The 282833-nt window shown below is 44.8% G+C and overlaps 1 protein-coding gene across 2 annotated transcripts; it reads right to left on the minus strand.

Moving 5' to 3' along the window:
* Positions 1–123264: 123264 nt before the first annotated feature.
* Positions 123265–242199, minus strand: ZNF395 (zinc finger protein 395). Of its 2 annotated transcripts, none has more exons than XM_086928020.1 (10): positions 241876–242199; positions 209829–210084; positions 208069–208301; positions 191686–191795; positions 172496–172731; positions 172219–172319; positions 165071–165329; positions 148973–149065; positions 147618–147721; positions 123265–129386 (listed from the first exon to the last, which is right to left on the minus strand). In XM_086928020.1, the coding sequence occupies exons 2-10, from the start codon at positions 210072–210074 to the stop codon at positions 129275–129277; spliced, it is 1494 nt and encodes a 497-aa protein (XP_086784146.1). In that variant the 5' UTR covers positions 210075–210084; positions 241876–242199; the 3' UTR covers positions 123265–129274. The 2 variants fall into 2 exon arrangements, with proteins under 2 accessions (XP_086784146.1, XP_086784145.1); XM_086928019.1 differs by lacking the exon at positions 241876–242199 and adding an exon at positions 241419–241486.
* Between the last annotated feature and the right edge of the window lie 40634 nt (positions 242200–282833).

A 282833-nucleotide genomic window follows, 5' to 3' on the forward strand; every position in this document is an offset into this window, starting at 1 on the left:
TAAACTGACTTAACTCAGGGCAATGTGCAAAGTATTTGTGCAGTACTGACAAAGTAATAAAATCAAAATGCAAGAAAGTAAAATTAAATGAACAAAATGACAAAAATCCAATGAGGGGAACTGGAGAAGTTTTAGGTAGAAATATCGCCAAAAAGCACAAAGTGCCAATGTTAGTTAATGGTCAAAGTAAACTGGGACTTGGGTACAATTTGAGGATAACCATAATGGAGCTCAGGTTGGATACACCAACCAGTTTAGACTTGGTCAAAGATTTTACATTATGACTTAGTACTTTAAGTCCAGAACCCACCAGAGAAGTACATTTCCTAATCTCCCCAGGACCTCAGGTGAGGCACTTAGAGATCCCCAAGGTGTCAGGCAGAGGTCATCAACAGGGTCGAGTCAAGGTCCATTTGCCACTGGTCAGCTGGCAGTTGCATGAAAAACCTTTTGAAGCTTGTTGGATGCCAGAAGTTTGCTCAGTGTCACAGACAGCAGCTCCAGTACTCCTCTGAACTTCTGCAGGTCAAGGAAGTACTCTGAAGTGCACACCATGGAAGTGCCACATTAATGCCTGGCACTAGCTAGTGGGTAGGTATGAATTCTGGGCATGCCCTAGACAATGTAGTAAATGTTCTCGGGGACAACCCTACCCACTTTGGGCATTTTCAAGATTGTGAAAGTCTTTAACCACACTAAACTTGGGCTCGGAGGGTAGGTGTGGGGGAGTATACTATGATAATCCTAAGGTCCCCTTGCATCTAAAACTAAAATCAAGTTTGAGGCAGACTGTTTGAAAAGGGAGTTATGGCTAGCTGAGACTTGCGTCAGAGCCAGGCAAAAACCACCACTCTAGTCAGGATAAGGGAGTTACACTCCTAAAATAACCCCTGCCCACCCCCTTGGCTGCTTGGCACGAGGAGTTAGGCTTATCTTAAAGGCAGTATGTAAACATAACCAACAGTAATACAGTGTAAGCACTACAAACGGACACCACACCAGTTTAGAAAAATATCCAATATTTTTATATACAAGACCAAATACGATAAGAATCCACAATAGAGTACTTTAAAAATAGTTATTTCACCAGATGTTTCTTAAATGGCATAAAGACGGTGAAACACAGTTCGTACGAGTCGGTAGCTCGGTCCGAGCCTACCGTGATGCTGAAAACAACAGAATCTCGCAGTTCCAGCTGACCATGACGGTACGTGCCAGCAACAGTGGGACAGATCCGTTCACAGTACCTTTCTTAGTGCGGCTCACACGGAGAGCAAGTCGGTCTTGGCATCCGTCGCGGTTGCGATGCAAAGTGGAAGCGGTGCACGGTGAGGTGCCTCTCGATGCGGTGTGAGCAGCGGCTCCGTGACGATCATCCAGATGGTGTCAGCAAGACCAAGGCTTACGGTGCAGGGCGAGATGGTGCTTGGTGCAGTGCTGGCAGGTCGCGGTGCAGGTGACAGAACCGGTCGTGGCGTCCGTGGCGGTTACGGTGGAATCGGTGCAACGTGTGGTGTTCCTCGATGTGGTACAGGCAGGGACTCGGTAACTATCGTACAGATGGTGTAGGTGAGACTAAGGCGTGCGGTGCAGGGCCAGACGGTGCTCGACCCGCCAAGCGACAGAGCCGGTTGGCGGGAATTGGTGCTGGCCGAGCCGAACAGCCATGCGTAACGAGGCGGTCATGGGTGTTGAGCCAGCAGTGACCGGGTCGGTGATACCAGGCCAGGGAAGTGAAGCGAGGCAATGAGGTGCCTCTCGATGCGGTGCAGGCAGCGGCTAGGTGACGATCGTGCAGACGGCGTCGGTGAGACCAAGGCATACGGTGCAGGACGAGACGGTGCGGCCTGCTGTGCCTTCAGGACACAAAGCCAGCGACGGAGTCGGATGACAGAGTCGGTCGCGTTTCCCTCTTCTCTGTGGCAACTAAAACAACGGTTCCAGGAGCGGTACCCAGAGGTTGGTGAAGTCTTTGCAGTCCCTGAGACTTATTAACAGGAGGCCAGCTTGGTTTCAGGCCCTTGGAGATACTCAGCACAAGTAGAGAAAGTTCGGCCCAGTCCTTTCACTGCCCAAGGCAGAGGCAGCAGCTGCTGGCCAACCCAAAAAGCAACAACACAGCAAAGGGGCAGTACTCCTCCTGGCAGCTCTTCCAGCTCTTCTTCATGGCAGGTTCCTTGATTCCAGCGAGTTCTGAAGTTCTGGGGTTTGGGTCCCCCTTTTTATCCTCAATTTTTCTTTGTTCTCTGAAGTCAGAGAGGCCTTTGCCTAGTCCAAACCAGTTCTGGTCAGTACTGGAGCACTTTGTTGACAAGACTCCGTCTTTCCTTTCACAGTGTAGGCCAGGGACATTAGGCGCACCACAGGAGGTGGTGCTAGCATTGTGGAGGGAAGGCCCAGCCCTATTCAGGTCCCAGGTGCAACTCCTCCCACCCATCTACATGTAGATCTTGCTATTCAGCCCTGTGCTGACTCACCCTGTCTCCTGGAATCCCCCAGCCTCTGTCACTCAAACTTCAGACAAGGAATATACAACCTAGCAGAGGCAGGCTTGGATGGTTAGACAAGAAAATACTTACTTTCTAAACGTGGTATTTTCAAACACAGAAAGTTAAAACCAACGTCACTAAAAGATGTATTTTATCATTCTGAGTTCAGGCATACTAAACTCGAATTTCCACCATGTTCCCTGAGTCAGTTAGGATTATAGGATGTAATAATCAAACTGCCCATTCTGGCCTATGGGGGAACAAGTAGCCTTGCAACAGTGAAAAACGAAGTAGGCTGTATTTCACTATCAGGACATGCCACACACACCAGGGCATGTCCTACCTTTTACATACAATGCACCCTGCCCATGGGGGTACCTTGGGCATACTGAGGTTCGGTAAGAATCGGAACGACGTTTCTGGGCTTGTCTGCAGATGGATGAGTTTGGTATCTACGAACCGTAAATGACGAGATTAGTAGATGTACGTGTTTTCGCTACACTACTTGGAAGGGTTCGTCTTATTTACGGGTTTTCCATCTGAACCTTCGGGTTCCATTTTAGATATGGCATCCATTTTGTTTCTTGCCCTCACGTAGCCGGCGAACGGACAATGTCCGCTTGATGACCCTGGGATTCCCAAGCTCTTGCGGAAGATGCATATTCCTTTGAGTGTGCCTTTATGACTAGGGGAATGACACAGCAGAAGCAGATGGCTCCGCTCGGGGCTCATCTTGCCGTGCCAGTCTATTGTTTCAGGCTCGAAACCTTTTATCCTGTGATCACGCTTCCGATATTGCCCGCACACTCTTTTCAATCTGTTGTCTGTCTTTGTTTTCCCTGCACCTGTTTCTGTCCCTTCTCTTAGGTCGTTTACAACTAGAATGGAATGTGCCTAATGGAGGGATAGCGTACTTTTACAGTTGGGAACCGACATGTTACTGTAATTATGTTCCGGGCTTCTGAAAACATGAATGCGATCCTTTTGAAGTTTACTGTGGGAACTGAGTTGTAACCTTTTGTTCGTTATGTTGTGCAATGGCGAAAATGTGTATAAAAGGAGCGATCCACTTTTGCAATTCGAAGCAGACTCTCTGAACCTACACTGTGTTGTACTTCTAGCGATTTCTGTGTCCCTGCAGTAAATAAACGCTGGTCTTTGACGCCGAAGGAAGTGTCCCGTGTCTCTGTAATTTGTACGCCGGAACAGGTATCCCCACGAAGGTTTCAGGTGTTGTTCCCTGGCACCGCTGGGCCTTACATTAGCCCAGTCCTACAGTTGGCGCCCAACATGGGACGACATCATGCGTTACCGGTCCAAAGCCTGACGATCGTGAGGAACTTCGTGTGAAATCTCTGAGGGAAGGTGCACCCCGCTTCATCGATCCTGTTGTCGAAATAAGTGGTCCGAAGATTTTTCCCGCGAAGATTCCCACTTCCAGACGGCTGCGACGGACTGATGCCCTGACTGTCGACCTGTTTTGGCGCCTGGCTTAGTCCTTTGTACGGCGAGACGATAGACGGGCCTTCCTGGTGCCGCCATTGTTCTTTCAGTTAAGTATTTGTGGGTCGCTCCCAGTTAGCTCTTTGGTTCCTTTTTAGGAACATTTGTTTCAAATTTGAAAACTTTGCATTTACTTGACATTTGCTTTGTACTTTGAAACTTGGTTGTTGTTGTTGACACTTGGTTGATTGCATGGTTCCATTGCATATTTTTGATTCTTAGTTGTTGGGTTTTTCTTTGACAATTGCAATTGCCAAAAACCGAGGGTCTCGTATTTTTGCGAGGATATCATAATTCGATAACCCTTGAAGTTTGAAACTCGGTTAGTGTGCATGATGCCTGGCCGTAGTATTTTGTTTGGTTTTCTTAAATGTTGCAGCACGGATTCCCGGTTGGAGGACTCGTGTCCGATACCTCCGGTTGGAACTCCGATTTATGATCTCTATAGTTGACATGGAGTGGGCCCCATTGTATATAATGAATTTTGGATCCGTTATACGAGAAAAGATGGTGTCCTTAGTTGGCCACCCCATGGTAGCTTTGAAACTGAGATTCTAGATAATCTCGAAGCAAAATTGTTTAAAAAGAAAGCTAGGCCAGCAATGTTTGATTCCTTTCGGTTATGGCGCAAAGAGGCCAGACAGAAAGAAATCAAGCTGACTAAGAAAAATAAGAGAGAGGGTATCATTTCGATAATGCAAGGTGCAGAACAACATCAGTGAGACAAGCCAGAGAAGGAAAAGGAAGTTTCTATCAGACAGCATAGCATGGCGGTGGATAAATGTTCTCCGGTTTTACCGTCGAGTTCTGAAAAAAATGGGGGAGAAGAAGAGAAAGAGGATCCTTTGTTATCTTATTTACTAAAGTCACCACCACCTTATGTACAGGGTGCTATAGCCCCTATAGTTCCTCCTGTTCTTCCGCCTATCGTTCCGGCGGCTGCTGGTCAGCCTGTAGTTGGTCCTGTTCCTCCGAATCCCCTTGTTCCTCAAGTGGGCCCTGCTCCTTTCCTACCTCTTCTTCCTACTGCTCCTCTGCCCGTAACTTCTCAGTCTATTGTTACTACTACTCCTGTTATCTTGGCTACTCCCACTGCTCCTACGTTTAGTCCTAATATTGTTGCTCCTGTTCTTCTCTCCTCTTCTCCTTCTGTTCGTAAACGTATACCTAATTCTGTTGCTACTCTCTATTCTCCACTTTTCGGATCGTTATTCGAATCTGATGTCTCTGAAATCTCTCAGAGACGAAGTCAAATGCCTGGTTTAAGGGAGAGTGAGATGTTAGTAACTATGGCGCGTAGGTGGATTAGACACCCTGCTAAGTACACTTCACGCATAGTTTACGATACGTTCTCTCAGTTTAATGAGCCCACACAGAGATTCGTGTTCGAAGAGATGTGTAAATCATTGAGAGAAGAGTGGGATAGTGATGAGCTAGATATCGTACCGCCCGATATGACTGAACTCCAGAGTCAGTTTTCGAACGGTATGATTGTAGGTGGTGATGTACGGCGTGCATTAGAGCGATTGTTAGCTTTTAGGTCTAAAGTGCCTTCAAGAGTGTTGTTTGACGACGACTCCGATGATCCGAAAACGAAATCTGGTCAGTACCCCATGCGAGAGGTCCCCTCAGTGTGGAGGCCAGGTGATGCTGCTGTCGTTCCTCCAATTTTGCCACACTTCCAGAGAGTTTGGATACACCTCCCGTGGAAGCGATCAGAAGTCTTGCAGGTGAAACAATCCTTGCCTGATCCACGGAAGAATCCGGCAGGTTATTACAAGGAGTTATCCCAATTTGTGGATGCTTCTATTATGAACCTTGCTGATATCGACATGTTGTTTGGTAATGTCGTACCGCAACCAATTTGGGCGAAGATTCGTCACGAGAATCATGCAGCTGAGTTGGGTGGTGATTGGGCTGCAATTGTAGCGGCCGATGGACAGCAAGTTGGTGGGGCCAAGCCCGAACAGTTAATTACGGATCTGCCCCAAAGAATCATTAAGCTCATGAAAACACTCATGCCAGCGATGAGGGTGAACTGGGATAAATTGTCTGCTTGCAAACAAAAGAGAGACGAGAGTGTCTCCGATTTCTTTACTAGGTTTGAGGAGGCATTTATCGATCATAGTGGTCAGGACATGAGCACTGAGGGAGGTCAGCGATTGTTTGTCGATAAGTTTGTGTTCAATCTGTTGCCTGAACTATGCAATAAATTGAAAAATTCTGAAAGTGCTTGGGCTGTTTCAACAACAGCTCAAATATTAGCAACGGCTCAATATTATGAGAATAGGGAAAAAGAGGAGAATGATTGTGCAGAAAAGAAAACGAAGGAGCTAAAAGCTAAGGTCTTATTGCAGCAAGCGTATCCCCCGCGCTTGAATCAGAATGATTCGCAACAGCAGCATGTGCAGTATCGACCACAGGCACAGTCTTCTAGAATGCAGTAGCGCTCTGAATACTCTGCACCCAGATCTATGATTGGGAATAATCAGTGTGCATATTGTAAGGGTGAGGGCCATTATAAATGTCATTGCCCTGTTTTACGTGACCGAACGAATGGTGTCTCGGTTCGAGGAGGTCGTGGTGGTCCTCCGCAAGCCTCTCGGGGTAGAGGTCGTGGCACCTCTCAAAATCAAAATGAGCGTTCTGCTCCTCCATCGGACACGAACAATTGTTTTGATCAGCGAAATACATCGTCTGGTAGATCTGCACAGTATCATGTGGATGACTATTATGTTGAGCATGAGATTTGTGCAGACAATGATTATTAGGACAGCCATAGACAAAGAGAGGGAGTAGTATCAGTTCCGGTTGATCAGAGAGGGCCTTACGTCGCAGTTGCCACATTGGGCGTAGTTGAGCCTTTTCTGTTGGACACTGGTGCAGCAAAAAGTTCCATCATGCATTCGAAACTCCCTGGCGCACCTTTGTCTGGCTTAATGAACGTTTCTGTTGGATTTTCTGGCGCCTCGGTTAGCAATCCAGTTTCTAGCCCTTTGTCCCTTACGATCGGGACACGTGAGCTAGAGGCTCCTTTGATTTTAACTACTGGTTGTGGTGAGAATCTCTTGGGTCTGGATTTGTTAAAACGGTTATATGCGACTCTGTATTGCTCTCCTACTGGAGTGGAGCTTACATTAGGTCAGAGAGTGATCTCTCCTATGTACTTGTCAACTGATAAGTTCCCACCGGAATTGAGTTCCCTTCCTGAGTCTTTATGGGCAACAGGTCCCAATGATGTGGGCCTCTTGGACATACCACCTTATGTAGTCCACTTGAAATCACATGTGAGATTACCGCGTATCCCCCAGTATCGTATCTCTCTTGATGGCGAGCGAGCGCCATTAGCGATCATTTATGACTTGATCGAAAAGGATGTTATTGAAGAAACTCGGGGAAATGTGTGTAATAGTCCGGTGTTACCTATTTTGAAACGAACTGACCCATCTAAGCCTCCTGTGTACCGTTTTGTGATTGATTTGAGAGAAGTGAATAAAATCGTAATTCCACAGTTTCCAGTGGTTCCTGACATTACGGCTTTGCTGACCCTGATTCCAGGCTCTGCCTCCTGGTTTTCTGTGATAGATCTAAAGAATGCCTTCTTTAGTATTCCGATTGCTGAGGAAAGCAGAGATCTATTCGGCTTCCCATTAGGTGGTCGCAGTTTTAGGTTTAAACGCGCACCACAGGGGTACTGTGAGAGTCCATCGATCTACAGTCAAGCCCTTAAGAGTCAACTTGATGCATTTGTGTTCCCTGCTGGTGCGGCCTTGATTCAGTATGTCGATGATCTGTTAGTGGCTGCCGACACTGAGCAAATTTGTAAAACTGCTACGGTATTGTTGTTAAAGCATTTATGTGACTTACATCACAAGGTGTCACCTTCTAAGCTACAGTATTGCTGTCAAGAAGTAACCTATTTAGGTCACTTATTGTCAAAGGAGGGAAGAAGGTTGACCCCAGAAAGAATTGCAGCGATCGCTCGAATGACTGTGCCAACAACTCAAAGAGACGTACGTGCCTTTCTAGGTATCACGTCATACTGCAGGCAATGGATTCCAAACTTTTCATTGTTAGCGAAGCCATTGTTAGCTCTCACGTGCAAGGATGTTCCGACTCCTTTGCCATGGACTGAAGATTGTCAGAAAAGTTTTTCTGAATTACGTGATGCGTTGTGTTCGGCTCCTGTGTTAGGTACTCCTGATTACAGTAAGCCGTTTACACTATACGTTCACGAGAGAGACGGTTGTGCGTTAAGTGTTTTGACGCAACAATTTGGCGGCAAACAGCGTCCATGTGCATATTTTTCTTCGACTTTAGACCCCGTAGCTAGAGCATTGCCGAGTTGTCTAAGAGCGACAGCGGCAGCTGCGGTGTCCATTCGACAGTCCGCAGGTCTGGTCATGGATAATATGCTTACAGTGATGGTTCCGCATGCAGTTGACACTCTCTTGAATCGAACGAAGACTCAACACTTGACGAGTGCAAGGTTGTCCGGTTATGAGTTGACACTTTTGGCAAGTCATATACAGATAAAACGTTGTAATGTGTTGAATCCAGCGACATTGTTGCCGATTCATATGGAATCAGGTGATGTAGCACCACATGACTGTTACTTAAGAACTGAAGAAGAGACGAAGGGTCGTATTGACCTGAAAAACACTCCATTGGAAGATCCCGATGGTACTTTGTATGTTGATGGTTCATGCTTCAAGTTGCCGAATGGTGATGTGACGACTGCGTATGCGGTAGTGACGTTGAGTACGGTTGTGGAAACTGCGAGATTGAGTCAGAATTCGGCGCAAGCGGCAGAGTTGATTGCTTTAACGAGAGCGTGTGTTTTGTCTAAAGGAAAGCGAGTGAATGTGTTTACTGACAGTCAGTATGCGTTTGGCGTAGCACACAGTTTTGGTCGATTGTGGAGAGAGAGAGGATTCATGACTTCTCATGGCACGAAGATTCAACACGGACAGCTCGTGAACGATCTTCTAGATGCACTTACATTGCCTAAGCAAGTGGCAATCATTAAATGCAGCGCACATTGAAAGGTCACAGATGATGTTGGTCGTGGTAACGCGTTTGCAGATGAAATTGCTAAGGAAACGGCCAAGAATCTGACAAATCGAATGTATGTTACAAGTTCAGTGAGATGGCTAGCGGAAACTGGTATGTGTGAGGACACAGTTGAGAGTGTGAAAGCAATTCAGAATGAGGCCACCGAAACTGAAAAGGCTAAGTGGAAAGAAAGCACGGGGAAGTTAGACATGAATGGATGTTGGGTTGATTTGTCAGAATATCAGAGATGGATGTTACCGGATGCGTATGTGCTTGCCGTTGTTACTATGGCCCATGGCATGTCACATATTAGCACGAAAGGTATATGTAAATTGTTGTCTCCTGTATGGAAGAATGATGGGATTGCTAAGTGTGCTGAGAGAGTGGTCAAGAACTGTATGGTATGTTTGATGCATAATCCTGGCAAGGGCACTCCCACTCCACCTGGTCATTTTGCTCCTCCTACATGCCCCTTTGAAGTTATCCAATTGGACTTCATCCATATGGAGAGATGCAATAATTTGAAATATGTATTGGTTGTGGTTTGTGCGTTCTCCAGATGGATTGAGGCCTACCCTCCTAAGGATAATACTGCCCTGTCCACAGCAAAAGTTCTACTCAAAGAATATTTCCCAAGATACGGAATGCCACGGATCGTATGGTCGGATAATGGTAGTGAGTTTGTGGGAAGTGTGATGAAGAGTGTGTGTGCGGGTTTGGGTATTCGCCAAAAATTTCATAGCGCTAACCATCCCCAATCGGCGGGTTTGATGGAAGGGTACAATGGTACTCTGAAACTGAAACTTGCCAAAATCCAAGCAACGACTGGGTTATCATGGCCTGATGCATTGCCTTTAGCTCTCCTGTCGACCAGGGCGACTGTGCACTCTCGAGTAGGGCTTAGCCCATATGAGATTGTGTTAGGACGTCCTGCGAACATTTGGGGAGTTCCAAGGCCTAAGGAATTTAGCAGAATTGAATATCCAATGTGGATTGACTATCTTTACGATCTGACTGCTAAATTGAGTTTGATTCATCAACAGGTTTTTGAAGCTCTACCGGCACAAACAGAAGGACCTGGACATCGGCTCCAACCTGGAGAGTGGGTCCTAATCCGCAATTTTGGGAGAAAACGAAATCTTGAGCCAAGGTTCGTGGGACCCTACCAAGTTTTGTTGGCAACGAGGACTGCAGTTCGGTTGGACGGCAGGAAGCATTGGGTGCACGCCACCCACACGAAGAAAGTACCGCTTCCATTGCCAGCAAATAATTGGATAAGGAAAGGATTTGCCCCGACTGAAACAGATGTCATCCCAAAGTATGTGCCATTTAGTGATGCTCAACCTGTAGAGATCGATCCAGCGCAGCCAGATACGTCTGTCGAATCATCTGAAACTGTACCTTTGTCCTCAGCATTGGAGAATTCAAGTTCTGAACAGTCACCTGAACAATCGAACTCTGTTTTGCCACCTGAATCATTGTTTGAAGAACAAACTCGACCTGGAAAATGTCGATATTTCCTTCGATCGCGTGATTAAGGACAAATAAAATTCCCTTTTATTTTTGAACTTACATTACCCCCTTTCAGTTGCTATGAACATTGTAAATATTTGCATTTTTCCTGATCTTGAGTTCTCTTTATTTTGTTTGACATATCACCTTTTCTGTGCAGCTAGGAGACTTATATGAAATTGAATGCTTCATTGATTAAACCTACCATCTGGGTTGGCCGTAGGGCCGTACGGGTACCTACTTCTGTTTGGCAGGTTTCTGACACTAGGTTGGTTACTTTTGTCGGTTTCTGGAAACTCCTGGGACTTGACAATTGCTACTCAGAATCAGGTGCGTCAAGAACGTTACGGACGGTCTTTAGAGGATGGAGTTCTCTAAGCTGTCAGAAAGAGAGATGATGTCGGCTCAAAGATTTAAGTTGCGTAAGATTTTTCAAACAAAGTGTTTTCTGTTTCAGATTTTCATGTTGTTCCTAACTGTGTCTATGTTATTGGTGTGTGGAGTGTATTTTGGAATTCAGTCACTGTTGCCTTCCACTTCATCTACTCCTCCTTCTCATGATCTGAATTATGTTCTTGTTCCCACTGCCTCTCCACATTCTTTTCATCCTCTGCCCCAATATGAACAGGTCATACGTGCGGAATTCATGAATAATTCCTTTGTCCAACTTTTGCATCAGCATCAGTTGGTGATGAACACTACCAATTGTTGGGTGTGTGGGTTAATGCCACATACCATGGATAAGGGTATTCCGTATTTAGTTCTTCCCTATAGCTCCCAGGGGTCAGCTCGGGCGTTCCAAACCATGTTCCGTAGTGCACTAGATTCCTACCCCCGTCGAGAGCCACGTTCTACAGACCCTGGTTCTGGCCCGTACCACAAGTCTTTGGCGATAGCGATTGCTGATCTGGATAGAGATATTTTTGATGCATCGCTATTCCAGAGGAAGAGGTGCGAGCTTACAAGGATCTGAGTGAGGCTGAGTACAGTATTTCAGTAGGTGATAGACAGCTTAAGAGCTCGTCTCCAATCTGGATTGTACCCCACCTAGGTCATTTCTGTCTACAAGGTCTTGGTCGAGAGCTCAGCTTGGGAAGAGTGCTTGTACTGAGACATACGTTTTACCGATGATCTCTTCCCCTGTATTTCTGACTGCCAAGGGTACCTATTTTGTGTGCTATGATCGTGCTTATACGTGGTTGCCCCGTGACTTCTCGGGCACCTGTTATATCGCGAATCTCTTGCCACCGACTTTTACAGTTGCCTCAGACTATCACAAGACAAGAGTTGTGAGAGGCGTTATTAGCAAAGAGGACACTGCCGGTCAAGAAGCAGGAGACTTCTTTAAGGGTTTCCTACCGTTTTGGGGACCTATGGTCAATAGTAGGAACCTGAGACAGTTGACTCGTGTGGTAAAATCAACTGCTAATATAACTGCAAGTGCTCTTGGTAACGTGACAGCAGAGCTTCAAGCGGATAGACTGATGACGTTACAGAACCGTATGGTTCTAGATGTTGTACTCGCAGATAGAGGTGGTGTGTGCAAGGTGATCCATTCGAGCTGCTGTATTTTCATACCTGATAATGCTCCAACTGTCTATCAAGCCATCTCGAAGTTGCATAAAATCTCCGAGTCCATACATGTGGACGAAGGTGATTGGACGCTTCTAGGATGGTTTTGGGGTCTGATGTCGACTTGGGGTTGGAAGATTCTGATGATTGTAGGGGTTGTTGTGACGTTTCTGTTCACGTATTGTCTTTGTGTACAGTGTGGTCCTACCTTATATAGCCTTTGTGCTACAACGTGTATAAGAAGGCCATCTGTTACCAGAGAGACATTGATGGATAGAATAATGTTCCAGCAACATCTAAACGATCTGATGAATATCGATATTGATTCTGACATCGACTAGTGCTTGCCTACATGAGGGCAAAAGGAGCGTCTGAGGTTCGGTAAGAATCGGAACGACGTTTCTGGGCTTGTCTGCAGATGGATGAGTTTGGTATCTACGAACCGTAAATGACGAGATTAGTAGATGTACGTGTTTTTGCTACACTACTTGGAAGGGTTTGTCTTATTTACGGGTTTTCCATCTGAACCTTCGGGTTCCATTTTAGATATGGCATCCATTTTGTTTCTTGCCCTCACATAGCCGGCGAACGGACAATGTCCGCTTGATGACCCTGGGATTCCCAAGCTCTTGCGGAAGATGCATATTCCTTTGAGTGTGCCTTTATGACTAGGGGAATGACATGGCAGAGCAGATGGCTCCGCTCGGGGCTCATCTTGCCGTGCCGGTCTATTGTTTCAGCCTTGCATACGTTAGGCTCGAATCCTTTGATCCTGTGATCACGCTTCCGATATTGCCCCCACACTCTTTTCAATCTGTTGTCTGTCTTTGTTTTTCCTGCACCTGTTTCTGTCTCTTCTCTTAGGTCGTTTACAACTGGAATGGAATGTGCCTAATGGTGGGATAGCGTACTTTTACAGGTGGGAACCGACATGTTACTGTAATTATATTCCGGGCTTCTGAAAACATGAATGCGATCCTTTTGAAGTTTACTGTGGGAGCTGAGTTGTAACCTTTTGTTCGTTATGTTGTGCAATGGCGAAAATGTGTATAAAAGGAGGGATCCACTTTTGCAATTCGAAGCAGACTCTCTGAACCTACACTGTGTTGTACTTCTAGCGATTTCTGTGTCCCTGCAGTAAATAAACGCTGATCTTTGACGCCGAAGGAAGTGTCCCGTGTCTCTGTAATTTGTACGCCGGAACAGGTATCCCCACAAAGGTTTCAGGTGTTGTTCCCTGGCACCGCTGGGCCTTAAATTAGCCCAGTCCTTCAATACCTTAGGGGCGACTCACATGTAGAAAAGGGAAGGTGTAAGGACTTGCAAGTGTGTGCCCTTGCCAAGTCGACATGGCAGCCCCAGACTGTGCACAGGCTCTGCAATGGCAGGCCAGAGTTACACTTTATGGGCTGTTTGCGTAGGTGGCCCAATCCAGTGCTGCAGTTCACCAACAGCATTTGATTTATAGACCCTGGCACTCGCAGTGCACTTTAGTAGGGACTGACACAAACATCAAATAAGCCAATCATGGAAATGCCAATCCATTACACATTTTACAACAGGAGCACTTGAACTTTACCACTGGACAGCAGTGAGGAAAGTGCACAGAATCATTACACCAGCAAAAACAAAGTCAAAACCGGGAGGTCAGAAAGCAAAAAGTCAGGGGAAACACGCCAAAAGATGGCAAGTCTAACATAGCCAGTGTATCCAACAAAAACCAGGAGATAGAAGTCTGGAAGGACAAAAGCTGAGTCCTTCAGCAACCAGACATTGGAGCCACAAACATTGCCTTGCCATCATGTTCTCTCCACTTTCAAGTGTGCCCAAAGTGTTATATGTGAATACAGCAGACCTGTCAAGCAGTGACTAACACTGTAGTGTCAAATAGGATGGCCACAGCCCTCGCCCTGCATATTATATGAAGTACAGATGAGTCATCTCTATTCTTCAGGTTAGCCTATGGCATGTTGCTGGGAGGCATTTCACAACTTTTCACATCTATTTAAGGCTAATTACTGGCTGAGAGAAGCTGGAGAGCGGATCCAAATTGTCTTCATTGATCTTCAGGCAGAGAAAAGACCACTTTCTAAAAGTTACATTTTGTTAATATTTATTAAAAAAATCTGATTTAATCATTGAATTGGATGTTTATTGTTCAAGGTACAGTATTAGAATTTTAACCTATACTTTGGTTTTCTACATAGGACATCTATGCCTGCCACAGTGGAAATAGCTTTTTGCATGCTAATCACTGTAAGGACAAATTAACTTTACATTTCCACATGTCCTACTTTTAAATACCATGCAAACTTCCCTGTGGGCTACAGGGCCTACAGAGGGATGACCTATTAATAGCTAAAAGGGGGTAATGACCTATCTAAAGGGTCTATTTCATTTTGACAGGTCAAACTGCTGTTTTTACGCTGCAACAATCAGACTACAATGTTAGGCCTGAAGCTAAGTTTGCAGTGCCACTATAGTCGAGAGCACTATAGGGGATGCAGTCGAGGCATTTACCTTCCCTGCTGTGGATACCCTTTGTACCATATACCTGGGACCTATAGGCAAATTAAGTATGACGATTATGAATATGCCAATATGATATGTTTAGGGGAGAGCACAGGCACTTTACGACTGGTTAGCAAGGGTAAATTAACCAAAGATGTAAACCCAACAAAAATGAGTGCAGCAAAAAGTGAAAAATCCTGTGTGAACATGCAGAATAGGCAAATCCCCTACACTGACATAGCAGAAATCTGACCCCCTTCACCTGCCAAAGCTCCTCAGTATATAGTACCACCCTCACTTCTCACCTGTTGATAACACTGCTCTGTTTGGCACTGAAGCTGGTGTGTTTGAAGGGGGCATCCAGTGAAGAGAAAAAAAGCTTTGTATTTACACAGCTGTGAATCATTAACTAAGACCAACCAGAATGTTCCTTTATTTAATGATGTGCGCTTGGGTTTTGAGATCTATTGTGACATCACTACCCGCCAGGACCCCTTTAAGAGTGTGTTAAATGGAGCACATGGAATGCTGGTGGGTTATGTTCTTTATTTTACTGGCATTTATTTAGGGGGACATCAGCTCCTATTGGATAAATAGCAACACATACGATTCACATCAAGTTATCATCATTAAACAATCCTTACAAGTAATTAGGCAGTGATGTTACAGTACAAGTATTTAAGTATACCCATTTATATAAAGTCCTCTGGCTATATGGAAATGTTCCCACGAATGGCCCATGATCTTTTGACGTTTTCTGTGGCCACCCCTAGTCTTATATATTGCTTCTTCAAACAGGGAGCATCCATCTAATCCCCTCAGCCATTCCTGTATGGTGGAGATGCCAGCGAGCACCAGTACTTAGCTGTGTCTTGCATAGCGGGCGGAATTCCGGGCCTACAAGGGAATGTGCCCTCCGGCATAAGTATTAGTTTGGGGGAAGTGGCAACCCAAGTACTGTGGATTATTTGTGGGCTGTCCCTTGCCAGTACTCTGTATGGACAGATATCCCCACATCACATGGAAGAAATCCCTATTTTATGAGGAGTATCTGAGACATTGTGCAAATGAGGACCTGTCCATCCACCAAAGGGGCACTTGTGAATCTTTGTGAGCTGGTTACGACCCCCGCAAGATTAATTTATTCTCGAGCAGGTCACTCACCAGCTTGGCATCAAAGGGACGAAATTTACAAAGTGGCATCAGCTCTAGTTTGAGGGACGCTAAGGCATGCCACACTTACAGATGTTTACAAGATTACGAATTGTGGTTTCCATGACCACATGAAATGTCAACCACTGTACAGATGGCAGCTTGATTCCTTTGATTGAAGTCTGTGTCAGCACTTTGGACGAATACATTTTTTAAACGTCTGATATGCAGGACAAGGGCTTTGTAAGTTCCAAAGGATGGTGGCCCCAGGGCAATTAAAGAAAACATTTGCCGCACAGTATTCAAAGTCAAAATCATTAGTTTATTCAAAATTCTGAAACACTACAGAAAACAAAAAGTAATAGTTTAAATTGGTATTATATTAATTCATAGGGCAAGAGTAAAAAAGTCTGAATTTTGGGGCAGATTTACAATAACTGGCGCATCCCTGCATATCAGCAGGGATGCGCCAGTTATTGTACGTCACGGCAGACACCTCTTGCGCCACCATGGATGCGCCGCATTGTAAATGCTTAGACGTGAGTCCCTTGCTCACTTTGCCACTGGATTCAAGCAAGCCGGGCTGAAGACGGCTGGAATGCCAGAAACCGGTCCTCGGAAGTTTGTTTCCGGTCCAGGGAAGACATGGCTTGGCAGTTCAGGCGGGACTGTTCCCATGAGGCACAGGGTCAGACTGATTTGCATATAGCCATGTCTGAACTGGGATGGCAGAGTGGGCTAAAGAACGGTGATGGATTAAGCCCAGATCTTTTGACTGGGTGTGAGTGTTTGATTGATTCAGATGCTCCGTCCATCACCACCCCTTTTGTACCGCATTGTAAATGCGGCACGCCATGGGGCAAAAATAGACAGATGCGTGACGCATCTGCTTCCGTAAAGGTGACGCATTGCTGGAGTTGCGTCTCAAGCGCGATGCAGGTCCAGCAAGGCTCGGAGTGCCCCTATGCCTACCATGCTGCGTCAATCCTTACGCCTGCTTCAAGCAGGCGCAGAGCTTTGACGCGCATGGCCTTTTAGGAGGCGTTCCTGCGCCGGAACGCTCCCCCCTGTGCCTGAACACCCACATATGGCGCAGGGCTTTATAACGTGACGCATCGCCGCTGCGTCACAAAAGTGATATAACAGTGGCGCAAATGTGGCGCAAGGGGCTTGTAAAGCTGCCCCATTGAGTCAAACGGAAATGCTGTGTAGTTAATGCTGAGTAAGAACAGGGAAAATGGTCTGGCACACATCTTCAAAAACAGCACTATTTATAGGTTCATAGGAGTATAGAATCATGCCCTCGACATAACGTGGGGTGGTAACTAACATAGGATGAACTAATGAAATTACATGACACAAACCAATCAACATCAGAGAAATTGGGTTACATAAAACAAACTACTCTCTAGACCACCGAAATTATTAATATTTATTCCTTTTACCCTACATACAAGTAGAAATGACATTGAGTGATTTACAATAAAACCATTTAATATGAATAAGTAATACAGTTGTGGCTGCAGGCAGCAACAATCTTGATTTTAGTAACATACAACAACATATCCGACAGGCTTCCTCCGCAGCAAATTACTTGACACAGTACGAACAAACAACCGCACTAAAAAGTTCAATTTTCTGCTATATTATGAAAAAGAAAAACACAAAAGTAAAAAAATCTTGGGCACAGTGCAACTTTTAAAAGTCACGTTTCTTCAGCGATGCAGCAAAACGCCCAGTAAATGAGTATTTGCAGCTTAATTGTTCTAACATAAACAAAGGTAAATTAACATATTTTGTATTTCTAAATAGGCTTTAAAACCTGCAAGGTTCCTGGTGCGCTTGAGCCACGTGTTGCCGTAGAAGACTTTCCTCACTTGGTTTATGATGTCAGCCCGTCCCGATTTCAACCCTGATTTCCTGCACTTAAACACAACTTCAGTGAGGGGAGTGAAGGAAGGTGGCAGTAGCCCCCGGGCAATAAATAAGGTGAATAGGGCGATGTTCTTTTTTTTAACTTGGCGCGGGGCTTTTTACATAAACTGCTTGTTTCTTCAGATGCTGTCACTTCTGGTCTGGCTGGCACCCCTGTGGCTATTTATTCCACTAAGTCCAATTTACATTTTCTACTTTTGTTTTGGTCTGCGTGAAAGCAATGCTTCTTCACACGCCACCGCCGCTGTCCCTTCCAGGGTCCCCGCCAGTCCGTCACCGACGTAAACAAACACCAGCCCTGTCTGTCTGCATTAGCCTCTGTGCCTCAGTCGCAGACTGCAAGCCTGAAGACTTTGAGATAACTTACAACACTTTTCTTATTATGGTTGGCTTGAGGGAAGATGCGAACTTATTTTGGAGCCATCTGTAACATCTGCATGCTGACGTGCTGCCCCCTGGCGGACAGAATAGTCTGTGCGTCTCCTGGAAACTGAGCAAGGCCTGTGTTTGTGGAATATGTCCCCAAACACCAGTTCTTCATTTGTAAAAAAAAGAAGTGCAGGTGCTGATAATTTTGCCAAGGAGGCCACCGCTCACTTCTTCCTCTGGTGAGCCCCACTTTCCACACTCTCACTGCCTCAGTCTCTATCTTCTAACCTTGATCTGTTGTCTGTCCCCTAAGTCTTTTCTCTAAGAGTCTATCCTCTCACCTCCCTAATTGTTTTCTATCATCTTTGTTACACCTGGTGTGTTACCTTATTCCCTGCATTTCTGAATTGCCCTCTATTCATTCTACCCCTGCCTTTTTTTCATTTCATTTTTATCCATGCTCTGCTCTCTCTCCCCTCAATCTTGGCTATTTACTATCACTCTTCTAGCAGTGATTAGCTGTGTCTCCATTTTATCATTTATCTGCTTTTCTTCCTCTGTCCTGCCCTCTACATCCTTTCATTCTATCCTCTCTCTTCTTAATGCTCTCTTCTTCACATCATGGCTGCTTTCTCTTTGTATCTGATTTGCTCCCCTTTTCTTCTACTTAGCTCCATTGTATCTCTCTCCTGTTGTTTCTTTCTCCTCTTTACTCCTGCTCTCTCTCTCATCTATAATACTGCTGATGCCTGTGACCCCTGTCGTCAGCCTGTACATTTGTTTGCTGTAACACTTTCCGCCCTAAGTGGGATGGGTATGCCCAGACGTGGGTCCCTTGCTCACTGTGCCACTGGATTCAAGCTAGCCTGGCTGAAGAAGGGTGACATACTCTGAAACCGGTCCCAGAACGCTTGTTTACGGTCCAGGGAGGACCTGGACTTGCAGTTAGGTCTGGACTGTTCCCATGGGGCACAGGGTCAAGACTGATTTGCATATGGCTGGGTCCAAACTGGGATGGTGTAGTGGGCAAAAAAACAATGGATTCAACCCAGATCTTTTGACTGGGGGAGAATGTTTGCATTGTCAGCATTCTGTCCATCATTTGTTTGCTGTCAGCCTGTACATGTCCCTGCTATTTTGAACTCTGCATTTTCCTGTTGTCTTTCTTAAAGAAGAAGAAGATAACATGTTTTACTTTCTTACCTACACCGAGTGCAAAAACAAAATGTACATCAAATGAAAAAGCTTTTTTTGCCTATCTTAATCAGTCAGTATAACCGGGTTATTTGCAGAACAGGTACCTGCTCGAGCACATCAGGTGATGTCCCTACTAGTGCTGCCTGTGGCATCGGCATCCACTGCTCAGCTTGCTGTGACCCTGCCTGCTACAGCACAGGCATTGTCCCCAGCCGTAATGCTGCCAATGGTGGTAAGTATGGCTGTGGTGCCTACTGGACTCACGCATGCTCATCAATTACCATGCTGGGATGCAGCACACAGATTCTACACGTGACGCCATGGTGCACAAAAGTTGTGTTGGGACACAGCCCCATCGAGCATGTTGAGGATAGCAGCAATGCAGGGCTGCAGGATATGCTACTCTGGCTACACAGCAAGTGGAAAGTCCAAACTTACTTTCGGTTATTCTTCCTCAAGAGCCCTCACTCCAAGTTCCAAATGTGCTCTTGCAGCTTCCTTGCCTCAACTCCGTCATGAGCCAGCCCCCAGCTACAATTATCCAATGGGAGGCTTAGGCTCAGGCAGTGGCAGGGTGCAGTAGACTCGGGGAATAGAATGCAAGACATAGTTTGCCGATGACTTCTTGGATTGGTGATCGGCGTGATGACATCATCACTAACGTGGTGAAACACAATGGTGCCTGCCTGGACAGGCATATGCTGGCCTGTCTATAAACATTTACCAGCGAGTCACCATGCAATGTATGTTATTCTTTTTATTTTAAATTTGAACAATTAGTATTGAGACCACCACCTGCAGGCAGAGGCGTAACACAGGCCCCTGCAGGCCACGCGGTGCGGGGGGGCCCAACGCTCCAGGCGGCCCCCTCAGCACTGAACTCTGGCCGGGGAGCTCCTGATTGAGCTCGGAGGGGGGCCCCTCTACCTACCGTGCAGGGAGGCCCCCTCAGTTTTTGTTACGTCAGTGCCTGCAGGGTCAGAAATTGTAGCCCCGGCCGTGTGAAAGAAGAGCTGGTGCTGAGCACCTGCTCGCACCTGCTCAAATTAAGCACTGCCAAACACGTACACAGCACAGGTCAAACGAGTGCCCTATCGTTATGCATTCTCATAGGTCAATATTTACTAATGTTTTGCTCGGGGTTTGTGTGTCGTAACGTGGCGTAAAGTGACGCAAAGCATTTCGTTGATCTACTAACCATTATTAAATCCCGCAGGCGCTGTGCAAAAGTGTGCAGCGCCATGTATACACCTACACAGAAACGTATTAAATAAATTCCTACAGGGTTTTGTTTAAAATCACTTTATCACGTTCAGTAGTTGGATGCGCCGGTGATAAACGGAAGGGTTCTGGTAGTTACGCAGGGGCCGATTCACAGAAGTAACTTAAGACAAAATCCTAAACCTACTACTTTTGGTATTCCCAGATGGCATTTATTAGTAGTAAAGTTAGGATTTTGACTTAAGTTTGACTTAAGACAGACTTAAGACAGACTTAAAACAAAATCCTAACTTAAGTCTGTCTTAAGTCTGTCTTAAATCTGTCTTAAGTTTGTTTTACGTCAAACTTAAGACAAAATCCTAACTTTACTTCTAGTAAATGCCTTCTGTGAATAACAAAAGTAGTAAGTTTATTATTTTGTCTTAAGTTAGTTCTGTGGATCGGGCCCGTAGTTTACTGCACCAAGGCGAGAAATGAATCTGTCTAGATAGGCACAGAAGAACCCAAAGTGCATTCCACCCTAGGATAGACTGTCTCCCAATCTCAGACTTGAACCTCAGACACAAAACACACACTGCATCACACAGAGAGGTGAACCAAACCCATCGAAACACACACAGGAAATTACCACAAAGATGCAACAATCAAAAGAATATGTGAAACCATTAAGGTTACCCATATAGCTTACATATAGCTATTTATTAACATAAAACCCATCAAAGTACATGAAATAATAATTTATTGTTTTTATTTCTGGTTACAAAACCCAGGGCTTTAAGTGGGCCGGGCCTCACCAGTGCTGAACATCGGCAGTTTTTTAAAGGGAGCGTCGAAGCGGGTCTCTATCCGGCTCTGTTTTGTGCCCTGGCACAGGAGGTCCGTTTTTTTCTGGACTGCAGTGACAGCAGGCACATGGATGTGCGCGTGCTCACACTGCTCACTTCTCACTAGTGGAGAAGTTATGGCATGATGTAATGTCAGGATTGCATTGTAGGGAAGGGAAATCCTTTAAAGAGAGTCATTTTCTCTCTGGATTTCCCTTCTCTTTTTGAAACTCAGGAGCAGCAACATTGTCGAGGTGTGACGAGGGCTTTAAGTGGCAGCTTTTTCAATATTATATGTAACAGCCCATAGTTGCTGCTTATTTATTTTATGCAACCAACAACCATTGATAAAGCCAAAAGTCCTGACTTCTTGTAGGTATGGTGGTATTTGTTGTATCATATATCTGGATGTAATAACAGAAACTGCAAAATACAAGTCGGGTGGCACACTATGCTAAGCACAGATTTTTAGCTTATGTGTTTTTGAGTCACGCCCTTAATTACATTGCTCACACCCCTTTGAGAGAGCCCCAAGTTTTTTCATCCCCTTGCCATGTTTTCCGTCCTCAATGTCTGTCTGATGCCTCTGTAGTAGCTGTGAAGCGCTCTGATACCCTCGGGTCCAGCTAGCGCTATACAAAACTTTAATACATAGAAGAAAAAGAAAAAAAAATATGATAATGATGGCTGTAAAGGTGGAGCCCAGCATTACCTAAATGGAATGCAAACTCTGTCCAGGGCCTATGGGAGGCGGAAACTGCACTACAGTCCCGGATCTATTCAGGGACCCGGGCGTATCAGCCTAGAGTGTCTATTCAGTGCAGTACATATAGTAGCCATATGGCTTCTCCCACACACAGGCGCGATGCAGCCTAGGACAAGTGGTGCTAGCTTGCTTCACACGCAGGACTGGTAGGGACGGATAGTGCATAGAGAAAGGATGATAGGCTGAGTGGCGAGGTCGGGGGCCTCAAGAGTTCAGCTGAGGCTCAACATCCCTCATGCCACCAGTACTGCTTCATTGTCGTGGCTGGAAGGAAAATGAGCAGAAGAATGTGAATATACAGGAGAGAATAAGCTAGGGGTTGGCGTAACTCGCGCAATTCCGTGTAGCCAACATTCAGCAAGATTATACATAGTTACATGAGAAGAATAATTCTGCATTTAGCCCTATTTTCTTAGGCAAAAAATGCCTACACGTGCACACAAAGGACGCAGAGATGCAATTTGAGCTAAGAACTAGCGCCTAATGGGACAGAACAGAAATAGCGAGAGAAAGCAGCTGCTTGCGCACGTTAAATGTGCACTTGGGGTAGGATAGCCCCCAACTTACAACTGCATTTAGAGCTAGTTTCTCAGTGCAAAATATTCCCTGGCGTCCAAAATAGACGCAGGATAAATTTTTGGTAAAAAAAAGTACTAAATGCAATAGAAAATAAACAGCAGCATGAGCAGCAGCTCACACTTGCTAAATATGCTGTTGTGGTAGGATTCCCCTCCCTCCCCCCCATTACTCTAAGTTAAGCGAGCAGGCACAATCGTGTTTATTATCAGTAATTCCACGTCAAAGAGTAACACATAATCACCAAAATTACTCCCCCATAATTGAATTCCCACCCAGGGCTAGAGTAAACAATTCATATGACTAAGCTATGTTTCTGTGCCTCAAAATGTGCAACTTTAATAATAGAATCAGGTCTAATTGTAGTTTTATTGCACAGCACCCTACATTCAAGGAATCAGGGTTAATAGTGGCAAGGACGGGTTAGAAGAAAAATATAAGAAAGTGCTAAAATTATTCAGGGCTGCTCTGACCCAGTGGCGATATACAGCGAGGGAAGAGACTCACCTACTGCTCATCAACACACCACAAAGATGAAGGTAGAGCAACATCAGCACATTTTACAGGGATTGGATGTAGGACAGGATATAGAATAGTCGAGTCTGGCCCTACTGGTGATCAAAGAGGAAACTGTCCTTCTCTTATCACCCTTTCAAATGATGCCCTTTGGATGACCTTATATAGAGAGAATAAAAACATCAGTAACTAGGTAAGTATGGGTCATGGACACAAGGGGAGGCTAATCAGAGTCTTCTGGCATTATTGATGGCCAAGAGGCTCATACTGAGAGTGGGGCCACCAGAATGGACCAGGAGAGCGAGCAGGCGCATGGCTGGCGAAAGAGGATCAAGATTAGTGAGTGCCCAGCTATAGCAATGAGACAAAAAACAAAACTAAAGTGACTACTCTCAGCATTTAAAAGGAATGACATTCAAGCAGTGCCATGAAACCAACCGGTGTCAGTGCGCTATACAAATCATTGTTAACATAACATAACATAACACATGCCCGTGTAGCTGTACTGTATATACAACTTTTGCTGAATGCTTGCACGCTTTTTACTGTTATTAACTTTTTAAGAGCAGCACTAAAATCAAGATGCTCTAGATGTGACTGGAGAGTATAGGGGGATCTGCGTTATTGTAAAGTCTACCGGACAGGCTCGTATAAATGAATATTATGTGGTTTTTAACTGTGGTTTCTTTTATGGTTTGGATTACTGTACACTTTTTCATCTTGATTTGTATTTATATTCGTACCCGATTTAGGGTGATGACTGATATTTACTTGGCCAACGTACGATCTGTGCACACTTAAGTGGATATGCTGCTAACAAATCAATTTGATGCTGTCTTTTTATTCTTTTAATGTCTCTTTTGTGGCGGTGACTACTGCCGAATAAAGATTATTATTATTATTCTCAGTATGCAAAGCATCTAAGAGGTAAAGAACTTAATGTGGGATGATTCAGAGGACTTTTGAGAGTCCCAATTGGATTATAAATTATTTACATTTTGCTATAATAAAAAAACACAATCTTCCGTCCTTCCCATCCTTTCTCCCTTTGACTCATCCCAAACGTTCTGACTCCTATGAACTCCCAAGCATCGTTCTCAATCTTTCACCCCTCCTTCTTACCCATGCCACCCAACTAACAGGCACACACGACCATTACTTACAAAACAACTCACTACTTCCCTTTTTCAAATCCACTTCCACCATTCTATTCCTACCACAGACTCAATTAAAAACTCAAGAAATTAAGAGCACAATCATAATACAACTAATCCACAAGACAAAACAAAACAAAAATAATTGTACTGATCTACTATATACTAATCCTGGGTTCACAGAAAAAGCACTTCAATGCTTCGGCAGCGGTCGTAAGCACTATATAAATATATTTACAATTACAATTACATTTACAATGACAATGCAAGTACACCAGCGGAGGCAAAATGGGTATGTGGACTTAGTGCAACTTTATGTTTGCAGATGGACATTTCGCTGCCTGCACTGCCTAATTTTACAGCACTGAGGTTGGAGGTGGTGAAATGCCCGTGGGAAAATTGGAGATGAGATTGGGAGGTAGGAGGGACACCTCCGGTAAAAAAACATTTTTTTAAAAATGGCCATCTCTGTGGGGCAAACACTGGCGTCAAGAGTGTGTAAATGTAGTGCTTTTATATAGCGCACGAATCACCCCGGAAGGGGTCTCAAGGCGCTGTGTACATACCGCTGTGGAACCATTCCTGGCCTTTCCCTGTGAAGTGCCCACTCCTGGGCACCCCCAAGGTGAAGCCAGGCATCCCAGCACTGTTGGGGCCGTTGTAAAGATTAAGCAAGCTATTGCCCAGAGTTGCAGAGTGGGACCCATGATTAGAATAGGCACCAAGGCGAGAATTATCAGGTCCGAGGAAATTGAGCCCAAGACCCCGCCGAGGTGGGAATTGAACCCTGGTTCGGGCCAGACCTCTGCATCAGGGTCTGCCGCTCTAACCATTGAGCCACACTTCAGCACTTCGGCAGAATGATACACTAACTCGCCAATAACATAAGGTAAGAGAGAAATAGATACTCTTTTGGGTGGCCCACTTAAAGTACATTTCAAACATTACTAGTCATGCCTAACAAAAACACCATTTTGACAATTATTTACAAGCCAACGATGTAGGTGTATGAAAGGGTAACTTGGCATCATCAGATTCAGGGGCCCTCATTTACAGGCATAGGGCAGGGCAGCAATTCACATTGTTGCGCTGGCCTATGCCAAAGTAAAAGTGCAGGACTGCACTGTATTTAAGCAATACAGTGCATTTCTGTCCTTTCTGCTTGTGCAGTTTTGGCAGCCTAGCACCAACACGGGCACCCTTGCACTATTGTGCTAGGGTGCTTCCGTTGCATGCAGGATTGTTTTCGTGCAGGAAGGGACACCTTCCTGCAAAGAAACAATCCTAAGAGGCATTTTTCTGTTTCTATGTGTGATGCAGAATGCGATAGAGAATAAAACAAGGCGAAATGAACATCTTTCTCCACGTTACGCCTCACTTTAGGAGGCATAAGGATTTGGCTCTACCCCAGGTTTGCATGCTCTTGTAAATCTGGGTCCGCGTCAAAATCCATTGGTATGGCATTGGAACACCCACTGCAACGCCCCTGGAAAGCCTCCCGAGTGCAGAGTAAGGTGACGCAACAATTTGTGCTGCATTGCCTTTGTCAAGATTTATGAGGCCACTCAAAGCTATGCAAGGTAGCTTTGCGTGGCTTCATAAATCTGACCGAGAGCCTTAGGTCACGTATTTAACACTTTACATGGCGCAAAAGTGATGCAAGGCTCTCATAAATATGCAAACATAACGGGATGATTGATGGAGCGTTGAAACTTTTCAGACGCTCACCCCCAGTCCACTGATTTGGGTTGAATCCATCATCGTTCTTTACCTCACTCAGCCACCCCAGTTCAGACACAGCCATATGCAAATCAGTCTGACCCTGTGCCTCATGGGAACAGTCCAGCCCAAACTGCCAAGCCAGGTCTTCCCTGGACCGGAAACAAGCATCCTAGGACCGGTTTCGGGGTTTCACCCCTCATCAGCCAGGCTAGCTCTCCTTGTGTTTGCTTTGTTCTCATAAATATGCCCCTTGGTTCTGTCCCAGGCTTGCACTCCCTTTGAGTTAATGAGCACGTCGTTGATCACGTGTTCATGCTAGTGATGGTGAAGCTGGAGAGAAGGAGCTGGTACTGGCAGCCTGAAATATCAAACAGTGCCGTTACAAGTACACACTGTATAGTCCTTACTTGACTCTTGCGAGCGCCATATTCCAGGCAACTCCTCAGGGTGTGGAGGGTCAGGCAGAGATTAGCCACTGAGGAGCTTCTTTCAACTGGCTCTGCTCCAAAACCACCCAATGCGCTCTAGCTGGTCTTTGAAATCTATGGTGCCGTCTTGGAACTCTATGGTTGCTTCAAGAAATAGCCTGATTTCCAGTCTGACAGGGCTCTTTTGTCCTTCACCTCCTTGTTGATCTGCAGCCTCAGGAGCCAATCCAAGAAGCTGACACGAAGTTTCTCTCCAATCCCTTGAGGAGTAAGTACCTCAGTGTTGCTCTCTCCTCCAATGGGAAATGTAGTCAAATGTGCAAGAGTCTGTGACACAGCGCACTGAGGGTATTTTAAACAAATTGATTTTTTTCTGGTCCTCGGACCTCCACTTTCATAATTCTCTGATCAGGAAGCAATATTCAGTCTCCCAGTTCCTCACTTCAAATCTCTTGCACTCATATGACCACATTCATCATCGTTCATTAGCAAGCTTGATGAAAGTACCTCATCAATTCATATTTATTAATTATTGCATTCATTTACATGATTTGTAAAAAAGTGCGGCATCATGATGAAAAGTTAGAGGAGTAAACATTGTTACATTTGGGCATCATCAAGCCAATAGAGGGTTTTTTAAGACGTACATTGATGACAATATGAATAAAAAAAGCAATTTTGCAAAGTAGTTGCTATTGCAGATAGTAACCCATTGAACTGTGATATATGTTTCTCATCCAGAGCCACCTTAGAAATGTTCCAATGTCGCTGGATGTGATGGGGCACCACAATATCAACTGGTGTGTGCTCTTTCATTAGGGAACTCTATTTACAATCCGTCCCAGGTTTATGACTTCACTAGAACTTCACACCTACAAGCTCCTTCTAGACATATCAAAGCATCCCCCTGACACAGGGAGGCATGTTGTAGCAGTCAGTAGTTCTTCTTTGCATTCTCTGACTATGGCAGCATGCTAATCACCTTACACTCACCACTGTGGTCCTCAGTACAAGTTGTCTGGAGCAGATCCCCCACAACGACAAGCTGTCAAAATAATACAGTCTGGAAACACCAACTCCAGTTTATCCAGGTGCGAATCATCACACTTGCAGTGCAACAGGGGCTGCAGGCTGAGGGGCAGCCTAGACTTTGCTTGGCCCTCTATCACCACATGGGGAGAACACAATGTTCCCACAGAGACCACCCAAGCCCCTTAGCCCCAAAGGCACTCCCCAAACCCATCCAATATCATTTGACCTGCACCGGCCGCCTACAGATACTTACCATAAACTAAATGTATATAATCTTAACGCCTAGAATGCCTACATCAATTAAAGACATGTTCTGGCTTCCAAGCTTCTTTTAGGTTTGCTGGTTAACCAATGGCACACAATTATGTTTCTTAAAGTAAACAACACCCTGACAAAAAGGCTTGTTTCTTCTTTTGCTATTTGCCTCTACCTCATTATGGCAAAATACTGCACTGTAGCCTGAACTCTTTCCATCACCCCTACCCAAAACTCAGTCCAGGCACGGGGAGCAATTTATGCCACCCTCACCAGCCAATATTCTCCACTCCTCCGTTCACTCTCCTCGCCCCCTCCCTTCACTCGCACTGTACAACAGCCCCCTGAACATTTTTAACGTATGTGCAACAAATCCCACAGAAAAGGGAGTAAGTACCCTGCAGAATACCACCTGGTAAATCAGGGTCCACACAGAAAGTCCCCATTCCTTGGGGTTGAAGACATAATTGCCTGGTACTGGTGGATTGTTAACACACATTACGGCTAATTACTGGTGTAGAGTTTCCCCCCCACCAGTACCATGCAACTTGTAATCAGGGTCATGGAGTGATACTTTAAGTGCCTGTGTAAGACCAGCAGGGATGGGAAGCCCAGTTATCACATTCCAATACTTCCACAAATACACAGCAGAGACACTTCACTGCACGTTAACTTCAACACAAGACAGACGATACAAGATTCCACCAGAATGTAATGGAGGAAGGCAATGCTCCTGTGTAGTATGTTTATTTGTGTAGCACTTTCCACACCTCCGAGAGGGCCAAAGCACAGATCTAGCAGAAACGTTACTTTGTTTTGATTTCTCATTACGCATAACATCAGGCACGATTTAAAAAGAAACATTATATATTTCCTATGTATCATCAGGTTTCAGCAATAATTCCAATTAATGACCGAACTCTCCAATGCCTGTCCTCTTTCCTGATCCCAAGCCACTGTTACCTGATGCAAAGAGTATTGTGGGTACTGTAGGCCCTATTGTGCTGTGAAGTTCATTTGTCCTTTCCCTTCTGCAGTGGTGTTAATGGGTGGATTGGATGCACTCGTGGGTTTCGTAACTGCCTGTATTCTTGAGTTTGCACCACCCTGAATTCTTGAGTTTGTACCGCCCATCATTTCTGTGCGTTTTCTTAGCCCCATTTATGTAGTTTAAACTGTATACACACATAACACTCCATAGTTTGCAAATATTGGTTTGTGCTGCCAACCTGTCCCACACTTCTCTCCTACACCCACGAGTAAGCTGATATACACACTTGTTTGTGACAGTTTCAGCCATTTACACACACCATATTGCTTAAAACATAGATAGGCCATACTTCATTCACACACCGTTGTCCATCAACAATCAGAAATGAATGCTTAGCTTACAACGCCATTACTTGATTAATACTTCACGAAGGGGGGAACAAACCAATAAAATATTCAATGCCAATAGCTCAAAACAATGTTATTGGGAGACCTATTGCATTGTAAATGCTTGTTATCCTAGTTTCTGTTAGACTTAGTAAAAGTTTCAAATGCAAACTTCGTTTCAAAGCAAAGGGCTCCCTCTGCTGGATATGAATATAAGGACTTACACCCACAATGGCACACCGAACTTGTAGGAAAAGGTATCAGAGAAAGTCCTTTATTTACAATATTATTTTCACGTCTTGTTCCCAAGCTCGACCAGCGCAGAACAAACATCTCTCCAGTGTTTTGGTCTCATTTTTTATATTTCAGACAGGGGCGACTCCTCCGTTATAGCGGAGTAGCGTTCCCCCACTGAAATGCCCCAGGAACGATTCATTACCATTTTATTTTTCGTCACCCGGTCCCCAACGGAGTGTCAGAACGGGGCGGGGCCTGCTGAATTAGCTGCAAGCATGGAACACCTTTATTGCCGGACATAGAGGAAAATAAGCATTTGCAATGCAATAGGTCTCGCATTTGAGAGCGTTTAAGCTATTGGACTGTAAGCAGTCCAGGACAATGCCATTTATTTATCTGTTTTGATAACACATAAATAAAAGGCATTGTCATTTAACCCCTTAACTGCTTAGAACTTCCGCGCCAGTGCAGAACGTTCAATTGAGCGGGCGGGGCCGCGACGGCCGACGGACGTGCGCGGCACTACAAAGGTAGTGCACGCGACGGCCGTTCCTGGGGGCAGGTAGTCCGCATCACTGTTGCGGTAAGGGATGCCAAAAACACTGAAGGAGTAATGCAGAATGATCAAATCAACCAAGAAATGTGGATCCGGTATGTGGTGAATCAATCACCCTATCTACTCTTGTAGTATGTCAGTGAGATGAATCTCAGTCGACCGTCCGTCACGGATACGGCACAGGAAGGCATTTTGTGCCTGAAGTAGTGAGTTTGAGTAGTTAGTCTTACATTCTAAATAAGACATTTGGTGTAACAACAGAAGTAAAAGGGCCACTCCTCATGGGAGGTTACAAATGAAGCCAAGGCGGTACTAAGAAGGGACTAACGAGCCCATTAACGAATCAGTAGCCAGCATTTACAAAGGGCCATGACACAAGCCAATAAAAAATTAACTTTAAACAACAACAAAAAACTATGAAATTCAACAAATATAGTTATTTTAAGTAACTATAACTCACAACCTTGTAATGCACAGCTTATGACCTCACGTATTACAACACTCATTACAAGTTCTGTGACATCATTGATAACATTACATAACATAACAAGTGTATTTGTAAAGCACACGTTCACCTGTAGGCATTTTGGCACTGAATAACAGATGTTTATTGTTACCCAACTCAACGGTACTCATTTTATTGATCCGTCGGGATTAGAACCTGTGAACATGAGGACGAACATAGGCCATGCAATGAACGCATTAGTCGATTGAGCCATCAGACCCGGCTCAAATAAAAAATTAACTGACATCATCGACAACAGCACTATGCAAGAACAGAAGCGATTAACTAATTTCTCTCTTTACCCTAAAAATAACAGGTTTCCAGCTTTCCAAATATTGCTGACTGAGCCTTGATGCCAGAGTACCACTTGATGTCTCCAATTCTTTGCCTTTTACATTCAACTTCCAAGAAATTTTGGAACTCGTCTGCCTGGATTTACTTTACTCTCTAAAGCATTCAAGCAAATGCAAAATGCAAATATCCCCTTCCAGCCTTCATGGCCAGGATCCCTGTTGAAATTCTTGACTCACGTCTATAGTTGTTAAACTCATGTTAACCTCAGCCAGAGTTCGAGAGATACTCAAGAAAGCAACAGTGACACTTCTTGGACAGAGAGAATTTGGAAAGATATCAGTTGCTGGAGTCCCATGGAAGAAATTGGCCTGTTATTTTTGGAGGAACAAGACATTCAGAATAATTGTCAATATGGTTTAGACCAAGACATGGAATAGAAACAATACTAGTGGGCGTGTGGAGTGGCCCGTTTGCTACCTAAGATGAAGGAGTGGTATCTCTTTTCATACAGTTGGATCTCACAACAGCTTTTCTTACAATCAGTCATTCACTACTGGCTCAGTGCCTAAGAAAAGTTGATGGGGTGTCCAAGCAGACCTTGTGTTGGCTGCCTCAATTCTTCTGGTTGAGGTCAATGTGTAAAGTTGGGAAGTTTTATTCTAACCTCCTGGCAATAACTTGTTTAGTGCTGGAAGGCTCTGCCCTTCAATGTTTACATGTACATTAGGCAGTGAATCCAATTGATATGTATGTAGGAGAGTAGGGTCTGCTTCCTATGGTTACATCCACTTTTTTCTGTGTTTCACTGTTTTTTCGACTTTAGTCTGGCTGTGGCCCTGCTAATCAGGAACACAGCCTAACTGTTCTCTCTCTAAATTGATACCATGTACTTTCGGTACATACCAGATTGGTTATTGGGTCACCCTTGTGAGTTCCTGTATATGGTACCTTAGGTACCCAGGGCATGGGTACCCCAGAGGCCTACCAGGGGCTGAAGCATGTATTGTGCCACCCCTGGGCAGCCTTCCAAAATGACACCACAGGTCTGAACTTGCAGCCTGGGTACGGTAGTTTAAGCACACCTTACTTTGATATAGTATACCTATATCTACCTATACATATAGACACATAGTAACCTATAAGTCACTTCTATGGCAGTCCTTGACAATCCTGAAGGCAGAGTGGTTGGTTTTGTGTGAGAGGGTGCCCTTGCATGAGCTGAGCCCCCCTGCAGATTTCGCAAATATCTCCTTATAGCTGTTCTATGATATAGCCATACCACATACTCTTAAGTGCATTGACCATTCTAGTAGCATTCCACCCTTCTAGAGGAAGAAGACATGTACACACTGGTATACCCAGTTAAAGTTTAAAAGAGCCTCAGCATCACAAAATGGATGCTGCTGCCACAGACACAAGTCTGACCTCCTGCTGCTGGACGAAACTCTGGCAGGGGAGGCCTGGATAGGCTTTAGTGCATTGGGGCAGGGTGGGTTGCATTCAGTGAATGCTTTTCAGACACTGCCTGGGGCACACAAGGTGCTCCATGCATTTCCCAGTTCAAACCGGTTGCTGGGGCATTCAGCCCCAGCTCTGGCACGAAACTGGACAAAGGGGAAGGGGTGTTACTACCCCCTCCCCAGGTCCTCCCATAGGTACGACCCTAGAGTTAGTCCATCACCTAAACTTAGTATAAGTATAGGAACCCAGTCCCTAGGACTTTGGATTACCCTGGACGAACCACTGAAGAAGGAATCCTGGACCTTCGACATTTCATTTAGACTGAAAGACTGAAGAATCACCCTTGAGGTCAAGGAGTGACCCCCCTGTTCAAACAGGCACCAAGAAGCATCTTTGCCGGTCTGCATTTTCGAGGCTCCTGCCGGATCCCTAAGAATCTGCGACACAGGACATGGACTTCAAGACATCTCTGAAGCTGAGACAAGTTCCCAGTGGAGCTGAGACTTGTAGCTGATACAAAAGACGTGGGACCGGAACTCCTGGACATCCTGCATTTTTGCAACTGCACCTACTTCCTGAAGTTTCCCGAAGTTGTGCTTTGGGGTATTTGAAGCCCCTGCCCGAGCACCTTATGCAATGAAGCTCAGAGGCCTACACTCCACAAGTGTTCCATGGGCCCACTCTTTGCATTTCCGCTCAAGGTGCCTTCGCGATCTCTAGTCCATTGGCTAGTGGGTCCCCACAAAGGACAATCCTATATTCTTTGAGTTTTCCTGGTTCCTCCAGACGTGCTCTGACTCCTCTCCAAAGAGTGAGTCCCTCAGACCTTGCTGGTCAGCACTGAAGCCAATCGTGTCATTTTGCGTGGGTTGCTGTTGCCAAGGCTTGTTGTGTCCAATCTGGATTCCAACGCTGCAACACTCGACATCCTTTGTGGGACAGCTCAAATCCAGCTCCTGGTCATCATCGATGCCTCCTGGTCCTCGTGGCTGAAGACTCAAGCTTCACCTCTTTCACCTTAAAGCACCCGACATTGGCTGGCATCCTTCTGTCGCCATCCTGGTCACTGGCTAGTGACCCAGACTCTGTCCCCTCTGCTTTCAGGTTCTTCAGATCTCTGATCCACCCTTGGATCCACCCAGACACTTTTCCTCTGGTCGCCTGCAGCACTTCTTCGCAGCTCTCCATTGCAATCGACGACGAAACCCGACACCAAAAGACACCTATGCAACCGGCTTTCCTGGGTGAGGTAACACGAGTACTCTGGTGCTCCCATTGGTCTTGACTCTCGAAGTGTCTAAGTCTAAAATGGTTCCATTGTAGTTCACTTCTAAGTGTCCTTAATCTTTAAAATTGTAACTTGTTCGTTTCCCATAGAAAGTCAATAGTAATTTTCGGCTGCTTTTAGACACTGCACGTGTCCCCAGTGGGTCTCCTGCATCCCTACCTTGGGTAGTTCCTGGTTGCCCCAGTAGTTCTACAGGCTCTAGGCCTGCTCTCTATCCCTCACGTGGTTCTTATACCACTATTTTAGTATATGATTTGTGAGGCCCCTAGGGCAAAACGTATGCTATGCTATTTACAGTGTGCTATTCAACGTTCCTGTATTGTACTTTTACTTCTGGCCTCATAAAGAGACTAGAGGTGTTGTGTTTGGAATAAATACATATATATTTAATATATACCTTGTGGTCATTCAAGAGATTATATCAGGTAAAACAAGCTGCTTTACATTCCTTTGAAGACTTAGCCTGAAGGTTGCTCTCTACAGCTACCACTAGGATAGCTTTCTATAAGGTTGACTTTAAACCTACCATCAATAAGGGTCGTTTGGACTGGTGCAAAGTGCCCACTAGAATAGTGGGCATCATATACCAGGCCAACTTCTCACAATGTAGAGATGGCTTAAAATGTAATTCCTATGGTAATGAAACTTAGATGTAACTGCATGTAGATGGGCTGTCCAATACATTTGAGGCAGTACAAGCAAGCCTATGTAAAATAGATTACTTGAGACTTAGGCTCTGATTACAATTCGGACACATTCAGGTGCAGGGAGAGCAAGGGGCGGAGAATCTCCGATTTTGAATGGTAATGACCACAGCTAAATTTGGCTATTCGTGGTCACAGCGTCCAGAATGGGAGATAACTGAGGAAATAAGGATTGAAAATTTGGCGATTTTCCCTGGTTCTGATGACTATGCTGCTGTTATTTAACAGATGTGAGTTGGTGGCAAAGAGCAGGGGGTTGGTGAAGGTCAGGGGTGTTGGACAGGAAGGCAGCAAGCCTAGAGGGGAAAGTGGGTGTTGGGGTGAGGCTGTGGCCCTGCGGAGGTAACATTGCTTGCATTCCTTATTGTGGAAAGGACGGCGGGGCAGGCCTGGGCTTGTGCTGGAAGCTCCTGCCCGTCTTCACCTGTGGTTTCACCAGATGCAAATCTCAACCAGTGATCTTTGTCCCAATAATTTTGGGTCCGGAAACACTGAATCGCGTGTAGTCCAGAGGGCGCAACTAGAGTCAAATTGCGGGGGGAGGGGCTAAAATAAAATTTGGGTGGGGGGCTGATTTTCAAGCAAAATGCAGAGTGGAGCTGCAGGGGCTCTAAGCGGGCGGGGGGGGGGACGGGACATCAAAGCCTCATTAACTCGCAAAAGGTCTTTAAAAGACCAGTGAAGTACTCAGGTGCGGCTCTGTGTGTGCCCGGGTAGCTGTCTCATCCCGGGCTGACACACACGACGGGGGGGGGGGCGGCTGAAGCCCTTTGAGTCCAATGGGCGTTGCGCGACTGGTGTAGTCTGACAGAGCAGTATCCTCCAGGGGGATACCACCCTGTCCTACCCATCATGATGTCCTCAATGGTTTAAAAAACGTAATGCATTTAACTCAGTTAACATGTTATGGCCAAGCCTTCTATGTATATCATTTATACTCTGTCCCACCTCCCCCTCTTTCTGCTTAATGTCCCAGTGAAAAATATGAGCTTCATCTGTGATATGACGCAAGTCTCATGGCCCATATTGATAAAGTAATCAATGATGGCTGACGTAAGCTTCGACAATTGGATAAGACGCTATGATTTCTCCTTGTGGATTGCCAAAGAGAAGGAATGGGAGCTCCAACCAACTTAAACTAGACTAAGGCAATGCCTTGGATGGTGGTCTCACTGACTGCAGCTCTTACAAAATGCTACAATATGCCCAATTTTTGGAGTCTGAAGAGAGGAACTCCTCGCCGATCTAAGAAAACCAATAAAAAATAGGTTGAACTACGATTTTGACTCTGATTTTCAAGAGTCTTCAATATGTGGCTCTCTTCTACATTAGACAAAAATATTAAATCTCTGTCTCCTAGCTACCTGTGGTCAGCTGATCTCATGCTACAATCAGTCCCCCACACAAAATGCAAATTGTAGGGGTTGGGGGGTGGGAGACTTAGCTTGTTTCTCTTCCTTGTAACTTTTTGGTCCCACAATTGCTGCCGGTGTTCTATGATCCGCTGCCCCCCGTGCTTGAGCGGCCCCCCTGTGTTTGTGCGCATGCGCACTAACATTGCGCATGCGCATTTGATTTTTCATGACGTTTACACTACGTAGCCATAATTCACTGCGTCCCCTTTCTTGGCGCAGACCAATCACAAGTCTTTATGACAGTCCATCCAATCATAGCTTGCTCATATTTTGTATCACTCTGATGTAACCAATTATTGAATAATGTGGTGTATATAATACCGTGACGTTCTAGAAAATTTCCTTTAACGCAGCTCGTCGGTGAGTAAAGTCTTGCATCTGTAGTTATTTACTTTGTACGTTATGTTATGCTTGCTTGTTCCAGCGTGCGATTTGAAAGTAATGCTCCGAGTCCTTCAGCAATGTACATTCCCACGTGTTTCTTAATATTGGAGGCACCCATGTTTTTTCGAACTTTTATGCAATGTACATTTCCACGTGTTTGTTCATATGACAGCCACTAATGTGTTTTCGAATGTGCTATGCATGTGCTAACCATTTTGCTAATGGAGGCCAACTAGAGGCAAATTTGGGGGGGGGGCTAAGAAAACATTTCGGGGGCTGACCTTTAAGCAGTAGGCAGAGTGGGGCTGCAGGGGCTCTTAGAAGGGGTGCAAGGCCTAATTAACATTCGAATGGTCTTTTAAAGATCCGTTCAACGTTCGGGTGCGGCTGTGTGTGTGCCCGGGATCTGTCTCCGCCCGGGCTGCCACACACGACGGGGGGGGGGCTGAAGCCCGGTGAGTTCAATGGGTGTTGCGCGTGATCGAACGTTACTCCAAAGTCCGCCATGGGCGTGGCCGTGGGTGGGTTGCTTGTTTTTTTCCTAAACTTTCTAATAATAATGTTTTAACCACATTGCATAGCACATGCAGCGTGCGATTTGAAAGTAATGCTCCGAGTCCTTCAGCAATGTACATTCCCACGTGTTTCTTAATATTGGAGGCACCCATGTTTTTTCGAACTTTTATGCAATGTACATTTCCACGTGTTTGTTCATATGACAGCCACTAATGTTTCTTCGAATGTGCTACGCATATGCTAACCGTTTTGCTAATGGAGGCCAACTAGAGGCAAATTTCGGGGGGGGCTAAGAAAACATTTCGGGGGGCTGACATTTAAGCAGTAGGCAGAGTGGGGCTGCAGGGGCTCTTAGAAGGGGTGCAAGGCCTAATTAACATTCGAATGGTCTTTTAAAGACCCGTTCAACGTTCGGGTGCGGCTGTGTGTGTGCCCGGGATCTGTCTCAGCCCGGGCTGCCCCACACAACGGGGAGGGACTGAAGCCCGGTGAGTTCAATGGGTGTTGCGCGTGATCGAACATTACTCCAAAGGCCGCCATGGGCGTGGCCGTGGGTGGCTTGCTTGTTTTTTTCCTAAACTTTCTAATAATAATCATGTTTTAACCACATTGCATAGCACATGCAGCGTGCGATTTGAAAGTAATGCTCCGAGTCCTTCAGCAATGTACATTTCCACGTGTTTCTTAATATTGGAGGCACCCATGTTTTTTCGAACTTTTATGCAATGTACATTTCCACGTGTTTGTTCATATGACAGCCACTAATGAGTTTTCGAATGTGCTACGCATGTGCTAACCATTTTGCTAATGGAGGCCAACTAGAGGCAAATTTCGGGGGGGGCTAAGAAAACATTTCGGGGGGCTGACCTTTAAGCAGTAGGCAGAGTGGGGCTGCAGGGGCTCTTAGAAGGGGTGCAAGGCCTAATTAACATTCGAATGGTCTTTTAAAGACCCGTTCAACGTTCGGGTGCGGCTCTGTGTGTGCCCGGGATCTGTCTCAGCCCGGGCTGCCACACACGACGGTGGGGGGGGGGCTGAAGCCCGGTGAGTTCAATGGGTGTTGCGTGTGATCGAACGTTACTCCAAAGGCCGCCGTGGCCGTGGGTGGCTTGCTTGTTTTTTTCCTAAACTTTCTAATAATAATCATGTTTTAACCACATTGCATAGCACATGCAGCGTACGATTTGAAAGTAATGCTCCGAGTCCTTCAGCAATGTACATTTCCACGTGTTTCTTAATATTGGAGGCACCCATGTTTTTTCGAACTTTTATGCAATGTACATTTCCACGTGTTTGTTCATATGACAGCCACTAATGTGTTTTCGAATGTGCTACGCATGTGCTAACCATTTTGCTAATGGAGGCCAACTAGAGGCAAATTTCGGAGGGGGCTAAGAAAACATTTCGGAGGGGCTGACCTTTAAGCAGTAGGCAGAGTGGGCTGCAGGGGCTCTTAGAAGGGGTGCAAGGCCTAATTAACATTCGAATGGTCTTTTAAAGACCTGTTCAACGTTCGGGTGCGGCTGTGTGTGTGCCCGGGATCTGTCTCAGCCCGGGCTGCCACACACGACGGGGGGGGGGGGGGCTGAAGCCCGGTGAGTGTAATGGGTGTTGCGCGCGATCGAACGTTACTCCAAAGGCCGCCATGGGCGTGGCCGTGGGTGGCTTGCTTGTTTTTTTCCTAAACTTTTTAATAATAATCATGTTTTAACCACATTGCATAGCACATGCAGCGTGCGATTTGAAAGTAATGCTCCGAGTCCTTCAGCAATGTACATTCCCACGTGTTTCTTAATATTGGAGGCACCCATGTTTTTTTGAACTTTTATGCAATGTACATTTCCACGTGTTTGTTCATATGACAGCCACTAATGTGTTTTCGAATGTGCTACGCATGTGCTAACCATTTTGCTAATGGAGGCCAACTAGAGGCAAATTTCGGGGGGGCTAAGAAAACATTTCGGGGGGGCTGACCTTTAAGCAGTAGGCAGAGTGGGGCTGCAGGGGCTCTTAGAAGGGGTGCAAGGCCTAATTAACTTTCGAATGGTCTTTTAAAGACCCGTTAAACGTTCGGGTGCGGCTCTGTGTGTGCCCGGAATCTGTCTCAGCCCGGGCTGCCACACACGACGGGGGGGGGGGGCTGAAGCCCGGTGAGTTCAATGGGTGTTGCGCGCGATCGAACGTTACTCCAAAGCCCGCCATGGGCGTGGCCGTGGGTGGCTTGCTTGTTTTTTTCCTAAACTTTCTAATAATAATCATGTTTTAACCACATTGCATAGCACGTGCAGCGTGCGATTTGAAAGTAATGCTCCGAGTCCTTCAGCAATGTACATTTCCACGTGTTTCTTAATATTGGAGGCACCCATGTTTTTTCGAACTTTTATGCAATGTACATTTCCACGTGTTTATGACAGCCACTAATGTGTTTTCGAATGTGCTACGCATGTGCTAACCATTTTGCTAATGGAGGCCAACTAGAGGCAAATTTCGGGGGGGGGCTAAGAAAACATTTCGGGGGGGCTGACCTTTAAGCAGTAGGCAGAGTGGGGCTGCAGGGGCTCTTAGAAGGGGTGCAAGGTCAAATTAACATTCGAATGGTCTTTTAAAGACCCGTTCAACGTTCGGGTGCGGCTGTGTGTGTGCCCGGGATCTGTCTCAGCCCGGGCTGCCACACACGACGGGGGGGGCTGAAGCCCGGTGAGTTCAATGGGTGTTGCGCGTGATCGAACGTTACTCCAAAGGCCGCCATGGGCGTGGCCGTGGGTGGCTTGCTTGTTTTTTTCCTACACTTTCTAATAATAATCATGTTTTAACCACATTGCATAGCACATGCAGCGTGCGATTTGAAAGTAATGCTCCGAGTCCTTCAGCAATGTACATTCCCACGTGTTTCTTAATATTGGAGGCACCCATGTTTTTTCGAACTTTTATGCAATGTACATGTCCACGTGTTTGTTCATATGACAGCCACTAATGTGTTTTCGAATGTGCTACGCATGTGCTAACCATTTTGCTAATGGAGGCCAACTAGAGGCAGATTTCGGGGGGGCTAAGAAAACATTTCGGGGGGGCTGACCTTTAAGCAGTAGGCAGAGTGGGGCTGCAGGGGCTCTTAGAAGGGGTGCAAGGCCTAATTAACATTCGAATGGTCTTTTAAAGACCCGTTAAACGTTCGGGTGCGTCTCTGTGTGTGCCCGGGATCTGTCTCAGCCCGGGCTGCCACACACGACGGGGGGGGGGGCTGAAGCCCGGTGAGTTCAATGGGTGTTGCGCGCGATCGAACGTTACTCCAAAGCCCGCCATGGGCGTGGCCGTCGGTGGCTTGCTTGTTTTTTTCCTAAACTTTCTAATAATAATCATGTTTTAACCACATTGCATAGCACATGCAGCGTGCAATTTGAAAGTAATGCTCCGAGTCCTTCAGCAATGTACATTTCCATGTGTTTCTTAATATTGGAGGCACCCATGTTTTTTCGAACTTTTATGCAATGTACTTTTCCACGTGTTTGTTCATATGACAGCCACTAATGTGTTTTCGAATGTGCTACGCATGTGCTAACCATTTTGCTAATGGAGGCCAACTAGAGGCAAATTTGGGGGGGGGCTAAGAAAACATTTCGGGGGGCTGACCTTTAAGCAGTAGGCAGAGTGGGGCTGCAGGGGCTCTTAGAAGGGGTGCAAGACCTAATTAACATTCGAATGGTCTTTTAAAGATCCGTTCAACGTTCGGGTGCGGCTGTGTGTGTGCCCGGGATCTGTCTCCGCCCGGGCTGCCACACACGACGGGGGGGGGGCTGAAGCCCGGTGAGTTCAATGGGTGTTGCGCGTGATCGAACGTTACTCCAAAGTCCGCCATGGGCTTGGCCGTGGGTGGGTTGCTTGTTTTTTTCCTAAACTTTCTAATAATAATGTTTTAACCACATTGCATAGCACATGCAGCGTGCGATTTGAAAGTAATGCTCCGAGTCCTTCAGCAATGTACATTCCCACGTGTTTCTTAATATTGGAGGCACCCATGTTTTTTCGAACTTTTATGCAATGTACATTTCCACGTGTTTGTTCATATGACAGCCACTAATGTTTCTTCGAATGTGCTACGCATGTGCTAACCGTTTTGCTAATGGAGGCCAACTAGAGGCAAATTTCGGGGGGGGCTAAGAAAACATTTCGGGGGGCTGACCTTTAAGCAGTGGGCAGAGTGGGGCTGCAGGGGCTCTTAGAAGGGGTGCAAGGCCTAATTAACATTCGAATGGTCTTTTAAAGACCCGTTCAACGTTCGGGTGCGGCTGTGTGTGTGCCCGGGATCTGTCTCAGCCCGGGCTGCCCCACACGACGGGGGGGGACTGAAGCCCGGTGAGTTCAATGGGTGTTGCGCGTGATCGAACATTACTCCAAAGGCCTCCATGGGCGTGGCCGTGGGTGGCTTGCTTGTTTTTTTCCTAAACTTTCTAATAATAATCATGTTTTAACCACATTGCATAGCACATGCAGCGTGCGATTTGAAAGTAATGCTCCGAGTCCTTCAGCAATGTACATTTCCAAGTGTTTCTTAATATTGGAGGCACCCATGTTTTTTCGAACTTTTATGCAATGTACATTTCCACGTGTTTGTTCATATGACAGCCACTAATGTGTTTTCGAATGTGCTACGCATGTGCTAACCATTTTGCTAATGGAGGCCAACTAGAGGCAAATTTCGGGGGGGGCTAAGAAAACATTTTGGGGGGCTGACCTTTAAGCAGTAGGCAGAGTGGGGCTGCAGGGGCTCTTAGAAGGGGTGCAAGGCCTGATTAACATTCGAATGGTCTTTTAAAGACCCGTTCAACGTTCGGGTGCGGCTGTGTGTGTGCCCGGGATCTGTCTCAGCCCGGGCTGCCACACACGACGGTGTGGGGGGGGGGGGGGGCTGAAGCCCGGTGAGTTCAATGGGTGTTGCGTGTGATCGAACGTTACTCCAAAGGCCGCCGTGGCCGTGGGTGGCTTGCTTATTTTTTTCCTAAACTTTCTAATAATAATCATGTTTTAACCACATTGCATAGCACATGCAGCGTACGATTTGAAAGTAATGCTCCGAGTCCTTCAGCAATGTACATTTCCACGTGTTTCTTAATATTGGAGGCACCCATGTTTTTTCGAACTTTTATGCAATGTACATTTCCACGTGTTTGTTCATATGACAGCCACTAATGTGTTTTCGAATGTGCTACGCATGTGCTAACCATTTTGCTAATGGAGGCCAACTAGAGGCAAATTTCGGGGGGGGCTAAGAAAACATTTCGGAGGGGCTGACCTTTAAGCAGTAGGCAGAGTGGGCTGCAGGGGCTCTTAGAAGGGGTGCAAGGCCTAATTAACATTCAAATGGTCTTTTAAAGACCTGTTCAACGTTCGGGTGCGGCTGTGTGTGTGCCCGGGATCTGTCTTAGCCCGGGCTGCCACACACGACGGGGGGGGGGGGGGCTGAAGCCCGGTGAGTTCAATGGGTGTTGCGCGCGATCGAACGTTACTCCAAAGCCCGCCATGAGCGTGGCCGTGGGTGGCTTGCTTGTTTTTTTCCTAAACTTTCTAATAATAATCATGTTTTAACCACATTGCATAGCACATGCAGCGTGCGATTTGAAAGTAATGCTCCGAGTCCTTCAGCAATGTACATTCCCACGTGTTTCTTAATATTGGAGGCACCCATGTTTTTTCGAACTTTTATGCAATGTACATTTCCACGTGTTTGTTCATATGACAGCCACTAATGTGTTTTCGAATGTGCTACGCATGTGCTAACCATTTTGCTAATGGAGGCCAACTAGAGGCAAATTTCGTGGGGGCTAAGAAAACATTTCGGGGGGGCTGACCTTTAAGCAGTAGGCAGAGTGGGGCTGCAGGGGCTCTTAGAAGGGGTGCAAGGCCTAATTACCATTCGAATGGTCTTTTAAAAACCCGTTCAACGTTTGGGTGCGGCTGTGTGTGTGCCCGGGATCTGTCTCAGCCCGGGCTGCCACACACGATGGGGTGGGCTGAAGCCCGGTGAGTTCAATGGGTGTTGCGCGTGATCGAACGTTACTCCAAAGGCCGCCATGGGCGTGGCCGTGGGTGGCTTGCTTGTTTTTTTCCTACACTTTCTAATAATAATCATGTTTTAACCACATTGCATAGCACATGCAGCGTGCGATTTGAAAGTAATGCTCCGAGTCCTTCAGCAATGTACATTTCCACGTGTTTCTTAATATTGGAGGCACCCATGTTTTTTCGAACTTTTATGCAATGTACATTTCCACGTGTTTATGACAGCCACTAATGTGTTTTCGAATGTGCTACGCATGTGCTAACCATTTTGCTAATGGAGGCCAACTAGAGGCAAATTTCGGGGGGGCTAATAAAACATTTCGGGGGGGCTGACCTTTAAGCAGTAGGCAGAGTGGGGCTGCAGGGGCTCTTAGAAGGGGTGCAAGGTCAAATTAACATTCGAATGGTCTTTTAAAGACCCGTTCAACGTTCGGGTGCGGCTGTGTGTGTGCCCGGGATCTGTCTCAGCCCGGGCTGCCACACACGACGGGGGGGGGCTGAAGCCCGGTGAGTTCAATGGGTGTTGCGCGTGATCGAACGTTACTCCAAAGGCCGCCATGGGCGTGGCCGTGGGTGGCTTGCTTGTTTTTTTCCTACACTTTCTAATAATAATCATGTTTTAACCACATTGCATAGCACATGCAGCGTGCGATTTGAAAGTAATGCTCCGAGTCCTTCAGCAATGTACATTCCCACGTGTTTCTTAATATTGGAGGCACCCATGTTTTTTCGAACTTTTATGCAATGTACATTTCCACGTGTTTGTTCATATGACAGCCACTAATGTGTTTTTGAATGTGCTACGCATCAGCTAACCATTTTGCTAATGGAGGCCAACTAGAGGCAAATTTCGGGGGGGCTAAGAAAACATTTCGGGGGGGCTGACCTTTAAGCAGTAGGCAGAGTGGGGCTGCAGGGGCTCTTAGAAGGGGTGCAAGGCCTAATTAACATTCGAATGGTCTTTTAAAGACCCGTTAAACGTTCGGGTGCGTCTCTGTGTGTGCCCGGGATCTGTCTCAGCCCGGGCTGCCACACACGACGGGGGGGGGGCTGAAGCCCGGTGAGTTCAATGGGTGTTGCGCGCGATCGAACGTTACTCCAAAGCCCGCCATGGGCGTGGCCGTGGGTGGCTTTCTTGTTTTTTTCCTAAACTTTCTAATAATAATCATGTTTTAACCACATTGCATAGCACATGCAGCGTGCAATTTGAAAGTAATGCTCCGAGTCCTTCAGCAATGTACATTTCCATGTGTTTCTTAATATTGGAGGCACCCATGTTTTTTCGAACTTTTATGCAATGTACTTTTCCACGTGTTTGTTCATATGACAGCCACTAATGTGTTTTCGAATGTGCTACGCATGTGCTAACCATTTTGCTAATGGAGGCCAACTAGAGGCAAATTTCGGGGGGGGCTAAGAAAACATTTCGGGGGGGGCTGACCTTTAAGCAGTAAGCAGAGTGGGGCTGCAGGGGCTCTTAGAAGGGGTGCAAGGCAAAATTAACATTCGAATGGTCTTTTAAAGACCCGTTCAACGTTCGGGTGCGGCTGTGTGTGTGCCCGGGATCTGTCTCAGCCCGGGCTGCCACACACGACGGGGGGGGGGGGTTAAAGCCCGGTGAGTTCAATGGGTGTTGCGCGCGATCGAACGTTACTCCAAAGCCCGCCATGGGCGTGGCCGTGGGTGGCTTGCTTGTTTTTTTCCTAAACTTTCTAATAATAATCATGTTTTAACCACATTGCATAGCACATGCAGCGTGCGATTTGAAAGTAATGCTCCGAGTCCTTCAGCAATGTACATTCCCACGTGTTTCTTAATATTGGAGGCACCCATGTTTTTTCGAACTTTTATGCAATGTACATTTCCACGTGTTTGTTCATATGACAGGCACTAATGTGTTTTCGAATGTGCTACGCATGTGCTAACCATTTTGCTAATGGAGGCCAACTAGAGGCAAATTTCGGGGGGACTAAGAAAACATTTCGGGGGGGCTGACCTTTAAGCAGTGGGGCTGCATGGGCTCTTAGAAGGGGTGCAAGGCCTAATTAACATTCGAATGGTCTTTTAACCCCTTGCGTGCTGATGACAGAACGGTTCCATCATCAGCATCGGTTGAGCTGTGCTGATGACGGAACCGTTCCGTCATGGCTCCGCCCGCGCAAGGCGGAGTCAGCACAGGCGGAAAATACGCCCCGCACGCAAGGGGTTAAAGACCCGTTAAACGTTCGGGTGCGGCTCTGTGTGTGCCCGGGATCTGTCTCAGCCCGGGCTGCCACACACGACGGGGCGGGGGGGGGCTGAAGCCCGGTGAGTTCAATGGGTGTTGCGCGCGATCGAACGTTACTCTCTAACTTTCTAATAATAATCATGTTTTAACCACATTGCATAGCACATGCAGCGTGCGATTTGAAAGTAATGCTCCGAGTCCTTCAGCAATGTACATTTCCACGTTTTTCTTAATATTGGAGGCACCCATGTCTTTTCAAGCTTTTCTGCAATGTATATTTCCACGTGTTTGTTCATATTACAGCCACTCATGTGTTTTGCAAGTGTGCTACGCATGTGCTAACCATTTTGCTAATGGCCTCACTCCATTCCTTATCCATCGAACGTTACTCCAAAGCCTGTCATGGGCGTGGCCGTGGGTGGATTGAATGTTTTTTTCCAAAACTTTCTTATATTAATCATGTTTTAACCAGATTGCATGCACATGAAGTGTGCGATCTGAAAGTAATGCTCCTAGTCCTTCAGCAATGTATATTTGCACGTGTATTCATATGTGGTTTGCTAAACAAAGTTTAATTTATTTCCCCAATGTATAAATGATTTGCTGTGAGAATTGAAGTCGTTTATGGTTATTGATAGTGAGGAGGCTCAAGGTCCTGAAATGTTCGTCAGGAGGGGGTCCCAATGCTTAAAAGTTTTGGATAGGGGGGTCAGCATCTGAGATTTTTAAGACCTGTGCTGTAATCTGTCTCTGTCCAATCGATTCGACGTAGAAACACACCCATGTGTTTTTGATCAGTGCTACGCACTCAGTCTCTATGGCCAATGTCCTCCAAATAATTTTTCTCAGTGTTACCTTGCATTGTAATGTAATGCTGTGATTCTTGCTCCACGTTTCTTGTACTTTAGTGTGTAGTGCCACCCTTCCTTGTTTTCACCATCACTTAAGTGTGTATTGCAACCAACCATTTGTTTTATGTAATTGTGGTGTTATGTTTTTTGCCTTCCCTCTTCAAATGTATTGAAACCCTTTGTTTATGAAAGTTGTTGGTGAGCATCACACCATCATTGTTCAACGTGTGCCTAATCAATTTTGATTCTTAAGAGTCATAATCATTTTTTTTTCCCCTATTTTTCATAGGTCGCACTCCCAGCTCTGCTGACAGTCTGCAGCCCATTCTTTCCTTCGCTTCTGTGCCACTCCACTGTGTAGTCCAACCCTTCCTTCTTTTCACTTCGACTTCAGTGTGTCCTGCTACTCACCTTTGTGTTCTTTAAAGTTGGCGAGTATTTTTTGGCCTTCCGTCCACAAATTTCATGAAACCCCAATGTTTGTGAAATTGAATTTGATGCATGAGTTGGTCACGAACACAGTCATTGTACAATGTGTGCACATTCAATGGTCAATTTAACGAGTCATAATTGTTCAAAACTTTCTCCAACTCTACCTAGGTCGCAGTCACAGCCCTGCTTACAGTCTTCAGTCCAACCCTTGCTTCGGGTCTGTTCCACCTCAGTGTGTAGTCCATCCCTTGCTTCTTTTCACAAAGACTTCACTGTGTACTGCAACCCACTCTTGTGTTTCTTATACTTGGTGAGTTGTCATTACTGGTTGAATGAAGTGTGCTAATGTCATTTTTTGCCTGCTGTCTGCGAAAGTCATGAATTTGCAATGTTTTTGCAATTTTTTTTGAGCCATCATTTGGAGAGTACGTTTTGGCTTCTCCCTGAATGTCATTATGAATGCCATGACGCCTGCAAAGTTACTCACTACTCAAGAAGTATGTTGTCTTTTGAATTGTAGTCTTGTCCATAGAGGTATGCTAAAAGTCAACTATGTTGTGCCCAGTATAATGTCCAAGAAATTTTAGGTTTTGCGAGCATTCCTTGTATTTGTCACCTAATTTTGGCCTGCGACGTACATTGATTCTCATTTGCTGTTTAATGTCGTTGAAAGTCTATCTTAGTCTATATTGTGGATGCCCTTAATAGAAGTACGATATTGTCATCTGTAATTCACTTTAGTGTTTTATTGCAATGTCAGGTGCCATTACTTCAGATGCCATTTTTCCCTTCCTCAGGATTGTTTCAAAGCCTTTGTAGTGTTTTAATTAAGTTAATGTATGGCATTTATATATTAATGTCTTACTTTTAGACGCCTGAGGTAGTTATGCTATCAGTCTATCATTCTCTTTTCCTATTGAAGAATATCTAATTTACCCAATTTTCTTTTATTTTTATTAATTATTTATTTTCAGTGGCAATCGAAATGGATCCCTGCAAGTTCAATGACCTTGTGGCTTATTTGAGCCGTAATGTGTATCCTGTTTGTTTTACCAAATTAGAGAAGCATACATTGCGCCGAATGTCCAAAAACTACACACTCCAAGGTATTATTTATTACTTTTATTTCTTTTTTTTTGCCATGTGTTTTCAGCATGTTCGCCATTGCTTGTTGGTGTGTTTATGTGGTATTTCGATTATGCTTCTTTTGGCAAATCTTTCTTCTTTTTCGTTGATAGATGGACATTTGTTCTATACATTTTAAGATGGGAAGAGGAAAGTTGTTGTTGGTGCTGAAGCTGCTCTAAAAATATTTCATGAATTTCATTCGTCAACATTTGGGGGCCATTCTGGTATCAATAAAACACAGAGAAGCAAAGCAGCCCGTTTTTTTTGGCCCGATATGACTAATCATATTAAAGATTGGGTGAGTGATAATGTTGTTTGCGCCTACAAAAACATTTTTAAAAAGTTGTTGCCTTGGTGATAGTAAAAAATTCACATGCTTCTTTAGTACTTAAAATGATTTTTTGGTACTTGTATTTGGTGAATTTTTTGACTTTGTGTACAATCAGACATCGTTTTCATTTGAGTTTTGGAATTATCTATTTGCAGATTAAACATTGTGATGCTTGTCAAAGGGAACAGCCATCTCTCAAGAAGTGCCCAGAGTTAAAACCAATTAAAGTGTGTTTAAAATTGTCATACTTTTTCTTAAAGGACTGTCACCAAAGTTAATTTTTCTAATTTCCTATCCTATAGTTCTTCAATTGTGTTTATTTATAGGAGACTCGTGTTTGGGCGCTTCTAGGAGTGGATTTGATGGGACCCTTACCTACAACTGCTGCAGGCTACAGATATATTTTGACTGCAACCGATTATTTTTCCAAGTGGGTAGAGGCATTCCCTTTAAAAAGGAAGACTGCATCTGAGGTAGCTGCGAGACTTTTGGAAATCTTTCTCCACCATGGTTGTCCGAAAAGGATCCTCTCTGATCAAGGGCGGGAGTTTTTGAACGAAGTAAGTTAACTACCTTTTTCTGCCATTGTTGTCATGTTTTCATATTGTGTTATTTATTTTTTCTCTTTTGAAAAGTATGTATTCAATCTTTCTTTAATCATTCACATTTGTAAGTTGTATTTCACTTCTTTTGAGGAATGTACCGATGTTTGCTTTTTAGGTTAACTTTAAATTATTTAAGGTGTTGAACATCGAACGTTCTGTGAGTGCAGCCTATCATCCTCAGACAAATGGGTTAGATGAGCGTACAAATGCTAACCTTAAAAGGTAATGTGTGTTGTTATTGTGAGTAGTGCATACGTTGATGTCATGTTTCTTTTTTGGTCGCTTTTCAAGTTTTGTAATGTTTAATGATTGTTTTTCTGTAACACATATGTAAGTTAAAATCAACGTCCAGTAATGATCCGTTAGTTTGAAAAATGACATATGCAACATCTTTTTTAATTGTACAGCACATTGGCAAAGTACGTGAATGAGCATCAGACTGATTGGGATCGTTATTTAGACCATGCTTTGTTTGCTTTACGGTCGAAGCCGCATTCTACCACAACATTTTCCCCGTTTCTACTGTACTTGGGCAGTGAAGCAACATTCCCTAGTGAGCTGGATGATGAACTGGTATGAGATTTTCAATACTTGACTTAATATTAGTATCTGGCAAATGTTATGTGCCCTACATTTTCTATGTACTTTTCTTTTATTTGGTTTACATACCAATTATGGATTTGTTAAGTCTTATTAGATAATTCTCTTTGAAGACTTATCCCACTTCTAAAGAAGTAAAAAAAATTATTAATTTTTATGTTTCCTTTATTAGCTGCAGTTTGTAGAACCATCAGAAAGTGATTATCCCGCAATTGTTGCAGAAATGAAAATTAGAGCAGCAGAGTTGCAGGAGTAGGCCAAGCAGAATATAGCGGTTGGCCAGGAAAGACAAAAAATCCAATATAAAAATAGACTTTGCAAGAGATATCAGCCATACAGCTTCTACAAAGGAGAGTTAGTGCTTTTGCAAAATGTTAGGCGAACAACCTGAAAAAGCGGCGTTTTGGAGACTAGATTTTCAGGACCCTACTCTGTTGCTGAAATTAAAGGGAAGCGTGTAAAGCTAATGAATGAAAAAAACAAAGTATTAAGTAGAACTTATAATTTGGACATGTTGAGGCCGTACAATGCTAGCAATCCAGGTAATTTCAGGTTTATTACCTTCCTTTTATCCTTGACATATTCATGTTACCTCCGCAGCCTCTTTCATTCTCTCTAGAATTTGTACGAACTGAGTTGTTCTCAACATGAACCTTTCAAAAGCAGACTCCTTGACTATCCTGAGTAATTGTTATGTTTGTTATTTCTTCTGGTTATATATTATGGTACTGTCTTTATTGACGTAACTTGTTAATAAAGTACATTTTTAAAAATGTTTTTTCAGGCAAAATAACTAGTGATACTTGCTCTTCTGTGCTTCCATCATGTCCTGCACCTCTTCCACTGTCACCATCACGTCTTCCCGAATCTCAAATTTCATCGTCACCAAGTCACCTTTCATCATCTCCAGCACGGCTCGCCCTGTCTCCGGCACGGGTCGCACCATCTCCAGCAAGCTTCTCACCAAGTGCAGGCCACATCTTACTCTCAACAGCACAGCTTACAGTTTCTCCATCACGGCTTATATCCCCCACATTCTCTGACTCTGTTTTCACGAAAAAAGTTTCTGATGTGTGGAAGAAATGTCTTACTGGAAGGTTGGAAGCAATAGTTTCAAATGTTAAATTATATGATTCTTCGTTTGCTACCTTGAAAGGAAAAGAATGGATATGTGATGAGGTAGGCGTACTTCCAATTCTTTTGTATTGCACGTAGTGTAATGTTGTATGCTTTTCATGTTGGTCCTTGGAGTAACGCACAGGTTTTCCCCTTTTTTAATTTTTTTCTAGGTAATAGATGCTTATCTGTCCAGAATGTGTTTGCTCAGACCAAAGGTACTTATCTTTTGAACAATAAGTCATAGGTCTACTTTTCATTGTGGAAGCAGTGTGCAGGAAGGGGCGGGGCATGCAAATACTATAAAGAGGACAACGTGGGTATGCAAAGTGACGCCGAGGAGGACTCTGGGAGCCGGGGGAAGGCCTGAGGCCGGGGCCTCCTTTCCACCGGCACATGCTGATATTTTTTTCACTTCATAATATTTTGTCTGTTATATGTAGTGTTTATTGATGTCTGCCACAGTGGCTTCCTCTGTATTCAGTGGCAATTATCCTTCATCTTCTTGCCGGGTAAATATTGTTATGTTTCTCAAGGTTCTTATTCGATTTTTCTTGGTATTTTTGGTGGTCCAATTATTTATGAATTGTAATGTCATACCAACTTTCTTAATGTAGTTTACTGTTACCTATTGCAAGCGTCGATGTTTTTGGGTTGTCCTTTTTGTTAATGTTTGTTACATTTCCATTCCATTGTTAACCTCATGATATTTTATGGTTACTTACTTTACTTTGGATGTTGTATGTGACTTGCATTATTTTTTCTTTTTGTTCGGCATCGCATAGCTTCCTCTTTTTGAAAATGAGACGATCCTGTGTCCAACCAATACCGGAATGCATTGGATACTATTGGTGAGTGTAAACGTTAATAAGTTGATATACATGAATTTAACATGTAAGTGTTGTCATCCTTCATGTTTGTTACTAATATATTACTCCCTTGCTTGCATTTTCAGTCCACATGTTTAGAAGACACAAATGGAAGTAAAAATAGAATGTATCAAATATTCATTGTCAGTCTTGTCCTTTTCGTTGCAGATAGTGAAACCTTTGGCCAAAGTTTTATTACTATACGATTCATTGGTTGGCGATGCTGTCAAGTACCAGAAGTGTTTAAGAAATTGGAGGTACCACTGTACTTTCAATGTATCTAAAATGTGTGTAATCTGTAATACTGCATACTTAGTACACTGTGGATATACGGATTGTAGATGTGTAAGTTGTGTTCAGTTACATTGTGTTAATTTCCTTTTGTTGAGGGACAAATATGAAACATAACTGTGCATATGTTTCTAAAGGGCTTTCCTACAGGCAATCGGTTGTCAAGACAATGATCAATGGCAGTTAGTGGTAGCAAGGAACGCCAAGCAACAGGACAGCTACAATTGTGGTGTTTTTTGCATGCTGGTAATTGCTCTATATTGTTATCGTAATTTTATGTTACTTTCGAGGTTTGTTTAGTGCTGCCAAGTGTAAGGTGGGTGGTTTTTGGCAGCCTATTTTTGGGGTTAAGAACATTGACTTGAAAGGAAAGTCGCTACTGTGTGAGCTTTGCTGAATTTTTAACAAATGAAATATAGTACATTGTTCATTATAAAGATCATTTTCTTTACATTTCTTTACTTGTATAACTTTGTTTTTTTTTTAATGGTCTACTTAGTTTGCAGAATCTTATATAAGTGGTTTTCCCGTTCCACACCAAGAGATAATAAATGCTTCCTTTCTGACGGAATACAGACTGTTCATTGCAATGAAGCTCATGCTCTTAGCTCTCAGGTTAGAGTGTATTTTTTTGCCACATTTCTTATGACAATTGAAGTGCTCCACTTTTCTGTTTTCAACTTTACATTTGCTATTTATTTGTGGTTCTTTCAATTTTCATTGAAGCTCAGATTGATTGTTGTTGCTTATATTCTCCACTGGTAACTCTTTGTCACTTATGTCAAAAACGTAATTTGCAATTCTTTACACTTTTTCCAGTTGTTCCTTAAATGCGCAAATGTTTGTCTCTCTTCAAATTTAGATTCCGTCCAAGATGTCTGTGGCGAATGTATTCGTACCTCCTCAAGTCTTCTAGCTCAGCCTACCGTCCTTTGCCATGATTGTTGTAGATGGATTCATTTGCAATGCATTAAATGTGACACATCTTTATTGCATCCTTCTCAAGGCTTCCTTTGTAGCAAATGTCTTTGAAAAAGTCTGGTATTTATGTTATTTATCAACTTTTTGCAAGTCGGCTGTACATCACCATGTTCTGTAAAATCATGTCCTGTTCTATTGTCACGGGTAAGAAAGTGGACTTTTTTCTCAAAGTTTTTTGGCATTTGCTATAGTTTCATTCTAAATCCATGATTGCAAAATGCTGACAATTTCTCAATTTATACTTGGTAGTACGAATGTACTTAATTTTAGTTTTAATCCTAATTTCAAACGTTAAAACCAACACCCCTTATTGACAGTATGTACTCTAGGCTTTTAGGGATGTTTTTAAGCAACCTATTTCTATCACTCATATGGTGCTTGCCTTATCTGGCTGCGGGCCTGTTGATGGAAGCGTGCTGACCTGAATTCCTAGAAAGTCACCATGCCCTCTTGTCAACATGTACCGACAATGAATAATTATATTTTTAATGTGGCGGTCTCTGTACGGTCGGCACACTACTACAATGCAAAAAGGTAGTCATTTTGTGTTTTCAATGTGTTATGCATTTCCTCACTGTTTTTTGTGTCTCTCCACTTGCCTCATCCTTAAAAGCCACCTGTAGAAGTTCCAAAAGTGGGCTAATGCAAAGTTTGCCCTTGAAATATTTGTGTGATATCCACACATCTACGACACTGCTCCTTACATATAATTTCTATGCTTTGCAGTTTCAGATTGGACTCATCAAATAGCCTAAGCAAAAATCCCGTCTGAGCCACCTGTCCAAGACAATAATTTGTTTAGCCCACTAAAAGACTAAAGTATGTTGTTACCTAAAATTGTAACACATATTGTGCTTATCCTTAAATGTGACAGCATCACTTTCACCCTGATCAGCCCTGTACTTAGATTTCACAAACCACTCCTGGTAAGCCGTGTGTAAACAGTTGTAGTGAACATTAGACATCTTTTTATGGCAATGACAGCCCGCCAACAAAATATCAGTAAAATTCATTTAAACCTCATAAGCAATAAGATTGTTCGATAGGCAGCCTTGATGAAAATGTTAAGGTCGAAATTGCTCATCATTCCCTGCTTTTACTTTGTGTTAAGGCACAACCTAAATATGATAAAAGGTCATATATGTTGTAGCTAAAAAAAAAAAATTCTAAATTAATTATCGTCTATAAAGCACAGAAATGTGAAGTTATAGTTCGGTCATATCTAAAAATGTGTATCATTAAAATGGAACGCATAACATGACATAGAAATCTAAAAAATGACATCTTTGCTCCATTCACAGATGTGAAATGTAAGCAAACGTCCATTTAGTAGACAAATGGCATGTTAATGTTGTTCGGAAATGTAGTTCACATAAAATAATCCAATTTTACAAAAAATACTTTAAAAAAGAAATAGGGTTAATGATACCGTTGGTACCACCAAAGAATGTGTGTAACTGCTAAGACATTACACATACACAGTTTGTTTGGAACCTTTGCATTTTTGGTTTACAAACAAACTGAACATTTGTCTATAGACCTTTTTGATCACACATTGCTTTAATGTGTCATCTTAATATTATATTGATTAATGTAGTAATTCAGACATCATACCCAAAAGCATGGGGAACTAAAGAAAGAATCGTACACACTGTTTTGCAACAAATGGATGGATGGATGGATCATGATTTAATAGTGTTGTCCTGGTATGGTAAATCTGAGAGTTCCTGTGTGAGCGGGGTGCATCGGTATGTGGAAGTAAGCTTCTGAGATTCACATTTGCCAGGTACTCTCCTTGTCACAGCAGTGTCACTACCTGTTGCAGTGTGACCTATTTTGGGTCCTGAGCTCTAATATTGTTGTTATTGACTTACCATTTTTGGGGATTAGGAACTTTAGTCAGTATACCCCTCTACCCTGATGTACTAATGATACTAGTTTTGGGCACTTTTTTGCAGCATAACGCTAACCTCTTGCTGCAGTAACTTTAGATGTTCTTTTGACATTGGATGTTGAATGGCTGGTATGTTGGATCGTGTTAAGAAACACTCTTCAAAACGTCGTATTATGTATTAGATGTTTCTTGAGTGTTTCTGATTGTCAACATTCGTGGCTCCCTATATAATCTTCAAGGGTCGAGTCACCGTGAAGTAAAAGACAGCTTGTATTTTGATTGCACTTCCCTTTTGGGAGACCTGAAGATGTGAATGTACGTTTCTGTTGCAGTGGTTTTCTGTATATTTTTTCATGGGAATTGTTCACTTGCACCATTCCCTATCTGGTTGGAAGGTTGCACACTTGGGGGCCTGTAATTTTATTCATTTTTGGAAGTACAGGCACCTTCTGGGCCTCTACTTTTACTGTCCAATTTCCAATTTGTATGGTTTCCAAAGTACGGGCCCCTTCTGGGCCTGTACTTTTATTCTGTTTTGAAAAGTACAGGACCCTTCTGGGCCAGTATTTTTATTGTCTTTTTTCCAAAGTACAGGGCCCTTTCTGGGCCAGTACTTTTATTTTCTGTTTTCCAAAGTACGGGCCCCTTCTGGCCCTGTACTTTTATTTTCTGTTTTCCAAAGTACGGGCCCCTTCTGGGCCTGTACTTTTATTTTCTGTTTTCCAAAGTCCAGTATCTTATAAGTTCCTGGAAAACTCGATAGATAACGACATGGGTAGTCTTCCAGCACTTTTTTCTCCTGGTTCTTCTGCCGCCAAGAGTCACTGTTCTGGGCCTGTATCTTTATTGTAGTGTTTTATAGGTACAGGGCCATTCTGGCCCTGTACTTTCATTGTTCAATTTTCTAAGTTATTGTCTGGTTTCCAAATGACAGGCCCCTCAATCCAGAAGGATGATGAGGCAGGTATCATTTTGATCTAGGATTTCAAGGGCGTTGTCTATTATGTGAGTCATAGCAGTTTCTGTACTGGGTCCTGCTTGTAAGCCTGATTGATGAGGGTTGAGGAGATCAAACTGATCAATCTGTTTAGTCTATTCATGTGACCGCTGATTGCTTGGTCTTGACGACTGTCTTTTTGTGTACCTTGTAGACCACCAGCTGTTTATTGTTCATTTTGAGAGCTATACTATCGAGTTGAAATCCTTCCAATGCTTAAAATTGCTGACATCTGGAACTATATTTGTTCCTGGAAAAAAGGCCCTGTGTATTACATCAGTTGAATTCTGTTCAATCTATGTTGATATATTTCAACATTCGAAATAATTGTGAGTGGGAACTCCCACTATTATAACGAGGGACTGTACCTCTAGACTAACTAATTCAAACGCTGGCTGTCCTCTTGACCCCGGCGAGAGTCTCTATTTAACGCTGGCTGTCTTCTTGACCCCGGCGAGAGTCTCTATTTAATGTGCTTAATCCAATTCCATAACTTTCTTTCAATCCAATCCATGTCTATGAAATTCCTCAAAATCGGTACAATCTAGGTTGTTTTTTTTACAACATTGGAGATAATTGTGAGTGGGGTTCTACCGCTATACTAACGAGGTGCTATACCTCTACACTAAGTAATTCAAACGCTGGTTGTCTTCTTGACCCCGGCGAGAGCCTCTATTTAACGCTTGCTGTCTTATTGACCCCAGCGAGAGTCTCTATTTAATGTGCTTAATCCAATTCCATAAGTTTCCTTCAATCTAATCCCTGTCTATGAAATCCCTCAAAATCGGTCCAATCTAGGTTGTTTTTTTTACAACATTGGAGATAATTGTGAGTGGGGTCCTACCGCTATACTAACGAGGTGCTCTACCTCTAGACTAATTAATTCAAACGCTGGCTGTCTTCTTGACCCCGGCGAGAGTCTCTATTTAACGCTGGCTGTCTTCTTGACCCCGGCGAGAGTCTCTATTTAATGTGCTTAATCCAATTCCATAACTTTCTTTCAATCCAATCCATGTCTATGAAATTCCTCAAAATCGGTACAATCTAGGTTGTTTTTTTTTACAACATTGGAGATAATTGTGAGTGGGGTCCTACCGCTATACTAACGAGGTACTCTACCTCTAGACTAATTAATTCAAACGCTGGCTGTCTTCTTGACCCCGGCGAGAGTCTCTATTTAACGCTGGCTGTCTTCTTGACCCCGGCGAGAGTCTCTATTTAATGTGCTTAATCCAATTCCATAACTTTCTTTCAATCCAATCCCTGTCTATGAAATTCCTCAAAATCGGTACAATCTAGGTTGGTTTTTTTTACAACATTGGAGATAATTGTGAGTGGGGTCCTACCGCTATACTAACGAGGTGCTCTACCTCTAGACTAATTAATTCAAACGCTGGCTGTCTTCTTGACCCCGGCGAGAGTCTCTATTTAACGCTGGCTGTCTTCTTGACCCCGGCGAGAGTCTCTATTTAATGTGCTTAATCCAATTCCATAACTTTCTTTCAATCCAATCCCTGTCTATGAAATTCCTCAAAATCGGTACAATCTAGGTTGTTTTTTTTTTACAACATTGGAGATAATTGTGAGTGGGGTCCTACCGCTATACTAATGAGGAGCTCTACCTCTAGACTAATTAATTCAAACGCTGGCTGTCTTCTTGACCCCGGCGAGAGTCTCTATTTAACGCTGGCTGTCTTCTTGACCCCGGCGAGAGTCTCTATTTAATGTGCTTAATCCAATTCCATAACTTTCTTTCAATCTAATCCCTGTCTATGAAATTCCTCAAAATCGGTATAATCTAGTTTTTTTTTTTTTTACAACATTGGAGATAATTGTGAGTGGGGTCCTACCGCTATACTAACGAGGTGCTCTACCTCTAGACTAATTAATTCAAACGCTGGCTGTCTTCTTGACCCCGGCGAGAGTCTCTATTTAACGCTGGCTGTCTTCTTGACCCCGGCAAGAATCTCTATTTAATGTGCTTAATCCAATTCCATAAGTTTCTTTCAATCCAATCCATGTCTATGAAATTCCTCAAAATCGGTCCAATCTAGGTTGTTTTTTTTTTTACAACATTGGAGATAATTGTGAGTGGGGTCCTACCGCTATACTAACGAGGTGCTCTACCTCTAGACTAATTAATTCAGACGCTGTCTGTCTTCTTGACCCCGGAGAGAGTCTCTATTTAACGCTGGCTGTCTTCTTGACCCCCGCGAGAGTCTCTATTTAATGTGCTTAATCCAATTCCATAACTTTCTTTCAATCCAATCCCTGTCTATGAAATTCCTCAAAATCGGTACAATCTAGGTTGTTTTTTTTACAACATTGGAGATAATTGTGAGTGGGGTCCTAACCCCCATCCTAACGAGGTGCTCTACCTCTAGACTAATTAATTCAAACGCTGGCTGTCTTCTTGACCCCGTGGAGAGTCTCTATTTAATGTGCTTAATACAATTCCATAACTTTCTTTCAATCCAATCCCTGCCTATGAAATTCCTCAAAATCGGTACAATCTAGGTTGTTTTTTTTTACAACATTGGAGATAATTGTGAGTGGGGTCCTACCGCTATACTAACGAGGTGCTCTACCTCTAGACTAATTAATTCAAACGCTGGCTGTCTTCTTGACCCCGGCGAGAGTCTCTATTTAACGCTGGCTGTCTTCTTGACCCCGGCGAGAGTCTCTATTTAATGTGCTTAATCCAATTCCATAACTTTCTTTCAATCCAATCCCTGTCTATGAAATTCCTCAAAATCGGTACAATCTAGGTTGTTTTTTTTTACAACATTGGAGATGATTGTGAGTGGGGTCCTACCGCTATACTAATGAGGTGCTCTACCTCTAGACTAATTAATTCAAACGCTGGCTATCTTCTTGACCCCGGCGAGAGTCTCTATTTAACGCTGGCTGTCTTCTTGACCCCGGCGAGAGTCTCTATTTAATGTGCTTAATCCAATTCCATAACTTTCTTTCAATCTAATCCCTGTCTATGAAATTCCTCAAAATCGGTACAATCTAGGTTGTTTTTTTTTTACAACATTGGAGATAATTGTGAGTGGGGTCCTACCGCTATACTAACGAGGTGCTCTACCTCTAGACTAATTAATTCAAACGCTGGCTGTCTTCTTGACCCCGGCGAGAGTCTCTATTTAACGCTGGCTGTCTTCTTGACCCCGGCGAGAGTCTCTATTTAATGTGCTTAATCCAATTCCATAAGTTTCTTTCAATCCAATCCATGTCTATGAAATTCCTCAAAATCGGTCCAATCTAGGTTGTTTTTTTTTACAACATTGGAGATAATTGTGAGTGGGGTTCTACTGCTATACTAACGAGGGGCCCCTCCATGGCCTTTACGTTTATTCTTCATTTTGCAATGTCCAGGCCCCGTGTTCCAAAGTACAGGCCCCTTCAAGTACAGCTGAAGCGGTCACAAACTTTAAGATCACTTTGGAACACCTGAGGCCAGCGGTTTTTCGCCATGCACACAATGCAACACACCTATTTAAAAGAGCAGTGACTACCATTCTTTACATTTAAAGTACTGGCCCATTCAGACCTGTGTTTGTTTATTCTTTCAATTGAAACTCGAGACCCTTTCTGAGCAGTGTTTTTTTTCATTTTCTTTCAAATCAAAGTACTGTCCCTTTCTGAGCTGTGTTTGTGTATTATCACAGTTAGTCCAAGTAATGGCCATTCATTGATCCTGTGTTCAAATTGCAAAGTACAGGCCCCCTCTGGGCCTGTACTTTTATTGTCTGTTTTCCTAAGTACAGGCCCCATCTGGGCCTGTACTTTCATTGTCCAATTTCTAAAGTACAGGCCCCTTCTACGTAGAGGTGTGTTCCGTTCCCCTGCCTCCGGGGCGGTGGACGGCTATTTTGGCGGATGTCCCAATGGCTGAAATTTAAGTCTGCTGGATTCTTGATCTTGGCGGCTGAAATATTTTCCGCCTTCTTGGACTCCACCTGTCTTTTTGTTCACCTTGAATGATGTAGATGCCTGGTTACCCCCAGTTTGTTTGAATTTTCTTTTGTTTTTTTCTAATGAGGCGCGATCTCCATGCCAGTGGTGGTGATTTCATCCTCTGATTATGAGTGTAGGTGGAACTGTAGAACGCTACATCACTGGTGTGTGTCAACGGGATCACGCTCCACGGGATGTCCGTCGACGTGTGTCCCTTTCCCCCGCCCGGGACCCTTTTTTGTGTACCTGGGCAGTGGGCAGCTATTTATCAATATTTGGAACTGGCCGCCTTCTTTCCTTCCAGCTCTTTTTTTTATTCACCTTTATCTTCTTCCGCCAAGGGCATCATGCATTGCTGTATTCTTCCATTTTATCAAAGTCAAGGAGAAGGGGATGAAACTGTTGTATCCACGAGACAGACCAAGTCCAGACTATGTCCTGTTTACTCAGGGTACAGACAATAATGCTGTAAAAACTGCAATTTTAACAGGCAATTTACTTGTGCAAAAAAGTATTGGAGGTCTTGTTTAAATCAGCCAATGTGTCTTTTCGTTCTTGTTTATGAGGTTGTATAATCTATGTTGTATATTCCTTGTAGGGCATCAAGATAGATGGAGATTTGTTCTATACTTTGAAAGATATGAAGAGGAAAGTTGTTGTTGGTGTTATAGCTGGTTGAAAAATATTTCATAAATTTCATTCGTCGACTCTTGGTGTCCATTCCGGTATCAGTAAAGCACACAAGCATTGCCTCCCATATTTTTGGGCCCGAAATGTCCACTCATATTGAATAATGTGTGACGTCATAAGGTGCTGCTCCCACAGTCCCTGCCTGGTTGGAAGGTCGCACAGTTGTGGGCCTTTACTTTTATTGTTCAATTTTCAAAGTACAGGCCCCTCCTTGGTCTTTATGTTTAGTGTTCAGTTTTCAAAGTACAGGCCCCCACTTTAAAAGTACAGGCCCCTTCAAGTACAGCTGAAGCGGTCATAAACTTCAAGATCAGTTTTGACAACATGAGGCCATCCGTTTTTCTCCGTCCACAGAATGCAACACACCAATTTAAAAGTACAGTGACTCCCACTCTTTACATTTTAAGTCCCGGCCCATTCTGAGCTGTGTTTGTCTATTGTTTTAATTCAAACTCGAGACCCTTTCTGAGCAGTGTGTGTTCATTTTCTTTCTACTCAAAGTACAGTCCCTTTCTGAGCTGTGTTTCTGTATTAGCACTGTAAGTCAAATTAATGTCCGTTTAATGATCCTGTGTTAAACTTACAAAGTACAGGCCCCTTCTGGGCCTGTACTTTCATTGTCTCATTTGAAAAGTACAGGCCCTTTCTTGGTCTGTTCCGTTATTGTTCAATTTTCAAAGTATAGGCCCCTTCTTGATGTTCTTCCGCTGTTCCATTGTGTTTAAATCAGGCAATGTGTCACTTTCTTCTTCTTTGTGGATTTGTATAATGTCATCCTGAGACATGTCGATCGCCTTCATGGCTGCGCACTCGCCATCGCTCTGCTCCACGAGCGCACAGATACAAGCACAGTGTACATTAATTAACGCCATCATACCAAACATGACAAGAATCCCCCAGCACTACCTTGCCAGCTGCCGGTATGCTGTGGTGCGCATGGTCTTTTATAAGGTCATGGAAAACAGGATAGATAACAACATTAGTAGTCTTCCAGCACTTTTTTATCATGCATTTTTCTCCCGCCAAGAGTCACTGTTCTGGGCCTCTACCTTTATCAATGTGTTTTCTAGGTACAGGCCCCTTCTGGTCCTCTACTTTTATTGTCCAATTTTAAAAGTACAGGCCCCTTCTGGGCCTCTATTTTTACTGTCTGTTTCCCAAAGTACAGGCCCCTTCTGGCCCTGTACTTTTATTGCCTGTTTTCCAGAGTACGGGCCCCTTTTGGGACTGTACTTTCATTGTTACATTCTCTAGGTACAGGCCCCTTCTGGGCCTGTAGTTCTATTGTTTGATTTCCAAAGTACAGGCCCCTTCTGGGCCTGTTCCGTTATCGTAAAATTTTCAAAGTACAGGCCCCCTATTTAAAAATACATACCCCTTCAAGTACAGCTGAGGCGGTCACAAACTTCAATATCAGTTTGGCCAACATGAGGCCAACGGTCGCCATCCACACAATACAACACACCCACATTTAAAAAGAACTGTGGCTCCAATTTGTTACAAATCTAGTACCGGCAGATAGATCATGTGTTAAAATTACAAAGTACAGGCCCCTTCTGGGATTGTATTTTTATTCTTCAATTCTCAAAGTAGAGGCCCCTTCTGGGCCTGTACTTTAATTGTTAACTTTTCAAAGTCAAGGCCCAGAATGGGCCTCTACATTAATTGACTGTTTTTGAAAGTAAAGGCCCAGAAGGGGCCTGTACTTTTACTTTCGAGGTGTGTCGCGTTCCCCTGCCCGGGACCCATTTTTTCCCTCCAGGGCAGGGGCAGCTATTTTGTTGTCTAGACGCTTGGCCTCATTCTTGGCTTCGAGGTCTTTGTAAAGGTTTAATGTAAATCTGTGTACGCCAGAGTTGACGGGTCCATTAAAGTCTCTGTGGGTGCTAGTAAACAGCGACTTCTATCCTGGACATGTAGCACTGTGTGAGCTGCAGATCATGGCTTCTTGTCACCACGCAGACGCATATCCGTATAGTGAGCTAGGAATCGAAAACATCCAGCCTTTGACATGGCTCCCATCTTGTTGGGTGGAGTGGATATTAACTCCACACAATAACCGTACTGGAAAAGCTGCCTGACCCAGCTGTCTGTGGTGATGGATTGGCAGGAACTGTTGCACTCTCCCCCCGAATGGTGTGGGATGGTCTGGGGCCAGTGACAATACGCCAACAGTCAGTTTTCGTTTAAGGCTTTCTACGGTCAGAAAACGATTCAACATTGTTGTGTGTCAACAGGATCACGCTCAACCGGATGTTCCATTCCCCTGCCTGGGAGCCTTTTTGGGCCTCCAGGGCCGGGGGCGGCTGTTTTTGCGGATGTCCCAGTGGCCGCATTGTGGGCTGCATAATTCTTGATTTTTCCGGCTGAAATATTTTCCACCTTCTTGGACTCCAACTTTCTTTTTCTTCACCTTGAATGATGTAGATGCCTGGTTAACCCCGGTTTGTTCGGAGATTCTTGTGGTGTTTTCTAATGAGGCGCGCTCTCCATGCCAGTGGTGGTGGTTTCATCCTCTGCTTCTGAGTGTAAGTGGAACTGTAGAACGCTACATCAGTAGTGTGTGTCAACGGGATCACGCTCCACGGGATGTCCGTCGACGTGCGTCCCTTTCCCCCGTGTGCCCTGTTTACTGTAGGCACAGACAATACTGCTGTAAAGAAATGAATTTTTAACAGGCAATTTACTTTTGATAAAAACTATTAAAGGGTCTTCTGCATATTAAATCGTCCCACTCAATCTAGTGCCACACAAACAACCTGTTGGCACAAAACTCAAAAGTTTCATCGTTTCGAAGAAACTCGAATACCAGCTTTGCCCCTCTGGTCTTCACGACTACCCTTGATTGGCCAATTGCTCTGCTGGCACATTATACCTTTCAACTGGCAAACCTCACAGCAGGGGCACTGTGGTGGCTGCATGTTGAGGATCGTCATCTTTGTAAATCTAAACCTGCTGGCAGCTGTATATCATGGCACGCACTCCCGTCCACCGCTATTTCCTTTTGGAAATGTAAGAGAAAAGATTGGCCTTGGACCTGGAAAGTGCCTGGTTTTGTTATTTTTTACCCTACTGCTCAGTCTGTACTGGGTACGTTGTTCACTTACTATCTTTACATGTGGTAGCAGTTTCTCAGGCTCCCACTGCGTAATCCGACTCCCATTCCGTGTAGTGGACCGGAAATCCAAACACCCAATGCCCTGAAAAAGCAAAGGTTGATTTATGTGTTTGCTGCCTTTGTTTTGAACTTCAATCCTCATGGCCTTCTGGGCGGGGGGGAAGCCACTTATTGAAAACTTGTGCGGCTTCTACCTCTGTTTAGGGTCATCATTTTCCGTCATCGGCCTTGTAGGCTTCCCACTCTTTTTAATTTTCTGACGTTTAGTCACTTCAGAGACATTATGTCGTGAAACGCTGCCCCTGCTTCTCTTTCAGTATTCACATGTAGATTGAAAAGTGCAAACGCTTCGACACTGGTGTGTGTCAACGGGATCATGTTCAATGGGGTCTCCGTCAAGGTGTCCCGTTCCCTCGCCCGGGACCCTTTTTTGGGCTTCTGGGCGGGGGGCAGCTGTTTGTTTGCATTTGCAACTCCACGCCTTCTTTGATTACCACTTTTTTTTATTCACCTTTACCTTCTTCCGCCAAGGGCATCAAGCATTGCTGTACTCTTCCATTTTGTCAAAGTCAAGAAGAAGGAGATCATAGTGTTCCATCAACAAGACAGAATGGCTCGCCGTCGACGGGTGTACCGTTCAGCCCCCTGTAACCCTGTTCCAACTTGTGGGCGTGGTTTGGTGCATTTTTTAACCGCTGGTTTCTTGGTGTTAGGCACTGTCTTCTGGTGCACCATCTCGGCCTCCACCTCTTTATTGTTCTGCTGATTCTGGCTGCAAGACTCACTGTTCTTTCGCAAGAATGGGTGAGTAATGTTTTTTAAATGTTGATTAAGCTGAGGAAAGCACGAAACGAAGGGCTGAAAATGAAAACCATCGGCCGTTCCACGTAAACTGAACCACTTCAATTGTAATATCATATAATTTTTTCTTACCTTGTTTTAATGTTACCTATTAGAAGTCGGGATGCTTTGTAATTTCAATTTCTGTTGAATGTTCTACATTTCCATTCCATTTTTAACTGCATGTTATTTTTGAGCTACTTACTTTACTATGTAGTATGTAACTTGTAATTTTGATTATTTTAATTCTGTATCGCATAAGCTCATTCATATTCAATTCCCACGTAAGCCTTTTTACCTATACTCAAGGTTCAAACTGCTTCAACTCACCCTCTGATAACTTTGCCATAATCAAACTTTGAAACTCTAAGATTTACCCACTGTCTTCTTTTTGAAACTTGTGGAAATATTTGTATGAAATACAGTACCATTCTCCAACAATTCTGTGTAGCAGCAAAGAAGTGTTGATACCTTATGCGTTCTTGTAAAACAGGATAGGACTCATTGGAATTCATTGAATGTTTAGCCTGAAAATATATCAGGTATAACGTATAATTTAACAAGCTTTTCAATCGTATTATTTAACAGTTAAAATCAAGCATATTAACGGAAGTGCAATTACCTCATGTTGCAGTCTTGAAGATTGTTGACTCCATGCTCTGAGCTACATGTGATAGCTGTGTATAGTGTGTACCTCACTGCTGCTGAATGCAGTACATTGCTGTCATGTTGTCTGTCTGGGTGAACACCGTCTTGTTGCGTGAATGTAATTTGAACGCTTTGAAGGCAAGGAACACTGCCATAAGTTCTAGCATGTTCATGTGCATTTTCTTCTGTTGTGCTGTCCATAGGCCCTGCACTGTGTACTGATGTACATGGGCTCTGATAAGTTGAATGAAAGATGTGAATATGTTGTCTTCTAATGAGACTACTCCCATGGCCCCTTTTTGCAGCATAATGATAACCTCTTGATGCAACAAGTGTACATGTTGTTTGCACGTTGGATGTTGAATGGGTGGTGTGGAGAAGCGTTCTAGGCTGTGGCCATACTGGATAATTTGTCAAACCCACTTGTCTATAGTGATGTTTAGCCTGACTGGTAGGAACTCTTGTAGTCGTCCCCAGACCGGTGTGTTGTGGTGGGAGGTAGTGACAATAAGTCACTGCTTGGTGTTGGTTGCGGATATGGTGGTCTTACCTACTCGGGGGGCAGAAATTTATTCAGATTCCCTCGCCCGGGAGCCTTTATAGGCGGTGGCAGCCACTTGGCTGAAAATTGTACGCCTTCCTGGCCTACCTATTTCTTATGGTTACATTTGGCCTTTGTCAGGCTTCTTGCATTCCACCTCTTTTTGAAATCCTAATCACAAGTACCTGTCCATACAGGCTAACATTACTATTGGTTTTTCTTCCACCTGTCCACAGTTTTGGGATTAATAGACGCCATTTTTTATGATGTCAAGCACTGCCCCTGCTGCCATTCAAAAAGAACATTTAACTGTTAAAAAGTACACCTTTATTGTCCGCTGATTGCTTTGTCTTGACGCCTGCCTTTGGGTCCCCTTCCGCTTAAGTGTCATGACTTGAGAAAGGAGGGAATCAGGGAAGGTTTCTGCAAATAATCAGCAAGGGTCAGTGAGAAATCAGGAAAGCATCTGCAAGGAGTTAGAAAGGTTCTGAAAGAGATGTGATCTGAAGCCCAAGGGGAACGGTATGTTATAACATGTAAAGTCAATTGGCAACACCCCCTTGATCTGCCGCCAAGAGTCACTGTTCTTTCTTGGCTTTCTACAGTCAGAAGACGCTTCCACATCGTTGTGTTAACGGGATCACGGTCGACGGGATCTCCGTTGAGCTGTGTCCCCTTCCCCTGCACAGGATCCATTTTTGTGATCCAGGCCATTTATTTATTTATTTTATTTTTAAAGTTTTATATAGCGCGGACAAGATCTTTGCAGATATCAGAGCGCTTTACATACAAGGGGTACATGAGGGAGCATAGTCAAACAGATAAATCAATAGATCTAACGGTACTAATAGGTGGCTGCACAGCCAATCATGTGAGTAATAAGACCAACTAATGCAAATAAGCAGAGGGGTCCAACATGTAGTACAGATCGTGCAGAGTATTAACAGAGTTCAAGAAAATAGTTCAAGTGTATTTAGCCATGAGGATAGATTTTACTTCTTTGTTAAACAGTGTAGTGGAAGTGATTAGTCTGGTTTCGGGAGGGAGTGAGTTCCAGATCCTATGCGCCATTCCTGAGAAGGAGCACTTATCTGTTTTTTCCTTCCGGAATCTTCAATGTTTCAGGTGAAGATGTTTGTGCCTCTAGTGTTTCTAGCTCTGCCAGAGATTGTCCGCTTCTGAGCGAGGTAGCCGGGTGAGTTTAGGTGTACCGCCTTGTGTGTCATGCAGGCGATTTTCAGATGTATTCTGGCTTCAAAAGGCAGCCAGTTCAGGGATTTCAGGTCAGTGGAAATATGCGAGTGTTTTTTAGAACCAGTGATAAGTCTCGCTAAGTCTCGCTGCAGCGTTTAGAGGAGCTCTTAGGGGTGCGGTAGTAGTTAGGGGGAGTCCGCAGAGGGCGATGCTGCCGTATTCTATTTGTGGGATGACTAGTGCTTGTACTGCGGTTTGGTCCACGATGGTGGGTTGGACATTGAGTGCGGTTAGGTGTTTAAGCCAAATTTGAGCGGTGGAGATCTTTGCTGGAGGTGAGATCAGAAGGAACTCTGTTTTCAGGGCATTGAGTTTGAGATGATTAGCGGCAAGCCAGGATTGGGTGCCTCTGATCGTTGAGTTCAGGAGCAAGATGTCTTTGGGGGATTGTACTTTGAGATAAAGTTGGGTGTCATCGGCATACATGTGGAAGTGTACATTGGATGCTTGTAGCAAGGTGGTGAGAGGTTCCATAACTAGGTTGAACAGAGTAGGGGATAGAGAGGATCCTTGGGGGACACCTAGCGTTACAGGTATTGGCGAGGACATCAGGTTGTTGCTCTTGAATTTCTGCGACCTGTTGTGAAGAAAGGAAGTGAACCTCTTGAGAACAGTTCCAGACAAACCCATTCTTGTGTTTAGTAGTTCTAGTAACTTCTCATGTTTAACGGTGTCGAATGCTGAAGAGAGATCAAGAAGGATGAGGAGGCAGGTGTCGTTTTGGTCTAGCATTTGAAGTGCGTCGTCAATTATGTGAGTCATAGCAGTTTCTGTACTGTGTCTCTTTTCCAAACTTTGGCCTTGGAGGATTGACCCGGGTTAACTTTAACTTTTTCATTGATGAAGAATGTGACAATATGATGATCTGACCAGTCACAGGGTTGGATAGACTCAAGTTGGATAGAGTCCTCTTTGGAGATGATCAGGTCGAGGATAGAGCCTTTCACGTGGGTCGGGCTGTTGCATATTTGGATGAGGTCAAGGGCATTGAGGAAATTTTTCAGACTATTTACCACCGCGTCATTGCGATCATTCCAGTGGAGGTTGAAGTCACCAAGGTATATTTGGGTGAGCTGCCATCCGGAATTGGGTGAGATCAAATCCATGATTTGTTGGGAAAAGGTGAGGTTGTCCCTGGGTGGGTGGTAAATGCTGTGAAGAGAGCATATCAGTTTCCCCTCACTAATAATGTCAAGGCAAATGTATTCCCAGCTGCCATGGGGCAGCTATTTTGCCACATGTTCCAGTGGCCACATTCTGGCCTTCCTGCTCTTCTTTGTTCACCTTGGTATTCCTTCTAGGGCATCAAGATAGATGTAGATTTGTTCTATACTTTGAAAGATACGAAGAGGAAAGTTGTTGTTGGTGTTGAAACTGGTCGAAAAATATTTCATTAATTTCATTGTTCAACTCTGCTTGGCCATTCCGGTATCAGTAAAGCACACAAGCATTGCCTCCCATATTTTTGGGCCCGATATGTCAACTCATATTAAAGAATGTGTGACGTCATAAGGTGCTGTTCCGAAAGTCCCTGTCTGGTTGGAAGGTCGCACACTTGCGGGCCTGTACTTTTATTGTATAATTTTCAAAGTACAGGCCCCCTCTTTCAAAGTACAGGCCCCTTCAAGTACAGCTGAAGCGGTCACAAACTTTAAGATCATTTTGGAACACCTGAGGCCAGCGGATTTTCGCCATCCACACACACACATTTAAAAGTGCAGTGACTCCCATTCTTTACATTTAAAGTACAGGCCCCTTCTGGGCCTCTACTTTTATTGTCTGTTTTCCAAAGTACAGGCCCCTTCTGGGCCTGTACTTTTATTGTTCAATTTTCAAAGTACAGGCCCCTTCTGGGCATGTACTTTTATTGTCTGTTTACCAAATTACAGGCCACTTCTGGGTCTGTACTTTTATTGTTCAATTTTCAAAGTACAGGCCCAGAAGTTGCCTCTAACTTAATTGTCTGCTTCCCAAAGTACAGGCCCAGAAGGGGGCTGCACTTTTACTGTTGAGGTGTGTCCCGTTCCCCTGCCCGGGACCCTTTTTTGGGCTCCTGGGCGGGGGGCAGCTGCTTCTTTGGATTTGCAACTGCCCGCCTTCTTTGATTCTACCTTTTTTTTATTCACCTTTAGCTTCTTCCGCCAAGGGCATCAAGCATTGCTGTAGTCTTCCATTTTGTCAAAGTCAAGAAGAAGGAGATCATAGTCTTCAATCCACGAGACAGAGTGGCTGGTCGTCGACGGGTGTACCGTTCAGCTCCCTGTAACCTGTTCCAACTTGTGGGCGTGGTTTGGTGCATTTTTTAACCGCTGGTTTCTTGGTGTTGGGCACTGTCTTCTGGTGCGCCATCTCGGCCTCCAGCTCTTTATTGTTCTGCTTCTTCTGACTGCAAGAGTCACTGTTCTTTCGCAAATTAGTACAGTCACTAAGACGCTTGGACACCGTTGTGTGTCAACGGGATCACGGTCGATGGTATCTCCGTTGGGGTGTGTCCCGTTCCCTCGCCAGGAACCCTTCATGGGCTTCTGGGCGGGGGGGGCAGCAATTTAGTGAAAACCTGTGCACCCTGTACCTCTTTGTGGGTCATCTTTTTCCGTCGTCAGCCTTGTAGGCTTCCCCCCTCTTTTTAGTTTTTTTCCGTTTAGTCACTTCAGAGACATTATGTACTAATGATACTAGTTTTTTACACCTTTTATGTACACCTTTTTTGCAGCATAACGCTAACTTCTTGCTGCAGAAACTTTAGATGTTCTGCACAAACTTTTGATGTTCTTTGGACATTGGATGTTGAATGGGTGGGATGTTGGATCGTGTTAAGAAACACTCCGCAAAACTGTGCTTTCTGTTTTAGATGTTTCTTGAGTGTTTATGATTGTCAACATTCGTGGCTCCCTATAGAATCTTTGATATTTATATATGTATTTATCAAATTTGTAATGTAATTGTACCCGTTGTTGGTCAACGCCTACTAATACACCCTGTGCCTGACCCTTGTCAACGTGTGCACAATTATTGGCCGCTGATTGCTTGGTCTTACGGCTCTCATTTGGTGCATCACACAATTTTTTCAGATTCTTCTATAGCCTTCGAAGGCAGACGTGAAACAGGTCTTTCGAGTTCAATGTATGTTGACCTTTTTCAACATTCAGAATAATTGTAAGTGGGAACTTCCACTATATTAACGAGGGGCTCTACCTGTAGAATAAGTATTTCAAACGCTGTCTGTCATGACTATCTGTGGTACTCCAAGTTGTCTCCCCTCAATCCAATCATGTGACATGTTCCCCTTCTGCTTCAGAGAAACACTGTGCAAAAGAGCTGTATCTTTACCCCGTGCCTGAGCCTTGTCGGCGGGGACACCTTTATTGGCTGCTGATTGCTTGGTCTTGACGACTGTCTTTTGGTCTACCTTGTAGACCACCAGCTGTTTATTGTTCACTTTGAGATATGCGTGTGTCCCGTTCCCTCGTCCAGGACCCTTTGTTAACATTTGTTTTGTCATGGTGTTCACTCCGCTGCCTCTTTCATTATTTGATCGGTGTATCTTCTCCCCTCAATCCATTCATGGCATTTGTTCAACCGTCAAGGGCCTTTGTCACCTTTAAGTAAAAGACGGCTTGTATTTTGATTGCACTTACCTGTAGGTAGACCTGGTGATGTCAATGTACGTTTCTGTTGCAGTGGTTTTCTGTATATTTTTTCATGCAAATTGTTCACTTTCACCATTCACTGTCTGGTTGGAAGGTTGCACACTTGTGGGCCTGTACTTTTATTGTTCAATTTTCGAAGTAAAGGCCCCTTCTGGGCCTGTACTTTTATTGTTCCACTCTAAATTACTCATGTTGTTCAACATGCAGTTGTGTTGATGTCAGCAGATATTTTCCACTTCTGCTTCCATGTATTCAGACTGGACCCAATAACAGCAATTGGGGGTCTCTTCTTGACCCCAGCGGTCATAAGACGCTTCAACGGGATCATGCTCATGTGTTCCGTTCCCCTGCGGATGTTTTGGCGGATGTCCCAGTGGCTGAATTGTAGGCTGCTGGATTCCTGATCTTGGCGCACTGGTCACCTTATGGAATGCATGGTGAACTCCGATCTGCATGCTTGAAGACACCATTTATAAGAAATACTTAAATATGATTGAATTGATAACACTCCAGTGAGTGTATGCACATACTTACACTTCTTCCAATATAATAAATCTAAAAATTTCAAAGGTAGAAGTTATAACAGTGCTCTGTGGACTGTGTGGCCACTGCCTTGCTACATCTAGGGCATACGAGTTGAGTGCTTTGTATCCAGAGGTGTTCAGTTGGCCTTAGATTTCTTCTATGGATAGCTCCAACGCGGTTTCTTCTTGCTCTCGGTGATCATCGCCTGTTTTCCAAACTACGGGCCCCTTCTGGGCATGTCCTTTTATTCTCTGTTTTCTTTTTTATTCTGTTTTCCAAAGTCTAGTCTCTTATAAGGTTCTGGAAAACTGGATAGATAACGACATTAGTAGTCTTCCAGCACTTTTTTCTCCTGGTTCTTCTGCCGCCAAGAGTCACTGTACTGGGCCTGTTCCTTCATTATTGTGTTTTCTAGGTTCCAGGCCCCCTCTGGCCCTCAACTTTTATTGTCCAATTTCAAAAGTACAGGCCCTTCTGGCCCTCTACTTTTACTGCCTGTTTTCCAAAGTACGGGCCCCTTCTGGGCCTGTACTTTCATTGTTAAATTTTGTAAGGAACAGGCCCCTTCTGGGCCTGTAGTTTTATTGTTTGATTTCCAAAGTAGAGGCCCCTTCTGGGCCTCTACTTTTATTGTCTGATTTCCAAAGTACAGGCCCCTTCTGGGCCTGTTCCGTTATTGTTCAATTTTCAAAGTACAGGCCCCTTCAAGTACAGCTGAAGCGGTCACAAACTTCAATATCCGTTTGGGCAACATGAGGCCAATGGTCGCCATCCACACAATACAAAACCCACATTTAAAAAGAACTGTGGCTCCAATTCGTTACAAATCTAATACCGGCAGATAGATCAAGTGTTAAAATTATAAACTACAAACCCCTTCTGGGCCTGTACTTTAATTGTTAACTTTTCAAAGTCAAGGCCCAGAATGGGCCTGTACATTAATTGACTGTTTTCGAAAGTAAAGGCCCAGAAGGGGCCTGTACTTTTACTGTCGAGGTGTGTCCCGTTCCCCTGCCCGGGACCCGTTTTTGCCCTCCAGGGCGGGGGCAGCTATTTTGTTGTCTGGACGCTTGGCCGCCTTCTTGGCTTCGAGGTCTTTGTAAAAGTTTATTGTAAATCTGCGTACGCCACAGTTGACGGGTCCATTAAAGTCTCTGTGGGTGCTAGCAAACAGCGACATCTATCCTGGACATGTAGCACTGTGTGAGCTGCAGATCATGGCTTCTTGTCACCACACAGACGCATATCAGTGTAGTGAGCAAGGAATCCAAAACATCCAGCCTTTGACATGGCTCCCATCTTGTTGGGTGGAGTGGATGTAAACTCCACACAATAACTGTACTGGAAAAGCTGCCTGACCCAGCTGTCTGTGGTGATGGATTGGCAGGAACTGTTGCAGTCTCCCCCCGAATGGTGTGGGATGGTCTGGGGCCAGTGACAAGACGCCAAGAGTCAGTGTTCGTTTATGGCTTTCTACGGTCATAAGACGCTTCAACATCGTTGTGTGTCAACAGGATCACGCTCAACGGGATGTTCCATTCCCCTGCCCGGGACCCTTTTTGGGCCAACAGGGCCGGTGGCGGCTGTTTTGGCGGATGTCCCAGTGGCCGCATTGTAGGCTGCTGGATTCTTGATCTTGGCGGCTGAAATATTTTCCACCTTCTTGGACTCCGCCTTTCTTTTTGTTCACCTTGAATGATGTAGATGCCTGGTTAACCCCTGTTGGTTCGGAGATTCTTGTGGTGTTTTCTAATGAGGCGCGCTCTCCATGCCACTGGTGGTGATTTCATCCTCTGCTTTTGAGTGTAAGTGGAACTGTAGAACGCTACATCACTAGTGTGTGTCAACGGGATCACGCTCCACGGGATGTCCGTCGACGTGTGTCCCTTTCCCCCGTGTGTCGTGTTTACTGTAGGCACAGACAATACTGCTGTAAAAACTGAAATTTTAACAGGCAATTTACTTTTGCTAAAAAGTATTAAAGGGTCTTCTGCATATTAAATGGTCCCACTCCTTCTAGTGCCACATAAACAACCTGTTCTTTGCACAAAACTCGAAGGTTTCATCGTATAGAAGAAACTCGAACACCAGCTTTGCCCCTCTGGTCTTCACTACTACCCTTAATTGGCCAATTGCTCTGCTGGCACATTATACCTTTCAACTGGCAAGCCTCACAGCAGGGGCACTGTGGTGGCTGCATGTTGAGGATCGTCATCTTTGTAAATCTAAACCTGCTGGCAGCTGTATATCAGGGCACGCACTCCCGTCCACCGCTATTTCCTTTAGGAAATGTAAGAGAAAAGATTGGCCTTGGACCTGGAAAGTGCCTGGTTTTGTTATTTTTTATCCCTACCGCTCAGTCTGTACTGGGTACGTTGTGCACTTACTATCTTCTTTACATGTGGTAGCAGTTTCTCAGGCTCCCACTGCGTAATCCGACTCCCATTCCGTGTAGTGGACCGGAAATCCAAACACCCAATGCCCTGAAAAAGCAAAGCTTGATTTACGCGCTTGCTGCCTTTGTTTTGAACTTTAATCCTCATGGCCTTCTGGGCGGGGGGGAAGCCACTTATTGAAAACTTGTGCGGCTTCTACCTCTGTTTAGGGTCATCATTTTCCGTCATCGGCCTTGTAGGCTTCCCACTCTTTCTAATTTTCTGACGTTTAGTCACTTCAGAGACATTATGACATTATGTCGTGAAACGCTGCCCCTGCTTCTCTTTCAGTATTCACATGTAGATTGAAAAGTGCAAACGCTTCGACACTGGTGTGTGTCAACGGGATCATGTTCGATGGGGTCTCCGTCAAGGTGTCCCGTTCCCTCGCCCGGGACCCTTTTTTGGGCTCCTGGGCGGGGGGCAGCTGTTTGTTTGCATTTGCAACTCCAAGCCTTCTTTGATTACCGCTTTTTTTTATTCACCTTTACCTTCTTCCGCCAAGGGCATCAAGCATTGCTGTACTCTTCCATTTTGTCAAAGTCAAGAAGAAGGAGATCATAGTGTTCCATCAACAAGACAGAATGGCTCGCCGTCGACGGGTGTACCGTTCAGCCCCCTGTAACCCTGTTCCAACTTGTGGGCGTGGTTTGGTGCATTTTTTAACCGCTGGTTTCTTGGTGTTAGGCACTGTCTTCTGGTGCACCATCTCGGCCTCCACCTCTTTATTGTTCTGCTGATTCTGGCTGCAAGACTCACTGTTCTTTCGCAAGAATGGGTGAGTAATGTTTTTTAAATGTTGATTAAGCTGAGGAAAGCACGAAACGAAGGGCTGAAAATGAAAACCATCGGCCGTTCCACGTAAACTGAACCACTTCAATTGTAATATCATATCATTTTTTCTTACCTTGTTTTAATGTTACCTATTAGAAGTCGGGATGCTTTGTAATTTCAATTTCTGTTGAATGTTCTACATTTCCATTCCATTTTTAACTGCATGTTATTTTTGAGTTACTTACTTTACTATGTAGTATGTAACTTGTAATTTTGATTATTTTAATTCTGTATCGCATAAGCTCATTCATATTCAATTCCCACGTAAGCCTTTTTACCTATACTCAAGGTTCAAACTGCTTCAACTCACCCTCTGATAACTTTGCCATAATCAAACTTCGAAACTCTAAGGTTTACCCACTGTCTTCTTTTTGAAACTTGTGGAAATATTTGTATGAAATACAGTACCATTCTCCAACAATTCTGTGTAGCAGCAAAGAAGTGTTGATACCTTATGCATTCATGTAAAACAGGATAGCACTCATTGGAATTCATTGAATGTTTAGCCTGAAAATATATCAGGTATAACGTATAATTTAACAAGCTTTTCAATCGTCTTATTTAACAGTTAAAATCAAGCATATTAACGGAAGTGCAATTACCTCATGTTGCAGTCTTGAAGATTGTTGACTCCATGCTCTGAGCTACATGTGATAGCTGTGTAGAGTGTGTACCTCACTGCTGCTGAATGTAGTACATTGCTGTCATGTTGTCTGTCTGGGTGAACACCGTCTTGTTCCACGAATGTAATTTGAACGCTTTGAAGGCTAGGAACACTGCCATAAGTTCTAGCATGTTCATGTCCATTTTCTTCTCTTGTGCTGTCCATAGGCCCTGCACTGTGTACTGATGTACATGGGCTCTGATAAGTTGAATGAAAGATGTGAATATGTTGTCTTCTAATGAGACTACTCCCATGGCCCCTTTTTGCAGCATAATGATAACCTCTTGCTGCAACCAGTGTACATGTTGTTTGCACATTGGATGTTGAATGGGTGGTGTGGAGAAGCGTTCTAGGCTGTGGCCATACTGGATAATTTGTCAAACCCACTTGTCTATAGTGATGTGTAGCCAGACTGGTAGGAACTCTTGTAGTCGTCCCCAGACTGGTGTGTTATGGTGGGAGGTAGTGACAATAAGTCACAGCTTGGTGTTGGTTGCGGATCTGGTGGTGTTACCTACTCGGGGGGCAGAAATTTATTCAGATTCCCTCGTCCGGGAGCCTTTATGGGCGGGTGGCAGCCACTTGTCTGAAAACTGTACGCCTTCCAGGCCTACCTATTTCTTATGGTTACATTTGGCCTTTGTCAGGCTTCTAGTATTCCACCTCTTTTTTGTTAATGAAATCCTACTCACAAGTACCTGTCCATACAAGCTAACATTAGTATTGGTTTTTCTTCCACCTGTGCACATTTCTTGGATTAATAAACACCATTTTTTTTTATGTCAAACACTGCCCCTGATACATGAGGCAAAATATTTTTGGGATTAATGTAACAAAAATACCAAAAGAGAATGTAAATATGTTTAGGTTCCCTACCCGGTAATCCATATTCAGGTGACACAAATGAAATAAAGTAACATCAAAAGCTTAATCCAAATATAACAGATAAATGAAGGATAGTATTTTCCTTTCTCTCTACTTCCTGAATAGATAAATCAGTTACACAGAAGAAGATGATACCAAATTATCACAAATGATTAATTCATGACAAGTCTCCGGCTGGCGGGAAATACATAGAAAAGTTGCATCAAAACAGGTAACCACAAAGGAGCCAGATAAACATGTAATCATTAATAGCCAGCAACAATGTATAGACTTACCAAACGAGATGTGATATTCAACCTCTCCCTCTTTAAAGGTTCTACAATCCTTCATCAACTTAGAAAATACCCCGGCATTAAACCTATTATCTATCAACTTTCGGTGTATTTTCCTCCCCATTTTTTTAACTGTAAGTATTATTAATTTACAAGACGTCTATCCATTTTCAGAAAATTCATTAAAAACTAGTGCCTTTTAAAAAAGAGTATTTGTAAATCATTTTCTAAAAAGAGTAGTTAAATATAGGTCTCGCTACCTTAACATATATACATATATACAAAGAGGACATCATATACTTGAATGGTTTTTATATAAGTGTCGACATGTTTTTCTATAAAATCCAAATCTTGAAAAACAGAGAATCAATTCATGTGTTTCGGTCATTTCGAACTTTTTATCCAAATGATGATACCACAGATAAAGCAAGGAAATGAAAAGAAAGTAATATTTGATGAGAAGTAGGACAAATTGGCTACTATATTAGAATTTAGGAGATTATGTGTTCTCAACTTTTAATTGAATGGTGTATAATTAATGCCTTTTTATATATATCTTTTTAGAGTTTGTGTGGCTAACTCCAGAAGAAGGCGCTGGTTCGCCGAAACGCGCGTAGAGACTCATTCCGCCACTTATAATATTTGTTTTTAACCTTGTTTACACAAAATGCTATATATGTATGAATTTTACTGATTGTATAATTCCTATTGCGTTTATTGTTTTTTCTTTTTATGTCAATTGTTTTCTTATATGTTAAAAACAAACCTACAATAAAAACATGTACTTTTATACTAATGTGTAGCCAATTGTCCTTATGTATAATACATTGTCAAACACTAGTTGCCTAGGTTGTTTTTTGTCATAAATTCTGCTTTCCCTGACCTAGGAACCATTGTATCCATAACCTCAGGGGGTCCTTGTTAAATACACACCAAACACTGCCCCTGCTGCCATTCAATATGAAGATTTAACTGTGAAAAAGTACACCTTTATTGTCCGCTGATTGCTTGGTCTTGACGGCTGGTTTTTGGTCCCCTTCCGCTTAAGTCAGTGTGCAAAAGTGCTTTTTCTTCACCCCGTGCCTGAGCTTTGTCGGCGGGGACACCTTTATTGTCCGCTGATTGCTTGGTCTTGACGTTGCGAGATTCAAGTTTCATCCGCAGTGTTTCCTCTTTTGGTTTCATTTTCTATGCATCGTGCAATTCTGTTTCACGCGTGGACACCTTTAATGTCCGCTGATTGCTTGGTCTTCATGGCTACCTTTGGGTCCCCTTCCGCTTAAATCAGTGTGCAAAAGTGCTTTTTCTTCACCCTGTGCCTGAGCTTTGTCGGCGGGGACACCTTTATTGCCCGCTGATTGCTTGGTCTTGCTGTTGGGAGATTCAAGTTGCATCCGCAGTGTTTCCTCTTTTGGTTTCATTTTCTATGCATCGTGCAATTCTGTGTCACGCGTGGACACCTTTAATGTCCGTTGATTGCTTGTTCTTGACGGCTGCCTTTTGCAAACCAGAAGCTCAAAACACTCTGAGAATTCGCTGGAACTCTAACGCAGATTTAAATCTGCTGTATTCTAGAAGTGAGCGGTGGGAGGGTAGCACGGAGGACAAATAATAAAAACGTCTTAATTGGTAGATAGCTGTCAACGATAATTTATCATTCTGTCCATAATAAGCCAGTAGCACATTACGTCATGGACGCATTACACCAAGTACGGGAGTTTGCGGCTGTGCTGGGGAGCTCATACAGACAATCGAAAGCTGTCTTGTAGCATCTGTGCGTGCGTGGTGAAATACGCATGTGCAGATTGTAAGGGGGAGATCATCCATGGGGAGATCCTAACTACGGAACCTTGCTCATCATGGATGATATGTACATTCCATGCACGAAACTTGCAAAGCAGTAACATGACATTATGCTGTTTCCATCGTTAATATTCTATTGTAATACAGCTTTGAGATCAGTGTGACGCACCTGCCTATTGTATTTCATCACATGTCTTCCATGAACCTGTTGCTCATGTCCATTTGCTTCAACTCCTCACAGTTCCTCTTCCGTCTTCCATGATTCAGCCTTGTGGTGCAACCTTGGAGTAAGTTAACGCCCAGCCCAACGCTACCACATGCAGCAGAATGATTTTGAGCATCATAGCCGTCCTTCCGGCTGCACAGAATTCAGTAAACCTATTGCAGTAAAACATTTCATACATGAACATATAAGAGATGTGTGATGTTCCAAGATTCAAGTAGCATGTGGAGTAAGTGTGTCTTCCTCCATCTCTTCAGCATCCTCTATAATTTCCTTCCTTCTCAGGCTTTAGTTTCATTGGTAACCAGTCAGTGTACGAACATATTGACACTAGTTCCTATGAAAGTAAACAGAATTGCACGGTTGACAGGATCTCCGTCTAGGTGTGTCCTGTCCTCCCTCCCAGGACCCTTTTTTGTGCTCCTGGTCGGGGGGCCGCTATTTATTTACATTTAATACTGGCCGCCTTCTTGGCTTCCAGCTCTTTTTATTGTTCCATTTTCAAAGTACAGGCCCCTTCTTGATGTTCTTCTGCTGTTCCATTGTGTTTAAATCAGGCAATGTGTCACTTTCTTCTTCTTTGTGGAGTTGTATAATGTCATCCTGAGACATGTCGATCGCCTTCATGGTTGCGCACTCACCATCGCTCTGCTCCATGAGCGCGCCGATACAAGCACACTGTAGATTAACGCCATCATACCAAACATTACAAGAATCCCTCAGCACTAGCTTGTCAGCTGGCGGTATGCTGTGGAGCGCATGGTATTTTATCAGTTTCTGGAAAACAGGATAGATAACATTTGTAGTCTTCCAGCAATTTTTTCTCCGGGTTCTTCTGCCGCCAAGAGTCACTGTTCTGTGCCTGTACCTTTATGTTTGTGTTTTCCAGGTACAGGCCCCTTCTGGGCTTGTACTTTTATTGTCCAATTTCAAATGTACAGGCCCCTATGGGCCTGTACTGTAATTGTCTGATTTCCAAAGTACAGACCCAGAAGGGTCCTGTACTTTTACTGTCGAGGTGTGTCCCGTCCCACTGCCGGGACCCATTTTTGGGCTCCAGGGCGGGGGCACCTATTTTGTTGTCTGGATGCTTGGCCGCCGTCTGGCTTCGAGCTCTTTCTATTGGTTCATTGTAAATCTGTGTACGCCAGAGTTGACGGGTCCATTAAAGTCTCTGTGGGTACTAGCAAACGGCGACATGTATCCTGGACATGTAGCACTGTGTGAGCTGCAGATCATGGCTTCTTGTCACCACCCGGACGCCTATCGGTATAGTGAGCCAGGAATCCAAAACATGCAGTCTTTAACATCTTTTATTGTCTGATTTCCAAAGTACAGTCCCTTTCTGAGCTGTGTTTGGGTATTATCACTGTAAGTTCTAGTAATGGCCATTTGGTGATCCTGTGTTCAAATTAGAAAGTACAGGCCACTTCTGGGCCTGTACTTTTATTGTTCAATTTCTAAAGTACAGGCCCCTTCTTGCCATTCTATAAGAACATTTAACTGTGAAAAAGTACACCTTCATTGGCCGCTGATTGCATGGTCTTGACGTCTGCCTTTTGGTCCCCGTCCGCTTAAGTCAGTGTGCAAAAGTGCTTTTTCTTCCCCCCGTGCCTGAGCCTTGTCGGCGGGGACATCTTTATTGTCCTCTGATTGCTTGGTCTTGATGTTCCGAGATTCAAGTTGCATCCGCAGTAAGTTTGTCTTCTTTTGGCTTCATTTTCAAAGTTAACCAGTGCCTTCTGGGCCTGTACTTTTGTTGTCTTTTTTCTAAAGCACAGGCCCCTTCTGGGACTGTACTTTTATAGTCCAGTTTGTAAAGTAAAGGCCCCTTCTGGGCCTGTACTTTTATTGTCTGTTTTCAAAGTACAGGCCCCTTCTTGATGTTCTTCTGCTGTTCCATTGTGTTTAAATCAGGCAATGTGTCACTTTCTTCTTCTTTGTGGAGTTGTATAATGTCATCCTGAGACATGTCGATCGCCTTCATGGCTGCGCACTCACCATCGCTCTGCTCCATGAGCGCGCCGATACAAGCACACTGTAGATTAACGCCATCATACCAAACATTACAAGAATCCCCCAGCACTAGCTTGTCAGCTGGCGGTATGCTGTGGAGCGCATGGTATTTTATCAGTTTCTGGAAAACAGGATAGATAACAACATTAGTAGTCTTCCAGCACTTTTTCCTCCTGGTTCTTCTGCCGCCAAGAGTCACTGTTCTGGGCCTGTACCTTTATTGCTGTGTTTTCTAAGTACACGCCCCTTCCGGGCCTGTACTTTTATTGTTCAATTTTGAAAGTACAGGCCCAGAAGGTGCCTGTACTTAAATTGTCTGATTTCCAAAGTACAGGCCCAGAAGGGGGCTGTACTTTTACTGTAGAGGTGTGTCTCGTTCCCCTGGCCGGGACCCATTTTTGCGCTCCGGGGCGGTGGCAACTATTTTGTTGTCTGGACGCTTGACCGCCTTCTTTGTTTCAAGCTGTTTGTAAAGGTTCATTGTAAATCTGTGTACGCCAGAGTTGACGGGTCTATTAAAGTCTCTGTGGGTCCTAGCAAATGGTGACATGTATCCTAGACATGTAGCACTGTGTGAGCTGCAGATCATGGCTTCTTGTCACCATCCAGACGCATATCCGTATAGTGAGCCAGGAATCCTAAAGAACCAGCCTTTAACATGGCTCCCTTCTTGTCATGGACCCTGACATGGCTCGACATCAATATGTGTTTTCTATTTCAGGCCATGTGTATGAAATGTTTGTTTTCTACTTTCATTCGTCTTCACATTAGTCTTTTTTGTTTTCTGCAACGATAATGTCCGCTATAGTCTTGGACAGTAGGACGTCTTTCCTAACCAGGATCCTGGCCTCATCTTACCCTCATTTTGAAGGCAGATCGCTGTATTTGGTGAAGGTGGTTTGACTAAGACTTCTTTGCGCCTGCCAGTGGAACTCCATTCATCTCGGCAGAGGCGGTCATCTCTTTAAAGCTCAGATCTGAGAAGCCACCCTTAGCCTGCCTTATAAGTTGTGTGTGAAAGGTTATTCTCCCAGCGGTTCTCAGCCTCCTTCTTTCTTCACAGATTCTTGTGGTGTTTTGCGAAATGCTTCGCGCTTGCATAGTCAACGTGTCTTTTTAGATAATTCCCCACGTATGTGCAACAGGTTGTACTGTCTCACCTTTAATGCGGAGGTGGGTGGGTTTGGTAATCAATCATGCAAGATGTTCAAGTTGCAGAATCAAAATAAATAGGATTCCAACAATATAGGATGACAACAAACAGAATGCCAGTGAGTCGGTCAGAAGATGTCACAAGATCACTGACCACACGCTCTAGAAAAGCCTACCAGGGTGGAGCACAAAAAGTGACTTGGGGTGAAAGGAAAAGACATTGCAGAATACGTTTTAAAACAAATCCAAAATGAAGGAGCGGTCAATAGCTTTGGACTCTGTATGCAGTCCAATAAACTGTATGTTGTGCAGTGTGCATTCTTGTATGTTCTCTTGGTCCACTCGTGGAAGAAAGGAGGTAACCTGCCTCCTAGTGAAGTTGCATATTTTGGAATGCCATCAAGGTGTGTACCCCCCCCCCCCCCCCCCAACCCCCTTGAGTCTTTTTGGGACTCTTTGGAGGGGGGAGGGAGCATTTTTGGCCGCTGGATTATTGAACTTGGCAGCTGCCTTATTGGCCAGCTTCTTGGAGCCCAGCTCTTTTTTGTTCACCTTGAATGATCTAGAGGCATGGTTACTCCTGTTTTGCTCCGAAATTCTTGTAGTGTTGTCTAATGAGGCACGCTCCCCATCCACTCAGGCTATCTGGCTTTGTCGGATGTGGCTCTGAGCCTGGGGCAGACTTTTACAATTCACCTGCCTACTTGCATTTTCCTTAATATTTTAAAAAAGTATTTTATGTTTCCATTCCACCTTTTTGATAAAACTGGGTTAGTCATTAATGTAATTTGATGATCCTTTGCAGACCTTCTTGGTCGCATCGTATCGGTCATCCATCGCCAAATTTTGATGCAAACATACCGATGTGCGTCGACACCTTATTTTTTTTATTTCTCTATCAAATGCTACGCCTGTATCAGATTGGGAGTTAACTGTGCTTATCTATGCACTCCCAGTAATCAAAATCATTGGACACTTAACACACACTCCTCACAAGTACTGACCTGTCCATAACCTAACATGATGGTATTGTTTGTTTTCAGGTTAATTCAGACTTATGTAGGCTGATGGGATGGGTTGGTGATCCTTGTCAGGCGACCTGTCAGATGTTTCCCTTCTGCTTCAAAGGACCCGATAGGCAACAGTACACTATATTTATGAAATGATTTTTTAAAAACATGTTTAACTTGCACATTCAGTCTTTGTGGTTGTATGCAACAGTGGCTTGCGGTATATATACAAGGACACTTATCATAGCACTTTACCAGGTAAATATAAAATGGTTTTATTGTACTGTTTGTCAACATTTTTTTTTATGATCCCTGTGAGATGTTCAGCTCCTTGTCAGCGGGGCCAGCTTTCTGGGCCACTGGATTCTTGGTCTTGCCAGCTGTCTTTAATCGTGCTGTAAAATACACTAGTATTATTGGACATGCGTGATTTTCAGGTGCGTCAAGTTTGTACACTTTGACCACAGCATGAGCATTTTTTGAGCTTATTGGCTTGTGGCCCTTGATTGTGCTTCCCATGCAGTGTTTGGCTAAGACTTTGGAAATTTTGAATCATCATCTTTGAAGAATGACAACAGTAATGACCATCTATGTGTAGATGATGACAAGAAATTATATATTTTTTTGACAAATAATAAATTTTCAGACTATAAACAAGAAGTCAACTGCTGTTCTAGCAACGAGATTGAGGGAATTAAATAGCTCAGTAAGATATTCCAATCAGATGGCACAACAAGTGATTGTTGTGGCATTGTCTGATGCAACCTGCTCCATCATTTTAAGCGTACTGAAGAGAGTAGACCCATTGTAAGGCAGATTCTTAATCTTCCTTTGATTATCTTCTATTATGAAAAAGGTTTCCGACCTGTGTGGCGCACCTACCCCATCTCGGCGGGCAGACGGGTTGTTAACACCCTCTTTAGTTGTAATCCAAGTCATTTTCATTCTTCATCTTGAACATCATGCTGGATTCACTAGCAAACCCACCCACCTCCGCAATAAAGATGAGAGTGGAGAAGATGTTGCACATACGTGGAAAATAATAAAAAAAGACACCTTGCAAAAGTAGAAGACATATTATCAATGAATTTATCTCCACTTTTTTGGCTTTAAAAACCAAAAAAGCAGAGATACAACTCCCTCCCGATCAGTAAGAGTGTGCTAATATGCAAATACGCATGTTACAACGCTTTTTCTTTACGCTTCACCTTGCATCTCTAACATGGCGTTACAGAGACAAATAATAGGAGAAATGTTGATATGCACCATTTCAACTATTATCAAGAATTAACAACTTTTGTAAATATTGGTGCTCAGCACAAATATCTCCAAAAGCTAACACCATACCTGAGCTGTTCTTAGCCATGTTATCCAATGGAAGGTGGATGACCTGGCTAAAAGCATTACCTCGGTAATGCATTAATATCATTGATTTTTCAAACTTATTTATGCATGCGGCCTATTTCTGTCGATTTTGCGATAAACATTGGATATAGCAAGGTTTATGTGTGATTATTTGTGGCGATGCTTAGCGTTAAACAATTCGTCGATAAGTATCGTAAGCAAAAAAGGTAGCTTAACGTTGGCAATATGCCCCTTGTTGTGTAAAAGACTTCCTTGAATATTCCAACAGAATAGAAAATGGATAAAAAAATATCCAAAAATAAAGCCCAATGGTGTGAGAGACAAAAGGAAGAATACAGGAGTCACGGGAAGTACACCAAAAGGTGTGACGTTGACGCCCACATCTGGTACAAGGTAAAAATAAGATTTGGATACGATTCCACAGCCACCTACTGCACCCCGTAATAATGCACAACACAGGGAACATCTTATGATTCATGTTAGTGCTGTAGTTGAGACGTTATTGGGAATGGAGTCCAGACGTTTACCAAACCTCCTAGGTATAGTGCTTACTGGTGATGAGGAGAATCTGGACCTTCTGAGCCACTTGGTGGACGATTTTTCAGTCTTTCATTGGCTGATAATGCATGAAAATGTGGTGTGCGGCCTTACATTTTTGGTGTACGTGTGGCAATACTGCAGGCATACAATTACTTATATACCAGGTAAGATCTTCAGCCCCTCTTTCCACATGAATTGTATTATAGGACAAATATCTAAAAAGTGCTGGTATTCGGCTATGCTTTACACTTTCAATCGCAATGACGTTGTGGCCAATGCTGCCTTGAATTTATTGGCTAATTTTTTTTGTTCTTTAATTTCATCTTAAGTGAAAATGTAGAACTGCAGAGAAGACAGGCAATGACATTATTTAAGTACACAGTCTTACGGATTGCTACCCTACCTTGCAACCCACTCACTACCGAATATTATAATGTCTCCAAGAGTTTGTCTACCCCACCTCCTGTTTCTGTAAAGCGCTCTGATATCTTAAAAATAAATCAAAATAAATAATAAGAAATAAAAATAAATAAGAACAAATAAGAATAAATAAAAATAAAAATAAATAAGAAATCCACTAATACAGAAGTAATGCTACAGATGTGTGGTCTAGACACATTGCGAAAGGAAATGATTTATAGTAAACGCGAATGTGAGTACCTCTGTAGACGCCATTTGGAAATAAAGGTGCACTTGATTTTTCTATTAAGCCATGCTTCTTCGCACTAGTTTCCGATGAATTTTCAACATGGCTCTTCTTCCACTTTCGGCATGTGTTTTAGGGCTCCATGGGTACTTCCAGAGAACAATTGACATACAGGACAGATTTATCCTATTTAAATCTATCAGGTTAAAAAAGTTGTCCATTTTTTAAAAGTATTGAAAATATTGATGAAACTGAACTGAATCTGAATACGACATCTGAATAGTTACTCAATAAGCAGAGTAACAATATTTGCCCGGCAATATAGAGGAGAACATTTGCATACATTGCTTTACATTAAAGTACAAGGATTTATTTACAAGCATTAATGATTAATTATGTCTACAGAGGAAATTATACGTAACTTAAGTGTGCACATACATTTTTTTGTAAAGTACACTTCAATGTCTTTGTGATTTAGCAGTGTCGTATATAATGTCATCAGTCAGTACGAGGTCAGGGCTGCGCTGTCCAGTTAGGGAAGAGATGTGCCACCACGTAGGGTGACTGACTCCGGAATCTGGGGATCACAGATCGATCAGCTGCAGGAGATTAGGCCAGCACCATGTAACTGTGGGCAATAGCTTGCTTTATCTTACAGATGGCCCCCTGCGCCCCTTCCGTGTGATTTTGCGCTTTACAAATGCAAATTATTATTATTATAGTTACCATGTTTCATTTACTAACATACACCTAGAAAAATATTACAGTGTTCATCATTCAATTGTCACCATCTCAATACATTGATGCTAACAAAAGAATGTAGGCCCTTAAAAAATATAAGGAGACGCAACCATGTTAATGTACAGCCGAACATGCAAAACAAATACTTACTGTGTAAGTGATTTTTCACATATGTAACATATGTCAGTATTAAATAAAGATGTCAGTAAATGTAAATGACCATTCTGAAACATTGAAAGTATTTTGACCTGTTCTGTACTGTTGTTTCAGTGTTTGTGGACATCATGTTTACAAATTATAGCTAAACTGGAAGAGTACAGAATTTCCAAATATATTAATTAGTATGTGTGGGCCCACAAATTTTAGTGTGAAGTACAGAATTTTATTTTTAAATGTTACTGTTGGAATTGCAAAATTTTAAACAATTGTGCATTTTGATACATTCTCAACACTTCGATACTGTAATGTTTGTATTTGTGATGTATGATGTAAAATGTATTTAATATTTATTATGCTAATAAATTAATGTAATTGGTACATGTGGAATTTTTATTTAAATAAATGAAATAAAGAATAATAACAAATAAATAATGTGACTCCATTGTCAAGTCCTTTCGTGCACAATATGCATGGAGATGGTGAATTCAATTGTTGTGAAATGCACAAACACAAGAGTAGACTGCAAATAAAGAATATTGCATAAAGGTGAAAAGAAACTACTTTATTGATTTGGGATTAATATGGCATGCAGAGCTAGCATATAAAGTTGCTTCACACCCTTCATTGTTTTTAATAAGAAGGGTTGATGAGGTCTTTCAAAAACAATTTGCACGATAAATGCACGAAAAATGCAAGAAAAGCCAGGAAAAACTGTGCATGAACAATGCCCATTGGAGCCATTATCAGGGTGGGTACGCACAAGGTGGTGTCTCATGATGAATATGAAGTGGTGGATCCAACATGCACTGAGAGGGCAACGACAGAAGAATTATACAGGTTTGCACTGTGAGGAGAAAACACTGTACGAGTAACAGTTTAAGTCAGCAGATTTGATGGAGTAGTTTCTTAGCAGTCAATAAAGTTCTGTACTAATGGTATCACTGTTACTAAGGGTATCTCTGTTATAGTCATGCACGCACCCTCCCCCCACCAGGATGAAAAAGAACTGCAATGAAGATTACAAGTATAACAGAGATAACCCTACTACAGAACTGTCATTACAGATAACAAAGTACTACATAAGGCTTTGCAAAAAAGGTGGAAAGAAAATGCTTGAAGGTCCGTGGGTGGTGAAGGCTCAGCCTATTAATCTGTGTCCTACGTACTATGTGGAAAATGTAACACACAGTAGCAACCAAAGACTGTTACTTTATGTAACACGAACATTTCGTAAATTAGGCTGTAAGAAGTAAATGTAAATGGGTAAAGTACATGTGCACAAATGTACTGGTGTGGTCAAAACTCTGGATAGAGCATGGAAGAGCCAATGTCATACATTAAAAATAAAACGAAGGAAAACTGCATGAAAAGGTAAGAAGATCTTCTACAGAAAGGAAAAAATCAGCTACAGAAGTGTACAAAAGTACAACAAACACACAATGTGGAACAGATTGCGATGACAGGTGCAAAAGAACTATAAAAATGTGGTGTTCCCCCCCCCCCAAAAAAAGGAAAGGTGGAATATCCTAAATATCCTAAAAAAAGAAATGTAAGTGCAAAAAGGTATATGTCCCGGTTTTTCAGGCGCAGCAAAGGAGGTGCAGAACCACTATCAACGCACACTCCCAAAATGCAACAGGCCTGTATAAGCTCCAATTTGAGTTTAAGGGGTACAGACAACCACAGGGAGCAAAAACACTATCTGCTCACCATAAACAACAATGAAGCAGAAATGTGAGCAGAAATAGTAACTGCTCCCAAATCAACGCAAGCCAAACACTAGTCCACGCATACTAAAAAGCTAGAACAGACCTGTATAAGCTCCATTTTGACTTAGGGTGTACAAAAAAACTCGGTGAGCTGAAATAATACCTGCTCCCCAATCAACGCGAGCAAAACTCTTGTACACACACACTATAAAGGTTGAACGGACATTTATAAGCTCCCTTTTTGACTTAGGGTGTGCAGAAAAGCATACCAGGAACAGCCATGTAAAAGCTAGCTTTTGATTTAGGAGGGACACACTAACCACAGTGAGCATAAATACTACCTGCTCTCCAGTGACGGCCTGTATAAGCTCCCTTTTTGACTTAGGAGGTACAAAAAACAACTGAGGTGAAATACAAGCAGAACACAATGAATGCCAGCCGAACACTAGCGAACGCACAGTAAAAACCAAGAACAGACCTGTATAAGCACCCTTTAGACTTAGGAGGGAGCCAATAACCGCGGTGAGCAAAAATATTACCTGCTCACCAGTAACGCCAGCCCAACCCTAGCAAACCTACAAAAACCTACAACAGGCATGTATAAGCTGCATTTTTAACTTAAGGGGGTTAAGAAAAACACGGTGAGCGTAAATAGTAGCTGCTCACAATAAACAACAGCCGAAACCTACTGAACTCACAGTAAAATCCAGGAACAAACACTCAGTTTGGATTTAGGAGGGGCACAATAACCACGGTGAGCACAAGTACTATCTGGTCACCAGTCACGCCAGCCAAACCCTAGCCAAAGTACAAAGAAAACAAAAAAAAGGCCTGTATAAGCTCCGCAAAGAACCACAGTGAGGAGAAATAGTAGCGGCTCACAATGAACACAAGCCAAAACATAATGAACACACAGTAAAAACTAGGAACAGGCATGTAAAAGCACCCTTTTGTCTTAATAGGGACACAAGAACCACAAGCTTAAAAAAGGGAATGGCAGCAGGGCCGGATGCTCTACCAAATGAGATATATATCACATTAAAATATATCATGGCTCCAAACATTACGGAGTTGACAAACTTGATCCTCAAACAGCAAAACAAAATACCCGATTCCTGGTAGGATGCAATAATCACAATCAAATAAAAACCTGGTAAGGATTCACACTAGGTGCGAATCATATCGCCCCATATCGCTGCTCAATGCAGATTACAAAATCTTCACAAAAATTATGGCAGTTAGATTAAGAAAAATAATGACCCAACTTATAAATTCTGACCAAATGGGATTTATCAAGGGGAGACAACTACATGAAGTTACACATGAACTTTTGAGTTCTATTGATAGAGGTACGCAAAAGAAAATCCCCCTTACCATAATCACTGTCGATGCCGCTAAGGCATTTGCCAGAGTCAATTGGTCCTTTCTAGAAAGAGTCATGATTAAAAACAACATAGGTCAACCATTCATGCACGTTGTAAAAGAAATCTATAAGACACCAAGATCTAAAATTCTAGTCAATGGCATTCTTACAGAGGACGTGAATAGAGGAAGAGGAACAAGGGAGGGATGCCCTCTCTCGCCCCTGCTATTCAACTTATATATTGAGCCGTTGGCGAACAAATTAAGAAATACTAAAGACATTACCCCCTTCAGACATCAGATGTGGGAAAAAAAGATAGCACTATATGCAGACGACCTGATGATCTTTACGGACAACTATATCAACTCGAAGTCATTCATAGAAGAAACCATAAGCGAGTTTGGGAAAGTCTCAGGTTATTTGGTAAATCATCTAAAAACAGAAATTATGACCTGAAACACTCAGTTCAATAGTACAAACATCAGGAAGGAAATAAAATACTTAAGGATCCTAGTGAACCATGAACTAGAGAAGATTCCACAACGTAATCTAAACAAGGTCACAGGAGAGGTGAGAAAGTTACTCAAAGTATGGTCCAGTCTACAATTGAGTCTTATAGGAAGATCGAACATCATTAAAATGTCACTTCTGCCTAAATATACATTCCACTTTAATCCCATTGCTCTAGAATTTGGAAAGTCCCTTTTAAAAAAATCACAGGGGGATATTAGCAGTTTTATATGGGCTTCGAAGGCAATTAGGATCTCATGGAAAAAACTTAGGAGGAGAAAACAAGATGAAGGATTATCAAGCTCAGAACTGATGGAATACTGCAAGGCGTTTCAGTTCTAAAACATACGGACAATGCTAATAAGCCACCAAGACTACCCTAAATAATTACAAGCAATGACAGAAACAGAAGATCATTTTTTTTTTTAATTTGGCCATCGAAAGTACTTTAAAAAAAGTCAAACTGAAGACTATAAGAGAGGCGGCAAAGTTATGGGTACAAATCAGAGCAAGTTTAAATATTCAATACTATAGCGCAATGGCCCCAATATGGGACTCACCGGGAACTCCTGATTGCTTAAAGGACTCAATGGCAACCCCCTTGAAACAATGTAATATTAAGTACTGGAGTCAACTATTAGAAGGTTCTACATTGATTACATGGGAAAAACTCCAAACAATCACCATTAGTCTCCACATTTAAATATTTTCAAATGTCAACCTGGCCGAAATCCATCCCTATAAACAATCAAGAGAACTTAAAATTGGAAAAGGAAATGGTAAAAAACCTAACCATAATTAAAGAAGTGGCAAAGTGGTACTGGGCTTTTATAGCTAACGGAGAAGGAGACATGAGGATAGAATACCTAATCTGGGGGAGAGATATAAATTCAGCTGATCTGGATAGAATCTGGGAAAAATCTGTGGAAAAATGTTGGTCAACACTAAAGTCTGCAGCCTTGAAAATAAACCATCGATATACTATTCTTCGCACATACTGGACACCGAAAAAGTTGTCCAAATTTAAAAATGCAGGCGTAAAAAAGTGCCCGAAATGTGGAGAAGAAAAATCAGACGATGTCCACATGTTCAGAAACTGCACAAGGTTGGAAAAATACTGGGAAGATGTGGGTAAGACCATGAGCATGATCATGCATAAACAACTAACTGTAAGTACAACCCTTACTCTTTTTGGGATTCTAGACACAGTACAAGGAGGGGGTTTAACTAAATCTCAGGAAAATCTACTTTTTGTACTAATTGTTCTTGCAAGGAGGGAGATTTGCATAAATTAGGTTGGGCCCTCCCCACCAACACATAGAGACTGGATGAAGTCAGTCTTAAAGATTAACAAACTAGAAAGGAAGGGAAACACCAATAACAGATTTACACATTTGGGAAATATTCGAAAACCACATAATTTCCAATACAGGGTTAGTACACACGGTCCCATGATTAATGCGAAACAACATCTGGTAGACAAGTATGATAGTTGTCGAGTAGTCTAAACGGCTAGCTCAATCTCACACACCTCAAGCAGATTTGGTACTATGTTATGGCTTAAGGGTATTCCTCTGGAAAACTCCGAGCAAACGACAAACTTGACTTACCTAAGAACTAGCTGAAACACCCTCAAATCACGGCCTAAAAGCACGGCAAAATAGAAAACACACCATTATCACAAACTCTACATTGGCCAAACACACCCTTCACTTCAACACAAAAATCCAAAGAAATACCCAGACTTGGCACGCTAGACAATCCACACTACCTCCATCCCACCCAAGCCCCGTCCCCCTAGCGCAACTGGAAAACCACAAATACAATTTGTCCATGTGTGCCAAAACGCCCACTGGATACCATTGGAAATCACAGCTCCGCACACACATTGCTATTTGCAACACTTCCAATGCACTCTTCAAACTTGTCTAGACACTAGTTCCAGGGATTACCAACAATGCCACCAAAAAACCACAAAATACATCCACTGGAACGAGTACGACTTTTGACCTGAAAAAACGCCCCACGCAAACACCAAAAAGGGCCATAAAACAGGCAAATCTCGACCTAAAAAATAATAAAACCCTCAAAACCTTCCCTACAACAATATGCATGAAACAGAACAGGGCCCTGAGCCCTAGAAAACAATGAAAACATGCCTATGCCTCAAATCCAGACAAAATGCACTTCTACACTAGGGCCAAAACACCACTTCCAGCCACCCTTTCTCTTAAAAACAATTACTACCTGTAGGAGGGTGGATACCTGACTATGGTTGCCCCCAAGTTTTTGCCTGGTGTTTTGCTGGTTTTCCAACTTAGTTGACCTGGGACCCTGCTATGCAGGGCCCCAGGCCTTCTGCTCTATCTGTAAAATGGATTCCATGTACCTTAGGTGCATTTACCAATTGGTACTGGGCCACCTTATCAGACCCTGTAACTCAGGGCATAGGTGTACCCAGGGCCTACCAGGGGCTGCAGCATGTATTATGCCACCCCTGGCTGGCCATCTAAATCTGACACAACTGGCTGCACGACAGCTGGGGCAAGGTGGTGTAATCACCCTTTGCTTTAGATATAGTATACCTATATCTAACCCTAAAATGGACACATAGATTCCTATCAGTCACTCCTATGGCAGGCCTTAACAATCCTGAAGGCAGAGTGCTTGGAATCATGTGAGATGGTGCTCTGACATGAGCTGAGCCCGTTTGCAGCTTGCGGAACCAAGTCCTAATAGCAGTTCCATGATAACGCATACAATATACTCTTAAGTGCATTTTAATCCTTGCGGTTATATGCCAACTCTGGTATCGCTTTATCAAAACATGTCGAGTAAGGTGTCATACGAATTGGAATACTAACCCCTCGCCAATTCTGGCGACGGGGTTAGCATTCCACCCTTCTAGAGGGACACGACATGTATGCAACTGTGAACCCCGGTTAAAGTTAACTCAAGCCTCAGCATCACAAAATGGATGCTGCCACCACAGACACAAGTCTGACCTCCTGCTGCTGGGAGTCCTTCCAGCGAGGAGAGCTTGGACAAAGGGTTTCCTGTCAGGGGCGGTGCTAGCACCATCCCAGACAGGGTTTTTTGTATCCTGGGTAGGCAGGGCTTTAGAGGATGGTGACTGCAAGTGGCACCCCGGTGCTCACTATGCATAGGCCGGCTAGAACCAGTTCCAGGGGCACACCAGCCCCTGAGCTGGGGAAAGTCCGGCATGGGAGAGGGGTGTAACCACCCCCCTTCCTGGTCCCACCCATGGGCAGGACCTAGTCGCGTGCCAGCCCCTTTCCCTAGTATAAAGATAGGAGCGGGCCCCCTTCCAAATTAGATCATCTTTGAATCCTGAAACTACTTTCTGCGAAAGGAACTCAAGACTTCTTCTCAAGATTTCTCCCTTGTGACTAAGGAGTAGTCACCCTGCACCCGCAGGCACCATCTAAGAACACTGCGGTTTGCTGCACGTCCTTCCTCCGGAATCCGACCGACCAGCACAACGAGACCTGGCTTCCCTGGCACCTCTGACCTCTACCTACATCATCAGCCCAGCTGAGATCCGTGGGTGTGACGAGACCTCGAGGGACCGCCCATCTTCAGAACTGCACGACGCTTATCCAGCACACCGCCGAGGGATCCTCGAGTGAGTGCTTTGGGGTTCGAGAAGCCCTAACCCTGAGCAGCTCCAGCACCAAAGTCCAGCCCCCCAGCATCCACCAGATCTGCTTGGGGCCCTTCTGCTCTTTGCTGCTCACCGCGTTGTCCGGCTACTTCCCTGCTGGCTTGTGGCCCTCATGACAACGCTCCACGACGACAACACCGCTGGTCTGGTTGCTACAGACTGGCCCTTGCTCCCCTCCAACAGAGGAGCACCCCGGACCCTCCTGGTCCACTCCAGATGCCATTTTAAGTCCACCGCGTGGGCTTGCATTTGCCAAGACTTGTTGCCCCAATCCTGGGTCCAGCGACGTCGACAGCAGATACCATCGTGGGACAGCTCGCACCTCCATCCTGGTCACCGACAACGCCTCCTGGTCCGTGAGACTGCAGAGCCCAGCGTCGCCCACTCACCTGGTCGAGGTGACTTCAGCCGTTGCCATCCTGGTGCCCATCAAATCACTGGCTAGTGATTCAGAACTTGGTCCCTTCTGCTTACAGGTGTCTTCCATCTTCGATCCAGGCTTGGATCCCTCCGAATCTCTTCACTGGTCGCCTGCCAGCAACTTCTTCTTCAGGCTCCATAGACTGCAACGAGGATTCCCGACGTATTTCCAGACCTATGCATCCGCAGCCCCTTTGCTAGGTAATCTCAGCATTTCGGTGCTCCAGCATAGCTTTGCTATCCAAAGGTCCAGATCCTTTTTCGTTTCAGCTCTACCTAGTCGGATTCGTCCGATAACTCTAACTTTACAAAATCTAGCATCCATAGACTTTGTCCCACATCTCGCGTGAGAGTGCACACTCTGCACCCGATCTCCCTAGGCCTCCTGCTAGTAATCTGAAGTTTCAGTAGTCAAGACCTAGCGATCCCAAAGCCTATTAGAGTAGTACTTACCTGCTAGTAATTTTGCATTCCACTTTTAGAGTATATTGTTTTTCGTGCCCCTCGGGCATTTGTGTAAATTGTGCGACTTTCAGTATTTTCCTAAGAGCTTTGTATTGTGCTTAGCGCCCTGTCCTCATAAAGAGTCCAGGGCTGTTGTGTTCTAAATAAATATACTTTTATTTTCATAACAACTTGTGTGGTGTCATTTCACTTGGTGTTCAAGGGGTATATGTGATGGTATAACAGCTGGCTTAACACGCCCTCTGGAGTTTAGCCTAAAGACTGCTCTTTTCCATGCTACTAGGATAGCTGGTCTAACGGTTGACTTACAACCAATCATCAATAAGGGTCGTTTGGAATGATACACAGTGATCACTAGAATAGTGAGCACTACATATCAGGCCAACTTCTCACACTACCAAAAAACAAGAGCCCAAACTATCAGCCCAGCACGCATACTCCGCGAAGAAGTAGCTGGAACACACAACAATCGTGTCACTAAAAATACGAAAAAATTGGAAACAGACAAGGCCTCCAATTGGGTCTCTCAAAATATCAAAAATATACAAACCTCCATCAATTTTCTTCAAACCAAATTTCAGGAAAAATAAACACTCCCAACTCTCAGCCTATCTCGCCAAATCAGCTAAGAAGTAGCTGGAACACCCTGTTATAGCGCCCTCAAAACACGCAAAAATCCAAACCCGAACATTTTAGTACATTCGACATTGGCCAAACACACCCTTCCGTGCCAGTTACAAGTCCGAAAAATAAAGTACACCTGCCAAAACACTGTCCACACCTCTCATCCAACCCTCGTCCTCCTAGCGCAAATAGAACACCCCCAAAACAATTTCTCAAAACCCACATTGCATAAATTTGCAAATCGCTCCTTTGACAAGAAATGCTTCTTGAGCACTTGCAATGCTTGAATCATCATCAAAATGACAAGGAAACTAGTTGTAGCGATTACCAACAATCTCAACAATTATCAACAAAATCCATTCACTAGAAAGGGTACGAATTTTCACCCAAACACACGCCCCCCCCAATAAACATAAAAAACGTCCCAAAATTCACGAAAATCTGGACCAATAAACGCCAAAATCCATGAAAATCTTGCAAACCTAAATATGTACGAACGTGAGTCGGGCACTGAGCCCTAGAATCCGTGAAACCCTACTTAATAGAACCCAAAGCCCTAAAAAAATGCATTTCCACCCACTTAAACAGCCCTAAAAACGAGCCACAAACGAAAACAGACCTCAACTTCCCTCAACTTAACAACTGAACATACTTGAAAAGAAGGATTTAAACAATATGTCATAAATAACTTGCTTTAAAGCATGCAAATGGCATGTTTTCAAAATTAACTTCTTGAAAATTATGCAAATAAAATGATATCAAAATGATTTCACTCGATTTTTAGAAATATTGCTCGCGATAAAAACTTTTGCAAAGAAATGGCGGCTGTGTGTAAGCACATCGACCATCTACCAGAAGCTGCAACGAACAATGAGGAAATAAAAAATTGTGCGCGTTAAACGCTTCTGCTAAGAAATGGCGGCTGTGTGTAAGCACAGCGACAGTCTCCCACAAGCAACAACGAAGAATGAACAACTCCTCCCCCGTGACGTATGGGGAGGCAAAGCGCAATGGGGGAGCGACGGCGAATAGCTGAGTGCTGAGAATCGCTGCACCCCCGTGACGTAGGGGGTGCAGCGCCTCATGGGGATACAATGGTTCTCAGAACACCGGCTCAGCACCTTGCTACATTTGTAGCTGTTAGCATACGTATAAATAAATAAAACACTAATATTTGAAGCACTTGGAAAGGGATGGCAAATTATTTACCACTAATCCTCACTTACCTGCAATCTGAATAAATGAGGTTAACATGCTCAATGGCCGGTATCTAGCAAGTAAAGCACGCTTTGACAAAGCCAATAGGTCTCGCCTATAAGAGCTATTGGCTTTGGCACGGTTTTGTGGCCATTCTGTGCAGGAGCACGGATGCTTTGCAGTGTAGGTAAAACTCATTTTAAAAAGTGCTATGATGCAGCCAGAACTAATGTGTTAAAAAAAAGTGCATTAGCGTTGGATGCATCACAGTTCTTTATTATTATTTTTAGCAATGCTGCACAGCACTATACAGTAAGGTTACAAATCATTGCCACAGCCAGCAATGTCCATGCTCTACAGCATGAACAAACAGCAATGGCAAAGTCAATGGTCTCAAAGGCAAGACCTATTGGCTTTGCCAGTGTTTGTTACGTCTCAGCCCAACTGCCCTGTGGTTCTCAGTAATCAGTTAATCTCCGCAAGCGTAAAAAAAAAAGACATTTTAGTAAAAACCCTTTCACAAAAAGAAAGCAATTCCGCCCATGTCCATGTCTTAGTGAAAATGCATTTGGAAGAATAAAACAACTGTTGTTGCAATAAATATCCAGTTGGAAGGAGAAAAGGGTTTCTTTGAAGTGCGTGTAGCATAGTAAAACATAGCTACAAATGGCAAGACATTCAACAAGGATGATAGGAAAGAATACAAAATAAAAATAGTCCTCATCACAGTGCGATCAGCAGAAGTACAGAGTTCAAGCTGAAGATATCAATACTTGGTCCATAATCCTGCAGAAAGAAGAGGAAGTGCACAAAGCATACGCTGGCCAATTAGCAGGCAGCAAATAATAATGACAATGAAGCCAGCCTTTGACTGTTCCCATGAGGCACAGGGTCAAGACTGATTTGCATATAGCTGGGTATGAACTGAGGTGGCAAAGTGAGCTACAGGAAAATGATGGATTCAATCGAGATCTGTGACTGGGGGTGAGTATCTGAATAGTTTCAGCACTATGTCTATCATCTCCTTGTGTTTGCTTTGTTCGCTCTAAGTTGGCCGGGCTTTGCCCAGATGTGGGTGCCTTGCTCACTTTGCCACTAGATTCAAGTTAGCCTGGCTGATGAGGGGTGTTACCCCGAAACTGGTCCCAGGATGCTTGTTTACGGTTCGGGTTGGACTGTTCCTATGAGGCACAGGGTCAAGAATGATTTGCATATGGCTGGGTCTGAACTGAGGTGGTGAAGTGAGCTAAAGAACGATGATGGATTCAACACAGATATGTGACTGTGGGTGAGTGCCTGAAAAGTTTCAGCACTCCATCCATCATCTCCTTGTATTTGCCCTAAGTCGGCAGGTTATGCCCCGAAGTGGGTCCCTTGCTTACTTTGTCAATGGACTCAAGCTAGCCTGGCTAATGAGGGGTGTTACCCCAAAACCGGATCCCAGGATTCTTGTTTCTGGCTCTGGAAAGATCTGGCTTGGCAGTTCGGGCTGGATTGTTCCCATGAGACACAGGGTCATTACTGATTTGCATATAGCTGGGTCTGAACTGAGGTGGCGAAGTGAGCTTCAACCCAGATCTGTGACCGGGCTTGAGTGTCTGAAAAGTTTCAGCACTCCTTCCATCATCTCCTTGTGTTTGCTTTGCAGACCACATAACACAACTATTTCACACTATTGCAAAGTCATCCTGTGCCCTGGGCTCCCCACAACCTGTTGCTGACTGATACTGGTGGTAACTGATTTTGACTGACCCTGAGCTCTGCCTAACCAGGCCCAGGTTTTCTCAAAAGTTGTTAATATAGCTCGGTGCCATTTGGACTTGGTGCCATTCTAATCTGCACGCACTCTTGGAATAATATTTAGACAAGTTTTTGAAAAAAAATAGATACGAAGATGTACATTCTATCCTTACAATTGATTATTCATATTTATAGCCCAGCACTGGGATTGCACCCGTTGAGTTAAAAAGGAGAAAGCAAGGGAAACAAATGACAATGGACTAATCCACACAGACGGTGAAACTTCAAGGTTCGTTTTGGAAGTTGACGTTTAATTTATAAGGACATGAACTTTAAAATACGCATTACATGTTTGCACACAGTGAAATATCATCGTTAACTGATTATGTGATTGCGATCTTTCAGTTGATTTTGTAATGAGTCGCCACAAGCAAGTTGGATTATGAGAAATGGAGTTAGCTTAACATAGAAGTAGTGAAAGGGTTTGCGTTACCACTATGGCGGGAAAATCTTTTGGTTAGCCAATGGGGTGGTGGCAAGGAAAGTGAAACTGGTTAAAAGTGGGAGGAAGAGAGGGTGCATACCTTTCTTGTTTGAATGAAAATAAGGATGTGAGATCTTAAACGCTCCAAGGCAAGTATGTTAAACGGTACAAGGCAGATGCTAGCTAAGGGGTACAAACTGAGTTAATGATTCAGTGATGATAGAAGTAGCAGCACTAAATGTTAGCTCACGCATTATTGCATATGTATTATAAATGAGGAGCTTGATGAGGCCAACGAAGGATGGTTACAGTATAATAAGTTACATGCTGCACACTGATCGTTATGTAAAAAGTGGGTTGGAAAAGAAAGAAGAGGGATAGAGGGGAGGCAGTTAAGAAATGATTCACACATATACTGGCAGGAAGTAGAGACAGGTGATTGTTGGAGAAGAATAGGGTGTGCAAAGGATTACGTTTCCAGCATGATTTTTTCAAGAAAGACATTGGCGTGATATGTGGGAAGCGGGGGACAAGTCACTATGTTGAGATAAGGGGTTTGGGCGGGACGCATTGTTGGTTGTGAGTAAACTGAATATTAATTAGCGATGGTATAACATGGCTCTAAACGATAATTGGTGATTGTTTTACTGTTTATTTACAGTGACCGTCCAAAAAAAAAGAGAGGCAGGGAGAGTAGAGTGACACTCTTATTCCCCGGTAATAGTCAATAAACAAGAAAAGAGTGTCCAATGGTAGTATTCGACCACCGTCAGGAGCAAGTAAACGGCTTCAATTAAGGCGTTAAAGAAAGCCCTCACTCACCACCTAGTGATGACATGCTTCATCATCGGGCCCCACCAAAGAGACAGAGTGTCTCTTTGGTGTGCTACAACGCCAGATTTACTGCGGAGCGGGTTGGTGAATTCAGGCAGTGTTGTACAAAGAAAACTAGTGAGTGGTGGATGGTTAAAAAGTAGTCCGTTGTGTATCAAAATTTAACTTTATTCTAATGATCACTAAGGACGGGTTAATAAAAACGTATGTGTTGGAAATTCGTCCACAATTAGTTCAGTGGTAGTTTCCTAATTATCAGTCGACATGTTTCAGCCACGAAAGGGTATGAATTTACCTGGCATTCATCAGGACTCAGTGTGTACTAAACCCTGGTGGAATGGACTCTCTAAGGCCCACCCTTACCTAGGGACGTGAAAGTGAAAAAGTAACAAAAAGGTGTAAAGTGCAAAAAAATTAGGAGGAAAAATTGTCTTCCTAAATACTCCTGGTTTAGGAGGATTCCGGCTTTACGGTTTCTGCACCTGTAGATAGAAAAGACAAGGACGTACATGTAGGACAAAATATACATTGAATAATGATGCTGATCACTTGTGTCAATCCATACTGCTCCAGTGTGTGGTTTAAGAGACATTCCTGGTAAAATAACAATATAGTTATCACCACCATGGCCCCCAGACTTTTGACTGCTAAAAGTGGGTAGTGCTGTGTATTATACGTGCTATGAAAAAGTAGTGTTGCTTAAAAGGACGGGTATTTCCTTTATCGCTATCAAAGTAAAATGCAGGCGCGATCGCGCTAACAGATTAAAAATTCTCACTTTTGTGGTGTTAAGGATTCACACCATGGGTCACAGGAGGGGTGTGGGAACGTAATTGGCACACCCTGCAATTTGTCAAGACAAAGGGAGTGAACATACAATAAGTCACATAGCATTAGATAAGTACTTAGCTTAGTGGTGTAATCGTAAGATGATTTCTGCTTCAACTCATGCCCTCGACGCTCGGCACCCACTGTGTACCTGCATCTACCCTCGACTGGACCCCGAAGATGTGGACGCGAGGCCAGGAGAGCATTAAATGGATGTTTTGCGCTAATCAGCGTCCGGGTGGGCATGGTCGAACTCTGTCGATACCCACGTGTGGGCCAATCGGGGAGTTCTGACGTCATCTGACGATTACAGTCACATGGTCGCGAGGTTGTGCGGGCCAATCAAGAAGAGTATTTTCTGTTGTTATGGAGATAACTGGCTGAAAGACCAAAGTGTTCGCTCTCTCTAGTGAAATGGAGGCTTGGTCAGGTGCTCCAATCGGGAGCCCGTTGTTATGGAGCCCGGGAATTTGTTTACGTAAACGATCAAATGGGGATGTCAAATATCTGCACAATGCGCGGTAAGAGCGCAATGATGTGGAAAGTGACAGAAAGTTTATTATAATTGCAGATGCTGGTATTAGATTTATCGTGTCAGGATGCTGAGTGGAGCGCTCCCTTTCTTTCCATATGTCAATAGCTATTATGACATAGGTGGTTGGTGTTCTGTGGCAAGTGGAGCAATATATGAGATGTGTACAACACAATATGCTAAGCTATCCAACAATTATGGAGATGCCTGAGTGACAAAGGGCCCATAGTATTTATTTGATCACAGAGTTCCATGGGATATCGTCATTTAATCCAAGGAGGTGGGTCCCAAGCCTATAGACCCACCACTGTTCCTTTTCAAAAAGACGGTGATTGATGTTATTGCCACTACTCACATGTTCGATAACTGTCCATTGCATGTCATTTGTTGTGTGGTTGAGTTCTAGAAAGTGTCTGCTCATTTTGGTTGTAGATTTCTTGCATCTGATATTTGATCGGTGTTCACAGACTCTCTGTTTGACCCTTCTGCTGGTCATGCCTACGTAGCGCAGTTTGCAGGGGCACGTGATGAGGTATATCACGTTTTGCGTGTTGCAGTAGGTGTGATCTCTCTGCATCCACGTCTTGCCAGGCTCGAGTTCTAACGTTTTTGAGTGTGTCGTCAGGTGGCAAACGCTGCAGTTAGAGCATGGTAAATGGCCAACCACTTTTGGTAGGCCCCAGGTGTCAGTCACTGATCTTACTGTCTCTGTGGCTTTTGGCTTTGGTCGTGTGTGGATCAGGGCATCCTTTAGGCTGCGTCCCTTTTTAAAGGAGAAGAGCGGTTTCTCCCAAGTTTTGTTAGTACTGGACAGTATTCTACAGTTCTTATTGATTGATTTCTTCACAATGTTTGACAATGTGCTGTGTGTTGTTACACATGTCAATGGAATGTCTTTTGTATTTTTGACCCTGTCCTGAAGGAGCTCTTCCCTTGGCTGGTTAAGCGCTCTTTTGTAGCCCTTGTTCAAGATTGCATTTGGGTAGCCTCTCGCCTTTAGCTTCGCTGATAGATCCGCAGATTGAGTTTTGAAATCCTGTAATTCAGAACTGTTCCGCCTTAGCCGTAGGTATTGGCCGTATGGGAGGTTTTCTTTTAGAGGGCGAGGATGAAAACTAGTGTAATCTAGGAGGTTGTTTTTAGTAGTGGGATTGTGATATGTCTTGGTGGTGAACCTTGTCCCAGTGACTCGGATTGTTACATCCAAGAAGGTTGCCTCAGTTTTACTGGTGGCATACGTAAATTTCAGGTTAGGGTCGAGAGTATTGACCCAGGTAAGGAAAGCCTGTAGCTGTTCATCGTCAAAGGTCCATATGACCAGGATATCGTCTATGTAGCGCCGCCAGATTTTGATGGACGTAGAAAAAGGGCTATCTGGTTGCAAGATGTATTTCGCCTCAAAGTCTGCCACATAAAGGCCTGCCACACTGGGGGCAAATGTGCTGCCCATAGAAGTTCCAGTGCATTGGAGGAAAAGGTTGCCTTCATAAGAGAAAAAGTTCTCTTTTAGCGCCAAAGTTACACACTCCAAGATGAATTTCTTTGAAGCCTGGTAGTTCCAAGTGATAGAATCTAGAGCCGCCCCAGGACCTTGATGGTATCGTCCCGGGGGATGCAAGTGTACAGGCTCTCAATGTCAAGCGTGACTAGTGTCACTGTATTTTCAGTGAAACTCAGGTCCTGGAGTAACTGAAGGAGGCTCTTGGTGTCCTTGAGATAGGTTGGAGTACTCTGGACTATCGGCTTCAAGTAATGGTCACAGATGCGCGATAATGGCTCCAGCAAGGAGCTTTTTCGGCACGATCAGACGTCCAGGTGGGGGCATCCGATTCGTGTGCGTTTTTGCCAGTGTGTAGAAGTAGGGGGTTATGTTCTCATTAGTACTGAGAAAATCCGCCTCATTTTTTGAGATTTGCCCGTCTTCTTCTGCTCTCCTAACTAGTGCCGAGTTTCGTGTTCTTAAATCCTCTGTGGGATCTATCGTCAAAGGTTTGTAGTTTTTTTTATCATCCAGAAGTAATCGACATGCCTTATCATAGTCGACAGTGTTCTGTATGACAAGGCCACCGCCTTTATCTGCTGGCTTAATAGTGATGCTCTGGTCGTTTTTCAAATCCTGTAGTGCATGGTATTCTGCAGTGCTGAAATTATTGAAAGTTGTAGGGTCTTGGCAAGTTTCAAGGTCCAGAAACACTGCCTGTTCAAATGCAGTGATAGCTGCTGGCACTGTGTGCGGCGGGGGATTGAAAGTGGAACTCATTCTGAGTCCCGTATCTCCATTCCGAAGGGCTTCATTGGGGTCTTCCTTACCCTCGAAGAAAGCCTTGAGTCTCAGCTTCCTAAAGAAGACAGCAAGCTCGCAGTGGAGCTTGAACTTGTCCGGTCGGGATGTAGGGATGAAGCCTAGTCCTCTTTCGAAAACCTTAGTTTCGACTGGTGATAGGATTTTGTCAGAGAGGTTGGTTATCAAGCTCATATGCCGCTCGTTCCCGGCTGTTGGTCCTTGTTGGCAGTGTTTCTGGACCTTGAAACTTGCCAAGACCCTACAACTTTCAATAATGTCAGCCTTCATAGGAGAAAAAGTTCTCTTTTAGCGCCAAAGTTACACACTCCAATTAAGCCAGCAGATAAAGGCGGTGGCCTTGTCATACAGAACACTGTCAACTATGATAAGGCATGTCGATTACTTCTGGATGATAAGAAAAACTACAAACCTTTGACGATAGATCCCACAGAGGATTTAAGAATACGAATCTCGGGGGGAGGAGCTTAGCTCGCATCCAAGATGGTCGCGTGAGCTGTGAGCTCCCGAAACCCTTGCCGCCTCCAACACCTATCCTGTCACGGATCCTGTTTCTAACTATGGGTTATTGTAGCTGAGACTCTCCTGACCTACATGGCCTTTCGTGCAAAAAACGATGGATTTAGGCCCAGATCCTTGTACTGGGGTGAATGTAAGACATTGATCTACATTCTGTCCATCAAATTGTTTTTTGTAATTTTCTCCCTGAGTGTACTGGGGTAGCTCAGACGTGGGTCCCAGAGCCTCCACACCACTGGAGTCAAGCTAGCCGGGCTGATGAGAGGTGTTATCTCGAAACCGGTCCGTCCTCGGATGCTTGATGCCGGTCTGGGAAAGATATGGCTGTTGTAGTTCGGACTGGACTGTTCCCATGGGGCACAGGGTCAGAGCTGATTTGCATAAAGCCATTATCTGACCCAGGGTGGTGTGGAGTGCAAAAAACGATGGATTTAGGCCCAGATCCTTGTACTGGGGTGAATGTAAGACATTGATCTACATTCTGTCCATCAAATTGTTTTTTGTAATTTTCTCCCTGAGTGTACTGGGGTAGCTCAGACGTGGGTCCCAGAGCCTCCACACCACTGGAGTCAAGCTAGCCGGGCTGATGAGAGGTGTTACCTCGAAACCGGTCCGGTCCTCGGATGCTTGATTCTGGTCTGGGAAAGATATGGCTGTTGTAGTTCGGACTGGACTGTTCCCATGGGGCACAGGGTCAGAGCTGATTTGCATAAAGCCATTATCTGACCCAGGGTGGTGTGGAGTGCAAAAAACGATGGATTTAGCCCCAGATCCTTGTACTGGGGTGAATGTAAGACATTGATCTACATTCTGTCCATCAAATTGTTTTTTGTAATTTTCTCCCTGAGTGTACTGGGGTAGCTCAGACGTGGGTCCCAGAGCCTCCACACCACTGGAGTCAAGCTAGCCGGGCTGATGAGAGGTGTTACCTCGAAACCGGTCCGGTCCTCGGATGCTTGATTCCGGTCTGGGAAAGATATGGCTGTTGTAGTTCGGACTGGACTGTTCCCATGGGGCACAGGGTCAGAGCTGATTTGCATAAAGCCATTATCTGACCCAGGGTGGTGTGGAGTGCAAAAAATGATGGATTTAGGCCCAGATCCTTGTACTGGGGTGAATGTAAGACATTGATCTACATTCTGTCCATCAAATTGTTTTTTGTAATTTTCTCCTTGAAACTTACTGAAGCAGGAAGTGCCTTGTTGAGAAGTTTTGCTGTGCAAAGATTTCTAAGGCCTGTCCTCTGAAGACTGCACCATCTGAAACTCCAGCCCTGTGGATTATCTTGCTGAAAAATAACTAAAGAGTGGACTCCCTGAAAGCTACAGGTTAAAAGAGCTCATCTGGAACATCATCAACTAAATCTACACCTTGGAGAACCATCAGTGGATTTTTAAGGATTTTGTACCAGTGGATTGTGGGAACTGAAGTCCTCAACTTTCAAGGACCAACTTGGAGCTTTCAAACCCTTGGAGTGAGTTTGAGACACTTTGGGACCCCTTGAGGAACTTCAGGAAGATGTTCAAGAAGTTTGGAGATCTTTGGTCCAACTTTGAAAAAAAGCTCCATAGAGGGACCGACTCAACCTGGTCAGCCAGGCTGCCAGCCTTCAACCGCGAGCTGGCCAAGCCAACCAGGTTTGTCCCGCTAAAAGCTCCATCGCTCCAACTTCCAGAGATTGACCGGGACTAGAAGAAAACTGAAGCCGGCAAACCGTCACCGAATCCGGCTACATGAGGAACATCGAGAGACCCCGCAAGAAAAAGCTCCAGAAAAGTTTCTAAGTCCGTTCGTAGAAAATGTAACCGTGAGCAATCACGAAAGCCAAGACGCCTGCCTTCCACCGCGTGCCGGCCTGGACTCCTGGGTTGCCCCGCTGATGCGATCTTGAAAATTTTTCTAAATCCACTCCAGGGAAGTTGACTGGGACCTAGTCACAAGTCAAGCCAGCGAACCCTCACCGAATCCGGACTGGCTGGGTGATTTGAGGGGCCTCGAGAAAAAAAGCTCCAGAAAATGTTTTAAGTGTGAAGGTAGAAATTGAGACTGGGACCTGCCGCAAGCTGTAGCCGCTCAGGGCTCCATTGCACCCGGCTGAAACTTTGACTTTGGCAAGGTCTATCGCGAGCAGGTATCACAATATGGTGCTATAATCTTCTAAGTGCTATATTTTATTAAATCTTTGAACATTCATATCTCCGGGTCCCTACATTGGATATTTGTCGTTTTGTTGTAATTTTAAAGATAGAAATATTTCCTATTTGTATAAATTGGTGTTGGATTTTTATTATGTGTTGTGTCTTAATTATTTACTGAAATTGCATTTTTAATTGCTTTACATACTTGTCTTTGAAGTTAAGTCTGCCTGCTCGCAGCCAAGCTACCAAGGGTAGAGCATAGGAATAATTTTCGAAGAGCCCTACCATGTGTGCGTGGCTTTATTGCAGTGGCAGACCTACATTTGCCCCTACCAATAACCGACTTTCCAGCACACACCTACACCAAGGACAAAATACGAGCAAATTATACTCCATAAGAAGAGATAGAGGTACCTTTAACAAACTAAGAACACATAAATTGGCTTTAAAGGAGCCCTCCCACACACAACAGCTAAGGTTAGACTTTGTCCTCCAAGCAATGAGGGAGCAACATGGCCAGTCTTAGCCGGTTACACACTGCATCCTAATGCTGATAAATTACCAGCAGCTGAGGTGTGAAGACTATACAAAGATTTAGTAATGATATATACATGTCTTACACACTTCATTATGCAAACATTAACACTTAACACTGCATAGACTGCTCAAGCTGCACAACCACAAACGGCTACCTTGAGCATCAGCCCACAAATGCTAAATGCAGTCATGGGAAAAGTTCCCATCCGACCAGAGGATATTCCATTCTGGATTGCACAAAAAACAAGCCTGCTTGAAGCAGCATTTCCACATACTAGCCCACAGGAAAAACACTGAATACGGACTATTTGCTTGCCAATGAGGATGGCTCCCCCTGTGGAAGACTGCACAACTTGGGGTACAGTCTTTTCTGCAGTATATACCAGAAAGCATGGTACCACTTCCCTGGCTGTTTTGCCTGAAGTGCTATAATAGATCCAGAATGAGTACAGGGCAGCGACTGCCCTAGACTTGGTAATGAAACTAATGGGCAATTTTTCGCAGTGTCCGCCATTACGTCAAGCAACATAAAGGGAGAAGCAGCAGCGCTGGCTATATGCCATTGTTTATAGCATTTGACTCCTGTACAGCAGGAGTGCAAATTACCTAAAATTATCAAATAAACCTATGCTATGCTAGATAGAGATAATTTAGGAACCAGGTGCCAGATGTAGGTGGCCTATTACCGGTCGGTAACGGCCGAAATTAACGATTCAGTAATTTAAGGAATCGGTAAATTACTGATTTCTTAAATACCGATTTGGTAAATTACCGAATTCCTATTGTAGGGAGCACTTAAATGAGTGCTTATCCCATGTTAGGATTCGTTATTTACCACCAACTACAAGTTGGTGGTAAATAACGGAAAAAAAAGCAATGTAATGCAAATTGCTTCAGTGCCATGTTGCGGACATACATGCCCTTAGGGCATGTATGTCTGCAACATGTGCACCCATAAACAATTGAGGGGGGCAACAGGGTGTCAAAGTGACAACCTGCCACCCTTCAACGTTTTCCCGATTCGGTAATTGACATTCATTCCTATGGGCCTCCATATATTAAATGGGTAAATACTATTTACCTACATCTAGCCCCAGATCTGGTAAACCAAAATTAGAGAGTAATTATGAGAAGGATAACTCTAAGCACGCACTCAATTCTTCAAAGAAGAAGGGTGACAATAAACAAAAAAATTAAGATAAGACAAAACCATGGGATGTGTTTTTTCGAAAGCAGGAATCCTCTGAAAAGCGTTATAATCTACAACACTATGATAATATTAGACCGCCTGACAGGTATCAGGATACTGATACACATTCATCTCGTTCCTTTCAGGAGTCAACCGATAAATGTTCAGAGAGGTGGATGGTCAGAAAGCAGCTCAGAGGAGCATGTGAACCAAAGAAGGACTCACAATGCTCATCTGGCTACATCATTATACAGAAAGAAACCGAAAACATCAAAATCTCAATTCAAAAAGAAGGTAGCTGGACTTGGTGTCAGGCATGCCCCAGATACTGAGGACTCTGCTTCTGAAAGGGAATGGGCAGTGACAATGCTGGACTGCGCGGCAGAAGTCACAATAGGTCACCAGAACCTGAAGGACTGTCTGGTGGGAGTAGAGCTGAGTGAGTATATCACAGTGGATATACCGGATACTAGGATGAGTGTCCCTCATCAGTTGTACAAAATACAACTCGAAATGGAGGGGGACGTACCCAGGTTCCTTAATGCTCTCTTTTGATTAAGGTTGGAATGTACACTCTTCACCACTACTTATTTTCTATATATTTGGTGATATTCCTTAAGATGGTTCCTAAGTCAATTACAGAATCCTCCCAGGTCACCATCACGATCCCAAGTATATAGAAAATAAGAAGTGGTGAAGAGTGTACATTCCGACCTTCATTGATGGAGGCAAAGACGAGAGATTTACTTGGGAGTGAATGTGATATTCCAGTATAGAGACTGCAGATGTAGAACTTGGTTTGCCCCTAAAGTCCTGATGATGCCGGAAATTATGAAAGGCTGAAACGCGTCAACACATTTGTTTGGAAGGCTCCACTGCAAAAAATTGTTTTGATTTGGAATATGAGATAATGAACTGTAAGGAGTGCTAAAAGCATAGAGGTTAAACAAATTATACCTTAGACGCTCCTACTTTGTATTGGTGACCCGGAAACAAGGAATATTTTGAATAATTGAGTGGACAAACATCCTTTTTGATATTAGTATGGGCAAAAGAACCCAAAAAATGGTTCAAGGAAATTTGTGTTGGTTTGTATATTGTGTATATATGTATGAGTTGTGTATATATTTATGTAAGAAGTGAGATATAATGAATCAAGTGAAAAAATGGTTTATTAAAAAGAAATATTTAAACCATATAAGTTGATATTATTTGTTTGAATGGCCTAGTAATTGGAGAAACTTGAAAGAATTTCTCGATTTATTTCTAAGAAGAATAATTTGATCAAAGAAGAATAGGAAAGAGAGAAGACCCCACGTGTTCCAGGGAACAGGGTACTGTAGACAATCAAAGTCAGAAGGCTATCCCTGGACTGGTTCAAGAGATAAAACACTCACCGGACTCTATTCTAGTCACATCACATTCACTCAGGGAATATCATTAGTGTGTTTCATGAATTACTGGTCGACTAGAGTGTAAAATTCACAATCTTTTATTTAAAATTCAAATAAAAACTCTCCTTCCAGTGGGAGACATAAGAGTTATATTAAAATTTCAGATAAAGTATTTATCTGAACACAATTTAAATTGAGACATCTCATACAATACAATAAAATAGATTGAAACAATCAATAGTGCATCAAGATCAAAAGACGTATTATGATCTTGATGTACTATTGATTGTTTCCACGTCGGAGGAGGCAAAGGAGGTAGCGGAGGAGGCTTCCTCAGAGGTAATGGCGGAGACACTGGTGGAGGTGTAGGCGTCCTGGGCCTAGAAGGCGAATAAGTCCGAGAATATTCGGATTCCGAAGACCTAACCACTCTCCTCTTCTTCTGCGCAGGTCTTGAAGAGGATACCCTGGAGGCAGGCCTCTTTTCAGCCGCCCGCCTGCACCGCCGCAACCGGGGACTCGTCGATGCAGAAGACAGACTGACTACTGAGGCAGAGGACACAGTCCTGGCCCTTGAACGCCTCCTCGACGTGGACTTTTCCTTCCTCAACGTCGATCTCTTCGCCTTTCTGCTTCTCGACGTCAAACGTCTAGACGTCGATGAACTCCTCGATGTCGACTCTCTTCTCTTCGACGTCGACTTGTCTTTCCTTGACATCAAATGTCGAGTCGACGGCGAACGGCGATGTCGCCTCGACGGCGAGCGCCGGTGCCTCCTGGACTCATCTCGACGTCGATGATATGTCAACGCCAGTGAAGTCCTCGACGTCGACCTCATCCGAGGTCTCGACGTCCTTCCCCTCGATGGCGAACATAGACGACGCTTCGACCCAGAGCCCTGGGTCGACGGGGTACAGATAGTGGTCATGCCTCTCGACGCCGACGTCGATGGCTTCGGGACCGGTGCCTTTTCTGGGCCTTTTCTTGACTGGGGAGCCCCCCAGAGGCCGAAGCCCGGGCAGAGGACGATGACTGAATCCCTCCATGCCCAGACCCACCTGGTTCCTGATGTTTCCTCTGCTCCAGGCCTTGGAGACAAATCTTCTCCCTGTCACACAGGGTCCTACTGGAGAAGGCTTGACAAATCTCACAGGCTTCAGGGACATGGGAGGAAGGGAGACAGAGTATACATACTCTGTGGGGTCAGATTTAGCCTTCTTCCTGGCACACTCAGGGCACTTGTCGAATAAAGCTGGCATATTCGACAGAAAGAGTGGGCAAAGCTGGCAAAAAAACACAGCAAAAGGAAGAGGAAGACCTCAGACGTCGAGTGAAACACTCAAAACACTTGAAAAGTGCCAAAAATTGAAGAAATACCCAAAAATGGAAAGCTCAATGCTCCAGGGTCCTGCTAGCAGGAGCCGGAAAAAATTACTGAAAGTAAAAGGACTTTGGCTGTGCATCCTGGGATACTGAGGGTCTCTGGAGAGTTCCTTAAAGGCACGGTATCCCTTTTCCAGACACATAATGGCAGCCTATGGGGGCTTGTCTGTCCAACTCTTCATCTCTATCATTTCAAGGATTTTGGTGAAGGGGAGTTTTCTCTTTGAAGGAAACTTGGTAAAATGTGTAAAATCTGACATTGTTGGCTATACTTTTCACTGTTTAGATGAAGTGGTGGCCTTTGTAGCCTTGGAAGTGTTAGGCTGCATTATTTGTCTTTATTTTCTCTTAAGTGTCTATGCAGGACTGCAAAGAAGACATCTTAAGAGATTATTTTTGATTGCTCCGGGGTCCACGTTCATGGGCGGGTCTATTCACTAGATTATGATTATACACAGAGATCCCCTTCTACAGAAACATGTCAAGTTCAAGAAGGTGACAGAGTACCAATTGCATATAAATTGCATTTATACACCAATGCTGAAATGTGTTTTGTACTGATGGAAAAAATACTGACAGCAGTGCAGACTGCTGTGGTGAGAGAGCGAGCCCGGTTGCCGACCTTAGAGACCATCACAAGGGCAAACACAAACTTTTTTGCAGTACGAACAAGACTATGCCCTGCTGAATTAAATAATGTCTTTAGACTGTTATGATTACATCATATACATTGATGGTTCTGCATAGCCTGCCGTAGGGACTAAGCACTGATACTCAGCGGCATGCGCAATTTTCAAAACCTACACGTAGTCACTTGGTAACTGCACCGCACAGCTGGCAGAATTAAAGGCTCTAATTCTGACACTAGGAAATATGGATCCCGGATTCCCCACAATTATTTGTGATTTGTATTACTGTGTTCAGTCCTATAATGAATACCTACACTATTGGAGCCAGAAAGGATTCAGAGATTCAAAGTGTAGCACAATTAAGCACAGGATGCTTTGGAAACACGTGGCAAAGCTGAAAGACTGCTTGACATGGACTCATGTAATCCACACATTGAGTCATCAATGTGTTGGCATTCACATTGAGAGGAATTCCATGACTGATGAAGCCGCAAAAGCAACAGGTTTGTTTCTGCTGTGGTTGCTGAACTTACTTGTTCTAGCGTGAGGATAGAGAGAGACATCATGGCACCCACCTGCCGAAAGGCTTCCCACTAAAGTACTCCTAAAAGTTAGATACACAAAACATACCATATGCTCACATTCCTGGAGTGGGAGATAGAGTAATACCAAACACTGATCGCAGACTAATGTTAATACTAGCTGTACACGAGTGTCTGGCTTCCGCACATGCAGGGATGGCTGCTACAATTTAATTATTACAGCAGGGCTAATGGTGGCCAGGTCTTACAAACAGACCAAGGATTTTATCCTTAAATGCGACATCTACCAGCAGATGAAGGGCTCCACCGTAGCGCATCCTTCACAGATGCCTCTCCTGATTTCAAACAAGCCCCTGGCTTGTGTCTATCTGGACCATTGCGTCCTTTGTCATCTGATGAGGCTTGCAAGTATATCTTTATTAATGTGAGTATGGCCACAGTGGTCGACTGATGCCCAGACTGTTATAAAGGATCTGCAAGCCTTTATCTGGACATATGCAGTTGGCACATTACATTCAGACTAGGGTCTGGCGTTTAGCTCTAGGACTTTCAAAGAGGCCATGGGAGGTTTTGGTGTGACCCTGCATTTTTCGTCTCCATAACATCCCGAGGTAAGTGCGGTTGTGGAGAGGAAAAACCATGACTTAAAGCAGTCTTTAACATCAAGGGTACTAGGCTCAGGTCGCAGTTGTGTCCATCACCTATATGGGGTAAAGATGGCACTCAATAACATGCTGAGAAAATCCCTGGGAGGTTGGACTTCCTATAAAATCCTGTTTGGGGTAAAGATCCCAGCACAATGGCAGCGAAACCGCCATTTGACAAATTAATGTTTGGCTGTTTTACAGGCACTGAATGGCTTACAGAACAAACAAAGCAATGCCCAAGTAAACCGCAACGCCGTTAGAGAAGTAAAGATCGTGCCGGGAAGGCATGACTGGATCCCGAAAGTTGAGGATCTGGTCAGGGACACAATAGTGGATTAAAAAAGTGTTTGGGCCATCCTAAAGAGCACCTGTACCTGTTCTGCCTGTTGAAGGTATCAGAACTGAAATTCTTCCACCCCTTGCAGGTCGCAAAGACAAAAGATTTGTCTCCATTGATCTGATCAAACAACACTATGTGGCCAATTCTCAAGAGTAAGCCATGTGGGCTCCTTGGTAGCTACCAGTCTCCTCTCACTACCGTGCAGGAAGTTCAGATGGTAGCTTTAATGACAAACAAAGCATCCTTTCTCCAACGAGAGACAACAATGAACAATAAAGAAGCATGTCTTCTACCTGTTACAAGAACTACTGTATAGTCAACTAGTACAGAAACTCAGATTTCAATTCGAAAGCCTCAGAAGAATACAGTTTATGTTAATGTACCACAGATAGAGTCATCTCCCAGTTCTAAAAAACTTGTGGAGCTGCCAAAATAGATTTTACTGCCTCTGGCTACTTCATTGAATTTGATTACTTCTCGTCAGACTCAACTGATCTACCGCCTCTTAGTTTCAGGCTAAAAGTGCATGTTTTCTATCTTTGGCTAAAAAGGATATACTTTGTTTCTCAGTGGATACATCTTTGGACTGCAGTTGCATAACTTTTCTCGGTCCTTTGGATTGGTTTGTGACAGTCATTGTCCTGCTTCTGAATGGACATTTCCCCCAGAACTCTCTGTAGGACAACTTATTGAACTTGCTTTTTAAACCACATTCGTCAACATACTGAGAACGAAGACACCTTTCCCTGGTGAACATTACAGCTGTTCCAGTTCCCAATGGGATTGTTTGGGATTGGCTCCACTGGGATTTTACAAATTCCAGATTTGCTCAAATTTCTTTGCGTGATGTCATTACCCCATGTACTGTTTCTTATGAATAGGAAATTAATACAGTGCATGAACTGCTAGAATATCTAGAGCATTCAACTGTTTTCTTCTGATGAATTGAATGATGGAACATCTAATTATGATTAACAATTACCAACTATGGTGAGGCTCAAGCACGCTCTGTTATGTCTTTTACTCACTTTGAACTTTGTTTATGGTGCAGGATGGTAAATCCTCCAGAGTATGAGGCATGAATCAATGTTGATTGCGCTGTCCCCATGAATTGGGGTGCGTCTCCAACCGCACTCGTGAAATAATTTCTTCACTAGCAGAAGGTAATCAATTTGACCTTTATTTGTTATCCATTTAATGAATCATTATCTGATTTTATTTATACACTCTAGTAATTTGACTTCGAAAGTTTGTATCCATGAATTTGCCTAATGCATTTCATGCTGCGCCCTACATCAGGGGCTTGCTTTACGACACCCAACTCATCTTCCCTCTCACAGAAGACATTGCCACCACCAGACTCCACTTCCAGAACATCATGACCAATGTCGCCGACTCGATGAGATCCAACTGCCTGAAGCTGAACACGGGCAAGATGGAAGTGCTCATCCTTGGAAAGAACCCCTCCATATGGGACTACACGTGGAGGCACTAAGAACTGGTGCTGTCCCCTAACCCTACCAACCACGTCTGCAACCCAGGCAATATCCTGCAGTGACCTCTCCATGATGCGCCAGGCCAACGCAGTATCCTCATTCCGCTTCTACACCCTCGGCAGGCTCCAAAAAATCTTCAGGTCGATTCCCGCCAACACCAATAAAACAGTGACTCAGGCCCTCATCACCTGCTGACTCAACTATGTCACCACCTCACATCTGAAACGTCTACAGACCATACAGAACGCCTCAGCCACTCCTCCCAGACTCCCAAAATGGACCAGCATTATCCCCCACCTCTGAAGCCTCCACTGGCTCCCTGTACTGAAGAGACACCAATTCAAGCTGTGGACGCTTGCCTACAAGGTCCTCCACAACACTGGACCCTCCTACATCAACTACCGCCTGATGTCCACCAGCTGTCCAGACAACTTCGATCCAGCTCCCTCACCTTCACACACATCCCCCGCATCCGGCAGAGTAGCGGTGGAGGTTGCTCTTTATCTTACCTCACCATCAAATCCTGGAAAGGCCGCCTAATCCACCTCTGAACCTCTACCTCTCTAACCAACTTCAGGAAGGGCTCAAGACCTGGCTCTTCGACTAACTCTCAGTATCCCCGGTGCCTTGATAGCCCACAGGGTGATAAGCTGCACTCTACAAATACTGACTTAATGATTGACATCATTGATAACAACACTGTGCATGGCGGGGCGAGTTATAGTTACTTTAGGGTATGAGTTATAGTTACTCGAGATAACTATAATTGGCAAATTTCAGTGGTTTTGCTCCATTAGAATGGTATGCCTTAACTGACACTTTCCTTTAAATACAAAGTCCCTTTAATCATTGCTTTTTTCAGTAAATTCCATTTTTTTTTACTGTAAAGTAATATAGTATTACAAGTTGGTCGCCACTGTGTAGTTAAAGTTGGGTCCGCTTTTCTACAAACAAAGCAATTTTTTTGTTTAATAGTAACTAGTGCTGTTTGATAAATCTTCACAAGACTCACCCCCCCCCCCCCCAAAAAAGTTCATCCTAGCTCCTTCGTGGAAATTAACAGGGTCATCTGTTAAACTGGACCCAGAAAAAAGGAGGGTTCCAAAACGCTAAATCCCCATGCATTTTCCCTAGACTTTATTAGGCAGCGCTACCGCAAAAACTTTTAAACGGAATTACACAAAATTTGGCAGAAAGTTAGATCTTGGTCCAAAAAGTGTGCCTTTTGTGATTTAGTGTCAGTTCAGTAGTTGTTGAAAAATTAGGATATAAAAATATTTGTATATCTGGACGATTGGGTGTGCAGGACTCCCGCTAGAGTCCATAGAACCCAAATTTAGAAAATATATCTTTCTGATTGGACCAAGAGCTTTTTCCTACCCTTGGGCCAACATGCTCTAGAGGGAGCAACACTCAGATATGCTGCCAACAACATGAAAAAAAATGTTGCTGCTAGCTATTACAGGACTCTAGGACTTAGTTCCTTGTCCTGCAATTGTGTTTTTTTTAAAAGCATATACGGGACAGGGTAGGAATGCCCCTTGTGAGGGTGTGTCCCTGGCACAAAACAGTAATAAAATAAACAAGCATTTGCAATGCAATAGGTCTCGCAGTTACCCAAGTTTAAGCTATTGGTATTGTAAATGTCAATGCCTTTTCTTTATGTTTTAAAACAAAAACAAAAATAAAAGGCATTGCTATTTGCAATGTCAATAGCTCAAACGCATAAATGTGAGACCTATTGCATTGGATGCATGCATGATGGGTGGATGCATGGATGCATGCATGATGGGTGGATGCATGGATGCATGCATGATGGGTGGATGCATGCATGATGGGTGGATGCATGCAGGATGGGTGGATGCATGCATTATGGGTGGATGCATGATGGATGGATGGATGAGTGGATGGATGGGTGAGTGCATGAATGATGTATGGATGCAGGGTGGGTGGGTGGATGGATGGGTGGATGCATGAATGATGTATGGATGGATGGATGCATGGATGCATGCATGATGGGTGGATGCATGCTGGATGGATGGGTGGGTGGGTGCATGAATGATGGATGGATGGGTGGGTGGGTGGATGGATGGATGGGTGGGTGGATGGATGGATGATGTATGGATGATGCTTGCATGATGGGTGGATGCAGGATGGATGGGTGAATGGATGGATGGGTGGGTGCATGAATGAATGATGTATGGATGCAGGATGGGTGAGTGGATGGGTGGATGCATGAATGATGTATGGATGGATGCATGCATGATGGGTGGATGCATGATAGATGGATGGGTGGATGGATGGATGGGTGGGTGCATGAATGAATGATGTATGGATGCAGGATGGTTGGGTGGATGGATGGGTGGATGCATGAATGATGTATGGATGCATGCATGCATGATGGGCGGATGCATGATGGATGGGTGGATGCATGAATGAATGATGTATGCAGGGTGGATGGGTGGATGCATGGATGCATGCATGATGGGTGGATGCATGATGGGTGGGTGCATGAATGAATGATGTATGGATGCAGGATGGGTGGATGTATGGGTGGATGTATGAATGATGTATGGATGTATGGATGCATGCATGCATGATGGGTGGATGCATGATGGATGGATGGGTGGATGCATGAATGAATGATGTATGGATGCAGGGTGGGTGGATAGATGGGTGGATGCATGAATGATGTATGGATGGATGCAAGGTGGTTCGGGCTTGCTCGCTGCGCTCGATCGCTGCGGTGCAATATGCAAATTAGTTTACGCCTGGCCACTTTCAAATGTCACCAGCCGCCCCTGGAATTTAGTACTTTTTAATTACGCACGCCAGCCCGGGAAAGTGATGTATCACCAAAAGGCACCGAAAACAATGTTTTCAGGAAGATGAAAACGGCTGCCACACACAGGGAGAAAGACACACTAACATAAACATTGTGGCACACACAGATGCTTATACTGACACACAACTGGGCAGGATGGAACACACTCACCCAAACAGGCACACATACTCACATAAGCGCATTGGGAGGCCCAAAGGCATGACGCCATAAGCACAAAGCTACACACAGTCCTTACCAAAACGCACTGACGACTTCTGACACAGAAAAACACTTGACATTTACAGTCACGGACACAAACCCCTTCACACACACTAACTGAGTCACTCAGAGAAACATATCACATATACAAGGGTCAAGGACCCAATCAGACGAACACATATGTCACAAAGACACAGAAACAAACCTGCACACAGACATATTCAAATGCATAAACATTTAAAAACAGGTGTACAGATTCATGTTAACAAAGTGTGCAAACTTTTTACAAACACGTAAATGCAGACACACAGATTTGCAAAAACATGCAGACACACAAACACTCAGACACAAACAAAACACACGGAAGCTTATATACAAACACACACAACTTTAGAAAAAGTCAGGAGGGTGAAAACGTGATGTATCATTCACCCTCCCGACTTTTCCAAAGTTGCACAAACTCGCCGATCAACAACGACGTCACTGACTGTGTGTGTGCACGGGCGCGAGGTAGTGTGAGACAACCTTATTTTATTTTTGCTTTGCTAACAAATTTACTTTTTCGTTTACAACCTTCACGACCCCCTCCTTCCCTCCCGCCCCCCCCCAATAAAAAAAGTTGAGTAGATTCTCAATGAATGTGCAACAAAATATCCAGAATAATGAAAGAGGTTGTGGGTTGGTTCCAAAAACAGTTTGTTATGGGAATCCCATAGTGAGCCTTTTTCTTGAAAACAGCACAAAAGGCTCAAGAAAAACTCACCAAAGTTGGGCCGCCGTTTTAGTCACATGTGCGTGACCTACTGAGCTGCATTGTGCACATAAAGCTGCAGTCGCTCAACTTGTGTGCCAAATACATCCAACCGTATGAAAATGAAGTGAGGCACTAGCGGTCACACCTGCGACATGCAACTAACTAAGTTGCCGTTCTCAGTCATATGTGAGTAACATACTGGGCTCCATTGTCCACTGTAAACATGCGTACAAAGCTCCTTGGGCCTCCACTATAAACACGCGTGCATAGCTCCTTGGGGCAACAGCGTGGAACGAAGCGTCTCAGGAGATCTGGCTACTTTGTTACCTGCCATGCTTATTTATAAAACTACCGCGTGGAACGGAGCGTTTCAGTCCCCTTGGGCTGTCTCCTGCGACCTGCAGCTGAGTCGCCGTGCAGCTCAGTCCCTGTTCTTAGTCATATGTGTGTGACTCATTAAGCTGCATTGTCCACTATAAACACGCGTGCATAGCTCCTTGGGTCCACAGCGCTACAGCGTGCAACGGAGCGTCTCAGGAGATCGGGCTATTACATTGCATTATTTTCATTTTTTATTTGTACGGCACATAAAAGTCCCCAGGGAACGATTCAGAGCACATTGCGGGTAAAAGTATAACAATAGAAGGGGCAGCACTATACACACAGATAAAGAGATATAGCACATGTAAACGTATCAATTTGCCTTCAACTTATCAAAAACAATCAACCACCCACAAATATGTTCAAAGTTTTATGTGTAAGGCACTCGCGTTACTTTAAAACAAAATATATACCTGAGGTGTCCATGTTTTAGTGTATGTGTGAGTGGTGCGGAAGAGAATAAAGGGATCAACCGAACACACATAGCACAGCAAACAAACTCACCGCCGCAGCCCGGCTTCAAAAGGAAGCCAGGCAACCTTTGTTGGGACGGGGGCGGGGCCGGACAAAAACAGGAAGCAGGCGCTCCTGTGCCCGCCGGAGGTTTTCCGTGTTAGCTAGCGGGGCTCCCGTGCTCGTGGAGAGCCCCGCGGCCCCCGCCTGCTAACCTGAATGACCCGCTGGCTGCCGAGGGACACGCAAAAAGAACATGGTGAGTGGGGTGTGAGGGGGATGTGTGCGCGCGCGTGTGTGCGCGCACATGTGTGTGTCTCTGGTGAGGTAAGGGGGGGAGCGTGTGTGTATGCAGTGTGTGTGTGCGCGCGTGTGTGTATGCGACGGCTGGGGTGGGTTCTCTGTATGTATGGGTGCGTGCATGGGCGCTTGTGTGTCTCTGTGTATGCGCATGCGTGTGTGGTGCTGTGCGCGGCCCCGAGGAGGAATCTGAGACAGCGACGCTCGTGCGTGAGCTCCGTCTCAGATTCCTTCTAACACGCCAACAACAGTTGTCTTCGCAGACAAAGCAGGCTGCTTTTAGGTCTGCTCGCCCTAAAAAGAGGTTTTTGATGTTTCCAGTGGGCCTCCTGCAGGAATGCAGAAAAATAAAAAACAACATGGTAGCCTGCCATTTTTTTAATGAATATTTGGGGAGAGGGCATGAGTGCCCCCCACCTATCAGCCCCAGGGACCCCTTCCCATAGGGCTAAGTTAAAAAACAAATAGAAAAAAGGGGAGGGTGTACCAAAACACTTTCTTTTTTGGGGACGGGGCGCTCAGGTCCCATCCCCAAACCCAAATGGGGCCCCAGGAACCCGATCCCCTGGGCCAAACAATAAATAGAGAGGATGGGGCTGTCCCTCTCTTCAAGCATTAAAAGGCCTTGTGAACCCCACCCCCGGGACACAGTGTTGTTTACTTTCTGCTGGACAGCGGGCAGGGACAGAAGTATGTTCTCACCCGGCAGGAGCTTTGAAAACGGTCCCACCGGGTGGGAGTACACTTCTGCTTCCGTGCCCACATTCTTGCGGGCAGCAAAATTGTGATTGCAAACTAAAGTCGTTGCTCCTGCCGGGCTGGAGTAATGCCAGCTGCCACATGGGAGTCGTCTGGGCCACGGGGCTCCCCCTGCAGACCCCACCATGTTTAGCCCTGGGGGGTAGGGATCCACAGGGTCCATTTTGACTTGGGAGGTGGTGCACACGCCTCCCTTCCCTAATATTAAAGTATGTGGCCCCAGGTGATGGGGGTCCCATAGGTCTTTTAAGGTTCGGGTAGGTAAGTCATGCACTACATCACCCTTTAATTAAAATATAGCCCTGGTGAGGGGCTACACGGAGCTCATTTGGGCTTGGGGAGGGGGCCACATGCCCACTCTCCTAACAGTAAGGTTTGTCCCCTGGGTCTTATAAGGCTTGGGAAGGTTGGCCACATGTCCCAATAGCCAATTTAGGCTGGGGTAAACACGCCTTCCTTCCCTAATGATAATGTATTTGGCCCGAGGGATGGGGTCCAGGGTCATCTTAGGGCTCAGGGAGGGGGACCATGCACCCCTCTCCCCAGATAATATATTATGGGAATGGGTTCCCCAGGGCCAATAGTGGCTTGGGGTGTACTTGCACGCCATCCCCTTTTTAAAAACAATGGGCCCTGTGGTGCCCAGAGCCAATAGTGGCTTGGGAGCAGGGTGAGGGGAAGTGGGACAGAGGGGAAGTGGGACCCAAAGCTGTGTGCAGCTTTGGTTTGCCTGAGGCCAACCCAAAGCTGCACACAGCCTGTGCCCCACGTGAGGTTGCTGTACAGCGAGGGGTTGGTTGCAGGGTCTGGCCACAGGTCAGGCTCACAGCTGTCGCCTCACCATGCATGGCTTTGGCTGTGCATGGCTGGGGTTGAATTTACTCATGGTAATAAAATTACTTTAAGTGTAAAAAAAAAAGCCTAGCGTATTAGCTAGGTGAAACTTTCAGTGCCTGTGTAATATTTTAAACTCAGAAAACAACCCAAATTCACCAGTTATGATATCTCTACTAACTATAACTGGTGCCTTAAGGTAACTAACTTGCCCCATGCACTGCTAACTACCTCCCATATTACATGACATGTTCTAAGACATCATTGATATCATCACTGTATCATCTGAAATAAAACTTTTGATGACAAGACTGTGCATGACGGGGGCGCGAGTTATAGTTACCTTAGGGCACAAGTTATAGTCTTGGGTGGCCTGTTTGAGGGTGCGCTCTAGGAACTCTAGTACGGCAGACAAAGCCTAGACTACTGAATACTAAAGTGCAGTGAAGTAGCAGCCTAGGTGAGAGCTGGCACTGAAGGAGCACAGTACAAGGCTGGTGGAGGAGAACATGCGCTTGTTGCAGGTCTCAAAAAGCTTTGACTCCTGGTCCAGTGGAGACATAGCGAACAGGTAGAGACGTAGGGAAAGCATTTGCATCCTACTAGTAGACACCTGTACCACTACAATTTCAGCAGAAGGGAGTGGAGTAAGAAAAGCTGGATCGCTAGGAGCTGGGTTTAGGCGCCAAGCTATTTGCTGGTTTGTTGGAGGTCCAGAGCATGGTTTCACCCATGCCTATAGTAAGGCATCCATTAGGACCTCATTAAATGGCTGAGCGGACTCGTGTGTATTTGATCTGGTTGGAGGACCCCAGGTTGTGTATCTGTTTTTTCCTCCATGGCTGGGAGTTGGAGGTCAAGTACCTCAGCCTCGAGTCACATTACCATAGCACAGAAGGCCCTGTCCTCTGTCACAAGAGACTAATTCAGAGTCCGAAGTATCCAGACCACTGTCATACTGCAATTCCTCATATCGGTGTAATAGGGTATCAACTCAACTCCATCATCCTATTGGTCATTAACACAGTCTTTCCAAAAAGATAGTGGATAATATGAGATAAGGGCAGTGATGTCTGATGGGTTGCCAGACAGCTGGAGCATGGTGGGATCAGGGAGTAGCCTTAATCAAGACATATTTGACTCCGAGTCAGAGACCACAACTGGTTGTGCCTCTCCCTTCGGCAATGACATTGATGCTCTAGCGTCAAGCGCAGGTCATGGCGCTTAGACCAAAGGCGGCACCGAAGCTGGTACATAGCCCGCAGTGGATTCAGAGGTTCCATCTGGCATCCATGGCAGACCAACCAGCAGAGCTTTTAGTTGAAGGCCCTCATGGTTCCTTGGGGCCCAGAGGTGAGCCAGTAGGGTGCCAGAAGGCACAGCACGGTTTCACAGAATTCTTTTATCTGCTGAGACGGTGCAGATGGGCCTGGAAATTCGGGTTGCCTCAGGATGAGAATCTGATTCAGAGAAAGAAAGCACATGGACGCCTGCGCGCCTTCTCCTGAGATAGAGTGAAAGGAAGGGGCAGAATGCTTTTTTAAATTTTATTTACTTACTCAATTACTTTCTCCTGATGGATGATGATGTGGGAATGACTTTAGGAGCGGGAACAGTACCTCCATTTTGATCTGGACCTGTCACAATGTGGAGTCTTACGATATTTGGCAACAAAAAGCTTAGTCGCACAGTTGCTTATGGCCTTCAGGTTCATCTGGGCCCAATCCCTAACGGCCTGGGAGTTATGCTCCGATGCCAAGCACAAAAGGCGTACCAAATAGGATCGATCACGGATATCCCTACAAGGCCTGAACCCTGTAGTCGTAGGGGGTGGCATTTCCCTTGCATACCCCCTATATTATTAATTTTTGAAAGAGAGATTTGTCTCATCAAAGACAAGAGGGTAGATCCAGTTCTACATCTAGTGGTGCAAAAAGGAACATAAGTCAGCTCATAAGAGTGACGCTTATATGCAGCTCTGCATGTCAGTTCTGGAGTGGAACAACACTGGCAAGGAGTCGTACGATGCCACTTATTGGCATGTAAAGGTACTGCCTAAAAAAGTTTCAGGATACAGTTGGATATCTGGGAAGTATTCACAAAGTGAGGAATCTGCGGTTAGAAGTATCCATCAGGATTGTTTATATATATATATTTAGGTTGCGAATTGGTGTGGCTTAGTGGTAAGAGCTGCGAACCATAAAACCTGGGGACCCATGTTCAAATCCAAGCCTCAGAGCAAGACTTGCGTTTCTAGGCAAATCATCTAATCTCCCTGTGCCTAAAACAAATGTAAAGTGTGAATTGTACATACAATTCTTACTTGATGCACATGATGTAAGATCTCCTCTCCCCCATGTAACGTAGAGTGCTCGGTTTCTTCCTAGCTAGGCTTGTCTTACATAAATACCATTACTTACATATATACATATCAGATTACTGCGGCAGCTACTGAAGATGTTCTTCCAGTCCCCATGACCACGGATCTTTCTCCTGCGAGACTTAGCTCACTTTTGGTGAGAACTCAATGGGAGTTTCCCACAGGCCGTGAGAGAAGATTGCAGCCTTCTTGGGTAGGATTCATTGATAAAATCTCAGCCTGATGCCTGGAAGGCAACCTGTCAACTGCAACCAGTATTGGCATATTCTTGTCTGCTAGATAAGCTTAGTCTAGTTGACACATCCAATCTGAAATAGCATTAACAGCTTTTACAACAGGGACAACCCACCGTCACATTACGCCATTGGATACCAACACTTTGATCCTGTCCTTCAGCAAAAGAGGTGCGACCATCTGGACCCATGGTGCCCTTGCGGTCTAGCGAACAGGGATGTATGATATTATAACGCATGCTTTTACAACGCATGCTGTTACAAAGCAGGTTTTACTACGCATACCTTTACAACGCATTACACTTTGGGGTGCTGGATAGTGAATATTTTAATTTACTATTATAACTCCAGTCCCCGTGGACACTAGGGAAGGTGTTGGATAGTAAATTAAACATATTCCCTATCATAGAGCGCCCCCCAGTGTAATGTGTTGTAAAGGTATGCGTAGTAAAACCTGCGTTGTAATAGCTTTGCGTCGTAAAGGTTTCGTTGTAAAGGATGTTTCCCAGCGAACAGGTACCACGACACTCGTTCAACTCCCAGTTCCACATAAAATGATGCCCAGAGTGAGAATGCACTGTGATGCTATTACCATGGTACTAAGTGGCACACATACTAAGAACTTAACATTTGTAATATTTTCACTAATTGTTTGTGAATCGTCTCTGAGATGCATCTGGTTTTCACTCTACCAGTCTGCTTTGAAAGTTCAGTATCTGTGTGTGTAGCTCTTATCAGTTAGTTGGATTTTCCTACTGGGGTCGAGCATATGTGGAGGTTTTTGTTTCAGCTTATAGGCAAGGCTGTGGCTTAACTGGGATGCTACCAACCCGGGCTATGTTGCAATTCTTTGCACCTAGACTGGCGACAACCTAAAAAGAGACACTGTGATGTAGGCTAGGTTCTAAGAAAAAAGCTGATAATAATGTACACCAGACAGACGAAAAAGCCAACACCAGAAGCTGCCTAGCAGTATGAGACGTCGCGCCTTCTTGGCACGAGAAGGAGTAGGGAACTGATAACAGCATTTTGAGGAAATATTAGGGATGCGACTCTTGTGAAGCTTAAGCGTAGATATAAAGTGCTTTAAGTTAGTTTGAACTGATGGCTACCTGATGTTTCCTGCAGTAGATCTTAGAGTTTATGAACATTAATAAAGTAAGTTAAGAGTCCCATTTTTTAATGTACTTCACTAGTATTTTTCTTTAGACATTATGGTGTCCTGCTATCAACATCCTTGAAGGCATTTTACTGCCTTAAAGAGGAAACACTAAATCAAAGCAACCAAGAAGTGAAGTGAAATGATTTCTGTGCCTCTGCCTATGAAGGGGTCTGGCTGCTTAATTCAGATAATAAAACCCGGAATACAAGTGCCCCAGAGGAGTCCGTGCTGGTTATTGCAACTGATAACATCAGGGTTTGGGATTATCTAGTGCGATAAACTACACCTATTCTGAGTATCTGGTTAGTAGTATGCAGATATAGAGCATCAAAATCCGCATGTCACAGTAAATACTCTTCAAAGTTTCGCAGGTTTGACCTGTTGAAATGTGACAAAAATGCAGACTTCATGTGAGCCAGTAATTACTAGATGCTGAAATACCACACTTAACTCAGAATTACGATTTCTGCGCAAGCAGGGGTGCGTGCAGGTGTCAGAAAACCCTATACCCCTCATAAGCAAGGCTAAAATCTGTAAAACTATCACCTTTGCTCAAGCAATTGAAATTTCCACAAGACCTCTTTTTCCCCCACAATTTATTTTGTATAAAATATATCTCAGATTGCTGTAAAAACATACAATTTCACATTTTTGTATTACAATAAAAATAATACTTGGAAGACAACTGGAATAAACAAATCTCCAGCAAGACAGATAGAGGAGAAATAATCACATGCACTTGTACATCACTACTATTCCAGGGACATTTTAACACATAAATGTTTCTGGAATTCCTTTTACTTTACATAAAGCAAGATAAGCATTTTTAACCCAATATATTGAAATCGACGAAGTTGTCCATGAAAATGTCACCTTTTCGTGTGTTAGCTTTTTACAACCTCTAGAAAAGAAGAAGGTGTTGATCGGCCCATGAATCCTTTTGCACTAGAGCGCTTCTTAAGATGTTCTTGGCAGGCCCTAAGGCCCATACCACAGATGTGAAGGGGGATAAAATGAAGGGCGTTGAGAGGATCGGGGGGAGGGGGGTCACTAGGCATATCCATTCATCTGTATACTATGAAAACTTCATACCATGAGAGTAGCTCCCATATTTTTTTTATTTGGCATACTATGGAGCTAAACTTCAACCCATTACATTTCACACATGCAGCCAATTTGTCAGCTTCATCTGTCACTTGCAGGTGGTCAGCTGCAATTTGAGAATTAAAAACTATATTATTGAAGGAAAACTTACGCTGCGACTCGAGGGTGGTTATCTAAAGAGGCAGAAGATTGGTCACTACATCTATCTATGAAACCTCCATCAAACTTTAGGGAAGTGAAGTGGACGGGAACTTTTATTTAGGACAGTGAAACCCTAAAAGGTGTTTTTTCCTACCCACCTCTACTAGCTATATTGGACTACGTTCCATTTCCCTGGGAACCAGAAAGATACTACATGTAACCTTCGTCCTCTCATACTGCACCTTCACCCTCTTTAGTTCAATACAAGACACAACTAAGAAAAGGTCAACATTTTCATATTTGCACATGTATATTAATGTGCAGCCCAACGGGAAACACAAATTGGGTCAAAAATTTTACAATATTTACAAATGTTACAAAAGTCCTTTATAGGCGGATGTTTATGCCCTGTGCCCTACCTTTCCCCTGAAAGCAGAACTTTGCCCCCCACCCTCAGACAAAATTTCATGTCATGTGGCTCAGTAAAAAAAATATCAGTTGCAAACTACTCGGCTTGAAAGGTTAATATTGTTGCCACTTCCTTACCACTTCAGACTACCTGCCCTAAATAGTTAATCACAGGTTCGCACTGATCATATACACATTCAGCAACCACATCTCCCCAAAACATCAAGATGATATCATTTCTTTAACATACAGATGTCAAACCTTTGAGAGTCGCCAGCTGCAGAGGTGTATTCCTGTTTAAGTTTGTGGGTAAGATGGGTTTTTGCCATTAGCTTTTCTGCTTTTAATTAATAGAAGTATTTGTTAAATTACCATGAATCCGAAGCATACATTTTTAGGGAACAATGTTTTAGGGAACAATGTCGCAAGTAGGCTGCAGCCCCATTTACTTTGAGAGAAAAAACATTCTAACCTTACCAAATACTCATGGAAATATACGCTTGGCTAAGAACAAATTCTAAAACCTGGAGCGTAATAGAATGCCTGAAAAATAAACATGAATTCAGACAAACTTGAAACTGTGCGTGTCAATGTTTTACCACTGCAGCAGCTGGCTGGGTTGTTCTCATTGTGCAGGAAATGCCATTGTCTGCAATAGTTTGTTATATTCAAATCAAAAATCCTATTTCATATTTTTTTTTAACATGAAACAGCCAAGTAATTTTTACTTCAAGTACAAAAAGTGAGAGTATACAAAGAACAAACGCTTACATAGGTCCTGTGCTTTAAAGTTTTTATGCAAAATTGTCGGCCATCTTCTGCCAGTGAACAGACACTATGAAAACTGCAGAGCGGCCAACTGTAGAGCACTTTGTTTACAAACAACATTTTCTGTGAATTTTCCTACTTGTATGCAAATTAAAATTACTGCAGGTCTCCTTGGATGGGAAGTAATTATTTTCAATATAGGATTGCACATACTTTATTTGCATTGCGAAATACAAGCAACTACTGGGCAAAAGCTATCTGATGTTTAAAGAGAAAAGTGTGCAGGAAGAATCAGCTGGTAAATTGTCCAAGGAAATTATGGTGTGACTACAACCTTATAAATTTAAATGTTGGCATAGCAAAATTACAAACGAGAAAAAATATTTTACATTGATAATGTAGTGTTACTTATCCTTTTTGTATCCAACTACCTACGTTAAACAATTTTATGGACAGTTCTACACTTGCGAAGGTGTAATAAAGGTTTAATTAAAGTATAAAAGATATGTACAAACTTAAAAGCGTGTTCTTATCTGATGCACTGTGTCCAAGCAGTGGTCATTGGGTATACCTAGGCAACCAAATACACAACAGCTCTGTAGGACGTAGATGTGATTGTCACTTTTGAAATTTCAGATATGTTCAGTTTGTTAGTTAATTAAATCAACCCAGAACAAACATGTTGTTCCGTGACAAACTGTGCAGCACAGATCATTTCCTATTTGCCCTGTTTGCATATTGTGTTGCACCATATGTTCATTTATTTGTAGGAAGTCACGTATGCACAAATATTCAAACCAAAAGGTCCCTTAACGATGTTAGCACCAGTGCTGGAGCACGCAGTAAAAGCAGTTTAAAAAGCACCAGGGTTTTTTAAAATAAAAAATATAACAACAGTTAGATTTTCAATATGCAATAATAAGCAAAGAACCAATCTCTCACGAGGTGGCTCATTGACTCCTATTTCTGCAGCGTTCTTCCCACATTTAAGGGACGGGTGCCTGGTCCAAGGGCAGGCAGGAGTACATTAGCACAGCATCAGCAAAAAGCCATTTCTCTTCCTATACCACGCTGCCCAGTAGACACGCAGACAGAAAACTGAGGCCTCAGGTGTGTTTCTATTAACTTCTTGACATGGAAGTAGGATAGGACCACTGGAAAAAGAAATGTAGCTGAGTTGCAAGAACCATTTTCTCCTTATGGGACACTTTATAGGGTTATTCAAAGTAGATTACTTAAATCTCATGTATTCTTAGGTAATGATTTCCAAGTTGCCAGGTTATTGTAAATGGATGAAAGGGATCAAAAGGAATGTGAGCCAATAATGACACAATCCATACCTCAAACAGGATGCTGTCCTCAAGCTGCACACACATTGAGAAGAGACTGATAAAATGTAACTGCAGCTTAGAAGAGAAGAAGACTGACTCTGGCCTGTGGGCAGCACTGCTTTTGAATGAGACGTTCACTACTGAAGCGACGCAACTCAACTGGCCAAGTGTAAAAGGAAGGAAAGGCAGTGCAGAGGTCCCCCCTCACATTGTACACAATTTGCAACGAGGACGGTGTGTTCTCTTAGTACTGCCACAAGGTGGTCAGTTTTGCTTTGTTGTCATGGAACAGGAGAAAAATAAAACCTTTGGATGACTTCCGGTACTCAGGCCTTCTTACCCTATCAGAGCTAGAATAAAGTAACTTTGGGACACAACTGGGAGGAAGTGCGCCTGGTGTTCAGTGCCATGATCTCTGGCTAGAGAAGTGTTAGGCTGAACCGGTTCCTCAGGACGAAACCCAATAGAACCAGGCGCAGTTTTTCAACAGATTCGTCAACCTGGAAATGATAGTGTTCAGTCCACTGGTCTGCCTTCTACCTGCAGACTCTTCCCAGAACCAAAAGGGCTGGCTAGAAAGATTAGGTTTCTAGGAATAAGTGTCTGTGAAAAAGTGTGCTTACTTTTTCTTCCGCTCAACTATATCCTGGAACTCTCTTGGAGGGCCTGAGCCAAAGAGGTCAACATCAAAGGTCCAGCTGTAACACCTACAGGTAGAATCTGGGTGCACTTGGTGTAAACGAGAGGGAGACGCAGAATTCATCTGTATTGGGCAATTCAAGATACTACCCAGCAAAAGGCATCTAGACAGTGTGCGGTTAATGGAGGATGGGAGGATCTGCATTCTTTGACCCCTGTGGCCTCTAGCTTAAGGGAGAGCAAAGGAAGAAGTGCAGGGTCGAGGATCTACAAGGAGAACCGGAGAGTAATTCATGAAAGTCGAGGCACACCCGAGATGTGTAGGTGTGTGGGTCACTTCACCAGCCACAGACAGGGGGGTGGGTTGCTTGAAAAAAGTCAGGCTTGCAGGAGTGTGGGGCGGGGCCCCGCAATGGATAGATATGCACCCAAACCTCGAAAATAATTGTCCTCTGCAAAATTGATGTGGTCCCCTCACACACCAGGTGGACGTCGGACATGCCAAGCACAAAATTAGGCCGCTGGAGTACAAGGAAAAGGAAAAGTTTCCAGCCCGTCCAAAGTCCTACAATTCCAATGTGTGATGTTTACTAAAGTGATCCATTCTTGTGCGTTGTGTTGAAATAAAACAAACTGTGAGCTGAAATGCGAATTCAGTAATCCACACCGGGACGCCCTTGAGCACTGCTGAACTGTAATCTCATTGGTTGAGCACCTTAGGAAAAGAAATTCAGATTTACTATAAACAGCTCAACGTCTGCACTGTCAATTCCCTCAAAGGCACAAAGGAGAGGTGTATTTCTGCACTCATTATGACAGCTAGCTTTCTTCGTCACCTGGAATTGGGGGTTCTCCCCACCGATTTGAGTTCATTTCTGATCAAGGTCACTGTGTTTTGCAGAGGTAGCAGCCAAAGCAGGAGAAAGAAGTTACTGGATGGGCTTCAACCATGTTATGGACGCGATGTAATACCAAAGACTTAGGTGGTAGAGAAAGAACTTTACTCCCATTCCTTAAGTCCCTTGGTCCCAATTTTCAATAAGCAAAAGAATGAAAGTGATAATACTGCGACACTAAGTCACTTCGTATTCATTTATCTGCACGGTTGAAGAGGCACCAAGCAAAGAAAAGCTTTGATGAAGCATGGTTGAACAACAGGCATGAACTGCGTGGTTCATAAGGACCTACGCTATGTGACCAGAGCTCAATTCAAACTACAACAAACCTGTTCTAAAATGGCATTCAATATTTTTATATTAGATGTGCTTTCAAGTGTAATCCGTCATTCCGCCATATTCTGCCCACCATGCCACCCCATCATACAAGTGTGTTTATTAATTCAATCTTACTAACTTAAAAGAGATGCAGATTTTAAAAGAAAATAAAGTTAGTGATTTACCAAATCGTGACCCTGGGAGATCAGCACGACTGTGAACATAAGAGTTGAAAATAATTAAAGCGGACAGCGTATGCTTTCCTAGATCTGCGACACTGGGCCTCAACTTCTGAGAGATCAGTGAAAATCTCAGCGCCCACAACAATGCAGCTCGCCGGGTTTGCCAAATTGTATATAAGCAGAGCAAACAAGATAAAACTTTTTAGGAAGTACATAATTTGTCTTATTTTGAAATACCCTACGAATTTAAAAGGACCTACATCTGAAAAATTATTTGACACGATTAACCTCGGGTTTACTTCATTGCACTCTGACTTAGTGGGAAATATTTAGGAGCCACACTTACTTAAAGCTGGAGAGAAAAATTGCCCTAGGGCCTTCGGGTTTCCTTGTTTTGTTCCCTCCCCCACGCAAACAAACTCCAACCCACCTGCCCCTTTTATACCTGGTACTGAAACTCAGTTTCACAAACTTGTGTCAGTACTGTAGGTCTATGGATAAAACTGTTTAAAAAAAAAACAAAAAAACTTTGGTCCCTGTGCCATCACAAAACACATTACTAAAAAGAAATTCCACCAGGCTACCAACTTTTTTCTCATCCGCTGACTATATAAAAGGTTAAAAAATGGCAAACATACAACATAACAAAGATTTTAGAATTTACATCTGAAAAGTTCTCCTCTCCGCCCACATGTGAAAAGCGTCCAATAAAGGCTCCCAGGAACTTGGCGCAGTAGAGTTGGAATAAGGAGCCTTGGTCTGCGGAGGGCGGAGGAAGGGGTGTGCACTTTGACACAATCACTCAGTCCAAGAATCGCTGACACGCTTTCTTCCACCTGCAGGCTGTGCACCACTGGTTTCGGTGCTCAATACCATAAACTTTGCGACACTTTTTTGCTTCACCACGAACTTTCCTGCAGGTTTAAAATGAGAAAACAATATATTAAGCCCAAACATTCATGCAAGAGGCATTTCAGAAAAACCAGCATTTGATCATCTATACACAGACTAAGGATTGCCTAGAGTATACATTTTAACAATGATATTCTACTTTGATCTTTAGACAGACAGTGCCCAGTATTATTTTCATTCTGAGACAGCAGATTTAAGTCAAAGAGATCAATTTAAGTTTGTACCATTGCTAGTTTTCTGGAATCCACGAAAGTTGATAGTTGCAGATTTTCAAAAACGCTCCTCAATACTTCGTTTTTTAGACAGTCCACTAAACAGAACCTTTTCTTTTTTCTCCCTGGTTTTCACTATTTGAATAGTTGCGAAAGTTCCTAGTTTTTCTCTACCTTTGCAAAGTTTTCTCTCTGCTGAACACAGTCAAGTCAAACCTGGGAGGTGAGATTTATGTTACTTGCATTTTTATGTCATAACCCTAAGCTGGAACACATGTGGGAGAACTGTTCTCTGCAAGTTTTTATTTTGCAGAGTACTTCTATGTACATTGGCGCTACAGAGGAGAAGAATAGAAATGATTATTTACCTGTATGTGTAGTTTTGCAGTTTGAAGAATTTGTCTGGATTCACATGATGTGCATTATTCCGCTATCTATTGGTTGTGTCCACAATACTGTTGTTTTTGTCTCTCCCCTAGGCAGCGCATGTGCTGTCTCTTTGAGACATGCTGCATTTAGAATATGGGCTTGAAGCACCTCCCATGTTTTCTATTGGCTCTTGTTAATGCCATTTGTAAATGGCTGCTTCCAATTGGTGAATATGGTCAATTTATCCCGCCTTTACTGTTTCAGACCCTCGCAGACTGCCCCTGCTACATGTGTTATTCCTTTTCTTTTTTAATTTTTATTTTGGTTCGTTTATGGCACTATTTTCTTTTTAGTTTACTTCAAGAGCTCACTTCCACCTGGGCAGCAGTGAGCAGAGATAGAAAGCTGCGGGGGAGAGATGGGCAGCTTTGACAGCAAACATGGCTTAATCTGATGCATGATTCTGATTTCACTTTCAGTGATGCTTCCCCTTCATTGGCATCGGATGGGCATGAATTTTTTTCAACAAAGTCCAAATTCCATTCTTAATATATTTTTTTGATGTGATTAACCAAATTAAAAAAGCGACAAACACACATGCACTGCCTGATGACTACAATCACTCTGTGTTCCCAACGAGCATTGCTTGGTCTTTGTTATATGCGCATGTACAGAAATCTCGTTGTGAATGCATTTGCCTGGCTGGCGTTCACACAGCCTAGAGGCCTGCGAGATCACCAGCGTTGCTTCGGCGTGAAGCACTGCAGCACCAGGACTTGATGTCCAAGAACTGCAGTCTCAGGCATCCCACCCTTTCACAACTCGTCACGGGGTGGGGGAAGGGTCAACAAGCCTTGCTGGCCTCACCACCTCCCTGTTATGAATTGTGAAAGGGTGGGGTTTAAGGGTCCAGGCTGAATCAAGATGGAGATTGTGCACTACAGAGTTCATTCAAACAGGTGAGCTTAGTGCTCCGGCTATTATTAAGAAAAACGGGGTGACCCTGTGTCCCTCAGAACCTGGGTAATTAATGGTTAATAAAAATGGTTCTGTCGGGTGACAATACAATGATGTACAACTGCTATTCAATCCTGTTTATTTCTTTCAGTTTGATAGAATTCTAGAATTTAGAATTCTATCAAACTGAAAGAAATAAACAGGATTCTGGAAAATCGTATCAGCAGATGGTCTTTAGAAAATAAAAACACTTGTATATATGTGTATATATTGATTGTATTGGAATGTATTATCAATGTACATACCATTTTATCACGTGATCACTATTGTCACATCTCTGCACTTTAAATATTATTTTGACAGTCATTGTATATATTGTATGAAAAATCTATTTGAATGAATTTAATTCAGATAAATACAAAATACAACAAATCACGTACAGGTCTTCTTTTCATTCAGTGTAAGGGCCTGGTTTTGTGTTTTTGTGTTTTCCAGAGGGGTTGTTTTGTTTCTTTTCTTTTATTGCATTGAATAGCAGTTGTAAATCATTTGTATTGTCACCCGACAGAACCATTTTTATTAACCCTTAGTGCTCCGGCAGCAAGATGCCAGACAGTAGTTGGCTTCCTGTTATAATGTGGAATTTGAGTTATGCTGTCTCAGTTTACTCTTCCACAGCTGCTGTCTTTCTAGCCTGAAAGCACGTTTGGTGTCTGTCCTAGGAATATCCACTTTTTGAGCAGGCACAGCTGATATGCAATGCAACTTAAAAGGGGACAAATGTGGGCCCTGGAGATAAATATCACTCGTATGTATCTACTCGTATGCATGAACATGCATTAAGGACGCAGCACCTTATGTGGCTAATACAGGTCCCTTTTGAACTCCAAAGGGACACCTATAAGCAACCTGCCCTTGCTGCTTAGATGGTCTTTTATTGCTTATCTTACTTTTCTGTCTTCCCTCTTTCTTTTAAAGCACTACTCGTACCACACCTACTTTCCACTGTTTCCTCTTCATCCTCCTTTTCCTTCCTATCGCTTTAGATAGGTCAAATGATCACTACACTGCAGACAAAAAAAACATAGCTAGGAAACCTTGTCATTTGTAACACCAATAGCTCTAACTTTCACTAATGCAAGACCAATTGCATTGCAAATGCTTGTTTTTGAAGTCTTCTGACGCCATATGGTGGTATAGCTGTTCCCTTGTGATGTCATACATGCTCCTAGAAGCCCCTATGTATTGTCACCATCCTCAGATTCTTTCCCTTTGGCGACCCTTTTTGTGCATATTTTTCTTCGTCTTACTTTTCTTTAAAAGCTTAACTCCTTTGTTCTCCTTTAAACTTTGTCGGTAACGCACTGCATTTCTCTGGGAGGTGGACGAGTCGCATACGAATCCAGAAAATTCTTCAAGCTGCCAACTACACCTACTGGTAAGTAACTACTTTGTTTTGGAGAGGGAATCTTTTTTGGATTCACATGCTGTGCACTGATTATTCTTTTATAGGTTGGGTTGAAATGAGCTTGAGCTTGCAAACAGACGCTTTAGTACTATTTCACCGACTAGCACTTCCTTCTTAACGTGAATTTCACATAATATTGTTCTGTGAATGTGTGCATAGACGTTCAAGTGGCTGCCATACACACACCATTGAGAGATAAGTTTAAGACAGTGACTCCTTTTTAGGTCTCTGCCTGCGTCGCACTGCATAATCCGTCACTCAACTGCTAAATACACCCCCCCGAATCTCAAAATGACCGTGTGTTTCTCCGAGGCATTTCTGCCTCGCCTTAGAGAAACGTGGTATTGTGGAGCGCTCCTCTCGTCTTCAAATTAAGCTTTTTCTTGTTTTCAGAGGAGGACCGAACTTCACTGCTGCCTTTCTCCATTCGCAAAAACAACAAGTGACGGACCGAATGTGGATCAATGTCACACATTCCCCCAGTCAAAAGATCTGGGCCCAAATCCATCGTTTTTTTGCACTCCACACCACCCTGGGTTAGACAATGGCGATATGCAAATCAGCTCTGACCCTGTTGCCCCATGGGAACAGTCCAGTCCGAACTACAAAAGCCATGTCCTTCCCAGAACGGAATCAAGCATCCGAGGACCGGACCGGTTTCGAGGTAACACCTCTCATCAGCCCGGCTAGCTTGACTCCAAGTGGTGTGGAGTGCCTGGGACCCACGTCTGGGCATCCCCAGCGCACTTAGGGCGGCAATTGCAAAAACAACAAGTGACGGACCGAATGTGGATCAATGTCACACATTCCCCCAGTCAAAAGATCTGGGCCCAAATCCATCGTTTTTTTGCACTCCACACCACCCTGGGTTAGACAATGGCGATATGCAAATCAGCTCTGACCCTGTTGCCCCATGGGAACAGTCCAGTCCGAACTACAAAAGCCATGTCCTTCCCAGAACGGAATCAAGCATCCGAGGACCGGACCGGTTTCGAGGTAACACCTCTCATCAGCCCGGCTAGCTTGACTCCAAGTGGTGTGGAGTGCCTGGGACCCACGTCTGGGCATCCCCAGCGCACTTAGGGCGGCAATTGCAAAAACAACAAGTGACGGACCGAATGTGGATCAATGTCACACATTCCCCCAGTCAAAAGATCTGGGCCCAAATCCATCGTTTTTTTGCACTCCACACCACCCTGGGTTAGACAATGGCGATATGCAAATCAGCTCTGACCCTGTTGCCCCATGGGAACAGTCCAGTCCGAACTACAAAAGCCATGTCCTTCCCAGAACGGAATCAAGCATCCGAGGACCGGACCGGTTTCGAGGTAACACCTCTCATCAGCCCGGCTAGCTTGACTCCAAGTGGTGTGGAGTGCCTGGGACCCACGTCTGGGCATCCCCAGCGCACTTAGGGCGGCAATTGCAAAAACAACAAGTGACGGACCGAACGTGGATCAATGTCACACATTCCCCCAGTCAAAAGATCTGGGCCCAAATCCATCGTTTTTTTGCACTCCACACCACTTGGAGTCAAGCTAGCCGGGCTGATGAGAGGTGTTACCTCGAAACCGGTCCGGTCCTCGGATGCTTGATTCCGTTCTGGGAAGGACATGGCTTTTGTAGTTCGGACTGGACTGTTCCCATGGGGCAACAGGGTCAGAGCTGATTTGCATATCGCCATTGTCTAACCCAGGGTGGTGTGGAGTGCAAAAAAACGATGGATTTGGGCCCAGATCTTTTGACTGGGGGAGTGTGTGACATTGATCCACATTCAGTCCATCACTTGTTGTTTTTGCAATTGCCGCCCTAAGTGCGCTGGGGATGCCCAGACGTGGGTCCCAGGCACTCCACACCACTTGGAGTCAAGCTAGCCGGGCTGATGAGAGGTGTTACCTCGAAACCGGTCCGGTCCTCGGATGCTTGATTCCGTTCTGGGAAGGACATGGCTTTTGTAGTTCGGACTGGACTGTTCCCATGGGGCAACAGGGTCAGAGCTGATTTGCATATCGCCATTGTCTAACCCAGGGTGGTGTGGAGTGCAAAAAAACGATGGATTTGGGCCCAGATCTTTTGACTGGGGGAGTGTGTGACATTGATCCACATTCAGTCCATCACTTGTTGTTTTTGCAATTGCCGCCCTAAGTGCGCTGGGGATGCCCAGACGTGGGTCCCAGGCACTCCACACCACTTGGAGTCAAGCTAGCCGGGCTGATGAGAGGTGTTACCTCGAAACCGGTCCGGTCCTCGGATGCTTGATTCCGTTCTGGGAAGGACATGGCTTTTGTAGTTCGGACTGGACTGTTCCCATGGGGCAACAGGGTCAGAGCTGATTTGCATATCGCCATTGTCTAACCCAGGGTGGTGTGGAGTGCAAAAAAACGATGGATTTGGGCCCAGATCTTTTGACTGGGGGAGTGTGTGACATTGATCCACATTCAGTCCATCACTTGTTGTTTTTGCAATTGCCGCCCTAAGTGCGCTGGGGATGCCCAGACGTGGGTCCCAGGCACTCCACACCACTTGGAGTCAAGCTAGCCGGGCTGATGAGAGGTGTTACCTCGAAACCGGTCCGGTCCTCGGATGCTTGATTCCGTTCTGGGAAGGACATGGCTTTTGTAGTTCGGACTGGACTGTTCCCATGGGGCAACAGGGTCAGAGCTGATTTGCATATCGCCATTGTCTAACCCAGGGTGGTGTGGAGTGCAAAAAAACGATGGATTTGGGCCCAGATCTTTTGACTGGGGGAGTGTGTGACATTGATCCACATTCAGTCCATCACTTGTTGTTTTTGCAATTGCCGCCCTAAGTGCGCTGGGGATGCCCAGACGTGGGTCCCAGGCACTCCACACCACTTGGAGTCAAGCTAGCCGGGCTGATGAGAGGTGTTACCTCGAAACCGGTCCGGTCCTCGGATGCTTGATTCCGTTCTGGGAAGGACATGGCTTTTGTAGTTCGGACTGGACTGTTCCCATGGGGCAACAGGGTCAGAGCTGATTTGCATATCGCCATTGTCTAACCCAGGGTGGTGTGGAGTGCAAAAAAACGATGGATTTGGGCCCAGATCTTTTGACTGGGGGAGTGTGTGACATTGATCCACATTCAGTCCATCACTTGTTGTTTTTGCAATTGCCGTCCTAAGTGCGCTGGGGATGCCCAGACGTGGGTCCCAGGCACTCCACACCACTTGGAGTCAAGCTAGCCGGGCTGATGAGAGGTGTTACCTCGAAACCGGTCCGGTCCTCGGATGCTTGATTCCGTTCTGGGAAGGACATGGCTTTTGTAGTTCGGACTGGACTGTTCCCATGGGGCAACAGGGTCAGAGCTGATTTGCATATCGCCATTGTCTAACCCAGGGTGGTGTGGAGTGCAAAAAAACGATGGATTTGGGCCCAGATCTTTTGACTGGGGGAGTGTGTGACATTGATCCACATTCAGTCCATCACTTGTTGTTTTTGCAATTGCCGCCCTAAGTGCGCTGGGGATGCCCAGACGTGGGTCCCAGGCACTCCACACCACTTGGAGTCAAGCTAGCCGGGCTGATGAGAGGTGTTACCTCGAAACCGGTCCGGTCCTCGGATGCTTGATTCCGTTCTGGGAAGGACATGGCTTTTGTAGTTCGGACTGGACTGTTCCCATGGGGCAACAGGGTCAGAGCTGATTTGCATATCGCCATTGTCTAACCCAGGGTGGTGTGGAGTGCAAAAAAACGATGGATTTGGGCCCAGATCTTTTGACTGGGGGAGTGTGTGACATTGATCCACATTCAGTCCATCACTTGTTGTTTTTGCAATTGCCGCCCTAAGTGCGCTGGGGATGCCCAGACGTGGGTCCCAGGCACTCCACACCACTTGGAGTCAAGCTAGCCGGGCTGATGAGAGGTGTTACCTCGAAACCGGTCCGGTCCTCGGATGCTTGATTCCGTTCTGGGAAGGACATGGCTTTTGTAGTTCGGACTGGACTGTTCCCATGGGGCAACAGGGTCAGAGCTGATTTGCATATCGCCATTGTCTAACCCAGGGTGGTGTGGAGTGCAAAAAAACGATGGATTTGGGCCCAGATCTTTTGACTGGGGGAGTGTGTGACATTGATCCACATTCAGTCCATCACTTGTTGTTTTTGCAATTGCCGCCCTAAGTGCGCTGGGGATGCCCAGACGTGGGTCCCAGGCACTCCACACCACTTGGAGTCAAGCTAGCCGGGCTGATGAGAGGTGTTACCTCGAAACCGGTCCGGTCCTCGGATGCTTGATTCCGTTCTGGGAAGGACATGGCTTTTGTAGTTCGGACTGGACTGTTCCCATGGGGCAACAGGGTCAGAGCTGATTTGCATATCGCCATTGTCTAACCCAGGGTGGTGTGGAGTGCAAAAAAACGATGGATTTGGGCCCAGATCTTTTGACTGGGGGAGTGTGTGACATTGATCCACATTCAGTCCATCACTTGTTGTTTTTGCAATTGCCGCCCTAAGTGCGCTGGGGATGCCCAGACGTGGGTCCCAGGCACTCCACACCACTTGGAGTCAAGCTAGCCGGGCTGATGAGAGGTGTTACCTCGAAACCGGTCCGGTCCTCGGATGCTTGATTCCGTTCTGGGAAGGACATGGCTTTTGTAGTTCGGACTGGACTGTTCCCATGGGGCAACAGGGTCAGAGCTGATTTGCATATCGCCATTGTCTAACCCTGGGTGGTGTGGAGTGCAAAAAAACGATGGATTTGGGCCCAGATCTTTTGACTGGGGGAGTGTGTGACATTGATCCACATTCAGTCCATCACTTGTTGTTTTTGCAATTGCCGCCCTAAGTGCGCTGGGGATGCCCAGACGTGGGTCCCAGGCACTCCACACCACTTGGAGTCAAGCTAGCCGGGCTGATGAGAGGTGTTACCTCGAAACCGGTCCGGTCCTCGGATGCTTGATTCCGTTCTGGGAAGGACATGGCTTTTGTAGTTCGGACTGGACTGTTCCCATGGGGCAACAGGGTCAGAGCTGATTTGCATATCGCCATTGTCTAACCCAGGGTGGTGTGGAGTGCAAAAAAACGATGGATTTGGGCCCAGATCTTTTGACTGGGGGAGTGTGTGACATTGATCCACATTCAGTCCATCACTTGTTGTTTTTGCAATTGCCTTTCTCCATTCAGCAGAGCTGTGTGAGGGGCTGAGACATGACGAGCTGCGCCAAGGCTGCGGTACTCCCTTCCTCCTCGCCCGGGCTGCCGGGCTCTATTCCGCCTCCCTCAGATCTAATGCGGGTCTGTAGCGCAGGGGGCACTTACACCCCGGTGCCCTGGTGCACTGCTGACCTCCGTCGGGCCCGGGCAGCTGCGGGCGGGAGCTCCAGCCACTCTCTGCCATTTTCGGCGAAGAAGAAAAGCTTTACCGAGGAGCTGGAGTGCAGTGCGAGCACCGGACCCTCCTCCTGCCTCAGACAGCAGGCCGGGCAGAGCCGAGCTCCGTCTGTCCGAGGCGCTGTGAGACCGGAGAGCGCTGATCCAGGGCTGCGAGGAGCTAGGGACGAGGTATCCGTGTGGCGGCCGAAGAACGGGACTTTGTGCGGCTGGGATTCCCGGCCCTGTCTGGCAGTTATGGCTCAGCTGGCAAGCCGTGTTGACAGCTCTCAGAGCCGCTTGACCCCGTTGGCCTGTCTTCAGTGGTGTGCAGTACTTTGCTCCCCATTGCGTGGTGCCCTGAAGTACAGCTCAGACTGCTAAGGCTGAAGGCGAACCACCTGATATCCACGGCCCACCGAGCAGCGCTAAAATGGAGCTCTGTCCGGAGATATTTCATTGTCTTTGGCTATGAGTCTGACCCCTCGCCATATGCACTTCAACTGCTTCAGACAGCAAAAGGTGCCTTGTCTGTAAACAAGACGAAAATATCGCATTTCTGACGAGGAGCAAGACCAGCACGTTCTAAACTACTCCCCCGCGTCATTACTGCCTTCCTAGTCAGCTCCATCCTCTCTGTCTGGGTTAAATTATAGCAGCGCCTGTTATGTTGTGGGAAATGTAGTTTGAATGGGAAGGAACAAAAGAAAGATGTCGGGTTCACTTCAGTCACCTGACCGCCCGAGGCTTCATAGATCACGAGACATGAGTTAGAAGCCGAGATGTTTGTGTTCGTTTCACGAGAGAGGCTGGTTCTGCGGGTGGCAAGTGTAGAGGGTGGCGGGGTGTGACGGAGACTAATCGCTCCAGCTGCTTTGGTGCCAAGTAGCTTTGGAGCCGGTGAATGTTGGGTACGTCAAGCCTGGATGACCACCACGGGAGAAGCGTACATGGGTACAAGTGTCCCTGCATTAGGCAGAGTAGGCAGTGGCTTGCGTTTCTAGTGCTGAGACAGTTTAACTACAAGACCTACTTCACTTTGACAGGGAAGACCTCTCGGGTGCGCTGGTAGAATGTATACTGAGGCTCGGCGGGACACGGACAAAGGAATCGATTTAGTTATAGCAAGGTACATTTAATCACGGAAGAGTTAGTGACACCCCCGCTGTCTTCTGAGAGGAAAAGGTAGCAGTGTATGTCCTTGCATGCATTTTCCCTAAATAACTTGTGCACTGACTTCCCATGCCAATAAGGAAGTTCCCTCAATGAGTATAAAGTGGAACACGTCCTTGAGTATTCGCGGAGGGGTTCGTGGCAGCAGATCCAAGTTGTGGTTCGGTGATGTGTCTTAGGAAATAGCATTGAATAGGAGGTGGTTTTGATTCACCGAGGTCTTTGACTGGATTTGTAATGGGGAGCCACGACCACTTGTTCAAAGTACTCATTGTGGGCGATGCCACAGTGGGCAAAACCTCCCTGGTACAGCGCTACTCCAACGACTCCTTCACCAAACATTGCAAGTCCACCGTGGGAGGTAAGCAGACGTTATCCGATTATATGTGTTAAATCCAGTCAACGATTGCATTTCACAGCTCCTAAAATATCGATATGTGAGGTGCGCTTCCTACAAAAAGAACAAGTTACTTACCTTCGGTAACGATATATCTGTAAGAAACAGTAGTTAGTATTAGATTCCTTACCTTAGAATATCCCCAGGCGTCAGTCTGGATCCGGAAACTTTTGCATAGCAGTACCCCTGCGTGTCGGTAGGCGTCGCCTGCAGGCGTCCCCTGCGGCTCCGCGTCCATCGTCGGCGTTGTGCGTTGTGATGACGTCGCTGGAGTACATAGACGCCGCCTCCGCGCGCTGACGTCAGTTCTTTGCACACAGCTTTTCCGCACCAGAACACGCAGAGCCATGTGAGAACCAACACTGGTGCCATTTGAAACTAGGGCCCTGAAAGGGATGTCCTTAACCCTAGGTATCAGTTCGCAGAACGGGGAGGATGGGTGGGGCGGTAAGGAATCTAATACTAACTACTGTTTCTTACAGATATATCGTTACCGAAGGTAAGTAACTTGTTCATCTGAAAGAAACAGGTTAGTATTAGATTCCTTACCTTAGAATAGATACCCCAGCAATACCAACCCCGGTGGTGGGTCTGCGAACCAATACAATCCTACACCAGAAAGTCCTGGAGGACAGAACGGCCAAAGAAGCCATCCCTCCGTACTTTACTGTCCAGGCAGTAGTGCCTCGCAAATGTGTGCAGCGAGGCCCACGTAGTCGCCTGGCAAATGTCCTGCAAGGGGACTCCCCGGCCCAGGGCAGTTGTAGCCGCCGTGGCCCGAGTGGAATGGGCCCTCAGCCCAACAGGAGGCTCCTTCCGAGCCAAAGAGTAGCACGCTTTGATGCACAGAACGACCCACCGAGAGATGGTCCGTTTATGTACCGACCGTCCCTTCTTCGCACCCACGTAGCCAACAAACAGTTGGTCATCCACCCGGAACTGGTGTGTGCGATCCATATAAAATGAAAGCGCGCGTTTTGGGTCAAGACGATTGAGCCGCTCTTCATCCTTTGAAGGATGCGGAGGCGGGAAGAAGGAAGGGAGGGTGATGGACTGCCCGATGTGAAAAGCAGAGACAACTTTGAGCAGGAAAGAAGGTCTAGTTCTCAGAACCACCTTGTCTGGATGAATGGACATGAAAGGAGGCTTGACAGAAAGAGCCTGGAGCTCACTCACTCTCCTGGCAGAGGTGATGGCAACCAGGAAGGCAGTCTTTAATGTCAGGAGACGGAGAGGACAGGAATGAAGTGGCTCAAAGGGAGCACACATCAAGAAGGTTAGAACCAGGTTCAAGTCCCACTGAGGCATCACAAACGGAACAGGTGGATACATGTGTGTGATGCCCTTCAAGAATCTTGTTACAATGGGGGATGTGAACAAAGAAGGTTGATCAGGTAGCCTTAGAAAGGCCGAAAGGGCAGAAAGGTAGCCCTTGATAGTGCCCCGGGGCAGTGCCCTGCCGGGCAAGAGAAAGAAGGAAGAGAAGAACCTCAGAAAGAGGGGCAGAGAGAGGATCCACAGCCTTTGCTGTGCACCATGCCACAAACTTGTTCCACCGACAGGCTTATACCGATTTCGTGGAGGAACGCCTGGCTGCCAGAATCACATCACAGACTTCAGGAGGCAAGTCAAATGGCCTCAACTGTCGCCGCTCAATCTCCACGCATGGAGGTGGAGGCTGGACAGGTCGGGTGGAGGACCGTCCCCTGCTGCTGCGACAGAAGGTCCTCCTGAAGGGGCAGGCGGATCGGGGGACCGACTGACATGCTGAGTAGCTCGGGATACCAGTACCTTCGAGCCCAGTCCGGAGCCACAAGGATGACTTGGGCCCGGTCGTACCTGATCTTCTTCAGCACTCTGGGCAGAAGTGGTATAGGCGGAAAGGCGTATAACAGACCGCAACTCCACTCGCGCCGAAAGGCGTCGCCGTGCGAGTGCCGTCTTGAAAACTCCAACGCGCAGAACTGATGACATTGCGCGTTCTCTTCTGTGGCGAATAGATCTAACCAAGGCTCTCCCCATTGCCGAAAGAGGCCTTGCGCCACGTCCGAGTTCAGACGCCATTCGTGATCCATCGAGCACCGACGGCTGAGTTCGTCCGCCCTGGCGTTCAGAGAACCTGCCAGGTGTTGAACCGTCAGAGTCACGCCCTGACGTTCCAGCCATTGCCAGAGGCGCAGAGCCTCCAGGCAAAGGGTCCACGACCCCACCCCGCCCTGCTTGTTGCAGTACCACATGGCGGTGGTGTTGTCCGTGAACACCTGCACTACACTCCCGTTGACAAAGGGGAGGAATGCTTTCAGTGCCAAACGAATCGCCCGGAGCTCCAACAGGTTTATATGGAGCCGGGACTCCGTCGGAGACCAGATGCCTCTGATCTCTGCCTCTCCCAAGTGGCCTCCCCAGCCCTGGAGGGACGCGTCCGTCACAACAACGTGCTCTGGTTGGTGAAGGGAGAGGGATCTGCCTCTGACCCAATCGCGGTCCGTAAGCCACCACTGCAGTTGTCTTGCAGTGCCCTCTGAGATCAAGACATGGTCGGACAGGTTGCCCTGATTCTGGGCCCACTGAAACTTCAGGTCCCACTGCAGAGCCCGCATCCGCCACCGGGCGTGATGCACCAGAAGGATGCAGGAAGCCATCAGCCCCAGCAACCGCAGCGTCAACCTGACCGAAACCCGGGATAGCTGCTGAAAGATGGGGATCAAAGCCTGTATATCCTGGACTCGCCGTTCCGGAGGATAGACCCGAAACTGCGCCGAGTCGAGAACCGCTCCGATGAAAAGGAGCTTTTGAGAGGGACACAGGTGTGATTTCGGCACATTGATGGAGAACCCCAGCTCGTGCAGGAGGTCTGCCGTCATCTGAAGGTGGTGGACGACTGTCTGGGGCGAGCCCGCCTTCAACAACCAGTCGTCTAGATAGGGGAAGACTGAAACCCCCAATCTGCGCAGATGGGCTGCGACCACCGCCATCACCTTTGTGAACACCCGTGGGGCGCTGGTAAGGCCGAAGGGGAGCACGATAAACTGAAAGTGCTCGTGGCCTACCGTGAACCACAGGTAACGCCGGTGGGCCGGCAGGACGGGGATGTGAAAATACGCATCCTGCAAGTCCAACACTACCATCCAGTCTTGCGGGTCTAGAGCAGCCAAGACCTGAGCCAATGTCAACATCTTGAACTTCTCCTTCCGGAGGAAGCCGTTGACGTTCCTTAGGTCCAAGATAGGACGTAGGCCCCCTTTGTCCTTCTTGGGTACCAGAAAGCAGTGGGAATAGCAACCACGTCCTACTTCTGGCCCAGGAACGAGCTTGATGGCCCCCTTGGCCAAGAGGGCCGTAACTTCCTCCCTCAGAAGTGTCAAGTGGTCCCCCGACACACGGTGGTTCTGCGGTGGCATGGCTGGAGGAGTGGTCTCGAAGGGGAGGGAGTAGCCCCTTCGGACGAGCTGCAGCACCCACCTGTCCGATGTTATTGTGCGCCAGTGGGAGAGGTGATGGCGAACCCTGCCCCCCAACGGCGTCACATGGGCCTGAAAGCACGGACTAGGAGGATTTAGTGGCAGATGCTGCAGGGGGAGGTGTGGCCTGACCTCGCCGCTGTCCCCGACCGCCACCACGGCGGTTTCCACGGCCGCCACCACGTTGATAAGTCTGTTGCGGCACGTGGCTGGCAGCACGTGTGAGACCGCCCCTTCCTTGGCCACGAAAGAAGCGAAACGAACCCGTTTGCTGGCGCTGGGTCGAGAGATCCAAGGACTTGGCCGTCACCCTGGAGTCCTTGAAGCGCTCCAGCGAGTGGTCCGCTTTGTCGCCAAACAGGCGACTGCCATCAAACGGCATGTCCATCAATGCATTCTGGACATCTGCCGAGAAGTTGGCGGACCTCAGCCAGGCGTGGCGACGAATCGCCACCGTCGTTGACATCGCTCTGCCCAGCGAGTCGGTCGTATCAAGACCACACCTGATGGAGTATCTTGCTGCGTCTCGGCCCTCAATCATAGCCTTACCGAGCTTAGCCCGTACCTCCGGCGGGGATTCAGGCAGCAGGTCCGCGACCGTATCCCACAGAGAGTGGGTGTAGCGGCCCAAGAGGCACGCGGTGTTGCAAGACCGCAGTCCCAGACTCAGGGACGAGAAGACCTTTTTGCCATACTGGTCGTACCTCTTTGATTCCCTGTCGGGCGGGGCCGACGGGAATGCGGTTTGAGAAGTGGAGGCCTGGATCACCAGACTCTCAGGGGTGGGATGGGTGGACAGAAACTTGGGGTCGTCCGAACACGGACGGTGGCGTCTGGCCACGTTCCTATCAACAGGCGAACCTGAAGCGGGCCTGGACCACGTGCCCAAAAGAACGTCAGTTAAGGCCTCGTTGAACGGCAGCAGTGGCTCCTGTGGGCATGACTGCGGTTTGAGGAACTCAGTGAGGATGTTAGTCCTCACGGCCGCGACGGGGAGCACAAGGTTTAGGGCCTTGGCAGCCCTCCAACACCACTGAATAAGCTGCCCCCTCCTCCGAAGCCACGGTAGGAGGCGAGACAAAGCCAGGGTTGGGGGATGCATCCAAACCACTGGCGTCACCCAAGTCACCTGTCTAGTCCACGTCGTACTGACACTCGTGGGTCAGAGGGTCCTCAGACCCCTCCCACTCCTCTCCGTAATCTACATCTTCACCATATTCGGAATCAACAATGTAGACCGCCTCCTCGGGGTTCACAGGCCCCATCGGCGTCGGACTCGGCGTCGGACGACGCCGGTTCGACTCCGCGTCCGGAGTGGGAGAGGGAATGGGGCGGCGCCGCCCGGAGCCGGAGCGCCGGCCGGAGCCGGAGCGCCGGCCGGAGCCGGCGCCGGCAGGGGTTGCCCCGATGGAATCGGCGCCGGAGAGGCCGGTTGACCAGCTGGCGTCGACCCTGAGGGCCCCTGCGGCGCCGGGGCCGGAGCCGTCGGCGGCGCCGGAGCACCCGACGGCGTCGAGGCAGGAGCACCCGAACCGCTAGGGCCCCCGGACGGGACCACAGGGCCCGAAGGCGCCGCAGAACCCGTCGGAGGAGACAGAGCCCTCATGGCCATGAGGAGCGCCTCTATCTCCTCGGGCGACGCACCTTGCCCAGGGACCGCAGGGTATGGAGCAGGCCGCGCCGGCGACTCGCGCGGAGCCACGGGGATGGGGCCACCCGAACCACAGGCCGCATCGCGCGGGAGTCGGGGGTACGATGACGACGCCCCGACTTCTTGTGCTTCCTACCTGAGGAACCAGAGGAATGGTGACGACTCCCGGAGCGCTCGTGACGGCTCCGCGACCGCTCCCTTGACCTCCGGCCGGAACGGGACCGCTCTCGACACGGGGCCGACACCCGGAGCTCGAGCAGCTTGCGGGACCGCTCCCGTCTAGCTTTATTCGTCAAGGCCCGGCAATCGACGCAGGCGTCCACGTCGTGGTCGGGGCCCAGGCACCGGAGGCAGAGTTGGTGATGGTCCGTGACCGACATCGTACGGTCACAGTCGTCACAGTTCTTAAAACCGGGCATCCTACCGGCACCGTAAGAAGAGTCAAAAAGATCAAAGATCAAAAACTTGGTCAAAAGACCGGAGTACTGCACTTCTCGGATCTGCGCTAACTGGCGCGGAAAAAAGAAGAACTGACGTCAGCGCACGGAGGCGGCGTCTATATACTCCAGCGACGTCATCACGGCGCACGGACGCGGAGCCGCAGGGGACGCCTGCAGACGACACCTACAGACGCGCAGGGGTACTGCTACGCAAAAGTTTCCGGATCCAGACTGACGCCTGGGGATATTCTAAGGTAAGGAATCTAATACTAACCTGTTTCTTTCAGATTGTGCATGCACCCTGCAGTCAGCTGTCCCAGTCTGATTAAGATGCGTCCGAGGGGTAATGAATTAATTATTTTCCTTATATGATTAGTTGTGTTATTGAATATCATGCATTAACTCCAGTGGTTTGAAAAGGGATAGATTAACTGAAGTGAATTAGGAAAGAAAAGAGATGCAAATGTATTGGGAGTGGTGGATATGTGCAACTGTGCACATGTTAGTCGGATGAATTGGGCAGATCAGAGGAAAACGTTTAGAAAGCATATTTGAGAGTCCATAGTAGTCTGAAACCTCTGGGAAGGGTCAGAGTGGACGGAAAGAAAGAGGTGGAGATTGTTTAACATACAAATGAACATGTATACAGACACACACACCAAACTATATAGATAGACGCATACTACATCAATACAGACACCCAGTTACAATTAAATTTAGTCCCCGCTCTGTATAAGGCATAAACCCATATATATATATATACACTGACGAAGGCGGCAACGCCGAAACGCGTTTGTTGACTTGACATGTGTGTGTAGAACACTTTTTGAATAAATGTGGCTATGAGACTACAAAGAACGACCTGAGTGTCCTTAATTGAGGAGCGGTTCTAAAGAATTTGAACTGTGTGTTTTTCGATAATATACGCATCTCACTGTGCGTTAAGGAGGCACCCGAGGATAACAGGAGTGGCAGTTGGTGAAATGGAGTTTGGAACATATATATATATATATATATCCGAAAGGCTGCTTACACAGGTTAGGTGCAACGACGAAGTCCCAGTCAGCACCAAAGAAGCAGACACGAGCCCAAAGTGAGTGCAAAAAGCAAGTAGCGTTTATTCCTTCATGAGTCCGCCATAACGCGTTTCACCACCGGAGTGGCTTGATCACACATATATATATATCCATTTGTAATAATATTTTCATGTCCAGACATACACATGTATGTTGCGCATAAATATATATTCAAACAATGTTTTATTTATATATACCGTTTTAAACTGAAGCATAAACTACTTTACACAGGTATATAGAAAACCTTCTCTAAATGACCAGACATCGATATTTTGTCTGTCAAAGTCCATGAAAACGTAGAAGCAGCAAAGCTTCTCGTGGTAAGCAAAACCCACACACATTACTCTTCAGGTACTGCTGTTCCACACACATTCAAAATGTTTCCAATAAAGCATTATGTAGTCAGAAATCAGAAGGCAGCTGATACCCAAAGGGAAGCTGGTTGACACAGATAGTCTGGTGCTGGAGAAACCAACGCCAGCACACCCCTGGCCTCTATTTATCCCTACGAGTCAATGAATAAAGCAGAAAACACACAAAGCAGTATGTCTAAATTTACACACAAAAAAAAAAAAACGAACCACCCAAGTTATTTTAATTAGGGTCCCGCTTTTATGGTATTTATTTTTTTAACATATACGTCTGTATTTATCCATATTTAATTTTGGGCCACACACACATAGACAGAGCCACGCACAAACACACAGACCGAGCCGCGCACACACACACCCAGACAGAGCCATGCACACACACACAGAGCCGCACACACACAGACTTAGCTGCGCACACACACACACACAGACAGAGCCACGCACACACACACAGGCAGAGCCACGCACACACACACACAGAGAGAGCCACGCACACACAGACAGAGCTGTCTGTGTGTGTGTGTGTGGCTCTGTGTCCGGAAATACTCTCTACTACTGTCTAATGTTCACCTATTGCCATTGTAAATGACAATACCATTTATTTATGTTTTAAAAAAAAAGAAAATGAAAAAAAATGTCATGAGCAATGCAAATAGCTCTACCTTTAATAATGCAGAGACCATTGCATTGTAAATACTTGTTATGGTCTTGGTTAACAGCACAGATGTCGCCAGACAATTATCTGAGCATTACTTAACAGGCGCTCTACTCCACCAACATGTTGGGAGCTAGAGTACATGTTTTAACTGGGCAGAAGTTGTGAGATTTCACAAAAAATTGTGCTTGCCCTTCACACAGCTGTGATCATTTTGTTTATATATCCAACTGCCTGAGCTTGAATTTTCAAGACACACACATTAAATTGAAACGAGATTAAAATATGTAGTCAATTTATGTTGGTTTTCTCTGAAAATAGCACAGATAGGAGGAGGGCAGTCATTAACCTATAGGGACAGTAGTTGTAAAGTAATTCGTCATGCAGTTCAATGCCAGCACTGCAGTGGAGGCGGAACTTTACACCCAAACAGCCAATAACATTAGGGGAAAGATGAATACCCCACTAGGCTGCACCAGGATGTGATTGACAAAGTCCCCAGCCAATGGCTGAAAGAAGCTGATCAAAGAGAAGCTGATGGTTAAAACTGGAAGACTCAAAGCCCACTTTATGTACCTTGTAGGGATTAGGTGTTACTGATGGCTGCACTTCCAAACTCCATCACCAATAAAGACATACACATTTTTTATCTGCTACCACCAAATTTTCCTTCCTTACCTGGTTCCACTGTGTGCCCTAGGAGGAGAGGCGACGATCAATTGGGACTTCAAAGGCGCAGTCTGCTGCTGATGATCACTGAAACTGAATGATCGGCTTCGAATCTGAAGTTAGAAAGAATTTAGAACGTGTTAGCAACAGAGAAAGAGGTGATTCTACAGGTTTTTTTATTTGTTCGAGAAGCATGATTAAGAATTGCCCCGCTCCTGCACTACACAAAGAATGCAACAAACAGAGATAATAATTTCAATATTGAGCAATAGATATGACTGCTATATAAACTTTAAAAAATGAATGAGATGCCAAAAGCGTGTCTGTAAATGCAAAACATTGAAAAATCAACGATTTGTGAAATAGGGGTTGATATAGAAGACTGGCACAAAAAAAGAATACCATTTACATTGATATCTTTTCAAATTAAGAATTGGTAGGATGTTGAAACCTAACTGAAGTCCCAAGATTGGAAATATATAATATTAATTTGGCTCACATTATGATTTCAGTGACAAAACAATGCAGGTAAAAAAAGCATGCGTTTCAAAAGGAGGATCCCTGTGCAACAAACTGATTACAAGGTCATACACAGTTTCAGTACTGTGCCAAATTACTTTAGACTTGGCAAGTTATGGAATTACTACAAAAAGGCATTCAAATCTGTTGACTACTTGGGATAAAGAAACATTATTTGAAATTGACAGTTGTGTGTAATGCATTGCGACTACACAAAACATTCAAAAAACTTTGAATGGGTTTCATTTGGGATACTATGCAGGATACAAAAAGCATATCAACACAATGTGTTTTAAGAGAGGAAATGCTATATTTAAGATCTGTAAATCCTTCTAACACTAAAATTTGTTTTTCAGATGCGAGATTGTAATAATTTTACAAAGATTTCCTTCCCTATTGGAGCAATTCCACCTAAGCCAGATCTGTCATGTTCCATTCCGTCTCCACTTCCACAAAGTAACATCATGTCACAAAGTAACCACCCGGATGCCAGACCATATTGGAAGAGTTTCAGCTTCCAGACCACGCACCTTTCCGCCTATAGTGGTCTACTCAAAAACCCCAGATAGTGGTCTACTCAAAAGCCCCAGAGCAGCGCTCTTCCCTTTCCATTTCCCTGCCCTTGAAGCTTCTGAGACTGTATAACAAGATCATCCTTCTTGTGGCCCCCACGTTAAAGGCCCATGTATCTAGAGGCTCCATTACGATGTGCCTCGGCTGTACTAAGCAGACATACATGTTGTTACTGTTTACTTATTAACTTGTCTTCAAATAGGAGATCATAAAAAAAATTAAATAGCAAAACAGCCACAAAAAAGATCAAACAGAATCAAAGAATAACTCACCGGAGAGAGGGAAGGAATGCTGGGTGGTGAAGCCGCCCAGCTAATGCTGGTAAATATGTGTGGAGAAACTGGAATCTGGATGGATGGCATCGCCTAGAAGTAAAACAAATATGTGTTCAGAGTCAACTATACAGTAAGTGGAGTCTGTACAACATGCTGTAATGTCACTGAGGTGGTGTTCACTTAGGCCAAAATCAATTTGGAACCAGAGCAGGTCAGAATGTTCAATGTTTCAGTTCATTAATGAAAAAAAAATCTTTATGGGCAATGGCGGGTTATACTCGGCACCAATGGATCCTAATAATTTGGGAAACGCAGTTTTTTTCTCTTATTGATCAGAATTTTGCATAAGCACTGTACAATGATAAAGATGAATGTGTGTATAGAAATGAGGCCAAAAATCGCCCCTCACTCACACACACACACACCCCAAAAAAATCTGCTTTCTCTCCTATCCGGCTGTGCACTTTTGTGATTTTCCAGGCCTGAAAAATGTCTCCACTGAATACCGTAAAGATTAAACGTCCACCTATTGGACATGTACTAAGTCACAAAAGGTTTGTGTTACTCATTGCATTTTTAATTACTTCCGAAGGAGGTGAGGCATTTGTCTACAGGGCGCAAGAGGGCAGCGGTGCCATCGGGTCAGGAGGATTCGGTACCAATAATTCAGGGCACTTCAGAGAGACTTGTATTTACGAGTGTCAGATTTCCGCCAGGAGTGAGACCTCCTGGTGGAACTCCTCCACTCACAAGGGAGGGCCTTATTTTAGGAGTAGAAGACATGGAAACAAAAAAATGCTGTATAACTGAAGCTGCCATATGATCTAAAAGCTTCTGCTCCATGTATGAAGCACTATATTGGGATTGAGAAGAAAATAAAAACCAATAAAAGTGGTTCAAAGTGTTTCCTGAGCTCCTGGCATTGTAGAGGAAGTGTCTGAATCCGTCTCCAAGTTTAGAGGTGGATTCTTGCTCATCATACCCAGCGCTCATAGTACAGAAATTGAAATCATCTGGGTCAGTTGACCGGGATAGAAAGGGGATCGATCCCCTTCTCGAGAGCGCGTACCTATCTCCTTGCTTCAGTACTGTTTCCTGGGTCACACTTTCTTGCTACTTGAATGGCTTACAAGTGTTTCTGTGGTACATTCAAGACAACATTATCTTAAAAGTCTAGGTGCCAAAACCGAATGCTCAAAAACAGAGGGAGGTTTCTCCTCTTCTTGCCCTTGAAGATCTTCCCCGAGTCAAAGAATTTCTTGGGATCACAAAACTATTTGAATTAGGTCATAAAACAAAAATCTGATTCAGCCAAAGAGATAAACAAGACCGTACTGCGGGAGATATTTTTACAAAACTTAGTTAGCAATTTGCAGAGGAAAAGAATGATCATGAAACAGTCTACAAGCGTCCTTGACTAACAACCACTGGTAAGGTCAGATCATCTAGTTGCATCACGCTCAGCTCTCGCATTAGGTGGGACAGGGACAGCCAATGATGTTCATGTAATTTCATCAACGCAAAGACTGAACTTGAGCACACCTAGTGCTCATAAGACTTCAGGTGGAATAGGTGTTTGCACTACGTGCTACACACAAACAATCATATATAATGAATGAGGGTAAGAGACAGAACAAACTTTTGTATAGTTTCCATTGTTTTTAAAAACTGGATTTAAAGGTATAGAAGTGAAGCAGAGGAACATAGGTGAGAAAAAGGAAGAATTGCAGACTAATTTAACAAAATGTTAAAGCAACCAGCTCAAGAAAAAAATACTAGTGATGTTCATACAGCAGCTAACACTGCAAACGGTAACTACTTCTAGAAATGAAAATCTTTTGAGGCAGGGTTTTTGGATTGAGGGGAAATACTGGGCGATCAGCTAATAATTAATCGCAAAGATATAAAGGAAAACTAGTTACGAGGTAGTGCAATAGGGCGAGGAGGTAAGCCCTTTAACCCCTCAAAAGGTGTGCGTTGAAAGGCCAACACACTAAGACACAACAGCGAAATGCCCACTGCACACAACAAGAAAGTATAGCAAGATGTGTATCCTGGCGGACACCTTAACATTCCAATCACAGCTGCCAGAAGAAACAACAATGTCTTTAGAAATAAGAAGTCTTCATTTAATTGTCTTTATAGCCAGCCGACACGTGTTTCGTTGCAACGGAATGTAATTTCCGCGACTCTTCAGGGCTTTCGGATTATAAAGGCCCACTGTAAGGTCGCTTAGCCGGTGATACTTCGGACCCGGCCGGGCTCGAGACCAGGTTTGGTTCGGTGGTCCTAGAACCGGACACAAGTTTCAACATCAGAGAGAAGGAACTCAGGTGCGAGTTCTTGGTAATCCTATTCAGTTACAGTGTGATCGACGTAGGAGCCTGTATAGCCCTCCACAAGGATCTGAGAGACTATCAGGTCAGCTAGTGAGTCACGCAGTCCTGCAGGCTGGTAGCCGAATTTTCCGTGCGTGTAGTCGTGTTCCTGGTATGGGCCATACCAGGAACACGACTACCCGCAGAACTTTGAATGTGACGGGCTCCCCATATTGGGGCTATCGAATACACGGGAGTTTACTCACTCCCCGGAAAATTCGGCTACCAGCCTGCGGGACTACGTATTTTATATAAGGACACACAAGGTGCTGCTTTATCACTTTTTGTGACGGACACACTGTTAAACCGTATATACTAACACCTGGACACAGCCAAGAGGAGTAAAAGTGAATGTCTTTCTCTAAATTGAAGGAAGCGTGTGCTTACTATGAACACCAGTTGACACCATCAGTGCAGTCTTTGGATAAAAAGGCTCACATTCAACCCACAAACAAACGTAGAGAGAGGGCTGATCCTGAAATCTGCTACAAATATATGTATCCATAAAGCATCGTACATTATAACAATTTGCGATCTCACCCTTGGGAGCATTACGGAGCGTCTGATCGGGAATGTGATAGGAATGTCACAGCACTTTATTCCAGCAGCCCACCCGATCCACCCACCCACCCACCGCAGGGCCAACATCTGGACTTGGCTATCAGGGGTTCATGGCGGGCCCTCTAATATTTCAGGAAACTGTAAGTGACATGGACTGGAATAAGAAAGCATGCATTCGGAGCTCTGCCCCAATAACACAAGACTGCAGCTTGATTTTCTTTCTGTTTTGTGGTTCTTCAGACTGTCCTGCTCACTTCCTCTACACAAGACTGTCTCACTGTCTTCCGATGGCTTAAGACTCCATTGAGGATGGAATGGGGATTGAAGCTGCACGTCTTCAGGGGATCAGCAACTATGGCCGGCCTAAACCCAAACACAGCTCGTCTAAATACAAGACGGTGCGACAGAACCACCTCTCCGCCCTGCACAGCAAAACCTACAACATGTCTACAGCGAACTCGTCTGTCCGTTCTTGGAGAATCCGGCTTCACGCACTGCCACACGTCTTGATGACAGCTGCCAGAATATTAATCGCTTCGAGGATATTTGAGAAAAACAACTGAACTTCTTCTACTGACCACAAGATGGCTCTGTTGAATAAGGAACTGGGATAATTGGTAAAACGTTTCCTCAGTCCGTGCTTCTTTTTTCCGCATAATTCCAGACCCTTGACCGGGCCGATTTTTTTTCGAAAACCTCCCGACCTAATATACTTTGTAAAAGAAGGGTCTTATATCTTAATTTCCCCGAAGAGCATTTATGGCACTTTAACTTTTGAGTGGTCTGCGTGTATTATTACATTATTATTACCTACCAGCGCTCAAAAATATGCCCCTGCCTGTAACTAAAACAGAGCTTTCCCATCTATGCAACCAGGATCTAGAACAACATCCCTGTATCCACCGGGACCTCCCCAACGCTGCAGCAATTTAGGAAATGTTTGAAGACTCGCTTCTTTAACCCCTTTGCCGTGGGGCAAATTCTGCCACGGTGCGAGGGGGGCGGGGTTGGATGTGGCGCTCCCGTACTCACAACGGCTCCTGTCCGTCATAAATCACGGTGGGCGTGTGCTCATGACGGCCGGGAGCCGTCCAAACTCCGCCCACTGTTTAATTCTCCTGCACAGGCGGGGAATTAACACCGTGTGGGCGGAGCGGCAACGTTCAGACGGCTCCCGGCGCGTCATGAACACAGGCCTACTGTGACTCATGACAGCCGTGAGCCGTCATGAGCACGGAAGGAGTTGAAGAACACAACATCACAATGCATTAACTGCCCACAACTCGTCTTCCTCTCCTAACTCCTAAGCTCCTTGACTGCTGTTTTAGCCTGCAACGGCTTTGCACAGACACATAGAATACATTAGATTTTATGACGTGGTATTATTATAGAATACGCTGCATGTTATTGGTTATTCAGGGACTCTTCTTGGGATTCAGTCTGAACATCTTGTACAAGATCAAACAACATGGTGCACTGTTTTCTTGTATCCGGACAGCAACATCTCCTAGCGTTTTTAGACTTACACCAGTAGCACAGCTGCAGTATTCAAATACAGTAGTTCTTATCCTATAAACCATGTCTCAGCCCCTTGGGGGGCAGAGAGGAGAATTCCAACCGAGAGGTAGAGCAGAATTCCAGCAGAGAGACATATCCTGGAACAAAGGCAGCAGCTTTGCGTAAACTGAGTTTACATCTATGATGCGGACCACCTAACCGCACACACCAGATATGTGGTCCGTTGCTAATCCAAGAGATCACTAATATATCCCTGTGCTCACTTAGTGAGGGTAGCTTTAAATAAATCAGCTGCCATGGTTGGGTTGTTAATTGCGTATATAGCCTGCTAGAAATGTTGATTACGCTGCTCAGTTGTATTTGTTTACTTACTGCAGCACACTTGCTTCAAAATAGACTAGGATAGTTTCAATAAATATATTGTAAACTTCATTTGTGTCTTTCTTTTGCTTACTATGGACATGCATGAGTGAGAAACTAAAAGTGATGATCTGTTTCCACAGTTTCCTTGGGGACTAGAGGTTCATGTACTAGGTTTGCCAAAATCACCTGCTAGTCTGGAAAGGTTAGGAGTTCAGGTGAGGACCTGTGAGCTAGTTGGATTTGGGCCTACAGGTACAGACGTGATAGACAAAACTCAGTCCCTACATTGTGAAGTCCTGGTCTCCCAAGGCACAGTTCTTCCAAGCAAAATCCCTGCAACAACTTCCTATGAGCGGCTAAGTTGGGTTTTCCTTTGGCAGAAAGCATCATCTTCTATTGGAAACAAAAGCTTCATCTGTTGCAGGTGCAAAGTTCCACTCGAAGGTTTGATCAAACCTCGACCAAGGATTAATGCTGAAGGAGTAGTTTCTGTCCTGTTACTCCAGTTCTGTAGTAGGGGTATCTCTGTTATAGTCATAATCTAGTGAATAGTCCCGCCCATGTGCGTGGACCCCGGAGCAATCAAGAATAATCTCTTAAAGTGTCGAAAAAATGCAGAAATGCACAGACACTTAAGACAGATAATATAGCCTACAAACAGGCTACACTGTCCAGTACTTCAACTAGAAATTCCACCAAAAATCCACAAACAGCAAAGTCTGTCCAGATTGCCCTTGCCTCGGCAGCAAAAACCCTCTGGAATGATAGAGAGGCAGACATGGACAGACAAGCCCCATAGGCTGCCCTTATGTGGCTCAAAACAGGATATTCCCCTACTACAGAAGTGTTGTACGTTCCTTTTTTCTCTCTTGGTCTTCAGTATTCATGGTGCCCACCTCATATTTCACCTTCTGGACCAGCATAGGGAACAAATAACACATTTCCTGACATGGATCAGCTGAAGTCCTATGATTAATTATTTCTGAAAGCTAATGGCTAGATTTGTATTGTTTTGTTTTGTTTCAGAAGACTGTTTTGTTCAAAAAAAGACATTCCATAGTTGTTCTAGAAGTCCTATTATTAACAGGAACAGAAGATCTAAAGTGGGCTTGAGGGCAAAGGTTTCAAAGATAATATCCACCAAGTGATACAGACAAAAGGTTTCTTTCTGTTCTGTTAAAGCCCTATTGAATGAGACACAGTTGAGTACCTGCTCCATCTTCCATGGATAAGAAGTTTGTAAGGTCCTTCCTCTGATGCAGCTTCTTCGGATTGTCTCTTCTAAGAGATGGACTAGTTATGCCTTCTGCTACTTCACCTGGTGCAAAAGCTTGCCTGCCTAGAGGACGATGACCCTCAGATATGGGGCAATCCAAACCTAAACCTTGAGAAAGATCTTATGTCATATGAAGTTATTGACTCTGATGAAGAGGTGCATTAGTCTTTCCAAGCTCCTTTAAAGACTGCACAGCGTTACCCCATATTAAGGAATGAAATTGTAAGCCCTAAACACTGATATGAATGTCAGCAGCCCTACATGCCAAGAACAGATGCATACTGGTAAGTAGCATATTCTGTTCGAGGCATGTGGGCTGCTGAATTCAGATCTGTGCATAGAATAAATAGCAGTTACCTCCTTAGCGGCGGTTGCCCGTGCCAGCTGCAGCAGTCTGAAAGAGAGTTCTGAGAACAGCCTGTCCAACAGCAGCTTGCTGTTTGGAGTGCACATCTACACAGTAGTGTTTGGTAAATGTATGTATGGTGGACCATGTGGCTGCTCTACATATATCCTCTAGAGGAATGTTACCTAGGAAAGCCATGGATGCCCCTAGCTTGCGTGTGGAATGCGCTCTTGGGGGAACTGTTAAGGTGCGTTTAGCTTTTTGATAACAGATTTGTATGCACTTAACAATCCATCTGGCTATACCTGACTTGGAAATAGGGTTGCCTTTGTGTTGTGGAGAGAAGGCTACAAACAGTTGTTTAGTCTTTCTAAAGTCTTTTGTCCTGTTGATGTAATACAGGAGAGCTCTTTTAACATCTAAGGTGTGCAGCGCCCTGTCTGCCACTGAATCTGGGTTTGGAAAGAAAACTGGCAGCTCTATGTTTTGGTTAATGTGGAACTGCGAGATAACCTTAGGCATAAATTTGGGGTTGGTGCGCAACACTACCCTATTAGCATGAATTTGTAGGAAGGGCTCTTGAATTGTTAGGGCCTGAAGCTCACTAACTCTTCTCAGTGTTGTGATGGCTATCAGGAAGGCCACTTTCCATGTAAGAAACTGTATCTCACAAGAATGAAGAGGCTCAAAGGGTGGCCCATGAGCCTGTTGAGAACGATGTTTAGATTCCAGACAGGTGAAGGAGGGTGTCTGGGAGGGATCACTCTTTTGAGTCCTTCCAAGAAGGCTTTAATGGCAGGCACTCTGAAAAGTGAAAGATGCTGCCTGTTTTGAAGATAAGCTGGTATGGCGGCCAAATGCATCCTAATGGAACTATACGCCAGATTGCAACGATATAGATGCAGCAAGTAACATATGATGTTTTGCGTGGACGCATACAAAACGGATCAATGTCATTATTGGAACAGTAAATGACAAAACGTTTCCATTTGGCTGCATAGCACGCCCTAGTTGTAGGCCGCCTTGCCTCTTTGATGATGTTCATACAGTCAGGGGGCAAGTTGAGGTAGCCAAACTCTATGACCTCAGGAGCCATATCGCAAGGCTCAACTGTTGTGGATCTGGATGCTGCATGTCTCCATGGTTCTGAGTGAGGAGACTGGGCGTGAGGCGCAGCCGCTGGTGAGGCACCACAGAGTTCTAGGAAGGTGGTGTACCAAGCCTGACGTGCCCACGTTGGAGCAACCAGGATGAGCGTCATGGAGTGCTGCCGCAGTTTGCGCGCCACTAGCGGTATGAGCGGTGCTGGAGGAAAAGCGTACGCAAATTTGCCTGACCAGTTCATCCATATCGCATTGCCCTGAGACTGCGGGTGTGGGAACCTGGCGGCGAAGGTTTGGCATTTTGCATTTTCTTTTGTGGCGAAGAGGTCTATTTCTGGATGACCCCACTGCTGGAAATATGGTTGGAGCACTGAGGGGTGAATCTCCCACTCGTGCATTTGATGACTGTGCCTGCTGAGCAGGTCCGCCATCTGGTTGTCCTTGCCCGGGAGATGTTCTGCCATGAGGAAGATGTTCCTTTGGATGGCCCACTTCCACGTGCTCTGGGCCAGATGAGATAGCTGCGGAGAGTGTGTGCCTCCTTGCTTCTGGATGTAATACATGGCAGTCATGCTGTCCGTCCGGATCAACACGACTTTGTTGCACAGGTGCAATTTGAATGCTTTTAGTGCCAAGAAGATTGCCATCAGCTCCAAAAGATTGATATGCATTCTTTTCTGCTGTGTCGTCCATAGTCCCTGCACAGTATAATGGAGGACATGCGCTCCCCAGCCCTGGAGAGATGCGTCCGTTGTCAGCACTACTTGTGGGACAGGCTCTTGGAACGGTCGTCCCCTGCAAAGGTTCTGTGTGTTCCACCAATGCAGAGAGTTGTATGCACGACCGGTTACCAACACTAGGTCTTTTAGCTGCCCAAGAGCCTGGTTCCACTGTTGTGCTAAGCACTCTTGAAGGGGACGCATGTGTAGCCTCGCGTGCGGGACTATGAATATGCAGGATGCCATCATACCGATCATCTGCATGAAAACTTGCGCTGGGAGCGATTGTTGGGGCCTGAATTTCTGAATCAGCAACTGCATGCTGTTGACTCTGGCAGAGTTTGGCTGCGCTGTTGCTGTCAGAGTGTTTATTGTCGCCCCTAGGTACTGTTGCACGTGAGCGGGCTGAAGGTGCGACTTCGTGTAGTTCAGTGAAAATCCCAGACTGTGTAGAAGGTGAATTGTGCGTGACATGGGGCTGGCACACTGCTGGGCTGATTTGGCCTGGACAAGCCAATCGTCCAGGTAGGGATAGACATGGATGTGCTGTCTCCGAAGGTGTGCCACTACAGTTGCTAAGCACTTGGTAAACACCCTGGGGGCAGTGGTTACCCAGAAAGACAGGACTTTGAATTGGTAATGCTGATTGTTGATGGTGAACCTGAGGTATTTCCTGTGACTCGGGTGAATGGGAATGTGGAAATATGCATCTTTTAGGTCTAGGGTTGCTAAAAAGTCGCCCTGACTGAGCAATGGTAGGACCTGTTGTAGGGTTAACATATGAAAGTGTTCTAACAGTATGTATTGGTTGAGGGGTCTGAGGTCTAGAATGGGCCGCAGGGAGCCGTCCTTTTTTGGGATTAAGAAGTACAGAGAGTACACCCCTGTGCCCTGCTCTTCTACAGGCACTAGTTCTATTGCCCCTTTTTGCAGCATGGAGATGACTTCTTGCTGAAATAAGTGCAAGTGCTCTGCGGACATAGGACGGTGCCTTGGGGGTAGGTTGGGGGGAGTGGAGGTTAGTTCCAGACAATAGCCGTATCGGATAAGTTGTCTCACCCACCTGTCTGTGGTAATGCCTTCCCAGACTGGCAGGAACTGCTGGAGTCTCCCCCCGACTGGTGATAAATGGTCAGGGGGCAGTGACAAGGCGTCACTGTTTGTTGGGGGTGGAGGATCTAGTATTGTTATTTCCACGTCCTCTGCCTTTGGTGCTGTTCCCCCGATATCGACCCCTGTTATTCTTGGTATAGGTGGTCTGCGTGCTCCCCTTGTTGTACTGGGCTTGCTGTAAAGCCTGTCCTCTAGAGGCTCCTCTATTACTGGAGCGACGAAAGGAACTGCCCCTAAACTGCTGTGACTGCAGAGCCCCCATGGACTTTGCCGTCTCAGTGTCTTTTTTAATTTTCTCAAGGTTCGTGTCTACATCGGGACCAAAAAGAAAGTCAGGGTTCACTGGCTGGTTGAGCAGAGTTGTTTGAATCTCTGGTTTAAAGCCAGAGATGCTGAGCCAGGCGTGACGTCTTAGCATTACACTAGTGTTAATGGTCCTAGCTGCCGTGTCTGCTGCATCTAGTGCACATTTTATGGATGCATTAGAAATTTACTTTCCCTCCTGTATGATCATTTCTGCTCCCTCTTTGTAAACATCAAGCAGGTGTTGCAACAGCTGTTCTAGTGTATCGTAGTGAGCCCTATCGTATCTAGCCCAGTTCCCCAAAACCACTTAGCCACCACACACTGCTCCATCCCCACGATTCACTCTAACCCCCCTTAGGCATTCCACACAAAACAACAACAGAGGCTCCGCCCCAAATAACCTTAGAAAAGTCCCTCTCACTCTAGAACCATCTACCTCCCTATACACCCCAGGCTCAAATGCATACTTCTCAACTGCAGGTTGGTCCCTAGACACTCCTCCGACATTGCTGTTCTCATCAAAACACTGGACCCTGATCTAACCATTCTCACTGAAACCTGGTTAACCGAATCTTCGTCACCTATCATGGACATCCTAGTTCCACCCAACTACCACATCATTAGACTTGACAGGTCCATCAAGACAGGCGGGGGAATCGCATGTATTTATAGGAGCAACCTTGCAGTTACTAGAGCCACCTCCCCCTCACTCACTTCCTGCGAATACATCTGCCTCGATGTCATCAGCGAGAGCAAACCTGTATGCTCTCTACACGTCATCTACCACCCACCTGGGGACAAGCTCATCTTCACTCAACAACTCATGGACACAATCTCAACCTTTTCCGGACGGCAAAACACTCAAATTTTCCTTGGTGACTTCAATCTCCATTGGAACGATCACAATGACGCAGTGGTAAATAGTCTCAAAAACTACCTCAATGCTCTTGACCTCACCCAAATGTGCAACAGCCTGACCCACGATAAAGGCTCTATCCTAGACCTTATCATCTCCAAAGAGAACTCTACCCAGCTTGGATCAATCCAACCCTGTGAATGGTCAGACCACCACATTATCACATTCTTCATCAATGAAAAAGTTAAACTTAACCCGGTTCAAACCACTAAATCCAAGGTTTGGAAAAGGGACCTGAGGAAACACAACCCAAATTCTTTACCCCCACCCACAGCTGCAATCTCCTCCTTCCCCCTACCGGCACTCCTGACGTTCAATCTTTGACCGACCACTACCTCAACTCTATGACCTCAATAATCAACGAGGCCGCCCCTTTGCAATTGAAAATAGTCTCCACTAAGAACTCCAACCCATGGTACGATGGTAGACTCAATGAAGATAGACGAACCATGCGTATGGCAGAGCGCACCTGGAGATCAACACCTCCGGCACTGCACCTTAAAACTCTGAAGAAAAAAAGAAACGCCTACTTCAGGAAAATCAAGCGCACAAAATCAGACTACTTCAGCCTCCAGCTCGACCAAGCAAAAAAACGGCCAAGAAAACTATTTGAACTCATCAAAACACAATCCAAGGAACAACCCCAACACTCACATAGCACAATAGGCGATATACCATCCTGTGAAGACTTCTCTGCTTTCTTTAATCTAAAGACTGACAACATAAGGAGCGACCTCCGTAATGACGTAAACCTTTACTCCAACCCCGACATCATAACACCCACTGTACCAAAGAACAATGCTGCATGGACATCCTTTGACACCTACTCGGAAGAAACAATTGTCAAACTGCTCAGTACTTTGAAACCCTCTAATCACCTCACAGACCCCCTTCCTGCCAACGTATTAAAGGATTTCATCCCATTACTCCTCCCACTCTGGACCAAAATTATTAACAGTTCTCTACAACAAGGACTCATCCCCGACTCCCTCAAAATTGGACAAGTTACACCTATACTCAAGAAACCAACAGCTGACCCTACTGACCTAAACAATTACCGTCCTATCACCAACATTCCCACCCTTGCAAAACTGTTGGAAAAATGCGTACAACTCCAATTGACAAAACACATCGATCAATTTGACCTCCTCAACCCTCAGCAATCAGGCTTCCGAGCAGGGCACAGTACTGAAACTGCCATGACACACATAATTGATGATGCACTCCAAATCCTAGATCAAAACGATACCTGCCTCCTCTTCCTTCTTGACCTCTCCTCAGCATTTGACACTGTCAAACATGAGAACTTACTTGAGCTGTTACACACCAGAATGGGTCTATCTGGGACTGTTCTTAAATGGTTCACCTCCTTTCTGCATAACAGATCCCAGAAATTCAAGAGCAACAACGTGATGTCCTTACCAGTGCCTGTCACATTAGGCGTCCCACAAGGATCTTCTCTATCCCCAACTTTGTTCAATCTGGTCATGGAACCTCTCACCACCTTGTTACAAGCATCTAATGTACACTTTCACATGTACGCCGACGACACCCAACTATATCTCAAAGTACAATCCCCCAAAGACATCAAACTTCTGAACTCAACGCTCAGAAACACCCAATCATGGCTTGCCGATAATCACCTCAAACTCAATGCTCTAAAAACTGAGTTCCTTCTGATCTCACCTCCCTCGAAAATCTCCACCACTCAAACCTGGCTTAAGCACCTAACTGCACTCGATGTCCAACCTACCATCGTGGACTCAGCGAAATCCCTAGGCATTACACTGGACGCCAACCTCAACATGCAGCAGCATATCAGCAAGGCAACGAAGGGAGCAAACTTCCAAATCAATACCCTGAGGAAACTTAAACCCTTCCTACCAGCCAAGGACTTCCAAACTGCAGTTCAAGCCCTAGTCATTCCTCGCATAGACCACGGTAGCGTCGCCCTTTGTGGACTCTCTCTATCTACAACTGCACCCCTGAGAGCCTCTTTGAACGCTGCAGCAAGACTCATCACTGGATCAAAAAAACACTCACATATTTCCCCTGACCTAAAATCCTTGAACAGGCTACCTCTTGAATCCAGAATACATCTGAAAATTGCCTGCATGACGCACAGAGCTGTACACAACAACTCACCCAGCTACCTCACTCAGAAGCTGACAATATCTGGTGGCACTAGAACCACTAAGAATCTTCTTCTGAAACCTCGTACATTCCGTAAGGAAAAAACATATAAACGCTCCTTTTCAGGAATGGCACCCAGGATCTGGAACTCACTCCCTCCAGAAACCAGACTTATCTCCTCCACTACATTCTTTAAGAAAGAAGTAAAAGCTATCCTCATGACTCAATTCACCTGAACTTGTACTGTGGATCTATATGAGACTCTGCACCTATCTGCACTATTGTTTTGTCTGATTGTCGATTTGTATCATCGGTTTTGTGATTATTATGCCCCCCATGTACCTTCCCTATATTGCTACCCATCTTGTACCTACTACTACTCGTTGCTCATAAGTCTGTTAATCACCCCCTTGTTTCGTTACCCCCTGTTTTTGTAAAGCGCTCTGATATCTGCAAAGATCTTGTCTGCGCTATATAAAACTTTCAAAATAAAATAAATAGGGCCTGTGTATTTGAAACCCTACAAATATTAGCAGCCTGAGCTGCCACCCGTTTTCCTGAAGCCTCCAAGATCTTTGATTCTTTGTCCGGAGGAGGAGCATCACCGCTAGTTTGCGAGTTTGCCCTCTTGCGAGCGTTGGCCACTACGAGGGAGTCCAATGGGAGCTGGCCCTTGATGTAGGTAGGGTCCACAGGCGCAGGTCTATATTTTTTTTCAATCCTTGGGTTAACAACCCTTGCCCTTGTGGGCTCTTTGAAAATGTCCATAGCATGTTTGAGGACTCCTTTCAACATAGGCAAAGTTTTTGCTGATTTTTCCGATGTGGAGAAAGTATCAAATAGGAAATCTTCCTCCACTGGTTCTGCGTGCATTTCCACGTCATGGTTGAGGGCTGCTCTTTCTATCAAAGCATTAAACGCCGCCGTGTCTTCAGTAGTCGAGGTTTTGACATTATAAGACTGAATGTCTGGTGCAGCCTGTGGATCATCAGGGTCCGCAGCATCAGTCCATTGCTGAGGGTCCTCTTGGTCAACGTGAGTATGGTAAGTGAAGGCCATCTGACTGTAGTCGTCACCCACATCCTCCTCGCTGCGTGCAGGAGAATGTGCAACTTGTTGTGAATAACTTTCAACATGTTCATAGAGAACTGGTGAGGTGGTTGTGTCTTTTTTCTTCTTAAGAGGAATTTTGTATGCCCCTAAGGGATGCTCTGGTGCGATTTTTCGTTTATGTATGGTGAGTCTGCCCGATTCCGAGTCGATGAAGAGCTTCGACTGGTTTTCATACGAGGGTTCTTGGAACACAAGCCCTTCAGGATTGGACTTGGAAGGCGCGGACACTTTTTTGGATGTGTCGGTGCTTTTGTGTGGCTCGACATGTTTGGGTCGAGCTGTTGGTGGCAGACCGTATTTAATTGGCGGAGGGTGACCTGTGGACGAGCCGACCGTCTTAGAGCTTGCTGTAGTCTTCGAGCCGATTTGCTTCGATGGCTCACTAGCATGCTTGCTTCCGTGCGTCGACTCGAGCTCACAGTGCGTAACGTGTACGGCCCTGGGCGTCGATGCAATCTGCTGTTTCGGGTCGGGTTTGTTCTTCGACTCGAGAGCTTTGCTTAATAGTGGTTTTATCGCAACAGTAGTTGGTTCGACAGTCTTTTTGGCCTGAAGACTCTTGGTCTTGTCGCCATGCTTGGGCGTCGACGTCGACGTTGATTGCGTCGAGGGGACGTGCTTGACTGTAGAAACTGTCTTCGGCGCCCCTGTCTTCGGGGTGGCGCCTACTTGTGACCCCGAAGGGTTGATGACGCTCTTCGACTTGACTGGCGTCGATGAGTCTGATGGCGTCGATCTGATGGCTACCTTTAGTAGTTTCGGTTTCGGTTTTGGCTCCGTAGGTTTCGGTTTCGATTTTGATGGATCGACCGATGGCTCTTTTAGAGTATTCTTGGCCTGGACGCTGGGCTATAGAATGTGAAGTAAGATCTTGGCTAAGGCCTTCCGGCGATGCCTCGACCTGAGCCGTAGGAAGCGTATTGTCATTATCAGGCCCCGCTACTGCGGTTGGGCCTGGCTCATCGCTTGAGTCGTCATCGACGGCCCCGATGGCCTCTGCGTCGTCCCCTACCTCGACGACGTCTTCTTCATGGACGTAGTCTTCGTCTTCTTCATCCACCTCGACGTTGGAGTCATGCTCCGACGCTGGGTCAGACTGCTGGTCAGGATCTTCTTCGTCGGCGCCTTCCTCGTCACCGGCCTCGAAGATGTTGTCCGGGTCGGGTGCTGACTTCTGCGCCGACTGTCTTGCTGCGCGTCGAACTCGAAGCGTTTTCTTGGACCGGAACTTGGAGCAGGCCATACAGCTGGCCTCGTCGTGGTCCGGGGATAAACATTTATTGCACACTGGGTGCACATCAATGTGGGGGTATTTAGAATTGCAGACAGGGCATCGATTGAACGGGCTCCGTTCCATCGTCGTCGTAGTTGGGGCCTTTGGTGTCGAAGTCGAAAATGGCCTTCGACGTCCTGTTCGAAGAACTGGAGAAAAATAGGCACCGAACGAGACAATACCGACGCCCCGAAGGCCTTTTGGCCTTAGAAAAGAGTATTATTTAGATTCCGAACTGGAGTTGAGAAAGTACATCCGAACCCAATGGCGGAAAAAAAACAATCTGGGGATGGAGAGGATGCCCATGCGCACTGTAGTCCATGGGAGGAGCCACCTATCTTGTGATACTTCGAAGACTCTTCCAGGACAACAATGTGCAATCATCCGGACCCAACACTAGGCAGCGATCTATGCACAGATATGAATTCAGCAGCCCACATGCCTCGAACACTTCACTTAAGAAATTGACTGAAAGCCCCACAAAAGATCACAAAATGTATTTTAGCATCCAAGAGGGCACAGCTGTTCCAGGTTAGGAGCTTGGCTAGACGGCAAATGCTTTTAAGTACTATTCTAAACATGACAAGATGTCAGTGACCATGAAAGTTTTCATCTGTCAATAAATATCCTCAGTATTGTACTTTGAATAGTTTCACATTTACTTTCATTCACAGCAGAGATTGTATTCTCATGGGAGCTTCCAACTGGCTAGTTTTCAAGGAGAATTTGAAAAATCATTAGCCATTCGAGGTAACCAAAACTACTATGAGAGAACAAACTAGGCTATTTAGACAAAAACATGCAGGCAGGAATGAGGTATTTAGGAAAAGATGTTAAAAGGGTGGGGTCTGGTTCAAAGATGATGGCAAGGGGGCTTGGAGATTTTAAAGTTGTATCCAGTAGAAACCAAAGTAATACAAAATGCACACAGGCAAAATCACTCGGAATGTTAAACCCAGTACTGGACAGAGGCTTACCTGGTAGGCATGATCTGCTTGGATGTGCCAGAAGGACCCAGGAGCAGACTGACTCAGGGCGCTGGCAAGGGGAGGCTCCGGCGACAGCAGATCCAGAGGGAGCATCTCTGGATTCACATGGGTTTGCTGAATGACAGAAGGAACAGGGATCGCTGGCGTTGGGCTGGTAACTGGTTCACTCTCCGGCTCATCCTTTATCTGAATTTCTGTGTAGTAGAAGTCTTCTTCCCGCTTATGTTGATCGGAATCAGTGGCATCTCTAAGGTGGGACACAGGATGGGAGAGGAAATGAAGTGAGCAAAGAGACTGAAAGGCCACTGGAAGATTTATATATTCAGTGCATAATATATTTCCAGAAGATAGAGTTGCGATTACAGTTCACCAAATAACATTTTAGAAGCTCTATAGAAAATAGTTGTAATTTAAATGGACATAAAAAGGAAACTGGGATTGAAGTGAAGATTTCATAATGAGAAAGTCTAACAATTCAAGACAGTTTGTCAGAAAACATTACAGACAAGTAAAAATGGTACTCCGATTTTTGCATTTTACAAAGTCTGCCATTTGACGAGTAATTCACCAAGCAGGTGGTGAGTATTTCTTACACTGCAGATGGAAAATGTATCTCTATTGAGCCAACTTGGATCGCGATTTAAAGAAGGAAAAGGATGGTAAGCGAAGCCGTAAACCAGCTAAGGATACAGGATGGGCTTTTTTTTTTTAAATAACACTAGGAATTGTTTCTTTATGTAGCATATGATATTCCAGAGATAGCGTCATACATTACCAAGCACTGAATATGTAAGTAAGAAGGGTGTCAAAGAATGGATGCAAAGGTAATCCAAGAGTTGCTTCGTCTGGTTTTTAAATCGCATTTAAAAAGCAGTGCACATACAATTAATAACAAAATTGGAAAGTTATCAGATTTTTTCAGTAGATGCAACTACTCTAGAACTCTCACATAGCTCATATCCGTTTCTGAAAAATCTGGAAAACCTTGTTCTTCAGCCTCTGCCCTGTGTTATCCATCTGCTAGGCATTCATATTAGCACTAGTACTAAGAAACTAGTCCTGTGGTGTTCACTGCACATATACAAATAAGGATTTGTCTTGCTCTTTCAGTACTTGTTCTTTGCCTGTTTTTCCTCTACCAGAGAAGCAAAAGCATTGGCAAAGCCTTCGGCAGAAAATAGCTATCTTGAATTATTATTTAAGCAAATTGTGGTGGCCATCTTACAAGTACAGAGAATCATTTTCCAAGATAGCATTGCGCTTTTTACTATACTGCAAGATGGCCACCACGGTGCATTTAGATGCACTAAGTCAGACAACTTAGAAGTAAAGAAAATGTACTTTGGTGCTATCCCGCCACAGTTATCAGCTTTACTGATGCGCCTAAAATGGCATCGCAAGTACTATCAGACCCAATAGAAGAGGCCAGTTATATTGCAGTGTTACGTTTTCTTCTTCCAAGATGGCCACCATGGTGCATATACATGCAAAGTGTGCGCCATCTGGAAAGTATAGAAAGCAACTATTCAAGATGACCTGCCTACGCTACTCATCACCAATGCCAGGACAAGTGCAAAGCCATTAATAAATCCAACAACAGTGAGCAGAAGGGAGGAAGAAAGAGGCAGGTAGTGAGAGAGGCACTAAGCTTCAGCTGCAACCAGAATCTGAGATACCAATATGGTGGCAGTGGGGCGGGGGGTTTAACCAAGAGAACAAACAATGACTCACGAGCTGCTATGGTTGGGAAGTACAGAGGGAGAGAGAAAGACGGTGGTAGGAAAAAGCAAAAGAAAAATGAATGTGTGGAGCAGAAAGAGAGCGAGACATGCACTCTTAGCGGGTGCTAAATCGAACTGGCACAGACAAAAGGCCAAAAAAACACAAACACATGGTTCCCAGATGGCTGTAGTGAAAGAATATACTCAATCGATCAAAACAGGCATGGGAATAACGCCAACAGGTCTACCGTGCATTTTGGGTCCCAACTAAAACATTCAACTAAACTAAAACATTAAAAAGTCTGTAACAGTGGAAGAAAATTACAACTATTTGCTATATACATCTGTGAGATGAAGAATTGAAAGTGTGATGGTTCAGTGTAATTTTGACAACTAAGCCATACCCAAAAAGCAGGAAGAAGACTAAATGCTCCATGGGTGGGACAAACACAAGAAATGGGAGGAAATCCATTTATAAGGGGCAAGGAATTGAAATCAGCAGGAAAGCTATCAAATGATGAGTGAGAGGCAGACCCAAAGCCCATTCTATGTATATGCTAAAGTGTTAGTTGCAATGCGATCTATGACAGACAGCAAAGTCTGTGTCTAGCAAGACCATAAAAAAGAGCTAATGTTATGTTATGTTATGTTATTTGTATAGCGCACGGCTACTCCGAAAGAGTGTCCCGGCGCTTTATGCAGGCAGCTCAGCGTGAACTTGGCTGACCAAGTAGAAAAGGCATTATTAGATCTCACTTACAAGACAGCACAAGATGTCTGTTTGCAAAAATACATATGTCAGCTTACAATGGGCTTAGTGCCCGTCTACTGCTTAACATGGTTTGCCTTAAATATCAAGCTAATTGGCTTGCTTTTTACTGTTAGCGTATGTAGGCTTTCCTTCCTTTTCTTGTGTTTATCCCTTCCCTGAAGCATGGCCTCATTACCTGCGTCCTTCTAGTACTTATTTCAGGCAATACTTTTTTCTTTTTGGTTAAGCACTACATGAGAGTGCATGTGTTTTCCAGCTGGCTCACTAATATACTTATTTCCCCTCCATCGTGCTCAGTGTTGCCGACTCGCACTCGTGCTTCTCCCCAGTACTGAGTGTTGCACTTGCATGCTCCCTCCTCCCCACAGCTTTTGTGCTACTTTTAAAAAAATATTAAAACATATCTATCTTGGATTGGTAAAAAAAAAAAGAATATTAATATTGTTCACAACATTTTGTCAGTGTGCATGCTTGTTGAACTAGGGCTGTGATTTTCACAGCATTTTGCCTTTGGGATGACATGGATATGCATCACAGCATGATTTTACTAAGTAGTTGAAGAACTGTTCTCGTCTCAGGTTAACGCCCAGAGACTAGCTTATGAGCAAAATGTTTCAAATATAACAACTGTACCAGATTTGAATAGAAATGTATGTTTGTACAGGTATTTTAATGTGGATTGGCAGATCTTTTTGGGGAGTTTTTAAAAGGAATTACGGAGGCTAGTTAGCATTCCGCCATCATTATATTCTGTCACAATTATGGCAGAATACCCTGCCTCCCAAAATGACAGTCCACCTGCTCAATTTAGAATCAGTCAAAATATAATGTTTCTCCGCAACCCTTGCTATGCCAAAAAAAATGTTAAACAGATGCCCCCCCCCCTTGGACATAAGGCTATCGGTCTAAGCACCTACGACCCTCTGCCCTATTGACGGTGTACGTTTGTTCCTGTTCAATTCCGCCAGGAAAAGCCTGATGGCAATGAACAGAAACAAATCCAATCAAAATGACCCACATGCCCTGAGAGAAAAGCCCTAGAATGTGAGCCCATCAGTTTAGTGATTTTCAAAAACAAAGTGCCGCTTAAGCAGTTTGTTTCTGAAAAACAAAATAGTTTGCAGAGCGACCGCATGAAACAAGGCAGTTGCTTACAGTGCCTTCAGGGGAATCACTATGTCAGCGGCTCCTCTGAAGGCACAGAAATCTTTGCCAGGCAGTGGAGATCTCAGAATACGGCAGGCTGTAAATGTAAAATGTAAATCCGTATTTGTAAAGCGACTGATCTCAAGGCGCTGATGGCCGTCCTGGAAATCAAGTGAGCTATTGCCCAGAGTCACACGGTGCTGAGCCGATCTGCCGCCGGAGCCGGGGATCGAACCGTGAACCCTGTGCTCCGAAGTCAGCTGCCCTGCCTGCTGCACCGCACCTCTCCACTGTAGAGACCAGGCCAGCAGAGTACACACTTCTACTTGCGTGGCAGAATGGAGTACAACCATATAAACCTCTAAATGACTTTCAGATGTGCAGACACCATCCAAATATCAAGTTAATTCAAGAAAGCATTTGCTCTTGCTTGAAACACAATGATCTAAAGCCACATCTCCTGCATAGAGTATAAATGTGACTATTTGACTCTTCAGTAATGGCTTTTCCTCAAAATATCCCATTTAGAGCTAAAGCAGAATTCCGGCTCCCATTAATGATATGAATACTTGAAAGTGTGGAGAAACAGAATAAAAAGAAAACGAGTCTGTGACAGCAGGCAACAAACCAAGTGAGATTTTGGGATTACGGGCTTCGGATATATCAATTTCTCTGACAAAGTCACAGTGTTTTATTCACACGAGTCAAATCCTGTGATTAAATATTCAGCAAATGTCTTGTCACATAAAGATGCCTTAAACAGCTAGAGTTTTTTTTATTTTAAGTTAGCTTTTTGGTGACATCAGCTACAGTCTTATGTTTGCTATTTTTTAGTAAGAGTTTGGACCAACATACAGCTATTGTGGACTGTGAAAGGGTGAATTATTAATTATGGTGGTTAGAAGTCCACCACAAGTAATAAGTCGCTAACTTGTTAGGTCCAGTCAAAGGTTTCAGTAAAGTAAACCTGAGCTCAACTACCCTGGTAGCTATGGCACAGAGCAGACCGGCCTAAATTACGGAAAATATGTTGCGCATTTATAAGTAGGAAAACAGAAATAAGTTGGAAACAACACAATAAAAATCCAACTCTAAATATATAAAAAGAGAAAAAATAGTTAATTAAATACCAAACAAAAATCCAATGAGGTAAACTTGAGATATGATTTTTTTTTTAAATTAAGAAAAAATAGCACCAAAAAGTAGAAAGTGCCAATGGTAGTCAATTATCACAGTAGACTGGGATCCAGGTGCGATTTGAGGCGGACTACGATCATTTATGATTCGGGTAGACAAAGTAGCTTGGCCTGGCTGGTGACTGGAAGTAGGTAAGTTCTAGCATGCCTCAACCTGAAAAGGGACTTTGTTGTGTTTCGAAGGAAAAACTTCTCTGCACAGGACAAACCTGAAATTCAATACGATACTGTGGAACTGCAAGTTGGACACTTTTAAGTTAGTCCTGTTGAAGCTCTGGAGCAAACGTTTTGAAAAAGTTCCATAACTTTTGTTGGTGCCCAAAAAAACATAAGAGTACACTTCTAAGCAATCCGGGGATCAGAGGTAACGCTTCGAGACTCCCTGGGTGTAAAGCAGAGGAAATGAGCAAAGTTCAGCCCAGGGCCAATGCCAATGCCAATGCCAGTGGTTAGCTGGGATTCTTCACAGGAATGTCTTGTTTTATTGGAGTCACCTACGGGAATGGCCAAATGATCATAGGAGATCTTCGTCACAGATGGCAAGTGCGGCAGGCTGGACAAGAGCCCTGCTTTCCAGCTTTTGTGGGTGAGGGAGACCCGAACACATTACTACCCCTCTCTGATCAATGGTGTAAAGGTTCCCAGGCTACCTACTTTTGAAGTAGTTCATGTTTGCTTTATGCCAAAAAAGCCCAAAATGTAATGTGTCAGGGCAATTCAAAGATGGCAAAGGTATTTGGCAACACTAAACTTAGGCTCGGAGCCTGGGGGTGTGAGATGGGACTGCATTGTGGTAATCCTAGTGTCTTCCTACATCGAACACCGAACTCTAGTTTTAAGCAGAGACTGTAACCACAATAAACCCAGAGACAGAAGTCTGGTAGCACAAAGGCAGGATCCAGTTGGGATACAAAAGAATTGCCAGGCCATCCAGTTCGCACCCTTTGAAGGGCGCAAAACGTTTACATGTACTTCATACAAATCTGCCATGAAGGACTTGCACTGCAGTTTCAACCGGAGGGTCCAGCCTCCACCCTGTATATTCTACTGAGCTCAGAGGAATCATCTCAGCCCATTCAAGTCAGTCTATTGTGTGCTCCTGGGAGAAATTTCACACCTCTACCTCACTTTCTACATGTCCCACTTTTAAAAAACATGTGAAAAACCTTGTGGACTACTAGGCCTATGTAGGGATGAATTTCAAATATTAAAAACTACGGTTTTAACCAGTCAAAAAGGGTTATTTTAACAGGTTGCTCTTCAGGTTTTACAATGCAGCAGTCACACTACAACGGTAGACCTGAAGCCATGTTTTCCTCTGTTACACTAGTGGATAGCACAGTAAATGCTGCAATCAACAGGTGACAGTTAACACTTTCATGCCGTGGGTGTATTTCCGCACCATACTCTATCGAAATACAGAACAGTTAAACACCCCCATCCGAGATTAGCCAATTATTTCAGGAATTAGGGACCAGAGCACATATAATGGGTAATGGAGAGCAGTGCCCCAGTGTGCAAGGTCTATAAAGTAGCAAAAATTCAACAAACAATGGAGATGACCATGCAAAAAAGGGGCCTTTTCCCACATATATCTATGCTATGATGAGTTAATAGAGAAAAACTGCATCATTCTGGTTTGGTTATCAGTCCTCTAACGTCTCGCTTCCATTCATTAACTTTGATGTCCCTCAAGGTTTAGCCTGCAAGTCTTTTGAACTCAAGATTTTTGTCTTAAGTCTTACACACTTCACACTTGCCAGAAACATGGTATGCTCAGTTCATAGAAAAGAAAGTGGACAATCCAAGATGGTCACTAATGTCTACATTTTGACACCCTTGAAAGGAGACAGTTGCACCTAGCAATGTTTAAGTTTTAACCACTAAATTAACATTGTTCAGCATCCACCTCTGTTGCCACTACAAAGGTTGAATTAAGCAGATAAACCTAAGCTAAACTCAGCTGGTGCTAAAGCGCATAGCTGATATGCGAAGGAAAACACAAAGCGGGCCAACAAGAATTCCCCTAGCAAAAACCTGCATTCGTTTTTGTTTACTTTTCACAAGTCTTCTGGTTTGAAAGGAGTAAATGTATTGCTTCGAGAATTGACTGTCAAGGAACAGGAGTAACTGACACATTTGTCTGGCTTTTATCTGTGACTCAGGATTACTAGGTGAAACGTGTTTTAAAAATCCACTTTTCCCATTTTACAGTTGTGATTAAGGGTGGTCATGTGTTGAGCAAACATTATTCAAGATCATTCACTGCCGACTGGGCAAACTTTTAAGAGTAGAACTTACCCTAGATGTTGAGTTTTAACATGCCGCTTGATGCCAACAATGGATCGCAAGAGTTTTCCGCAACTTGGCCACAGGCATTTGTACATAGCTTTTACAGAGTTCTAAAAAATAAATTATAAGCAAGTTAGATCTTTGGCACAATAAAGATAGCTCCGGTAAATGTGTCTGATAATCAGGGCTTTGCATAACTAGTAAGAGAGCATATGTGATCTGTTCCCTTCTTCCGCAAACAAACAAAACATTCAGCCCAACTGCAGAGTGCCATAAGTGTAATCACCTTTCTCTTCCGTGGAGCTGGCTCATCCAGAAGAAACGGATCTGGGTCAGTCTCGAATCCTTCATCCACCTGGGAAGGTCCGAAAGCCTCGCTTGTGTACTTGGGGCTGGCTTCAGGGTGTGGGGGTGAAGGTGTGGAAATGCTACTGCTTCCACTCCAGTGCCCACTGGTAGTACTGCTGCCACTGTCGGAAACATCACCGCTCTCCTTCCAGGACTCGCAGGCTGTTTGAGGGGCTGCAGAACAGAAAGAGAAAAACGCATAACTTGCTTCGGCAAACTAGAAGAATCGCTACCACTTTCTGCAGACTGCTTTCTAGGCTGGGTGAAGAGGGATACTGGAGCTATGAGGGTCAAATCAGGTAACAAGAAATGTGGTGAACTTAATTTCAGGCTTTTTAGATTGTATTAGTGGAACAATTTGCAAGATGCAACAAAAATTTCCTGAACCCCCAAAAGTTCCTTAATATCAACAGGCTTCCATTTCACACCCCATCATGCAAAACCGGCAGAAATTATGCTGGCAAGATGGCCCAGTAAATGCTTCCTGCAGACGTTTATTTGTGTCTTGCAGGTAAAAGTATTGAACTATGGCAGCCTTTCACTGGATTCATTGATTAGCCTTTTGATAGGCAACAGTAACACCTGTTTGTAGTGCTTAAAAATTGAAAAAATGCATCATATCGGAACATGCTAAAAATGCATTATTCTAATAAATACAAAAGGCTGACTGAGGATTTTTGCCAGCAGATGTAACAAAGCAGTAAATGTCGGACCTTATTTACCAAGAAGAATACAGGAAATGTTGAAAACAGCAAGAAACTTCGATCTGATGTGCGCAAACTTATCCTGATTTACCTGGTTATTTATACTGATTTTTTTCATGTCCCAGCTGTTTTGAAAGTCTATGCCATGTGAAAGTAGAAGTCACAGCCAAAGGCTTGCACTTCTCAAAAGCTAGGCTGGACATGCCTATGAAGAGTACCAAAGACAACTTAACACTTTAAAGGTAAAAAGTTGTGAAAAATGAAACCAAAGAAGGAAAATGCTACTTACCAGTATGCATCTGTTTTTGGCATGTAGGGCTGCTGACATTCATATCGTAGCATTAGATCGCCGCTTAGTGTTGGGTCCAATATGAATGTCAGCAGCCCTACATGCCAAGAACAGATGCATACTGGTAAGTAACATTTTCCGTTCGAAGCATGTGGGCTGCTGAATTCATATCTTAGCATAGATTGTATAGCAGTTTCTCCTCTAGCCGTGGTCGCCTGTACCAGCTGCAGTGGTTTGAAAACGAGTTTTAAGAACAGCCTGTCCCACATCAGCTTGTTGCTTAGCTTGCACGTCAAAACAGTAGTGTTTAGTGAAAGTGTGTATGGTAGACCATGTAGCTGCCCTACATAGGTCTTCTAAGGGAATATTTCCCAGGAAAGCCAGGGATGCCCCCATTTTACGCGTGGAGTGTGCTTTTGGGGGAACTGTTAAAGTGCGCTTTGCCTTTTGATAGCATATCTGAATGCATTTAACTATCAATCTGGCTATTCCAGACTTGGAAATGGGATTGCCTTTATGTTGTGGTGAAAAAGCTACAAATAGTTGCTTTGTCTTTCTGAATGATTTTGTTCTGTCAACGTAATACGATAGAGCTCTTTTGCACGTCAAGTGTGTGTAGAGCTCTTTCAGCCACGGATTGCGGGTTTTGAAAGAAAACTGGCAATTCTATGGACTGATTGATGTGGAAAGTGGATGTGACTTTGGCATAAATTTAGGGTTTGTACGAAGCACTACTTTATTGTGGTGAATTTGCATGAAAGGTTCCTGAATGGTTAGAGTCTGTAGCTCACTCACTCGCCTGAGGGAGGTAATAGCAATTAAGAATGCCACCTTCCATGTTAAGAATTGTAGTTCACATGAATGAAGTGGTTCGAAGGGTGGTTCCATGAGTCTGGTAAGTACTAAGTTTAAGTTCCAGACTGGAGAGGGTGGATGCCTTGGAGCGATAACTCTTTGAGTCCCTCCATAAAGGCTTTGATGGGTGGGATTCTGAATAGGGACACATGTTGTCTGTTTTGAAGATATGCTGCTATAGCCGCAAGGTGTAGCCTTATGGATGAGTATGATAGTTTACATCTCAAGATGTAACAGGTAACATTAAATTCTGGATAGAGGCATCCAATGGATTGATTTGGTTATTACAATAAATTGCAAATCTTTTCCATTTAGCTGCATAGCATGCTCTGGTAGTGGGACGCCTTGCTTCCTTGATAATGTTCATACAGTCTGGAGGCAAGTAAAGATATCCGAACTCTAAGACCTCAGGAGCCAGATCGCTAGGTTCATCTGATTGGGATCTGGGTGTCTGATTTCTCCATGGTTCTGTGTTAGCAGTTGTGGGGAGAGGCACAGTCTTTGGTGCGGAACTACTAAGAGTTCTAGGAGCGTTGTGCACCATGGTTGTCTTGCTCATGTGCGAGAAACCAGGATCATCATCAGTGATTGTTGTCTCAGTTTGCGTGCCACTAATGGGATCAGTGGGGTTGGTGGAAAGGCGTACGCAAATCTCCCTGACCAGTTCATCCATACAACATTGCTTTGTGACAACGGGTGTGGGAACCTGGCGGCGAAGGACGGGCATTTTGAGTTTTCGTTTGTGGCAAACAGATCTATGTCTGGATGTCCCCACTTTTGGAAGAATGGCTAGAGAAGCTGAGGATAAACCTCCCATTCTTGTACTTGCTGACTGTGACGGCTTAGTAGGTCTGCTATCCGGTTGTCTATTCCTGGGAGGTGTTCTGCCAGGAGATAGATGTTTTGTGGGATTACCCACTTCCAAATGCTCTGTGCTAGGTGAGATAGTTGCAGAGAGTGTGCCCCCCCCACCCCCCTGTTTTTGGATGTAGTATGTGAGAAGTTGGCCTGATATGTAGTGTTTCCAATTCTGGAACCACTTGGTATCAGTCCAAACAAACCCCAAAGATGTCTGGTTGTAAGTCAACCTTGTTAGACAAGCTATCCTAGTGGTAGCATGGACTAAGCAGCCTTAAAGGCTTAACTTAAGAGGTCGTGTTAAGCGAGCTGTTTTACCACATACAATCCTGTAATCAAATGAAAGGACACCACACAAGTATATATTATAAAAATATATGTATTTATTTCTAAATTACTCCCCAGTACTCTTTATGAGGAAAGGGGCACAAGCGTTAAATCAAAAGCACAGTAAAACATATAAAGTTGCACAATTATGGATGAGGGCGGGTGGCCACTCAGACCATATACTAAAAAAATGGTATAAGTAACACTTCTCGAACAGTGGTTAGGCCTAGGGCCTAGAGATTCGCTGGGAGCAGTCAGGACTAGCAATGCTGAAGTCGGGAGTAGCCCACAGGAGACGGGTGCAGCACGGAAAGTGCGGCGCGCACCAATGCAATGTCAATGGTGCGTAAAAGTTAGATAAAGTAAATTAAAAGATACTTCCGCTGAACCTAGAGGAACAAAACTTTAGACACAGACCCTAGAGGTGTGTACCAGTGTATGTACACCGGCGTTGCAATGTTACCTCACCCACAGGCCGTGGGTGCACAGGGTCGAAGTGGCGTCGGGTCTTGACACGCAGGTTCTTGGTGCTTGAAGCTGTTGCAGCTGCAGGCGATGTGAAGCAGAAGTGTCCGGTGCGATCCAAGGGTGGATCGAAGTAGAAAAGTACCTGAAAGCAGAGGGGACAGAGTCTGGGTCACTCAGCAGTGACCAGGGTGGAACCAGGACGGAACCAGGCAATGTCGGGCGCAATCAGGTGGTTGTCGATAGGCTTCTCTCCGCTGTCACGTGGGCTCTGGGGCATCTGCGACGTCCAGGAGCAGGTCACGATCTGTCCCACGTAGGCTCTCGCCGTCAGCACCGTCGGCTTCAAGATTGCAGCAAACAGCACTTGGCAAAAGCAATCCACGCGGAACCGGGAGATTGCTTATCACTCGAACCAGGAGGGTCAGAGTGGGGGCTCCTTTTCACAGGAGCTGGTGCAGATCTGGAGCAACCAGAAAAGCAAGTCGTATTTCAAGTTTCGTCGGCACAGGGGCCACAAGCCAGCTGGCAAGTGACCGGGCCAACGCGTCGAGCCAAAACAAGCAGAAGGGCCCCACGCAGCACTCGTCGAGTGTGGAGGGGTGAGCTTGGGTGCAAGTGTAGCTCGGGGTGGGGGCTTCTCAAACCCCGGTGCACAGCTTCGAGGATCACTCGTGGGCTGCACGGTCAGCGTCTGGTGGCCTTTTCAAGATGGCGTGCCCCACGCTTCCGGTCGCCTCCATAGGTCTCAGCTCTGCAGGGACTATGGATCGGGCAGGTAGAAGGCAGGCAAGCTTGATCTCGTCGATCTCTGTCGCTCGAGTTCCGGCGGGAACTGCAACAAAGCAAGGGTCGAGGGCTGGATGGTGCCTGTTTGCACAGGGTGGTCACTCCTTGACTACAAGGGAGATTCTTCAGTCTTCTGCGTTGAATAGAAAGTCGAAGGGTCCAGAATTCGTTTCTTATGTTTCTTCAGGATGATCTGAGTTGCATTGGCACTGCTTCCACTCTTATTCCAATCTGAGGGGTGGATCTCCTGCTAGGTCCCTCCCCTATGGGTGGGACCAGGAAGGGGGGTGGTTACACCCCCTTTCCTTTGTCCAGGTCTCACTGGAGCTGGGGCTGGGCTGCCCCAGAACCGGTTTGACCGGATTATGCAAGGGGAAGCCTTGTGCTCCCCAGGCACTGTCTGGCTTCATTCAAACCTCCCTGCTACAATCCACTATCTCCTGTCTGGGGTGGTGTCACACCTCCCTGTGACAGGAAATCCTTTGTCCAGGCCTCCTCTGCTGAGTTTGGGTCAGCAGCAGGAGGTCAGACATGTGTCTGTGGCAGAAACATCCATTTTGTGGATCTGAGGCTCTTTTAAAAATCAACCGCGTTTTAGCAAAAGTAACATGTCGTCCCCTCTAGAGGGGTGGAATGCTACCCCCGTCGCCAGGACTGGCGAGGGGGTAGTATTCCAAATCGTATGACACCTTACACGACATATTTTGATAAAGCCAAACCAAAGTTGACATATAACCTCGAGGATTATAATGCACTTAATAGTATATGGTTTGGCATTATCCCGGAACAGCTAAGGGAATTGGTCCCGACAGCTGCAGACAGGCTCAGCTCATGCTAGAGCACCATCTCACATTAAACCACGCACTCTGCCTTCAGGATTGTTAAGGCCTGCCATAGGAGTGGCTCACAGGTTTATATGTGTCCAGATAGGTTTAGATATAGGCATACTATATCTAAGCAAGGGGTGATTACACCACCTTGCCCCAGCTGAGTGATCAGCCAGTTGTGTCAATTTTAGATAGCCAGCCAGGGGTGGCAAAAGATATGCTGCAGCCCCTGGTAGGCCTTGGATGCACCTATGCCCTGGGCACCTATAGTGCTCTGTACAGGGGCTGATAAGGTGACCCAAGCCAATCTAGTTATGCACCTAGGGTACATGGAATCCATTTTACAGAGAGAGCAGATAGCCTGGGGCCCTGATTAGCAGGGAACCAGGCCAACTAAGTCGAAAACCAGCTAAACACAAGGCAAAAAATCTGGGGTAACCATAGTCAGGTAGCCACCTTCCTACACAACCTCCCCCCCCCCCCCCCCCCCCCCCCCCAAACGAAAGGAGATAAGGCTATCCTTGTCCAGGTAAGCCTTTATTGCCTGAGTGGTCATATAAGGAAGTACCTGCACTAGCATGGGTACCCCCTGTCTCATGGTCCACTAAGCAGTCCCTCACCCTAGGGGTATTAGAGGGTCTCCACCATAGGGAATCACTACCTTGGGTGTGTTTATGCAAAGTTAAAGGCTGGTTTGGATATGGAGTATTGAAGTGAGACTCCACTAATTTTGGGCTCAACTTCCTCCAATTATCTTCCACCATGTGGGCCTTTCTTTCTTCAACTGAGTTGCACTGAGCTCTCAGGGTCAACCTCTGGCTACCTAAAGCTGGAGGCTGGGTCCCTCTGTATGGCTTGCTGGAGGGACAGTTCAGGTTTGGGCCCTTTGGGTCCCAGGTTTGGCTGTGCCCAACAGAATCCATCTGTGGGAGGTCCCTAAGTACTTTTAAGGGGGCTCCCTCAGGAGTTTTTAAAGTTTTCACCTTACTAGGGCTACTAGTTTTGGTGCCTCTAATCTGTTGATGGGGGTGCTTTATTTGACAGGGGGCCCTCTGGGTCTCACTGTCCTTCTTGTCCTCTGCAGCCCTGGGCTGACTAAGGCAAGGTAGAGAGGGGCAGGTTACCTGCTCCAGACTGGATCCCACCTGAGAAGGGTCCACTGCGATCAGAGGCTCTGTCAGGCCAGGCCTAACAACCTCTGGGGCAGTTCCTTCATCAGGGTTAAGATCAGTTCCCTGAGGAGGCTGATCCTGTCCTACTGTCTGGTGAGGGGGAGATTTCTCTTCCTCCTCCATGCTCTCAGTTTGGGTGGAGTGATCCATCATTTCAGGCTTCACAACACACATATCTGTTTGAGTTTGGGCTGTGGCCATCACAGCCCCACCAACCTTTTCAGGAGGAGACTCAGTTTGGGTTTCTGCTGTTATCATAACAGCTTTGCTATTCTGTTTTGGAAGAGCTTCTGGTAAAGATGGGGCAGAGAGTTGCTCAGCCCTACCAACCCTTTCAGGAAGGACATCTTGAATTGGGGCTATAGCCAGTACAGCCCCACTAACCTTTCCATTGGAGTTTACCATTCTAGAATGGATTTCCTGTTCAACCTCAGCCCAGGCTGAGATTTCCAAATCATTACCCAGTAGACAGTCTACAGGCAAGTTTGGTGACACTGCCACTCTCTTTGGGCCAATGACACCTCCCCAGCTGAGACTTACTAATGCCATGGGATGATTTGTTTGGATGCCATCAATGTTTGTTACCTGGTATCTGGCACCAGGTAAAAGTTGCTTAGAGGGGACTATACAGTCAGCCACCATGGTGATGCTAGCCCCTGTGTCTCTGAAAGCTTCAACTTTCAAACCATTGATGATGGGTTCTTGTCAATATTTGCTCAAGGTATTTGGGCAAACAGAGAAGTTGGCAAACCCCATGCCAGTCTCATAAACAAGATCATTTGGGGATGGGGACCTAGATAGGCCAGGGTCCCCTTGGGCTCCAAAAGTAAACCCACCCAGATTCCTGGGTGTGCTCCCACTTCCTGGGGGATTACTGCTGACAGTAACAGGAGGTGTTGGAGCTGGCTTTGGAGGTATGTTTTCTTTATTGCCATTCTTGGGACAACAGCTGTCTGTTTTGTAATGCCCAACCTGTTTACAGGCATGACAATAAGGCTTTTTCTCAGTTGATGAAGTGTCTTGGGACCCACCCCCATTCTTGGAGTTTTGGGGCCCTGGGGAAGTCTTTTCTTTACTTTTATCCCCACCCTTATCTTGAGGCTTGGTAGACTCCTTCTTCTGGTTACTGTCCTGATTCTTAGGCCTAATCCTGGTTCTGACCCATTTATCTGCCCTCTTTCCCAATTCTTGGGGAGAGGTCAAATCTGAGTCCACCAGGTGCTGGTGTAAGAGCTGGTTCTGACAATTACTTAGGATCTGCTCCCTCATAATCAAATTATACAATCCTTTGAAGTCATGTACTTTGCTGCCATTTAGCCAACCCTCCAGAGCCTTAGTTGCACAATCAACAAAATCAGTCCAGTCCTGAGTCTGTGTCTTCTGTGTGTCTCTGAACTTTAACCTGTACTGTTCAGTGGTTAAGCCAAACCCATCTATTAGAACACTCTTCAGGACTTTGTAATTGCTGGCATCCTCATGTCTGACAGTGAGGAGCCTATCTCTCCCTTTCTCTGAAAAGGAGTACCATAAGATTGCTGCCCACTGTTCCTCAGGAACCTGCTGTACCATGCAGGCTCTCTCAAGAGCAGTCATCCATTTGTGGATGTCATCCCCTTCCTTGTAGGGGGACACAATCTTTGTCAGGTTTCTACTATCATAGGACCTGGGTTTCTCTTTAGGAATATTGCTGCCACCAGTGGCATCTAAGCCACTCAATTTCTGCTCCCTTGCCAAGGTAAGTTTAGCTTGAGCCAAGGTAAGCTTAGCTTGAGCCAGAGCTACCTCCTCCCTCTCTATCTGGAGTTGGACAGCCCTCATTCTGGCCCTATGCTCTTTCCTCTGGGAGGGAGTCATCCCTCTCTGAGATTCTCTTGAGGCACCAGAAAGATGAGAATCCCCTGATTGAGATCTCACCCTCCTGTTACCTGGGAGAATTTGGTTATGAGATCTGGAGTGGTGCTGGCCCTCTCCATTCTCATGTAGGTCTAGGTTGGCCTGGTTAAGCCTGGCAACCTGTACCTGGTTTCCCCTCTGATCCTGATATTCAGGCTCTTCTAAATCTGAACCCTCCTCTTCCTCTTCCTCCTCCTCTTCTTCTTCTTCATCTGGAAGATTCTCATTCTCAGGGGAGTGTATCCCTTCACCTGATTCTAAGGGAGCCTGACTCACCTTATCTAAGTCATCCTTTTCTAGGAGAGCTACTAGGGAAGGAATGGTAGGGCCTCTGCCCTTTTTTAGCCCCCTGGCTGTGCACAAGGCACTCAGGTCTTTGTGGCTAAGGTTGTCATATCTGGATGTTGTCCCTATAGGATCAACTATTACAGGAGCAGAGCCTGAGGCTCTACCTGTATCAGACATGACTGCTAGTGAGGTGTAAGTGGTGCACTTACCTACACTAAGTGTTTTCCTACTGTACCTTGCTAGTGAGTTGTAGTCAGGGTGTGCTAATCCCTTTAATCTACAACTACTAAGTTCAGTAGAACTTAATATGCTAAGCTTTTGATTTATATGTACCTAAGGTACTTGATGTGATCTTTCAATTTGATGTAAAGATTGCAATGGTAAAACAAACAGCAAGCTCAAATCCGCACCGCTGCACACCAATGTGAGAAGTTGGCCTGATATGTAGTGTTTCCAATTCTGGAACCACTTGGTATCAGTCCAAACAAACCCCAAAGATGTCTGGTTGTAAGTCAACCTTGTTAGACAAGCTATCCTAGTGGTAGCATGGACTAAGCAGCCTTAAAGGCTTAACTTAAGAGGTCGTGTTAAGCGAGCTGTTTTACCACATACAATCCTGTAATCAAATGAAAGGACACCACACAAGTATATATTATAAAAATATATGTATTTATTTCTAAATTACTCCCCAGTACTCTTTATGAGGAAAGGGGCACAAGCGTTAAATCAAAAGCACAGTAAAACATATAAAGTTGCACAATTATGGATGAGGGCGGGTGGCCACTCAGACCATATACTAAAAAAATGGTATAAGTAACACTTCTCGAACAGTGGTTAGGCCTAGGGCCTAGAGATTCGCTGGGAGCAGTCAGGACTAGCAATGCTGAAGTCGGGAGTAGCCCACAGGAGACGGGTGCAGCACGGAAAGTGCGGTGCGCACCAATGCAATGTCAATGGTGCGTAAAAGTTAGATAAAGTGAATTAAAAGATACTTCCGCTGAACCTAGAGGAACAAAACTTTAGACACAGACCCTAGAGGTGTGTACCAGTGTATGTACACCGGCGTTGCAATGTTACCTCACCCACAGGCCGTGGGTGCACAGGGTCGAAGTGGCGTCGGGTCTTGACACGCAGGTTCTTGGTGCTTGAAGCTGTTGCAGCTGCAGGCGATGTGAAGCAGAAGTGTCCGGTGCGATCCAAGGGTGGATCGAAGTAGAAAAGTACCTGAAAGCAGAGGGGACAGAGTCTGGGTCACTCAGCAGTGACCAGGGTGGAACCAGGACGGAACCAGGCAATGTTGGGCGCAATCAGGTGGTTGTCGATAGGCTTCTCTCCGCTGTCACGTGGGCTCTGGGGCATCTGCGACGTCCAGGAGCAGGTCACGATCTGTCCCACGTAGGCTCTCGCCGTCAGCACCGTCGGCTTCAAGATTGCAGCAAACAGCACTTGGCAAAAGCAATCCACGCGGAACCGGGAGATTGCTTATCACTCGAACCAGGAGGGTCAGAGTGGGGGCTCCTTTTCACAGGAGCTGGTGCAGATCTGGAGCAACCAGAAAAGCAAGTCGTATTTCAAGTTTCGTCGGCACAGGGGCCACAAGCCAGCTGGCAAGTGACCGGGCCAACGCGTCGAGCCAAAACAAGCAGAAGGGCCCCACGCAGCACTCGTCGAGTGTGGAGGGGTGAGCTTGGGTGCAAGTGTAGCTCGGGGTGGGGGCTTCTCAAACCCCGGTGCACAGCTTCGAGGATCACTCGTGGGCTGCACGGTCAGCGTCTCGTGGCCTTTTCAAGATGGCGTGCCCCACGCTTCCGGTCGCCTCCACTGGTCTCAGCTCTGCAGGGACTGTGGATCGGGCAGGTAGAAGGCAGGCAAGCTTGATCTCGTCGATCTCTGTCGCTCGAGTTCTGGCGGGAACTGCAACAAAGCAAGGGTCGAGGGCTGGATGGTGCCTGTTTGCACAGGGTGGTCACTCCTTGACCACAAGGGAGATTCTTCAGTCTTCTGCGTTGAGTAGAAAGTCGAAGGGTCCAGAATTCGTTTCTTATGTTTCTTCAGGATGATCTGAGTTGCATTGGCACTGCTCCCACTCTTATTCCAATCTGAGGGGTGGATCTCCTGCTAGGTCCCTCCCCTATGGGTGGGACCAGGAAGGGGGGTGGTTACACCCCCTTTCCTTTGTCCAGGTCTCACTGGAGCTGGGGCTGGGCTGCCCCAGAACCGGTTTGACCGGATTATGCAAGGGGAAGCCTTGTGCTCCCCAGGCACTGTCTGGTTTCATTCAAACCTCCCTGCTACAATCCACTATCTCCTGTCTGGGGTGGTGTCACACCTCCCTGTGACAGGAAATCCTTTGTCCAGGCCTCCTCTGCTGAGTTTCGGTCAGCAGCAGGAGGTCAGACATGTGTCTGTGGCAGAAGCATCCATTTTGTGGATCTGAGGCTCTTTTAAAAATCAACCGCGTTTTAGCAAAAGTAACATGTCGTCCCCTCTAGAGGGGTGGAATGCTACCCCCGCAGCCAGGACTGGCGAGGGGGTAGTATTCCAAATCGTATGACACCTTACACGACATATTTTGATAAAGCCAAACCAAAGTTGACATATAACCGCGAGGATTATAATGCACTTAATAGTATATGGTTTGGCATTATCCCGGAACAGCTAAGGGAATTGGTCCCGACAGCTGCAGACAGGCTCAGCTCATGCTAGAGCACCATCTCACATTAAACCACGCACTCTGCCTTCAGGATTGTTAAGGCCTGCCATAGGAGTGGCTCACAGGTTTATATGTGTCCAGATAGGTTTAGATATAGGCACACTATATCTAAGCAAGGGGTGATTACACCACCTTGCCCCAGCTGAGTGATCAGCCAGTTGTGTCAATTTTAGATAGCCAGCCAGGGGTGGCAAAAGATATGCTGCAGCCCCTGGTAGGCCTTGGATGCACCTATGCCCTGGGCACCTATAGTGCTCTGTACAGGGGCTGATAAGGTGACCCAAGCCAATCTAGTTATGCACCTAGGGTACATGGAATCCATTTTACAGAGAGAGCAGATAGCCTGGGGCCCTGATTAGCAGGGAACCAGGCCAACTAAGTCGAAAACCAGCTAAACACAAGGCAAAAAATCTGGGGTAACCATAGTCAGGTAGCCACCTTCCTACATAGTACATGGCTGCCACGTTGTCCGTTCGGATTAGGACAGTCTTGTTGTGCAAGTATTTCTGAAAGGCTTTCATTGCTAGGAAAATTGCCAGTAACTCTACGTGATTTATATGTAGTGTTTTTTGTTTGACTGTCCAGAGCCCCTGGACTGCATATTGAAGGAGATGGGCTTCCCAAACTGTCAGTGATGCGTCCGCTGTTAGTACTACCTGTGGAACCGGCTCTTGGAACAGTCGCCCCTTGGAAAGGTTTTGTGGGTTCCACCACTGCAGAGAGCGGTAAGTGTGACTGTTTACCAACACTAAGGGCCAGATGTAGGTGGCCATTTACCGACCGGTAACGGCCGATTTCGGCAGTTACCGACCGGTAAATGGTCATTCCTGATGTAGGTGCCCTATTTTACCGATTCGGTAAATTTACCTAAATCGGTAAAATACCGAATCAGTATTTTTACCGATTCGGTAAATTGGAGATGTAGGTGGGACTCTTCTGAGTCCCACAGGCCTTACCGAATCGGTATTTTACCACCCAATTCAATTGGGTGGTAAAATACCGAATCCAGGTGTGCATGTCTGTCTGCCACATGGCACACGTGCCTGAATTCGGGGTGCTAGAGGGTGTCAAAGTGACACCCCCTGCACCCTTGCAAAAATCGGTATTTACCGAAATCGGTAAATACCGATTCGGTAATGACCATTGATTCCTATGGGCTTCAATGCCCATAGGAATCAATGCGCATTACCGATTCGGTATTTACAGAATCGGTAATTACCGAATCTTAACGATTCGGTATTTAACGATTCTGAGTTACCTACATTTCCCCCCCTCTAATTTACCACTTCTTAAATACCGATTCGGTATGATTCGGTATTTTAGAAGTGGTAAATTAGAATTACCTACATCTGGCCCTAGGTCTTTTAATTGTCCTTGAGCTTGGTTCCACTGGCGTGCTAGACATTCCTGTAAGGGGTGCATTTGAAGTAGAGCATGAGGGACGATGAATATGCAGGAGGCCATCATGCCTCCTATAAGCTGCATGAACACTTGTGCTGGCAGGGAGTGGTGTGGTAGACATTTTTGAATAAGAGATTGAATGCTGGCTATCCTGGCTGGATTTGGATATGCCTTTGCTGTGGAGGTGTCTTTGTTGCTCCCAGATATTGCTGTATGTGGGAGGGTTGCAGATGTGATTTTGGGTAATTTATTGAAAACCCTAGACTGTGCAGTATCTGGATTGTCTGTGAGGTAGGGTTGGCACACTGTGTGTATGAGTTGGCTTTTATGAGCCAATCGTAGAAGGTAGGGAAGCACATGGATGTGTTGCCTCCTGAGGTGTGCTGCTACTACTGCTGGCCATTTTGTAAACACCCTTGGTGCCATAGTTACTTCGAAAGGAAGAACTTTGAACTGATAGTGCTGACCCTCTATTGTGAACCGGAGGCATTTCCTGTGAGCTGGATGTATAGGAATGTGAAAGTATGCATCCTTGAGGTCTAATGTGGCGAGGAAGTCGCCTTGCTGGAGAAGTGGGAGTACCTGTTGTAGAGTGATCATATGGAAATGATCTGAGAGTATGTATTGGTTCAAAGTTCTGAGGTCTAATATTGGTCTGAGGGAGCCGTCTTTCTTGGGGATGAGGAAGTATAGTGAATATACCCCTGTCCCTTGATGTTGCAATGGGACTAGCTCTATCGCGCCCTTTTCTAGCATGGATAGCACCTCCTGTTGTAACATCGTGATGTGTTCCTTTGACATTGGACAGTGTTTGGGTGGTATGTTGGGTGGAGTAGAAATGAGTTCCAGGCAGTAACCATACTGGATAATTTGTCTCACCCACCTGTCTGTAGTGATAGCGTTCCAGACTGGTAGGAATTGCATTACTCTGCCTCCGACTGGTGTTAAGTGGTCTAGAGGGAGTGTTAAGAAGTCACTGTTTGGTGGCAGTGGAGGCTCGGGTGTTGTTATTAACACGGCCTCTGCCCTTGTTATTGTTCCCTCTATAACCTCCTCTATTCGAGCCTCTATTAAAGGTGCCTTGAGTAGAGCTCTTGAATGATGATGAAGTTTGAGATATGTTGCCTCTACCAGAGTTTTAAAAGGAGGAGCGACGAAAGGAGCTTCTAGACTGTTGAAATTGAAGTGCCCCCATGGACTTAGCAGTGTCAGTATCTTTTTTTTATCTTTTCCAAGATGGTATCCACCGCAGGGCCAAATACGAAGTCCTGGTTTATAGGCTGATTGAGTATGGTAGACTGCACTTCATTTTTGAAACCTGAAATGCGGAGCCAGGCATGCCGGCGTAGCAATACACTAGTGTTGACAGACCTAGCGGCTGTGTCAGCTACATCAAGGGCGCATTTTATGGATGCGTTAGTAATGAATTTCCCTTCCTGTATTAGGTCATTTGCTTTAGATTTATGGGGTTTTCGTAGGTGTTGTAATAATCCTTCCAGTTCGTCGTAGTGCGCTCTGTCATAGCATGCTAGGAGAGCTTGGGTATTGGCAATCCTCCAGGTACTCGCTGCCTGAGAGGCAACTCTTTTCCCTGAGGCTTCTAAGATTTTAGACTCCTTGTCAGGAGGGGGAGCATCACCTGTTGTCTGTGAATTTGCTCTCTTCCTAGTATTAGATACTACTAGGGAATCTAGTGGTAGCCGAGTCCCGATGTATGATGGGTCTGTAGGGGCCGGTTTATACTTTTTTTCAATTCTTGGGTTGTGGACACGCGCCCTGACTGGGTCTTTAAAGGTGTCTGGTGCGTGCTTTAGTACTCCTTTTAGCATAGGGAGTATACGTACACTCTTCTCTGATGTTGGGAAGGTATTAAATAGAAAATCCTCCTCTGTAGGGTCAGTGTGCATGTGAACCCCATGAAACTGAGCTGCTCTGTCCACTAGTTGGTTAAAAGCGACAGTGTTGTCAGTAGGAAATGGCTTTGTGGGGTATGGAGAGGGATCAGGTATGGGTTGTGTATCATATATGTCATCAGTATCATTATGGTCCCCCCATGTGTCATCCTGGTTTCCTGGTTCGTCAGGTTGTGTAAAATCATCCTGAGGATCTTCCCCCATGTCTTCTTCCTCATCATAATGTGTAGGTGAAAGAGAATATGGAACAAAATGCATGTTAGGAGTGAAAGGAGGGGGTGTGTAAGGTCTTGAAGGGGATGTGCCAAAGTCCTTTTTCTTAGGAGGAACAGGAGAAGGGGTTTCAGTGTCCAGTCTTCTCTTGTGTGTCTTGTAGACCGATATATGTCCTGTATCAGGGTCTATATACCGTTTGTGTTGTTCTGGGCTCACTGGATCTGGATGAAAGTTCTTCCTCCACTGTCTGTGGCTTCAGCGCCGAGGATTTTGGCTCGGTCACTCACTTGTGTGGAGCTTTGTTCGGCTCGACGGATTGGTTTGGGTAGAGTGTCTTTTTAGGCTGGACGTTTGTATGAGGGGCAGCCTTCTTCCGCTCGATGGCCTGTTTCGGCTCGATGCCCTTTTTTGGTTCTACGGCCGCTTTCGGTTTGACGACCATCTTCGGTTCGAGGGTCTTCTTCGGCTCGACGGGCTTTCTCGGCTCGACGGCCTTCTTCGGCTCGACGACCTTCTTTGGCTCGACGACCTTCTTCGGCTCGACGACCTTCTTCGGCTCTGCGGCTTTTTTCGGCTCGACAGCATTTTTCGGTTCGACGACCTTCGGCTCGGCAGCCTTCTTCGGCTCGGCAGCCTTCTTCAGCTCGACCACCTTCTTGGCCTCGACGCTCTTTTTCGGATCGACGACCTTTCTCGGCTCCGCTGCCGGTTTTGAGTCGACAGCTTTTTTGTGCTCGACGACTTCTTTCGGTCTCGAGATTTTGCTCGGTCCCGAGGAACCGGAGGGCTTGGGTGTAGTCTTCGGAGCAGAGCCGGAAGGCGGGGCTTCTGAAGCAGTGTTTCGGTCGCGTCTAAGGTTTTTAAGCGATGCTTTGACCGGAGCCTTCGGTGGAGGTAGAGGCCGGGTAGGGGCTTTGGTACTCACGGTTTGCCCCGGTGTAATCTGGTCATTGGAGTCCGACTGGTCCTCTACGGTGACAATCTCCAGTTCGTCGGAGCCCTCCGCCTCTGGAAGTTCATGTTCGTCTTCGAATATGTTTTCCGGATCTGGTGCCTGTTGCTGCATCTCTTGTCGAGCAGATCTTCGTTTCCGGATAGTCTTCTTTGACTGGAACTGAGCACAAGCTTGATAGTTTTCTTCGTTGTGCTCAGGAGATAGGCACCTGTTGCATACTCTATGCTTATCACTGTGTGGAAATTTGGATCCACACTGTGGGCATCTTTTAAATGGGGTCCTTTCCATCAGCAGGAGGCCCACGTGGCGTCAAAAAGGCTCAACGGCCCGCGTCGACAACCGGAGAGAAGTGAAAGTGTTGTTGAGTCAAGGGAAACCGAGCGGAAGACAATACCGACGAATGTAAAGGATTTAGGCCTAGAAAGTAGGAAAAACGTTGGTACCGAAGCCGGAGCTGTCAAAGTGCATCCAAACCCAATGGCGGAAAAAAACAATCTGAAGATGGAGAAGATGCCCATGCGCAATGTAGTCCAGGGGAGGAGTCACCTATCTTGTGATACTTTGAAGACTCTTCCAAGACAACAAGATGCAATCATCCAGACCCAACACTAGGCGGCGATCTAATGCTAAGATATGAATTCAGCAGCCCACATCCCTCGAACCTAGGATTACTGTTGAAAGGTGTCCAATAGGTGTCCATACCTATGTCTCCTTAAAGGAAACTACAGACAGCCCTTCAATTGACATTAGATTTCTAATCCTAAATACCCAAGGTGCTCAGTAAGTCCCAGTGGCATGGAGTGTGTGTGTGCGGGGGGGGGCTGGGGGAAACAGGCATCATCATCATGAAGTGATGCACAGAGGAGAAAAAGGTTAGAATATTTTGGTCTGGACGCATGCAGACTTCTGCTGTTCTCCTGTCCAGTTTCTGAAACCAACAGGTAGAATCCCTGACAAATCGCATCTAACGCTCCAGAATCACACCACCACTTTTAGATGAACATTGGAGTTAAGATATTGGGGTGGTGATAAAAGTGGGGAAACTGAACCAGTAAATGAAAACACCGACTCACCTCTGAAAGGACACAGGGAGTCTGGATTACTAGTATGCATGAAATGTAGCAATGTGTTGTCCACCACCAGCATTAGGTGCTGCCAGATCATGGAGCCAACAAACATGAAAACTCAGGTTTCATTGCTACCACCAGTGGAGACAGAAGCACGGATGCCTTTGGTTTCCCACTTGGTGAATGTTTTATGCTTCTAAGTCGATGAGGTCATAGTTTGTGATCTTCTTAAGCTCTATATGCATCCAACTCTCCTCCAAGAGTAGTAACGTGCATGGAGCACCAGACAACTTTGTAAAATACAATGTATGTTTATGCACTCCCGCTTAATGCATACAAGAAACTCAACAGAAGCTTCCTCTGAAAAAGGAGGTCTACTATTCTACCTTAAGGACCATATATAAGAAAAGAACAATTCAACAATGCTTCTTGGCAAGTGGGCATTTTCTTTCCTGGGCAAAAGTAATTCTTTACATCTCATGAGCCAAACAACAATTTTCAAGCAGTTGTCTAAGCACATTTCTTGCAAGACTGACAAGAGGTAGAATTTCCCAAAATAAGAGGCAGATACATTGAGCAGGGCCAATCAGAGAAAGAGAAGGAAAAACAATGTGTGTTCCTCTGCATCTCAAAGACAGCGCGCCCACTGTTCTGCATGTTCTTTGCTGCTGCCCAAGTTGCGTACGGTTGAGTAACAGATTAATGAACAGGTTGCTCCATAACTATGAGCAGGCATAATGGCGGGCTCACCCATCATACAGGGGGATCATGTGTTGTACTTAATTTTTTACACCAATGAGTCTCTCTTGGCTGGAAAGCCAATACCTTTGCCATGAACTGATAATGTTGCATGTCCCTGGCAATTGAGTCTTTCCCAATACAATGCACCCCCAAAGAAGTTAGAAACCAGGCTTAGAACCTGGTTTAAGGTGACAAAAGAAAATGTGGAGTTGTAGCTGGGAGCCAGCCCTCCATGCTGGATATGTAAGATAGAGGAGGGTGCCCTTTCATTTAGTTCCTGGATTCCACAGCCCTACATAACACATCTCCCTTTGGGGCTTGGGTATCTAAGTAGAGCACTCCCTCTGCTCCTTGGTTTGCATAGGCTCTGAGAGACTAAAACCCTAAATGCAAAGTCCTAGAAAGAAAGTGAAGAATGTCCATGCACCAACGGTGAATGCTACTTATGAACAAGCCATAAATTATAGATTAAACATCTCTGAACACTTGCACGTGCTTCCTACTAATTTGCTAAGGAATTTTCATCTTCAGCTAATTTCTAAGAAGAACTGGATGTCAACTTCTCGTCCCATACGTGGTGGGCTTTCACTACAATCTCCATGGATGAGGTCTGGACTTTCCTTTCAATTTGTTCCTCAGGCGCTCCTCTTGAGCGATGTCCCTCACAAAGTCTTAATTATCCTCAAGATTGGGCAATGGCAATTCACTTTATTTGCATCTGTCTACAATCTGCGTGCACCGAATTCAGATTCTTCAGAATAAGTCTGCCCGTCCTGTACTAAAGCCTCAGAGACATGAATCTGTTTGAAACTGTCTGCGTGAATTGCATTGGCTCCCTGTTCCTAAGAGAGTGCTACTTAACACCCTGATCCTTACTATCAGGCTGTGAATCAGGCAGGACCTACCTATCTCCAAAGATGTTGCAGGTTGCACTATCCACAGAGAACATTAGTATCTATTGGCACTCAATGCTTCTCACAGTACTCTGGATTTGACAGGCCAGAAAGGGAGGGCACACATTTCTTTCCTGTCTACCAAACACTGGAATGTACTTTCTGGAGTTTAAAAAAATCTGGAAACATGGCTTTTTAAATCAGGAATTGTTTTTCCCTTTGGCTCAATTTTAATTGCCTTTTAACTCCCTTGGGTAGCTGTTTGCCCTTTACAAATATTAATTAGTATTCATTCATTCATCTACCAGAGTTGCAGATCGCAGAGTTGCACGGAGAGGTATAGTAGGGCTCCTGGCTGGTACAAACTACTAATAAGTAACGGTTAGCAACTCTTACGGCCCAGTACAGCACCCTATTCAAATGTTCCCCAACAAATAGTAGTCACCACTTATTTAATGAACTGCACAATCACCTTTGTGCAACCACAAATATATTAATGTTTGGCACAACTCGCGAGACATGGATTATAGCACTTACCAGCAACACACTCTCCCCTAACCTTTCCCTAAAAGACTGTTCAAGCAAAAGCACCAGTAAAAAATATAAATTCTTCGTGTGAAGTAACGGGATACCCAAGACCTTGGTGTATTTAAGAATGTGGGGATAAACATCGCTATCTGTAATCCAATACAAAAAAAACACATCAAAAATTCAGATCGGTCTCATCAAGGGATATATATAGCCTTCATAATATCCACTCACCTGGAACACTGCTATCTGTGCTAGGAGGGCTCTGCAGGAGAGGGCTGCAAGACAAACTGCTCAAGACCATAGCTGCCATCAACTCATCCATATCTACCGCATCAGACCGCCTGCAGCACAATATGAAGAAAGAGTTTCAAAAAGGGAAACATGGACTTGTGGGAAGACACAACAAATTGAAGCAAAGCCTAAAGAGAACCAGTGTCACTTATAGTTTGCCAAGCTTTTAAACCAATTTCTGTGGCCTAGCGTTTGACTTTGCAAATTCTACAAAAAAAAGTCTTCAGGCACAATCACTGTCCCTTTTAATGACCATCACATAAAAACACATTTGTAGACTATGTTGTACTAATACCAGCTTATCAGTAAGTAGTAATGCAATGACTTTACACATACTCTGCAATGGCGTGCCTTCATCTCATGCAAAGAGGACCAATGTAAGAAGGGACATCAAGCAGTATCACTGCAGTTCTCTCCACAGAAGATGGTGCTCATGGGCTTTCTCTACAATGACAGAAGCATTTTGCCTTCAATATATTCCCTTTACCCCAACATACCCAAAGGGACCCTGTCAGGTAAGTGTATAACCTGCCCAGGAGTGGCACCAAGAGGCCACGAAATTGGTAAACATAATAACACATTGACAGTCTCAACATATACAAAGGCAATACATAAATGTGGTCGAGCGCAGCAGAGTACGTTTCTAGATAGGTAGGAGCAGATAGGCTTACAGATATATTTGATCTCGAATGCATGAGACCAGCTTCTTGAGGAATGTCAGAATGTCACTAAAGACGACAGTCACCGGCCGTGCAAAGGACTTATAACTCCTTTCTTGGAAACAGGACAGTCGGTTCACATATAATACATCTCACCGGTCTACATGGGTCTATTGCTGTGTGCCCCAATAATATAAGCCTGGTAGGCCCCTGGAGACTGCACAACCCTTCCACTAGGATCAGGAGGACGGGACATTTGGTCCATCACTGCTTTATCTTGCACCGTGGGTAGAGGGAGGGTAGGGGTTAATGTTGTGGTTTCATTTGTGGTTTCATTATATTAAATACTAGCAGCCCGTCCCGACGTTGTCCGGGTATGAAATAGAATGTGTGCAATGTGTGTAATAGGCAAGGGAAATTTATTTTAAAATATCGCGGTATACAACATTTTTAGCATGGAAGTGTCACAATAGTTAGGCATGTGTGTGCAGATACTGTGTGTACCACGGAGTAAGAAGTATTAGCAGATGTCTCTAGTGTGTATGTACTCCACCTCCGTAGTTAAGAGTGTGTGAAAGTGCATTTAGTTGTAAATTTCGTGTCCCCACAGGCAGGCTGAATTGCGTCATCTCCCGCTTGAGGCCCGGCTCCAGTTTTGTTTGATGATGTGCTTGTGGTGTAAAGTCGTTGATGCAGAGAGTTGAGTGGGTGACAGCGCGTGCTGGAGACGCGGCAGGTGTGGGAAAGTGCAGTCAGTTCAAAGGTTAGTGTCCCAGCAGGCGCGCTTAGTCACGTCATCCACCACCTGAGCCCAGCTCCAGCCCTGGTTGATGTTGTGCGCCTGGTGTCAATTTGTTTATGCAGAGAGTTGAGTGTGTGACAGCGCGCGGGATACTGTGCAGTTATTGACCCCGCAGGCACGATCAGTCGCTTCTGCCCCCGCCTAAGCCCCGGCGATTGCAGCGCCCATTGGCCACGCCCCATGCTCCTGTGCAATTGCTGCACCCATTGGCCTTGGCCACGCCCCCGGCCCAACGCACAGGTTTGTTTTCCACACGCCCTTAAGGCACGTTTTTTTGGGGGGGGAGGGGGGGAATGTGCTGCGCGATTGTTGCCGTTTATTGCGCCCATTGGCCACACCCCTTGGTGCCGCGCAATTGCAGCGCCCATTGGCCTTGTTCATGCCCCCAGCACAACGCACACGTTTAAGGAACGCTTTTTTTTGTCGTCATGCCGCGCCCCGCCCAAGCTCACAAGGGACTACTTTGCCGGTAAGGTTCTTTTACGTTTCTAATGTATATGGTGGGTAGCTGTATAGCTTATGTCCATCTGCTGCAACTGACCTTTCCAATACTGTATTGGGTGTTGTGATTGGTGCTGTGGTTCCTGAGATTACCCGCCTCAAAGGTTTGGGCTCTCTCTTTATTATATTAGTATAGATTAAAAAGGTACATGGAACATTACACCATCCTCACAGATCAATTGTGTAGGGGAAGTGTTATCTGCCTTTGCATAATTCACCTTCAATGCTGTCCCCTGTTCGGTCAATGTGAATTCCACGTATACCAATAAATAAAATTGTTAAAAAGGAGGTCAAGTAAGTAGTGATCAATGTGCTGTATAAATATTCCAAACATGTCAGGAAACAAATAAGTTATTGAGAAGGGTGACCATTGATAACACGATAAAGACACTGGTTCATGGGGATTGAGGACACAGTAAGAGTTTGCTCTATCGGATAGCAATACACTGAGAGAATCACAATTAGACAGAGAACCGATCTACACAGCAAAGTAAATCCCTTACTCTACGACCACAGAAATCACAAAGCTAGCAGTGGGACACCAGAATCCACATAAACTCTCTCAGCTATGAATCCAGCATGAACACTCCACAATCCCAATTACACAAACACACATAGGGAAAGAAATGCGTTACTTACCTGTAACTGCAGTTATCCAGTATTGGTGTCTTTAATAGATTCACATGCCTGAATCATTCCCAGTCGTCGAGATGGGAGTCCCAGGTACATAAACAAAGTAATGTCCTATAGACATATAGAGAATAGTAGGCCTAAAGGCCTCACATTAGTAACATATCCATGTCCTTTTGTAAAAAGGACCAAACTCTAGAGAAGAGCCAATCAGCTGTCACCTCCCTCTAGCACCCTCCTGCAGGAGCCTCAGTGCCTCAGATTTTCGTACGCACTAAGCTAAGTAGGCGTGTTACTGAGAGAATTAGGTGAGTCCTTCCAGGGGAGGCGGGAGGGTTGCATGTAAATCTATGAAAGACACCAATACTGGATAACTGCAGTTACAGGTAAGAAATGTGTTACTTACCTGTAACTGCAGTTATCCAGTATTGGTATCTTTCATAGATTCACATGCCTGAATCATTCCCCGTCGTCGTGGTGGGAGACCCCGGTATATAAAAAGAGTAATGTCATAAAGACATATACATAGCAATAGGCTAGAGGCCTCTCATTAGTAACATATCCACGTCCTTTTGTAAAAAGGACTAAACTTTGGCCAAGAGCGAATCAGATATCACCACCCTCTAGAATTTCCTGGAAGGAGTCCTAGTCCCTCAGATTTTCGTAAGCACAGTGCTAAGTAGTACCTACTGAGAGAGCCAAGGTGAGCCCTTCCAGGGGAGGTGGGTGGGTTGCATGTGAATCTATGAAAGATACCAATACTGGATAACTGCAGTTACAGGTAAGTAACGCATTTCTTATCCAGTATTATGGGTATCTTTCATAGATTCACATGCCTGAATCAGAGTACCAAGCAATAACCAGCATCTTTTCGTATGGTACAACATGTAAAATCACACGATATAAGAATACCATTTGTAAAATATAACAAGTACCAAAAACAATATAATAGAGAAATGTGCAAGTAGGCAGTAGGAAGGTGGGATGAAGAAAGAAGGCCCACCTCTAGTGAAATAGATGACGGAGCACAGCTTGATCCACTGCTGCATCTTTCATAAGTTCAGAATCCAAACAGTAGTGCCTGGTAAACGTATGTGGTGTCTTCCACGTCGCCGCTCTGCATATGTCGATAATGGGCACTCCTGCAAAGAGTGCCATTGAAGTGGAGACAGCTCTGGTTGAATGAGCTCGAACTTTAGAATGCAGAGGATGACCTGCCTGTTGATGGCAGAAAGTAATGGCTGCAGAGATCCAACGAGAAATGCTCTGCGTAGTCAAAGGAAGACCCTTTCTGGGCCTGCTGAAGGTGACAAAAAGTTGGTTGGATTTCTGAAACTGTTCTGTTCGGTGAATGTAGAACTTCAGACAACGCTTGAGGTTTAACCCCTTCGAGGCTGATGACGAGCTGGGCTCGTCATGGTGTAGCCTTCTCAAACACTGATGACGAGCCCAGCTCGTCATGAACAATGGGTTTTTTAAAAAGTCAGCATAGAAGGAGAATCAACGCAGCGCGCATGTGGTTAAAGAGTGGAGAGACCTCTCTGTTGCGGAAAGTGGATGTGGGAAGAAAGTCCGCTAGACTATAGGTTCATTCAGGTGAAAATTAGATGGAACCTTTGGGATGTATTTAGGGTTGGTCCGTAGGATAACTCTGTCCTGTTTGAATTGCAAGAAAGGATCCTGAATAGAGAAGGCTTGCAACTCACTTACACGCCTTGCTGATGTGAGCGCTAGCAAGAGAGCGGTTTTCCAAGACAGGTATTTGATGTCGGCTCTGTGTATTGGCTCAAAGGGATGTTTCATCAGTTGAGCAAGTACAATGTTTAATTGCCAGGTGGGTGGTAAAGCTCGCACCGGAGGGAATGTCCTGAACAGGCCTTTTAAAAATTGCTTAACCAGTCTATTGGACCAGAGGGAAGTACCAGATGACGAACGCCTGAAGCGAGATATTGCCGCCAGGTGGACCTTAATAGAAGCATGGGCCAATCCTGAGTGCCCCAAATGGAGCAGGTAAGGTAGAATTTGTGCGGGTGTTGATGAAAAGGGGTGTATCTTATTTGCTTTACACCATACACAAAAACATTTCCACTTTAGAGAATACGTCTTGTTGGTACTGTTCGCCCGAGCCCGGGCTAAGACTGCCCTGCATTGTTGAGGAATGTCTAGGTGTTGAAACTCTCTGAACTCAGGAGCCAAGCCGACAATCTGAGAGATGCTGGATCCGGATGCTGGACTTGCCCTTGGTTCATTGTAAGGAGAGTCGGGCAAGGCTTGAATAGAATTGGCGGTTCCAGCGACAGGAGATGAAGCTCTGTAAACAAGTGTTGGCGGCCACGCTGGTGCTATTAAGATCAGGGTGCAATGCTCTGCCTTCAGTTTCCGGAGGACCCTGGGAATCAGGGGAAATGGAGGAAATGCGTAAGCAAAGATGTTGCACCATCCTATCGAAAATGCATTCCCCAGTGATCCCTTCTGGGGATGCCAGCTTGCGTAATGTTGGCATTTTGCGTTGTGCTGTGTCGCAAACAGATCCAGATGAGGCCTGCCCCATCTGGCGAATACAGAGCTGAGAAGTTGATGATCCAGCTCCCACTCGTGGCACACGGAACGTTGCCTGCTCAGAGAGTCCGCCAGGACATTGTCCGTCCCTGGGACGTACTCCGCCCGAAGGGAAATGTGTGCTGAAGAAGCCATTTCCAAATTTTTTGAGATTCTTGAGACAACGACAGAGAGCGTGTTCCCCCTGGTTTGTTCAGATAGTGCATTGTGGTGGTGTTGTCTGTTCTCACAAGCACTGGGGAGTCTCTGATCCTGGGCAGGAACGCTTTTAATGCCAGGTAAACTGCCCTTAACTCGAGGAGGTTTATGTGCAGTTGCTTCTCTTCCAGGGACCACTGCCCGTTGATTTGAAGGTCCTGAAGGAACGCCTCCCAACCTTCCAAAGATGCATCTTTAGTTATCACATGTGGCGAGATTGGAAGTATGAACGAAAGGCCTCGCCGTAGATTTTGTGGATGAAGCCACCAGCTCAGAGTCTGGACCATGGTAGGAGTTATTCGATGACGTCGTCGAAGAATCCCCTGCATTGAATACACTGAGCTGATAGCGCCTTCTGAAGTGGACACATACGAAGGCGGCAGTGTGGGACCAACAGGATGTTCGAGGACATCATCCCTAACAAAGACTTGTACAGGCGCACGGTGATGGACTTATTGGATTGAATCCGGGCGGCCAAGGTCCGTAGTTTCACTTGACGTTCCTGTGAAGGGAAAGCCTTTCTCTGAGCAGTATCTAGGACAGCTCTGAGGAAAGTGAGACACTGGGACGGCTGAAGGACGGATTATTCCTCGTTGAGAGTAAGGCCCAGAACATTGAAGCGCTGAAGACAGGCGTTGGAGGACTTGGTCACGCCTGCGAGAGTAGGTGCCTTGATGAGTCAGTCGTCTAAGTACGGGAAGACCTGGTGATGTTGTTGGCGGAGGTATGCTGCTACTGCAGATAGACATTTGGTAAAAATTAGTGGTGCCGACTTAAGGCCGAAAGGCAATACTCGAAACTGGTAGTGCTTGCCCGCCACCTCGAACCTGAGAAATTGTTTGTGGTTCCTGTGGATTGGTATATGAAAATATGCGTCTTGAAGGTCTAAAGACAACATAAAGTCGTTCTCATTGAGGAGTTGCAGCACTTCCTGGATGGACACCATACGGAATGACTGTTTTTGAGGTATTGGTTGAGGTTTCTCAAGTCCAATATAGGTCTCCATTTTTTCTCCTTTTTTCGAATTAGGAAGAATCGGGAGTAGAATCCCTTGCCTTTCTGATTCCGGGGGACTCTTTCTATTGCTCCTTTTTTGAGCATTAGGGAGAGTTCCAATTGCAGCAGTTGCAGATTTTTGTGCCGCATTGGGATTGGCGGCTTTTTCCACAAACTCTAGAGTGTCCGATTTGAACAAGTTGGAGGACTCACTGATCCGTTGTAATATGTCGCCAATTGTGAAGGAAGGATGAAATTCTCCCACCAACTTTGCAAGGTGGAGAGAAACTGGAGACCTGTGGCAGAGAGAAGTCATTGCCTTCTGCCTGCGTCCTTCTTACCCCCTCGTCCTCGAAAGGAAGACTTGTGGTAGGATGATTTGTTTTGCTGCTGCTTTTGCTGGTACTGGGGTTTGTATTGTTGGCTTGAACCGTACGTAGATTTGTATCCCCGATAGGTGCCTCAAGAGGACTGACCTCTTCCTCTGGAGCCCTGAAAGGAAGGATTCTTGTATTGTAGAGTACCTAGAGCTCTTGCGGTATCAGTATCTTTCTTGATACCCTGTAGCATCTCCTAGATGTGTTGTCCAAAAAGAAGCTGACCATCATATGGCATGTCCAATACCTTGGAAACTTGGACTGCAGCTCCTGCCAGCTGCCGGAACCCTGTGAATGAGATATCCATCGCCACATCAATCATCTCCGAAGCGGAACGCTTGCCTTCAAGGAGAATCTTCTTCGCCTCTTCTTTCTGCTCCTCTTGAAGCGAATCCAAGTATGGAGCGATATCTGCCCACATTTGACGGTTGTACTGTCCCAACAGTGCTAAAGAGTTTGCTGCACGCACCGTTAAAGCGGACATGGACGAAAACCTCTTCCCTATGTTGTCTAGCTTTCGACCCTCCTTATCTGGCGGCGCAGCCAATGCAGCCGAAGGATTTTTTGACCTGCGTTGCGCTGCCTGGGTGATCACAAAGTCCGGCTTGGGATGGCCAATAAAGCATGCTGGGGCTGTGTCAGGTACTTTATATTTTTTATCCAGTCTGGGCAGCACTGGAGCCAGAGATGAAGGGTTTTGCATTATTTTCTCCCCTTGTTCCCAGATGTACTCAATGATGGGAATGGACCGTACCGCCTTTTGGAATGGCTCTTTAAAATCCTAAAGGAAGCAATCCTGTGGTGTTGCTGTTACTTTGAGTTTGAAGCGCTACCCGCTCTCTCTAGGATGTTGTGGAATCCCCCGATGTCTTCCGGGGGTGAATCCGCTTGTGCCTGTACAGGGGATGCTGGACCAGGAATCACATATTCATCCAATTCGTCTTGTGTGTCCTGGAGCTCCCCTTCCTCACGTTGTTTCTCCTCTTCTTCGTCTTCCTCATCAGAGGATGGGAGAGGACGCGATGGAGCCGAATCTGGTCGAAGGACTAAAGGAGGTGGCGGTGTCACAACAGGCGGAGGCGGAGCAGTGGACGGGAACCTCTGTTTGTAGTCTGCAATGAGAAACTGCAGGTCTGTCACTATAGAAGCTGGGAGACACACCATAGGCTGTTGAGGAGGTGGTAGAGGTTGGAATTCCTTTTGGTACTCCAAATCATCCTGTCCTTGTTCCTCATAATCTGAGCTTTCGTGAAGTTTTATGCGTAGTTCAGATGGGCTTGTCGCTTGTTGGAACATAGAGCCCTCATCAGAGTCCTCATTATCCAGAAGATGAGCAGGGGGGAATAGTTGGACCCTGCTTGGAGAGGTCAACTCTGGCGTAAGAGTACGCGTAGTCATCCTGTAGTGCGTATAGGTACACTTCAATGGAGGCGATTCTACCATCGTCGAACCCGTCTATGGAGTGATCGTCGACGGTGGAACGTTGACAAGCAACTCAGACTCCGTCGTCAACGGTGTCTTCTTTGATGACGGTGTCGTCGACGGCAGCGTCGTCGACGATGGTTGCTTCGTGGACGGCTTCGTCGACGCTGGTGTCGTCGTCGATGGCTTCGCCGACGCTGGTGTCGTCGTCTACGGCTTCGTCGACGCTGGGGTCGCCGGTCTCGTCAATGCTGGTGTCGACGACGATGACTTCATCGACGATGAACTTGTCGTCGACGATGGGGCCTTCATCGCCGATGACGATTTCGTCGACGATGATGAGGCTTTCGTCGACGTCGATGATTTTGCCGACGACGGCGGTTTAGACTTCATCGACGATGTGCACTCCTTGACGGTGGCACCGTCGACGACTTTTTAATAATAATCAGAGATGGAACAGACCTACCCGTCGACGACGAGAATGTAGTAGTCGTCGATGTTGAGGTTAAAGATGACGCCACCGACGTGGAGATAGTGGCTGTCGACATTGTCACAGGCAGAGCTGAAGATGTCATCAAAGGTTTCTTGAAGGCAGGATCTTGTGGAGAAACCTTCACAGCAATAGCTTTAGAACGAACATCTGAAGACTTGGGCCTCTTCTTTTGAGGTGGCTGTACAGATGGTCCTGGGGATGACGTTCTAGGCCTTTTGGGAGAAGAGTGTACACTCCTAAGGGAACACTCACTCTCACCTGAAGAGACTTGTCCTTGAGTCTCTGAAGCCATATCAGCAGTCGGCCCTCTCTATCCTTGAGAGTTTTGGCTGAAAAAGTACTGCAGAATTTACAATCCTTTGCTGTATAGACAGTAAAGGCAGCCCTCATGCCTGTCATCCACATGAAGACTCTTTTTGCCACAAGAGGCACAAGGTCTGAAAAGTCCCTTTTTTGGAGCATCAGCCATGGCTAAACGGAAGATCCTCTCACAGAATGATAATTCTGAGACAAATATGTGGAAATAAATCCAGAATACAAAGAAAACTGAGCAGAGCTCAGAGGAGACTCCCTTAGCACGACGTGCGGTAGAAAATCTGTGGGACTATGGCTCCTTCCAGGAAGGTTCTAGAGGGTGGTGATATCTGATAAGCTTGGTCCTTTTTACAAAAGGACATGGATATGTTACTAATGAGAGGCCTCTGGCCTATTGCTATGTACATGTCTTTATGACATTACTCTTTTTATATACAGGGGACTCCCACCCCGACGACGGGGAATGATTCAGGCATGTGAATCTATGAAAGATACCCATAATACTGGATAAGTAACGCATTTCTTATTCAGTATTATGGGTGTCTTTCATAGATTAACATGCCTAAATCAGAGTAGCAAGCAATGCAGAGTGCACATTTCGGATGGTACAGTATATACGTCATTAGATAATAACATATTAAGCGACTAGTAACAGCCAATAGACGCCAACAACAAGTATCAGTAAAGAAATGTGCATACAAGAGAAGGATGGAGGAACGAAAGAAGGCTCACCTCAGTGAAATAGATGGCGTAGTACTGCTTGTCCCACAGCTGCATCTTTCGTAAGCTCCGTGTCCAGGCAGTAATGCCTAGTGAAGGTATGTGGCGACTTTTATGTTGCCACTCTGCAAATGTCAATGACCGGCACCCCTGCAAAGAGTGCCATAGAAGTGGACATAGCTCTCATGGAGTGGGCTCGCATCTTAGAGCGTAGTGGCTGTCCTGCTTGTTCATGACAGAAAGAGATGGCCGCAGAAATCCAGCATGAGATGCTCTGTTTAGTAAGTGGGAGACCCTTCCTAGGTCTGCTGTAAACGACAAATAGCTGGTTCGACTTCCTGAACGCTTTTGTTTTGTCGATGTAAAATTTTAAGCACCGCTTGAGATCCAAGGAATGCAATGATCTCTCTGCTGCTGTACTGGGATTTGGGAAGAAGGAACGCAAAACCACAGGCCCATTAAGGTGGAAATCAGACGGAACTTTTGGGATAAACTTCGGATTGGTTCTCAGGATAACCCTGTCATTTTTAAATTGCAGAAAAGGATCCTGAATTGAAAATGCCTGCAGTTCACTCACCCTCCTTGTAGAGGTGAGCGCACAAAGGAGTGCTGTCTTCCAAGAGATGTATTTCAGGTCAGCTCTGTGCACTGGCTCGAATGGATGCTTCATGAGCTGATTAAGAACCACATTCAGATGCCAGCTAGGTGGCAACATCCTTGTTGGAGGGAAAGACCTGTATAATCCCTTCAAAATATTGTTTGATCAACCTGTTTGACCAGAGGGATGAACCCGCTGAAGTTCTCTTATAACGGGATATTGCAGCCAAGTGGACTTTAATGGAAGAGTGGGCTAGGCCCGACTTTGCCAGATGTAACAGGTAAGTTAACATTTGTTCCGGTGAGGAAGAGAAAGGGTGTATCCCTTGATCTGCACACCAAACACAAAACCTCTTCCATTTCAGGGAATACGTTTTGGTGGTGCTATCCGCTCGTGCTCTGGCTAGGATGTCTCTACAGTCCTGCGGGATATTCAAATTTCGAAACTCTCGGAACTCAGGAGCCAGGCGGCTAACTTGAGAGATTTCAGATCCGGATGTTGAACTTGCCGGTTGTTTATTGTGAGCAGAGACGGACACTGCTTCTGACGGATCGGCAGTTTTATGGATAGACGGTATAGTTCTGTGAGCCAACGTTGTCTTGGCCAAGTTGGGGCTATTAGAATGAGAGTATAAGGCTCCACTTTCATCTTCCTGAGGACTCCAGGAAGCATCTGGAATGGCGGGAAGGCGTACGCAAAGACGTTGCACCATGCGATAGAAAATGCATTCCCTAGAGATCCTGACTGGGGATGCCAAATTGCGAAGTGTGGGCATTTGGCGTTGATCCTTGTAGCGAAGAGATCCATCTGTGGCGTGCCCCATCTGGAGAAGATTTGGTTGAGGATCTTGTGATCTAGCTCCCACTCGTGAGATGATGTTTTCTGCCTGCTCAATGAGTCGCGAGTACATTGTCCATGACTGAGACATATTCCGCCCGTAGGGCTACATTGTTTGTTATTAGCCAGTTCCAGATTTTCTGCGTGAGAGTGTCAGCGAGCGCGTTCCTCCCTGTTTGTTGAGGTAGTGCATCGTCGTAGTGTTGTCTGTCCTGACCAGCACTAGGGAGTTTTTAATCCTTGATAGGAAAGACTGCAGGGCAGGAAGACCGCTCTCAGCTCGAGCAGATTGATATTGAGTTTCTTCTCTGCAGCTGACCATTTCCGCTTATCTGCAGCTCCTGTAGGAAGGCTCCTCAACCTTCTAAGGATGCGTCTGTCGTGATGACATGAGGAGCCGCTGGAAGCAGGAATGTCAATCCTTGAGACAGGTTTCGTGATGACATCCACCATCGCAAAGCTTTGACCATCTGAGAAGTCACCTTTATGCGGTCATCGAATGACCCTGTGCATTGGACCCACTGCCTCGAGAGTGCCTCCTGCAGAGGACGCATCCGTAGACGGCAATGAGGGATCAAAAGGATGCACAATGACATTATCCCCAAAAGGGATTTGAAGAGGCGGACCGTCAACTCTTTGAGGCTACTCCAGACGCTAGTGCTAGGAGTTTGTTTTTCCTCTCCTGAGATGGGAACGCTTTTGAAGAACGTGTGTCCAAGGTTGCACCCAGGAAGTTGATGGTTTGAGAAGGTCGTAGGGTCGATTTCACCTGGTGGAGCGTGAGACCCAGACAATTGAAGAGACTTAGACAGGCGTTGGAAGACCTGGACGCGTTTTTCGAAGGATGGTGCCTTAATCAGCCAGTCGTCCAGATATGGAAAGACTTGATGACGGTGCTGTCTGAGATATGCCGCCACTGGGGAAAGACATTTCGTGAAGATGCTGGCGCAGACTTAAGTCCAAAGGGCAGGACGCAGAACTGGAAATGCCTGCCCGCAACTGCAAATCTCAAGTACTTTTTGTGATTCTTGTGAATTGGTATATGGAAGTAAGCGTCCTGTAAGTCTAGTGATGCCATGAAATCTCCCTCTTCCAGGAAATGTAAGACCTCCTGGATCGTTACCATGCAAAATGACTGCTTCTTCAGGAATTTGTTGAGGGCCCTGAGGTCTAGGACTGGCCTCCATTTTCTTACTTTCTTCTGGATCAGAAAGAATCGGGAATAAAATCCTTTTCCCCTTTGGGATGGTGGTACCTTCTCTATTGCTCCTTTCTGTAGTGATGCATTGGGTGAGGCGGAGTTTGTGGAGGGGTCCATATGAATCCCATAGAATGGCCGAATTGTAATTGAAGGACCCAACAGTCCGTAGTAATTATCTTCCAATTTTGCAGAAAATGAGTAATTTTATCTCCAATTTTTAATAAGTGAGATGAGGTGTGGACTGGCTGAATAAACAAGTCATTGTCTGCGTCCGTTGTTTCTCCTTTGTCCTCTACCCCGAAAGGACGACTTTCCATATGAGGATTGTTGGCCTTGTTGCTGCTGGTGTTGCTGGTACTGTGGCCTACTCTGGTTGGAAGGGTAAGAGGACCTGTATTGAAAACCTCCTTTGTAGGAAGATTGACCTCTTCCTCCGTTTCCCCGAAAGGACTGATTTTTATATTGGAGAGTGCCCAAGGCTCTTGCAGTGTCTGTGTCCTTTTTTATATTTTGAAGAGCCTTGTCAATTTTGGAGCAAAATAATAGTTGGCCGTCATATGGTATATCCAAAACCTTTGTCTGCACCTCAGGACGGAATGAGGTTGCTTTTAGCCATCCTTGGCGCCTCAAAACCGCTGCTCCAGCCAGTTGGCGGAATCCTGTCATAGCGACGTCCATTGCACAGTCTATAATCTCCGATGCTCATGTTTCACCCTCCAGTAGTATTTCCTTTACATCCTCTTTGGACGCGTCAGGTAATTCAGACATGTATGGGGCTATATCTGCCCACAATTGTCTATTATAACGCCCAAGAAGCGCTAGGGCATTTGCTGCCTTGACGGTCATTGCCGACATTGAGAAAAAACGTTTCCCGATGTTGTCCAACTTTCTTCATCTTTATCAGGCGGAGCCGATAAAGAAGATGAAGGATTTCTGGAGTTCTTTTGGGCCGCCTGCGTCACCACCGAATCCGGTTTAGGATGACCTGTCAGACAAGGCGGTGCCGTATTTGGAGCTTTGTACTTTTTGTTCAAACGAGGGACCACTGGCGAAACAGAGGCGGGATTCTGCATAACCTGAACCCCCTGTGTCCAAAGATAATGAATAGTAGGAATTCACCTCGTTGATTTTTTGAGAGGTTCCTTGAAATCGGACAGGAAACAGGCCTGCTCTTGGGAATCCATAAAAATTTGGAAGCGCTTAGCGGCCCTTTCCACCACATTATGGAAACCGCCGATGTCAACCGGTGGAGAATCAGAGGTTGCGGGCACTGGAGATGCTGGCGAAGGTATGACGTAATCCTCCCAGTCCTATGGATCGTCCTGCAATTCACCTTCTTCTTGCTGTCCCTCCTCTTCTTCTTCATCAGAAGATTTAGGACCTGGCAAATCCACTTGTTCCTTTTGAATGGTTAAGGGATGGGGATCGCGGTCTTGGTGATGGAGCTGCTGTGGAAGTTAGAGGAGCCGGAGATTCTGGGAACCTCTGCTTGTAATCTTGGATGAGGTATCGCAGATCTGTAACTAGGGATGCTGGAAGACAGACCATAGTTGTAGGTGGTGGATGAACTTCCTCTTCCTGAACATCCTTCTCATCTGAGCTCTGGCTTTTAACATGCAGTTCTGAGGGGCTAGTTGCCAACTGGAACATATCCCCGTCGTCAGAATCCTCATCTTGAAGGAGACATGCTGGTGGCAATAGTTGCACATGGCTTGGAGAAGTTAACTCCGGCGTCAGCGTCTTTCTCGTGATCTTTAGATGCACAGAAGCTGTTTGGAAGCCAGAATCACTCACCGTCAACGGGCCCGTCGACGGTGAGATCGTCGACAGAGTAGTGTCGACAGCTGTCGATACGGGGCCGTCGTCTACTGTATAGATGGTGCAGTCGACGGTGTCTTCGTCGACGGTGCCCTCGTCAACGGTGTTGATGTCGACGGTGATGATCTAGTCGTCGGCGAGGCAATCGTCGACGGGATCTTGGGCGTCGACGATGATCTCTTGATTACTATCGTAGACGATAAAGCCTTACCCGCCGTCGACGATGGGGTCGTCGTCGTCGATGATAATAATGACGATGATGCCGTCGTCGTCGACGTAGACACATAAGCAGGAGACACTGCTTTCTTCGTCGCTGAAGACGTCGTCGACGATATTGTCGTCGTCGACGGTGCAGGCTTCTTGAAGGTGTGAACCTCTTTCTCAGAAGTTGTTTTTGACATGGCCTCTGAAGACTTTTTTGATGTCTTCTTTTGAGGAGTGTCCAAGGGCTAGGGGAAGCTACCCTTGGCCAATTCAGAGATAATTTTGAGGAGATTGAAGAACATTCACTTTCCTCAGAGGAATCCAAGTTATCTCGATCTTTAAGCCTTTGGAGCCAGATTAAAAGGCGTCCTTCTCGATCTTTGAGGGTCTTAGTTGAAAAGGTTCGACATACCTTGCAGTCCTTAGCAGAATGATCTGGGTATAGGCAGTACAGGCAGTCCTTATGTTGGTCATCAATGTGTAGTCTTTTCTTTCCACAAGAGCCACAGGCTCTAAAGAAACCCTTCTTTGGAGTGTCAGCCATAGTGTATAGCTTTCACTTGAGGAAAAAACAGGAAAATATTCCAAAATGTTGAAGAAAAAGCTGTGAAGAAACAAACCTGAGCAGAACTCAGGGGAGACTCCCTTAGCACAACGTGCGGTAGAAAATCTGAGGGACTGAGGTTCCTGCCAGGATGGTTCTAGAGGGAGGTGACAGCTGATTAGCTCTTCTCTAGAGTTTGGTCCTTTTTACAAAAGGACATGGATATGTTACTAATGTGAGGCCTTTAGACCTACTATTCTCTATATGTCTATAGGACATTACTTTATTTATGTACCGGGGACTCCCATCTCGACGACAGGGAATGATTCAGGCATGTGACTCTATGAAATACACCCATAATACTGAATAATATATCTGTACTCTTAAAGCATGAGGCCTACCAAGAACCCAAGCAGTTGAACTTACTGACACAGCTGACACAGGCTTGGCAACATTTCACATGGGCCATACCATCACTTCTGGTACAACACCATGTAGAAACAACCTTCGTCATGACATGTGCTTGGTTTTTACATCTGTATTTGGTGAAGATTGGAACAGGGTTAAGACCTGGATTTCTTAAGATACTACTCATGCTGTGCTCCTCAGAGTATCATATCTGCCAATACCTGCCACCAGCCTAGGCTTTGCATTTTCATCATTGGACCTATTTCTGGGGTACAGGCAAGCAGCACAAGATTATTCAGTGTTTATGACTCTAATGAAGATCCACAGAGCAGAAGCCGCGAAAACAGGATTTGTTTATTGTTGAGTGCCGCAATGAAATTGTCAAGAAGGATGACTGGAACAGGGGATACAAGTAAAACAAGAATATTTTCCAAATGATCAAAGAAATGTCTAAATATGCTAATGGGGTTAGATCTTCAGTATATAGTCTTTGAATCAGGTAAAGAGTGAATTACGGTGGTATTAAAAAGAAGATGGAAGGTAGATGTAGGAATAGGGATGCTTGAGGGTCTCTTATTGAAGCGCATACATACGTCCGGTCCTTAACCACAAAGCATCAGGGAGTAAATGGGTGGCAGCACTTGTTAGCTTTGTGACGAATCAAAGCACTAAAGACAGAAGATTGAGGGAATACTCTTGCAAACAATAAAGATAGTCTCCACAGTGAAATAAGTACCCACTGTTCCAAATGAAGTGCAACTGAAATTGTGTTATTGCGGCAGGGGGCAGAATGCGTCCCAAGAGGAGCACAGACCTGGGCATGCACGAGCATGGCCCAGGGCGTGCAAAAGGCCAGCCTTCAGTGTGCAGGGGCAGTATGCAGGACATTGAACAAAAAACATTTGCAAGTATAGGAGCTATTTCTCAGCACCACTCATCCTAACTGCAGGCTTCTTGAGTTTGATATGGGCTTCTAAAGAAGGAGGTGCACAAGCTACCATTAAAACGATCTCCCCCCCTCCCAACACTGCCGTCACCTACCTTTTAGGGACATCAATGCTCCTGGACACGGATCTTGACGCCGCCTCTGTAGAGCCTATTGAGAGACCTTGCTCATTGGACTGGTGTATCTGCACTTCCGGCAAGCGTACATCCTCGGTTTTCCTGGAAGTGTACAGTTTCTCTTCAGGGATGAATACCTTCACCTCCTCATCTACGTGATTATGCTGTTCGACAAAAGCAACACATTCACGTCCATCATGGGTTACCAACACCTGCAAAAACAAAGGTGGTGGTCTTCTGTCAGAAGGGCCTCAGATCAAAACAGTTTTGTCTTCGTCTCTATAAACATGCACACATGCAAAATAAATAATTTCCTAGTCTCTCTGTGGTTTACCAACTCATGGTGAAAAAGCATAGGAAGCCCAAATACCAAAACGAAACAGTTATAAGACTCAATGGTTGACTTAAGTAGCCAATTTCATGATTAGACTACAATCTAATAATTTGATCATTCAGTTCTGATAAAGATACTTCTAAGCAAATGTTGCTCATTGGTGCAGACATGCTGTGAAGTGTTTGAAAGGGTTTTAATGATTAGCTGATCAGTAAATGGATGAACAAAGCCAAACCAGTCACAAACCGAATACCACTCCAAGAGTCTCGAACCTTGGTCAAGCTACAACAAAGAAAACCAACTAGTTTAAGGAAATAAGCAATAGATCATCCTTTAACAGGTATCTCATTCTACAAATAACAGTAGAAAGAAAAGATGTACATAAAATCTCAAGCGTAAAGCTTTCTGTAGCATTGTTTACGGGCTACATACACCAGGTCAGAGCAGAAGGACTGTAATGTCAATAGGCAATGCTCTAGTTACTGGTCACTGTACTGAAGGTGATGACAAACAAGTGCAGAGAATACCCCTCCACTGTTGAAACATACAGATCAAACAATGCATGCTGAACAGCACGTTTTCACTATTGTCGTTAGCGCTCTCATGACTCGGATCAAACGGATCTTCAAAACAAACCATATTTGTATTCGCTAATCGAGAGTAATGAAGGAATTAATCGACAATTTATAAACAGTACTAGATCCATCCAGCAAGATCTTCTGCACCAAGCTGGTGGCATTCACCACAGACTAGGGAAATTGTTGGGTACTACTCCAAAGTGGTTATGATCATATACTAGATTTAATGGCACCCAGCAAGACAGGCGTGTGGTGGTCTTTAAGACCTCAAGGTACTCTCTGTATCGGTGAATCAACATACAATATTATTGAAAAAAATTCTCCATGGATAAGAAATATCTTGAGAAAAACTGATTCAAGGAGATATAACCATAACCAAACCTAATAAAAGCAGATGCTCAGTAAACAGTATAAAAAGAAAACAAAAATTTTAAGTCCAACATCTGGGTTTCCATTCAAGGAGTCAGAGCCAAGACTCAAGACCAATTCTAGCTATAGCAATGGCCATTATTTAACAGAGGGTATCAAAGAAAAGTAGCATTGGTCGAAAAATAAACGTATGTTTATTTACATTAGCAAATCCAACAACAACCCATAAATCAGTAACTGTGCGGAAAGGTATAGTGCAAAGGGCAATCTTGGGCTCCTGAGCCACAGTGAAGGCTAAATCAGTAGAAGTGCACAAAATAATTCAACATAACTGTTATTTCCAAAAATATGATACTCAAGAACCAGAAATTTTACAGAGACCTATACTTGTTACACTCAGTGCCATCGTAAGACAATGTAGACTAGAAAGTAACAAATTTTAACATCCCCGGTTTCACCTTTTGCCCCGGATATAGTTTGTAACGGTTCAGAGGCTGGCTTTCCGGCGCTCTGGTCCCCTCTTCTGGACACTCCTTGCAGTAGCCGTCCTCGCAGGTAAGTAGCGGAGCCTCCCCGCCGAGCACGGCCTGTAAGGTGGAATAGTGTCCAGCCATCAGCGTCCCATCTCCTACGGTGCTTGGGACGCACACCCTGGCCCCCATCAGGGACCGCTTCCCCAGTCGCTTCGACAGCATGCTGGCCATAATAAACGTGCTGCAGAGAGAACAAGAAAACGTAGTAGATTCTGGATTTCTTCCACTGAACAAAAAGTTTTTAAAAATGTAGCACATACAATCTTGCTATTTGAACATCACAGGAATAGATTATTTTCTTCAAGATGCCTCAAATGTTCTTTAGTCTAATAGGCGCTAATTCATTCTATTACAGTGATTAATAACCCACAAGATATGTGCTACTATAAGTTCAAGTCTAAATGTGGGGTAATGTCCTATTTTACATGAGATCCTATATGAGTTGTAATTGGAAAAGGTGCCTGCAATCTGCCCCGAGTAATGACAGAGGCCGGGGTTCTAGATAACCAGATTCTGGTCGATTATACGAGGCGTTCTTTTTTTATTAAGCTAAATCAAACAGTTCCACATGCAAAATTAGAACAAGAAGCAGAATAAAGTAAGAGCTGTTGACACACAAGGGAAGCTCATCAACAAGTCTGCATCACAGATTGTGCACTTATGATGAAACTAGACACCACTCAACTGTGCTGCTTTTTACTCTCCGAATTGGTCCACATGGACATTCATATTAGATCAGTAACATGTTTGCATAAAAAAACTCTTTTAACCTCTACACAAAAGAGTACTGCATCAAAAGTGATGCTGACTGCAGTTTCTCTATAATAGTTCTCTCCATGACTGAATCCTTGGAATGTGTCCCAGAACAACTGTGAACAGTAACTGCACACACTCACTTGACAACCACAATTAAACCTTTGAAACGCAATTTAGTTGCTGCAACATTGGTTCCTTTCCTAGTCTCCAGAGCACCTTCCCCAAGCGTTAAAACCATGTAGTGAAGAACTGGATGAGGGACTTGCCGGTAACAAAAGTCTCCACTATAAGATTTTAAAGTCCAATGGTACAGTAACTGCGTCAACATACGACTTAGGCATTCAACTTATTTTAATCGAAGTACATCAATGTCGCTGCAAAACTAAAGATACCGATGAATCTAGAGGATGCGAGGCCTATGGTCCAGCACAATCTTATTTTCCTTTCTAGAGGAGGCAGTCCTAAACCTGATTGGTTTTCATCTGAACCTATACAAAGATTCATAATGAAGAAATGCTGTTCTTCAAAGAATTTGGTTCCTGTTGGGTTTCAGACTTTAGGGGATGCGGAGCGAATGTGCATTATTTGCCTCTGAAGAGGTGAAGTGCTCTGGAAGCCCACGGTATATACTTTCAGGATAGCGCATGGGTAGATTGGGAGAGTGTCAACAGGCGGTTGGGGGGGCGGTGGTCGTTATGGAAGAGCTCTAGTCCTAGTCCAACAGAGCAGTATAAAGCACAACCAGGTAGGTACAACAAGGTGCCTGGGAGTAGGGCAGAAAGCTGGCTTTGGGAGGAGCAGGTGGGAACGGGAAGGATAGGATAAAATAGCGACCAATACCTTTCAAAATGATTGAGCCCAAATTAGAGGGAAATCAAGATACGTCCCACCACTCTGACATGGCCAAAACGCTCACCCAATTCTTGGAGGGATGAAAGTCCCTATTTTCAACCATAAAAACTTGGGACGGTTGACAGCCCTTTTCTCCAACTCACACAAGTTGGTCACACCACTTCCTTGGGTGGCAGAGGAGTTGATAAGATTGATTGGTGGGCGCCAGGGCATCTATTGCTGGGTTGTGTCTTGGTGTTGAACACATATGGGTGTAAAGACTTTACGAAATCAGGAAATTATAAAGAGATTTTGAGTAATTACCCGGTATTGTTCCTCCTGGAAACCTGGCTAATAGAGTGCCCGCTAGTGGAGGGTTTTTTTCCCACTGTGCAAAATGCCAAGCCCTCAACTAGAGGAAGAGCTGCAGGCTGGCTATTAATTTTGATGTCTTTTCGCTGTGGGAGAAAAGTATCAGAGCTGCAAACCTCCTGCCCATGGGTGCTTGCTTGCGTAATTGATATGGTCAATGATGTGGCGGTGTTGAAACAAATGGTATGTTTCAATATATATGTTCCACCAGAGTTCTCCATACTGGAGTGAGCTTCTGAAACAGACTGATGATTTTCAAAAACTGTACTTGGGATTATCCAGATGCTCTTTTGATTGTAGATGGGGATTTTAACGAAAAATCAGCATTCAAAGTGCCTGATGTCTCTTGCAAGGACTAGATGATGTCGCAAAATATGCCAAATGGTACTTTCCCGTCAAGAGCCCCACAAGGTGAAGCAAAGTTTTTTTTCCTATTTAGTTCAGCAGAATCTAATTAATGTTAATAGGCGTTGTAATTATGACATACCTGCAGCCAGTATCTTTAAATAAGGCAACAGCTGTATGCCCATTATGTGTCTGCGCCAGTACATCAGTTTCATTGGGTATAACATTTTAGGTTCTTGATTTAGGTCCTAGTGATCATAATGGACTCCGTATAAAGTTTAAAGAAAATGTCGAGTACCATGAAAATGCAGTTCTCTTTTTAGAGGGAGTAAACCACCAAAGAATTTGGGTAATGAATACAGAAGACTCACTACAGGCTCTGTCCACAATTGAATTTTAGCTCACAGATGTGGAAGAAGGGACAATGGGACTGGATGGTATGTATGACACAATCATGAAGCAACTGTTAGCCCATTTTAAATTGAGAAAGGTTGGACCAGTTATTTTGTGGCCGCAGAGAATTGGAGAGTAACTGATTTGATGAAAGATTGTCGGGAGGGAAGAAGAACTGAATAAGTGCCGCCAGTACCTCAGCAATAACAAAATAGAATATACCTAAGAAGCAATGGGGGCCTCAAAAACATATCACACTTTATGTGCCTATAAAAAGGGTTAAAGTATAGAACAAACTGGGAAGAAATTGTTAGCTGCCATTGCAGGGAAAGGCTGGAAGCACTTCTAGAGAATGGTAAATCACCCTCAGAGGCACAGACAGCCCCGGAAGACTGGTATACCTTCATTCATTCCCTTTATAGTGAAGGAAATCCTGAACATTTGGTGATGGTCTCTGGTGTTTTGCAATCTGACAAACAGGTTATCTCAAATCCTCAAACAGCGGTGGTACATTCAGAAATCATGTGCAATAAGCAGCCACCCCCCGGATGTGGCTTTCCCTCTGGCATCAAGTGCTACACATAGTTTTTTCCTTTAAGATTGGGGGCAAGCTTACAAGCTTTCTAATGTATGCGGATGACCTGGTGGTGATAGATCTTATGCCCATTGGGCTCCCACGCAAATTAAATGCATTACGTTGTCTAGAGAACAAGTTGTCATTCAATATTGACAAGTTAAAAACTTTGTTATTTGCAAAGTGGAAGAGGAATTTTTCTTGATTCCTAGACAATGTGCAGTTGGAGCAGGTGTGAGCTTACTAATACTTAGGGATGATCTTCTCAGATGACTTAAAAGGGGACAAGCGCCTGGCCAGTTAAAGGGTTGCATTGATGGCCAAAGTGAATGGTCTGAAGAGGTTTGACCATGAATATGGTAGCTACATCTTTGAGCTTTTTAGTAAAGTTATATTGGGCAAGATAATGACTCTGCTCTGTATGGAGCAGAGGTGCTCGCCAGGGACAGAGGGGTCACATGGGACATGCTAGATTGCAGTATTCTGAAAACCATTGCTTGATTTACCAACAAACACAATCATTGAAGCCATAAGACGTAGGCTGAAATATGTTGCTTGGGATATTCTGACTGATGCAAGGGCCTTGAGATACTATTTTTAGCTTAAAAATTAAACCTCCTGTGATAAACCATCTGGGCAAATCCTCCCGGAGGTAATGGCAACCTTTCCTGGTATGAAGAACCCAGTGGAAATCATTACGGCATGCTTAGGCGTTTCAAATATTTAGCTCGAAGGGGCTGAATCGAGAGAAATTGCCCAAATAAAGAGCATTCTCAAGCATTGTGCTGAGGAAACAAGTTGGAATGAAGATATATTGTATTTGGGGAATAGGAGTTCAGTTGCCCCCTTTTTATTAACTCAGGAGGGCCCAGATCTCTTCCAGTAGCTCTATAGAATATCAGGTAGACACTTGCGGAACTAAATACTGCATTTGAGGGTGGGAATCGGCCCTGGGTGGCAGACACCAGGTTTAAAAGCACAGACAGCTGAGAATAGAGGCCACTGTCCTTGTCCGCTGGGTTCAGGGTACTTTGTGTGTCATCTATTAGTGCGTTGTGCATTTTTTTAGGAGAAGATGCTGCTATCAATCTTTAAAAATATGGGATTTTCTATAGAAATGGGCCTAAACTGTTGTGTTGTATGATACATCAGGATGAAGTCATTACTACTGGCCAATACTTATGAAGAATTGTGTTATCTCATGTTAGGAAATCTTCCTCGAGTCACTGCTGATTAGTAACTTTACACAGTGCTGTAGGGCATAAGGATGATTTCCTAACAATTTTGGTTTTAGAGAAAAACACATGAGTGGTATTATAAGAAATAGATTACACAGCAGAAAGCAGACGGACGACGTACAGTTCCTTCCTTTGGTAAAGGAGTGTTTCTTTTACTTGGCATACATGGTGAAGCATTCAGTAGGTGTACTGATGCTCTTCATATAAATGGTTGCTTCACAGTCTAAGAATGTGAGCTGCAGCACTGCTGCACACAAGATGAAGCAGTTGTTTGCATCAAACTGCTGAGGACCATCAACATGAAGCGGGAAGTGGTGCTCCAAGCTGCAAACTCCATCCATAGGCGGATGGAGTCTGTGTTCAGGCAATAGGCCTTGCTGGGGCTCTTGGTGTGCTGGCAGAAAGAACAATAAGAAATCCTACATCCTCCTGCACTGTTTTACCAGGATCGTGTTTTTATGTAAAAGTAAATGTGATTGAATCTGTATCTGAAGATGTCACGAATGTTGGACATCTAAAAGCCACTGGCACTTGCAAGGGCAATGAAAATGGAAAACAAAGAAATAGCTCAGTGGAAATCCACTGCATCGGATGTACATTTTAGGTCGAGTATAGCAGACAGAGCAAGCTGTGGACATGCAGCCCGCCCTCTGCTTATGATTGGTTGGATGTATTGTCACTTTCATTTACTTGCTTCTTATTTGATGGCTTGTCTTCTACTAGTGCTTTTCCCGCACAGGGAGCATGGCTTCTTTATTATCCTTTTGATTGGCTTATTTGTATCCTTCGACTGCTCACATTTAGGAAACTACTTTTTTCTTCTTCAATCAGCACTTTGTGAGTGTACATGTGTTTTTTTTAGCTTTTGCCCTGGTGTTCTGCTTGCCCTCCAACCCCATGTTCCCCCTACTCCTTCCAGTTGGTCTGTAAAAGCATACCAGCAGGTATACTTTTGCTGGGGTATGGCCGAAAGCCCAAACTTTGGCACACAAGAGCTTTTATGGCTCTTGAGAAGGGGCCATCTGCTGCACACACTCTGCTGGCATCCAAGATAGAAGTTATACTTAGCATGACACTTCTCCTAGGGAGGCCATTCATTAGTTTCCTGGGCTACCACAGAGGAGTAAATGTCTGAATCCTGTGGAAGATAAATATGGCCTTGGCAAACGTTTTCGTTTACATTTGGACACTCCCTTATTCTTTTTAAATTCGGATCAGGATCCTGAGCGAAAAGTATTTGATTTATAAAATCGAGAACACTGAATTGTATTCAATGTACAGTTTTGAGATATGTATGTTTTCCAATAGTATTCCGATTTGTTTTCCCCTTTTCGTTTTTTTTTTTATTTTTTTATTTTTTATTTTTGAAAACCTTTATTAGTGCATCTAGAAAAGTACAAATAGTGGCCTACAACCTTCAGGCCGGCCACAAATACGGTTGAGCACAGGTAAATGCAAGACGGTGACGCAACAGTGCAGCAGTATAATTAGTAAGCATTCAGCAGTTACACTGTAGAGCCCTTGCTGTCGCGTCTCAGGAGCTCTGAAGGTTAATTTTAAAGTTTTCATTGCAAACAATAATGTCCAACTATTCCGTTTCAATAAAAAATTGAACATAAACAAAAAAAAGAACAGGGTCCATGAAGACGTGAGATGGTGATATCAACACAGGCATACACAGCCCAGCAACTCAGGGGACAAATCCCACCAGGCAGAATGGCGGCCAGGATGTACGTTACCAGGATATTAGACTCAAGGCCCTACCAGCATTCGCCGCCGCCCACCCGGCAATAACGTCGGCACGCACCCAAGACAGAAGGAAGAAGAAATAAATTAGAAGAAAAAACAAGGCACCATAGGAACAAAAAAGAAACAAAATACCCATCCCACAACCCCCACCCTACACGCATGCGAAGGCTACGGCCTACCCCCCCCCCAGCAGCGCGTCTGTCGCCCCATAAACCCGAAATATAGTAGAGGTAGTAAAGAAAGAAAAAGAAAAGATATAATGTCACCATTGATATAGGGAGCCAGAAAAGACAATTCTAATCTAAACCTCCCAAGAAAACCTAACCCCGGGGGAGGGCCATAATTTCCTTCCAAAAGCAGGTCTCCCGAACTCACACAGCCATGTGCAACTCCCACACCGTGTATCACTAAATTCAAAAGACTTACAGCCAAGAGAAATTCTAAACAGCCATATCCAGGGTCACAGGTCAGCACAGTAATCAAAACCCCCACAACCAGAATAAAGAGCAGGACATGGAAATTATGAATCGAGGTGGGGAAAAAGGAGAACATTCTATGCAGTCAGCCAATCAAGATATAGGTCAGTCCGGGTCTCCGCCATCCGTCCGAGCAAAACCACGAGAAAAGAACTTCAGCCCTGGCCTGAACGGCGAATTCCGGCCAGGGCTGGCCATCGCTGCGAGCACTCCCCGGGTAGAACAAAGGAGCAAGATGGCCGCTCCAGACAAGGAAGAAACACAGGAGGTGGAGAGGAGCGTCCCCGATCACCACCAGATTCAGCATCAATTCTGTTGAACACCCCCTCCGCCACCGGACAGCACAGTCTCCACCACTGTAGAAAAACGGCTCCAGAGGCAAAGACCTTAGGGGAGGTCAGGCACTAGAAGGTCGATGAACAGAGCCGTTGTGGGGACAAAGTCACAGTTCTCAGAGTGGGGGGTAACATTGTATCAAGAGCCTCACCGAGGAGAAGACCATCAACATTGTTGCCAGGGACACTGCACACCTCCGCCCTCTCATATTGCAACTTTGTATCCGTTCCAGACAATATTAAAGGTGGCAGAGGGTCAGCCAGCCCCGGTCGCGTTATACAAGATGAAGCTCCCTCGATCTTCTCCGTCAGTTCCTGGACGTTTCGCCGCCATGTTGTCCCCAAGTCCGCAAGGGCGAAAAGAATATCCCCATAAGTCAGGGTGCCCTGAGATAGCAACCGATCCGCAGCGAGCGGCGATGCCCCGGGGTCCGCCTGTAGTCCGGGAACAGGCAGGGCAGCGCGCAACCGGGATGGTGGAGCAGTCTTCTCTTCGTCATGAAAGGCAAGCGCCATTGCTGCCACTCAGGTAATCCGCAATGATGAGAGGGGGGGCGATCTCACTATCCGGGGAAGCAGGCGTTAAAATCGCCGGTGGAAATGCAGCCCACAGCAAGGGGGTCGCACAGTACGAGAGTCTCCTTGCCTTTCCCGCCAATGCGAGTGTTCTACAGCCGAGATTCGCCTCAAAATGGGGAATGTCCAGGCGATAGGTAGCAGAGCGGGGGGAAGCGCCGCGTGGGGGGCTCCAGTCGCATAAAGACACACCTCAGCCAAGGTGAGTCACTCTGCATCGGGAGAGAGCTAACAAGTCCATTGCCGAGACGCCATACTCCCGTAGGCAGCGGCACCTCCCCCGCTCGTCCCACCGGCTTGGTCTCGTGATGTCCAGCGGTAGCGATCAGCACAGCTACCCGGGCAGCTCCGGAGGTCTACGAACTCAGCGAGTCCTGCACCAATTCAGACGGCGGAGGTCTCAATGGAAAGCAATCGGCTTCTGCGCGTTCGTCCCGGCATTTTAACACGGTGTGAGCCAGGATTAAAGACAGGATATTGTGGCAAGGGCAGATGGCTTACGGAGCCGGGAGCTCAAACGTCCGTCCCGTCCGCCATCTTGGCTCCTCCCCCCCTTTTCGTTTTTTAACAATACTTTACAAATACTGGCAAAACCAACAGCTCTGCAGTTGCATTATAAAGGCAAGAGCTAATGGCTTTGAAACAGCTTGTTTCATGAGAGTACTGAGAGTTTGTCCAGCATGCAGGAGGTTTGCTTTTCAATTTCTCTTGTGGAGGTCTACATCCTGCAGTCTTAAAAGACATGCGGTGGCAAGTTTTGGCCTGATTGCAGAGAACAATTCCAAATCCAGTAGAAACACCGCCCAAATTCTTTTATTTCAGGTTTACATTTTTATTCATATTCAGAGGTGTCTTGTTTTGAGAGCATCTTCGTGGGTCAATATTAGGACCAGGCAGATGCCCTTCACATGGGGGCACTTAAGTTGCCAGACTTTTGCCAGTTCAAAGTAATCTACTGCAGGCACCACAAAATGATGTGCATTTTATTGTGATGTACCATTTGTGCAATTTCTACCTTCCTTGGTTTATTGGATATACAAAAGTAGCACACAGAGGACATGACGTGCCTCCAGCTCGTTATATTCAGAAAGCCTATCAAATGGTACACTGAATATCAGCACCTGTTACGGTATGTCCGAAAAGCTCTTCTGCACATCACTTTGATTCCTGTGGGGTTTAGCTGAGTCCGTGGCATATTTCCATGCACATCATATTGCTGAGTTGCTACAGTTTGAAGTGCAGAGATGTATAACTTTTATCTGAATGACTTTCCGTGTATCTCCTCTCTCTCTCGTCCAATTCACCCACCCATTTAACTCTCCTTCCTTCAAGTGACAGATCTCCCACCCAACACACATACTGAAAGAGGTCTCTACTGCGCTGGCCTTCCCATCCACCCAACGTATCCATCCCTGCAATCCCCCAATATACAACCTACCCAACAACATTCACATTGACCCACTAATCTTTCAACCTTCTTTCTTGCTTCCAATCACTCATCTATTCAACATAACCAACTGTCCATCCCAAATAAACAAACATTTCAGCTATGACATTTAGAACTGCGCACAATACACCGGAACTGGCTCTAGAAATGGACAACTCTAGATGTGGCCTCCAGCACAGTCCTCAGAACTGGATACAACACACCCAATGAGGCCTCAACGTCAGAGGTGGCTTTCACAATTAAAAATAATACTCTAAAATGGCCCCAGAATGGGATACACTACTTCAGATGTGGCATCCAGAACCTAAGTCACAGCCAGATGTGGCCTCCAAATGCAGCAGCAATTTTGCAACTGTGGGAGGTGTAAAGAACTGGAGACAATTTTCCAGATGCCTCTTTAGACATAATATTAATTTTGAAGCATCCAGAAATGGACAGTAATACCGAAAATGAGCACAACAAACCAGGTGAGGCCAATGAACTGGGGAAGATACTGTGGTCAGCCCTTACAAGTCATGCGAAAACGTACTGTGGAAAAACAACTTTTTTTCTCCTGGATATACCTCCACCCCATTTGCGCTTGCTACATTTTGTGGTGAATTGTGTTATGTGAGGCTCACACATCAGAGAACTCCGCTGCATCAGCGCAGATCACTATCTTGGGATTGGCAGATACAGGTTTTGTAGTCACTGGGTTCCACGGCTGATGGCGGTATGCTTTGTAAACCTGTTGTGCCTCATTAAAATTACAGATTTCAACTAACAAACTACTGTCTTGTGCCTTCATGGGATCCCTGGGTTTGTAAATATTGGATTTGGACCCGAGCATTAAAATGTATGCCTCCGTGGTACAGAAGAGACGAGTAGTTTATGTCTGGGACCAATCTATCATGCTTTGAAACATTCGCAATTACACGTCAGAGTATGGACATCAATTAATAGTTACGGTTAGCTACACCATATTTTGCAATTTGACATTCAATTAGTAATCCTTGAGTTAAAGGAACCTGTATAAGGCACGCCTCTAGCAACCGTCTGTTATCTTCTCTGGTGGCATTAAGTGCGTATGTATGCACACTTTCACTTCCGGCAGTGCCACCTGCTGCCTCCTGATATTCACTAACCTTGTGATTATTTACGTCTGACAGACAACGCCACCTTTTTGCCTGTAATACCTATTGTTGAATTCTCCATAGTGCCACTTGTGTTCGGCCTACAATGACAATATCTACTCTCACAACTACAACTCTTCTGTAGTTCCCCGCACAGTAAGAGAGGAAACTATTCTACACACACATGGGCAGTGAGTCCCAGACTTCCTTCACAAAACTAATTGCTCCCTTCAGCATTTCCAAACTTTGTCAGATCTGTATATACATATAAAAAGCCTTTAAAGTGGAATATTCCACAACATTTGTTTTTTATTTTGCAGATATCAGATAGTCTTTGACATCATGTGTGGTGAATTATATAGTACACTTGGCATTACTAATGGACTTAATGCAACACATCCACCTGTAATCCTCCCACCAGGGTTTGCAACCTTTAATGCATATCTGGCTCTCTTGATGGCCACAGATTTAGGCTAGAGTTGTTTAACATTAAACAAAATGTACATACATTTTAAAAATCAAATTCGTTTTATCTAGTTAACATTATTTCTATTGGGTGTTATTTTAAGTCCCAGCCTGTTATTTTCTAAGGGAGTGTGAAACAATACCTGTGAATGGCATGTCTGGTATTTGACTTGCTACAAGGCTGTGTCATAATACATTTAATACTGTTTAGTAGTAACTTTAGATGTGTCGTTTCTGAACAGCAGTGGGTTTACTCTTATGTGGGTGACTGTTTGAAGTAGCCTGCCCCCAAACCCCTTATTTACATTTTTGCGGTAGTTATTCCCCATCTTCCCACCCACCCCATCCCTCCCACATTTACTACCAAGTAGTAATCTTACATGTGTGGAGATCTCTCCACAGAAAAAGCCGGAAGAGGTGAAGATCTCTACTCGCAGGTTTGAGAATTGCATTGTAGTAAGTAGTACTACTTTACTTTTAACAAAATGCAGTTTATGAATTGGGGCCAATAACTCTTGCTAAAAAATGAAAATGCCTGTAGGGCAAAACACCAAATCCAGGTATTGTTTCAAATAACAAGCTGGCAAATTATCTGCATCTTACAAATGTGAATCTTTCTATCATTTAGCAAATCTCCATATCTGCCCCACAATTGGTAATCTTTGTACAAAGTGTATTCAACTCAATTAAGCTTTATTCGATTTTTGCATGAAAAAAACATCAAAGTGTACAGTTAAAAACACATATACAGTACATAGTTAATATTAATTATAAGATGTTCAATTATACAAATTTAGGTTAAAAAAGGCTATTAAGACAGCTACGACCAGTTTACTTTACACAATTCATATACAAATAGCTTTTCTTCATTTGATTACGCATTTTAAGAATGATGCAACCAACCTTGAAAAACATTTTTTTTCTAAAAATTAAAGTGCTAAGAATACTGGCATTGTCTCAGACCCCACAATCTTAAAATAGGTAAGATCGCCATCTTCTTTGTGTAATATAAATTTTACAGAATAAAACTACGTGCATGGAAGGTTGCCGAGACATTTATTCACAAGGACAGTTACTCAATGTTTTTGAACAATCATTTGTTGTAGGAAAGTTCACCAATCAATGAAAAATACTAAGTCTAAGGTGGGTCAGTACAAATCTATTATACCCACTTGATATAATAATTAGATACGGCTGGATACCGAGGGTGCATAAAATCATTTGATTAGATTGTACCGATGGTCGTGATGCCTCTACAGCAAATCTGTTTGCCTCCATGTGCGCCATACAATAAGTTTTAAAACCCCTTCTGGAGACAGAGCACATGGAAACAAACTGGGTCATCGTAGTATTCAGGGCGGCCCAGATTTTTTTAGCTAGGGAATCTAGCTTACGGCTGTCTTTTATAATGTCGCGATTAAAAGTAGTTTTTATGGGAGTCCAAATCCGGTGCCACAAAAGAACTGGTTGGGCTTTTATTAGGTCTGAAATAAACGGGATCCCTAATTCAGCATGGCATACATAAGTTGATGTACTGCTTGGTACGGCCAGGAGGAATTTTAAAAAGGCATTCTCAACCTGCTGAATGGGTTTTACATTGCAATAACCCCACAAGCCGGCACCATACACGGCCCTGCTGACGTATTTTACTTGATAAATGTGCAGCAACTCAACAGGGAGGTCTTCTTCCTAATTTCTTAGCTAAGTTAACTAGGGCTACCGTGGCTTTCAGAAATAGTAGTTGCCTAGTCTTAACAGCCTGGGCCCGTGATTCTTTTTGGTCGAATAATATACCTAAGTAGGGGTATGTGTAAGTAGTTTCCACCTTTTTTGCTGTCAATGTGTATTAAAACTGGCCATTTTAGAAATAGCCAGTTTGCAGAAGTGGGAAAGTTGAGGTACAATGTGAAGTAAATGAAGAAATCAATGATGAGAACAATTGTTTAGATCATTAAATGCATGATTTTCTTTAGTTAATAATAAAGGAAAACTAATGTAGTAAAAACCAAGAAGAAATGTGATGAGCTATGTATGTATTCAAGTGTTTATGGACAACAAATTGATTGACTTACTTGCTAAAGCAAGGCAAGAGCTACTATTTTATCTATTGAAAACTATGAACAGGATTGGAGATATAAGTACTTTGTCCACCAGTTACCATTTAAGGGAAGCAGGATAGATTTACCTGGATACTTTTGGGCAGACATTACAATTAAAATAATTCCATCAAAGGTGAAGTTTATACAGCCAAAAAGGGCAGAATGTTTTGGGATGGTGGTACAAGGCAGATTTTAGATCGTACTTACGAGGAAACGTTGAAATTTCATTGGGTGAATGACACAAACTTAAATTAAGGATTCATAAATACAATGGTGTTTCCTGTAATAAACCTAACAGGTTACTGAGATGTTTTTAAAAGTTATCACTCTTCTATTAGGCCTGTGCTACACAATGTACCCTTCAGTGCTCTTAACAAGGAGGCAGAAGATATGTAAAAAACAAAGAGCAGAACTGAACCCGCTAATGCTATCTTATGGTTGTCCACACTGGTTTCAGCCTGGAAGAAAACAGGTGGCAGAAGCATGAGCATTGATCTCAGAAAATTAAACAAAGTCATAAAGGTAGAAAGCCTCCCTCCTCCAATGGATTAAAGATCCGCTGGCCACACTAAATGGTTTACAAAATTCAGCCTCAAGGCAGCCCTTCGTCAAATTGTCTTAGAACCTGTGGTTAGGAAGTCTTTTCTACCCATAGTAGGACCTACCAATATTGTTGCATGTCATTTGGTTTGGCATCTGCTATTTCTGCCTTTTAAAGGATGATTTTTGGGATGCTCAAAAACAATCCAAATGCAGTAGCTTCTCAGAATGACATCTTGATTATAGTGACACAATCCCACTACATGATGATTGAAAATGTTCTGAAAGTTTTACTTGACAAAGACATAACATGTAACTTTAGGGCCAATGAAGGAGAACGCATGGGTCACATGTTGACTAGTAAATGAGTGAAACCGAATCCTGGTTTGGTTGACTGCACTGCGAATGGTCCTCCATCAAAAATAAAAAGTAAATATGGCATTGTTTTTAAAGAATGCAAGAGTTTTACTCCAAATTTATCAAGGATTTTGCCAACGTAACAGAGGTTAACACACTTGTCTGAGAGAAATGCCATCTTTAAATGAAGTGAAAACTGACATGACTTTCACTAAGATAAAATGATTTAAGAATATCCTGCTTTTCAGCGCTTTGTGGAGATCTGCGGCGGGGCAGATGAGCCACAACACTGTTGAAGTGAGTGCTTAAGGATTGGGGATTGTTTTAACTAAGGTAGATGAGATTTTTCAAGTGGTGCATGGGAGGAAGCCTGACTGGGAATTGAATCCAAACGGGATACTAGCTTATGATTTCAGAGATGGTTCAATTTCCTAAAATTGCAATGGGGACAACAGAAGTGCTGATCTTAGGCGAAAGACGACTATGTATCACCAAACCAAGATGTTTAGTGGGTGACTGGTTCAGGATCAAGGAGCCCTTTTAAAGAAAAGTTTTGGGAGCCTATATGCATCTTGGCAGTAAGAGGCAATGCTGTCATGGTTGGCGATGGACAACGTGTCAAGTTGAGAGAATGGTTAAAGTCCCAAGGATTTTTTTTTCTGCAAGGTTCTTTAAGGAGTGACATGAAACCTAGTGTTCAAGTAACAAAACTTCATCGCAGCTTAAGAACTCCGGTTTCGCTCTAAAAACTCCTAGACTAAATATCAGACCACTTTTTGCATGCTACGCTTCAATTACCTTTATTTAATTCAAGTATGTTCTGATTAGTTTGTCAGAGCCTGTGCATCTTGTTTTTTGCATTTATCAGTTTATAGTTTGTAAATGTAGAAGGTGTGTGTGATGAGCTCATGCATCACAATACAACCCTGCATCAACATAGAATGCTGTTTTGAGATTGGAAGATGCAGATTTTGTAATCAGTTGGTTCCCGGCCATTGGAGGTGCACTTTGTAAACCTGTTGTGCCATATTAAACTAAGGATTTCTACAAACTAGCTCTTGGCTGCTGCTTTCATTGGATTCCAGTGTGTGTTAATACTTCATATTGTTTTCCTGCTTCAAGGATACTCAATATGAGAGAAAAATGATGCTAAAAAAACACGGTATGCTGGTCTCTGTGCATGTAAAAAAGCTTGCTCTGCTGCCGTTTGTGTTGTACCTGGTGCTAATGTGAGGAAATACTGAACTGTTGCTGCCCATGTTGTTGGATTAGTGGGAAATAGTTGTGAGGGAGGCACTGTGCTGCTACTGCACGTGCTGTGCATGTGCGATGGAAACATGCACGGCTTTTACCTTAACTATACCTCTTCTGTGTGAAGGGATTATTGCCCTGCCCATGAAGTACTGTTGTCTACTGTTGCTCCCCACGTGTTACCCGTTTTGCATCTTCTTGAAGCTTGAGAAAATACATTCCTGGTCAAAACAATGTGCGTGTTCTGTGCGTACTACAGTTGGTGAGGAAGAACACAAAAGGATGGATGTTGGGTGATTAGTATGTGGGGAGTACCTGGAAAACCTAAGATAAAGGAATAAGGGCCAGATTTAGAGTTTGAAAGACATGGAACTCCCCCCAAAAATGGCGGAGTACCCTATCCATCAACCCCTCGGTACGCCTGCTCTCTTATAAGTTGGACGGACAGTCATCTACCTGACAGTGGGACTCTGCTGTTGGAAACTTAACTCTCACCACTCAACGGGTAGGGACCCTATGGAGTAAGGACACCACACCATCGGCCCTATATAGTGCCGACGGTCTGAATGCATTTTTTTCTGTCTGTCCCCACCAGGAAGAAAAAAACTGGTTGTCTAAAAGAAATAAAAAAGACCCCTGCACCTTGGGAGTTTGCTCCCAGGGTGTGGGGGCCATCTGTTTTCTGTTTTCAAATAAAAACTCATGGTTTGAGAGTTTGTGTCTCAATCACACAAAAGTTTGGTGTGCGGCCACCTGAAGTTACGGTGGCACATTTAACTTGAAGTCTTTTCAGAGGACCCGCTGAGACTCTGCAGGCACCAAGATCGCTGCTGGGCTGAGGATGAACTCTAAATATGGCGGTCTTCTGACCGTCAGGGTGGTGGACAGAATGTCCTCTGCCTCCCTGAAAAACAGTGAAGACCGCCATAGTCTAATTAAAGGTCCTAGGGTTCTGAAGAGAAAACGCACAAAATGGCAGAGAAAACTGATAAAGGTTAAAGTAAATAATTTCAGTCCAAATATTAGCTAAAGCTATAGCCATTTGAGTACGATTTAAGATTATAGGGGGGAAAAGTCAGCATTACCTCCTGCAGAACCCATCTCAGTGCCACTAGGTTTTATCTAATAAACAGCTCTTGAAACTTGAATCCGCCATGCAAAGGATTCTTTTTTTTGTTGTTTGTTTATTGTGAAAGCCGGGCTACAGTATCAGACTGTGGAAAATCAGCATTCTATAATCAGCACGTGAGCGGGGTGTGGTCTCCCAGCCCTGAGCCACGGCGGAGGCGCATGGCCTGTCCCAGCCGAGCCAGTGACAGCGTTTCTCTGGCTTGTGTGCTGTGTACATAAAATGCTGGTATTGTAAACCACAGGCTTGGAGTGCAGAGCTGACGCCGGATCCGTGTCAGATGAGCGCTGCAGCACGCATGAAAGAACTTTAAGCCTGCTGCGTTTCCTACAGGGGAGCCGGCGTTGTTTTCTGGCTAACAAGGAAAAAGAAACTCGAAATCAAATAAATTGGTGTTAAGCCGAGTTAGGGACACTGGAACACGGTGCCCCTTCAACTCTCGTGTTTTCACCAGCCTAGGTGATAATGCTTCACATTAGGGCAGGGGATTACAAAACAAAACATGACTTTTGATATAAAAAAGAATATAGGCTGTGCATGAGGAAAAAGTCCCACTATGGTGGCATTCTCAAACCGAGGCCTGCCTTGGTCTCACCAACTGGCCCTGCATATCATTGGAACTTATAACCCTCCTGGGTAGCAGACTCCGGAGGCTGGAGCCACACCCAACTTTCTGTACAACTTTGAATGACCGTGTACGCATAATAAATGTAAACGGGAATTGCACAGTTGTTACCATAAGAATCTAGCGCGGAAGTGACCCTTCTGGACCTACGTTGGAAACCGACGTTCTGACCACTTTGGGAGTGGCTGCATGGGTCAGACAGAGGCCACACACCGAGCTGGCTGTTTGCAGAGGATTGCAGGAGAAATGAAATGCATTGTGTTAAAGAGACTGTTTAATTCTCAGAGACAGTTTATCCCTCTCTTGTTGGGACGTCAGACAGCAAGAATGACTTTGAAAGTTGTTCTTCGCCATGCTGACACCACGGCATGTCCTTAAATAGAACAGAAAACACGACTTTAGCCCTGTCCTTGCAGCCCACCTTGCCTTAATTGCAATGTTCTCCTTTATTTTGGTAGGGAGAGATTGGGACACTGTACATAGAAGCAAAAAGCAGAGGCCAGAGACACTAAAACGAATAAACTTAAGATCTGGCTTTCCTATATTCCGAGACCAAGCCTCTGTCGAGGCAGAATTACGTCAATTGATGCCTTCGTAAATGTCATACATTGTTTCATTTTCCTGAAATTCCACGTAAACACCTTCAATATAAATATATCTATTTTTAAACACTCAAAGAATAAATACACAAGCACTTTAGACCGACGGAAAGCATGGACATTTCAGTACAATTATATGTGGATACCGCAGAATCCACTGCATCGAAATTACCACTACTTAAAATTGAAATTGAAATTGTGTGCGTCTTGTAAAGCGCACTTCTACCCGCACCGCAGGCCTCGTAGCGCTATAGACCGCTGGGGAACCCGTCCTGGCTTTCCCTGTGAGATAGTCCCTCCTGGGAGTCTCCAAGGTGAAACCAGGCATCCCCGGCGTTTGTGAGGGGCCGTTGTGGAGATGAGGCAAGCTAATGCCCAGAGTTGCCGAGTGTGATCTCTGGTTGGAGTAGGCACCGATACGAGAATTATCGAGTCCGCTGATCCTGGTCCAAGACCCTGTCGCGTCGGGAATCGAACCCTGGTCCCGGGCCGTTCTCTGCTTTCGGGTCTGCCGCCTCTAACCAGTGAGCCACACCACTCCACATACTACACAAACGTCTTACTACTTTTGATACAGTGGTATTCTCAGTAGTAGCAATTTCCATTTAGTGGCACCTATGTAGTAGGGACATTCATGTTTTGGACTCTGTGTAGATAGTACCTTCTGAATGAACTACACACCTGGAGCTGCTCTTGATGCTGATCTTACAGAACTTTTTTAGACCCCTTAAATAAAACAAGCATTGACATAGCCAATAGGTCTCACTTTTGGGACCTTATAAGTATTTAGTTATGCTGCACAAGATCCTTGGTGCAACAACATCAACTGTTGCATGGCTAAATACTTATAAGGTCCCAAAGGCGAGACCTATTGGCTATGCCTACACTGAGGGGGTCATGCTCATTTCATCAGAGAAAATGCAGCAATGGTGCTGATACCCATCCCAATGGCAGACATATATACAGCAGCATCATGGCTGCTCTGAATGCTTTTTGCATAATTTGTAATAAATTCCTGATTGCATCAATTTTGCTTATACCCTCTTAATGCAGATGCTGACTTTATCCCCCAGGGCCCTTACTAATCATTTGGCGTGCTACTCCACTGTGTTTCTGAATAAATGAAGTGAATGTAGAGGTTGATAATGCAAGGGTAAGGGGTAGTGGCTAATGAGATGCTCTCACAAGAAGGCATCCAACATTCTTTAAAGTGACAGTGCTTTCTGCAGAACGTTTATCAAGCCCTGTCCGCCAGCCAGACAATTCTACACCTATTCTGAAGATAGGGAGCTGAACTGCTAAGTGCACCAGTATCGTCCTGAATGATTGGACTGTTTCTTGGATAAATGTCTTTGTGTAAAAGTTACTAAAATGCAGTCTGCTTTTCTTATGTGCCTGCCTGCAAAGAGCAGGCATCTTGGAATAAGTTAGAACTGGAAACACTTCTCAAAGTAAGGAGAAATGTGTTAAGAAGCAGAAACCGGTGGGACGAGGAGCCTCAAATTAGATCAATAATGCGCTTTTTATCGATTTACATTAGGAGTAACGATGAGAATAGGAAAGATGGGGAGGGAGCGAGGGAAAGTGGATTCAGAGAAGGGAGAAGGGGCAATGGGACAGGGTAGAGGGGCAAGGGTAGAGAGAAGTCAGGGGATGAGAGATGGGAATAAGGGGAGCGAGGATTGATTGTGGGGGGGAGAGAGGGACCAACACAGAGTGGAACCAATGGGAGCAGAAACACGGACCGGCAGGAAAGACCCAGAAACAGAGAGACACGAAGAAACAATCGGAAAACTGGAAAAGAGTGGGCGATAGAGAGCAAGAAACAGAAGGAAAGAAAGAGGGAAGAATGTTAGAGAGGACCACAAGGTGGGGGTCGGGGTCGGGGGGAGGGGGCTTAGAGGGACGCAGACAGAATTAAGAAACTGAGTGCCAGGCATATCCCGCCTAAAGCGCCTAGAAACGCCTGCAGGGGGTACATCAAGTACCAGCCCTGCTGCTCACTCTCGATTATCAAGGCGCAATTGGTAGCATTCCCTCTGGTTCTGTCACTAAAATGGGAATAAGGAGTCCAACCTAAACAAATTATTTCTGAGACGGGTCGACGGTTGTGTGCTAAATGTCACAATGTGGTATTTTATTACAGAGTACTTTGTGTGAGCGCAGACGGCAGCCCAACAGTGTGCCTGAAAACAAACTAGTTCAGATTTTCCGGACACAGACACCGTACCGAGGACTACCTAAAAAGATGTTTATCAGATTAACAGAGGTGCGTGTTTAAAGTACACTATGGCGTTTAGTAAAAGGCCAAAGGTTATACGAGACAACTGAGTAGAATGTGCACATGGAACCTTTGTTTTTTGGAGTTATGCTACTGAAGCATTATGGGATGTGCAATAGAATCTAAATTACTGATTTATGTTGGGAAATCTATAAATAAAGGTTTAAAAATGAGGGGGCTGTGATGGGCCCCATCTAGGAGGGGGTGACGCCCCATTAACAGCGGCTCGAGAGCTGCACTGAACATGGGCGCATAAGAGGAGGCATCAGGGCTTGGTCTGGAGTCTGCATGTATGTGAAGTCATGGAAAGGAACACCTATCAACCCCCACCATGGCACCACCCCACATGCAAGCTGCCACCACAGGACTATAGCTGCGAGACATGAGGGGGCTGCCCAGCCACAGCTCCACCCAGGAAGCACAGCTGAGGTCAGGGAAGGAATGCTGGGTTCAAAACTTGGCTGCCTGGCAAAGATTGCTGGTTTTTAATGACTAGAGAATTAAGCGGCTTGTCCAGAATCACAAGACGGCGAGTCGGGCCGGGTATCAAACCAGAGTTCCCATTTCCAAACTTAGCAATTCAAGCCATGAGGCCACACCAAGACGCCTTTGTATTTAGCAAAGGTGAAAAACATGGATGATGGAATACTTTTATATCCCAGCGCCGCCTTGATAACACGCTGCGATGGCTGTCCTGGAGGAACCGTGCGGCATTGGCTTTCCCAGGATCTCTATAAAAAACAAGCATTGGCCACGTGGACATGAGATTGCGCGTGTGCCTCAAGTGAAAAAAAAAAGCATGCACGTGGTGCGCGCGCTGCAGAAGAGAAAGTTATCATGCTCCAGATAGCACATGTAGCAGCGCGTGCTCGCAAGCTTGAGGCCACACAGAAAGCGTGTGGTCGCATTTTAGAATGCCACTCACTAAAAGTCTTGCCAGAGCAGCGCACCCTCACCCTTACACACCCTCACTCTCACACCCCCTCACTCACACCCTCAAACCCACTCATCCTCACACCCCTCTCACCCTCACCCTCACTCCCCCTCACCCTTACACACCCTCACACACCCTCAACCTCACACACCCTCACACCCACTCACCCTAACACACCCTCACACACACACTCACCAGCATAGCATAACAAAACATAGCATAGCATAACAAAACAAAAAACATAGCATAGCAAAACACAACAAAGCATAACATAGCATAACAAAACACAACAAAACATAGAACAAAACATAGCATAACAAAACAAAGCATAGCATAAAGCATAGCAAAACAAAACATAGCATAGTATAACAAAACAAAGCATAACAAAACACAACAAAACATAGTATAGCAAAACACAACAAAACATAGCAAAACACAACAAACCATAGCATACATAACAAAAATAGCATAGCATAACAAAACACAACATAGCATAACAAAACACAACATAGCATAGCATAACAAAACAAAGCATAGCATTACAAAACAAAACATAGCATTACAAAACAAAGCATAGCATAACAAAACAAAGCATAGCATAACAAAACAAAGCATAGCATAACAAAACAAAGCATAGCATAACAAAACAAAGCATAACAAAGCATAGCATAACAAAGTATAGCATAACAAAACAGCATAACAAAGCATAGCATAACAAAGCATGGCATAACAAAACATAGCATAGCATAACAAAACATAGCATAGCAAAACAAAGCATAGCAAAACAAAGCATAGCAAAACAAAGCATAGCATAATAAAGCATAGCATAGCAAAACAAAACAGCATAGCATAACAAAACACAACAAAACATAGCATAACAAAACAAAGCATAAGATAACAAAACTAAACACAGCATAACAAACCAAAAATCATAGCAAAACACAACATAGCATAGCATAACAAAAAACAACAAAACATAGCATAACAAAACAAAGCATAGCATAAAGCATAGCAAAACAAAACATAGCATAGTATAACAAAACATAGCAACACAGCAAAACATAGCATAACATAAAACAAAGCATAACAAAACATAGCAAAACAAAGCATAGCAAAACAAAACACAGCATACATAACAAAAATAGCATAGCAAAACATAGCATAGCATAACAAAACACAACATAGCATAACAAAACACAACATAGCATAGCATAACAAAACACAACATAGCATAACAAAACAAAGCATAACAAAACAAAGCATAGCATAGCATAACAAAACATAGCATAACAAAGCATAGCATAACAAAACATAGCCTAACAAAGCATAGCATAACAAAACAGCATAGCAAATCAAAGCATAGCATAATAAAACACAACAAAACATAGCATAATAAAGCAAAGCATAGCAAAACAAAACAAAACATAGCATAGCATAACAAAACACAACAAAACATAGCATAACAAAACAAAGCATAGGATAGCAAAACAAAACATAGCATAACAAAACACAACACATAGCATAACAAAACACAATACATAGCATAACAAAACACAACACATAGCATAACAAAACAGCAAAACACAACAAAACATAGCATAGCTTAACAAAACACAACAAAACATAGCTTAGCAAAACAAAACATAATATAGCATAGCAAAACATAGCATACCAAACACAACAAAACACAGCATAGCACAACAAAACATAGCATAGCAAAACAAAGCATAGCATAATAAAACATAGCATAGCATAACAAAACACAGCATAGCATAACAAATCAAAGCATAACAAATCAAAGCATAGGATAGCAAAACATAGCATGGCATAACAAAACATAGGATAGCAAAACAAAGCATAGCATAGCATACAGAATCACTCAGCGCCACCACAGCATCACTCAGAGACACAACAACATCACTATGCGCTACCACAGAATCACTGAACGCCACAGCATCACTGGTTCGCCATCACTACATAAGTCAGCGCCACCACACCATCAATCTGTACAACTATTCAACAACAACTGGTTCAAATATATTCTCTTAATGTTTCAAGCTTTATTACAAATGTAACAAAAATATGTTAATATTTCACTTCTGTTCTTGGATTTGTCAAAATAAAGTACACTGAACATAATCTTCACAAAAAATATTTACAAAAGTTTAAGCTATTGCCATTATACATTACAATTACTTTTAAGTATTAACTATTGAAAAAAATTAAAAGCCATTGTTATTTGTAATATCAATACATGTAAGTCACGTAAATACATTACATTACAAATGCTATAGGTGTCACATTTGCGAAAGTTATAACTATTGGCATTGTAAATGACAAAGCTATTAATTTCGCTATTTTCAAAAACAAAACAAATAAAAAATGTGTCATTTACAATACCAATAGCTCAAACTTTCCTAATGCGAGACCTATTGCATTGCAAATGATTGTTATATGTTAAGATGGTATACCACTAGCAGACTCTTGTATTGTATGTGCTTGCCCTCATGACAGAAAACACCTTTAAACCAAACAGGTTTAGCTTGCCATCAGCAAAAACATGTTTTAGGAAGCATAACCAAGTGATGACAACTACCTAGGTATGCATCCTTACTATTCGCCGCCTCTATACAGATAAACTAGTGCCCAGCAAATATAACACATATCTGTCATTAGATACATTTCTAGTATTCCTGTTCTGTTTGAGGATTTACTTTATTGAAATGCAAGTTTTTTTTCCTTTTTAGACACCATCAGTCTTATGATGATCGCTAAGGAAGGAAAGTATATACCTTAACATAGGTGATTTTGGTTGTATCGTTACCAACCATTTTGAATGATATTGTTTTTTTCACATTAACATCTTGCTTTTGACACTATTGCAGTAGCAAACATTGGGTGGGTCCTGACGAAGGAACTGAAAGAATGATGTCTATATGTGCTGAAACATGTTGACCACTTTAAAATGTTTAGACAGTTATTTGTTAACACTTTCTTTTTTTGCACTGTTTTTTATTTGACTTGTGAGAGACATCAATAAAGTTATGATCCGTCACAACTCAATTTTAACTTCACTTTTCACCCATGCACTGCACTTAGTTCCCATTTAATCAACCACTCTCATCTGGTAGTAGCATTTATAACTATATTAAAACATCCTTGGTCTCCCTATCACTATGATAAGGTTGTAGCCCTTAGAGTCACTAGTGTGACTACAAAGAGGAGACCCAGATGATGAAGCACGTCACCAGGTTTGGTGAGTGATGGGACTCCGTAAATGTATTGAAGATTTTTCCTTTCATTTGCGACGTTCATCTCAGTATTGTTTCTCTCGCAGAGTTGACTGGGTACAGAACAATTAGTATAGACCCATGGATACTCTAGGTATGCGATTATAGTATTTTGGGACAAGGTATCCAGTTTGGTCTTTAAATATTGCCTCTGACCCCATCCCAAAGGTATTGTGTTAATGTTAGCAAGTACCCAAAACTACAACTACTGGCATAGGCAATGTATCACCATTAAAATAACTCCAAGGACTCAGCCACAATGCAAAGCATAATGCCAAGGGTGGCCACTATTACAACAGGAACGGGTAACAGTTATCAGATTGGACCTCTGTATATTAGGATAGCCAAAAGATGCCCCTGGCGATCCCAAATAGCAGGATTGCTGCCAGGAAGGACGCCAAACTAGAAGGACTCAGACACATGCAGACAGACACACATCCCCACCGCTTCATCAAATTCTAGGCTACTTCTGCAGCAGGCTCCAAACTTCTGCTCCAGCACCTTCAATTCAATGCTCAAAATACCCAAACTACAATTATCACGCTTCTTTGCCAGTCCCATGCAGATATGAATGGTGTGCCCGATGGAGGTGCTGCAAGGCACTCAATGTACCTGACTGTGGGGTCCGCAATGCACCCAATGAGCCAGACTGTGGGGTCTGCAATGCACTCAATGTACCAGACTGTGGGGTCTGAAATGCACTCAATGTACCGGACAGTGGAGTCTGCAATGCACCCAATGTACCGGACAGTGGGGTCTGCAATGCACCCAATGTACCGGACAGTGGGGTCTGCAAAGCACCCAATGTACCGGACAGTGGGGTCTGCAAAGCACCCAATGTACCGGACAGTGGGCCCTTAACCTAACTCTACTTATGGGGAAATATGTCTGGGCTAAAGGCGGCAATCTTTACCTGGTCTATGTGGACCTAAGTTCCGCATTCGACTGCGTAATCCACTCCAAGTAGGAGCAGGCCCTTAACCTAACTCTACTTATGGGGAAATATGTCTGGGCTAAAGGCGGCAATCTTTACCTGGTCTATGTGGACCTAAGTTCCGCATTCGACTGCGTAATCTACTCCAAGTTGTGGGAGATGCTGAGTAATTTGGGAGTAGATCCCCCAATCCTGAAATTTCTCTGAGAGCTCTACTCGGATGCCAAAGCTTGTGTGAGGTATGGCATCAATGGAGAGCTAACGGACTCATTCAGTATTACAAAAGGCGTTAGACAGGGGTGCGTCCTTGCTCCATTTTTATTAGGTCGAGCAGACCTAACCCTCAATGCGTGAGCATTGAGGTGTCTGCTTCAGACCTATTGTGGCCCGTATTTAGGAATGAGGACAGCTACCAGACGCGCGCTTTGACGAGGTCAGATTTCACCTCGGGAGCGAGCGTCTGGTAGCTGCGCATGCGCAAAGCCCTTGCTCAATACAGACACAGGCAGCCCCCACCCCTCTGCATGCACGCACACACACACACACACACACACACAGGCGCGCGCATGCACACGCAGGCACACGGCACACATACAGGCACACTATCCCCTACCTCGCATTCTCTCTATCAATCACACACAGTCACGCATGCGCACACACATTCCCGCGCACGCACGCACACACTCTCCCCCCCCTCCCCCCCCTTCCCCTCCCCTCCCCTCCCCCACAGGCACGCACGCACGTACTTCGCTTCAGCCCTGGGCCCCTCTCACCAACTGCGCTCTTCCGGCGGGGCTCCTCGCGGCGCGCCTCCTCATGTAAATCGGGGCTCCCTTAGGTCAGAGGAGCCCCGCAACAGGCGCCACACTCCTCCTTCTCCCCGGCCCCCTCCTGGGGACCCGGGCTACCTCGGACGGCAGGGCGCTCCATGCGCCGGCAGCCGCGGACCTCGGGAGGCGGGACTTCCGGTCGGCCGCGAGTGGATTGGCCGGCCGGCCAAGAGCTTCCGGGTCGCCGCAGGCAGCGCGGCGGCGCCTGCCTCCCAAGGCATTTTTTACACCCCTTAGTGCTTGTTTTGAAGAGCGACGAAAAAAATAATAATTCGCGGTTGAACTGAAAGTGAAGAAACTTTGCTAGAATCAAAAGCTGGGAGCTTCGCCTGCGTAATTAAAAGCTCAGAAGCGTCAAGTGCACCAGGAAACCGCTACTTGTGTGAAAGTTTCTTAGTGTGGCTAACAGCGTAAAGTGTAGGCTGAGCGCGTGCAACGTGTGGCTCGCGGCGACAAACATGTTTTTCATCTTTTCAATCCCGTTGTAAGCTTTTAAGGTAACAGGAAACACAGTGCTGCAAACACCAGCTTTCAGTCGCCAAGAACGGCATCGTTGTCTTGGTGGTAGAAGCAGTGTCGGTGTAGCACTCTAGAAAGCACCCGCTTCTGAGCGCTACAAAGAGCGACGAAAAAAATAATAATTCGCGGTTGAACTGAAAGTGAAGAAACTTTGCTAGAATCAAAAGCTGGGAGCTTCGCCTGCATAATTAAAAGCTCAGAAGCGTCAAGTGCACCAGGAAACCGCTACTTGTGTGAAAGTTTCTTAGTGTGGCTAACAGCGTAAAGTGTAGGCTGAGCGCGTGCAACGTGTGGCTCGCGGCGACAAACATGTTTTTCATCTTTTCAATCCTGTTGTAAGCTTTTAAGGTAACAGGAAACACAGTGCTGCAAACACCAGCTTTCAGTCGCCAAGAACGGCATCGTTGTCTTGGTGGTAGAAGCAGTGTCGGTGTAGCACTCTAGAAAGCACCCGCTTCTGAGCGCTACAAAGGATATAGCACCCAGCTGTTCTGGCATTAACTGCGTTATTCGGTTAGGGTATTGAACTTTTCAGCACTACAAACAGTCACAACGGTTCCCTGCTGCAGCTGGGGGTCTTCGTTTCTTAGTGCTACGAAGCAGTTATTTCACAGATTCCACTGCAGGTGGCGCTATGGGTGCAGCGCGGGACACGTGCACTGCCAGTGATGCACTGTAAGAGCGGCTGGGGAGATGACTAACTTCACGTTCAAAAGTAAGAGAAGAGAATCAGAAATGGAAGGGCAAGTAGAACAAGCATTGGCAAAGCTAGTAGGTCTGAGTTTAATGTGCTAAAGGATCTATTTTACCAGATTAGAGGGAGCAGTTCTTAATTTGTAAAAAAATAAAATAAAACATAGGTGCCAGAGCCCTTCTCTGAAGAACACTACAGCTTGCACCACCGATTGCGCCCTCTAGCGCTGCCAGTAAGTCAACACAAATAACTATCACATTCATGCGTGTGAAATTACAGACTTTAAATATACATTAAAAAGTATTAATACATGCTAAACTCAAGCTATACCCCTCCTCACCCTCTCACCCCCTCACCCTCCTGCACCCTCACCCTCCTGCACCCTCACCCTCCCGCACCCTCACCCTCCCTCACCCTCCCGCACCCTGTCACACCCCCGCACCCCGTCACACCCCCGCACCCCGTCACACCCCCGCACCCCCACACACCGTCACACCCCCTCACACCCCCGCACCCTGTCACACCCCCGCACCCCGTCACACCCCCGCACCCCGTCACACCCCTGCACCCTGTCACACCCCCGCACCCCATCACACCCCCCCGCCATTATAAATTACAATAACTTTTATTTAAGTTAATTATTGAAAAAAAATTAAAAGCCATTATTATTTGTAATATCAATACACGTAAGTCACGTAAATACAACACATATTGCATTACAAATGCTATAGGTGTCACATTGGCGAAAGTTATAACTATTGGCATTGTAAATGACAAAGCTATTAATTTCGCTATTTTCAAAAACAAAACCTAAATAAAAAATTGTCATTTACAATACCAATAGCTCAAACTTTCCTAATGCGAGACCTATTGCATTGCAAATGCTTGTTTAATATTTATACTAATGGTTTGGAACAAGCGATGTTGAAAGGGAACAGGGACCTCCCTTGCATAAGCGCCCGCCCGATTCCAGCATTATTATATGCTGATGATTCTGTTATTTTAGCGAGGACACCTAATCAGCTCCAGTTGCAACTGGACAAGTATTGCCATTATATGCTTTCCCTTGGCTTAAAAGTAAATAAATCCAAGACTTTTGTTATGCATATTGGCAAGAAAACCCAGAAATGCAAACCTATTTATATCGAGAACACTAGGTTAGAAAGCGCTAGGAACTATCCATACTTAGGAATCCTCATTGATCATCAAATGTCCTGGAAACCCTCTATCTCCAGCAGGAAACTGCAGCTCCAGCGCACAACATCAGCGCTGACCTCATTCTCAAGGAAGTTGGGCAAGCCCGCTCCGGCTGTAATACTACAAATCTATCAAGCCAAATGCGTGAGTGTGGCGACCTACGGAGCAGGTGTATGGGGCTACGCTCCTACCAACGAGCTTCAAGTAATTGAAAATGACTTTCTGAAATACGTACTAGCCCTCCCCCGAAGCGCCCCAAATTACGGTAGCCACACAGAGCTCGGTTGGGACTATCTATCCGACACCATTAGATACCAACCGATTCTCCTTTGGCACCGTATATGGACCAAGGAGCAATGTCTCCTTACTCGGTCGCTAATAACAGACTGCCTGACACTGACCCATTGGAAAAAGATTCCTTGGCTATTGTATGTTTTTAATTTCTTGAATGATTTGAATTGTCCAGCGCTTTTTACAAATCCTACATCACTCACGACCATACCAAGAAAGACTTTAAAGAATTTATGTGTGTCGCATTTAAGTGATCTGCGCATGTGTTTTGAAATTGGTAAACAGTCGACCACACATTTAATGATGATCCAACCCTTACATGGCATCCAACCCTATCTGTCTTTTTATTTGTCAAATTATGATAGAGATGTTTTAACTCGAATCAGGTTTGATTCATTTTACCGTCTTGTCTCATTTCCTGTGCCCTCTGACTGGTCGCGTGAATTGATCAAATGTCCCTGTGACGATTGTTCTTCTCAGTCTACACTGCACGTAACTTTTTTTTGTACCTTTTACGAGACCCCGCTCAAACGTTGGTTGGTCCCTTTGCTTAGACAAATAGGACTGAGAAGATGCAGACCTGCTCTTTTGGCACTACAGTGTTTAGACTCCCCTTTTGTTGCCAAATCAGTCGCCTGTTTCTTAAAGGCATGTATGAAAATTCGCACTCAACTTGCGGCTTCTGCATAGAAAATTTTCTTCGTCCTGTGTGAATAACTTTATTCTATTGCCATACAGGGTACCATTGTAAAGTCGATTCTTTTAATGATTAACCTAATGTTTTATTGTATCTATCAGTCAATTTTGCTCACATGGTCATCCCTTTCTATAAAATTGTTGTAAATATTTTTATTCATGTACTTTTATGATTGTAAATTCAATCGAATAAAGTTTCTTTGACTTTGGACCTCTGTATATTAGGATAGCCAACAGATGCCCCTGGCGATCCCAAATAGCAGGATTGCTGCCAGGAAGGACGCCAAACTAGAAGGACTCAGACACATGCAGACAGACACACATCCCCACCGCTTCATCAAATTCTAGGCTACTTCTGCAGCAGGCTCCAAACTTCTGCTCCAGCACCTTCAATTCAATGCTCAAAATACCCAAACTACAATTATCACGCTTCTTTGCCAGTCCCATGCAGATATGAATGGTGTGCCCGATGGAGGTGCTGCAAGGCACTCAATGTACCTGACTGTGGGGTCCGCAATGCACCCAATGAGTCCGACTGTGGGGTCTGCAATGCACTCAATGTACCAGACTGTGGGGTCTGAAATGCACTCAATGTACCGGACAGTGGAGTCTGCAATGCACCCAATGTACCGGACAGTGGGGTCTGCAAAGCACCCAATGTACCGGACAGTGGGGTCTGCAAAGCACCCAATGTACCGGACAGTGGGGTCTGCAAAGCACCCAATGTACCGGACAGTGGGGTCTGCAAAGCACCCAATGTGCCGGACAGTGGGGTCTGCAAAGCACCCAATGTGCCCTACCGTGGGGTCTGCAATGCACCCAATGTACCAGAATGTGGGGTTTGCAATGCACCCAATGTACCCGGCTGTGGGGTCCGCAATGCACCCAATGTACCGGACAGTGGGGTCTGCAATGCACCCAATGTACCGGACAGTGAGGTCTGCAAAGCACCCAATGTACCGGACAGTGGGGTCTGCAATGCACCCAATGTACCGGACAGTGGGGTCTGCAAAGCACCCAATGTACCGGACAGTGGGGTCTGCAAAGCACCCAATGTGCCCGACTGTGGGGTCTGCAAAGTACCCAAAGTGCCCGACTGTGGGGTCTGCAATGCACCCAATGTACCAGAATGTGGGGTTTGCAATGCACCCAATGTACCCGGCTGTGGGGTCCGCAATGCACCCAATGTACCCGGCTGTGGGGTCCGCAATGCACTCAATGTGCCTAACTGTACGGTCTGGCATGCACCGAATGTGCCAGACAGTGGGGTCTGCAATTCATCCAATGTACCTGACTGTGGGGTCTGCAATACACCCAATCTGCCCGACAGTGGGATCTACAATGCACCACGAGCCCAACATTGGGGTCTGCAATTCACCCAACTGTGGAGTCTGCTATGCACCAAATATGCCTGACTGAGGGGTCTGCACTGCACCCACTGTGCTGCTTTGCAACCTGGCTTATTGGGAAGACACGAAGATCAACGAGTGATTAACATGAATGAGCTGGTACTACTACCGGTAGGTCACAACCTACACATTGGGGTACCCTGCTCTTCTCTACTCGGCCTTAACCGGCTGAGTGCAGTGTTTGATGGGGTCGGGTATGAAAATGACCCCTCTGTCTACCTGGACTTCCTATCTTTTTAGGAATACTGAATTCATAATCTAGCCCACTCCCCGCCATACTGACTTAGCACGCGTCTACCGGTCTCAGGGTGGGTGTTACAACCACACTTACGATGGTGGTCAAGGCACACTTCCAGTGTGGTCATTTCTCCTATAGTGCTGTATCATGCCTGGGCAAACAGCAGTTACTTTCCCCGTCCAAAGACACTAAGTTGGAAAAAGGCCCCACGTCACTCAGAAGCGGCACTACACTAAGGCGACACACCCACCTCGGAAAGCAAACACGTTTAAACACTCTAGGTGGCTTCGAGGCATATTTTGCTTAAATAGCCAACGCAGTCGCGCACATTTAAAAGGTCCATTTCCCATTAAAACAGATGCCACGGGATCATTTATGTTGGAAAATTAAACAACTCTTTCAAGTTTTCTTTTTTAGCCGAGCTCGTGGCCTTCACATGTGCACCCACCTCACTGACCCCTGGGGAACATCGGACAACCCATTTCCGCCCCTGGGCATAATGCAATAATGCATTCCCTCTTTCCTGGGGTAGCATCCGCGCCCCAGCTCTGCCCAGGCTGGGGGCTGTAGGAGCCCGCTCTACCCAGCAGAGTGTACGGTGGGTGTGTCTGCCGCTCGCCGGTTCAGGACATGCCCGCCCGCCCGCCTTCGATCGGAAGCGCCAGCTCTAGGAGGAGGGGTTTCACGCGGACGGGAGGGGGTTCCCCCGAAGCCGCGATAAAAAAAATTATAATAATAATAAAAAAAGAAGGTATCTTGTAGCCAGCTCAGCGCCGAGAGCGGTGCCAAACATATGCAGGCGCTGCGCCCGGCCCGCCTGCACACGGTTAACAAGACTGGGGGCGGTGCAATGCCAGCGCCCACTCCTGCCCCGGGGCGCTGCACGCCCCCAGAAAACGTAAAGTAGGACACCGCAAGAAAACGCACACGTACCGTCCCCCACGTCCTCGCCGTGCACAGTGTGCGTAAACAAGCCGGCGGTCACCACTGCGCATGCAGAGACCCTCCTGACCGACTTGTGCAAACCGGCTTCGGCTGGCTCCTGGGGACTACCTGTCAGAGAGTGCCGGGCTGCAGCTGTCACGTACTGCACGCACCTCCCTTCCATGCGTACACTGCTAACATTCCACGCGCTTCTACGCAATATTACTGCCTCAATAAACATATGTGCAAATAAAGCGCCTTGGTTCGCACAGAAAAGGCGCCCTCATCTACGCAGCTGTTCTTGTGAGGGGACGCTTCGTCGTTGATCATCGACTGCTTGCAAAACAATCGCGCGCCGGGTGCAACAGAACGTGCAAACATAAACAAGCATGCATTCGCAACAGCATTGCAACTCCTCACTTTTTTGTAAAAACAGCCTTTTCCGTGCTTTTCTGCAGCCTCCTACCTGCTTTCCCCGGCGCTTGCTCTCCGGTCCGGTAGAATGTAAACACACCCCCGAGCTTGTTTTGAAATTGTTTTTTTCTCCCCCTCACACACCCCCTCTTGGCTCGCGCTCCCTGTTTCCAGCTCCAAAAGCCTCCCCGTGGAAAGTACACACAACCTCACGTAGAGCTGCAGCCCAGACCAGGCGTGGATCCCCGCTGGATGCAGCCCCCTGGAAGCCTAATCCACAGCCAGGATGCATGCATAAAATGCATGTGGCCACTTTGCTGCAGCCTCACTGCTAGTAGTGCACAGACGGGCTGTGCATATTGCACAAGGCATGCCTGTGCAAAAGCCGGGTGTCTTTTGCTGAAGCCGGTTCCTGGAGGCGATCCTGTGCCTGGTTTTGCCTCCCCCTGCTGGTGATAATATATCTCTATTCATTGGGCTTCCTTCGTCCCTCCTCCTTCCCCTGGCTGACGCTGCCGGCCCGGTTAAAGCTCTCTATATTAGTTGTAAACAAGTTTCCCACATGCCCTGGCCCTTTCCCCGCCCACTGCTGAATGATTGGCCGACAGTCTGCTATTTGCATACACGCCCCCAGCCACACACATTGAACACACGGCGGGTAGCGGAGGTCTTTCTTTTATGTTTATGGCTTACATACATCGGGCAATACAGACGGCCATGATATGGAGGAGTAATGAATAGCTTTATTTCAAGCAAGCAGATGTATTATTGCAATTGAATGACAGTTAAATACAAAGTGTCGCATTTTCTCCTGTAGATTTTTACGTTGGAAATGACCACTTTTTTTTGTTTAAAAAACCTTTATTGAATCATTGTACGGTACATCAGTGCAATATACAGTCAGCGAATCAGCAAGTATTCACCACCTTCCCGTGACAATATAATCATAACATCAACTCCCTCCCCCCAGTGCCCCGATACTTGTGGAAAAGTCTTTCAGCACAGTCCAGTTCGTAACCAATAGAGTATGTTGACGTTCAAGTTCAAGATCAGGGATTTATATAGCGCACTACTCACCCAGAGGGTCTCAAGGCGCTTGGGGAGGGGGGGGGGGGGGGGGAGGGGGGTCATTTTTTGTAGAATAGCCAGGTTTTGAGTTCTTTTCTGAAGGAGATATGGTTCTGTGTAAGGCGGAGGTGGGTGGGGAGTGAATTCCAGGTCTTGGCCGCCAAGTAGGAGAAGGATCTACCTCCCATGGTGGATCTTCGGATACGCAGGACTGCGGCGAGGGCTTGATTGGAGGATCTTAGTTGGCAGGTGGGTGTGTAGAAGGACAGTCGAGTGTTGAGGCATTCCTGTCCTAGTTTGTAGAGGGCCTTGTGTACGTGGGTGAGGAGACAGAACGTTATTCTCTTGTTGACGGGAAGCCAGTGGAGGTTTTTCAGGTGTCCGGTAATGTGATCTTGGCGAGGGATGTCCAAAATGAGTCTCGCTGATGCGTTTTGGATGCGTTGGAGTTTTTTCTGTGATTTGGCTGTGATTCCGGCGTATACAGTGTTTCCGTAGTCCAGCCGACTCGTGACCAGTGCGTGGGTGACAGTCTTTCTTGTCTCGGGGGGGGATCCAACGGAAGATTTTTTTGAGCATACGAAGTACGTTGAAGCAGGAGGATGAGACTGCGTTGACTTGTCTGGACATCGAGAGTGAGGAGTCTAGGATGAAGCCAAGATTACGTGCGTGGTCTGTGGGTGTGGGTGCTGTACCCAGAGCCGAAGGCCACCATGAGTCGTCCCATGCAGAGGGGGAGGATCCTAGGATGAGCACCTCCGTTTTGTCTGAGTTAAGTTTTAGGCGGCTGTGTTTCATCCATTCGGCTACTTCTTTCATGCCTTCGTGAAGGTTCGTTTTGGCGGTGTTAGGGTCTTTGGTGCGGGAGAGGATTAACTGGGTGTCGTCAGCGTAGGAGATGATGTTGAGGTTGTGTTGGCGCGCGATGGATGCGAGTGGGCTCATGTAAACGTTGAAGAGGGTGGGACTGAGTGATGATCCTTGTGGTACGCCGCAGATGACTTTGGTGGCTTCTGATTTGAATGGGGGAAGTCGGGCTCTTTGAGTTCTCCCAGCGAGGAACGAGATGATCCAGTCCAAGGCTTTTTCTTGTATGCCGATGTTGCTGAGGCGTTGTGTAAGGGTGCTGTGACAGACTGTGTCAAAAGCGGCGGAGAGGTCGAGAAGAATGAGGGCCACTGTTTCTCCGTTGTCCAGTAGTGTTCGGATGTCGTCTGTCGCTGCAATTAGGGCGGTTTCGGTACTGTGTTTGGCTCGAAATCCTGAGTGAGAGGGATCGAGTGAGTTGTTGGATTCAAGGAAGGCGGCGAGCTGGCTGTTGACGGCTTTCTCAATGACTTTGGCAGGGAATGGGAGGAGGGATATGGGGCGATAGTTTTTAAGTTCAGAGGGGTCTGCTGTGGGTTTCTTCAGGAGGGCGCTGACTTCGGCGTGTTTCCAGCCTTCTGGGAAGGTAGCAGAGTTGAATGAGCAGTTGATGACATCGCGGAGATGGGGTGCGATGATGGAGTCTGCTTTGTTGAAGATGTGGTGGGGACAGGGGTCGGTAGGCGATCCGGAGTGGATTGAGTTCATTAGGCGGATGGTGTCTTCAGTGGTGATTGAGTTCCAGGCGCTGAGGATGTTGGATGGCGGTGAAGGTTCTGATGGGGGTAGGGAGGATTGTTCGTGGGGAATGTTCTCGAAGCTGTTGTGAATGTCGACAATTTTGTTGTAGAAGAAGGAGGATAACGAGTCGCAGAGGTCTTTGGAGGGAGTAATGTCGTTTGAGGCTGCGGTGGGGTTGGTGAAATCTTTGACGATGTTGAAAAGTTCCTTGCTGTTATGGGCGTTGTTGTCGAGTCGATTCTTAAATGCTGATTTCTTGGTGGATCGAATCAGTTGGTGGTGTTTGCGGGTGGCTGCCTTGAGGGTGGTCATGTTTTCGGTGCTTGGGATTTTTCTCCATGTTTTCTCTAGGGTGCGGCATAGCTTCTTGGATTTCTTAAGGTCATCATTGAACCAGGGAGCCTTTTCGTTACCTGAGTTGATCTGGTGGTTTTTCAGGGGTGCTAGTTCGTCAGCGCTTTGAGTGATCCATTGCTTGAGTTTGGTGGCAGCTTGGTTTGGGTCCAATGAGAGGGTGGGAGGGTTTTGCTTGAGTGATGTGAGGAGTTGGTCGGTGGTGATTTTGTCCAGTTTCTTCGAGGAATAGGTTGTGGGTGGTTGTGGGTCGTGGTCTTTTTGTAGCTGAAGTGAACACAACTGTGGTCCGTCCAATGGAGAGCTGTGGTGTGATCGAAGGAAATGTGTTTGCAGGAGGTGAAGATAGGGTCAAGCGTATGTCCGGCTACATGGGTGGGGGAGTCAACCAGTTGTTTGAGTCCTAGATTTGCCAGGTTGTCCAGAAGGGTGGTGGTGTTGCTGGCGTTTTTGTTTTCCAGGTGGAAGTTGAGGTCTCCTAGTAGAATGTAGTTCTCGGAGGCGAGGGCATGTGGGCTGATGAAGTCAGTGATGTCATTGCTGAATTGTTTACGGGTTCCTGGAGGTCTGTAGATGAGGGTGCCTCTAAGTGTGGTTCTGGGGTCGGTGTGGATCTGGAAGTGGAGGTGTTCGGCAGTTGCAAGGATATCGTAGGAGCTGGTCGTGATTTTGATGGTGTTCTTATGGACGATGGCAATGCCTCCTCTTGTTTGATTGGTGCGGTCTTTTCGGATGATCTTGTAAGCGTCCGGGATGGCTATGGCGATGTTGGGTGCTGATGATGCGTTCATCCAGGTTTATGTAAGGAAGGCGATGTCCGGTGACGCAGTGTCGAGTAGGTCCCAGAGTTCAGTGGCGTGTCTGTGGATCGAGCGGGTGTTCAGCAGGATGCACTTCAGGTGGTTAGAGTCGGAGCTGTGTTTGGAGGAAGTGGATTTGGTGTGGGTTTTGATGCAGGCGTACTTGCAGAAGTAGCAGGCGAATGGACCGTGGGTACGTCCTGGGGCAGCCTCGAAGCATTGGGGTGTGCGTCCGGGGTTAAGGGCTAGGAGGGTGGTGGCGGCGTACGATATGCGGGAGGGGCACAATTTGCGGGGGCCAAGGGGTCTGGCGCTGGGCGCGGTCCAGGCGCGGACGGGCGTAGACGGGCTTACCTTTAGCGCACCTTCGGCGCGCATGGGGCGCGACCGCTGCGCGTGGCCGCTGCGCAGGGAGACATCTGTCATATGTAGGTATAAGGGGAGGGGCGAGGCAGGGTCAGCTGGGAGGCGGGCGCGGGGTGGAGCTACGTCCTGGGAGGCACAACAAGCCACAAAATGGTTGCTACTAGGGGAAAACGAAACTCGGCGAGCCTGGGGGCAAACAAAGCACAATCGAGCACAATCGGGCCAAATACAACAACAATGCGTATCCCCTACAGCGCAGCACAAAGATGTATACACTAACAATGCACAGATACCAGCTGAAAATGTTACAAAGCGATCTATGCAGGCAGCGGCAGTATTGCGGGGGAAGGATGCGCTGTGGAATCAGCTGGAGGCGCTACGATACCGCAGGGTAGTTTTTAGGTGCTTCTGAGTCACCAATCCTTAGGAGCGTGTAGGGGAGCGACCTCTTCCCAAGCAGGTCAGGAGAGTCACGGCGAGGGGATGGTGGGGTAGGACTACAACAATCTGTGGGAGGCAGGGTCAGCTGGGAGGCGGGCGCGGGGTGGAGCTACGTCCTGGGAGGCACAACAAGCCACAAAATGGTTGCTACTAGGGGAAAACGAAACTCGGCGAGCCTGGGGGCAAACAAAGCACAATCGAGCACAATCGGGCCAAACACAACAACAATGCGTATCCCCTACAGCGCAGCACAAAGATGCATACACTAACAATGCACAGATACCAGCTGAAAATGTTACAAAGCGATCTATGCAGGCAGCAACAGTATTGCGGGGGAAGGACGCGCTGTGGAATCAGCTGGAGGCGCTACGATACCGCAGGGTAGTTTTTAGGCGCTTCTGAGTCACCAATCCTTAGGAGCGTGTAGGGGAGCGACCTCTTCCCAAGCAGGTCAGGAGAGTCACGGCGAGGGGATGGTGGGGTAGGACTACAACAATCTGTGGGAGGCAGGGTCAGCTGGGAGGCGGGCGCGGGGGGGAGCTACGTCCTGGGAGGCACAACAAGCCACAAAATGGTTGCTACTAGGGGAAAACGAAACTCGGCGAGCCTGGGGGCAAACAAAGCACAATCGAGCACAATCGGGCCAAACACAACAACAATGCGTATCCCCTACAGCGCAGCACAAAGATGTATACACTAACAATGCACAGATACCAGCTGAAAATGTTACAAAACGATCTATGCAGGCAGCGGCAGTATTGCGGGGGAAGGACGCGCTGTGGAATCAGCTGGAGGCGCTACGATACCGCAGGGTAGTTTTTAGGCGCTTCTGAGTCACCAATCCTTAGGAGCGTGTAGGGGAGCGACCTCTTCCCAAGCAGGTCAGGAGAGTCACGTGCGGTGCAAATAACAAATTATACTGCAATATAAATGGACTTAGGTAAGACAATGCGTTAGAGCACACCCGTAATCAAGCGTCCCCCATTTCACCTTCGACCCCCTACCCCACATACCTATAAGTAACTGACAGAACGCCTCAAATAGTATTAACATCCCCTGACAATAAAATGCATAGATCTTTTACTCCTCCATTCTCACTTGAGAGGGCGGGGACCCGATCCTAGGTTCGGTATTGTCGCCTGTCGCCGTATCAGGTCTCACCACCTCCCCCTCAACATCTGCTTCCTGCGATAGTAATTAGAAGGTGAGTGGGCCCCAAATATCCTTCGGGCGTGACTTAATGGGTAACATTTCTGCATAGTAGCCCAGATTTTCTTGCCATGTGGTCATTGTGTGAACCCAGCATTCGAATTTGGGAGCACGTCCCCTTCCCCAATGACAAGCCACATGACATTTCGCTAGAAGCAGTCCCATACCTAGGAACTTTTTGTGTGGTGTGTTAATGTTCTGGGACGGCCCTAAAAGAGCCATGCGTGGGCATGGGTCTAGGTGGGTCCCCAATATGATTGAGAGCCTTTCAAATGTCTGCATCCAGAAGGTGGCCACATGGGGGCAACTCCAAGCAAGGTGCAAGAAGTCTGCACCGCCTGCACCACATCTGATGCACCTGTCGTTGTCTCTGAGTCGTTACCTATAAAGTCTGGACGGAGTGTGGTATAATCTGTGTAAAAATTTGAAGTGTATGAGTCGTAGTCTACTGTTTCCAGGACGGCTTCTGTGTGTATACAGCTGCGTTCCCATTGCTCATCTGAGAACAGAGTGTCCAAGTCCTTATCCCATTCTTGCCTGGCTCTAACCGTATGAGATGGCAGTGCTGCCTGCGTATGTTTATATAGAAGGGACACAGCGTGTTTAGGGGGTTCTGCCTGTAGGAAAGTGTGCGAGGGATCCAGTGTGGTTGGCTCCTCGGGAAACGCAGGGGTGGCCGCCTTCACACTTTGACGGATTCGGCTGTATAGGAATGCGTCCATTATTGTTGGTGTATGTGTGGAAAAAACTGCTCCTTAGTACGGAATTGCCCTCTAATGTATAGATCCCCACAAGTGTTATATTTAAGACCTTCCAGCATCTTTCTGCAAATACCCTCGCAAATAACTTTTAATCAATGGTTTCACGTCAGAGTCATTTTAGGAGAGTATAGCATCAGGGATTCCAATTTGTGGGCTATTTGCTGCCATGCTACGACCGTGCAAACCACAGTAGAAGGGTCCCGTACACGGTCCTTCACCGACGTGAAGAGATAGGCTGCCGGTGGCGTCGCAGCCATGTAACCATTCTCAACTGCCAGGTGAGGCATGAAGGGTGGCGGGTGGAACCAATACACTGCGAAGTGAGCCTGTGCGATGTCGTGCCCCGACAGCATAGCGCTAGGACCCTGTGGGTCCTAGAGAAAGGGGACAGGTCATCGGACAGCACATCCGGTCAAGGGGGCGGGGGAAGGGCAGAGGGACCAGGACGAGTGACCAGGACAGACGTGCTGAGTATCCACTGTGCAACTTATAAATAAAGAGATAAACCACTGACCTGCGTGACGTGCTTGGTGTGGGACTCCCGGCGTAGGTAGAACACTACATGCACAGTAGTATTAGAATTCGAAATCAGGCACCCCGTACCCTCCCTGATTATAAGGCAGCATCATCATGCGTAAGTTGAGGCACGCCTGATTCCCACCCCATATGAGCCTCGTAAGTTGTGTCCTGAGTGTGCGGAAGAAGAAGTTACCTGGGTGATATGGTATGTCAATAAAGAGGTACAGCAGCTTTGGCAACAGTACCATCTTGATAAGCAAGATTCTTCCTGCCATGGATAGGGGTAAACGTAGCCATTTTGTGACGGTGCCATAATTCGCTCTCATTAGTGCATCTCTATCCCTAGTGATGTGTATGCCCAGGTACTTGAGTTCCTCCGATTCCCAGACTAGTGGGTAGTCCAACTGATGCGGCTGGGGGTTGTCCGTAAGAGGGAAAACTGCGGACTTCGACCAACTTATTTGTATACCCGATATAGCACCAAATTTAGTGATCTCCCGCAGTATGGGGTTCAGATTATCCTGAGGTTTGCGAACGTATAATGTCATGTCGTCCGCATATAGGGAAATAAGCAGTTGTCTGGCAGGGTAGATTGGCGCCTTGTCATTGTGATGTTGGAGCAATTTAGCAGCCAGAGGTTCTATGGCTAGGGCAAATAGGATGGGAGATAGGGGGCATCCCTGACGCGTCCCCCTAGAGATGAGAAAAGGGGAGGATCTGGCCCTATTGAGGTGCACCGACGCCACCGGCCTACAGTAGAGCAGTTGTACCCATTGGAGGAAAGATGTGGGCATTCCCATACGACTCAATACACCCAGCAGGTAGTCCCATTCCAGGGATTCAAAAGCTTTGGTAGCGTTGAGAAAGACCACCACTGTGGTACAGTTGGGGTCTATGTCTTGTAAGACTGCGGCTAGGGTCCTGAGGTTGTATGCTGTGGCTCGACTGGGGATGAATCCCGCCTGTTTGGTAGGACAAGACGCTGCATCAGCAAATTGAGTCTAGTCGCAAGGACTTTAGCAAGTATTTTCATGTCGCAGTTCAATAACGATAGGGGCTGATACGAGTCGCAGCACATCAGGGATTTTCCTGGTTTGAGTAAGGAGGTGAGCAGGGCCTCACGCATTGTCTCTGGCAAGCATCTCTCATCACGTGCCGCATTGTAGACCTCCCCGATATTAGGAGCTAGTACAAGGGCATATACTTTATAGAATTCTATCGGCAGCCCGTCCGACCCTTGGGCGCGCCCTTATTTTATTTGCATTATAGCCTCTAAAATTTCATCCAGTTCCAAGTCAAGGTCTAGGAATTTACGCTGTGTATCCCCTAACCATGCAAGTGCTGTATCCTATAGATATTACGCAAAGTCTAGTGGGGCACCCCTCTGGGAAGAATACAGGTTGCTATAAAAGTCTCTAAATATATTAAGTTGGTGTGGAAGGGTCCGGTGTGTGTTGCACTGTGCATCTTGTATGGCTGTTACGTAATACGTAATACGTAATTGGAAAACTTAGGGGGCTTAATCGCATTCCCCAGCGCCTTCCCTGGCCGGTCTCCCTCACAAGGTGAGCCTTGCCATATGCGGTTTGCCTCGAAAGCTACCCTCCCTGTCAGCCAGCTCCTCATATTCTGTCAGTGTGTCACGTATAGTGGCTTGGCTCTAAGTGCTTGACCATCGGGGTCCGTAATGATGTCTGTTTCCAGCTGTTTGATTTTCCTTTCTAATTAGTCATGGTCGTTACGTGGTGTTTTGAGAATGCCGCCTCCTTTGGAAATACACCACCCCCTGGCCGTGACCTTAAAAGCTATCCACACTGTTGTTACTCTAGAGACGGAATCCATATTTCGCTCAAAGAAGTCCTGTATGTCTTGCTCTATTTCCGCCTTAAATACCGCGTCCTGTAGATATTGAGGGTTAAGGTGCCAGCTTCTATGGGGGGAGTGTTGCAGTGGGGCCCGTAGCTCCACCTTGACAAGTGAGTAGTCAGAGTATGTGCAGGCTAAGTGCCACGCCTTCCTCAGCCAGTGCGCCATTCCGGCAGATAAAAACACATAGTCAAGCCTAGCCCAGGAAGTGTGGAACGCCGAGTGATGTGTACCCTCCCGCCCAGTGGGGTGCATGAACCTCCAAGAATCTAGTAGACAGTTATCAGCCAGGAAGTCTTGCAGCGTCCCGGACGAGTTAGTGTAATGTGTAGGGAAAGCCTTGGATCTATCTAGTTGGGGCTGCACTGTCGCATTGAAACCTCCTTCCCATAATACAAAGGTAGTACCTATCTCTTGGATTTTATTCCATAATTGGAGGAGAGGTTGGGGCTCATCGTTGTTGGAGCCGTAGTAGTTGGAGAAAGTCACCTCGTAGGAGTGAAACCTTCCCCAGAGGAATCTGCCTCTGTCCCACCCGGCACAAATGCCACACCTTTTTTAACCAAAATTGTAACACCACGGGCGTAGGTAGAATAAGAGGCAAAGCTGCGATGTGAGGCCCATCTCGAGGCAAACAAGGGTGTAGTCCTGGGGCACAAGTGAGTTTCCTGCAACATTGCAATCGATATGTGATGTCGATCTAAATAACCTAACATTTGCCTTTTTTTCCTCGGGTTGTTCAGACCCCACACATTCAACGACAGTACCTTAAAGTTGTGTATGTCTTGTGTGTCACCTACCATTACTACAGTGGTTATATCCTATACTCAACCATGCTGTTGCACCCATTAGTGAATAAATGACTCGTCGTTTGGCACTTGAGATATTCCCTCCCACCTCCCACACCAGCTCCCCCAACTTGCCGGGTACGCAGTTCCCTCCCACCCAAAAAACTTGCATATTTCAATTCTTACTGTCCCTCCTTAACAAGCCTGGTGGGGGTTACGCCCTTATGGGGAATACACTAGGGGTACAGGACTCGCCCACTGCAGGTTGCCGTGCAGATTATGAAAAATATATAATGAACATTGTAATAGTTCACCCTCGTGGGTCAGTCCTGCAAAAATCGAATATTCAGGAGAACCTCCGGAAGTTCCGAGTGGGCTGGATCCTCAGCCTAGGTCTGATAGGGGAGAGTGAGGTCTGGAACGATTGCGCATCCCAGAACCCCCTGATGTGGCCTTACGGTGTTGCTTGAGATAGTCCTCAACCTGCTGCGGGGTTTGGAAGTAGGGCTGCTTCCCTAGATGGGTAAACTTCAATTTTGCTGGATACAGCATGGCGTAGGGAATTTCCTGCGTTTGAAGGTTTTTTTTTACTGCGGAGAACTTGCCTCTGGCGTCTTGCACTGATAGCGTGAAATCCGAGAAGAATGACAATATTGTGTTCTCATAATGTACTTGCCTTTTCTTGCGGGCCAGGTGTAGGATCGCGTCCCTATCCCGATAGATTAAAAATCGGGCCACGGCGCCGCCCCCGGAGGAGTGTGAGCCGCCAGTGATCTGAGCGCTCGTTCCACAGTGAGGTGCACTGAGAAGGTTTCTCTACCAAATAGGTCCACCACTAGCTTTTCGAAGAAATCCTCCATTCGGCCTACGTTGGTGGATTCCGCAAGGCCCAGGATGCGTACATTGTTCCTTCTGGAACGCGCCTCCAAATCCTCATTTTTCTCAGCTATAATTCGGAGCAGCTTATCCATTTGTGTGAGTTGACCTTTGCTGGTAGTGGCTCCATTCTCCAAGTCCGACACTCTGGTTTCCACTTCCTTAATGTGCTGCTCATGCTGATCTAATTTGGTAACCACTGCCTCCATACGCAGGTTCATTGTGTCCATTTTGGCATCTATTGAAGTAAGGCTTTGCTTCATTTCGAGCAGGAGCGCTTTCCAGTCCTCATCTGGCTCTCTCGTGGCCTCAGAATCTGCATGTTCCACTGATTGCGATCTGGGCGCTTTGCGAGCTTCGAATGGGATTTTAGATTGTTTGGCCTCTGTGCGCCCCATTGTGCAAGCTCACTGATCGTGTTTCAGTAAGGATTCGGCCCGTCAAGGGAGGAGGAGGGGGGATGGGGTTCAACAGAATGCAGCGTCCACTTGGGCGCAAAGAGGTGAATACTGAGTATTGGCGTAAAGGGAAGGGTGGGCTGTTCCTGCAGATGGTACCTTCAGAAAGAGTTCCTTCACTGAGACTGGAGCACACCCGAGACATCCCCATATGAGCCAGGAGCAGTCGTTAGCACAAAGCACCCCTCAGTTGTAGCCATATAGGAGATAAGAGCAAGGACTGGTCTGTGCAGTGATGGAGCAAGATGAATAACAACATTATGTTCTGACTTGCAAAGTTAACCTCTCCTAATAATATAATATTATTAATAAGTTTGTGGAGTGATCATAAACCAACTTAGTTTAAAATGCATTCATCATGGGTTTACACGTGGGACTAACATGCTTTCTGTTGCAAGTGCAAAAAGAAAAAATAATAAAACTAACCTTGTCTATTGTCAGTATTAATGCGGCATTTTTATAATAATGGCATGTGCTTATTTTATGTTGCTTACGTTATGTCTTTTGTGATAAAAATGCTCAGAGTTCCTGATTCGTTAAGGACACGTAAATATGATGCTGCCTTTTTGTGCTAAGCTAGGTAACATAATTAACCATGTTAATTAGCAAAGGGGGAGGGTAACAGAATGGGTCTCAATTCTTTAATTAATTGATGTCTTGTGTTTGTTTAATAAATAGTTTCCGAAGTGAGGCCTAAATTGGCTCTGAAAAAATATGGCTGACAGAGACGCAGACGAGGGAAACCTTGTCCAGAGTGGAGCCTTGCATTACACGGTGGTGAAGATATTTGTTGTACAAACGTTTAACAATCAATAGAATATGCTCGTGGAGAAAAGGCCCAAGGACAGAAAGAGAAAGTCTCTGCCAAGATTAGGAAGTAATGTTCTGAACTCGTACTAAAGTAACATTTTGAAGGAAGCCGAATGTCACGGAAGGAAAGGACAATGGAGCTTATGTAAAGTTTGAACGTGGTCAGGAGCCGTATGACCTAATGTGGACTGACCTGGATCAGCCAATAAGGACTGAGAATTTTGTGAAGGAATACAAAATGTAGAGAGATAAGTTAGTGAAAAGGTATAAAGCCTGGCATCACGTTTATGGAAAAAACTCTTGCTTTCCGATTCCTGAGACGGTGTCATGCTGTTGGACTTTTGGTGCACGTAAGGACAGCTGACTTATTATTCTTCCCTTTAGGAGAAGTTTGAGATAGACAGATAATATATTGAAGGAAATGGAAACGATCTTTAATTAATAATTCATGTTTCTGAGCTTTCTTCTGAATGACAGTTCTAATTTTGTTCCTCTAATAAATGCTGCTATCCTATTTGCTTATGAAATAAAACCTTAAGTCATTCTAAATGCTTTTCTTTTACGAGAATAAAGTCAATAAAAATTAGATTCAAGTGACAAGCTGGTCTTGTTTATTCATGGTCTAGTTACTATTAGTTGATCCATCCACCGTATGTGGCTTGATTTAAACTGTAGTATGTAAATATAAATGTAAATATTTTGTGAATAGTCCTTTAAATCAAACCACCTGATTCAGTCGCTCTAAATTGTCTCATTGGTGCTATGGGCCTGGATTTATGTGTTTAGAAAATTATGGTGAGTATTGAGGTGACTGATGGTGTTTATGAGACAGTTTTTGTATAGGAGCGCTGGATCAATTCCTTGGTAGCAGAGTTACGGTTACTATGGTAACTGACATGCTACATGGTAGTTACATAGGATTACATGTCTAAAACTTGTTAAGTTAGTTTCGTTGTTATATGTAGTCAAAAGGTTTTTTCCAGCAGTGTGAAAAATCATAGTTGTACCGGTACATACATACATGAGTAGTGTGACAAGTGAAGTTACACAGTGCATTTCTTCTGTTTCAAAATAGTGGTATTGTCGTATATCACTAGTGTTGTGGCCGTACAACACAAGTTTAGGGAACTTATGTGTGAAAGGTAGAATGTTATAGTGAGAATTGTCTATGAAATCGTAGCTTTTGAGTATAGGAACTAAGTTTCCGTTTTAAAACTCACTGTGGAAAGAGTAGTAGAATTTATCCGAACTTGCGTGAAGGGTAAGGAAGCGTTGCCTATCTTACTAGCGAATGAGGATTTCTATTGGTGGATTAAAGTCCTACTAAAGATTCATGTATGCATGGTTAGGGATTCTGCATGAATGTGTGATGAATTTATATATTCTGTGAAAATAGCGTTGTCTATTTCACGCGAAAAGAATACTTGTGTGTTTGAGAAAACTATCAATTTATTTTAGCGAAACAGACAAATGGATTGTTATTTGTGAAGTTATTAACCGAATTACATCGAAAGATTTGTAAATATGGAGTTGTGAACATTTTTTGTAAAGGAGGGGTCAGAGGAAGGAGCGAGAGCAGGAGCAGCTTCTCTGCAGCGGTAGCATACGTCACTAGAGTCGCGCTGTGATTGGCTAGCATACGTCACAGGGTTCGCGCAATGATTGGTTCATGTGACAAATCAAGAATATAGCTGATTGGCTCATTTATTTATTTATTTTTTATTTAAGAAGTTTTGTATAGTGCTAGCCAGACCGCAAGGTATCGGAGCGCTTCACATAATTACAAGGTGGTGCAAAAAGAAAGCAAACAGAGCATATCAAAGTACAATACAGTGCACAGAGACCATCAAGGTGCGAGTCACAGTAAGAGGAAGAGGGAGTCCCCATTCGGGCGGGGAGCAGAGTCTCTTGTGACATTCCAGGGTGATCCTATCTGATAGTTGAGGAGCGATCCAGGAAAAGGATTTTGAGCTGCCTTTTGAATTTAGGGAAAGAGGGAATAGTTCTGATGTTGGCGGGGATAGAGTTCCAAATTTTGGGTGCATTCCCGGCGAAGGACCGATCCTTGGTTTTTTGTTTTCGAGTTTTTAGTGGGATCAGGAGTAGGGTGTTAGAGCTTCTGAGGTTCCTGTTCTGACCCGCTTTTTTAAGTTTGGCCGCCAGATATTCAGGTTTGCCAGTGTGAAGGGCTTTGTGAGTGAGGCATGCTGTTTTAAAGTTCGCCCGCAATTCTATTGGTAACCATTTGAGTTCTGTTAGTGCCGGAGAGATGTGGTCAAATTTCTTTATTCCAGTGACCATTCTGGCAGCCGCGTTGAGGGTTGTTTTCAGTGGAGCAAGATGAATTTTGGGTATTCCGGAGAGGATTGCATTCCCATAGTCGAGTCTTGATAACACCAATGCTTGGGTGGCTTGTTTGAGATCATTGGGTGGAATGAAAGGTTTTATTTTGCTAAGTAGCTTCAGATTAAGGAAGGCGCTCTTAGCCGAGATCTTGATGTTTTTGGTCAGATCTAGTTTAGAGTCAAGTGTGATGCCTAGTGATTTGACCGAGTCCTCTAGGGAGAGATTCTTATTGAGCGCGTCTTTATCTTTTAGCCATTCGATCATTTGTGGGTTTTCTTCTTTGTTAGAGATGAGGAGTAATTGCGTTTTGTCGGGGTTCAGCTTTAGATGGTTGCTTGACAGCCAGCATTGGACTTCCTTTAGTGTTTCGTTGAGTCTGTGAATGTCATTAGCAGAGGAGCTTTCCAGATAGATTTGAGTATCGTCTGCGTAGAGGTGGAAGGGGATGTTAGCTTTCCAGAGTTGGGTGGAGAGGGGTTCCATGTAGATGTTGAAGAGTTGAGGGGAGAGCACTGAACCTTGTGGAACTCCTCTATTGACTGGATGAAGGTCGGATTCAAAGCTTCTCATTTTGATTCTTTGAGAGCGATTATGCAGGAAAGAAGAAAACCACTTGAAGACCACATCATCTAGTCCAGCTCTTTCTTTGAAGGCTTTGAGGAGAAGCAAGTGGTCAACTGTGTCGAATGCTGCAGATAGGTCGAGGAGGATGAGGAGGCAGCATTGGTCTAGGTCCAGTGATTTGTGTATGTCATCAATTATGTTAAGGATTGCAGTTTCCGTGCTACACTCTTTCCTGAATCCTGACTGATGTGAGTCAAGGAGGTTGGTATTGTTCAAGTGCTGTGTTAGTTGCTGGAGAACACACCTTTCTAGTATTTTGGAAAGGAGAGGAAGATTGGAGACGGGTCTGAAGTTATTTAAGTCATTTGTATCAAGGCCTGGTTTCTTTAGCAATGGGGTGACTTGTCCCACTTTCAGGCAATCTGGGACGGATCTGGTTTTTAAGGAGCTGTTAATGATCCTGCACCAAAGAGAAGCGGTAATTCTATTGGTTGAGCAAAGCACTGACGTAGCTTAACCTGATTGGCTTGCTGGTGACTTTCGCGCACGGATTGGTTGGTGTTGCTGAAATACAACTTCCTTGTTACGATCTTTTCGGAAGTAAAAGGAAAACGTTTAGAAACATGGAATATTATTATATGAAACAGAAAAAGAAGCCTACATGGTTTCAGAAACTGAAAAATAAATTTAAATCTGACAAGAAAATTGAAACACGTCGCGGAAAATTGATTCATAAGTACAAAACACCTGCAGCCTATATGTTAGGTGAATATGGTTACCATACTTGTCTCTGGATGGAAAATTGGATGGAATATACAAAAAATGACGGTGTATTAGCATGGACAGAAGAGGGTTCATTTAATATGGCAGTTTTGAGAAACTTGAGAGAAAAAATGATGGATCTTGTACCAAATCCTAGACCAACACAATTTGAAGCGTTAGTTGAGTGGGAAGATGAGATGCATGAATTAGAACGAGAGAACAGGGGAATTCCGAAAAGAATAACTTCAGAATAGAATGCGTCATTGGCGAAATGCAGATATGTGTGATGGCTTGTATCCAATGAGACTAACTGAAGAGGCTTCTGAAAAAAGCATCCCCAAAAGAAAAATGATACTAGAGAAGAGAGTGATTCAGAAGATCCAGTTTTAGAAGATATTTACACTAAGAAACCATCACCATATCGTCCAGCTTGTACATGGACTTCTCCAACTGCCCCAACTGTTCCGATTTCCCCAACAGTCCCGACTTCCCCAACTGTCCCAACTTCCTCAAGTGCCCCACCCAGAGAAATAATTGTTGAAAAATCTCCTGAAATAAATCAAATTAAAACTCCTGAAAGAAGCAAATCTTCTGAAAGAGTAGTGTAGCAGGGATTCCGTTCTCTTACAGAACTGTGCATAGAGATCTGGAACCTCAGTGAATTAGGGTGACCCAAAACTCACCTCAGTATCCAAAATCCCCTTACCGAGCTAGCTACAGTGTCTCATTGGTCATAACAAACTCCCAATGACTTAGACAAACGAGAACATGAACTTAGGTTACCTCAGGTATCGTGGAACACATGAACACTCTTTCGCTCTATAATCATTTCAAACCAAAACTTGGAGTAAAAGACGACACGTGCACATTTGAAATATTTATTATTCAATGCAAGGTTCTCAAATGCAGTATCTTATATAATACAAGAAAACATATTATAAGAATCAGAGTTATCAGCATAGTTACTAGTCCATAATAAGCAAACGGTGATAGTATATTATAGTGCAAAAATCAATAGAAATTTATAACACCTATTTCTCGCACTCCCTATTTAGCATACTATATTATATCTAAGAAGGTCTCATTTGGGTTTTTGCAGGGCGGGCCCATACCTCTAAATGTCAGGAGGAGAGGATCACATAATCTGCTACCAGCTCTCTGCATGCGAAGCATCATCAAGTGTGTTTTTGCATTCTCAGTAACTCTATCTTAAACCCGCTTAGAGCCCAATGTTGGCAGCAACTGTATTTGTGTTATGTCTAGTGGTGCGAGGATCAGACCTCCCAGCAACCTTGTGTTAAGTTATTCTTAGAGGGTTCAGCACTCACTGTTCAGACAGTGTACCAAGCACGACTGATATCATAGTAATAACATATTATTCTCAAATAAATCACATCTTCCGTCTAGGTTGAAAGCTACAATAACAATTATGTGTCGTGTGCAAACTAAAGCCGAAGGAAAATATGTTGTTTGAACACTTTATAAACTCATGCTAACTTAACAGAGTATATAGAAAAGCAGCATCTATACGACAGTAGAAATAGAACAAAACTCAAATGTATCTCCAGTAAATAGTAATTTTACAGAAACTCCTGTTCAAAGAAATGATACCCCGAGTGAATTCAGAACAGAAAGGTGTGAGGATTTGCTGTTAACAAATGCTTCAGAATACATTCGTTCTGCAAATGAATTAATACAGCACTTAACTAAAAGCATGGAAGCAGTTACAGTGCCAGTAACGATTGGACCTGTTCTTCCAGTTTTTGATCAAAAAGAAATTAGACATACTGCTTTGACTGTTCCATGAAATACTTAAATACAGAGAGTAACTGAAAGATTTTATTCAGATTTAACAGAGTTGCATCAAGAGAAAATGATGCCTGACTTAACTTTTAATCAAAGCCTAGCATGTAAAACCCCAGTTGGTGCAGAATCTGATCCTGGAACCCCAGAAAAGAGTTCTCCAGAATGTAAATTACTTGATGTTGGTAAATTAAAAACAGACTTGGAAGAATTAATAATTGGTACAATTGGAACTGACAGTCTGAAGGCATACCAGGATGATGAAATGTTATTTATTTGTAAAAGCATAACATGGAAAACAAAAAACAGATATGAAAAGTTAGAAGAAATTGCTTTTGAACTTGATGTAGATTTAAATAAACAAAAGAATTTGCAGAAACATTACAGGGTGGATTTCACTGATAAAGACATTGAAAATTTGAACAAATCAGAAAGGATTACACACATAAAAGATTTAATTGCAGTTTTAAGAAAATGGGGTGATCTAAGTAAATGGAGAACAAAATGGACAAAGAAAAGAGATGAAGACAGTGTAAATCTAAATTATCTGGTAAAAGGAAAAGAAATGGTAACAAATGAATTTCCAATGAGGGAAATAGCAGGTGGAAGTGTTGTGCATGTTCCTTGGACAAGACAGGACATTCTGTTGTTCACAAATGATTTTCCCAGATTGAGAGAGAAACCTGTAGAATGGTATCGACAGGTAGAAAGATTTGTGAAGGTTTAAAAAGTTCTGTGGATAGATTTAGATGGATTATTTGACATAATTGTTCCATCAGCTCTATGGACAGAATGTAAAATCTCTATAGATTGGCCTAGAGAGGAGCCTCAACGAGACAAAGTAACAGGTGCACCTTCACCAGATGTAATGAAAATGTATGATAAAGTGATTGTGTTCTTGAAAAACAAGATTCCCCCAAAAGAAGTAGATTGGGTTAAAATTGACGGAACAAAAGAGTCAGTACATTCATTCTATGAAAGGTTACTGCTGGTATTTAAACAATACAGTGGTTATGAGCATCTAAGTGAGAAGGACATGAGCCATTTTATATAGAGATTTGTACATGGCTTGAGACCTAAATTAGTGAAATGATAAGAACTGGAATAGTTGGTTGGCAATCAAATACAGTTGATGAAATCCTGAGAAAGGCAAAATACTGCAGTGATGAGATAGAAGCTAAACAAAAGAAGTTAAAGGAAAAATCTATGTGGGCACAAGTGAAAGTATCTGAGCAACAAATGACAAATTTGGGAAATAAAAATGTTGATCAGAATCAAGGGAAATTTAAAGGTAATTATAATAAGCCAAAGTTGACAGGAAATATAGAGGAGTTAAAACAGAAAAACTCCCATGTTTTAATCACGGCAAAATTGGACACTAGAAGCGTGAACGTAAGAATTTGCCCAGAAATTCTGTTAAAAATCAGTCATTAAATCCACAGATGCAGAATGAGATAAATCAACAGCAACAGCTACAGCGACAGGTAGTGATTCAGCAAAATCATTTACCACAACAGATACCACAGCCGCTACTTCCAAATTGTGTTAATTTGCAGAGATACAATACAGAATCAGGATTCAGCGGAGGTGAGCAGGTAAACAGATTACAAAGAGTGAATGTGTCGAATGCTTCTCAACAGTACTGGTTAAAAGAAGATGGAGGGAGTGAATCTGATGATTACTTATGACGGTGCCTGAGAGAGGAAGAAGAGTGTGTTATTGGAGCCACTCTTGAGGTAGATCAATCTGGTCCCTATGTAAATGGTAAAGTGAATGATGTAGAGATCACTTTTCTAGTGGATACAGGTGCTACCCGTTCTACTGTTAGATCAGTGGAAATAGAAAATCTTCCTCTCTCTGGTGAGCAGATCCAAGTAGTAGGTGTAGCTAATCAGCATATCAGAACAGATTTAACTGAACCAGTTGAAGTTGAAATTGGCAAATTTAAAGACATGCATAGATTTGTAGTTTGTGATAGCAGTCCTGTAAATCTGTTAGGCAGGGATATATTGTGCAAGATGAACTGCGCAATTTATTGCTCACCGGATGGTATAGAGCTGCAAACCTCAGAAGAAGATGTTTTTTACAAATTAACAATGTCAATGGTTGAGGCAGAAGAAAATCGATTGTTTCCTGTGTTTGTTAAAAATAATTTGCCTGAAGAATTGAAAGACACAGTGAATGTTAAAGTTTCGGATTTTACTGGTAATGAAATGGGCTTGATGAAAAGTGTAGATCCAGTTCAAATTACAGTAAAACAAGGGGCAGATTATCCAAATGTTCCACCATATAAAATGAAAGCGGAAACAATTGAAGGAGTTATTCCTGTAATGGAAAAGTTCATCAAACAAGCTGTTCTAAAAGAAATTGAGAGCAGCCCATGTAATTCACCGATTATGGGAATTAAAAAGCCAAATGGAACTTACAGAATAGTTCAGGACCTGAGAAAAGTGAACAAAATTGTTGTTTCATGTTGCCCAGTTGTTCCAAACCCAGCGGTAATTTGATACCAGATTCCGCATGATGCAGAATGGTACATGGTTATTGATTTATTCAATGCATTCTTTACTGTTCCATTACATCCAGAAAGCCAACAAATTTTTGCGTTCAGATTCCAAGATCGTATCCTAGCATGGTGTAGAATTCCTCAAGGGTACACTGAAAGTCCATCAATTTTTAATCAGTTGCTAAAAAGATCCCTGGAAAATCTAGATTTACCTGGAAAATCAATATTAGTACAATATATTGATGATCTCCTTGTTGCTGCAAAAACGAGAGATAATTGTGTATCAGATACCGTTACTCTTTTAAATCATCTGGCAGATGAGGGTCATAAAGTTTCTCCTGCGAAATTACAGTTTTGCAAACAAGAAGTAAAATATCTTGGTCACAGAATTGCAAAAGGATCAAGACAAGTGACAACAGAAAGAATAAAAATGATCCAAGCAATGCAACCCCCAAAAACACAGAAACAGGTCAGAATGTTTCTAGGAATGGTTGGCTATTGTCGCCAATGGATTAGTGGTTTTTCAGTAATTGCAAAACCTTTGCAAAGACTAACAAAAGCAGACATAAAGGACCCAATTGTGCTGACAAAAACAGAATTAGAAGCTTTTGAGCAGTTAAAAAGAAGTTTGTGTGAAGCGCCAGCATTAGGAATGCCTGATTATGAGAAGGAGTTTGAACTGCATTGCAGTGAAAGAGAAGGTTGTGCATTATCAGTTTTGATTCAAAGGCATGGAAGAATGAGAAAGCCAATAGCTTATTTCTCAGCAGTTTTTGACCCTGTTGCAAAAGCATTACCAGGTTGCTTAAAAGCAGTCGCTGCAACCAGTGTAAGTCTGGAACAAAGTGAAGGAATAATAATGGGATTTCCAGTCAAAGTATATGTACCTCACTCAGTAGAAATTCTGCTTACCAGAAGCAAGACACAACACTTGACGAGTAATAGGCTGACAAGATATGAAAAAGTGATTCTTGGATCAGACAATGTGTCTATTGCTAGATGTGTAAATTTAAATCCTTCTACATTGTTACCTGATACTTCTGATACAGAAATCAGAGATGAGATTGTTGATCATGAATGCCTGGATGTTTTAGAGTACTGTACAAAACCAAGGCAGGACATTAAGGATGTTCCGTTGCCTGAGTCAGACTATGTTCTGTTTGTTGATGGATCATGCTTGAGATCATATGAAGGTGTGCTGCACTCAGCATACTCTGTTTGTACAGTGTCAAATGTGGTTGAAGCTTCAAGTCTCAGAGGAATTCGTTCAGCTCAAGTAGCAGAATTGATTGCTCTGATTCGAGCATGTGAATGGGGAAAAGGAAAAAAGATTACCATAGTGACTGATAGTCAGTATGGCTATGGCGTAGTCCATGACTATGGCCAGCCTTGGTCTCAAAGAGGTTATTTAATTTCTGCGGGATCACCAATAAGAAATGCTAAATTGATCAAAAGGCTGATCGATGGCATCCAATTACCAGAACAAATTGCTGTGGTAAAATGCACAGCCCACAAGAAGGGAAATGATTATGTGACAAGAGGAAACTCATATGCTGATGAAATTGCGAAATTCTGTGCAAAGCACAATGCAGCAGTCAATTGGAAAAAAGAAAACGAACATGTTTTGAACTCACTTATGCTAATATCTGTAGTTGAAACTTGGCAGGGAGTAAAACAGTTACAAGATGAGGCAAGTGAGGAGGAAAAAGTCACTTGGTTAAAAGCAGGTTGCAGACAGAGAGAAGAGGATGAATTCTGGGTTTACAAAGATGACAGAGCAGTAATGCCAGACAGCATGATTTCAACCCAAACATGGGAAGAATGTATCATGGTCCAGGACACATATGTAGAGATTCCATGATTAGATTATTTAGACAAACATGGTATAACCCAAAATTTAGAATGATTGCAGAATCTTTTTGCCAGAGATGCTTGATCTGCCAGCAGATCAACCCAAACAGAAAAACCTTTGTTAGCATGGGAACCATAGGACGGGAGGGTGGTCCATTTACCAGAATACAGATTGATTTCATTGACATGCCACGCCACAATGGACTGAGATATGTTTTGGTTATCATCTGTCTGTTTTCAAGATGGGTGGAAGCATTTCCAACTCGTCACAATGATTCAATCACTGTGGCAAAATTGTTATTGAGAGAGTTCATACCAAGATACGGTTTCCCAGTGACTGTGGAAACGGATCGCGGTACCCATTTTGAAAACAGACTGCTGAAACAAATTTGTGAAGCATTAGGCATAAAACTAAAATTGCATTGCGCCTACAGACCAGAGGCATCAGGTGTTGTTGAGCAGATAAATGGCACAATAAAAAATAGAATTGGTAAGATGTGTTTAGCAACTGGAATGAAGTGGACAGATGCACGACCACTTGTTTTGATGACTTTGAGAAGCATTCCAGATAGAAAAACAGGTTTGAGTCCTCATGAAATATTAATGGGTAGGGTCATGAGGCAAGCATTTGTTCCAGTTGAAAAGCTACTAAGCATTAATGATAGTATCATTATGGACTACTGCAAGAATTTTTCTGACGTGGTGACTTCTGTGTTCCATCATGTAGGAACTGAAGTGCTCACAAAAGAGAAAGAACAAGCTCATGATCTGTTACCTGGAGATTGGGTCAGGACAAAAGTTCATCGAAGAAGAAATTGTCTAGTACCAAGGTGGCAAAAGGCAAGACAGGTGATCTTGGTCACTACAAATGCAGTTAAATGTAAGGGACTGAAAAGGTGGATTCATGCGAGTCATACCATAAGAGTACCACCACCTGAGAATCCTGACAAAGAAGGTGATACAACAGCTGATTCAGATTCAGAAGAAGAACCTGAAAGAAATCCAGATCCTGAATATCGACAAGATAGTCGACATCTGGAAGATTCAAATGCAAATGAAGCATTGATGAAGAAAATTATGACATTGTGATACAAGTCTCTGATGAAGAAAACAACGAAGATCAGTTGAATCAAGAAGCTGAAAAAGAAACTGACCAAGAGGTGATTCAACATCAAGATCAGGAGAGTATTGAAAAGCAGTCTGGAAACTTTGGAAGAAGGAACGAAGATTCTGAAACTGGTGAATTGGAAGTAATTGAAGAAGAAGAAGAAGAAGAAATTCCAAGTACCAGCTACAAAAATGCTGTTCCTAACAAAGTGAAGCTGCTGAGTAAAGAAGAAATACCTGAATCTGATGAAGAATCTGACTCAGAAAAACTGATTATTGATGAATCAGCAACAGAAACAGATGACAGTGAAGATGAATCAAATTTGAAGAAAACAAGAAAAAGAGCTTGGAGAGTAGAATACAATTTGAGAGAACCAAAAAGGAAGCTTGTAGTGTAGTTCCTAGTTTCCCACTAGGCCCTGCGCATTGGAATAACATAAACAGTAGTATCGACGTGGAACTGCTTATATTCCAGGCCTCCACTGACTATGCTAAACTTAATTGGGTTGTGTTACCAACTAGCTCAGAGGTCACTGGAAACTTTCTTCTCTGCATAGGAAGTGATCAGCTTCCTTGGCACAGACAAGAAGGGATTCAGCTTTCCAACAACCGTGCAACATGACAACTTTGCTCCTCAGATCAAGAGTCGATCTCTAGGGTCGTGTGAAACAATAGACATAGATTTCACTCAGTCAGTCTAGTGCAGTTTACTTTCACAGTATGTAGAGAATAGAGAGACGGGCGTGTATCAATAAAGGGTTAACATTTATTGAACAGTCTTTCTTCTCATACAAGAGAAATGTATTGCCACAATTGCAATAACTGTTATTATAAAAAGTACGTACAGTAAGATAAGAATAGCAAAATAGAACTGTAAAAGCATTGATATGGTTTCTTAGCCATACAATGGTTTAAAAGTAATAAAACATTTATACAGTCATATATACATTAGGCTAACATACTCAACTGGTGCTTCTAACTAAGCCTACCCCAGTGTGCCTGACCTAGGCCTAACACGTGAGAAGGGGGAGTAAGTAAGTAGCTTAAGTTAAGTTGGTTTTGCCAAGGTTTGTTTCAAGAATTCTCGTCTAAGGGTTTAGTCAACACCATACCTCTGAATAGAATGATGGAGGATTGGTATCTCCTTCAGGGGTCTCTCTCGATATCCCAGTCACCTGCGAGGGTAAACTGGAAGCGCCGGGACTGGATTTCTCTGCACGAGAAAGGCAGCGGCTTCTCTCAGCGCGTCGAGGAAGGAGGGGTGACAGCGTCCGCGGGCAGCTGGGCTGGATGTCTTCGCAGAGGACGGCTGCACGGCTCCTCAAGCGTACTGCACCATAGGTCGCGCTGTAGCGGCGATAATGGTAATCAGTAGCTTCACCACCACAGGATAGGCTGCAGCGACAGAGTGCTAGTTTTTACCAACACGGGGTCATGCAGGCAGCTGGCATCAGCAACATGTTCGCTCATTGCTTAAGGCAACGTTGGTAATATTTATACCTGACAGGTGCCGGGTTTGACGCAAGTTTGCTGGACATAAGACGTCAATAAAAGATGTCACTAGGAAGTGATAGTTATCAGTTGCTCATTAGAGTTCCATTACTAATCAAAACATAGCAAGCGGGGATTTCCAGGTTTGCTAAGTTTTTATCTTGTTGAAGAACTCGGAGTGTTATCTAGGAATATCAGATAGTGACTGCTGCTCTGTCATTGCACTAATTGGTCGCAAAGGAAGTAGCAGAGAGTCATGCTGGAATGTGGCTCTGTGGCTCTGCTCGTGTGAGGCCAGAGATGACTTTACAGAAAATCGCACTTGAACGGTTATGCCAATATAGGGAATAAAGGGCTTTATAGCCGAATAGGGGCATAAGGTCACAGTATCGATCCGGAACCTAGATAAGCACATGACACCCACTCCACGAATTCATGTCCATCAAAATTACTAAAACTAAGCAATTAGATGCATGTGTAACATTGTGTAACATAGCCCACCCCAAAATACATAAATGCATTCGAAATAGGCGTACTTGTAATACATGGAATTTAGGTACTGTACGTAGTTTTAAAAGCATAGTAATCATTCAAAAATTATTGCATATGAAATCAATGAACGATTATGCAAAAAAGAATTACACATGAAGTATCTCTGACAGAAGAAATGCGAGATAAATCATCACATAAAAATGCATTGTAATAATATGTGTGCTAGAGGCTGGTGTTATGTTGTTATGTCTCTAGATGTGTTTTAGAAATAGAAGTGTGAAGCTTCTGTTCTCTAAGAATAGTTTTTACGTTAAGCAAAGAATTGTTCGTGCCAAAAAGAAAAGGGTCAATATTTGAAAAATTGTCCAATTCAAAGAAAAAATCAGTTTTACCAAAGCTCCTGGCAGTTTTATGTTGATCAAAACTGAAGGCCGAATTCAGAGTTCATGGGAACGCCGTGTGTCGGAAAGCTTCTCAAAAGTTATTGTTTCTCTGTGGGTGAGAACATCGTATCAGACAGGCTCGCAAAGAATTGGTCTACAAAATCAGGTGATAGTTCAACCAAATTAGATAGCGCTGTAACTTGGCAGGTGTGAGAATGATTGCTGTCATCGAAGACAGTACCAGTCCCGCTCACAGAACGTTGTACCTGGATGATGTTGCTTTTGTCACTCGCTCCACTGTTACCACTTGGATGTAGCACAGGAGTCTCCACGAATGCCGTCATCAGGATTGGTAGCCGCTGGGGACAACACAATGCGTGAGCCGTTATTGGACTTAGCAAAGTATCGACGTCCATTGGTACTGCTGATGGAAGTGAAAGACAGACGTCCAACACGCATTCCTCGCCGCAAAGCATACACCGTAGCACAGGTAAAATGCAATTTTGCCATATTGGTCTGAATGAAAGGAACCAGGTCATGTTTAGATCTCTCAGCCTGGCCAATCCGAGGACGTTAGTTATCCTGTCCCTGTAGCGCATTGCTAGGATTGTTTCTTCCATTCCCATGGGAGCTATGTCTGAGCCGAGGCTTGCCATAACGTAGCAGGATGGTCAAAAATAGAATCCCTGCGATGAGTCCAAAAAATAGTGGAATACCACCAAAGATGGAGTGCACAAAATTAGGAAAGATTCCCAAAATTGCCTGGAAGGGTGTTAGCAGTCCCGTAAAGGCTGTCTTAAATATGCCTGGGATGCTTGTAGCACTAGACATGTTAAGGAGTTGCTCAAGCATTTGTACGAAATGCACGGGGCAATTTGTTGATAAAAGGTCATGGACCTCAGTAGCCGTCCTTGCGACTAGAAGATCATACGTCTCTTTAGATGACGTTATAGGCACTGTTGTCTGTAAAAGCACAGATTTCATTTTGCTTAATGTATCAATTCGTATAGAATAGAGATTCAGACGAGGCCAGAGGGGAGTCACTGTGTCTGGAGGCCCGCTCGGGAACAATGCTTGCATACAGCATTTGACCATGGACGTTACTTCTACTAGATAACTTAGTCCGGGCGCGAGGCCACAGCACCTGTGATCCGTTCTTAGAATGTAACTCCCGTTTGCGAGTTGCATAAAGAAGGGCTCTATCTGAGTTGCAGGTGTGACTAGCTGGTGGCATGAAAGGTTGTTTGAATTTCCATCACATGCTCCGTGTAAATTAATACCCTGACACAAAAGTATACCGCTTAGTGAGTGTTTACAGTTGTCACCACTAAGAAATACATTTTTGTCGCTGTCACTATAGCAAGAATGAGTGTATGGTAATTTCCATTCGGATTTAACATATCCCTTACCCAATTGTTCATACTGGCCAGCAGGTATGTATTCAAGGCATTTTTTAAAGCGGAAAGTTGTTATCGGAATTGTGATAATTCCGTGTATTATCCATTCAATGACAGGGCTCTCTGACATTGTCAATGGTAATCTCTCGAGTTTCTCGATGCTCAAGATTGTATAGTCTGCTCCTTTCTGTGCCAAACTGATCTGTTTATCAGTAAGGTTAAAAATGGAAAATAATGACGTTGTGTTTATCAGACGCCAAGGCACATAGCCTGAACGAAGATTTTGCAGCGTCCAGCCTAGTTCTATAATAGAGCGTAATTGAGACTGGCCATGTTGTAACATTAGCAAATCTCTGTCTATCACATCAAAGGCAGATGATACAATATTGTCCAAAGAATATATTCTGGAAGACAGAGTCATTAACCCATTGTCTACCACAGAAAGTGATTTTTCCAAATTAATACGATCAATTTCTCGTATCTTTTCAGCAGTTTCAATTTGCTTTACTTTCCAAGCCTCGTTGTAAGCAGCATAGATGCTGGTCGCTATGAAACGCTTTTGACGCTGTTTGCGTGGTCCAAGAATGAAATCGCGCAAATCAGCACCATCTTTTAATAAAGACAAGTGTTGCTTAATTTCAGCCAGTGTGGATGTAGTTAGCCATTCTAGGCAGAGTTTGCCTACACTGTATGTGGTTATAATTCCTGGATGTTGTCTCTGGGAATATCTTGAGTCTAATCTGGTCATTTTTAAACCCTGTGTTTTATTCAGGAATCGATCTTGACAGCTATTTGTGTCTGTAGGCCAGATTAACCACTTTTTCCAATCAGGATGTGTTCTGTTGAAATGTAAAATGTGTGACACGTCTAACTCATTATCTGCAGTTGCATTCTCAGCTATTGGCTTTGGTATAGACGGTGTTTTAAGGTCTTTGTTCTTGGCTAGGCCAAGACAAGATGTTTGGTGTACAGTGTCATTTAAAAATAACATTTGTTCTGGTATCATGCAGGTTCTAAATAGTGCTTCTATGCCTTGCACCTGCCAATCTTTTGTACCCCAAATTGTTTTCGTTTCAATATTATTTTTCCAATAATCAAAACCAAATGTCATCATTTTGTCATAAAATGCTTCTGAATATATCAATTTAGAATTTGTCAGCATTGTTTTCATTCCTGTTTTATCTAACAGTTTATAAAAAAACGTTTCTGCATCACTGGTGTTAAAACCTGAAAAGTATTTGAATTTCTCAAAAAATGCTTTAGAACTGCTTTTAGGTGGTGTAGAACAATGTTCCCATTGATTATACATAAAAACATTTCTAGGCTGTGCAGATTTATGCAAGTAATGATCCCCATAGTGGGTGTAACAGAATAACTGCTCATAACTAGATGAACCTTGTAAATAATCATGATCTGTGAATCTAGCTGACATTACTAAATCAGACATCATGTCATTAATACTGTTAAAGTCCCAATCATCAGAGAATGTACTTGGTGTCACAAAGTCACTTAAGGAAACCTTTAGTTGATGAGGATACTTCAGGATTTCGACCGGACCATAGATCTCATAGTCTGTTTTCTCCCATACTACCCCACCAGGTATTGGAATTGCTGTGACATTTACTGTTGACAGTTCTCTTTTCTTCACGTGGGATGATCTGTGTGGTTTCAGGACTAGGTTGATGTTCTGACTTGCTGTGTCCATTGTAATATATTTTCCTTCAATGAATTTTCCCAAACACAGTACCATGATGAGCCAAAGCAGGAGGAAAAATACACCTAGACCAAACCAGAACTCTAGCCAAGGGGAAATTAGGTAGATTTCCTTCAGTTGATGAAAGAGTTCCGTTGCTTTTTCTTTAAAAGACTTTTTTGTTTCTGGCATCACTTCGGGGTCATTTAAATCTTCAGAGAAGTTGTCGAAGTTGATGAAATAACCAGAGGCAGTTCTGTCAATTGATGGGATTGTTTTTTCAATCTGTCTCTCGGTAGCACTTTCTGATGCCACATCATTGTAGACTGGTGTTGTTTCTTGACGAACTGTTTCAATCTGTGTTTCAAGAGGCACGAGTTCCAGGGCATTATTGCATAGTCCTTCATTGTGCACTGCAGGCTGATCGAATGTGATGAGTCTTTCAGTTTGAACCTCTTGGATTGTTGCAAGTTTGGGTATTCTGTTGTTTCTTGGGAGTCCACTGGGCCTACTGTTGATTATAGGCCACATGCTTGTGGTTTTACCAGATCGATGGACACGACTCTGTTCTCCTTTTTACCAGCAAGGGGCGGTAGCACAACTGATCTTGTTCCGGTGACTGCTAAGACAGGTACTGCTTTTCTGTAAGAAGGCCCAAATTCCTTCTTAACCGCGATCTTTTCTCTGACTAGATCCCCAATCTTTGGAATCCAGACAGGCCTTGCTGGGGCTGTTGCGGGTGGTGCCTCGTCAGTGGTACTTGGCTGTTGCTTTAACTTTATGTTGCTTAATGATTTTCTTGTTTCATTCAGTTCCTGTAAAACAGCCAAACGGTCTTTTACTTCAAACTGCTTTGTTTCTTCTTGTACCACTGACATCTGACTATCGAGGTCCTGAACGCGCATTCTTATTCCGAACAATAGTTCGTATGGGCTGAAACCTTTTAGAGAATTTCTTGGCATGTTGTTAAGACTAGTCTGGACACTTATTAAATGTTTGACCCACCCAGCGCCTGAACCTAATACCTTCGCTGTTATAGATTGCTTTATGTCCCGGTTTTTTCTTTCTACCACACTTGTGCGATGGACAAGAATACCGCAACCCAATTCCCATGCTGGCCATGGCCTCCTTATAGGCTCGAGAGCTGAAAGCAGGACCCTGGTCAGAATGGAACGTGGTAATTGCGTATGTGCCGATAAAGACTCGCAAATCTTTTATAACCGTTCTAGCGTCAGCCGAGCGCTGGGGCCACATCCATATGAACCTCGTACAGGAATCCACTGCTACCATGATATATCTATAGTTACCGTCCCTTTGTAGGGGACCACAGTGGTCCAGGTAAACACATGCAAATGGTTTATCCGAGATGAGAAGGGGTGTCTGCGCTGGTCGTTTCACTGTTGATACTTTTATCCTTTGGCATATGTCGCATTCTAATACATACTTTTTAGTTTGTATTCTCAAGCGAGGCCACCAATATCTCTGTTTTAATAGTGATACTGTTGCGGAAACGCCAGCGTGTGCAGAAGCAAGCCCTTCGTGTGCCGCTTTTATTAGTCCTAGTCTGTGTTCCTTGTTTGGAATTACTCTATCCCCCACTCCAGGGATTCGAGCAAAAGGAACATTATTTGTATCCGTTAAGTACAAGTACTTTTCAGGAAAGCCTTTTGGGAGTGTTTTCTTATCATTTTTTACTGACGCACTGACAGCTTGTAGAACATCGCTGTCTATTTTTGTTTGTGACCGAGTTATCGCAGCTACGGAAGCCGTTTGCACAGCTGCCTTCGCGGCTTCATCAGCCAATGAATTCCCTGCAACGTGAACGCCATCACGTTGATGACTCAGTGTATGTATCACGTGAGTCTTTTGTAGTTCTTTTTGTAAAAGAACTACCTGTTCCCAAAGCATTTTATGCTTTATTGTGCCACCTTTTGCATCTTTGAAACCATTTTCCACCCAATTCTGCAAGTATTCATTATAAGATTGTACGCAATAAAAAGAATCGCACACTATTAGTGTGGGGAATTCGCGATCAGTATTTTCTAGCGCCATCTTAAATGCTACTAATTCAGCTCGTTGAGCCGAGCAATCTCCTAGAGATTGTGTTTTAGTGACCAATGGTCTAAATTTTCCTTTGTGCCAGCGACCTTTAACAATCGCGCACGCAGCACTGTAAGCTTGCTTACCCCCAACTGCGGGTTGTGCTGATCCGTCAGTATATATAATACTTCCGTATTCTTCGAGAGGCAGGATTTCAATTGGCAGAGGACATTCGTATTCATATTGTAAAAATTCCTGTGTTTTTAAGTTAGGATCAAATTCGTAAACTACGTCTGTTGCAGCAAGAGAATTAACCCACTGAATCCATCTCGGATGCAAAGCTTTAGCATTAGGAATGCTTGCTTTAGTTACCGCTTCTAAAGCCGGAATTGGTGTTACGATTATTATTCGTTTACCTTGTGCTAGGGGCCTTTCTTTCGCTACAGCAGTCTGAACCGCAGTTAGAATTTTCTCCGTTGAACTGAATTTTATTTCAGCCTTTGTGTACAAATGTGATTTGTAAGCTATTGGTACCTTTTCTCCCTCATTAGAGGTCAGGTACGTGAATCCGCATCTTCCTGGGATGACTCGGATTACAAGATCACGTGTGTTGTCACGTGTATCTAATTTTGTTTTTGCTAACATGTCTGTTTGCAGTGATCTCAAAATTTCTGTGTGTTTTTGAGTCCAATTGATTTGTTTTAAATCAGGTTTAATTAGTTCGTAGAGAGGTTTAACCCTCTCTGCGTAATTTAGTATGTAAGTTCTTCCGAAATTCAGAAAACCTAGTATTGATTGTAAATTCTTCAGCGTTTTTGGAGCTTGGAGTACAGCGCACTTCTCTAAGAAGTTGTCCGCTAGGCTTTTTCCTTCACTTGATAATTCGTACCCTAAAAACAGTACTGTCAGATGGGCAATTCGAGACTTTTTAAAGTTGAATTTGTAACCCTCTGCTGCGAACCCAAGTATAATGGTGTTCACTCTTTTCAAGTGAGTATCCAAGTCGTCGTCTGTGAGATAAATATCATCTACGTAAGATAATGCTTCATCATCATAGAGTTGTAGTAACTCTGTTACCCTAGCTGAGAATAGTCCTGGGCTGTTCTTGAACCCCTGTGGGAGTCGACAGAATTTTTTCTGCGACCCAAATGCGAAGAAAGCGGTCAAGTATCTGCTTTCTGGTGCAATGTTTTGACAAAAGAAACCATTAGAAATGTCTAATGTCGTTTTGTATTTTTTCCTAACTATGTTATTCATTAGGGCTGCACTATGCGAGTTTTGTACTGCAAAAGTTTTGCAACATGTATTAAGGTGTCTGTAGTCCAAAACTAGACGATATGAATTGTCTGGCTTGGAGACAGGAAACAAAGGATTGTTCATTTGAGAGGTGCATGTTTCAATCACCCCCTGGTACTCAAGTTGATCTAAGATCTCCCTGACCTGTTTTTTAGCTTCTTGCTTTATGGGATACTGCCGTTGGGCAGTTGGTTCATTTTTTAGTTGGATTTTGTGAGGCGGTGAATCCTCATCCCATCCTACATGATTTTTATACAATGCAGGTGCCTGGGCTACAGCCCATTTCCTTGCATATGTGTATTTTTTGTGAATCGGTATGTGATTCGAGAAGGCAGGCATAATCACTTCTTCGCCACGAGGGCACTCCCTGACAAACTCCGGGGGCCAATCTTTTTCAGCTAACAGAATATCATAGCCTTTTGAGAGCTTATCCCAAAACAGACCCTTAATTTTCCTAGTCTTATCACCCTCCATACGCAATGTTATTTCGTATATTTTATGGGGCTCGCTAAGTCTGGCGTCGGCAGTTTCAACCTGAATGTATTCATTCGTGTCCACTGTCTCCAGATGACTCATCAAGATCTTGCGCGCTATACTGATCTCTGCTGCACTGTCCAACATTGTCAATGCCCACTCCCCGTTTTTCAACTGTGTCCTCAGTATTCTCGGCATGGTTGATTACTCTAATACTGGCTACCTTCTTTTTAGGAAATTGAGATTTCTTATTTTGAGCAGGTTCCTTGTCTTTGGACTTGGTGTGCTCTCCTGGGTCTGACCGTCCTCTTCTTTCCGAATTCTGTGGAAAAGATCGAGAGGGACGTGTATCAATACTTTGATATCTATCAGGTTTTTTTATATTATCCCTATTTCTAAGGTTATATCTTTTCTCAGAGGGCTCCCGTTGGGGAGACTGGCGTTCTCGAGTCGGAGTTCTTTCCCTCCGTCGAGGAGACCTTCCTCTGGACTGGAAAACTTTTTCCTTGGGAGTGGATTGTTTATTTCCATCCCAGCTCTTTTTAGGAGTATTTAAATTATTTTTAATAAATAATTTTTCTGGATTTTCGAGCAGTTGGGGCTTAACTGGTTTCCCACCCAAGCTGTCTCTACCTAATTCTTCATAGCACTTTTCTATGATTTTTGCAAGCTCAACAGGATCTTTTATATCTGTTTCCCTCAACTTCTGGCGAATCGCCACAGATGCTGCTTCTCCCTTTACATTGGCTAATAATATAGCCGTGACCTGCTTGAAGTCTTTCAGTAATTTCATACCTAGATTTAAAGCGGGTTCTGGACCGAATTCATTTTGAATCTGTTTTAGCACGTCTGGTATTACCGCCATAGACGGAACACCGTGTGTTTTTGTGTAAATGGAAGCAAAGACTGTACCCCAAGTGTCACAGTCCTCCACGTGTGGTGCGATTCCCATAGGAAGGCAGATGGTCAAGATTCTGTGTTTCTCAATAGGGGTAGTATCAGGAAATACTGCCTCTATTTGAGTGATTTTCTGGGCTAACCAGAAAGGAATTTGTTCCCGTTTTACGGGTGTTTTACCAAGACATGACTGTATGTTCTGTGGTGTAATTTTATTTGTGTTCCCCTGATGAGGGGTCAGCTGTGGTGTATGAACAGCTGGCTGGACTGTTGCAGTCCGTATTACATATTGGACTAATTGCCTATGTATTTTTATTAATGTGTTTAGCTGTACTAACAGCTCTTCTCTAGACATTTTTATAATGTCAGGATGTGGTGTGTAGCTGGCTAGAACCGGCCACGTGGCTCCTGGTCTACCTAGTGGACCGAGCCTGGTAATGTGATCATTGTGTTTTAGGGCGCCATTAAACCAGAGCAGGTGCTCTTGAAATTTAAGTGGAATTTCAACCTCCTCGAAAGGGGCGTACTCATCCGGAGGTTCCTCTATTTTGTAATAGTGAAACTCTTGTGTTATAGCGTTTACCGCTGGAAAGTTTATCCATGAATAGAATACCTCTGTCTGCCGATACTCGTGAGCCTCTATCACGAAAATTACTGTACCACCTTGAGGTGTCAGTCCATGTTCTATAAGTTTTAAAGTTATAGATCTTCTTAAGTGGACCGGGATGATAATAGCATCCGGGTCTGCCTGTAGGAGACTCGAGTCCTCCTCCATTAGTATGGAAGCCAGCCTAGCTGCTTCTTCATTGTCTGACATTTTGAAAATGCAGTTTTTGCAGAGTAGGTCTCCAAGGAGACAAAGATTAGATGCACAATATTTTGGAACACTGTATCCTTCAACGTTGAATAAACCAGAGCTTTACATAGGAATCTCTTCCTACTAAGGTCGGGCGGATTTTAACCTTTCACCCACTCCAGACGTCTATTGGAGTATTTACGGGAGAAAGGGGTGTGAAATATGCACGACTGAGTTACTCTACAAGTCTTACGTTAGTTTATCGCCTTACCAAACGTTGGGCGCCATGTAGTGTAGTTCCTAGTTTCCCACTAGGCCCTGCGCATTGGAATAACATAAACAGTAGTATCGACGTGGAACTGCTTATATTCCAGGCCTCCACTGACTATGCTAAACTTAATTGGGTTGTGTTACCAACTAGCTCAGAGGTCACTGGAAACTTTCTTCTCTGCATAGGAAGTGATCAGCTTCCTTGGCACAGACAAGAAGGGATTCAGCTTTCCAACAACCGTGCAACATGACAACTTTGCTCCTCAGATCAAGAGTCGATCTCTAGGGTCGTGTGAAACAATAGACATAGATTTCACTCAGTCAGTCTAGTGCAGTTTACTTTCACAGTATGTAGAGAATAGAGAGACGGGCGTGTATCAATAAAGGGTTAACATTTATTGAACAGTCTTTCTTCTCATACAAGAGAAATGTATTGCCACAATTGCAATAACTGTTATTATAAAAAGTACGTACAGTAAGATAAGAATAGCAAAATAGAACTGTAAAAGCATTGATATGGTTTCTTAGCCATACAATGGTTTAAAAGTAATAAAACATTTATACAGTCATATATACATTAGGCTAACATACTCAACTGGTGCTTCTAACTAAGCCTACCCCAGTGTGCCTGACCTAGGCCTAACACGTGAGAAGGGGGAGTAAGTAAGTAGCTTAAGTTAAGTTGGTTTTGCCAAGGTTTGTTTCAAGAATTCTCGTCTAAGGGTTTAGTCAACACCATACCTCTGAATAGAATGATGGAGGATTGGTATCTCCTTCAGGGGTCTCTCTCGATATCCCAGTCACCTGCGAGGGTAAACTGGAAGCGCCGGGACTGGATTTCTCTGCACGAGAAAGGCAGCGGCTTCTCTCAGCGCGTCGAGGAAGGAGGGGTGACAGCGTCCGCGGGCAGCTGGGCTGGATGTCTTCGCAGAGGACGGCTGCACGGCTCCTCAAGCGTACTGCACCATAGGTCGCGCTGTAGCGGCGATAATGGTAATCAGTAGCCTCACCACCACAGGATAGCAGGCTGCAGCGACAGAGTGCTAGTTTTTACCAACACGGGGTCATGCAGGCAGCTGGCATCAGCAACATGTTCGCTCATTGCTTAAGGCAACGTTGGTAATATTTATACCTGACAGGTGCCGGGTTTGACGCAAGTTTGCTGGACATAAGACGTCAATAAAAGATGTCACTAGGAAGTGATAGTTATCAGTTGCTCATTAGAGTTCCATTACTAATCAAAACATAGCAAGCGGGGATTTCCAGGTTTGCTAAGTTTTTATCTTGTTGAAGAACTCGGAGTGTTATCTAGGAATATCAGATAGTGACTGCTGCTCTGTCATTGCACTAATTGGTCGCAAAGGAAGTAGCAGAGAGTCATGCTGGAATGTGGCTCTGTGGCTCTGCTCGTGTGAGGCCAGAGATGACTTTACAGAAAATCGCACTTGAACGGTTATGCCAATATAGGGAATAAAGGGCTTTATAGCCGAATAGGGGCATAAGGTCACAGTATCGATCCGGAACCTAGATAAGCACATGACAAGCTGACAAGAAAAGGAGATAATTGGCCAAAAGAAATTGAAGGCATAAAATTCAAATTAGTAAACAGAGCAAAAGAACAGGTGAACGAAATCTCAAGTTAAAAAGAAGAGAACTTGGATAAGAAAAAACAGGCAGGAAAGAAAATAGAAGTGATTAGCAGTAGAGCAAAGAGAACAATTAAGCCAAACGAGAAATATAAATCGCCAGAGTGGGCTTACATCATCATCCCACCAGTAGGAGAGGTCAATAGTTCCCAAGAAATTTTTAATGTTGAAAGTGATGATGATTGAATTAGTTGATTAATTGACACAAGGTTGAAGAAACTGTGTTAGGAGACACAAGGTCGAAGAAATTGTGTTAGCTGAAAAATACATTTGATGACATAAGGTCGAAGAAAAACTGTTAGGGAATAGTTTTATCTGTTAAAAAATAAATAAATAAATAAGGAGGGTGTATATAGATTTTTCAATTTTTATTTTTATTCTAGTTGTTTCCTTATTTTGAAAAATAGAAATGGCCTACTCATATACTACGTTAAACAATAAAAGGGGGGTGTGTAAGGGAAATATTTATTGACCTGGCATTGCTACGATCCCTAGATATAGTGAAACAACAATTAGTGGCAATGGGTCAGGGATAACACAAGCTATCTTAAAAAACGTACATTTATATTAGGATACAATCCAAGAATCCCAGGTATTCATGGTGAAAAATTGTGTTCCCATCAGATACCCGTCCTGTACCGCCCTACATCATTTGGGATCCTTCACCCGAAGGAAGTGGAAACATGTCCACTATGGATTAGGTAGATTGTAGCCTAATCTTGTGGGAGGATACAGAGATGTGATGAAGGAGAAGTGGTATCAGGGGGTAAACTGACTAGCAGTGCAAAGAAATGTGCTATGTGCAAAAAATAAGTGAATAAGTTAATATTGGGTTGCAGGAATGGAAAAAAGAACTTTAATAGGATCCTACCCACACCCAAAGTTAAAAAACAGTGCAAAGTAGTGTAACAAATAACTACTTAGATGTAACCGAGGTCGACATGTTTCTGCAGTATAGTAGGGTCAAGGGATCCCTTTCTGCTTCTTCAGGACCTTTACAAAAAATGCTACTGCTGGTGTGCAAGACGTAGTGATTTATAATATAAAATCATATCACCTGAAATCGCCCATGGAGATAATCCAGATGGTCAGGGTATCGTGTTAGACAAACAAACACACAAAAAACATACAGTTAATGACGATAGCTCGTGAGGAAAAATGAATTTCTCGTGAGAATTTATAATGCCAAATAGTACTGGTCGATAGTTGCTAAATAATCAACTTAATCATTCAAATCAAGATGATGATGTGAAAAGGATAACACTGTACCCACTCACCTACGATATGGGGAATAAACTCTCCACCTCACCCGGCTACAGCTCAGGTAGAAATGAAGCACCGCTCTATTGAAAAGAGAGAAGAAGAAACACTATAGAACGAGGAAGAGCTAAGGAGCTTTTAGCTAGACACGCCCTGTCTCAGCAGGATCATTCATTTCTATAAGGTATGCCATGATATTCTGCAACAATCATCAGCGCCTACCCTGCGCTATTTAAAAATTAATAAGGAAGGTTGCATTTGTCGGCTATTTTATAAAGTAACAAAACGAAAATGCTATTAGCGTTACATGCACCTTCGTTACGCTGATATTCTGAAACACATGCGTTTCGAGAGTTGGCCGTGAGAAAAGTTAAAAATGAAACCCAAATAGTTTGTAGACCAAACAGAGCGTTGCCTGGTTCAAAGGAGGCCCTGGACATCGCATCCGCACAGACGGAATGCTGCCGCCGTGTTAATGCAAGTCAGTTAAAGCTGCAGTGCCTGCCGAATGAGCGCTATGAGCACATCTGACTAGAGACGTGGAGTTTATCCCGTCTCCTCTAAATGCGCTTACCTGTCTGTCGGTACTCCTGGCATCCGTCTAGGCTGTCATGTGGGAGGTACCAATACGGACAGGAAGCATGCTTTTAAATGTATTGGCGAACTGCGGTATAGATCATGTGACCGCAAGTTCTTCGCGCTGAAATAACGCTAAGCTGCTGGGAACTGTAGTCTATCTCTATACTCTAGTTCTCACAACAGAAATGGAAGAAACACTTCGGTATTTCTGTCCGTGAGTCTATCTAGTTTCAACAATGTTATTTGTGGAGGAAGACTAGCGCAAATACTTAGTTTGATAATGTAAAGAGAATACATTAGTCTTTAAGGCTCAACAGCTAGCTGCAGTACGATCGTGTAATTATACATATTTCGCGCTGCAATGCTGCTGGGAAAGGTAGTTTCTCTGTGTGTTCAATACCGCCATGTCTAAAGTAAAGTAAACACTGGAGAATTTATATGCCAACCTTAGATCTTAGTCTGTGGAGACGGTATTATTCGCAATAGCCAACATGCTCTCTGGTTAAGAATTTTGTAAAAAATACAAGTTAAAAAAAATAGAATCCAATAATACAAAGCATTGAGAGTATGGAATCCACAGTGCCCTGCATTTAACACCAAGCTGTGATGCAATCACCAGGAGCTTCGCATTGCGATTGTGTGGGACTACACAACGTGGTGGTTTTATGTGTATGTTATTGACGCCACTGTGACTGAAATAGAAAGCCCTTGTTAGGGATGGTCTGCCCGCTGAGTATCTATTGTAATGACTCATACATTTTGGGACTAGAAAAAGCATACGCAGTACAAATGTATGGCCCAAACTGGACTACAGAATCCAACAGTCACTTGCAGCTTTTCAGAGGTAATCTTAAATGCTAGGTCACGATATTTACTGTTGTGCACAGACTGGGGACACCCATTCAATGAGCGAATTATAACGACATCCACGGGATGTCTTCATTCAAACCCGTTTTGTCGGTTTGTAATTTATACACCCACTTCTGTTCTCTTCTGTGTAGAAAGGCGCTGATGTCAGAGATGTGTTTGGGTATCAATGGTTGTTCTAACACTGTCCAGTGTAGATCAGTTGGAGAGTGGTGGGCTGCTAGGAAATGGTTTGTCAATCTCGTAGCCTGCTTGCTACAACGTATCGAGCTCTTATGCTCCGATATTCTTATCTTTATTTTCCTAGTGGTCATACCCACATACCTTTTCTCACATGGGCAGTTGATCAGATAAATTAGGTTCGAACTGTTACAGTTCGTAAACCTACGTTGTTCCCATGGTCGTTCTGTTCCGATATTGATCATAGTAGATTTAGAGGTTTGGGGGCATGCTGCACACTGTCCACACGGATCGTGACCGGTGACTGCGGGCATCTCCCAAAGGGTGCCTATGGCTCTTGGAATATCCATTTTAGGTCTTGTGTGGACCAATTTGTCCTTTAAATTTTGTCCCCTTTTAAACGCAAAGAGGGGTACAGGTAGTGTGTCCTTTCCAGTATTCAAGATACCCCAGTGTTTTTTGATGATTTTGGAAATTTGATTAGATAACGTGCCAAACGTAGTGACACATGTAATGCGTTCAGCTTTCTCTTTGGGAGGCAATATTTCCAGTAGGCTGGCTCTGTTATTATTCGCCGCTCGTTTTTTAGACTGATATACCAGTTTTTTAGGATAGTCTTTATCTAGTAAATCTCGTGCCAGGCTCTTTGCATGTGTTTCAAATGAAAGTCTAGTAGTGCAGTTTCTTTGAATATGCAAAAATTGCCCGTAAGGCAAATTATCCGGTGTTGTATTCCATGGTGAATTTTAGGAAGCGATTCCTCTGGTTTAGCCGCTCATGGAACTCCTTTAATTGGATCTCACCTCCACGCCACACGACGAAAATATCGTCAATGTAGCGTTTCCTCGCAGACACCTACGATGGGGGTTGGTGTCTGCGAGCACGTGCTCCTGTTCGAATTGGTGCACGTACAGATTAGCGAGACTAGGGGCAAAAACGCTGCCCATACTTGTCCCGCTAATCTGCAAATATAGGGAGTCCTCAAAGGCAAAAAAGTTTTCTGTCATAGCCAGTGTCGCCAGTGTCATGATGAGCCTGACTGGGGTTATAGAGTTCAGATCTCTTGCAAGTAGTAACTCCTCTATCACTTGTAATGTCTCAGTTTGTGGTATTGATGTGTATAAACTTTCGACATCGAATGACACCAGAATGTCAGTCGTAGTGTCATATTCGATGTCGGGTAGAAGTCTTAGGACGTCTTTAGTGTCCTTCAGAAATGTCGGCATTTCCTGTACCATCGGTTGAAGAAAAACATCGACGAAAGTCGACAGAGGTTCCAGAAGTGAACCTATCCCAGATATTATGGGGCGGCCCGGTGGTGGACGTTGGGCCTTGTGTATTTTCGGTAGTTGGTAAAAATAGGGAGTGACAGGATTGGCTGTACGGAGGTATTGTCCCTCTTTAGGAGTGAGCCATCCTTCTGCAAGGGCTTCTTCGAAAATATGTCCTATGACGTTTGTTAGTCTTTCAGTAGGATCTTCTTTGAGTTTCTTATAGGACCTTGTATCATTGAGTTGCCGTAAGCACTCATTGCGGTAGGTTTCCACATCGAGGATGACTACTGCTCCCCCTTTATCTGCAGGTTTTACTACAATAAGGGGATTCTCTGTCAGTTCCTTAATGGCATCCTGTTCATTTCTGGATAGGTTAGAGAAGGTCTTTTGCCTGGTTGCAAAGAGTTCCTGTATGTCATGATTTACAGCCTCCTCGAAGGTGAGAACCTTCGGGGGCAAACCCAACGTGGTGGGATTGAAAGTAGAAGGTTTCTTCAACCCTGTGTTCACATTGGTGAGGTAATAGAAATTTTCAGGTAGCTAATGTGTCCCCCACTCGCACCCTATCCATGCACCCATGTTCTATGTATGTCGTGTAACTTCTGTTCTGTACATGCTAGTAAGACGCAAATACATTTGCGTCCATCCTTAAGCACTTCTGAATTTCGCACACGTTTTTCTCCATGTTTCCTGACCCAGTCGAGCTAGGCCCTTAAACAAGGCCTCTTTGCCTCATCTCTCCTGTCTCCGAAGCTGTACGCATCCCTGACCCCTGCCTTACTTCCTGCCAGCAGAGCGGTGCCCGGCTCGGCCTGGACTGCCTGCCAAATTCATGTTTTGCCTACAGTTATCTGCTCAGCCTCCTCGAAAACACATTCCAGTCTAGTGAAATAGGTATACATATTCCCGGCTGCAGAGCAAAGGGCCCGGCCTTTCTGTCCTCCTTGCAAGTGATTTACTGAATCCGTTACCATGGTAGGCCCATGGCTCCGCACGTTGCACCAAGACACGTATGCACGCACTAGCATTCAGTATTGAACGGCCTCTGCCCGAGAGACCTTTTACTTCAGACACTACATCCTCCAAACATGAGATACCAGATATGCTATAGG

Source organism: Lissotriton vulgaris, chromosome 6 (genome assembly GCF_964263255.1).
Source record: "Lissotriton vulgaris chromosome 6, aLisVul1.2, whole genome shotgun sequence".
NCBI lineage: Eukaryota > Metazoa > Chordata > Amphibia > Caudata > Salamandridae > Lissotriton > Lissotriton vulgaris.

What these genes read in the sequence shown, in the direction of transcription:
- ZNF395 (XM_086928019.1), bottom strand. Translation starts at nt 241,480, where the DNA reads ATGCGCAGTGGTGACCGCCGGCTTGTTTACGCACACTGTGCACGGCGA. An exon ending in CACAGATAGCAGTGTTCCAG is followed by an intron (nt 172,732 to 191,685) that starts GTGAGTGGATAT and finishes TCTGTTCTGCAG; the next exon opens with CCCCTCAAACAGCCTGCGAG. An exon ending in GCATTCCTTCCCTCTCTCCG is followed by an intron (nt 147,722 to 148,972) that starts GTGAGTTATTCT and finishes TTCTAACTTCAG; the next exon opens with ATTCGAAGCCGATCATTCAG.